The sequence below is a fragment of the Bufo bufo genome, chromosome 4, assembly GCF_905171765.1.
Source record: "Bufo bufo chromosome 4, aBufBuf1.1, whole genome shotgun sequence".
Classification (NCBI taxonomy): domain Eukaryota; kingdom Metazoa; phylum Chordata; class Amphibia; order Anura; family Bufonidae; genus Bufo; species Bufo bufo.
The window spans coordinates 28,518,270-28,760,002 of NC_053392.1; the positions used below are offsets into that span (position 1 = coordinate 28,518,270).

At 44.6% G+C, this 241,733-nt stretch overlaps 3 protein-coding genes across 13 annotated transcripts; 1 reads left to right on the plus strand and 2 right to left on the minus strand.

Moving 5' to 3' along the window:
• The first annotated feature begins 2,027 nt into the window (after positions 1-2,027).
• Positions 2,028-34,146, plus strand: LOC120997080 (zinc finger protein 34-like). Of its 3 annotated transcripts, XM_040427002.1 has the most exons (8): positions 2,030-2,333; positions 25,985-26,076; positions 26,629-26,755; positions 29,253-29,357; positions 29,424-29,540; positions 31,206-31,310; positions 32,071-32,187; positions 32,885-34,146. In XM_040427002.1, the coding sequence occupies exons 2-8, from the start codon at positions 26,005-26,007 to the stop codon at positions 33,724-33,726; spliced, it is 1,485 nt and encodes a 494-aa protein (XP_040282936.1). In that variant the 5' UTR covers positions 2,030-2,333; positions 25,985-26,004; the 3' UTR covers positions 33,727-34,146. The 3 variants fall into 3 exon arrangements, with proteins under 3 accessions (XP_040282937.1, XP_040282938.1, XP_040282936.1); XM_040427003.1 differs by lacking the exon at positions 31,206-31,310 and having other exon boundaries at positions 2,028-2,333; XM_040427004.1 differs by lacking the exons at positions 31,206-31,310; positions 32,071-32,187 and having other exon boundaries at positions 2,028-2,333.
• A 30,591-nt stretch (positions 34,147-64,737) lies between these two features.
• Positions 64,738-83,314, minus strand: TMEM214 (transmembrane protein 214). The gene is made up of 17 exons (XM_040427007.1): positions 83,146-83,314; positions 81,982-82,196; positions 81,376-81,526; positions 81,068-81,202; positions 79,856-79,938; positions 78,901-79,006; positions 78,728-78,809; positions 78,548-78,649; positions 78,193-78,334; positions 78,018-78,109; positions 73,727-73,775; positions 73,417-73,527; positions 70,997-71,114; positions 70,708-70,804; positions 70,457-70,625; positions 69,088-69,239; positions 64,738-65,798 (listed from the first exon to the last, which is right to left on the minus strand). Exons 1-17 carry the CDS (start codon positions 83,264-83,266, stop codon positions 65,672-65,674), a joined length of 2,052 nt encoding a protein of 683 aa, XP_040282941.1. The 5' UTR covers positions 83,267-83,314; the 3' UTR covers positions 64,738-65,671.
• Positions 83,315-98,038: 14,724 nt separating this feature from the next.
• Positions 98,039-195,584, minus strand: MAPRE3 (microtubule associated protein RP/EB family member 3). 9 transcript variants are annotated; one of them, XM_040427011.1, is made up of 9 exons: positions 195,459-195,584; positions 145,146-145,199; positions 135,699-135,827; positions 117,468-117,595; positions 117,111-117,256; positions 112,534-112,735; positions 111,398-111,546; positions 102,973-103,125; positions 98,039-102,554 (listed from the first exon to the last, which is right to left on the minus strand). In XM_040427011.1, exons 3-9 carry the CDS (start codon positions 135,776-135,778, stop codon positions 102,486-102,488), a joined length of 927 nt encoding a protein of 308 aa, XP_040282945.1. In that variant the 5' UTR covers positions 135,779-135,827; positions 145,146-145,199; positions 195,459-195,584; the 3' UTR covers positions 98,039-102,485. The 9 variants fall into 9 exon arrangements, 8 of the variants coding, with proteins under 8 accessions (XP_040282945.1, XP_040282944.1, XP_040282948.1 ...); XM_040427010.1 differs by lacking the exon at positions 195,459-195,584 and adding an exon at positions 145,397-145,599; XR_005778068.1 differs by lacking the exons at positions 135,699-135,827; positions 145,146-145,199; positions 195,459-195,584 and adding an exon at positions 121,590-121,610 and having other exon boundaries at positions 98,039-99,341; positions 101,695-102,554.
• Positions 195,585-241,733: the final 46,149 nt, after the last annotated feature.

Genomic DNA, 241,733 nt, shown 5'->3' on the forward strand with positions numbered 1-241,733 from the left:
GCAGTGACAGTCACTAATTATCACTGTCATTAGAGAGCAGTGACAGTCACTAATTATCACACTCATTAGAGAGCAGTGACAGTCACTAATTATCACACTCATTAGAGAGCAGTGACAGTCACTAATTATCACACTCATTAGAGAGCAGTGACAGTCACTAATTATCACACTCATTAGAGAGCACTGACAGTCACTAATTATCACACTCATTAGACAGCAGTGACAGTCACTAATTATCACAGTTAGTAGACAGCACTGACAGTCACTAATTATCACAGTCATTAGAGAGCACTGACAGTCACTAATTATCACACTCATTAGACAGCAGTGACAGTCACTAATTATCACAGTCACTAATTATCACAGTTATTAGACAGCAGTGATAGTCACTAATTATCACTGTCATTAGAGAGCAGTGACAGTCACTAATTATCACTGTCATTAGAGAGCAGTGACAGTCACTAATTATCACACTCATTAGAGAGCAGTGACAGTCACTAATTATCACACTCATTAGAGAGCACTGACAGTCACTAATTATCACTGTCATTAGAGAGCAGTGACAGTCACTAATTATCACACTCATTAGAGAGCAGTGACAGTCACTAATTATCACACTCATTAGAGAGCAGTGACAGTCACTAATTATCACACTCATTAGAGAGCAGTGACAGTCACTAATTATCACTGTCATTAGAGAGCAGTGACAGTCACTAATTATCACTGTCATTAGAGAGCAGTGACAGTCACTAATTATCACACTCATTAGAGAGCAGTGACAGTCACTAATTATCACACTCATTAGAGAGCACTGACAGTCACTAATTATCACTGTCATTAGAGAGCAGTGACAGTCACTAATTATCACACTCATTAGAGAGCAGTGACAGTCACTAATTATCACACTCATTAGAGAGCAGTGACAGTCACTAATTATCACACTCATTAGAGAGCAGTGACAGTCACTAATTATCACAGTCATTAGAGAGCAGTGACAGTCACTAATTATCACACTCATTAGAGAGCAGTGACAGTCACTAATTATCACACTCATTAGAGAGCAGTGACAGTCACTAATTATCACACTCATTAGAGAGCAGTGACAGTCACTAATTATCACACTCATTAGAGAGCAGTGACAGTCACTAATTATCACTGTCATTAGAGAGCAGTGACAGTCACTAATTATCACACTCATTAGAGAGCAGTGACAGTCACTAATTATCACACTCATTAGAGAGCAGTGACAGTCACTAATTATCACACTCATTAGAGAGCAGTGACAGTCACTAATTATCACACTCATTAGAGAGCACTGACAGTCACTAATTATCACACTCATTAGACAGCAGTGACAGTCACTAATTATCACAGTTAGTAGACAGCACTGACAGTCACTAATTATCACAGTCATTAGAGAGCACTGACAGTCACTAATTATCACACTCATTAGACAGCAGTGACAGTCACTAATTATCACAGTCACTAATTATCACAGTTATTAGACAGCAGTGATAGTCACTAATTATCACTGTCATTAGAGAGCAGTGACAGTCACTAATTATCACTGTCATTAGAGAGCAGTGACAGTCACTAATTATCACACTCATTAGAGAGCAGTGACAGTCACTAATTATCACACTCATTAGAGAGCACTGACAGTCACTAATTATCACTGTCATTAGAGAGCACTGACAGTCACTAATTATCACACTCATTAGAGAGCAGTGACAGTCACTAATTATCACACTCATTAGAGAGCAGTGACAGTCACTAATTATCACAGTCATTAGAGAGCAGTGACAGTCACTAATTATCACACTCATTAGAGAGCAGTGACAGTCACTAATTATCACACTCATTAGAGAGCAGTGACAGTCACTAATTATCACACTCATTAGAGAGCAGTGACAGTCACTAATTATCACTGTCATTAGAGAGCACTGACAGTCACTAATTATCACTGTCATTAGAGAGCAGTGACAGTCACTAATTATCACTGTCATTAGAGAGCACTGACAGTCACTAATTATCACTGTCATTAGAGAGCAGTGACAGTCACTAATTATCACTGTCATTAGAGAGCACTGACAGTCACTGATTGATTTTATTATTTTTTATACATTTTGTGATTTCTCCTGAGGACGGGGGAATGAGGTAACCCCCCCCCCCCCGAATCGAGTTGAGCCCACCTGTGATAATAATAAAGGACATTACCAGAAGTCCCGTCTGCGGAGCTGCCGTTCTTCCTAAGACTCTCCAGGCGATCCAGACGAGGGAGGTCGAGTTTGTGGGTGTCCTGAGCTTATCCCACAAACCACCTCCCTGGTGAAGTGAGTTGTCCGTTCACTATTCTTATTTTATATGTTACTACATGTATTTATTGTATTGCAGCGGATCATCTTCTTCCCCTCCAGGTGACACATCTCATTACTTTCTAAGTACAACCTCACGTTAGTTTAGATTTCCATTTTCAATTTCCACTTTGAGAATTGTTCTCAGGGACATACAAGGGTTTGGCGCCTTCTTTGTGGCGGGTTTTTTAACATTTTTCTTTCCTTTTGCTGTAGTCACTAATTATCATTAGAGCAGGGGTGCACAGCCTTTTTCGGTCTGAGGGCCGTATTGTCACATCGCTCTATTTATATCATGGAACCGCAAATAAAAAAAATGTTGATTGGCGCTCATTTGCATCGGCCTATCAGACCGACCATTGTAAAGTGATTGGGGAGGAATGATCGCTATCAGTCAGTTACATTGACCATCGGTAGCACCTCCCTGATTACACAGAGAGATGTGCGGCACGATTATACAGGGAGTGCAGAATTATTAGGCAAGTTGTATTTTTGAGGATTAATTTTATTATTGAACAACAACCATGTTCTCAATGAACCCAAAAAACTCATTAATATCAAAGCTGAATATTTTTGGAAGTAGTTTTTAGTTTGTTTTTAGTTTTAGCTATTTTAGGGGGATATCTGTGTGTGCAGGTGACTATTACTGTGCATAATTATTAGGCAACTTAACAAAAAACAAATATATACCCATTTCAATTATTTATTTTTACCAGTGAAACCAATATAACATCTCAACATTCACAAATATACATTTCTGACATTCAAAAACAAAACAAAAACAAATCAGTGACCAATATAGCCACCTTTCTTTGCAAGGACACTCAAAAGCCTGCCATCCATGGATTCTGTCAATGTTTTGATCTGTTCACCATCAACATTGCGTGCAGCAGCAACCACAGCCTCCCAGACACTGTTCAGAGAGGTGTACTGTTTTCCCTCCTTGTAAATCTCACATTTGATGATGGACCACAGGTTCTCAATGGTGTTCAGATCAGGTGAACAAGGAGGCCATGTCATTAGATTTTCTTCTTTTATACCCTTTCTTGCCAGCCACGCTGTGGAGTACTTGGACGCGTGTGATGGAGCATTGTCCTGCATGAAAATCATGTTTTTCTTGAAGGATGCAGACTTCTTCCTGTACCACTGCTTGAAGAAAGTGTCTTCCAGAAACTGGCAGTAGGACTGGGAGTTGAGCTTGACTCCATCCTCAACCCGAAAAGGCCCCACAAGCTCATCTTTGATGATACCAGCCCAAACCAGTACTCCACCTCCACCTTGCTGGCGTCTGAGTCGGATTGGAGCTCTCTGCCCTTTACCAATCCAGCCACGGGCCCATCCATCTGGCCCATCAAGACTCACTCTCATTTCATCAGTCCATAAAACCTTAGAAAAATCAGTCTTGAGATATTTCTTGGCCCAGTCTTGACGTTTCAGCTTGTGTGTCTTGTTCAGTGGTGGTCGTCTTTCAGCCTTTCTTACCTTGGCCATGTCTCTGAGTATTGCACACCTTGTGCTTTTGGGCACTCCAGTGATGTTGCAGCTCTGAAATATGGCCAAACTGGTGGCAAGTGGCATCTTGGCAGCTGCACGCTTGACTTTTCTCAGTTCATGGGCAGTTATTTTGCGCCTTGGTTTTTCCACACGCTTCTTGCGACCCTGTTGACTATTTTGAATGAAACGCTTGATTGTTCGATGATCACGCTTCAGAAGCTTTGCCATTTTAAGAGTGCTGCATCCCTCTGCAAGATATCTCACTATTTTTGACTTTTCTGAGCCTGTCAAGTCCTTCTTTTGACCCATTTTGCCAAAGGAAAGGAAGTTGCCTAATAATTATGCACACCTAATATAGGGTGTTGATGTCATTAGACCACACCCCTTCTCATTACAGAGATGCACATCACCTAATATGCTTAATTGGTAGTAGGCTTTCGAGCCTATACAGCTTGGAGTAAGACAACATGCATAAAGAGGATGATGTGGTCAAAATACTCATTTGCCTAATAATTCTGCACGCAGTGTACCGCCAGTTATCAGGAATGAGCGTCCCTATGGACTAGAGTTGTTGCGATACCAAAAATTTTATTAGATTTCAATACCATAAAAAAGTATTACCATACTCGATACCATTCAATACCACGCGAAAAAAAAAAAAAGCCACGTGCATTCCGCATTTTATGGAACGTCCGACCCATAATCAAACAGTCCGAATCTCGCGGTTTTTATAAAAAATAAATCTGATACAGCATTCACTGCATAGGAGATATTTTTTTATATTTTGATAGTTCGCACTTTTTTGGGCGTGGCGATATGTAATATGTTTATTTATTGTTTATATATTTTATATGCAAAATTGGGAAAGGGGGTGATTTAAACTTAATATTTTGGTGTTTTTTTTTTTAAAACTTTTTATTTAATAACTATTTCCCCCTTAGGGGTAGAACCTGGGATCTTTTCATCCCTTGTCCGATTCACCCTGATAGAGCTCTATGAGGGTGAATAGGACCTCACACTCTCCCTGCTGCCCTGTGCATAGTACACACAGCAGCAGGGAGGTTACCATGGCAGCCAGGGCTTCAATAGAGTACTGGCTGCCATGGTAACCAATCGGTTACACTGCTGGGGCTCCGATCAGAAGCTACCACTGCACCACCAATGAGGAGGAGGGGACCCTGTGGCCACTGCCACCAATTATTATAATACTGGGGGGCACATTGCGCCACCAATATTTTTAGTACTGGGGAGGGGGGGTGCAATGAAGATAAGTAACCATTTAATACAAATACAGGAGGCGGGTGCCGGCGGCAGAATCACATAGCCGGCACCCGACCTCTATGACAAGGAGCTGCGATCAGTGCCGCACTTGAGGGGTTAACTGTCGCGGATCGCAGAGCCCTGTCATAGAGGTCGGGTGCCAGCTATGTGATTCTGCCGCCGGCACCCGCTGCCTATATTTGTATTAATGGGTGAGTTATCATCATAGGTGGCGCAGTGGCCACAGCCCCTCCCCTCCTCCGCCCCTCTCTCTTCTTATTGGCAGTAGCGGCACAGGGGGGAGGGAGTGAGAGACTCCTTCTCCCCTTTGCTGCTGAGGAGAACATGGCGCTCGCTGAGAGAAGCATGCGCCATGTTCTCTGATACTAGGCTGTGCAGCAGCACAGCCTAGTATCGGTAAATGTCAAATCCCGGTATGGAATCGATACCCGTACAAAAGTATTGATTGGGTATCAATAATTCGATACCCGCTACAACCGTACTTGAGCATGGCCCCGGAAACCGAAGAGTTATATTTCCCTGCTCCCCGCGCTGTTTTCACCTGGCAGTGCATGGCCATGGTCACATGCACGTCTCCAGCCAGTCACTGGCTTCAGCGGTGATGTGGCCACAAGCATCGTGTTACCTCTGAAGCCAGTCACTGACTGGAGTGGGGCATGTGACCATGTCCATGCACTGCCAGGTGAAAATAGAGCAGGGACCAGAAGATGGAGGCAGCAGGGGCAGTGCGGAGGACCGGAGGGGCAGGGAGCAGGTAAGTATGACTCTTCTGGTTCAGGCGCCATGTAATAACCAGTAAGCACTTTACCTTACTAGTGGGGAAAGCGCTTATTGGTTAACACTTTAATAACCAGGCCTGAACAGACACTTTTTTGTGATTTGGCGCACGTGGTGGTTCAAACGGTTGTAACTATTTTATTTGTTGGACGACCAAAATTATTTTTGCAACAATTTTTTACTTGAAACATAGGGCAGAGGCGTACATAGAAATCACTGGGCCCCACAGCAATAATCTAAATTGGGCCCCCATTCCCTCTTTATAGCCCCTCCCACTACCCATTCCAGGCCTCTCACTTTGTTCCATGAACTATGCTTGCTGCTGTGTTTTATAGTTTATGCCATCAGGGCCGGACTGGGATTACAAAACAGGCCTGGCACACAAAAGAGGTATGATAGATGCAGTGTGTACAGATATATAGTATATACAGCAGTGTACTGACATGTAAGGTACGAGGTATAATAGATGTAGTGTGTACAGATATATAGTATATACAGCAGTGTACTGATATGTGCAGTACGGGGTATAATAGATGCAGTGTGTACAGATATATATAGTATATACAGCAGTGTACTGATATGTGAGGTACAAGGTATAATAGATCCAGTGTGTACAGATATATAGTATATACAGCAGTGTACTGATATGTGAGGTACAAGGTATAATAGATGCAGTGTGTACAGATATATAGTATATACAGCAGTGTACTGATATGTGAGGCACAAGGTATAATAGATGCAGTGTGTACAGATATATAGTATATAGAGCAGTGTACTGATATGTGAGGTATGGGGTATAATAGATGCAGTGTATACAGATATATAGTATATACAGCAGTGTACTGATATGTGAGGTATGGGGTATAATAGATGCAGTGTATACAGATATATAGTATATACAGCAGTGTACTGATATGTGAGGTATGGGGTATAATAGATGCAGTGTATACAGATATATAGTATATACAGCAGTGTACTGATATGTGAGGTACAAGGTATAATAGATGCAGTGTGTACAGATATATAGTATATACAGCAGTGTACTGATATGTGAGGCACAAGGTATAATAGATGCAGTGTACAGATATATAGTATATACAGCAGTGTACTGATATGTGAGGCACAAGGTATAATAGATGCAGTGTACAGATATATAGTATATACAGCAGTGTACTGATATGTGAGGTACGAGGTATAATAGATGCAGTGTGTACAGATATATAGTATATACAGCAGTGTACTGATATGTGAGGTATGAGGTATAATAGATGCAGTGTACAGATATATAGTATATACAGCAGTGTACTGATATGTGAGGTACGAGGTATAATAGATGCAGTGTGTACAGATATATAGTATATACAGCAGTGTACTGATATGTGAGGTACAAGGTATAATAGATGCAGTGTGTACAGATATATAGTATATACAGCAGTGTACTGATATGTGAGGCACAAGGTATAATAGATGCAGTGTGTACAGATATATAGTATATAGAGCAGTGTACTGATATGTGAGGTATGGGGTATAATAGATGCAGTGTATACAGATATATAGTATATACAGCAGTGTACTGATATGTGAGGTATGGGGTATAATAGATGCAGTGTATACAGATATATAGTATATACAGCAGTGTACTGATATGTGAGGTATGGGGTATAATAGATGCAGTGTATACAGATATATAGTATATACAGCAGTGTACTGATATGTGAGGTACAAGGTATAATAGATGCAGTGTGTACAGATATATAGTATATACAGCAGTGTACTGATATGTGAGGCACAAGGTATAATAGATGCAGTGTACAGATATATAGTATATACAGCAGTGTACTGATATGTGAGGCACAAGGTATAATAGATGCAGTGTACAGATATATAGTATATACAGCAGTGTACTGATATGTGAGGTACGAGGTATAATAGATGCAGTGTGTACAGATATATAGTATATACAGCAGTGTACTGATATGTGAGGTATGAGGTATAATAGATGCAGAGTACAGATATATAGTATATACAGCAGTGTACTGATATGTGAGGTACGAGGTATAATAGATGCAGTGTGTACAGATATATAGTATATACAGCAGTGTACTGATATGTGAGGTATGAGGTATAATAGATGCAGTGTACAGATATATAGTATATACAGAAGTGTACTGATATGTAAGGTACGAGGTATAACAGATGCAGTGTGTACAGATATAGAGTATATACAGCAGTGTACTGATATGTGAGGTATGAGGTATAATAGATGCAGTGTGTACAGATATATAGTATATACAGTAGTGTACTGATATGTAAGGTACGAGGTATAATAGATGCAGTGTGTACAGATATATAGTATATACAGCAGTGTACTGATATGTGAGGTATGAGGTATAATAGATGCAGTGTGTACAGATATATAGTATATACAGCAGTGTACTGATATGTGAGGTATGAGGTATAATAGATGCAGTGTACAGATATATAGTATATACAGTATTGTACTGATATGTAAGGTACGAGGCATAATAGATGCAGTGTGTACAGATATATAGTATATACAGCAGTGTACTGATATGTGAGGTACGAGGTATAACAGATGCAGTGTGTACAGATATATAGTATATACAGCAGTGTACTGATATGTGAGGTACGAGGTATAATAGATCCAGTGTGTACAGATATATAGTATATACAGCAGTGTACTGATATGTGAGGTACGAGGTATAACAGATGCAGTGTGTACAGATATATAGTATATACAGCAGTGTACTGATATGTGAGGTATGAGGTATAATAGATGCAGTGTACAGATATACAGTGTGGCGAAACCAACCTCGCCACTGGGTTTTGGAGAGGCCTGGCTGCTGGCCTCTTGCCCCAGGATTATGGGCCATATACTAACTTTTAAACCCCTGAACCTATTCAAGTGAATTTTGGATAGGTTTGTCCCCAAGTTATACTGTTTAAATTGATGTAAGTTATATGTATGGCCAATGTAAACTCACAAAGTTGTAACAATTTATAATAAGTGTAACTTGTCAGCTTGGGAGGAATATGCGGGTGTGTTTCTATTGTGCCATTGTCCCATTGTGTGTTTAAATGGGGATGTCTGTTCTGTTGTCCTCACATGTGTATTGGCGATCTCCCTTTTGTCCTGAGAGATAATTGGATTGCTCCTCAGGTTGTCTCCGGGACAGAGAGGAGGGAACCATGATGCATTGTGGGGATATGTTGTCCTATGTCACAGTCTTCATTCTGGTCCTCTGGGGGCTTGAACGATTGGTTGCTGTAGTTACATTGTATGTGTTGTAAATTACTGATTGGTTGTATTTCAAACCCCTGTGGGCAGTACTATGTTTGTGGTTTATGAATAAAAGAGGCTGTACTTGAAGTACAGTCAGACCACTGCTTGACCCTCAACACTTAGCCTTGTCTCGTTATTGGGGGGATCCGCTGTATGCCGTTAGAGACTGATTGCCAGAAGTGTAAGCTGATTCCTGTTCGTCTGCTAGCAGCTATTCGTGAGGTTCCAGTTTGGCGTGCTACTTTGTATCCAGTTCGGGAGGTTGGTGTATCCTGCAGTAGCTGTGCCTGTCTCTCAGAAAGGGGCATATCGCCTAAACTGATTTTAACCCCTTGTCTGCTGAAACGGTCCGTTACATACAGTATATACAGAAGTGTACTGATATGTAAGGTACGAGGTATAACAGATGCAGTGTGTACAGATATAGAGTATATACAGCAGTGTACTGATATGTGAGGTATGAGGTATAATAGATGCAGTGTACAGATATATAGTATATACAGCAGTGTACTGATATGTGAGGTACGAGGTATAACAGATGCAGTGTGTACAGATATATAGTATATACAACAGTGTACTGATATGTGAGGTATGAGGTATAACAGATGCAGTGTGTACAGATATATAGTATATACAGCAGTGTACTGATATGTGAGGTACGGGGTATAATAGATCCAGTGTGTACAGATATATAGTATATACAGCAGTGTACTGATATGTGAGGTACAAGGTATAATAGATGCAGTGTGTACAGATGTATAGTATATACAGCAGTGTACTGATATGTGAGGTACGAGGTATAATAGATGCAGTGTACAGATATATAGTATATACAGCAGTGTACTGATATGTGAGGTACGAGGTATAACAGATGCAGTGTGTACAGATATATAGTATATACAGCAGTGTACTGATATGTGAGGTATGAGGTATAACAGATGCAGTGTGTACAGATATATAGTAAATACAGCAGTGTACTGATATGTGAGGTACGGGGTATAATAGATGCAGTGTGTATAGGTATATAGTAAATACAGCAGTGTATTGACATGAGGTATGAGGTATAAATTACAGCTCGTACCTCACATATCTGTACATATTGCATCTATAATACTGTGTAATTTATGCAGTGTGTGAATATATATACACAGAGCAGTGTATTAATGTGAGACATACAAGATATAATACTGTAGATGCAGTGTTTACAGAAATATGTGGTCAGTTATACATTATTGTCACTGTGTGTGTGAGGTACATGAGGTAGTGGTTACTATAACTGTCTGAAGTATTATACATGAGTGAGTAATGAATAAAAACAGGGCATGGGGGGGGGATAAATGAGGAGAAGTGGAGGACCTCCTCTTACCACTCCATTCCAGTCTGTATGGATCAATGCAGAGCTTATTATGAACTTCTAATTGCTGTTAGGGGTTGAAGGACCTGTGATGAAGTCATCACAGGTCCCGGCAGATGTACCTTTCAAACCTGGGAACTACACCATTTTTGGTGCAGTTCCTTTGCTAGATCCTGCAGGACCTGTGATGTTGAAGATGATGTCATCACAGGTCCTGACAGATGCACTGTTCTAACCTGGGAACTACACTTTACACTGTGCAGTTCCCTTACAGGACCCGTGATGACATCATCAAAGGTCCTTTAGCGTTAGAAAGATAGACAGAAGCAATTAGGGGCGGGGCCTTTCCTCCACTGCAGGCCCCTTTTCCTCACGGGCCCCATAGCAGCTGCGTGGTCTGCCTATATGGTAGGTACGCCACAGATAGGGCCTTATAATTTATTTTTTTGTTTTATTTGGGGAAAACTGTGCAAAACATTTTTAAAAAGTATTTTTTTTAAACTATAGGTCCTTATTCTTTAAATATGCAAACTGCCACCAAAATAAATTATCATAATTAGTTCCCTATTTTTTATCGGTCATTTTGTTATAGAATATGTATAGTTTCACGTGAATGGGACAATAATGGCAACAGTTTTGGTTGGTGTGGGTGTTTTTTCTTTTATGTATTTTATTATTTTTTATCTTTTTTAACTTAATTTAAAAAGAATTCTGCTACAAATAATAAAGAGGTCATAATAAGACACTAACACTTTTTTTTTTTAATTTTCACTTTTTCCTTTTTATTTTTTTATTTTATTTCTATTTTATTAATATTTTTTTGTTTTATTTTTTATAATTGGTTTATTACTTATTATTTAAATATTTTTTTGCCACATAATATGTCCCCCAAGAGGTCATAAAAAGACTGTTGGGGGACAATGAACACACTACTATTTTGCACTTTTTTTTTCTCATTAGAGAGCAGTGAATTAGAGAATTATTACAGTCATTAGAGAACTGTGACAGCCACTAATTATCTCACTCATCAGAGAGCAGTGACAGTCACTATTATCAGAGTCATTAGCGAGCAGTGACAGTCACTAATTATCTGACTCTTTAGAGAGCAGTGACAGTCTATTATCACACTCATTAGAGAGCAGTGACAGTCACCAATTACAGTTCTCAGTCGTTAATTATAACCTGGGGTCATTTTCAGGATGGCAAACTTTCTATTTTGTGGTTGTTTTGGATGTTTTCTCTGCCCGTCATTCTCAGTGCTCCATCATCGGTCCTCAGGAGCTCTGTATTTGTTTGGTTCCTGGTCCTTGTGATTTAGAAGTTTCCTGATACGTGGACTGCTGGGTTTCTGTTCTCCGACCTTTCCACCTTGCCTTCAGTTTACGGTGCTTTGTCACTGCCCTATTGTTATTAACCAGGCTTATCATCTTATTACTGTTTTGTATCGTCGCTTCTTGATTGCTCTCCTGGCGTTCCTTACGACACAGACGTTTTTTCAGGATTCCTGTTGCCAGTCAGTGACTACTCTGGAGCTGTAGCCTTGGTATCCGACAGGGATAATGCATACCCCCTTACATAAGTGTGAAGAATGAGGAGACTCTATAGATCCCACACCTCAGTGTATTCAACGTCAGTGAAGTCTTCGCATTGGAGTGCGAAGTGTAACTGCAGGCCAACGTTGCCGCTTGTCTACTCGCTTCTATGAACTTACCACCAAAGATTACCTATGCGCTTCAGTGGATATGGACACAGCTCTCGTGGCCCAGCAGGGAGTCGCTGTACAGCTATTCTGCATCTTTTTGCACCTCCAATATTTTGCGGACACCATAAATAGAGGCTCTCAGGGGTTCAGCGGCTAGTGTACAGTATATTTTGTAATTCCACTGTAATTTCAAGTCGTTTACAATTCTTATTTTTTCATTTTGATTTTTCTTCCTTGTTTTCTGAAAGCCATAACTTTTTTATTTTTCCGCATGGCACTTTTTTTTTTGTGGGACAAGTTGTATTTTCTTATGGCACCTTTTAATATTTTATATTATATATATATATATACAGGCAGTGCAGAATTATTAGGCAAATTAGTATTTTGACCACATCATCCTCTTTATGCATGTTGTCTTACTCCAAGCTGTATAGGCTCGAAAGCCTACTACCAATTAAGCATATTAAGTATATTAGGTGATGTGCATCTCTGTATTGAGAAGGGGTGTGGTCTAATGACATCAACACCCTATATTAGGTGTGCATAATTATTAGGCAACTTCCTTTCCTTTGGCAAAATGGGTCAAAAGAAGGACTTGACAGGCTCAGAAAAGTCAAAAATAGTGAGATATCTTGCAGAGGGATGCAGCACTCTTAAAATTGCAAAGCTTCTGAAGCGTGATCATCGAACAATCAAGCGTTTCATTCAAAATAGTCAACAGGGTCGCAAGAAGCGTGTGGAAAAACCAAGGCGCAAAATAACTGCCCATGAGCTGAGAAAAGTCAAGCGTGCAGCTGCCAAGATGCCACTTGCCACCAGTTTGGCCATATTTCAGAGCTGCAACATCACTGGAGTGCCCAAAAGCACAAGGTGTGCAATACTCAGAGACATGGCCAAGGTAAGAAAGGCTGAAAGACGACCACCACTGAACAAGACACACAAGCTGAAACGTCAAGACTGGGCCAAGAAATATCTCAAGACTGATTTTTCTAAGGTTTTATGGACTGATGAAATGAGAGTGAGTCTTGATGGGCCAGATGGATGGGCCCGTGGCTGAATTGGTAAAGGGCAGAGAGCTCCAATCCGACTCAGACGCCAGCAAGGTGGAGGTGGAGTACTGGTTTGGGCTGGTATCATCAAAGATGAGCTAGTGGGGCCTTTTCGGGTTGAGGATGGAGTCAAGCTCAACTCCCAGTCCTACTGCCAGTTTCTGGAAGACACCTTCTTCAAGCAGTGGTACAGGAAGAAGTCTGCATCTTTCAAGAAAAACATGATTTTCATGCAGGACAATGCTCCATCACACGCGTCCAAGTACTCCACAGCGTGGCTGGCAAGAAAGGGTATAAAAGAAGAAAATCTAATGACATGGCCTCCTTGTTCACCTGATCTGAACCCCATTGAGAACCTGTGGTCCATCATCAAATGTGAGATTTACAAGGAGGGAAAACAGTACACCTCTCTGAACAGTGTCTGGGACTCTGTGGTTGCTGCTGCACGCAATGTTGATGGTGAACAGATCAAAACACTGACAGAATCCATGGATGGCAGGCTTTTGAGTGTCCTTGCAAAGAAAGGTGGCTATATTGGTCACTGATTTGTTTTTGTTTTGTTTTTGAATGTCAGAAATGTATATTTGTGAATGTTGAGATGTTATATTGGTTTCACTGGTAAAAATAAATAATTGAAATGGGTATATATTTGTTTTTTGTTAAGTTGCCTAATAATTATGCACAGTAATAGTCACCTGAACACACAGATATCCCCCTAAAATAGCTAAAACTAAAAACAAACTAAAAACTACCTCCAAAAATATTCAGCTTTGATATTAATGAGTTTTTTGGGTTCATTGAGAACATGGTTGTTGTTCAATAATAAAATGAATCCTCAAAAATACAACTTGCCTAATAATTCTGCACTCCGTGTATATATATATATATATATATATATATATATATATAATACTTTTAATATTTTATATATTGTATTGGAGATCTGGAAAAAATTCTAAATAAGAAGTTGGGGAAAAAAATTGTTCCACTGTTTCACTTTGCGATGAAAATGATGTTGTCTTTATCTGTGGTCTGTATGAATACAGTGATAAAGATATATAGTTTTTCTTATGTTTTAATAGTTCTAACAAAATGTAAAAACATTGACAGATATTTATTTGCATCCGACCCCCAGGACTTTTTTCCATTTCCATTTGTGGAGCTGTTTATCGGCTCTTTTTTGTGTGTCGATCTGTAGTTTTTACCATTTTGAGGGATGTATGACTTTTTGATCACATTTTATTAAAATTTTTTTTTTTATAAAGCGATGCGTCCCAAAAACAGGGATTCACCCATTTTTCTTTTACAGTGGTCACTGAATGATACAACTATTTTAATATTTTTTCAATGTGTTCATACAAATATTTTTATATGTAAAATTGGGAAAGGGGTTATTTGAATTTGTAATTCTTTTTGCTTTTTTAATATTTAATATTTTTTAACTTATTTTAACTTTTTTAACTTTATTTTTAGCCCCACTTAGGGACTTAAACATGCGATGATTAGATGGCTTCTATTGGTTTACATTTGCAGTCTATGAGAAATTGTTGTCTTCCCTTTGAGCCCTGCTAGAGACAGGACCCAATAGGGACTTTGCTGTGGCAGGCCTAGGAACCTTCACAAGGCTTCCAGATCCTTTAGCAACCAAACTGCTCCCATGATCTCATTACAGGTTGGCCGTTTGGTTATGAGGAGCTCCTGGAAAAAGACTTCAGATGTCGTGGTCAATTGTGTAATAAACATTTTAAAATGGCTTACACAATTTACATGATGACAGGAGAGGCTCTGGCATCTCGTTTATGGTCATGTCTGACTCCATCTCCTTTATAAATTGCTCATGTGGAATAATTAGGTAAAAAAATTTACTATAGTATGATCATGATAACATCAAGCTTATTGATGTTTTCATTACCACCATGTAATATTTTTGTGCAGAAATCAGAGTTGGAGTAGGTACATTTCTACTGACTCCACCCAAAGTTCACTTCAACTCCACCACTCCAACTCTACAACCCTCTTTAAAGCGGTGGTCCAATTGTTTCCTCTCTTTCCACCTTTTTGATTCAGAGAGTCTTCAAGGAACCACATCGTACTTCTTAAGCTGCTTCTGCTGTTCCTTGTCTCAAACAAGGAGTCTCCATAGTTAGTGTCTAAAACATGGAACAGCAAGGCCCTGGTCGTAACATTTTAGAAAGAATTAGTGGGTCATATCAAAGTTGAGTTGGCAGGGTGTGACCGACCTCCAGTAGGGAATGATTAAAAATTTTCTAACTACTACAGTGGAAATCTGTTTCCAGGAGAGATGTAAGCAGAAGGAATGCACCCATCGCTTCCTTCAATAATCTACCAGCCATAGCTCAAGGTGATTGGGTCATACACCTTTGTCAACCGAGGAGCGAAGATGCCAACTAACATCTTTGTATTTACTATAAAGAGGAAATATCTGAATGACTTGTGTGATCCATCAAACATTAGAAACCGCTAAAGGCCTGGGCAAACCAGGAGATCACCCTGAGACTCACTCATCCAATATCACAACTTCTACTATACAGTTCCTATCAAGCTGTCAAAAGAAATTGACTTCCAAGTCCATTGGTTGCAATAAATCTTTGTCGAACTCGTAGGATTTGCTGTAAGTAGGGTTCCAACCCCGTTTATAGTAATGAATTCAACTACAGCATCAGGATTTGAATCTTGATCTTTTATTTTACATACGGCAATATTCCTGTGTGTGACGCGTTTCGGCAACAAAGAATAAAGAAAGTAAAGTACTGACCAGAATACACATCAATATATGTGGTCAATATATATATATATATATATGGTCATAGAAGATAGGGAAAATGTAATTTTCATATAATATAGTGTTATTCATCAATTCCAGTGTAACATTAACATCTGCATTGGTAGCATACTATGCTAGAGCTAGCATTCCTGGTAAATGACTCTTTTTATCAATCTGTGTTACAAAGATGTTTTACAATATTGTAGTACAAAAAAATCAAGGAAAATATACATGTTGTCTTGTATACAATGAATACCATGTGGTTCCATTTCCCTCACAGATGTTCGATCGCAATATAGGTCTGTATATAATATAAGGAACAAGTACCCAGTATGGAAGGAATTGTGCAAAGCAATTTATAGTAAGCTCTGCCTTTTTGGATTTGGAGTACTTACCTATGCCGCAGTGATGAAGTAGAACAAGAAGAACGCAGTGCAAACGTAAATACAGTCTTGTGAAAAAATTAGGACACCCTTTGAAAGCATGTGGTTTTTTGTAACATTTTTAATAAATGGTTATTTCATCTCCGTTTCAACAATACAGAGAGATTAAAGTAATCCGACTAAACAAAGAAAACTGAAGAAAAGTCTTTTCAAGATCTTCTGTAAATGTCATTCTACAAAAATGCCTATTCTAACTGAGGAAAAAGATAGGACACCCTTGCCCCTAATAGCGAGTGTTACCTCCTTTGGCTGAAATAACTGCATTGAGACGGTTCTTATAGCCATCTACCAGTCTTCGACATCGGTCTGAGGAAATTTTACCCCACTCCTCAATGCAGAACTTTTTCAGCTGTGAGATGTTTGAGGGGTTTCTTGCACGTACAGCCCTTTTCAAGTCACCCCACAGCATCTCAATGGGATTCAAATCTGGACTTTGACTTGGCCATTCCAGGACTCTCCATTTCTTCTTTTTCAGCCAATCTTTGGTTGATTTACTAGTATGTTTTGGGTCATTGTCATGTTGCATGGTCCAGTTCCGCTTCAGCTTTAATTTTCTAACTGATGGTCTCACATGTTCTTCAAGCACCTTCTGATACACAGTAGAATTCATCGTGGATTCTATGATGGTGAGCTGACCAGGTCCTGCTGCAGCAAAGCAGCCCCAAACCATGACACTTCCACCTCCATGCTTCACAGTTGGTATGAGGTTCTTTTCTTGGAATGCTGTGTTTGGTTTACGCCAAACATGTCCTCTGCTGTTGTGTCCAAATAATTCAATTTTGGACTCATCTGTCCAAAGAACATTATTCCAGAAGTCCTGGTCTTTGTCAACTTTATCGCTGGCAAATGTCAGTCTGGCCTCGATGTTTCTCTTGGAAAGCAAAGGTTTCCTCCTTGCACACCTCCCATGCAAGTTAAACTTGTACAGTCTCTTTCTGAGGCATGTACTTCTACATCAACAGTAGCCAGAGCCTGCTGTAGTTCTCGAGATGACACTTTAGGGTTTTTGGATACCTCTTTTAGCATCTTGCGGTCTGCTCTTGGGGTGAACTTGCTGGGGCGACCAGTCCTGGACATGTTGGCAGTTGTTTTGAAAGCCCTCCACTTGTAGACTATCTTCCGGACAGTGGAATGGCTGATTTCAAAATCTTTTGAGATCTTTTTAAATCCCTTCCCAGACTCATAGGCTGCTACAATCTTTTTTCTTAAGTCCTCTGACAGCTCTTTTGCTCTCACCATGGTGCTCACTCTCACTTCAACAGTCAGGAGCACACCAAACTAAATGTCTGAGGTTTAAATAGGGCAAGCCTCATTCAACATGCAGAGTAACGATCTACTAATTATGTGCACCTGGTGTGATATACCTGTGTGAGATCTGAGCCAATTTAAGAGGGAATACATGTGAGGGTGTCCTATCTTTTTCCTCAGTTAGAATAGCCATTTTTGTAGAATGACATTTACAGAAGATCTTGAAAAGACTTTTCTTCAGTTTTCTTTGTTTAGTTGGATTACTTTAATCTCTCTGTATTGTTGAAACGGAGATGAAATAACCATTTATTAAAAATGTTACAAAAAACCACATGCTTTCAAAGGGTGTCCTAATTTTTTCACATGACTGTATGTGAAATCACATGTAGACAGGAGAAGCGTCTAACTGTGATAGACCGCTTGCCTGTTCAAGTAGGGAAGAGGGGGGAAGTACCTCCTCCGTTTGCAGTGCGTTTGTGTGCGTTCCACCAGGCCCGGAAGTTGGGGCGGTGTGGAACGCATAGGAGAGTAAAGCTGAAGTGAAAAAGGAGAAATATAGGAATTTTAGGGAGGGAGTGCGCTGTTGGAGCGCTTTGTTCACTTAATGTAGAGGCCGCGCTGAGCGGGCGGCTTGGAGTGATGCGCGGCCAGTACGGTGGTAATCGTCCGGTGCGCATGCGCAGTAGGGGCCGGCACTGTGGAACGCACAGAGAAGGTTGTACGTTCCACTGATAATATAGTGTACTGGCGAAGATGAAAAGTGAAAAGTGACAGAGGAATAATGAGAGGATATGGGGGAATGATGTAATAATGAATAAGTATAGAAAAAAGAGGATAGAAAAAAAGATGAAAAAAGAAGCAAGTGACAGAGGAATGAGAGAGAATATGGGAGAGTATGGTAGAGATGGAATAAGTATTGGAATGGAGACAAAGGGGTAGAAATAAAAGGAGAAAAGGGAAAAAGAGGAAATAAATAAAATTGAATGAATAAAAAATAAAGAAACAATGAAACCATGAAAAAAGAATGCAAATTGTAGAAATAAAATGATTAAAATAAAAGTGAAAATTAAGGGAGATTAAAAAAAGAGGGGAACGTGAAAGGTGAGAAAATGATGAAAGAAAAATAACAAAAGAAATAAAAGAAAATAACGAGAAACGAAATAGTAATAAATAGTAAAAATAAAATTGAAAAAATGAAGAGAGAAAAAAGAGAAAGCACAAGAGAAGTAAGAGAGGAAAAAAAGGGGGGGAAATAGGATAAAAATGTGGTAAACTAAGAAAGAGACTACAAGGTCAGGAATATTGAGTGATAAATAGGATATCATGCTCCGGCAAAAGGAGCGTCCAAATGGTTAATGGGTCTGAAAAATAGAAGAAAATGGGATTAAATTCTTCATACAGCTATAATGTCAGATGTACAGGAACCTAGTCATAAAACCAGCGGATTAGAGAGGGGCCCTGGATAAGAATAAATACCATGCAGAGATTAAGCGACTCTCAAATTTACCCAAAAGTATCCCTGAATCCCACACGACAGATCACCATTAAAATTCAACAGATTTTACAACACTATAAATCCAAAGGGAGAATTGATGATGCCACTGTCAGTTTTCTAACCAACTCAAATCCGATTACACCGTTTTCTTTTGTACTACCAAAAATACGGCACATAAAAACTTGGAAAATCCCCCTGGATGTCCCATAGTGGCCTCCACAAATTCAATTCTTTCACCATTCTAAAAAAAAATTTTGATTTTAAATCCACCGCTTATTAAAGAAACCAAATCATTCCTGCTAGATACATCCGCCTTTTTGACGATCATTAATAATCTACAACCTTTACCACCAGAAGCCATTCTGATGTCTTGGGACGTCACATGTCTCTACACCTCAATTCAACATCATAAGGGCATTCAAGCAGTAAATAGGTTACTACACTCCACTGACATGCATACGGAGGTAATCAACCTCTGCCTGGAACTACTTGAACTTGTATTATCCAATAACTTCTTCCTATTTCAGGATGATTTCTACATACAAAGACAGGGAACCGCTATGGGGTCCAACGTGACCCTCCTTATGCAAATTGTTACATGGACTACTTTGAAAATACATACCTATACAGGAATCAATCTGCAACCATGTCATCACATGGAAACGCTACATTGATGATATTTTCTGCATCTGGCAAGGAACACTCAAATCACTCATGAGCTTCCATAATTTCCTCAATTCAATTTACCCAGAATTGATACTATTGTTATGAGGAACGAAACCGGCAACCCTAGTACAGATCTTTACAGAAAACCCACAGACCGTAATAACTTACTACATTACACCAGTTTCCATCCACCCGGTACCAAGAAAGCCCTACCAGGCTCACAACTACACAGGATCCGAAGAATCGTACAACATGCCCCTACACAGTCACAAAACTAGAGAAAATAAAGGCCAGATTTCTTGATCGTGGCTACCCATCGCATATACGGAATCAGCCAGTTAAACCAAAACCCATACAATAAATAAAACGCATACCATTTGTACACACGTACCACCCATGTGCCCGTAAAATTCTGAACATCCTCCGAGGCCATTGGCACATCTTGTAAAGAGCATACCCACAGATACCAGAATTTAGTGAACCCATCTTATTTTGTAATCGACGGCCTAAGTATTTACGTGACTTACTCGTATGAGCAGATGAAGGATCCTCAATTATAACACCCAGGCAAACTTTCCTACATACACAAAGACGGGGTACTTTTCTATGCCTTCACTGCATACAATGTTCACATGTTCTTAAGGGCTCAGAGGTCCTCCATCCATACACGGGCAAAGCAATCCCAATACGAGAGTTTTTTACGTGCGATTCTGATTATGTAGTATATATTCTAAAATGCCTATGTGGTTTAATTTATGTTGGAGAAACTACCCAGAAGATCAGTGAACGGATCTGCCAACATAAATCCACAATTAGAAGAAAGAACCTCCTTCTACCTGTTGCGGACCACTTCGATCATGCTAGACACAATATTGCTCAGCTTAAATTCCAAGTGGTGGAACACGTTCCCCCCCTCAGAGCTAGGAGGTGACAGAGCTAAACAGCTAAAAATACAAGAAGCGTATTGGATTCACAGGCTACAAAGCTTAACACCTAAGGGTCTGAACAGAGAATACGAGATACAGAGTTTTCTCTAATTACTGTACATCTGACATTATAGCTGTATTAAGAATTTAATCCCCTTTTCTTCTATTTTTCAGACCCATTAACCATTTGGACGCTCCTATTGCCGCAGCATGATATCCTTTTTATCACTCAATATTCCTGACCTTGTAGTCTCTTTCTTAGTTTACCACATTTTCTCCTATTCCCCCCCCCCCCCACACTTTTTTCCTCTCTTACTTCTCTTGTGCTTTCTCTTTTTTCTCTCTTCATTTTTTAAATTTTATTTTTACTATTTATTACTATTTTGTTTCTCATTATTTTCTTTTATTTCTTTTGTTATTTTTCTTTCATAATTTTCTCACCTTTCACATTCCCCTCCGTTTTTTAATCTCCCTTAATTTTCACTTTTATTTTAATCATTTTATTTCTACAATGTGCATCTTTTTTTTCTTTCTTTTTTCATTGTTTCTTTATTTTTTATTCATTCTATTTTATTTATTTCTTCTTTCTCTCTTTTCTCCTTTTATTTCTACCCCTTTGTTGCCATTCCAATACTTATTCCATCTCTACCATACTCTCCCATATTCTCTCTCATTCCTCTGTCACTTGTTTCTTTTTTCATCTTTTTTTCTTTTTTCTATCCTCTTTTTTCTATACTTATTCACTATTACATCATTCCCCCGTATCCTTTCATTATTCCTCCACTTTTCACTTTTCATCTTCTCCAGTACACTGTATTATCAGTAAAACGTACAACCTTCTCTGTGCGTCCCACAGCGCCGTCTGGTGGAACGCACCCCTACTGCGCATGCGCACCGGAGGATTACCTCCGTAAAGGCTGCGCATCACTCCAAGCCACCCGCTCAGCGCGGCCTCTACATTAAGTGAACAAAGCGCTCCAACAGCGCACTTCCTCCCTAAAATTCCTATATTTCTCCTCTTTCACTTTAGCTTTACTCTTGTATGCGTTCCACACGCCCCCAACTTCCGGGCCTGGTGGAACGCACACACAAGCGCACTGCAAACGGGGGGAGGTACTTCCCCCCTCTTCCCTACTTGAACAGGCAAGCGGTCTACCACTGTCTACATGTGATTTCACATATTTACGTTTGCACTGCGTTCTTCTTGTTCTACTTCATCACTGCGGCATAGGTAAGTACTCCAAATCCAAAAAGGCAGAGCTTACTATAAATTGCTTTGCACAATTCCTTCCATACTGGGTACTTCTTCCTTATATTATATACAGACCTACAGTACAGACCAAAAGTTTGGACACACCTTCTCATTCAAAGAGTTTTTCTTTATTTTCATGACTATGAAAATTGTAGATTCACACTGAAGGCATCAAAACTATGAATTAACACATGTGGAATTATATACATAACAAACAAGTGTGAAACAACTGAAAATATGTCATATTCTAGGTTCTTCAAAGTAGCCACCTTTTGCTTTGATTACTGCTTTGCACACTCTTGGCATTCTCTTGATGAGCTTCAAGAGGTAGTCCCCTGAAAAGGTTTTCACTTCAGAGGTGTGCCCTGTCAGGTTTAGTAAGTGGGATTTCTTGCCTTATAAATGGGGTTGGGACCATCAGTTGCGTTAGGGAGAAGTCAGGTGGATACACAGCTGATAGTCCTACTGAATAGACTGTTAGAATTGGTATTATGGCAAGAAAAAAGCAGCTAAGTAAAGAAAAACGAGTGGCCATCATTACTTTAAGAAATAAAGGTCAGTCAGTCAGCCGAAAAATTGGGAAAACTTTGAAAGTAAGGGCTATTTGACCATGAAGGAGAGTGATGGGGTGCTGCGCCAGATGACCTGGCCTCCACAGTCACCGGACCTGAACCCAATCGAGATGGTTTGGGGTGAGCTGGACCGCAGAGTGAAGGCAAAAGGGCCAACAAGTGCTAAGCATCTCTGGGAACTCCTTCAAGACTGTTGGAAGACCTTTTCAGGGGACTACCTCTTGAAGCTCATCAAGAGAATGCCAAGAGTGTGCAAAGCAGTAGTCAAAGCAAAAGGTGGCTACTTTGAAGAACCTAGAATATGACATATTTTCAGTTGTTTCACACTTGTTTGTTATGTATATAATTCCACATGTGTTAATTCATAGTTTCGATGCCTTCATAGTCATGAAAATAAAGAAAACTCTTTGAATGAGAAGGTGTGTCCAAACTTTTGGTCTGTACTGTATATTGCGATTGAACATCTGTGAGGGAAATGGAACCACATGGTATTCATTTTATACAAGACAACATGTATATTTTCCTCGATTTTTTGTAATACAATTTTGTAAAACATCTTTGTAACACAGATTGATAAAAAAAGTCATTTACCAGGAATGCTAGCTCTAGCATAGTATGCTACCAATGCAGATGTTAATGTTACACTGGAATTGATGAATAACACTATATTATATGAAAAATATGTTTTCCTTATCTACTATGACCATATATATATATATATATTGACCACATATATTGATGTGTATTCTAGTCAGTACTTTACTTTCTTTATTCTTTGTTAAGGGCAGTGTCTGAGGAAGGCCTGCGTGCCGAAACGTCACACACTGGAATATTGCCGTATGTGAAATAAAAATCTCTACTATCAAGATTCAAATCCTGATGCTGTAGTTGTATTTATTACTTCCAAGTGCATTGCCATTCCAGCACTCGAGTACTACTTGGACTGCCTCGGCTTAAACAAGATACTCCAGTTATTAACTGGTCCAGTCATGTCACTTTCTTCAATGTCTGGAATTCCACAACAGAAAGCGTCCTTTCAGAGCGATGTCTTTATGATTGTGTTCCTGGCCATGAACCTCCCAGGGGTCAAATTTAGCAGTTATTCACCAGCCGTGAGAAACCATTTACCCAAGACTGAGGCAATGTCAGCATGTATTCAGGAGAATTTAGACAAATGTTTTATAAGAAAGCTGTCTTCCTTGCTGGCGCTTGGTTCTTTTTTGTTAAAAATATGCATGGTTTCCTGAGACCCTGCATTGATTACCATGGGTTGAACAAGTTTACTGAGAAGATCACATGCCCACTTCCTTTGATCTTGGACCTGTTTAACCACATTTGGGGAGCTTGTTACTTTTCTAAATTAGATCTCCGTGGGTCATACAATTTAATCCTCATCAAGAAGGGTTGGGAAGGGGGAAGGGGTTCTGATTCTGTTCCTATGGGTCTTGCACTCATTATTGACCCAAGCTGATTAAGGTTTCCAAGTACAATGCTCCTGGAGGATAAACTTTAGTGTCCTTGATTTTATACCGTAAAGTATAATGGACTTATTCTTTGGCCACCTTTGAATCAAAAGCGTTTGTGAGATGCTTTCTTACTTCTCTTGGTGGTTTGACCGGAAAAAAGACCACCATAGTTATCACTTCTTGCATTACCTGTGCTCGGTTTAAACCCTTCAGACAGTCACCCTCAATTCTTCTTCAGACACAGCCTATTCCTGCCAAGCCTTGGATCAAGGTCATGGATTTACGTCTGGCTCAAGGTTTCACAACTATCTGGGTCATAGTGGATTGGTTCTCTATAATATTCAATGCATGACCCTATCTACTCTAGATTGCCCAAAGCTCAATGATTGAATCAGATATTTTTCAAGGAGATCTTCTGTACTCACTGCCTACTTCTTCGAATTATTTCTGATTAGGGAGTGTAATGTTTTTGAGTTCTCGAGAGCATTGTGTTGAACCATGAAGATCCCTTGATGTTTCTCTTCCAGTTACCTTCCACAGAGTAATTGGCAGAATCAACCTCTAGAGAAATTTCTTTGTATTTGTGGTAATGGTCATGCATCAGTATGACTGGCCAGATTTTCTGACCTGGGCAAAATTTTCCCACTATAAACGTGTTTCTAACTAATATGCCAAATCACCTTTTTATATAATTTATGTCTGATGTCCTATTGTTCCTGTTCCCTTGTGGTCTAACCTCAGGTGCCAACTGTTCTGAATTTCTGCAGAAATTTCAGGACATTTGGACTGAGGTCCATAGAACCTTACATCTCTCTGCTAACAAAGTAAAAAGGTTAATTTAAAAACATTGACAGGGTAGACTCATAATGCGCCCAGATATAAAGTTTTGAACCCATATAAGTATATCAGGCTTATCGTTCACACCATTGAACTTGCTCCTCATGTCAGTGGACCATTCCAAGTGCTCAACCAGATCAATCAGGTTATCTACTGTCAAAAGTTGCCTATTTCTTTTCAAATCTACAACACTTCCCACATTTCCCTTTGTTTCTTGGTCATCAGCATATTTTCTGTTAAGGTCAAGACTTCTTGTCCCTCCGTTCTAGAATCTTCTGGTGGATGGTTTGAAGAGGACTCTGGACTTTCCACTCTGTCCGCAATTTAAAGTAATTTCTTTGTTTAGTTATTATGCTATTGTTATTGATCGTCTCTCATTTTGATCTTGACCTTGGCTTGATGCTTGGAGTCCTCTTTTTTCTTAGCCCTCATAATTGTTGTCTTGTACTTGTTGTCTCACTCCTGGTGTTGACCCTCAACTCGTTCTCTGGCTTGCCGCTTTCTGATCACTTTTGTGGTGTTGACTCTGGCTACATTCCTGACAGTGCTACTGCTTCTTCAGCTCCACTGCCACCAGTTAGTGACTATCCTGAGAACCAGGAAAGTCCAAACCTCCATGTGAGGATTAAAGGTGAAGAACAGGCAAATTTCTTAGACTCGGCACCCCAGTATGGTCCATGCCAAACCAATTGTGGTGTGGAACCATGTACAACAACCAGACACTGGTATCCAGTATTGTGTACAGTATTCAGTATTCACTGCCCTGTGGTATATACTGGTGTACAATACTAAAAACAATAGATGTTGTGTTCAACTCAAAGAAGATTGTCTATATTAATATGTTTTAGCAAACCCATAAGCTATGTAAGCAGGACCATGAAGCACAATGTCTATTCTAATGTTGTAGAGCGTTATACAATGATTCATCAGTATATGTAGACATGTGCCACTCTGTTCATCCGTTCTATTTGTTTTAAAGCCTTAGAACCCCTGGTTCACATGTCGGACTCGACTGATCCCGGTTTCTGTGCCATGGAAGCTGCAATCCTTCCTCATGAGGTCTCAGTGCGGGTAAGAAAATAACACATTCCCAAAATCTCCTTTCAGGAAGTTTAATTCTCTGTGGGTTAATTAATAGGAGACTTTATGGAGGATGAGAGTGAAATGGTGGCAGACTAATGTGGGGGCAGTCTCACATGGTGGCAGTTTCATGTGGTAGTTTCATGTAGTATCAATCTCACGTGGTATCAGTTTCATGTGGTGTCAGCTTCAAGTGGTGTCAGTCTAATGTGGTGTCAGTTTCACATGGTGTGAATCTCATGTGGTGTCAGTCTGACGTGATGTCAGCCTCATGTTGTGTGAGTCTCACGTGGTGTCATCCTCAAGTGGTGTCAGTCTCTCATGGAGTCAGCCTCAGGTGTTGTCAGTCTCGTGTGGTGTCAGCCTCATACTATATCAATCTCACGTGGTATCAACCTCAAGTGGTGTCAGTCTCACATGATGTCAGCCTCACATGAGGTCACTCTCACCTAATGTGTCAGCCTTATGTGGTATCGGTCTCATGCAATCTCATGTGGTATCAGTCTCTTGGATTGTGTCTCTTTTCCCTTCCTCATCTTGTAGGCCCTGTTGACCTTTCATGATGTGTCGGCTTGTTTTTCCGCTGAGGAGTGGGGGGTGTTGGAGGACTGGCAGAAGGAGCTGTACAAGAATGTGATGCGGGAGATCCACACTACTCTGCTGTCGATGGGTGAGAAGACTCCTTTACATACAGGAAGACCTCAAGTCCAGCTGCGTCCTCCCGTAGACTACTAAATTCTTTTCCATCACAAGTTACCACATGCTTTATACTGCTGTCACACTCCTAGCAATATTCACTATTCTGCTGCTTTTCTCCTAACTCTCAGGATGCACAACCTCAGGTCTTATTTCTCTAGATCTAATGCTGGTCATACACATGAGATAAAAGTAGGCCGGAATGGCCAATCGTTCGCAGTGGCCAATGGCAGGCTCTTGTCTGCCGAAAATGTAATAGGCCATGCTGGAAAATTTTGTTTGTTGTTGGCAGAAACTACATGTTTATGGCATGATGAGCCGATCATTTGCCACGGTCAACGACCAGGGAGTCGTTTTTTTAAATTTTTTTAAATGGACTCCCTGGTTGGCCAGTTTTCTCTGGCATATTGCAGGCGGGATCGCTAGTAGGGACGATCCCACAAACGACTGATCGGCTGCAGTGTGGCCGATCGTGGTCTCGAATGTGTGACCTGCTTTAGAAGAACATGCAATGTGAAGGATGCATATTCAGCTGTATGTTGAAGAAAACACTACATCTCCCAGAATGCAGTTCATCGTCTAAGCCGAAGTGCGTGCACTTGAGCGTAAATTTGCTGCCTGTATTTCCGTATTCTGTACTGTCTGTAGTACACAGTCGAGTCCCATTATTCTGACCACTTCCTACATCAGCAGCAGTAGTTCATGAAGGAAGTCCTTTGTGCTGAGCCGGCTCGGTGGGTATATAAGGTGTGCTGAGGCAGGCCTCGGTGGGTATATAAGGTGTGCTGAGCCGGCTCGGTGGGTATATAAGGTGTGCTGAGCCGGCTCGGTGGGTATATAAGGTGTGCTGAGTCGGCTTGGTGGGTATATAAGGCGTGTGATAGGCTGTCTGCACACAGATATCCCTCATTGCCGTCATGGGTAAAAGGGGCAATTTTGGGCTCCAGGTGCAGTATTTCTGATATTGCGCAGCGTGAACTGTTCTCTGCTGCTGTGGTAAATGTGTATGGTGTGCGGATAAATGGCAGCATTGTGAATAAGCAACATGGAAACTGTGGAGCACCACGTGTCATTGATGTCAGAGGTGAACGTCGGCTACGAAGGTGCAGGAGGACGAACGGACAGACACCATACAGTGGACCAGCTCACCACTAAAGTGAACCAGGGGGAACCAGATGTGTGTCTAACAAAACAGTTCAGAGAACCTACTGTGTGTGGGACTCCGGAGCAGATGGACGGTCACTGAACTTCTGCTAATGAAGCTACATCGGCAGTATCAGAATCGGACCTCTGCTGATCCGTTAAAGGGTAACTGTCATATATATTTTTTTATTTGCTAGTTTATTAGAACTAGGCATGTATACCTGAGTTAGTCTGTCAATGATTGTAAAAAGATCAGTAATTACCTTATAATAACAGCTTTCATTAATGTCCTCTGTCCCTTTCCACTGCTCCCTTAAAAGACAGTTGCTTTGGCTTGTCTGTTTCCGGCTAAGAAGACAGGAAGACGGAGGAGCGGTCCTTCACACTGCATGCCTGCATTAGGATTCAGAGTGAGGAGGCGTGTCTCTCAGTAATCCAATCTGATTGGCTTGCAGAGAGCTGAGGGAAAGCAGTTTTGGCCTCAGAGAACTGGCAGAGGAGCCATCTTGAGAAGGTCCTCATATTGTAAATGTTTAAACAGCCGCAACTAAGGGAAAAACCCAAGAAAAATAGTGATATGTAAAGAAACTAAAGATTGCTTTATGAATAATGCTGCTGCAGCAGAAACACAGTTAAAATTGATATTATTTTTATGATGAAAACATGACAGTTACCCTTTAAGGGTTATCTCCTCCGATGAGTCCTGTTTTCTACTTCATCGAACGGATGGACCTTGGCGTGTCAGGAGAGAAATATCAGAGAGGGAATACCCTGCAGCCAATGCTGGAAGAGCACGAGCTGGTGGTAGTGGCAGTGTTATGGTCTGGGGGAGGTTTTCCTGACATTCTCAGGGCCACTCATCGATTGTGGAAGACTCTCTCAACTGATTTGGTTATGAATCCATCCTTGCAGATCACGTACATCCTTACAAAATGATTGTCTCAACTGGGGTGGATGGGATCTTCCAGCAAGACAATGTCACACAGCTAGAAATGTATGACATTGGTAGGAAGAACATGACCAAGACTTCCAAGTACTACCTTGGCTCCCTAATTGAACGCAGATGAGCATAAGTGGGACCACCTTGATGGTCGTCTTCTCTCTGTGGATCCCCCGCCCCATGCCCCCTCCAGCAGCTGTGGGGTGCACTCAGCATGGCTCCAGATACCTGTGACAACCTACCAGGATCTTATTGAGTCACTCCCAGCCGGTCTATCGGCTGTCCGTGCTGCACATGGTGGTTACTCTGTTTATTAGCTGGTGGTCAAAATAATGTGATTCAACTGTGTATAAGGTACGCACATATATGTGACTATATTTTCTGATAGGCTACACCATCCTGAACCCTGAACAACTGCTGAGAGTAGATGAAATAAAGGGAGTATCGCCAGCTGGTGAGAAGTCAAAGGAGCAAAAAAATATACTGACAGCAGGTAAGTATATGGAAGGGTTCAGTAGACTGAGGAGCCAGCTTGGTACTGATGATGCTTTTCTCGCAGGTTCCCCTGTTTTTAACTCAGACATCTCGCTATGGATCCGGGAGGTGGTGGAAGATGACATTTCTGCTCCTCAGAAGCTGGAGCACCCTGTAGTGTGGGAGAGTCCTGCCGCCTCAGGTGAGGGTATTATAATGAAGAGACACGACTGGTGGCTGAAGTACAGGTGAAACTCGAAAACTTAGAATATTGTGCAAAGTTTATTTATTTCAGTAATGCAGCTTAGAAGGTGAAACTAATATATGAGATAGACTCATTACATGCAAAGCGAGATATTTCAAGCCTTTATTTGTTATAATTCGGATGATTATGGCTTATAGTTTATGAAAACCCCAAAGTCACAATCTCAGGTACCCTTTGCTCAGGGGGTATGGATTAATTAGCTGACTAGACTGTGACACTTTGAGCCTAGAATATTGAACCTTTTCACAATATTCTAATTTTAAGATGCATTACTGAAATAAATGAACTTTTGCATGATATTCAAATTTTTTGAGTTTCACTTGTAGCTTTAGCCGTAATTCTTCTCCCATAACCCTGAAATCGAAGGCTTAATATCCCAAGAGAGGACATTATAACAGACAACGTAGAGAGCGAGATTCACCAGGAAGTAGATGAAGTAACTTTCAGGGTGGGACACATCTTATAGTAGGCAGTCATCCAGGCTCACCAGAGACAAGACAATCACTGACACAGCTGAGTACTGGAGACTCTGAGGACATGCCGGTGTAGGAGACATTGTACTATGGAAACTCTTGTGTTCAGACTATAAAACCCTTCAAGATATTTGAATGAGGGAGACCCATGGAGGCCCTTGAGTGTAAGGAGTCTTTACGGCCATGGAGAAACGTGTATAGGAGAACTTATACTACCGCCGAGGCATGTTAGTGTTGGACTGCGGAGATGCTTGAGTGCAGAAAGCACTACTTATTGAGGAACAATATTTGAGTTCAGGACTCTTGGGTGTAGGAGACATTATACAGCTGTGGAAACAATTCGGTGGAGGCACAAGAATTAAAGTTACACTGTACACCATGAGGGTAGGAAACTGTACAATCTGGGGTAGAAATCAGTGTAATACTATGACACACATGAGAGCAGGAATCAATGTACCTGGACGCACATGACGGTAGGAAATAGTGTACGACCATGGACACGGAAGGAGACAATACCCAATGTCAAAAGGGTTTATCCATGATTTTAATATCAATGACCTATTTTCGACACCACGGACCCCCACCAATCAGCTGTTTGTCGGTAGCTCCAGTGGCTGAAGTCAAAGTGCAGTGGATGGAGCTTGTTACTGCAGCGCTGATCCCATTCACTTCAGTGGGAGTAGCATTACGGTCACCAGCTCCGTCCACTACACAATGGGTGGAACTGTGTAGTTCCAGCGCTGACTACACTGAAAAAAGCAGATTGGTCGGGGTACAGGATGTTGAACACATGGCAATCAGATATTGATGGCCTATCCTGAGGATAGGCTTTCAGTAAAAACATTTTGGATAACCCCTTTAAGACTCCTGAATGCAGAAAACCCTGGTAAACCAGGAAACACATACATCCATTAAGCTTTTTCAGTGCAGAAGTCCAGTTGGGCAGATGCGTAATTGTCGCTGAAGCTTTACACCTAAATTTGGGTAACGCTATACATATACCACCATGAAGACATATGAGGAAAGAAGATGCTATATACAGTGGTGGTGAGACTTGAGCCGTCAGGGTCGCTGTCTATTAGTAACCGTTACTTTTTTGGACAGTCTTTACTGTTCTGTGTTCATTCAGAGGTTCCCATTGTAAAGCCGGACATTTTCCTGCGGATTAAACCCGATGAGCTGGTGTTTGAAGCCTGTCCTGACCCCGAACCTCTGTCTGGAGACAAAATGTCAGGTAAGCTACTGGAAGTGGGTTCCTTGAGCTGAGACCTAGATCAAAGGTACAACACATATGTCTGAGCACCCTGACCCTATAGTCTGGTTTGGTCATGCTCCTCATCTGTGTTACCCTCTGACCTACCTCTGTCATATACGTGTAGATGGGTACTTGTGGGAACCTTCACCCTATTATTTATTCCATACTATGTAATCTCAACCCTAACTTGGATCAGATTGAGTCATTGAAAGCGTTGAAGAACTTCATCTAGAGCCATCTCATGGATCCACAGTGGCTGTTACTTCATTTTACCGGTGTGAGGGTAGTATGGAGGATGTCATAGACGGGACCGCCCTGTCACGTGACCTGGGTGCAAATGGCAAGGCTTAGTTTATTTCACGTACTCAATCTTGCATACCCCCTACTCTCAAGCTACAAAATTAGCCTAAATCACACCCCAACACAGCCTTCCATGCACCCCAAACACACTGCCACAATCTATCACATTGTAAGGGCTGATAAAAATCCCAACAGCGCCCTACTCGCAAGCAGGCACGCTTATAGCAGACATACGGTAACACAAACCGCACTTATACACTGGCTACAAAGCAAACCATGACATAAAAAATCACACCACCATTTGCATAAAATCATACAACAGACAGTAGAGGCCTCCATTTATCACAGAGGACTTTCAGCATGATCAGGGAATTTGCGGTTGGCTGCAAAGCCTCAAGGTAATGGACAATAAGTACTTTCTTTTGTCTCCACCTCCCAGGGGATGAAGTCATAGGAACAGGAATATCCGTCACTATAGACGGGAGCACAGAGCCCTTCTGGCTGAATGTGCACGAGACAGATCACAACGAGATCCTGAGCGGCGGGCAGCATGAAGGTCAGTCCACGCAGGAACCAACCTGCGCAATCTCTCATCTCTTCTCCTGGGAGGACCTAGACAATGTGTTGATGATGATAATAGTGACAATAATAAAATGTATTATTAAAGTCGTCATTACAGATTATTAGAAGTAAAATTTTACATGAAGAGCTTGGTTTCAACTGGTATGGCCTTCACGACAGATTGTCATAGAGGGATCAACTGACTTTGGATAGGTGTCAGCAAAAGCCCCTTTCAAAAGGCCAAGGATCTGGCCAATTATCTGGAAGAAACATTTGCACAAGACTCATCCCCAATAAATTGGCCTTGTAAATGTGCTGGTGAGTCCTGTGTAAACAGGGATGTGCTGCCGACAAACAATGAAACTATGGGGATGAACAATCGTAGTAACGATCATCTTCCTGCAGCAGCTATCGTTACTGCATGTAAATGGAGCTAACTAGTAGGCGTTGATTGGGGATGAATCTTTCTCTTGTCGTACCATGTAAAATGGCCCTAATCCAGCCATGTGATCGTCCTTTGCCTTTATCAAGAAGGACGTAATGTTTGTGTTGCACTCTTCCTTGTATAATAAGAACATTGAGTAACTGACACTAAAACATGCTTATTATCATACTGACTTACCTGGAAATAGGTCTTCAGTCTTGACAACTCCGAAAAAAAAGCAATATCAGTCTTGGTTTTGTCTCCACAGATGATGGTTTCATCAGGAGTCCAGCTGAGGAACGTCTGACGGATTTTCGACCTAATGAGTTTACACTGGAAAATGAGTCTCCTGAAGAATGGGACAGCCCATCACCAATCCGACTCCCTCGTCCCAGGAAGTGCCAGTCCATATTTCGGATAGGTCAGCCCATATCAGAATGTGCTTATGACTTCATAGACCAATCGAGCCCAACACAAGCTCGTCCATTCCAGTGCTCCGAGTGTCAACAGAGCTTCACCGAAAGTGAGACTCTTCTCTTACACCAGACGGTTCATAGGACATGGACATGTGGGCCACCAGAGGATGAAGCAGAAGAATACATCATCCCACCACATCCAAAACCTGTTATCAGAAGCTTGCCAGCACCATATATTTGCGGAGACTGTGGGAAGGGCTTTTCTAACTCTTACAAACTGAAAATCCACCAGAGAATCCACACAGGGGAGAGGCCATACAAGTGCCTTGTTTGCGAGAAACGCTTTCACAAGAGCGCACACCTGAAGGTCCATCAGAGGACGCACACAGGAGAGCGTCCCTACGGATGTCAGGTGTGTGGCAAGAGGTTTACTAAATCCTACCATCTAAAGGTCCATCTGAGGACACACACTGGAGAAAGACCCTATCAGTGTCCTGTGTGCCACAAAACCTTCAGTGTTAACTCTCATCTTACTGTCCACCAAAGAACTCATACTGGGGAGAAGCCCTTTGTTTGCTTTGAATGTGGAAAGAGCTTTCGTCAGAAGACCAGTCTACTCGGCCACCAAAAGTCCCATCAGAGGCTGGTAGAGCGTAGAAAGCTCACGTGGAAGACTTTATGGCCAGAAAAGTGAGGTGGTGTTTTCCCTTACACTTTATAAACTCAGTTACTAATAGTTTCATTGAAGAAGTCAAGTTCTGAGTCAGTTCTGCAAATTTCGAGTCGAAAGTTGCAGTTCTGTGGAGAGGTCATAATGGATCTAAGATGTTGACGCTCAGATGGGGTTTACTTGCGTCTTCCTCTCATTGTATTTTTTATACACTCTGGCCCATAATGGTTTGATACAGAATTCTGAAAAGCACTTTGCATGCTGGGGTTAAGTAACAAAAAAACTTAATTTTTGGAATGAAGTTCCAAATATTGGGTAACATATAACAGCGGTAATCTAATTGGAAGGTAAAAACTCCAGCCACCACATATTTTTACATTGGTGACCTCCTGTAGAAGACCAAAGATAATTAGACTTGAAAATTGTAGGATGGAATTGTAGATTCATAGACTGATCTGTACGTACCGTCGCTGTCATATACTGTCTGTAGACTAATCTGTACTGGTGCTCACCGTCCTGTAGACTGATTTATACTTACCCTTTATTTACTTGTGCAAACGTAGCCCTAGAGCTCATAAACATAGCCTTATAGACAGATCTTTACTCGTACGTTCTCTATAGAACCACTGATGGCCAACATGTTCTGACCTCACATGTGACTGGTTGTACGTCCATCCCTGGCGTGGACTGGTCGATATCCTTATAAACATATTTGCCGTATGTGTCTATGAATTGTGCCCTAGAATAGTCTACAAAACAGATATTATACAAACTTTATGGTTTGAATGTAAGAGCACATAGATTGGAGTCAGCAACCTCTAGGGGTCATAAGTAGTACTGCAGCTTCTTTCCGTAGGACTTGGGTAGTGCTGTCTGTGGATCTGTACATAGAGGACTGATCATTAACATGTTTACTCCATGTGACCCCAAATCAATATATCAAATTGGTAGCAATCTGCCACATCGATTGATGCCCAGGATGGGGCAGTGAGGTCTATATGAATTGTCAGAAAATATCTAAAGGTGGAATACCCCGTTTCAGAATCTGGTTTCCCACTACTCCCCCTACAGCCTAAGCCGGGCACTACAATGGCAGCCTGGGAAAGCTATTTTTTATTTGGCTACCCTAGAATAGATCTAGAGATGTTGATAAGCTATTGACTCTGCTCTGCCTCCTCTACTTCTGACATTGCATGTTTTTCATTAAAGGTGGCCATTCACCTTCGATAGCTGTTGGCCGACATCTATTCTTCCCAAATTCCCCGTACACATTCCTGTTCAGTTCGATGTGCATGTGTTATCAGTGGGGAGAGGGGAACATCCTGCTGCCTGCCCAGTATCTCTTGCAGTAGCTCCGCTCTTGTGTTGAAATCCAACATGCTCCATCCTTCTTTCCCCCCACATCTGCTGTCAAGGAACCTGTGTGCGCATGAGTTGGACAGATGATGCCACCAAATCGTTGACCTGGGACAACATGTGGGACCATTAAGCTGGCCATACGTATGAAATAATATTGTTGGCCAATCCCACAAAAACCTGTGAGTTCAGTCAACTTCTATGTGTATGGAGACCTCTTGACCGTTCCCCGACAAGTTTCTGGTGGAGTCAGGAGACATGGCTGTTCAGTGTCTTAGAATCCGAGACCCTCCAATTTGCTTGTTGTGGATCCGACCACAGATTTAGGGCTAATCCTCGTGCAGACACCTGCTGCCATTCCTCCCAGTAACTGCATCAAAAATGAACGTGCTCCTTCTTTCCACGTGTGGAAAAACCTTTTGCCGTAGTTTAAACAGAATCCTATTTAAATCCTGAGACAGATATGTTAGGAGAATTTTTTTGCAATGGATTTGGCAAATGAAGAGAAATGCTGTGTGAACATACCCTAAAGACTGACCACAGGGTCAAAAGCTACAGGGAGGAGTTTGTTTTCCCTTTTGTCCACAATTCACACATGTACGTACTCCATGTAAACAAGCACAGCAGTACCTGCATCTCCACGGTGAGAACCTCAGGACCAAACAGTCCTCATTTAGTTTTTAATTGGACTCTACCACTAATGAAAACCCTTCATCATATGCCCTATTAGGATATTGATGTTCCCCACTTCTATCCAGGCTCTCCTTTAAAAAAAAAAAAAAAAGTTTTTTTTTATTGTTGCCCCCATTTGAAAACAGTAGAATTAGAAGCTCCATTTGCCCTTACTAGACGATTCACAAAAAGTATCTGCTCTGCAGCTTATGTCTATGTGACACTGACATCGAAGCTCCTATAGGCTTGCATGGAAACAGACTTCCAGGGCAGTGCACACAACAGAGCTCCCTCTAGTGTCGGCTGCAGGCAGCTAGAATTTTGTCTTGTAGGAACTATGCAGAGGATTTGCACCTTTGTATAAGGAGAACTAGGCTTATGTCACTGTAAAGACATAGTAACTCCTCACCCATGTAAATGAATGCGCTAATGGCATGGTCCTTACTCCTGAAGCCCGCTAATTCACATTCTGCCCGCTTGTGCGTGGAGTGGAGAATGTTTAATAAAGACCAAATGAAAAAAAAATCTTTTTAGCCCCCAAAATGAGTAAAATGTGATCATAAAAAAATTGCCCCAAAGGTGCTCATAGCCTTTAAGCTTCACATTCCTTAAATGGGTAATCCCATGACTGATTTAAAAACAGGAATGAAAATCAGCCATCATATAGTCCATGCCAATCTCTTTCTAACAAACCAGAACCAGCCCTGTACCTCACATGGATCCAGAGATCTCCTCATTCATTGTTCCAACTGCTCTGCTAGGTTCTCTTCAGGCTGCCAGCTCATGGGATGTGTCCTTTCTGCTGCAGCTCTCTCTCAATCAATCACAGCTCAAAGGGGTGTGTCCTTTCTGCTGCAGCTCTCTCTCAATCACAGCTCAGAGGAGTGTGTCCTTTCTGCTGCAGCTCTCTCTCAATCACAGCTCAGAGGAGTGTGTCCTTTCTGCTGCAGCTCTCTCTCAACCACAGCTCCGAGAGGTTTGTCCTTTCTCAGTGGCTAGTGGCAGTTTGAAGTATAGAACTGAGCATGTACAAGCACCTCAGTAGATGGGAGTGCACATTACTATACAGATTAAACACTAGGAGGCACCATTATAATGAAGTAAGAACAATCTCCCACAACTGCAGCATTTTTGTAACACAAAATAAATAACAAACGTCACTAGTTTTTCATGCTGAATTATAGTAAAAAAAACATTTAATGGTGGCCTTCAATACAGAACTGCTAGGAAACCCGAGACATCAATAATGATGTCACAGAGACTCCATGTCCCAGTGAAAAACAATTTTCCCCCAATTTTTAGTGACCACTTTTAAATAAAACTACAAAATTAAAGAGGTTTTCCACCACGTACAATTTATGACTATTCCCGGCTTCCCGCCGATCAGCTGTTTAAACGAGCTGCTGCAGTCTGGAAGGGGCACCCTAACAGCACAGCATCATACATTGTGTGGTGGCCATAAATACTGCAATACTGCCCCCATTTAAGTGAATCACATTGCTAAGAGATCCACTTTAAAATGGACCTGAGTTTTCAAACAAAAAAGTTTGCATAATGGCTGTGCTTTTTTGGGCTTCCCTAATGTCTTTTTTAGCCGACTTCTTCTGCTTTTTAGGTGCACAGCTAGATGCATTTCTCTCAGAAGCAGGGTCATTTCCCTTCTGTGAAATCTGTTAGCACTGTACTGCTGTCATGTTCCTTGCCACTATATTTGTTTCCAGCTCCAGAGCTGACAGAACAGATAAGGAGGGGGGGGGTCACACTGTGATCTTCAGAAGCAGTGGTTTTATCAGTACAACAAAGACTATATAATAAGGATCATCCTTGCAACACGCGGGCAAACATTGTCTGTTATATAGGCTTAATATTGTCATGAGCACCTAATAAGGTTGTCCAAGGTTAGCCATGTTTTTCTAAACCTGGAAAACTACTGGTTGTATGGAAGGGATTTTTTTCAAGGGCACAATGACCAAAAAAAACAAAATCCACTGCTCCTGGGCTTTCCGCTATACCCTTTCTGGACCTCCTATCAAGAAGAACCAGGACGTAGAGATCGACAGGTGAACAGGAAAGTGTCAGAATGGGAATGGCGGGGATCAGTAAGGTATTATTGCTCTTTTTTACACTTTTTTAAGCTATTATAGAACTTCGAAAATATATCTAACAATTTCCAGATATATGGAGATCTTCCCCTGCTCACACTCCCCTCCTCTGCTGACAAATATCCATATAAAATATTCATCCTAATAGCACAACATAATGTGAAGATGCAGCCGTGGGAACTTGTGACGATGCTTGTATCTTCTAACCTTTTTAGAAATTACCCTCTCGTTATTCTCCTATTTATTTTACAGTTTATAAATCTTCCATGTAAGCATCGGGCTCCACGACTGGACGTTACACAGAACATTGAGAAAGTGACAGATATATGTTGGCCTAACAATCTGTATATTCACTTACTGTCTGACTTCTTGTAAATTGTGTGTAGAGTTTAAAACCCAGCGGCCTGTACAGAACTAATGTATAGATAGAGATATAAATAAACATTTCTGTATTAAATGATGCACCTTGTGTCGTCATTATTATAAATCAAATTATAAAATATAGTACTATATACCCCTATATACAAGATATAACAACTATACTACTGCCTTCTATGTACAAGAATATAACTATGATAATACTGCCTCCTATGTATAAGAATATATCTACTATAATACTGCTCCTATGTACAAGAATATAACTACTATAATACTGCTCCTATGTACAAGAATATAACTACTATAATACTGCCTCCTATGTACAAGAATATAACTACTATAATACTGCTCCTATGTACAAGAATATAACTACTATAATACTGCTCCTATGTACAAGAATATAACTACTATAAAACTGCCTCCTGTATACAAGAATATAACTACTATAAAACTGCCTCCTGTATACAAGAATATAACTACTATAATACTGCCTCCTATGTACAAGAATATAACTACTATAATACTGCTCCTATGTACAGGAATATAACTACTATAATACTGCTCCTATGGACAAGAATATAACTACTATAATACTGCTCCTATGTACGAGAATATAACTACTATAATACTGCTTCCTATGTACAAGAATATAACTACTATAATACTGCTCTATGTACAAGAATATAACTGCTATAATACTGCTCCTATGTACAATAATATAACTACTATAATACTGCTCCTATGTACAAGAATATAACTACTATAATACTGCTCCTATGTACAAGAATATAACTACTATAATACTGCTCCTATGTACAAGAATATAACTACTATAATACTGCTCCTATGTACAAGAATATAACTACTATAATACTGCCTCCTATGTACAAGAATATAACTACTATAATACTGCTCCTATGTACAAGAATATAACTACTATAATACTGCTCCTATGTACAAGAATATAACTACTATAATACTGCTCCTATGTACAAGAATATAACTACTATAATACTGCTCCTATGTACAAGAATATAACTACTATAATACTGCTCCTATGTACAAGAATATATCTACTATAATACTGCTCCTATGTACAAGAATATAACTACTATAATATTGCTCCTATGTACAAGAATATAACTACTATAATACTGCTCCTATGTACAAGAATATAACTACTATAATACTGCTCCTATGTACAAGAATATAACTACTATAATACTGCCTCCTATGTACAAGAATATAACTACTATAATACTGCTCCTATGTACAAGAATATAACTACTATAATACTGCTCCTATGTACAAGAATATAACTACTATATTACTGCTCCTATGTACCAGAATATAACTACTATAATACTGCTCCTATGTACAAGAATATATCTACTATAATACTGCCTCCTATGTACAAGAATATAACTACTATAATACTGCTCCTATGTACAAGAATATAACTACTATAATACTGCTCCTAGGTACAAGAATATAACTACTATAATACTGCTCCTATGTACAAGAATATAACTACTATAATACTGCCTTCTATGTACAAGAATATAACTACTATTATACTGCTCCTATGTACAAGAATATAACTACTATAATACTGCCTTCTATGTACAAGAATATAACTACTATAATACTGCCTCCTATGTACAAGAATATAACTACCATAAAACTGCTCCTATGTACAAGAATATAACTACTATAATGCTGGCTCCTATGTACAAGAATATAACTACTATAATACTGCTCCTATGTACAAGAATATAACTACTATAATACTGCTCCTATGTACAAGAATATAACTACTATAATACTGCTCCTATGTACAAGAATATAACTACTATAATACTGCTCCTATGTACAAGAATATATCTACTATAATACTGCTCCTATGTACAAGAATATAACTACTATAATATTGCTCCTATGTACAAGAATATAACTACTATAATACTGCTCCTATGTACAAGAATATAACTACTATAATACTGCCTTCTATGTACAAGAATATAACTACTATTATACTGCTCCTATGTACAAGAATATAACTACTATAATACTGCTCCTATGTACAAGAATATAACTACTATAATACTGCCTTCTATGTACAAGAATATAACTACTATAATACTGCCTCCTATGTACAAGAATATAACTACCATAAAACTGCTCCTATGTACAAGAATATAACTACTATAATGCTGGCTCCTATGTACAAGAATATAACTACTATAATACTGCTCCTATGTACAAGAATATAACTACTATAATACTGCTCCTATGTACAAGAATATAACTACTATAATACTGCCTCCTATGTACAAGAATATAACTACTATAATACTGCTCCTATGGACAAGAATATAACTACTATAATACTGCTCCTATGTACAAGAATATAACTACTATAATACTGCCTCCTATGTACAAGAATATAACTACTATAATACTGCTCCTATGTACAAGAATATAACTACTATAATACTGCTCCTATGTACAAGAATATAACTACTATAATACTGCTCCTATGTACAAGAATTTAACTACTATAATACTGCTCCTATGTACAGGAATATAACTACTATAATACTGCCTCCTATGTACAAGAATATAACTACTATAATACTGCTCCTATGGACAAGAATATAACTACTATAATACTGCTCCTATGTACAAGAATATAACTACTATAATACTGCCTCCTATGTACAAGAATATAACTACTATAATACTGCTCCTATGTACAAGAATATAACTACTATAATACTGCTCCTATGTACAAGAATATAACTACTATAATACTGCTCCTATGTACAAGAATTTAACTACTATAATACTGCTCCTATGTACAGGAATATAACTACTATAATACTGCCTCCTATGTACAAGAATATAACTACTATAATACTGCCTCCTATGTACAGGAATATAACTACTATAATACTGCTCCTATGTACAAGAAGATAACTACTATAATACTGCTCCTATGTACAAGAATATAACTACTATAATACTGCTCCTATGTACAAGAATATAACTACTATAATACTGCCTCCTATGTACAAGAATATAACTACTATAATACTGCTCCTATGGACAAGAATATAACTACTATAATACTGCTCCTATGTACAAGAATATAACTACTATAATACTGCCTCCTATGTACAAGAATATAACTACTATAATACTGCTCCTATGTACAAGAACTTAACTACTATAATACTGCTCCTATGTACAGGAATATAACTACTATAATACTGCTCCTATGTACAAGAATATTACTACTATAATACTGCCTCCTATGTACAAGAATATAACTACTATAATACTGCCTCCTATGTACAGGAATATAACTACTATAATACTGCTCCTATGTACAAGAATATAACTACAGTTATAGTAAGGCTTTTGACACTGTCCCACATAGAAGACTTATCAATAAACTGCAGTCATTGAGCATGGACTCCCATATTGTTGAGTGGATTAGGCAGTGGCTGAGTGACAGACAACAGAGGGTTGTAGTCAATGGAGAACATTCAAAACAAGGTCATGTTACCAGTGGGGTTCCACAGGGATCTGTACTGGGACCGATTTTGTTTAATATCTTCATAAGTGATATTGCAAAAGGCCTCGCTGGTAAGGTTTGTCTTTTTGCTGATGACACAAAGATATGTAACAGGGTTGATGTTTCTGGAGGAAAACGCCAAATGGAAAAGGATTTAGGAAAACTAGAAGAATGGTCAGAACTCTGGAAACTGAAATTTAATGTGGATAAGTGCAAGATAATGCACCTGGGGCGTAAAAACCCAAGGGCAGAATATAGAATATTTGACACAGTCCTGACCTCAGTATCTGAGGAAAGGGATTTAGGAGTAATTATTTCAGAAGACTTAAAGGTGGGAAGACAATGTAATAGAGCAGCACGAAATGCCAGCAGAATGCTTGGATGTATAGGGAAAGGTATAAGCAGTAGAAAGAGTGAAGTGCTTATGCCGCTGTACAGAACACTGGTGAGACCTCACTTGGAGTATTGTGCGCAGTACTGGAGGCCATATCTCCAGAAGGATATAGATACTCTAGAGAGAGTTCAGAGAAGAGCTACTAAACTAGTACATGGATTGCAGGATAAAACTTACCAGGAAAGGTTAAAGGACCTTAACATGTATAGCTTGGAAGAAAGAAGAGACAGAGGGGATATGATAGAAACTTTTAAATACATAAAGGGAATCAACTCGGTAAAGGAGGAGAGAATATTTAAAAGAAGAAAAACTACCACAAGAGGACACAGTTTTAAATTAGAGGGGCAAAGGTTTAAAAGTAATATAAGGAAGTATTACTTTACTGAGAGAGTAGTGGATGCACGGAATAGCCTTCCTGCAGAAGTGGTAGCTGCAAATACAGTGAAGGGGTTTAAGCATGCATGGGATAGGCATAAGGCCATCCTTCATATAAGATAGGGCCAGGGGCTATCCATAGTATTCAGTATATTGGGCAGACTAGATGGGCCGAATGGTTCTTATCTGCCGACACATTCTATGTTTCTATGTAATACTGCTCCTATGTACAAGAATGTAACTACTATAATACTGCCTCCTATGTACAAGAATATAACTACTATAATACTGCTCCTATGTACAAGAATATAACTACTATAATACTGCTCCTATGTACAAGACTATAACTACTATAATACTGCCTCCTATGTACAAGACTATAACTACTATAATACTGCTCCTATGTACAAGAATATAACTACTATAATACTGCTCCTATGTACAAGAATATAACTACTATAATACTGCCTCCTATGTACAAGACTATAACTACTATAATACTGCTCCTATGTATTAGAATATAACTACTATAATACTGCCTCCTATGTACAAGAATATAACTACTATAATACTGCCTCCTAAGTACAAGACTATAACTACTATAATACTGCTCCTATGTACAAGAATATAACTACTATAATACTGCTCCTATGTACAAGAATATAACTACTATAATACTGCTCCTATGTACAGGAATATAACTACTATAATACTGCCTCCTATGTACAAGAATATTACTACTATAATACTGCCTCCTATGTACAGGAATATAACTACTATAATACTGCTCTCTATGTACAAGAATATAACTACTATAATACTGCCTCCTATGTACAAGAATATAACTACTATAATACTGCTCTCTATGTACAAGAATATAACTACTATAATACTGCTTCCTATGTACAAGAATATAACTACTATAATACTGCTCCTATGTACAAGAATATAACTACTATAATACTGCTCCTATGTACAAGAATATAACTACTATAATACCGCCTCCTATGTACAAGAATATAACTACTATAATACTGCTCCTATGTACAAGAATATAACTACTATAATACTGCTCCTATGTACAAGAATATAACTACTATAATACTGCTCCTATGTACAAGAATATTACTACTATAATACTGCTCCTATGTACAAGAATATATCTACTATAATACTGCTCCTATGTACAAGAATATAACTACTATAATACTGCCTCCTATGTACAAGAATATAACTACTATAATACTGCTCCTATGTACAAGAATATAACTACTATAATACTGCCTCCTATGTACAAGAATATAACTACTATAATACTATTCCTATGTACAAGAATATAACTACTATAATACTGCCTCCTATGTACAAGAATATAACTACTATAATACTGCCTCCTATGTACAAGAATATAACTACTATAATACTGCCTCCTCTGTACAAGAATATAACTACTATAATACTGCCTCCTATGTATAAGAATATAACTACTATAATACTGCTCCTATGTACAAGAATATAACTACTATATACTGCTCCTATGTACAAGAATATAACTACTATAATACTGCTCCTATGTACAAGAATATAACTACTATAATACTGCTCCTATGTACAAGGATATAACTACTATAATACTGCTCCTATGTACAAGGATATAACTACTATAATACTGCTCCTATGTACAAGGATATAACTACTATAAAACTGCCTCCTATGTACAAGAATATAACTACTATAATACTATTCCTATGTACAAGAATATAACTACTATAATACTGCTCCTGTGTACAAGAATATAACTACTATAATACTGCCTCCTATGTACAAGAATATAACTACTATAATACTGCCTCCTCTGTACAAGAATATAACTACTATAATACTGCCTCCTATGTATAAGAATATAACTACTATAATACTGCTCCTATGTACAAGAATATAACTACTATAATACTGCTCCTATGTACAAGAATATAACTACTATAATACTGCTCCTGTGTACAAGAATATAACTACTATAATACTGCTCCTATGTACAAGAATATATCTACTATAATACTGCTCCTATGTACAAGAATATAACTACTATAATACTGCCTCCTATGTACAAGAATATAACTACTATAATACTGCTCCTATGTACAAGAATATAACTACTATAATACTGCTCCTATGTACAAGAATATAACTACTATAATACTGCTCCTATGTACAAGAATATAACTACTATAATACTGCCTCCTATGTACAAGAATATAACTACTATAATACTGCCTCCTATGTACAAGAATATAACTACTATAATACTGCCTCCTATGTACAAGAATATAACTACTATAATACTGCTCCTATGTACAAGAATATAACTACTATAATACTGCTCCTATGTACAAGAATATAACTACTATAATACTGCTCCTATGTACAAGAATATAACTACTATAATGCTGCCTCCTATGTACAAGAATATAACTACTATAATACTGCTCCTATGTACAAGAATATAACTATTATAATACTGCTCCTATGTACAAGAATATAACTATGATAATACTGCCTCCTATGTACAAGAATATAACTACTATAATACTGCTCCTATGTACAAGAATATAACTACTATAATACTGCCTCCTATGTACAAGAATATAACTACTATAATACTGCCTCCTATGTACAAGAATATAACTATTATAATACTGTCCCTATGTACAAGAATATAACTACTATAATACTGCCTCCTATGTACAAGAATATAACTACTATAATACTGCTCTTATGTACAAGAATATAACTACTATAATACTGCTCTTATGTACAAGAATATAACTACTATAATACTGCTCCTATGTACAAGAATATAACTATTATAATACTGCTCCTATGTACAAGAATATAACTACTATAATACTGCTCCTATGTACAAGAATATAACTACTATAATACTGCCTCCTATGTACAAGAATATAACTACTATAATACTGCTCCTATGTACAGGAATATAACTACTATAATACTGCCTCCTATGTACAAGAATATAACTACTATAATACTGCTCTTATGTTTAAGAATATAACTACTATAATACTGCTCCTATGTACAAGAATATAACTACTATAATACTGCTCCTATGTACAAGAATATAACTAATATAATACTGCTCCTATGTACAAGAATATAACTACTATAATACTGCTCCTATGTACAGAATATAACTACTATAATACTGCTCCTATGTACAAGAATATAACTACTATAATACTGCTCCTATGTACAAGAATATAACTACTATAATACTGCTCCTATGTACAGGAATATAACTACTATAATACTGCTCCTATGTACAAGAATATAACTACTATATACTGCCTCATATGTACAAGAATATAACTACTATAATACTGCTCCTATGTACAAGATTATAACTACTATATACTGCTCCTATGTACAAGAATATAACTACTATAATACTGCTCCTATGTACAGGAATATAACTACTATAATAACTGCCTCCTATGTACAAGAATATAACTACTATAATACTGCTCTTATGTTTAAGAATATAACTACTATAATACTGCTCCTATGTACAAGAATATAACTACTATAATACTGCTCCTATGTACAAGAATATAACTACTATAATACTGTTCCTATGTACAAGAATATAACTACTATAATACTGCTCCTATGTACAAGAATATAACTACTATAATACTGCCTCCTATGTTCAAGAATATAACTACTATAAACTGCCTCCTATGTACAAGAATATAACTACTATAATACTGCCTCCTATGTACAAGAATATAACTACTATAATACTGCTCCTATGTACAAGAATATAACTACTATAATACTGCTCCTATATACAAGAATATAACTACTATAATACTGCTCCTATATCCAAGAATATAACTACTATAATACTGCTCCTATGTACAAGAATATAACTACTATATTACTGCTCCTATGTACAAGAATATAACTGCTATAATACTGCTCCTATGTACAAGAATATAACTGCTATAATACTGCTCCTATGTACAAGAATATAACTACTATAATACTGCTCCTATGTACAAGAATATAACTACTATAATACTGCTCCTATGTACAAGAATATAACTACTATAATACTGCTCCTATGTACAAGAATATAACTGCTATAATACTGCTCCTATGTACAAGAATATAACTACTATAAGGCCTCTTTCACAAGGGCGAATTTTCAGCGCGGGTGCAGTGCGTGAGGCAGTGGCATGCCCAGGGTAGGGGGCGGTCTGCCCCGGGTGCTGGCTCTCAAGGGGGTGCCACTGCCAGGCCCAGAAGCAATGAGCGCTTCCATCAATACAGATAGAAGCGCTCATTTCTGAAGCGCTGACGCCCACATACTGCGGAGGGACAAAGGAGCGGAGCGCATAGTTCCCTGCCCCGCCGCTGATCACCGCCATAGGCTTGAGGCCTAGTTGGCCTGAGGCCTATGCGGTAGTGAAATCCCGGCGCAGGCGCGCACGATGACGTCATTGTGCGCGCCTGTGTCGGGACTCAGCAGCACAGTGTCGGGACTGCAAGCAAGCGCAGGTGAGTATTTAGCTTTTATTTATTTTTTTAGTTTCTTATTTTATTTTATGTGCCAACTTTGGGGGACATGAGGGGGGTGCACACAGGAGGACATGTGGGGGGAAATATGATAGGATACTGTGTGGGGGCAAATTATTTTTTTTTATTTTATGTGCCAACTTTTGGGGACGTGAGGGGGGTGCACACAGGAGGACATGTGTGGAGAAAATATGGTGGGGTTTTGTGTGGGGCAATAATTATGGGAGGGATTAATATGTGGGGGCAAATTACACTATGGGCAATATGGGGGAAACTACTGTGTGGGGGAAACTACTGTATGGGGGCAGTGTGGGGAAAACTACTGTATGGGGGCAGTGTGGGGAAAACTACTGTATGGGGCAGTGTGGGGGAAACTACTATATGGGGCAGTGTGGGGAAATTACTGTATTGGGGCAGTGTTGGGGAAATTACTGTGTGTGGGCAGTGTGGGAAATTACTGTATTGGGGCAGTGTTGGGGAAATTACTTTGTGGGGGCAGTCTGGGGGTAAAATTACTTGTGGGGGCAATGTGGGGGAAATTACTGTGGGGCAGTGTGGGGGAAATTACTTTGTGGGGGCAGTGTGGGGGAAATTACTTTGTGGGGGCAGTGTGGGGGAAATTACTTTGTGGGGGCAGTGTGGGGGAAATTACTGTTTGGGGGCAGTGTGGAGGGAATTACTTTGTGGGGGCAGTGTGGGGGAAACTACTGTGTGGGGGACACTACTTTATGGGGGCAGTGTGGGCGAAACTACTGTATGGGGCAAGGTGGGGGAAACTACTGTGTGGGGGAAACTACTGTGTGGGGGGAAAATACAGTATGGGGGCAGTGTGGGGGAAACTACTGTGTGGGGGACACTACTTTATGGGGGCAGTGTGGGCGAAACTACTGTATGGGGCTGTGTGGGGGAAACTACTGTGTGGGGGAAATTACTGTATGAGGCAGTGTGGGGGGAAACTACTGTATGGGGGCAGTGTGGGGAAAACTGTATGGGGGCAGTGTGGGGGAAACTACTATATGGGGCAGTGTGGGGAAATTACTGTATTGGGGAAGTGTTGGAGAAATTACTGTGTGTGGGCAGTGTGGGGAAATTACTGTATTGGGGCAGTGTTGGGGAAATTACTGTATTGGGGCAGTGTTGGGGAAATTACTTTGTGGGGGCAATGTGGGGGAAATTACTTTGTGGGGGCAGTGTGGGGGAAATTACTTTGTGGGGGCAGTGTGGGGGAAATTACTGTTTGGGGGCAGTGTGGGGGAATTACTTTGTGGGGGCAGTGTGGGGGAAACTACTGTGTGGGGGACACTACTTTATGGGGGCAGTGTGGGCGAAACTACTGTATGGGGCAAGGTGGGGGAAACTACTGTGTGGGGGAAACTACTGTGTGGGGGAAAATACAGTATGGGGGCAGTGTGGGGGAACTACTGTGTGGGGGAAACTACTGTGTGGGGGCAGTGTGGGGGAAACTACTGTGGTGGGGGAAACTACTGTATGGGGCAGTGTGGGGAAAATTACTTTATGGGGGCAGTGTGGGGCAAATTACTGTGTGGGAAATTACTATATTGGGGGCCTTGCTATTGGGGAGGCACTGTAGGGGCAATTCTATTATTTTTGGGGACACTATACAGGGATTATTGACTGGAGCACAATATAGGGTGTTATTATTACTGGGGCACTCTAGGGGACATTATAACTGCTGTGTGGGGGACATTACTGTATGGGGGCAATGTGGGGGAAACTACCATGTGGGGGCAGTGTGGGGGAAACTACTGTGTGGGGGCAGTGTGGGGGGAAACTACTGTATGGGGGCAGTGTGGGGGAAATTACTGTGTGGGGTAAACTACTTTGTGGGGGCAGTGTGGGGGAAATTTCTGTGTGGGGGAAATTACTATGTGGGGGACACTACTGGGGCATTGGGGGGCACACTGGGCACAGTATTGGGGGTGGCAGCAGGATGACACTGTGAGGACACCAGGATGGGGAGGTTGATGGAAAAATTGAGAAATCTAACGTGTCTGTGTTACAAACTGTAGAGACGAGATGCGGCTGAAAGAATTAGTCATGGCGGTCTAACGGAGGAGAAGAGGAAAGAGAAGGTCTACAGGACAGGAGATGTACCCAGATGTAACAGGTATGGTGTTGCGTTGTGGGGGGTCGGGTGCCAGAGAAAGAACCCGCCCCGGGTGCCAAACACCCTAGGCACGCCACTGGCATGAGGTGAACGCATTGCACCCGCACTGAATCCGGACCTATTCACTTCAATGGGGCTGTTCAAATGAGCGGTGATTTTCACGTATCACTTGTGTGCGTTGAAAATCGCAGCATGTTCTATATTCAGTGTTTTTCACGCAACGCAGACCCCATAGAAATGAATGGGTCTGCGTGAAAATTGCAAGCATCTGCGAGCAAGTGCGGATGCAATGCAATTTTCACGCATGGTTGCTAGGAGATGATGTTAGTAAATTGATAAAAGTCCATTTACTGTATTATTTTCCTTTATAACATGGTTATAAAGGAAAATTATAGCCTTCTTAATACAGAATGCAAAGTAAAATGTGGCTTGAGGGGTTAAAAAAAAATAAAAAATTTACTTACCTCATCCTCTTGTTCGCACAGACGGCATGTCTTCTTTCAGGACCTGCAAAAGGACCTTTGACCACATGGTGAGCGCGGTGACGTCAGCGCAGGTCCTGCTGAATGAAGATAGAAGGATCACCACGTGGTGTGCTCGGTGACGTCAGCGTAGGTCCTGCTGAATGAAGATAGAAGGATCACCACGTGGTGAGCCGGTGACGTCAGCGTAGGTCCGGCTGAATGAAGATAGAAGGATCACCACGTGGTGAGCTCGGTGACGTCAGCGTAGGTCCTGCTGAATGAAGATAGAAGGATCACCACGTGGGGAGCCCGGTGACGTCAGCGTACAGTAGGTCCTGCTGAATGAAGATAGAAGGATCACCACGTGGTGAGCCCGGTGACGTCAGTGTAGGTCCTGCTGAATGAAGATAGAAGGATCACCACGTGGTGAGCTCGGTGACGTCAGCGTAGGTCCTGCTGAATGAAGATAGAAGGATCACCACGTGGTGAGCTCGGTGACGTCAGCGTAGGTCCTGCTGAATGAAGATAGAAGGATCTTCTATCTTCATCAGCAGGACCTGCGCTGACGTCACCTGTGTTGTTCCCTGATAATTTGCACACCCTGCTGGGCAGAGGCGGATTAAGTGCATGATAGGCCCGGGGCTGTCTACCCAACTTGGGCCCCTCCTTCCATTTTAGTTTAGTTTTTTTTGTATGAAGAGGCTGCGGTGCTTTGTGAGCGCCACAGTCTCTTCCTAGGCCATATGACATCTTCAGACTAAAAAAAATAAAAATAATCACCCCAAATTGGGTCCTAAACTGAAAAATGTGGTCACCAAATTTTAAATACATATAATTATAATAGAAAAATACATGGAGGAGAATACAGCACCACATACCTCTTACATCCAGAGACATCTCCTGTCATGTAGACCTTCTCTTTCCTCTTCTCCTCCGTTAGACCGCCATGGCAAATTCTTTCAGCCACATCTCATCTCTACAGTTTGTAACACAGACACGTTAGATTTCTCAATTTTTAACCTCCCCATCCTGCTGTCCCGACAATGTCATCCTGCTGACACCCCCAATACTGTGCCCATTGTGCCCCCCAGTGCCTCCCCAATAGCAACCCCCAATATAGTAATTTAACCCACATAGTAATTTGCCCCACACTGCCCCATATAGTAGTTTGCCCCCACACAGTAATTTCCCCCACATAGTAATTTCCCCTACCCTGCCCCATATAGTAATTTTTCCCCCAAATATCATTTTTCCCCACACAGTGGTTTTCCCCCACACAGTAGTTTCCCCCCACACTGCCCCATATAGTAATTTCCCCCACACTGTCCCCACACAGTAGTTTTCCCCCACACTGCTGTTAAAGATGTGTGAATTTTATTCTATTTTTTGTATAACTAGGACTGTAATGAGTTAACTTTTTCTTCTCCAAGTGCCTCCCCCCCACCCCTCTCTTTGTTTCAAGGCTGGAGAGGAGAGAGAGGGGGGCAAAGTGCTGTGCTGTGAGAAGTGTCTGATTTCTCATCTTTCTACAGGTGTCCCATAGAGTGTGGTAGAGATGCGTAAGCCAATCATATGGCTTTATGATATATATATTATTCACTGCCTATAGAGAAGCACCTCTTTGAAGTGTCACATATGACGTATGCAGTATTATTGTTAGATTGTCCGCCATTACAAAATGGCGAACACTTAGATGTTTACATTAGTTCACATTCCAAAGTCGAATTCACTGCGCAGATGTTGAAGTGTTATCTCTGTTTCTCTTATCTCTTCTTTCTTTTTGACCAATGAAACAATGTTTTAGCCTCAGAGAGGACTGCCCTCTTCTGAAGATGTATATACGGCTTATCCCATGTAATAAAAGTTAGAGATTGCATTGACCATCTATGTGTCAGCGTCTAGTCTCTCAGCCACGCGTGGATATTAACCCCTGGGGGGGTACATTGATCTGGAACACCAGAGTGTATCTAAAATGCCCTAATTTAGGGCTGCTTTAACAAATGGCGTGGGGCCCCAAGGCGAAGGGAGCATCAACAGCCGAAACACAAGAGGCCCCAGGACTTGACGAACGGCAAAGGGGAGATGGCCGGCTTTCATAGAACGGTAAGAATACTCTTACCTGCCTTTCTGCAATTTAGTTCGTCACTTCATGTTGGCTTAGTCTGCTGTGAGGTGGTACCCATGTAAGTATAGTAGTCGGCTGCAATGCTGAAAGCCTGGGGTCCATAGAACCATAGTCTGAAATCATAGATCACTCTGGTGTGTATATGTTTTGTGTGTGTCTGTGATTTATGTGAGGAGTGAGTTGAGCACAGACGGTAAAACCACAGACAAAGGGAGGGGACAGTAACCTCCTGGTTTGGAAGGGTGCGCTGTAGCGCCAAGGTGTGGGACAAAGAAACTCCGGCTGACCTGACCTGACCAGGAAGACGCGTAGAGCCGTATGACCTTTTGATCTAATGGAAGACTGCGGAGACTACCTGACCTGACCCTAGGAAGACGGTAGAACCTCTCATGACCTTTTGATCTAGGGGAAGACTGCGGTGATATTCTCTACCTGACCTGACTCCAGGAAGACGCGACGGAGCCCGCCTGACCCCTGGTTTTGGGGAAGACGTGCGGGGAGTCCCGGCTGACTAGTCAGACGTGATAGTCAGATTTGAGAAAACCAGTGGGGAGGGTGAATCCTTTGTCTGCGGAGGAAAGGGTTAAAGGTGCTGATCACTCCTCTGTTTTGTGTGTGTGTCAGTTTGAAATACTGTTGTTTAAGATGGGCCAGTCCCACTCACATGGAGATGAAGGAGAAAATACAGTAGCTAGTAGCGAGGAAAGAGGGAGATTATAGGATGTGATATGGAGAATTGAAAGTTAAAATGTGACAAAGAATGTTAGAGAAAGTGTGGCCCCGGACAGAAGGTCGCCCGGCTGGCAACAGGGATGAAAATCTGTAAGAAACTGTGAAGTTAGAGCTTACAGATTTAAAATACGCTCCCTTTTCAACAGAAACCATCCATATTAGATTTGCCCCTAACCAAGATGCGCTTGCCCGTTTGCTGGTCAGTGGTAACGCCCCTTGTTGCCTCCTAGGTGCAGATTTGCTTGCAAAAGTACATGCTGGTATCTCATATCAGGAGGACGGCACTGTGAAGCTTACAGGTGCCCTCAACGACCAGGAACTTTGTTTGTTGGCCATTAGTGACAAAATTCCCTGGTCCATGTTTGTATCAGTACTCCCAGAAGCTGAAAAAAGCAAAACCACTCACCATTGGATGGTACATGACCTACATGCCGTTAATGAGGCCACAGTTTCTAACACCCACAGCGTGCCCAATACACACACCTTGTTGGCTCAGGTTCCCATTACCCCTACTCACTCCACTGTGATTGATTTGTCCATTAGTCCCTACCGCTTCACAGATGAGGTGGTAGATGCTTTTTATGCCTAGAGCTGGCAATTTTGTGTTCCCCCACACTGGGCCTATCAGATTATTACTTTTAGATTGTATTGTTATGAAGTGAGTGGCCTTGACTCAGCTGTCCTCACCCAACTGCATGGCCAGCAATAACGCCCCGTAGCATATTATTCAGTCAGACTTGATCCCGTGGCCAGAGGTGCCCCTTTCTGCATCAGAGCTGTAGTAGTTGTATTAGCTATGCTTGATGAAAGCTCTGAGATAGTTCTGAACCACAAAGTGATGGTGATATTACATCAATCCAAATGATTGTTTTGTTGCCCGTTATTTGAGAATGCAGTGTTCCATTTTGTTGCCTGACAATGTTGTTCTCCAAAGGTGTAATACTTTGGACCCAGCCACCCTGTTGCCTCTGGTCCAAGGGGGGAGGGAAGAGTTAGGGCACCGCACTTTAAACTTTTCTTCCAGATTCAAAGGAAGAGGCTCCTGACTGTTTGCAGATGATGTCACAAGAGGTAGTGGGATTTGGTAAATCAGCCATTAGGTAATCTAGATCATGTGCTCTTTGTGGATGGATCGAGGTATGGCCAGGATGGCAGGTACTACACAGGTTGGGCAGTGGTGATTAAACGTGAACTACCACACATGTCTGCTCAAGAAGTGGAGCTAAAAGACTCTGAAGATGGCTTGCAGATATGCAGATGGAAAAAACAGCCAACATTTACACTGATTCCAGGTGTGCTTTTGAGATAGCCCATGACTATGGGCCCATATGGAAAGCCAGAGACTCTTGATCGCTTCAGGTAAACCCATCGAAAATGGGGAAGCAGTGAGGTCTCTGATGGAAGCCCTCTTGTCACTAACATGAGAGGTGATGATAGCAACGAAAGGCCACTGTAAACAGATGCAGAGGAGGCAAAGGGGAAAGCCACGGCAGATCAGGCGGCAAAAATGGCTGCCAAATTACCTAAGCAGACCCCTGTCTTAAGTGGCCACAGTTCAGGTCCCTGAAATAACTCCTCCTGTCTCCCGAAAGTTCTTAAGACCTTATAGAACCAGATGGGGAAGGAGGAAAGGGACTGGTGGATGGAAAAGGGGGGACTACAAATAAGAAGGGAAACTTTACCTTCCCAGGTCCCTCTAATCCACGATGGCACAGGCAACCCATGGAGTGACGCACCAGACAAAAACTGCTATGTGTGATTTAGTACGTAGCATATGGTACGCCCCAGGGTTCAGCACTGTAACAGTCAGACATACTCAAGGATAAACGGTTGTGCCCACAACAACGTGGGCAAGGTGGTTAAGGTACCCAAGAAACACGTCTCGCTTTTTGTATCTGTTTCAACCTTTGTAGACTACCTTCAACTACACAAGGTGGGCATGTATAAGTATGTATTGATATGTGACTTGTTTTCAGGATGGCCAAAACCGTACCCAAAGAAGTAAAGAAGATTATGGCTGAAGTTGTGTGCAGGTATGGGGTACCTTAGATCATTGAAAGGGACCACAGGTGTTCACTTCACAGGTGAAGTGATGCAGGAGATGATGAAGGTTTTGGGTGTAGGACAGGCCTTACATGCTTCGTACCATCCACAAAGCAGCAGTAGAGTAGGGAAAAGGAACTGAACGGGACACTAAGTTAAAGATTCAAAAGCCTTAGAGTGCCTGCTGGTAGCCCTCTTTTAGTAAGGTATACACCTAACCGTGAGACAGGCCTTTGTCCCTATAAGGTCCTTTTTGGGTCAGCCCCTAGGATGGGATTTATTTCCCACAGCAGCTTCAGATGCAACATGGTTGTCTGACAGATTATGTGATCAGTTTTGTACAAGCATTTGACTAAAGTACATTTTCGAGTTTTTGCTTCACTTCCAGGTTTTGATAAAGTACCAGGAACCCACCCACTTGTGTCTGGAAATTGGGTGGTAATAAAAGACACGTTAGAAAAGTCCTAAAACCCTGGTTTGATGGTCCATTCCGAGTGTTGTTGACCACAAGCACAGTGAAGCTCAAAGAAAGCATAATTGGATTGATTTCAAGGAAGTGTTGAGACTGGTTTTCCCTTGTGTGACTGTTGATCTTGACTCAAAAGAATATGGAAAATTGTATGAAAACATCGATCCAGAAAATCAGAAGCACTGATGACCTCCAGTCCCCCCATATAATGTCAACGCCAGTTAGGGAAAGATCATCTGACTTCCCCGTGCTCAAATCCAGTGTCACGGGAGGCTGTTCGCTAGGTATGGCTTGTCGTGGAAGCTGGTGAAGAGGAGGCGGAGCATTTGGACAGATGTTTAGGTTTAGGGAGAGAATGAAATTCAAGGGGGGACTGTTAAAGATGTGTGAATTTTATTCTATTTTTTGTATAACTAGGACTGTAATGAGTTAACTTTTTCTTCTCCAAGTGCCTCCCCCCCACCCCTCTCTTTGTTTCAAGGCTGGAGAGGAGAGAGAGGGGGCAAAGTGCTGTGCTGTGAGAAGTGTCTGATTTCTCATCTTTCTACAGGTGTCCCATAGAGTGTGGTAGAGATGCGTAAGCCAATCATATGGCTTGATGATATATATATTATTCACTGCCTATAGAGAAGCACCTCTTTGAAGTGTCACATATGACGTATGCAGTATTATTGTTAGATTGTCCGCCATTACAAAATGGCGAACACTTAGATGTTTACATTAGTTCACATTCCAAAGTGGTATTCACTGCGCAGATGTTGAAGTGTTATCTCTGTTTCTCTTATCTCTTCTTCCTTTTTGACCAATGAAACAATGTTTTAGCCTCAGAGAGGACTGCCCTCTTCTGAAGATGTATATACGGCTTATCCCATGTAATAAAAGTTAGAGATCACATTGACTATCTATGTGTCAGCGTCTAGTCTCTCAGCCACGCGTGGATATTAACCCCTGGGGGGGGTACGTTGATCTGGAACACCAGAGTGTATCTAAAATGCCCTAATTTAGGGCTGCTTTAGCACTGCCCCATACAGTAGTTTCCCCCATACTGCCCCATATAGTAATTTGCCCCACACTTCCCCATATAGTAATTTTCCCCACACAGTAATTTCCCCCACACTGTCCCCACAGTAGTTTTCCCCCACACTGCCCCATATAGTAATTTGCCCCACACTGCCCCAACACAGTAGTTCCCCCACACCGCCCCAAATAGTAATTTACCCCAACATAGTAGTCCCTCCCATAATAATTTGCCCCCACATAGTAGTCCCTAACATAATAATTTGGCCCCACACAGTAATCCTCCCATAATAATTTCCCCCGATGTACTCGATGTCTCTTCACTAATATGTCCTCCTGTGTGTCCCCACCCCACATGTCCCCCAAAGTAGGCACAATAAAAAAATACAAAATGCAAAAAACTTAAAACATATGTCCAGGGCCAGGCGCTTACTTGCAGAGGAAGGCGGGATGATGCAGTCGCACACACGTCACAGTGCTGCGTCCCGGCTCACGTCCGCCTGCGCTGGGATTTCACCACCGCATAGGCCTCAGGCCTACTAGGCCTGAAGTCTATGGCGGTGATTGGCGGCGGGGCAGGGAACTATGCGCTCCTGTGCCCCGCTGCAGTATGTGGGCGTTCGGGTCGGCGTCAGATCCCTGGGCCCGGGGATGCAGACGCCACGCCCCTATTGTAATCCGTCACTGCTGCTGGGCATCAGGTATGTTTCAATCCAAACCATGAGGGATGTTACACTGCTACAGCCTCTACTGTGTGTGACTGAGATCTGATGCTTCTCCAGTACACTGCTACAGCCTCTACTGTGTATGACCGAGATCTCATGTTCTCCTGTTACACTGCTTCTGTAGCCACGACTGTGTATGGCTGATATCGCATATTCTCCTGTTACACGGCTACAGCCTCTACTATGTATAATCTGACATTCTCTTTTTACACTGCTGAAGCCTCTACTGTGTATGACCGAGATCTCATGTTCTCCAGTTACACTGCTGCCTCTACTGTGTATGACCGAGATCTCATGTTCTCCTGTTACACTGCTTCTGTAGCCACGGCTGTGTATGGCTTATATCGCATATTCTCCTGTTACACTGCTACAGCCTCTATTGTGTATGACCGAGATCTCATGTTCTCCTGTTACACTGCTTCTGTAGCCACAACTGTGTATGGCTGATATCGCATATTCTCCTGTTACACTGCTGCAGCCTCTACTGTGTATGACTGAGATCTCATGTTCTACTGTTACACTGCTTCTGTAGCCACGACTGTGTATGGCTGATATCGCATATTCTTCTGTTACACTGCTACAGCCTCTATTGTGTATGACCGAGATCTCATGTTCTCCTGTTACACTGCTTCTGTAGCCACGACTGTGTATGGCTGATATCGCATATTCTCCTGTTACACTGCTACAGCCTCTACTGTGTATGACTGAGATCTCATGTTCTCCTGTTACACTGCTTCTGTAGCCACGACTGTGTATGGCTGACATCTCATATTATCCTGTTACACTGCTGCAGCCTCTACTGTGTATGACCGAGATCTCATGTTCTCCTGTTACACTGCTTCTGTAGCCACGACTGTGTATGGCTGATATCGCATATTCTCCTGTTACACGGCTACAGCCTCTACTATGTATAATCTGACATTCTCTTTTTACACTGCTGCAGCCTCTACTGTGTATGACCGAGATCTCATGTTCTCCAGTTACACTGCTGCCTCTACTGTGTATGACCGAGATCTCATGTTCTCCTGTTACACTGCTGCAGCCTCTACTGTGTATGACCGAGATCTCATGCTCTCTTCTTTCATTGCTACAGCCTCTACTGTATATGACTGAGATCTGACGTTTTCCTTTAACACTGCTGCAGCCTCTACTGTGTATGACCGAGATCTCATGTTCTCCTGTTATAATGCTGCAGCCTCTACTGTGTATGACTGAGATCTCATGTTATTCTGTTATAATGCTACAGACTACTGTGTATGGCTGAGATCTGACGTTCTCTTTTAACACTGCTGCAGCCTCTACTGTGTATGACCGAGATCTCATGTTCTCCTGTTAGACTGCTTCTGTAGCCACGACTGTGTATGGCTGATATCGCATATTCTCCTGTTACACGGCTACAGCCTCTACTATGTATAATCTGACATTCTCTTTTTACACTGCTGCAGCCTCTACTGTGTATGACCGAGATCTCATGTTCTCCAGTTACACTGCAGCCTCTACTGTGTATGACCGAGATCTCATGTTCTCCTGTTATAATGCTGCAGCCTCTACTGTGTATGACCGAGATCTCATGTTCTCCAGTTACACTGCAGCCTCTACTGTGTATGACCGAGATCTCATGTTCTCCTGTTATAATGCTGCAGCCTCTACTGTGTATGACCGAGATCTCATGTTCTCCTGTTATAATGCTACAGCCTCTACTGTGTATGACCGAGATCTCATGTTCTCCTGTTATAATACTGCAGCCTCTACTGTGTATGACCGAGATCTCATGTTCTCCTGTTATAATACTGCAGCCTCTACTGTGTATGACTGAGATCTCATGTTCTCCTGTTATAATACTGCAACCTCTACTGTGTATGGCCGAGATCTGACGTTCTCTTTTAACACTGCTGCAGCCTCTACTGTGTATGACCGAGATCTCATGTTCTCCTGTTATAATGCTGCAGCCTCTACTGTGTATGACTGAGATCTCATGTTATTCTGTTATAATGCTACAGACTACTGTGTATGGCTGAGATCTGACGTTCTCTTTTAACACTGCTGCAGCCTCTACTGTGTATGACCGAGATCTCATGTTCTCCTGTTACACTGCTTCTGTAGCCACGACTGTGTATGGCTGATATCGCATATTCTCCTGTTACACGGCTACAGCCTCTACTATGTATAATCTGACATTCTCTTTTTACACTGCTGCAGCCTCTACTGTGTATGACCGAGATCTCATGTTCTCCAGTTACACTGCAGCCTCTACTGTGTATGACCGAGATCTCATGTTCTCCTGTTATAATGCTGCAGCCTCTACTGTGTATGACTGAGATCTCATGTTCTCCTGTTATACTGCTACAGCCTCTACTGTGTATGACCGAGATCTCATGTTCTCCTGTTATAATGCTGCAGCCTCTACTGTGTATGACCGAGATCTCATGTTCTCCTGTTATAATGCTGCAGACTCTACTGTGTATGACTGAGATCTCATGTTCTCCTGTTATAATACTGCAACCTCTACTGTGTATGGCCGAGATCTGACGTTCTCTTTTAACACTGCTGCAGCCTCTACTGTGTATGACCGAGATCTCACGTTCTCCTGTTACACTGCTGCAGCCTTTATTGTGTATGGACAAGATCTCCTGTTACACTGCTGCATTGGGGTTCCAATTGCTGTCCACTTCGAGGTATTTAAGCCACTATTCCCATGGGAGGCAGTGCAGTAGGTTCTAGTTAGCTACTTTCATGCAAAGGTGTGCTAAATTCTTGCACCGAACTGTTTCCAGATTTGATCCTTCGGTACCTGTCTTCTGCCTGCCCCTCCTGAAGTTCTTACCCTGTATTGCACACCCTGATCTTTAGGCTTAGTGGATTGCTCGTATTCTGCCTGCCTTGACCTTGGCTTGTCACTGACTACAGTGTTGCCTGATCGCTCACTGCTCTGCAGTGGTGTCTCTTGACCACTGTGGGTTAGATGTCACTAAACAGAGGCAACTCCGAGAGTTAAAGGCCTGGTGGTTCCCCTGCTGTGCAGTTCAGATCCTTGTACAGGGGCTAAAGGGTGAAGACCAGGAAGGGGGGGAAATTAGGAAACACCCTTAGGTCTCATGCACATGGCTGTTGCCGTATTGTGGCCCGCATACAGCGGGTCTGCAATACACGGGCATCAGCCGTGTGCACCCAGTATCACAGATGCGGACCCATACACTTGAATGGGTCCGCAATCTGGGAGATGCGGTGTGGAACGGAAGCACTACGCAGTGCTTCCGTGGTGTTTCTGTCCGTGCCTCCGCACAGCAAAAAAAAAAAAAAAAATAGAACATGTTCTTTTTTTTTTTTTTTTTTTTTTTCAGTGCGCACAGATCACAGACCCAGTCAAGTTGAATGGGTCTTGTTCCGTCCCGGCCGCCGCATGGATGTTGCCCGTGCATTGGGTACCGCAAATGGCCGAACAATGGCCGTGTGCATGAGTTTTGCGGTACAGTGGGATCCCTATTTGCATCCGTATCACCCTACACTGAACAGTTTCATAAATTAGCTATGCTCTCTAATACTACAAACTTAGGTCTCATGCACACGGCCGCTGGCCGTGTGCACCCCCATCACGGATGCGGACCCATTCACTTGAATGGGTCCGCAATTCCGAAACGGAAAACCGGAAGCACTACGGAGTGCTTCCATGGTGTTTCTTTCCGTGGTTCCGCACCGCAAAAAAATATATGACATGTCATATTTTTTCACGGTGCGGACATACCACGGACCCATTCAAGCTGAATGGGTCCAGCCCGCTGCACGGATGGTGCCCGTGCATTTGCATAGAACGGTCGCATGAGGCCCGTAGGCACATCCGTTGCTCCGTTCAGTGGTCCGCCCAAAAAATATAACCTCTCCTATTCTTGCGGACAAGAATAGGCAGTTATATTAATGGCTGTCCGTGCTGTTACGCAAATTGCGGAACGCACACGGACGCCATCCGTGTTTTGCGGACTGCAAAACACACAACAGTCGTGTGATGAGGCCTTATACTGTCAACCAAATAGCCCAGTTAGGCCTCTTTCACACGGGCATCGCGTGTGAGGGCCCGGACAAAATGCGAGTGCATTGCGGGAAAATGCACGATTTTTCTGCGCGAGTGCAAAGCGTTTTAATGCGCTTTGCACGCGCGTGAGAAAATTTGAATGTTTGGTACCCAGACCCGAACCTCTTCACAGAAGTTTGGATTTGGGATCGGTGTTGTGTAGATTTTATTATTTTGTTATAAGGGAAAATAATAGCATTCTTAATACAGAATGCATAGTACAATAGGGCTGGAGGGGTTAAAAAAAATAAACAAATTTAACTCACCCCATCTACTTGATCGCGTAGCGGATCTCCTCTTCTTTCTACTTTCTTCAGGACCTGGCTAAAGGACCTTTGATGACATCACATGGTCCATCACCATGGTATTGGACCATGTGATGAGCGCAGTGACATCACCACAGGTCCTTCTCATCAAAAAAGAAAGAAGACACGCAGGCTGAGCGTTCAAGTGGATTAAGGTGAGTTTATTAATTGTTTTTAATTTTTTAACCCCTCCATCACTATTTTACTAAGCATTCTGTATTATGAATGCTATTATTTTCCCTTATAACCATGTTATAAGGGAAAATAATAAAGATCGGGTCCCCATTCCGATAGTCTCCTAGCAACCATGCGTGAAAATCGCACCGCATCCGCACTTGCTTGAGGATGCTTGCGATTTTCACGCAGCCCCATTCACTTCTATGGGACCTGCGTTACGTGAAAAACAATATAGAGCTTGCTGCAATTTTCACGCAACGTACAAGTGATGCGGGAAAAATCACTGCTCATGTGCACAGCCCCATTGAAGTGAATGGGTCCCGCACGGAATTGTCGCCCATGTGAAAGGGGCCTTAATAGCTCACCTGCTCTAATTACAGCAAAAGTGCCTCCCTTTCCATCAGTAGTAACCCGGCTTCCTGGACTATGGCCTACTCTTTGATTTACAGTTGCAAGAAAAATGATCCCTTCCCGATTATCTGGATTTCTGGTTGATTACCAATAAAGTGTGGTCCGATTGTTAACAAGTCACAATTCTAGACAAATACAATGTAAATAAACTAATAGCACGTAAACAGTGGTACAGTTCACACCTGCAGGACCCTGCCATTTTCCACCAAGCTGACTCTAATTTTGCAAATCTCACGTCCCTTTATGTGATAACTTTGGAATGCTTATTCAAGCCCTTGAGATTGTTTTTGTGACACATTGTACTTTATGTTAGTGGTAAATTTGAGTCTATCTTTTATCTTTATTTATAAAATAAATCCAAAATTTGCAACAATTTTTTTTTTTGAAAAATAGTTAATAATCCCCATATTTTTTCTTTATGCAGGCATTATTTTGTAAATGTCATTTTATATATATTTTTTAGGACATTGGAAGTCTTGGAATTTGAGAGGCAATTTTTCAAGAAGATTTCCAAAACCAAATTTTTAAAGGACCAATTCAGTTCCGAAGTGACGTTGAGGGGCTTAACATAACAGAAACCACCCATAAATGATCCCATTTTAGAAAGTACACCCGTCAAATTATTTAAAACCTTACAAACTTTTTTTTTTTTAACCCTTTATATGGTTGCCCAGAATAAAAGCAAAACAGAGATGAAATTTCTAAATGTCACTTTTTTTTTTGCAGTTTTCCATTTTTCATCCATCTTTCCTGAAACATTGCAAGCGTAAACAGCAAAACCTTAATATGTATTACCCTGATTCTGCAGTTTACAGAAAGACCCCATATGCGGTTCTGACCTGCTGTATGGGCACAACACAGGGCTCAGAAGGGAAGAAGCGTCATAAGACTTTTGGGTGGCAGATTTAGCTGAAATGTTTTGAGGGTGCCATGTCATATTTGAAGAGACACAGAGGTAACCCTACAATGGAAACCCCAGAAAGTGAACCTATTTGGGAAATTACACCCTTCCAAGTGAAAATTTAAAATTTTTCACAGATATGCCATCTCAGTACCCAATATGTTGTGCCCAGCGTGTTCCAATGTGAAAAACAAGCCCTCTAATTATTGTGCCGTGCTTCCTGGTTTTATAAACACCCTACATGTTGCCCTAATCTTTTTGCCAGGGCTCAGGAGTAATTTGAGGCCCAATGTGGTGATTTACGTATCTTGTGCTGACAACTGTAGAGGCTCTAGGGTGAAATAATAAAGGGAACCCCGAGAAGTGATGCCGTTTTGGAAACTCTGCCCATCAAGATACTGAGGGGTGAAGATTTTGATCCCACAGGCCACAGCAGGTAGCTGTACAAAATGAAAATGGCATGTTTTCCACAGATACGGCATAGAAATGCCATAAATGTGGATGTACACCGCTGTTCTGGGTGCAGCTTTTGGTTAATGCAGCGCCAAATTTGATGGATTGGTTTACGGGCGCCATGTTGCTATTGAACGGCCTCTGGGTACATTTTCTGACAACACTATGTTTTTTCTCGACGGGACTGTGTGAGGGCTTATTTTTTGCGGGATGAATTGTCATCATTGGTTCTATTTTGGGGTACAACTTTTTGATCACTTATTTCTCTTTTTGGGAAGCAGGATAAAGAAATGGCAGCAGTTCTGTCTCTTTATTTTATTACATTTTACACATTTACACATTTTTTGTAGTATGAGGTGACGTTTTCATTGATACTATTGTGGGGTACATACAACTTTTTGATCTCTTGATATTATGCTTTTTGTGATTTTTACAGCGTTTTTTTTTTACAGCGTTTACTAATAATATATATATTTTTTGACTAGTCAATAGTGTGTGTGTGGCGGGAGTTGCGCTTTTTATCTTTGTCCGACTATGATACTTCTACTTTTGGGGGTCTATTCCCTGTTCCACTGCATTGGAACTGTCAGTTTCATAGATAGTTCTCCTGAGACACATCCTGGGTGCTGGGCCTCATAGGCTTCCGTAGCTGGTAGGCACCACAGCCTTTATTAGGCTAGGGCTACATTGTGACATGTCGTGCGACATTTATTGCACTGACAGTTATTGGTGTCGCATTTTGACTGGCGACATGCCACAAGTTACAGTGCGACACCATAGAAATCCTGACTTGGCGTCTCACAGTTAAGCCAGTACTCTCCGTTTCTGCACTGATGAGGGGCAATCAGCCTGAAACAGCTGTCTGCAGATGAGATGCTGGTTTATTTAATATCCGAGTCATGTCTCAAGGCCTGTTTAGAGGGTCGAACATTGACTTATAGGATAGCTGCCTTACATCTGGTGGCATCAGAGGAGGAGCTTGCTAAGAACGCATTTGCATCCTTTCTTTCTAGTAAACAAAGCCTGGTTACTAACCAATCTGTTCTTCTCAAGAAAGACTGGTTAACATCAGTCATGCCTTGATGCAAATTTTCAGAAGACATGTCCGAGAGATGAAAGAAGCTGCAAAAGCTTCCGAAACTCTGAACACAAATGGTGATCATCGAAGGACACCATGAGAGCAGGCTCTGCTGTCCATAATAAACACTATAGCCAATCATCTCAAGGTTGCCCAGAGACCACCTAGATGTTCCACAATGCTTCTGGGAATATGTTCTATGGCCATTGAGACAAAGGTGAAAGTTTTTAGCATAAATGAACACCAACACTAAAACCTCATCCCGACTGTGAAGCATGGTGGAGGGGGCATCAAGGTTTAGGAATGCTTTGCTGCCTTGGATCTATATGCCTTACATTGAGGGAATTATGAATTGTAAGGTTTATGAAAATCATTTCAGAAAAAAGGATCTAAGGGCAGCGTCCATGACCCCAAGCTGAATAGAAACTGCTTGATGCAATAAGACAATTAACCAAAGCACACAAGCAAATCAACTTAAGAACGGCAGAGAAAGAAGAGTATTTGTATTTTGGAATGACCGAGTCAGAATCCTGACCTGAACCCCATGGAGATATAGTGACATGATACCAAGACGACTATGCACACAAGGACTCTACACATATGGAGGGCGGAATGGTCCAAAAGTGCTCCTCATTGCTGTGCAGGATGCTTTTGGAGATGGTGACTACTGCAATTGGGATGAACAAGACATAAAATTCCAGAGTTCAGTTACTGAATGAATCCATAAAAGACATGAGCGGTACAGCTGTGTGTTATTAGTGTAGTTACATTGGGTTTGTCTAGGACTGGGACTTGGATAACAATCAGAGCACATTTTATACAATGCAGGAATCCAGGTCAGTCCAAAGAGAACATGCGAGGCACCAATATCTGCAAACCAGGTTCTTCAGCGTCTTCTGGCTCATTGCCAAGTTTATTAAAATGCACTGGATGATATAAGACGAGCTGTGAAGACATCGCAGCGCTGGAGGCGCACAAGACCTGACACATATTTAATGACAAAAATGAAAAAAAAAAGGCCAAAACCGAGGTTCAGTCGTATCCACAGTGGGACAAATGTGACTAATCTGAGCGAAGGGACAAGGTGGAAGTTCACAGGAAAAGGACAAAAACCTTCCCCAAATGTCAGTCACCACAAAATAAAGAAAAAGCTCCACAGTCGTCACCATCTCATAAGACTTCTAGAGGAAGACCTCTGCACGTTACATACATATTCCCACCAGTCACTCCAGCGGCCGGCTCCTGAACTGACCCTGAAACTCAATCACACAACTCAGGGATGGGGGGAGGCATGTGTCCGATCCTAAAATATCCGCACCAGTCATTATCCTGGTCCCCATAGCAGGTGAGATACCACCCACAGACTCAGACGGGGGGGAGGGGAGGGAAGCCGATGATAAAGTCTTTGTAGGTCCCGCTCTAGTGAGTGGAGATCATGGCGACCGCCCAGTCCTTAATGGCCAATGTCGTGTTCTGCAGGAACCTCCAGGAGGATTGGGTGACGTTGGTCAGGTGCGCCCTCGTGCAGTCCCACGTCACCTTCCCGCTGCACAGGGAAAAACAGAAACGTTATATATAAATTGCCATAAAGGACACGTTCAACCGCTGTGGGCTTACCCCTTTCACAGTCAGACACTCTGTGATTTTGCACACATGGTAGTTTAACAGTCCTACCAATAATTTTTACTGTTTTTTCTGCACAGAGCTTTTATTACATTTTATAGTTTTTTTTGTCTTATTTGAGGAAAACTGTGCAGAAAATATTTTTAAAAAGTCACTTTTTTTCCTTATTTATAGCTCCTTATTCTTTAATCTTTTGCTGACCACCGCTTCACTTTATGTGTCATGGGGGGGGTAAGCTCTTAACCAAAACACAACATAGAAAAGTATTGGGTTACATTGCAATGGACCAGTGCCCCGTAGCGCTGCATACTGGTGTGACCCGCTGTCATTACACCGCTGCAGTCACAGCAAGTCCGCCCAAGGCCAGCAGAAGCGCTCGGTACAGCAATCCACTGCATGCAAATGCCGGCAGGGGAGTGCTATTGTTGAAGTGAGCGCCCCCTGCTGGCTGTAAAATGTACCGAGAGCCCGCAGGCTGTGCCTTAAAGGGGTTGTCTCATCATGGACAATGGGGGCATATCGCTAGGATATGCCCCCATTGTCTTATAGGTGCGGATCCCAGCGTATAGAGAACAGAGTCCCGCAAGTGAAAGCGTGCGCACTGAGCATGGCCAGCCGCCCTCCATTTCATTCATTAATTTTCTATGGGGCCAGCTAAAAGAAACAAAAAAAAAATAAAAATGTAGAAATCTCTTGAAATCTTAGATAGAAAAAAAATTGATAAGGAAAAATTACATCAAATACATGTACTGTAGATGGCGCAGAAATGTATTAGTTGTTGGCAGATAGGCCCATCACTAAAACTGAAAAACTGGCCTGGTAAGGAAGGGGGTAATTAAGAGGTTAAAGGCAAAATCCTATTATTATTGCATTGTACTTAATTTGAGCTAAAAATAATTTTTTCAATTGGTATTTATTAAAAATATGGAGCCTTTTTTCTGTACAGAGCCAAGATGCTGTAGTAGCAGCCTCTGTATTTAAAGGGAGTCTGTCACCACAATTTGCCCTTATAGACCACTTACATAGCAGAAGGAAAGGAATGCCATACGGTTTTTGGAAGGCATATTTTGCTGGACTGTTTTTTTTTTTTTGACACCATGTCCCATTTGAAGCCCCCTGATGCACCCCTAGAGTAGAAACTCCAAAAAAGTGACCCCAGTTTAGAAACTACGGGATAGGGTGCCAGTATTGTTGGTACTAGTTTAGGGTACATATGATTTTTTGTTGCTCTATATTACACTTTTTGTGAGGCAAGGTAACAAGAAATAGCTGTTTTGGCACCGTTTTTATTTTTTGTCATTTACAACATTCACCTGACAGGTTAGATCATGTGGTAATTTTATAGAGCAGGTTGTCACTGACGCGGCGATACCTAATATGTATACTTTTTTTTATTTATGTAAGTTTTACACAATGATTTCATTTTTGAAGCAAAAAAATAATAATCATGTTTTAGTGTTTCAATAGTCTGAGAGACATAATTTTTTCAGTTTTGGTTAGGGTATGATTTTTGCGGGATGAGATGACTGTTTTATTGGCACTATGTTGGGGTGCATATGACTTTTTGATCGCTTGCTATTACACTTTTTGTGATGTAAGGTGACAAAAAATTGGGGAAAATTATGTTTTTGTTTATTTTTACTTGAAACTTAAACTTTTCTGGGGGAAAACTTTATTTTTTCAACTTTTTTTTTCACTTTATTTTTTGTCCCACTTTGGGACTTAAACTTTGGGGGTCTAATCCTTTACAATGCATTCCAATACTTCTGTATTGGAATGCATTGGCTGTATGAGTAATACTGTGTGTATTACTCATACAGATTCCGGGGGCTGGATCTCACAGGCTCTTCACCGGAAGGCAGCGCATATGCCTCAGGAAGGAATTGCGCTGCCTTCAATGCCATCGGGTCCCCCCCACAGCCGCATGGGGACCCGATGGCACCACCGCACCAGGTAAAAGCCGTGAACCACAGGTCTGAATTGACCTGCGGTTTGCGGCGATCACCGACATGGGGGGTGCCTACTCAATGATTTGAGAAATACACAGGGCGTACGGGTACGCCCTGTGTCCTTAAGTACCAGGACATAAGGGCGCCCTGTGTCCTGAAGAGGTTAAGTATGCAAATCTGACCCCAAAATTAATTCAAGTGAGTTTTCTATTTTGCAGTCATTTTGATTTATATTATGTATAGTTTTGCATAAATGGGGCGATAATGGCAATGGTTTCAGTTAACATGGGCGTTTTAATACCTTTTTATTTGTATTTTATTATACATTTTTTAGTTGTTTCTTTTTAAGCACATGTCCCCCAAGAGGTTATTAAAAGACCTTGAGGGGGCACAATTTTTTTCTTCATGTTTTGCACTTTTCCACTGTTTAAGGACATTCAGTTACAGTGGAAAACACTGTACACAGAGCTGATCAGGGTCTGCTAAGATCCGGCATCTCAGGTCTGCCCGAGACACCTAGCAATCACGTGATCGCCGGGTCCAACACAGGAGGTGACAGCTGCTTCCTCTGTTCACTGCACAGCAACCAGAAGGCGGCAGTAGCAGTAATAGACCACTTGCCTTATCCTCGGGTTCCCCGGCTGTGACCTGACTGATGCCAAGCGCCGTATATGTACAGATCCTGGTCATTATCAGGTTGAAGAGGTTTTCTTGGATTTAAATATTAATGACCTATCCTCTGGATCTGATTGGTGCGGCCTGATTCCCAGCACCCCCTCCGATCAGGTGCTTAAAGGGCACACAGCACGTATCAGTGGCAGTGGTTGGTGTTATGGTTTAATCCTATTCACTTCAATGGACATGATGTGAACAAAGGCCCACGGGACCCATGGCCATGACGCCACAGGCTACAGAGCTCGACCACAGAACTGCAGCCCCTTCCAACAGCAGACCACCAAGGGTGCCAGGAGTCAGACCTCCACAATCAGATACTGATGGAAAAGTCCTATTTTCAGGATAGCTCAACTACAGAAGAGCCCCCACAAGATAAGAATCCTGATGCAATGTTGTGTCATCCATAGTGAAATGACATCTGAGACGACCATTGGTCACCGCAGTCACATCAGGTGGATGACACATCGTCACGCCAGGATCTAAATAATAGAGTAACAGGAAGAGTTAGTTTGCCAACCCCCTCTAACCAGGAATTGATCTCTGAGAGGCAGAGGTGAATACAGGTAATGCGGGGGCAGGGTTACGTACCTGCAAGAGTCCACATACTGCTGCCACGTCCTCTGGAGGGTGGCCTCACAATACTGCACCGCGGGCAGGACGTAATTGTGGTAGAGAAGGACAAGAAGTTCTCTCAGGTACTCGAGCAGCTGGAAGACGGAGTCAGGGATCCGGGACTGGAGCTGTCAGGACAATGGCCAGGGGTTACACATACACACCATGAACAGCCCCCTTATCCCATTTTTTCATGGCTAGTAAGCAATAAGGCGGGCTAATTGTGTAGTGCGAGTCGTTACGGACGCAGGATACTAAATATGTGAAGGGGGTTTTTTCAGTGGAAAAGGGTGTATTTTTCAACTTTATTTAGCTATTATCTTAACCACTTATTAGTCGCACAAGAGGACTCTGACGTGATCCTTTGATGGCTTCTATAATACACTGTACTACTTATGTAGTACAGTGTATTATACTGTAAGTACTATACTAATAGAGACTACCACTGGCATACAATGAGGAAGAATTTGGACGGCACTCCAAGACAATGTATGCAGAAAGTAGGCGCACACAATGTGGTGCTGGGGACATACCAACTCCCAAATCAAATTCCATAGAAAAAAAGGAGGAGGCAGCACGCGGCCCTGATGATCAAACAGTGAGGGTCTTTTGTGGTAAATCCAGAGGATGCAACATTTCAGCTACAGACAAGCTTGAAAAAGGCTCATCGATAGCCGAACCACCGCATCTACTGGACTGATCGCTGGATTAAAAGTTCTTCACTTCACGCCTGCTGTGCTGCTGCCTTCTTCTCTTTTTATAGTCTAACACTGCAGGCACACCTGGGGGGGCCTTCATTAGGCCCCCAGCTGCCATGCAAAGACATTGGCAACCTGCGATCTCACTCACTGGGTGCCGATACCCGTCAGAGGGAGATCCCTGCCTCTAAACCACTTAGATACTGCCGTTGCTACTGACCGCAGCATCTAAGGTGTTAAACTGCCCGGACGGTTATTCATGAATATCTGCTCTCCCTGCCCACCTGCTGACTGACAGGCGCCTACCTAGTTTTCTCCCTTTCTCTCTAGGAGAGAACTGCCAATCATCAGCAGGTGGCCGGGGAGAGCAGGAGATTAGGAATAACCAGGACTCTTCTCAGGTAGATGTGACTCTTCTCCAGGCCTGGGCTGCAATGACTATGATGCTGGTTCTCGGCAACCACTTACTTTTAGCTGATGTGTGACACACCGCTGACATCTGCATTTCTGTCCCTACTTCATACTGCCCTCAGTGAGGTCAGCATAAAGTTGATGACGGGTTCCCTTTAAAGGGCTATTGATGATCTATGGCGCCGCCGCTTTCTCTGGAGTTGCCCTTTAACTTTGCTCATATCCACTCTCCTTACCCACTCAATAAACCACGGCAGATTGTCACTCAGGTACGTCAGCTGTGTGGAACATTTCTGTGAGACCAGTAGAAATCCATCCCGACTCTTCTCCCATAACAGCTCCAGAACTGGTCCCAGCACCTCCACTGCCCGAGAGTAATATACCGGCACATTGCGTTCTAACCAGCTGTGGAGTGATGTCACAGGGGTGGTCGTTAGGTCCAGGGGACACGTGGGGAGGTCATTGTGCAGGGTTGTAGGGAGCTCACCTGTGACAATGCTGAAGAGCGTAGGAGCCGGTGGTCCACGTCTGCTGGGCGAGGGTCATGAGCCCCGTGTGCTGCAGCACGCCGGCCGTGGAGGAGGCTGAAATCATTAAGACACCGGTTGTTCATTAAGGCACCATTATCTCCCCTCGGAAGTTGTACAGCTGCAGTGTCGTGCCATTATGACCAGCACAATTATGGCACAGATTCTACAGAACAGACCCAGGTCCGCAGCTTCTCTCTAATGAAACTGGACTCCACCACTACGTCTGCCCGGCAGAACATCACTGACCTTCAAAAGAGCCGTGTGTCCGAACGTCATGGATCACAAAGCCGGATGTGAACATGAGGGCGACCAGGAAAATCCGGAACCAGGGAAATCCTTGCCTCTTCATCTTCTTCAGGACAGCCTGGAGGAAATGACACCACGATCAATGCATAATTAAAACTGGACCGGTGAGCGCAGCTCTGGAGTATAATACAGGATGTAACTCAGGATCAGTACAGGATAAGTAATGTATGTACACAGTGACTGCACCAGCAGAATAGTGAGTGCAGCTCTGGAGTATAATACAGGATGTAACTCAGGATCAGTACAGGATAAGTAATGTAATGTATGTACACAGTGACTGCACCAGCAGAATAGTGAGTGCAGCTCTGGAGTATAATACAGGATGTAACTCAGGATCAGTACAGGATAAGTAATGTAATGTATGTACACAGTGACTGCACCAGCAGAATAGTGAGTGCAGCTCTGGAGTATAATACAGGATGTAACTCAGGATCAGTACAGGATAAGTAATGTATGTACACAGTGACTGCACCAGCAGAATAGTGAGTGCAGCTGAGTATTTTGACCACATCATCCTCTTTATGCATGTTGTCTTACTCCAAGCTGTATAGACTCGAAAGCCTACTACCAATTAAGCATATTAGGTGATGTGCATCTCTGTAATGAGAAGGGGTGTGGTCTAATGACATCAACACCCTATATTAGGTGTGCATAATTATTAGGCAACTTCCTTTCCTTTGGCAAAATGGGTCAAAAGAAGGACTTGACAGGCTCAGAAAAGTCTAAAATAGTGAGATATCTTGCAGAGGGATGCAGCACTCTTAAAATTGCAAAGCTTCTGAAGCGTGATCATCGAACAATCAAGCGTTTCATTCAAAATAGTCAACAGGGTCGCAAGAAGCGTGTGGAAAAACCAAGGCGCAAAATAACTGCCCATGAACTGAGAAAAGTCAAGCGTGCAGCTGCCAAGATGCCACTTGCCACCAGTTTGGCCATATTTCAGAGCTGCAACATCACTGGAGTGCCCAAAAGCACAAGGTGTGCAATACTCAGAGACATGGCCAAGGTAAGAAAGGCTGAAAGACGACCACCACTGAACAAGACACACAAGCTGAAACGTCAAGACTGGGCCAAGAAATATCTCAAGACTGATTTTTCTAAGGTTTTATGGACTGATGAAAAGAGAGTGAGTCTTGATGGGCCAGATGGATGGGCCCGTGGCTGGATTGGTAAAGGGCAGAGAGCTCCAGTCCGACTCAGACACCAGCAAGGTGGAGGTGGAGTACTGGTTTGGGCTGGTATCATCAAAGATGAGCTTGTGGGGCCTTTTCGGGTTGAGGATGGAGTCAAGCTCAACTCCCAGTCCTACTGCCAGTTTCTGGAAGACACCTTCTTCAAGCAGTGGTACAGGAAGAAGTCTGCATCCTTCAAGAAAAACATGATTTTCATGCAGGACAATGCTCCATCACACGCGTCCAAGTACTCCACAGCGTGGCTGGCAAGAAAGGGTATAAAAGAAGAAAATCTAATGACATGGCCTCCTTGTTCACCTGATCTGAACCCCATTGAGAACCTGTGGTCCATCATCAAATGTGAGATTTACAAGGAGGGAAAACAGTACACCTCTCTGAACAGTGTCTGGGAGGCTGTGGTTGCTGCTGCACGCAATGTTGATGGTGAACAGATCAAAACACTGACAGAATCCATGGATGGCAGGCTTTTGAGTGTCCTTGCAAAGAAAGGTGGCTATATTGGTCACTGATTTGTTTTTGTTTTGTTTTTGAATGTCAGAAATGTATATTTGTGAATGTTGAGATGTTATATTGGTTTCACTGGTAAAAATAAATAATTGAAATGGGTATATATTTGTTTTTTGTTAAGTTGCCTAATAATTATGCACAGTAATAGTCACCTGCACACACAGATTTCCCCCTAAAATAGCTAAAACTAAAAACAAACTAAAAACTACTTCCAAAAATATTCCGCTTTGATATTAATGAGTTTTTTGGGTTCATTGAGAACATGGTTGTTGTTCAATAATAAAATTAATCCTCAAAAATACAACTTGCCTAATAATTCTGCACTCCCTGTATACACACACATATATACATACACACACACACACACACACACACACATACACACTAAAAGTAGCATTGTTAGGGTGACATGGGCTTCTGAGATTCCACTTAGTTAGATGGTAATACCACCATTCCTTAGAAGCAGCACCCTCTCCCCAGCACCCTCTTGCTGGCAGGGCGGGTTCCTGACTTGGTACAGAAGGTATCTCTCAGCTACAATGCATTGTACACTCCTACTGAGGGTCTCTGACCGGTGGCAGAGGACTTGGGTGATGAATGTCACAGAGGGAAGCGGTGGGGATAGGAGCTGATAGGTCGTGTGGCACCCTGCGCCCTCACCTTACACGCAGACTCACACTGCGCAATCTCCCTTGAATTTGGTGATTTTTTAGAGAATTCTTCATTGGTCACACGGAATGACTGTGCCGTCTCCCTCACCGACTTCCTCATCTAAAAGACAGGAAAAAAACGCCAGATGATTAACCCTTCATGACCAGGTCAGTTTTATCTATTACGTTGGTGTATACTGTTTGTTCTTGTCGTGATCTCTGCTTGATCCTGGTGAATTAGGAACATTTTTGAATGACCCCGCCCCCCCCCCAGCCAGGTCCCCACTAAGTTTCTGAATACAAAGCAAGGGTTAACTCACCAGTTTAGAAGTTGTGCCCCAGGATTTGACCAGATCCTGCAGGAGCAAACTGAAAGACAAGATGGTGGGGCAGGAGGTCACAGACAATCTGATAATATGTTCAATCTCATGGGGTGCGGGGCTGGGGGTCTCGGTGCCCAAAAATCTTGTGTGGAGAAACTGATAAAGGTCGTCTTATAAAAGGTTCATCTGCTCACTGACACCAAGGGTCCAGGGAAAGCTGGGTGATCCCCATGGGAACTAGAACCACAGGTCTCCGTTGGGTGGAGCAGCGACCCCGACAGACAGGTCTCTATAGGGCGGAGCAGTGATCCGGGCTGTGCTGTATATCAGACACGGACAGGTCTCTATAGGGCGGAGCAGTGATCCGGGCTGTGCTGTATATCAGACACGGACAGGTCTCTATAGGGCGGAGCAGTGATCCGGGCTGTGCTGTATATCAGACACGGACAGGTCTCTATAGGGCGGAGCAGTGATCCGGGCTGTGCTGTATATCAGACACGGACAGGTCTCTATAGGGCGGAGCAGTGATCCGGGCTGTGCTTTATATCAGACACGGACAGGTCTCTATAGGGCGGAGCAGTGATCCGGGCTGTGCTTTATATCAGACACGGACAGGTCTCTATAGGGCGGAGCAGTGATCCAGGCTGTGCTGTATATCAGACACGGACAGGTCTCTATAGGGCGGAGCAGTGATCCGGGCTGTGCTGTATATCAGACATGGACAGGTCTCTATAGGGCGGAGCAGTGATCCGGGCTGTGCTGTATATCAGACACGGACAGGTCTCTATAGGGTGGAGCAGTGATCCAGGCTGTGCTGTATATCAGACACTGACAGGTCTCTATAGGGTGGAGCAGTGATCCGGGCTGTGCTGTATATCAGACACGGACAGGTCTCTATAGGGCGGAGCAGTGATCCGGGCTGTGCTGTATATCAGACACGGACAGGTCTCTATAGGGCGGAGCAGTGATCCGGGCTGTGCTGTATATCAGACACGGACAGGTCTCTATAGGGCGGAGCAGTGATCCGGGCTGTGCTGTATATCAGACACGGACAGGTCTCTATAGGGCGGAGCAGTGATCCGGGCTGTGCTGTATATCAGACACGGACAGGTCTCTATATGGTGGAGCAGTGATCCGGGCTGTGCTGTATATCAGACACGGACAGGTCTCTATAGGGTGGAGCAGTGATCCAGGCTGTGCTGTATATCAGACACTGACAGGTCTCTATAGGGTGGAGCAGTGATCCGGGCTGTGCTGTATATCAGACACTGACAGGTCTCTATAGGGCGGAGCAGTGATCCGAGCTGTGCTGTATATCAGACACTGACAGGTCTCTATAGGGCGGAGCAGTGATCCGAGCTGTGCTGTATATCAGACACGGACAGGTCTCTATAGGGTGGAGCAGTGATCCGGGCTGTGCTGTATATCAGACACGGACAGGTCTCTATAGGGTGGAGCAGTGATCCAGGCTGTGCTGTATATCAGACACGGACAGGTCTCTATAGGGTGGAGCAGTGATCCGGGCTGTGCTGTATATCAGACACGGACAGGTCTCTATAGGGCGGAGCAGTGATCCGGGCTGTGCTGTATATCAGACACGGACAGGTCTCTATAGGGCGGAGCAGTGATCCGGGCTGTGCTGTATATCAGACACGGACAGGTCTCTATAGGGTGGAGCAGTGATCCGGGCTGTGCTGTATATCAGACACGGACAGGTCTCTATAGGGTGGAGCAGTGATCCAGGCTGTGCTGTATATCAGACACTGACAGGTCTCTATAGGGTGGAGCAGTGATCCGGGCTGTGCTGTATATCAGACACGGACAGGTCTCTATAGGGCGGAGCAGTGATCCGGGCTGTGCTGTATATCAGACACGGACAGGTCTCTATAGGGCGGAGCAGTGATCCGGGCTGTGCTGTATATCAGACACGGACAGGTCTCTATAGGGCGGAGCAGTGATCCGGGCTGTGCTGTATATCAGACACGGACAGGTCTCTATAGGGCGGAGCAGTGATCCGGGCTGTGCTGTATATCAGACACGGACAGGTCTCTATAGGGCGGAGCAGTGATCCGGGCTGTGCTTTATATCAGACACGGACAGGTCTCTATAGGGCGGAGCAGTGATCCGGGCTGTGCTGTATATCAGACACGGACAGGTCTCTATAGGGCGGAGCAGTGATCCGGGCTGTGCTGTATATCAGACACGGACAGGTCTCTATAGGGCGGAGCAGTGATCCGGGCTGTGCTGTATATCAGACACGGACAGGTCTCTATAGGGCGGAGCAGTGATCCGGGCTGTGCTGTATATCAGACACGGACAGGTCTCTATAGGGCGGAGCAGTGATCCAGGCTGTGCTGTATATCAGACACGGACAGGTCTCTATAGGGCGGAGCAGTGATCCGGGCTGTGCTGTATATCAGACACGGACAGGTCTCTATAGGGTGGAGCAGTGATCCGGGCTGTGCTGTATATCAGACACGGACAGGTCTCTATAGGGCGGAGCAGTGATCCAGGCTGTGCTGTATATCAGACACGGACAGGTCTCTATAGGGCGGAGCAGTGATCCGGGCTGTGCTGTATATCAGACATGGACAGGTCTCTATAGGGCGGAGCAGTGATCCGGGCTGTGCTGTATATCAGACACGGACAGGTCTCTATAGGGTGGAGCAGTGATCCGGGCTGTGCTGTATATCAGACACGGACAGGTCTCTATAGGGCGGAGCAGTGATCCGGGCTGTGCTGTATATCAGACACGGACAGGTCTCTATAGGGCGGAGCAGTGATCCGGGCTGTGCTGTATATCAGACACGGACAGGTCTCTATAGGGCGGAGCAGTGATCCGGGCTGTGCTTTATATCAGACACGGACAGGTCTCTATAGGGCGGAGCAGTGATCCGGGCTGTGCTGTATATCAGACACGGACAGGTCTCTATAGGGCGGAGCAGTGATCCGGGCTGTGCTGTATATCAGACACGGACAGGTCTCTATAGGGCGGAGCAGTGATCCGGGCTGTGCTGTATATCAGACACGGACAGGTCTCTATAGGGCGGAGCAGTGATCCGGGCTGTGCTGTATATCAGACACGGACAGGTCTCTATAGGGCGGAGCAGTGATCCAGGCTGTGCTGTATATCAGACACGGACAGGTCTCTATAGGGCGGAGCAGTGATCCGGGCTGTGCTGTATATCAGACACGGACAGGTCTCTATAGGGTGGAGCAGTGATCCGGGCTGTGCTGTATATCAGACACGGACAGGTCTCTATAGGGCGGAGCAGTGATCCAGGCTGTGCTGTATATCAGACACGGACAGGTCTCTATAGGGCGGAGCAGTGATCCGGGCTGTGCTGTATATCAGACATGGACAGGTCTCTATAGGGCGGAGCAGTGATCCGGGCTGTGCTGTATATCAGACACGGACAGGTCTCTATAGGGTGGAGCAGTGATCCGGGCTGTGCTGTATATCAGACACGGACAGGTCTCTATAGGGTGGAGCAGTGACCGGGATGAGATTGCTATCAGACATGGACAGGTCTCCATTGGGTGGAGCAGTGATCCGGGCTGTGCTGTATATCAGACACGGACAGGTCTCTATAGGGTGGAGCAGTGATCCGGGCTGTGCTGTATATCAGACACGGACAGGTCTCTATAGGGTGGAGCAGTGATCCGGGCTGTGCTGTATATCAGACACGGACAGGTCTCTATAGGGTGGAGCAGTGATCCGGGCTGTGCTGTATATCAGACACGGACAGGTCTCTATAGGGTGGAGCAGTGATCCGGGCTGTGCTGTATATCAGACACGGACAGGTCTCTATATGGTGGAGCAGTGATCCGGGCTGTGCTGTATATCAGACACGGACAGGTCTCTATAGGGTGGAGCAGTGATCCGGGCTGTGCTGTATATCAGACACGGACAGGTCTCTATAGGGTGGAGCAGTGATCCGGGCTGTGCTGTATATCAGACACGGACAGGTCTCTATAGGGTGGAGCAGTGATCCGGGCTGTGCTGTATATCAGACACGGACAGGTCTCTATAGGGTGGAGCAGTGATCCGGGCTGTGCTGTATATCAGACACGGACAGGTCTCTATAGGGTGGAGCAGTGATCCGGGCTGTGCTGTATATCAGACACGGACAGGTCTCTATAGGGTGGAGCAGTGACCGGGATGAGATTGCTATCAGACATGGACAGGTCTCCACAGGGTGGAGCAGTGACCGGGATGAGGTTGATATGTGGTGTGGACAGGTCTCTACAGGGTGGAGCACTCCTATCAGCAGTGGCGGACACTTACCTGGACTGTGTCAGGTGCTTGGTGTAGAGCTGCCTCCAGACGCTGAAGCTGAGTGGGTCCAGGTTCAGACATTGGTAGAGACTGTGGAGAAGCTGTAGAATAAACACAGGAGCTGCGGTCAGTGCTGCGCTCACCCTGCGCACCGCTCTGCGGGGGTGGGGTTCCAGCTGCTCACCTCTTTCTTCATGACGGGGGGGCAGTTCGGGGTGGCTCTGGACAGGAAGGAAGGGAAGTAAGTGTGCAGGGTGCTCTCGGGGGTCGCTCCAAACGCCAGAACCTTCAGCCTGGGAAACAAGTCTCGAAGATGCTCCTGCTGGCTGGAACATAAGAACAAGCAGCACGTTAACTGCCACGTGACTCAACAGCGCCCCCGGTGGTGGGGGGACCCTAGCGTGCTGACTGCACACAGAAATCACTGCTCTGATTCTGAACGCCATGTCTTCCAATTAGAAGATATTCTACTGATAACTGTAGCACGATATAAAGAGAGGTGCAGGGTGACGCCCGCAGTCCCTACGTCGTCCTCGTACCTGGCAGACAGCGAGTTGTTCGGCATAAAGGCGAAGTCCAGGAGCGGGAAGAATTCCTTGGCTCCAATCATACCGAATCCTTTGGTCAGATTAGAGTGCATCCTAGAAGAGGAAACGACCAGATATCACAGCTATTAGCGCTAGCACCGAGCAGCCAGCAGGTGGCGGCAGAGGACTCACAGCAGGAGACGGTCTAGGTAGGATATGGCGAAGGGCGAGAGCGACTTGATCCCCAGGACCGGGAGCATGAGGCCGAGCCACACTGCAAGCATAAGAAAGAAGCCGGCGTGAATCCAGAGCGCGGGGCCGCCAGGGGGGTGCTGCACCCCAAAAAAAGAGTCCTGTGCACCCACCTTTCAGACCCTCTGTTAAGTCAGCGTACCCTGCCTGTCCCACAGCCCACATCATGGCGAGGCACCACGCCGGCTTGTTCTGCTGAGCCCGCAGCATGTCCAGGTACTGAGGAGAGAGAGGGTTAAAGGGGTCTTCAGTGAATACAGCTTAAAGGGAAACTCCGGCAGACACACAATCATCCCCACAGCCCTGGTGCCATGATGCCTCACTCAGGGATCACACCGACCAGAAGATACTGAGAACCCGAGCAGGAGGCTGGAGAGCAGATCTAAGGCCCAGGAGAGGCGGCAGCAGCAGCCACTGTATGGAGGAGTGCAGTCAGCGGCCCAGACCCATCCCACCTGATACAAGGCAGGGGGGCCTCACCCAATAATCACGTAGAAACTAGAGATGAGCGAACTTCTGTTTTAAGTTCGGCGTCTAAAGTTCGGCTTCCGGTTAGCGGAGGATCCTGATATGGATTCCGAATTCCGTTGTGGTCCGTGGTAGCGGAATCAATAATGGTCATTATTGATTCCGCTACCACGGACCACAACGGAATTCGGAATCCATTACGGGATCCTCCACTAACCGGAAGCCGAACTTTAGACGCCGAACTTAAAACAGAAGTTCGCTCATCTCTAGTAGAAACCTCTGCATTTCAGGATTTCTACTTGCTGTCAGTGAATGGAAACCTGTACAAACCTATATACAAATGAGGTTTGTTACAGCCCGCGCAACACTTGGTGAACAGAAGACAACAGCGGCACAAATGTCCTGAGGATTCGTTACAGTGTAGCAGACTGTTTAATGCACACAGGATTGACTAGACTGGAAACAACTGTAACAAACCCTCGGCTGTGACCGTCATTAGGTTTCTACAGGTTTTCAATCGCCCTACCAATGAATGAGAGCAGATAGCCCTCTGCCCCTCCAGTACCGCCCTGCCCCTCCCGTACCGCCCCGCACTGTTACCTTCTTTAGATTTGCGGTGACGATTTTGGGCTTGTCCAGCAGAACCGCCTGGATACAGATCCGGTAGCCGTGGACGGACACAGCTAAAAAGAGAAGTAAGGGGGGAGAGAGCACGCCACACGCGTGTCAGTCTACATTAACCGCTTCATCACCGGGCCATTTTCTGCCATTTATTTTTCCGCTCACATGGCCGTATGAGGGCTAGCTTTTTGCGAGACAAGTTGCACTTTCTAATGCGACCAGTTACTATTATATAGGAAGTAGTGGGGAGCGGGAAATAAAAATTCCAAATGGAGTTGAATTGGAAAAAAATGTAAATAAAATCAATTCCACAATAGTTTATGGATATTGTTTTTACGGCGTTCCCTATGCGGTAAAATCAACCTGTTCCCTTCATTCTCGATTACGACAATACCACAGTTATATAGTTTTTCTTGTGTTTCAATAATGAAATTTTTTTTGAAAAAAAGTTCTCTCGTCTTTACCATATTCTGACCCCATAACATTTTTTGATTTATGTCCACTGAGCTCTGTGTGGGGGCTCATTTTCTGTGGGATGAGCTGTAGTTTTTATTGCTAACATTGTGTTTTCTTCACACCCCCCTCCCCCCAAGGGGACCCCAACATGCACTCATTAGATTGCCATATATATTATTCAGTAATGGATTTTTATCCATTACGGAATATAAAACCCAGTGCTGCCACCTGCAGGCCGGCATTGGAATACACCAGTAATAGGCCTAGAAGGTTTGTACGGGCTGTGGCCTACTACTTACTAAGGAATGCCCTTCCCTGACCTCAGCCAAGCAAGGTGTTCCTGCTTCCTTTTACCTTTCCGATGCCGCGGTTAAATTTGACTACTGCATTGAAGGGGTTAAAAGTGTGCGATTAGCAGCATCACAGGGGGTAGGGAATTGGTTGGACTCCGCCCTCCCTACTACCACCCCCTTCGTGGTTAAACAATTTACACCCCGATACAAGATAAAAAAAAATGTTCAACCTGGCGCTCAGTGACTTCACTAGTAACACTGCTTTTATGGAGGCCTACTCCAGTCACATCCAGAGCTGCATTCACAATACACACCATGCTCTGTGGTGGACGATGCAGTGACGTCGAACAGTCTGACGAGATCATAACACGACATCTCGCACGGAGGTTTCCCGTTGACAGCTCTGGATGTGACTGGTGGAGCGAGGTGCTTGGGCCGTTACCTGTGGGTTTATCCAGCTCCTGCAGCATGGAGAACATGCAGTGGTCCACAAACATCTCCTGCAGCTCTGGCGCCTTCACCAGCACAGAGCGGATGATGCCGCGCAGCTCCTTGTTCGCCAGGCAGTAGGGGTAATCTGTGCGGAGAGAACGCAGGGTGACACACCGCACAACAAATGCTGCTCCACCTGTACAGCGCTGACGAGACACGAGGTCGGTGACCACCACGAGGGGCACACGTCTGGGTGACAACCTCTGGCAGCCATGTTTGTTATGTGACAACACCGCCTCCCCTAGTCACATGACTGACCGTGAGACTGGTGGCTCGGCACCGGCTCGTTCTTGGGGGTCTGCAGCTTGTCGTTCAGGTAGCCGGCCAGGTCCTTCACCCAGATCTGGGGGTTCCCCGGGAACATGGTCTGACTCGTCTCCATCGTCCTCTGAAACTCGGCCAGGTCCAGCTGGAAAGAGAGGAACGGCTTACAGGGGCCTGACTCGCCACGGCTTCTACTCCGCTCACATCCAGAGCTGCAGTCACAGTTACTTGGTCAATGGTCAGTCCGCTAAACACATCACCCCTAACATCAGCAGGGATCCCATGATGCACTGCACCCCCCTGCAACGCATCTCTACAGCAGCCTACAGAACGGAACCTGCAGCTCTGGGTGTGACTGGAGTATTATACATGATGTTACAGCAGGATTGTGACTGCAGCTCTGGAAGTAACCAGAGTAAAATACATGATGTAAAAGCAGGACTGTGAATGCAGCTTTAGATGTGACTGGAGTATATCACAATGTAACAGCGGGATTGTGAATGCAGCTCTAGATGTAACAGGAGTATAAGACATGATGCAATAGTATGAGTATGACTGTAGCTTTGGATGTGACTGGAGTATGACACATGATACACTCACCGCCCGCACAGCCTCCTCCAGTGTGGCATGCTTCCTGGGAGAAGACGGGGCGCCCCCCCCAGAAGACGTCTTCTTGGAGCTCTTGCTGGTACTCGGCTGCTGCGGCTTCTTCTGGTTCTGGGGCTCCGCGGCGCTGCGCGGAGGAACCTGCTCCTTGTTCTGCTTCTTCAGGATCTTCTCGAAGCCCTGCTCATAGACGGTGGGCTTTATGAGGACTGCAAGACACAAAAGACGTGAGGGGAGACGCCTGTGTAACCCCTCGTGCAAGGAGGGAAAGTGTGCGACAAGTCATCGAGACGTCTCCTCCACAGTGACCCCCCCCCCCCCACAGACGTCTCCTCCACAGTGACCCCTCCCACCACCACCACGCAGACGTCTCCTCCACAGTGACCCCCCCCCCACCACCACGCAGACGTCTCCTCCACAGTGACCCCCCCCCCCACCACCACGCAGACGTCTCCTCCACAGTGACCCCTCCCACCACCACGCAGACGTCTCCTCCACAGTGACCCCCCCCACCACCACGCAGACGTCTCCTCCACAGTGACCCCCCCCCACCACCACGCAGACGTCTCCTCCACAGTGCCCCCCCCCACCACCACGCAGACGTCTCCTCCACAGTGACCCCCCCCCCCCACCACGCAGACGTCTCCTCCACAGTGACCCCCCCCCACCACCACGCAGACGTCTCCTCCACAGTGACCCCCCCCACCACCACGCAGACGTCTCCTCCACAGTGACCCCCCCCACCACCACGCAGACGTCTCCTCCACAGTGACCCCCCCCCCCCACCACCACGCAGACATCTCCTCCACAGTGACCCCCCCACCACAGACGTCTCCTCCAGTGACCCCCCCACCAGACAGACGTCTCCTCCACAGTGACCCCCCCACCAGACAGACGTCTCCTCCACAGTGACCCCCCCACAGCAGAGTTGACCCACCACTCTCATCATATTGTGGTCTCCAACTACAACTCCCAGCCATTCATTTATGACAGAATGCTGAGCCTTGTAGTCCAAGTAGCAACAAAACTGGTGTGTGATATTCCAGAACTAGGAGTCCCACCAGCCTCCTGTCAGCACCTGATGAGGGTTGTAGTCCAGTAAACCTGCCTGGCCGGGTGTCGTGTCCCGGAGCATGCTGGGATCTGTAGTGCACTCACCCCCCGCCGTGCTGGCGGCCGGCAGCAGGTTGTTCTCCCCCAGCGCCCTTCTCCGGTCCCCGTTCTTCTTGTTCTTGCCCACCACTTTCCATTTGCCGTCACCGGCTCCTCCAGAAGCCATGTCTGCTCTCACCACTCACGGCCCGGCGTCACTTCCGGTAAACTGGAGGCTCCTAGCCCCGCCTCTTCCCTGTCCTGGTGACGTCTTTCGCTCTGATTGGCCGAGCCGCCGGCGGCGGAGTTTGACGTCACTCTTCGCCACGTCCTTGTTCTTTAGGGTAACGTCAGTCTAGAGACTGCTGAAGGGGGGAGGGGCGCGTCACGTGACACAGCGGTTGCCTGGAGCCCAGCTGCTCCTCCAGGAGGCGTCATGTGGCTGCTAGGACCAGTTCACACTGTCTCCAAAAAACGCCTTAAAGGGGCTTCCCATTCATGTCAATAGGTAGCAGCACTTAATTTTTATCCAAAAACCGCAACCTGAAAACGCAGTTTTATATTTGAAGGGGTATTCCCGTCCCAGACAGTGGGGGCATATCGCAGTAGTGAATGGGAGCGCACCGCGCTTGCGCAGACATTTCTGTGAAGCCGACGGAAAGAGGCTATTTGTGGCGGCCCCATAGAAGTGAATGGGGGGCGGCTGCGCATGATACTATATGTTATATCATTAGTTGTATTAGGGCACATGAATTATGTAGATTAGTGATATATTCAAAATTTTTATGTCTTTTCCCGATTTAAATCTTGACAACTCTGAATAACTACTTTATGGGGTCAGTTGAGGCCTTCCTATAGAGATTACTTTCGTGGCCGGCACCACACTTTCTATAATACGAGTATTATTATATTTCTCTGTATCTATCAGTGTGAGCGATCAGGCCGCGTCCACACTTCAGCCTCCTCAGAGATCAGGTATAATGGAACGATTTCCTCCTCTTCTGTGTTTCTGGCTCACATTAAGGGTCCATTCACACGTCCGTGGTGTATTCCGGATCCGCAATACCCCCGTAGAAATGCCTATTCTTGTCCGCAATTGCGGACAAGAATAGGACATGCTCTATTTTTTTCCGGAGCTGTGGACCGGAAGATCGGAGCCGTGCTCCGGAAATGCGGATGTGGAGAGCACATAGTGTGCTCTCCACATCCATTCAGTCCCCATAGAGAATGAATGGGTCCGCACCCATTATGCACAATTGCGGAATGGGTGCGCACAACACTTGTGGACGTGTGAATGGAGCCTTATTCCACAAGACATATCCGTATGGAGACCCGATCATTATTATTTCCCCTTATAACATGGTTATAAGGGAAAATAATAGCATTCTGAATACAGAATGCATAGTAAAATAGGGCTGGAGGGGTTAATTTTTTTAAAAATAAAAAGGTAACTCACCTTAATCGACTTGATCACGGAGCCGGCATCTCTTCTGTCTTCTTCTTTGCTGTGTACAGGAAAATGACCTGAGGTGACGTCACTCCGGTCATCACATGGTCCGTCACATGATCTTTTACCATGGTGATGGATCATGTGATGGACCATGTGATGAGCGGAGTGTCGTCACCACAGGTCCTTTTCCTGTACACAGCAAAGAAGACAGAAGAGATGCCGGCTGCGTGAGCAAGTAGATTAAGGTGAGTTAAATTATTTTTTCTTTTTTTTTAACCCCTCCAGCGCTTTTGTACTATGCATTCTGTATTCAGAATGCTATTATTTTCCCTTATAACCGTGTTATAAGGGAAAATAATACAATCTACACAACCCCGATCCCAAACCCGAACTTCTGTCAAGAAGTTCGGGTACCAAACATGCAGATTTTTCTCACGCGCATGCAAAACACATTACAATGTTTTGCACTCGCGCGGAAAAATCGTGCATGTTCCCGCAACACACCCGCACCTTTTCCCGCAACGTCCGTGTGAAACCAGCCTAAGGACCAGTTGAGGTCTGAAGTCACTTTGTGAGGCTTACATAATAGAGACCACCCATAAATTGCCCCATTTTAGAAACTACACCCCTCAAGGTATTCAATACTGATTTTATAAACTTTCTTAACCCTTTAGGTGATCCACAAGAATTAAAGGAAAATGGAGATGAAATTTCCGAATTTCACTTTTTTGGCAGAATTTCCATTTTTTCCACTAACAAAACAAGGGTTAACAGCCAAACAAAACTCAATATTTATGGCCCTGATTCTGTAGTTTACAGAAACACCCCATATGTGGTCGTAAACCGCTGTACGGGCACACGGCAGGGCACAGAAGGAAAGGAACGCCATATGGTTTTTGGAAGGCAGATTTCACTGGGATAATTTTGGTTGCTCTATATTACACTTTTTGTGAGGCAAGGTAACAAAAAAATAGCTGTTTTGGCACTGTTTTTATATTTTGTTATTTACTATGTTCATCTGACAGGTTAGATCATGTGGTACTTTTCTAGAGCAGGTTGTTACGGACGCGACAATACGAAATATGACTTTTTTTGTTTCAGTTTTACATAATAAAGCATATTTGAAAAAAATTATTTTTTAGTGTCTCCATATTCTGAGAGCCATATTTTTTTTATTTGATGAGCGATTGTCTTAGGTAGGATCTCATTTTTTGTGGGATGAGATGACGGTTTGATTGGCACTATTTTGGGGTGCATATGACTTTTTGATTGCTTGGTATTACACTTTTTGTGATGTAAGGTGACAAAAAAATAGCTTTTTTACACCGTTTTTATGATTTTTTTTTACAGTGTTTACCTGAGGGGTTAGCTTATGTGATATTTTTATAGAGCAGGTTCTTATGGACACGGCGATACCTAATATTTAATGTCTCCATATTCTGAGAGCCATTTTTTGGGTGATTGTCCTATATAGGGTATCACTTTTTGTTATGTAAGGTGACAAAAAAATGCTTTTTTGACACAGTTTTTTTTTTATGCTGTTCACCTGAGGGGTTAGGTCATGTGGTATTTTTATAAAGCAGGTCGTTACGGACGTGGCAATACCTAATATGTCTACTTTTTTATTTATGTAAGTTTTACACAATAATATCATTTTTGAAACAAAAAAAAAATCATGTTTCAGTGTCTCCATAGTCTGAGTGCCATCGTTTGTTTGTTTTTGGGCGATTGTCTTAGGTAGGGTATCATTTTTGTGGGATGAGGTGACGGTTAGATTGGTACTATTTTGGGGTGCGTATAACTTTTTGATCGCTTGCTATTACACTTTTTGTGAAGTTGACCAAAAAATAGCTTTTTCGACACAGTTTTTATTTTTTAAGTATAGTGTATAGTGTTCACCTGAGGGGTTAGGTCATGTGATATTTTTATAGAGCCGGTCAATACGGACGCGTCGATACCTGTTATACCTTTTTTTTTCCCCTATTTTTTACAATTTTTTTTTACTTTATTTTGGGAAAAGGAGGCTTTTTTTTTACTTGAAACTTTTAATTATTTTTTGGAAAACCTTTTTTTTTTTTTACTTTATTATCACTTTTTTTTTTGTCCCACTCTGGGACTTCAACTTTTGGGGGTCTGATCCCCTTTACAATACTTCAGAATTGTCATGCATTGGCTGTAAGTGTATTACCAGTGTAATACAGGGGGCTCTCCTGGAAGGTGGCCACGATGCCTAAGTAAGGCATCGGGCTGCCTTCCCTGCCATCGGGTCCCCTTCACAGCAGTGTGGGGACCCGATGGCCACCCCGCACCCGGCAGGATACTGCACGTGCCGCGGTCAGCGCTGACCGTGGCAGTGCAAGGGTTAACGCGCCGGCATCTGTGTTTTCACTGATGCCGGCGCATACAGCAGGGGTCCGGCTATCAGTGACTGCCGGACCCCTGCCGCTGTTAGGGCGGGTGCATGTACGGAGCTGGTCCTTAAGTCACGTCCACCAGGTCCTTAGGGGGTTAAGGGCAGCTGTTCCATTCCGCAAAATACAGAATGCATTTCCATGGAGGCTTCCACCTAGCAGTGAGTCTGGCTGTAAAAGGGTCAGGGCAGCGCTATAGCCCGCCCATCGGTGACGTCACCGGTAACACTGCTAGGCTGAAGCCTATGCCTAGCAGTGTAACAAATATAAACTAACAGCCCTTGCTCTGCCAGACTGTTGTGCATTTTCATGAGTATACAATGTATCTGATGATACTATATCCAATATGGATGATCAGCATGAACCTGAAAAAAATAAAACAAGATGGGTTCATGGCAAGTTCAATGTGTTAAAAGTGAATATATAGAGAACATTATACTTTTAATTATTGTTTAGAGACATGGATTTATCTATAGGGAGCGTACTGGTTTCTCTAAACATGTCTGTCTGAGGAACATGTTTCATGGCTGAGACGTGATATGATAGGAGATGTCCATAAAACACATCTGGTGTGGAATAGATATCTATTCATATATTCACACATTATATATATATATATATATATATATATATATATACAGTACAGACCAAAAGTTTGGACACACCTTCTCATTCAAAGAGTTTTCTTTATTTTCATGACTATGAAGGCATCAAAACTATGAATTAACACATGTGGAATTATATACATAACAAACAAGTGTGAAACAACTGAAAATATGTCCTATTCTAGGTTCTTCAAAGTAGCCACCTTTTGCTTTGATTACTGCTTTGCACACTCTTGGCATTCTCTTGATGAGCTTCAAGAGGTAGTCCCCTGAAATGGTCTTCCAACAGTCTTGAAGGAGTTCCCAGAGATGCTTAGCACTTGTTGGCCCTTTTGCCTTCACTCTGCGGTCCAGCTCACCCCAAACCATCTTGATTGGGTTCAGGTCCGGTGACTGTGGAGGCCAGGTCATCTGGCGCAGCACCCCATCACTCTCCTTCATCGTCAAGTAGCCCTTACTTTCAAAGTTTTCCCAATTTTTCAGCTAACTGACTGACCTTCATTTCTTAAAGTAATGATGGCCACTCGTTTTTCTTTACTTAGCTGCTTTTTTCTTGCCATAATACAAATTCTAGCAGTCTATTCAGTAGGACTATCAGCTGTGTATCCACCTGACTTCTCCTCAACGCAACTGATGGTCCCAACCCCATTTATAAGGCAAGAAATCCCACTTATTAAACCAGACAGGGCACACCTGTGAAGTGAAAACCATTTCAGGGGACTACCTCTTGAAGCTCATCAAGAGAATGCCAAGAGTGTGCAAAGCAGTCATCAAAGCAAAAGGTGGCTACTTTGAAGAACCTAGAATATGACATATTTTCAGTTGTTTCACACTTGTTTGTTATGTATATAATTCCACATGTGTTAATTCATAGTTTTGATGCCTTCAGTGTGAATCTACAATTTTCATAGTCATGAAAATAAAGAAAACTCTTTGAATGAGAAGGTGTGTCCAAACTTTTGGTCTGTACTGTATATATATATATATATATATATATATATTGATTGGTCATAAGGAGACAGTGGATCAGTTATTCTTCCTGTATTAATCCGTGTTTATCCTTTTTATCTTCAATTTCGTATGATATATATTTCATTGGTTTTCTAATAATTTTGTGCTGGTGAGAAAATAATACTGGGTTACACCACCATCTAGTGGTGGTTTGTTGGTAGCGCGTCAATTTGTCTATCCATTTATCTTATGTCCGTTTTATATTGGATTTTACTCATTTGTAAATAAATTACATATATTTTTACATAAATATCTGTTCCTTGTTTCACTGATTGCACAAAACAAATTAAGATTCCTTATCAAAGAGCTTAGAGGTGATATGTCAGCCTAGAGGATCCGATCATTTTATATTTTATTTTTCTAGGATCCTCTCTTTTATATGAAGATTCATTTTATATAGAAGATAATTTGACAAGATACAGCACAGGGCAAGGGAGAGCATCAGATGTCAGAGGTTCCGGAGGGGTGAAGAAGGGGATATGTCCAGGTTCAGCGCAACCCCTTTGACAGCGCAACGTTACTGCTGCAGTCAGGAAAATGGGGCGCAGTGGGCAAGATGGGGCAGCAGGCCAGGATCTGGCATGTAAGTACTTACCTGTTCTTTATTTCAGGCAGATCCTGGGGGTTCTCCGCTTTCCTCCTGAAACTGGACAATCTGTATAAAGCTGTATTCCCCTCTGGATATTGATAGGAGATGCCATAAATGTCTGTTAGGTGCAGGTTCCTGCTCTGGCACCTGCAGTGAAAGCTGAGGATGACGAGCATCCATTTCTTCATTCACTGCTATGGGACATGAAAAACAGCCAAGCTCAGCTGAGCTGCAGTAACCCAGCACGGGTTTTCAGTGCTATATATATTTTTTTCATAACTCTGATAACCCCTTTAATATAGGAAAAGTGGAGAACCCATTTAACCTCTTAAGGACACATGACATACCAGTACGTCATGTGTTGTTCCGATCACTGCCGCCCGGAACAAGGTGCCTGCTCAAATCATTGTTCCGATCACTGCCGCCCGGAACAAGGTGCCGGCTCAAATCATTGTTCCGATCACTGCCGCCCGGAACAAGGTGCCTGCTCAAATCATTGTTCCGATCACTGCCGCCCGGAACAAGGTGCCTGCTCAAATCATTGTTCCGATCACTGCCGCCCGGAACAAGGTGCCTGCTCAAATCATTGAGCAGGCACCTCGGCTAAATGCGCGGGGGGGTCCGGTGACACCCCCCCCCCATGTCGGCGATCGCAACAAACCGCAGGTCAATTCAGACCTGCGGTTTGCTGCGCTTTCTGCAGTTTCTGATCCGCGGGGATCAGAAACTTTAACATGCCCAAAATATAGATTACGGGCGGTGCGGCAGGCGGGATTGCTATCCCCCGCCCGCCTCCTCTTGAATATTCATTGGTGGCCAGTGGGTATACCAGAGTGTCAGCACATTGCTGACACTCTGGTATAAACGGCTGACATCTGTGCTGTGATGTCAGCCGTTTAACCCTTTCCATACCGCGGTCTGTACGGACCGCGGTATGGAAGAGCAGAGGTTAACAGTCGGGAGCTCCCTCCCTCTCCCATCGGGGGGGCTGCTGTGCCTTTGCAGATCCCAGACAGGATGGGGTCACAGAGGGAGGGAGCCCCTCTCCTTCCCCTTCCCCGTCTGCTCAGTTGTGGCCACACAGGCATCCTGCTGTCCATGGTGCTGAACAGATCTGTGCAAAAAGGCAGGGGCGTAACTAGAAGTGACTGGGCCCCAGAGCAAATATTTGTAAGGGCCCCTCCAGCGCGCTTCGCACCTCCCTCCTCCTGTGTAAACCCCACTCCTTTGGCACAGTGTAGAGGTATACTGTATATTGTGGGGCACAGTGTAGAGGTATACTGTATATTGTGTGGCACAGTGTAGAGGTATACTGTATATTGTGGGGCACAGTGTAGAGGTATACTGTATATTGTCGGGCACAGTGTAGAGGTATACTGTATATTGTGTGGCACAGTGTAGAGGTATACTGTATATTGTGTGGCACAGTGTAGAGGTATACTGTATATTGTGTGGCACAGTGTAGCGGTATACTGTATATTGTGTGGCACAGTGTAGAGGTATACTGTATATTGTGGGGCACAGTGTAGAGGTATACTGTATATTGTGTGGCACAGTGTAGCGGTATACTGTATATTGTGGGGCACAGTGTAGAGGTATACTGTATATTGTGTGGCACAGTGTAGAGGTATACTGTATATTGTGTGGCACAGTGTAGAGGTATACTGTATATTGTGGGGCACAGTGTAGAGGTATACTGTATATTGTGTGGCACAGTGTAGAGGTATACTATATATTGTGTGGCACAGTGTAGAGGTATACTGTATATTGTGTGGCACAGTGTAGAGGTATACTGTATATTGTGGGGCACAGTGTAGAGGTATACTGTATATTGTGTGGCACAGTGTAGCGGTATACTGTATATTGTGGGGCACAGTGTAGAGGTATACTGTATATTGTGTGGCACAGTGTAGAGGTATACTGTATATTGTGTGGCACAGTGTAGAGGTATACTGTATATTGTGTGGCACAGTGTAGAGGTATACTGTATATTGTGGGGCACAGTGTAGAGGTATACTGTATATTGTGGGGCACAGTGTAGAGGTATACTGTATATTGTGGGGCACAGTGTAGCGGTATACTGTATATTGTGGGGCACAGTGTAGAGGTATACTGTATATTGTGGGGCACAGTGTAGCGGTATACTGTATATTGTGGGGCACAGTGGATGCTATATGTGTATAACAAACATATTTCATATGAAAACTTACAGTTACTTGGCCCTTGGGGATCTCGGACACCACTTCAACACTTCCCCGGGGGCTCGGCGGAGCTGATGTGTTTTATCCTAATGAGAAAGATTTCATAATAAGTATTTGGAGAAGGGGCAGAGGGATAGCAGAGCAGGGAGAGGCTGGTGCTGCTACTAGGGGGTCATACCATGGGGGAGTAATAAAGCCCACTATAATGCCCCCCCCCCCCCAGTAGTAATAATTCTCCTTATAATGTGAAAGTGCAAAAATACCCCCTTGTAATGCCCCCAGTTGAGCTAATGTCCCCATAGTGCCCCCATAATGTCCCAGTATAAAATACCCCTATATAGTGCCTCCAGTAAATTCCCCCATAGTGCTCCTCTCCCCCCTTCCTGCTAGTGCCCCCCATAATGTACCAGTATAAAATGCCCCATATATAGTGCCCCAGTAGATGCCCCTCAGTGTCCGGCCTCTGATAGGCTGCCGGCCTAGTGTCCCCCATAATGCCCCCCAATAATGTGCCAGTAAGTCTCACCATAGATGCCCCCCCATCATGTGCCAGTATCAAGTGCCTCTCTCCCCCCCCATATGTCCCAGTATCATAGTGCCATCTCCCCCCCAATGTGCCAGTATCAAGTGCCTCTCTCCTTCCCACCCCCCATGTGCCAGTATCATAGTGCCAAACCCCCCCATGTGCCAGTATCAAGTGCCTCTCTCTTCCCCCCATGTCCCAGTATCATAGTGCCATCTCCCCCCCAAAAAAAGTGCCAGTATCAAGTGCCTCTCTCCCCCCCATGTGCCAGTATCCTAGTGCCAAACCCACCCATGTGCCAGTATCAGGTGCCTCTCTCCCCCCCCCCCCCCCCAGGTGCCAGTATCAGGTGCCAACCCCCCTCCCCCCCAGGTGCCAGTATCAGGTGCCTCTCTCCCCCCCATGTGCCAGTATCAGGTGCCAACCCCCCTCCCCCCCCCAGGTGTCAGTATCAAGTGCCTCTCTCCTCCCCCCCATGTCCCAGTATCAAAGTGCCATCTCCCCCCCCCCCCAAAAAAAAATGTGCCAGTATCAAGTGCCTCTCTCCCTCCCATGTGCCAGTATCAAGTGCCAACCCTCCCCCACATGCCAGTATCAAGTGCCAACCCCCCCCCCCACATGCCAGTATCAAGTGCATCTCTCCTCCCCCCCATGTCCCAGTATCATAGTGCCATCTCCCCCCCCCCCACAAAAAAAGTGCTAGTATCAAGTGCCTCTCTCTCTCCCCCCCCATGTGCCAGTATCAGGTGCCAACCCCGCTCCCCCCCCATGTACCAGTATCAGGTGCCTCTCTCCCCCCCCAGATGCCAGTATCAGGTGCCAACCCCCCTCCCCCCCAGGTGCCAGTATCAGGTGCCCCCCCCCCCCCCCCATGTGCCAGTATCAAGTGCCAACCCCCCTCCCCTCCCCAGGTGTCAGTATCAAGTGCCTCTCTCCTCCCCCCCATGTCCCAGTATCAAAGTGCCATCTCCCCCCCCCCACAAAAAAAGTGCCAGTATCAAGTGCCTCTCTCCCTCCCCCCCCATGTGCCAGTATCAGGTGCCTCTCTCATCCCCCCATTTGCCAGTATCAGGTGCCTCTCTCTCCCCCCCCCCCATGTGCCAGTATCAGGTGCCAACCCCCCCTCCACCCCCAGGTGCCAGTATCAGGTGCCAACCCCTCTCCCACCCCATGTGCCAGAATCAGGTGCCTCTCTCCCCCCCATGTGCCAGTATCAGGTGCCAACCCCCCCCCAGGGTGCCAGTATCAGGTGCCAACCCCCCTCCCCCATGTGCCAGTATCAAGTGCCCCCCGCTCCCCCCATGGCAGTAACAGTCGGGTATTAAAAAAAAAATAATAAACACTTCTACTTACCTCCATGTCAGCGATGTGATGCAGCCTCTTCCTGTGTCCCGCCCTGTATGTCCATATATGGAGTCAGTGCTTGTATTTCAGAAAAGTTTCTGCTGGGATTCGAACCCACGACCTTCTGTATCAGAGGCAAAGCACTTAACCACAGGACCATAAAAACAGCCTTACTGCTGACTGAAAAAATATGAGACTTCTACTGTTATAGCTGGCTAAGTCTACATCTATAAACATTTTTTCAATCAGTTGCAATTGCCCCCTTTATGGTTGTGTGGGTAAATGCTTTGCCTCTGATACACTGATACATTGGAGGTTGTGGGTTCGAATCCCAGACACATCAGGAGACTTTAGGAGACAGTAAGATTAGATCACATTAGCGAGGGGGCCTGGTCAGCCGCTGCTGCTGTGAAGGGCCTGGTCAGCCGCTGCTGCCCTGAACAGTAAGACAAGAATCGATATTTAACTAACTTGAAAATAAACTGTCACACACGCTGCCGGGGCGTCGGGCCCCCTTGGCAACCCGGGCCCCGAAGCAGCTGCTTCCCTGGTAGTTACGCCACTGCTAAAAGGCATAGACCTGTTCAGACAAAGTGTAAGTAAAATACAGTACAATACACTATATAGTGTACTGTACTGTATTATACAGACATCAGACCCACTGGATCTTCAAGAACCAAGTGGGTCTGGGTCAATACTTTTTTTTAAAAAGTGAAAAAAGTAAAGTTAAAAAAAAAAAAACATTTATCACTGAATAAAAATTAAAAAAATAAAATACACTACACATATTAGGTATCGCCGCGTCCATAACGACCTGATCTATATAACGGTCATGTTACTTTCTCCGCACGGTGAACGCCATAAAAATAAAAAAATAAAAACTATGTGGAAATTGAAATTTTGCCCACCTTACTTCCCAAAAAAGGTAATAAAAGTGATCAAAAAAGTCGCATGTACGCCAAAATAGTACCAATCAAACAGTCATCTCTTCCCGCAAAAATCATACGCTACCCAAAATAATCGCCCAAAAACTGAAAAAACTATGGCTCTTAGACTATGGAAACACTAAAACATGATTTCTTTTGTTTCAAAAATGAAATCATTGTGTAAAACTTACATAAATAAAAGAAAAGTATACATATTAGGTATCGCCGCGTCCGTATAGACCGGCTCTATAAAAATATCACATGAACTAACCCCTCAGGTGACCACCGTAAAAAAAAAAAAAAAAAACGGTGTAAAAAAAGCGCCATTTTTTGTCATGTTAAATCACAAAAAGTGTAATAGCAAGCGATCAAAAAGTTATATGCACCCCAAAATAGTGCCAATCAAACCGTCATCTCATCCCACAAAAAATTTGACCCTACCTAAGATAATCGCCCAAAAACTGAAAAAACTATGGCTCTCAAACTATGGAGACACTAAAACATCATTTTTTTTGTTTCAAAAATGAAATCATTGTGTAAAACTTACATAAATAAAAAAATTGTATACATATTAGGTATCGCCGCGTCCGTGACAACCTGCTCTATAAAAATACCACATGAGCTAACCTAGCAGATGAATGTTGTAAATAACAAAAAAAAAAACGGTGCCAAAAAAAGCTATTTCTTGTTACCTTGCCTCACAAAAAGTGTAATATAGAGCAACCAAAAATCATATGTACCCTAAAATAGTACCAAAAAAACTGCCACCCTATCCTGTAGTTTCTAAAATGGGGTCACTTTTTTGGAGTTTCTACTCTAGGGGTGCATCAGGGGGGCTTCAAATGGGACATGGTGTCAAAAAAACCAGTCCAGCAAAATCTGGCTTCCAAAAACCATACAGCGCACCTTTCCCTCTACGCCCTACTGTGCGCCCGTACAGTAGTTTACGGCCACATATGGGGTGTTTCTGCAAACTACAGAATCGGGGCAATAAATATAGCATTTTGTTTGGCTGTTAACCCTTGCTTTGGGACTGGAAAAAAATGGATTAAAATGGAAAATTTGCCCAAAAATCTAAATTCTGAAATTTTATCACCATTTGCCATTAACTCTTGTGGAACACCTAAAGGGTTAACGACGTTTGTAAAATCAGTTTTGAATACCTTGAGGGGTGTAGTTTCTAGAATGGGGTGGTTTCTATTATGTAAGCCTCACAAAGTGACTTCAGACCTGAACTGGTCCCTAAAAAGTGGGTTTTTGAAAATGTCTGAAAAATTTCAAGATTTGCTTCTAAACTTCTAAGCCTTGTAACATCCCCCAAAAATAAAATATCATTCCCAAATTGATCCAAACATGAACTAGACATATGGGGAATGTAAAGTAATAACTATTTTTGGAGGTATTACTATGTATTATAGAAGTAGAGAAATTGAAACTTGGAAATTTGCAATTTTTTAATTTTTTTGAGTAAATTTGGTATTTTAAAAATAATTTTTTTTTACTTCATTTTACCAGTGTCATGAAGTACAATATGTAACGGAAAAAAAAAAATCTCAGAATGGCCTAGATAATTCAAAGTGTTTAAAAGTTATCAGCACTTAAGGTGAAATAAGGCTGTGTCCTTAAGGGGTTAAAGGCTAAGTACACCTTTGGGGGTAGTTTTTTTTAATAACTGTATTGTACTCATTTTGAGCTAGAAATAATTTTTTCAATGGGTCTTTATTAAAAATATTGAGCTATTCTGTCACAAAGGGTTAACTGTCTAGCTGTGTGACTGGTACTTTCACTTTGTGGTGGTCATCTAAGTAACATTATCTCTAAATTAGTGAGAGGTCATAAACACTTATTGAAGCCACATTCTGATCAGTAAGATACGGACTGAGCTATGAGTGTTTAGGAGGTCAGAGAGCAGGAGCCCGTCATCTCCCCAACTGATGGAACACAGAGAAAATCCAGATGCTGCCACTAGGGCATCTCAGCTCTGCACAGAAAAAAGGGCTCCATATTTTTAATAGAGACCAATTTAAAAATTATTTTTTAGCCCAAAAATGAGTACAATGCAATTGTAAAAAAAAAAAAAGCCTCCAAAAGTGTCCATAGCCTTTAAGCATAAATGAAAACGTATGTTGTGGTCACCATAACCCAGATGACCCCGCTCTCCCCGTATCTCTGATGTTCTGGCTGGCCTGTTGGTTCGTATTCATTCTAGAAGCGCACATATTTTTCTCCGGTATTTTTGGGGGAGGGAGCTGTGCTTGGTGTGATTGGGTGATTCTTTCCAGATAATTTTTTCATGGGAGAGCAAGTGACTGTCAGGATGTATTCACAATTCATGGTCACATGACCTTTTTTCCTTAATTTTGCCCAAAAAAAAAAAAAGGATGAAATGAACCCAATTGGCCAAGAGCCCTCTCTCCTGAGGTTCACATCAGCCATGTGTGTATGTGTCGTCACTGAGGAGGACACTTCTGGTGGAGACTTATCTCCCGGGAGAGCACACATTCAGATTGCCCGCTCCTTCTCTCCTCCGACAGATGATGTCGGGAGCCTGCCATACACATGACTTCTCAGCAGGTTCAGACAAGACACTAAATGTGTATGAGGACCTTAAAGGTGTTTTACCATCTCAGACTATGGGGGCATATCACTAGGATATGCCCCCATAGTCTGATAGGAGCTGGGAAATGAACGGAGGGCGCACTGCGCATGCGCAGCTGCCCACCATTAATTTCTATGGGGCCGCCGAAAATAGCCGAGCGCTGGCTCGGCTATTTCCGTCTGTCCCAGAAAAATGAAATGGAGCAGGGGCCGCGCGTGCGCATTGCGCTCCTGTTCACTTCTATAGGAGCACCCAGGCCATGTGACCGATGGCTTAGCAAGAGGCTACAGATCTTCATGACCTCTTCAAAGAGCCGGCAGTCGACCCTCACCAGATATCGATGACTTATTCCTGAGGATCGGTCATCAATAGTTCCCGGAAAGCCCCTTTAACAGAACATATACAAGTAACACAAGCAGAATATTTCCACACCAGTTTATTTGAAATAAAACATAACACAGATGCAGGATTTGATGAATAGTGTCAGGTCCGCGGCGCTGAGTGACAGATGACACCAGGGCCCCGTGCATGGGGATTAGCTTTCCACAAAAGCCTTGAAAAGGAGACCACCCCGAAATTCCTGCATCGAATCTCTCAACTCATAGAAGGATAGTAAAAAAAAGCAACTCAAAACTCTGCAACCATCTTCTGCAGGTTCAGATATGATACGAGATAAGCAGCAGCAGCACCACAAATAATCTAATCAACCAATGTAAGTGGCAACCAGTGCTCCCGACCGCATCACATAAAAGGCCGTGAGGGTCCCCCGTCCCTTCCGTCATTTACACCGACTTAGGCCACTTTCAGATCCGCGTTATTCTTTTCCGGTAATAAGATTCTGCAGAAGATCTCAATACCGGAGAAAAATGCTTCAGTTTTGCCCTTATTCATTGTCAGTGGGGACAAAACTGAACTGAACGCAATGCATTCCGTTCCATTTGGTTGCGTTCCCACACCGGACAGAAAACCAATGCAAGCAGTGTTTTTCTGTCCGGCATGGGATGCGGAGCAAAATGTATCAGTCACAATGTAAGACAATGGGGACGGATCCGTTTTCTCTGACACAATAGAAAACTTTCAATGGAGTTCATGACGGATCCGTCATGGATATTTTACAGATAATACAACCGGATCCGTTCATAACGGAGGCAGCCTGTTGTATCATCAAAAACGGAAGCCCCTGCCGGATCAGTCTTAGAATGGATTAGGGCGCATTCACATCACTGCTTTGTTTTCCGTTCTTCTGATCTATCAAAAAATAATAACATAATAATTTTTTATATGGATGTTATTTCGGACATCCGTTATGCCCAGTTTGCACAAAAGATAACTGATCCGTCTCTTTTTGAGCCTCCCTTATGATCAGTCTGCATAATTTCCATCAGAGATCCGTTATTTTACACGTTTTAAATAACGGATCAGTAACGGAACTGACGAAAACAGATGCAAACGGATCATAACAGATGCTCAAAAAAGAAAAAAATAAATTCAATTTTTATAAAATGTTCTGTTCTTCTGACGGATCAGAAGAATGGAAAACAAAATGGTTATGTGAACGCGCACTTACGTGGATATTTCTGTCAATCGAAAGTGAACAGATGTTAAAACATGGACAGTGTAGGTGGGGAAAAACATAAAATTTCATAAATTGAAAAAATTCAGTGTTTTCAGTAACATAAAATCGCTGTCTCGTAGTTTGTAAGCAGCATGAGCGATTTTTGGACACTAATGCTTTCCCTGTTTCATGCCTAAGCGCTGTCAAGGATCTTCATGGCCGCCACGCGGACACATGCAAGGTGCAAGTCAGACAACTTTCCCTTCCATATGGAGCTTTTCAGTCGTAATGCGGTATTAAAGTTTGTACATACGACACACAGAGGGGTAAAATTAAAAAAGGAAGCCATCCTCGCCCTCATGCTTTGGTCCCAGCTTGACTAGGAGACCTCCGCTCAGCCAGTCGACGATTGTACTGGTGACCCACCTCCACCAGTGACCGGCTGAGCGGGATCTTTCCCAGCATTTTAAGCCAGGACCGGAAAGTGGAGATCAGTGGAGACTGGAACAGCGCTGGTACGGCAATAGCAGGGGGTCAGAGAATAATAGTATGTTTTTTTTTTTTTTAACCCACAGTGAGCCATATATAAAAATGTAATACCGCTGGACAACCCCTTTAATTTGTTGCATCCCCTGGACCTGAAACATCATTACAGGTCCACTGAACATCCGTGCGCCTCATCAGACTGACAGATTCACCTTCTGTGGCTTTCTACTAAAGCTACATCCCTTCTCCTATGATTCCACGTCCTTCGGGCAGAAATGAAGATCTCTTTGCTTTTTCTATGGGTCCTTTGGGACCAGCGATCAGTCGACACGGGAGCAAACACTTCATGTTCAACAGTCGTTGGCACCTCTCCCCATGTACAAGAGTATGGGGGTGGCCTACGATCCTTCTTCCCGATGCAGTTTCCATCAGCCTGTGCCGATCGAGTCGTTTTCTCTTCAATCGGTGCTCATTATGGCCCGGAATTGGGCCAAATAAAAGGACCTTATCTCCTACCAACAGTTCATTGGTCCAACCAGGTCACACGAGCACTGGTAACAACCTAATAGGCAAAAAAAAGTATGATCTGAGTAAATTGAATAAAAAATAAATAACTAATTTCCAATCTCATTTCATCAACAGAAGAAAAAAATCTAAGGAACAACAACCTTCAGAAAATATATGAAAAAAATTCAAAAATAAAATTTAGTCAATTAGATGTCATCATCAGTCCGCTGCCGTCAAATCATACACGATAATGGTCAGAGGACAGACAACATGACGCGATTACTGGATGTGAGCTCAGCACCAACGGCCTTTCCAAGAGCTTATCGCTACGCGCATCGTCCTGCGGCTCTTCAGCCATAATCCATGCTGTGTCACCAAGATATGTCTGCGAGATGGAAGCCGTGCTGGAGCTTTCACAAAAACCTCACTTATGCTGAGATTTCGAAAAAGACAATAAAAAGTGCATTCAAAATCTATTAAAAGAAAAATTATACACATCTAAGCAGTATACGCCGCCGAGCACCGACTGAATGTACAGCCATAAACCTGGAGTCAGAAATTAAACTAAGATGACACAAAAGGCTTCAAGTCCAGGAGAAGGACAAAGCAGAAGACAACGTGAAACTAAGAAAACAGAGGAGGACATATCTGTGGGGGGTTCCATGGTCTCTGCAAAAGACCATGGAAAGAGGAGCCTTAAGGCCCATGTAAAATGATCGGAACCGAATATCATCGGGATCGTTAGGATTTCTGTTCACATATAAGCAACGGAACAACAAGCTTTCATATAAAGATGGAAGGTCCTTCACTTGCTAAAGGCTGTGAAATATATCTGTGAATGAAGAAATACATCCCGTTTATAGGAGACAATTATTAGTCATTTGTACCTGAACCATAATTGGGCCTTTATCCAACCCTACAGTGATCCCATATAAGAGAAACGAACATAAGTATTTTGTACCCGATTGGTGGGAAGACCATTTATGTTAAACATCTTTTTGGACTATAACGTTTTAGTTAGTCCTCATGTTCATTAAGAATACCAGGGCTTTTAAAATTAATGTTTCTAAAAGAAAATTTCCCCCTTTCTTTCGAGTCCCACAGAACTGAGCCCCCGAAAACTAAACATTGCAGCATCAATCAGTTTGGACAATCTCTCACCATGGGGAATGCAGAGGACACCTGTACATGAGGACAAATGTACACCATGGCACCCACACATGAGGACATCTTTATGTAAAGGCTGCCTTACATGAGGACACCTGTGCACTGGGAAATCATCATGTACAAATGTCTTAGTGTTTGGGTGTTCTCAGGTTGGAGTGTCCTGTTGTATAGGTGTTCTCATGTACGAGTGTCCTGTTGTATAGGTGTTCTCATGTACGAGTGTCCTGTTGTATAGGTGTTCTCATGTACGAGTGTCCTGTTGTATAGGTGTTCTCATGTACGAGTGTCCTGTTGTATAGGTGTTCTCATGTACGAGTGTCCTGTTGTATAGGTGTTCTCATGTACGAGTGTCCTGTTGTATAGGTGTTCTCATGTACGAGTGTCCTGTTGTAGGTGTTCTCATGTATGAGGGTCCTGGTGTAGGTGTTCTCATGTATGAGGGTCCTGGTGTAGGTGTTCTCATGTACGAGAGTCCTGTTATACAGGTGTTCTCATGTATGAGGGTCCTGGTGTAGGCGTTCTCATGTATGAGGGTCCTGGTGTAGGTGTTCTCATGTATGAGAGTCCTGGTGTAGGTGTTCTCATGTATGAGGGTCCTGGTGTAGGTGTTCTCATGTATGAGGGTCCTGGTGTAGGTGTTCTCATGTATGAGGGTCCTGGTGTAGGTGTTCTCATGTATGAGGGTCCTGGTGTAGGTGTTCTCATGTATGAGGGTCCTGGTGTAGGTGTTCTCATGTATGAGGGTCCTGGTGTAGGTGTTCTCATGTATGAGGGTCCTGGTGTAGGTGTTCTCATGTATGAGGGTCCTGGTGTAGGTGTTCTCATGTATGAGGGTCCTGGTGTAGGTGTTCTCATGTATGAGGGTCCTGGTGTAGGTGTTCTCATGTATGAGGGTCCTGGTGTAGGTGTTCTTATGTATGAGGGTCCTGGTGTAGGTGTTCTCATGTATCAGGGTCCTAGTGTTGGTGTTCTCATGTATGAGGGTCCTAGTGTAGGTGTTCTCATGTATCAGGGTCCTGGTGTAGGTGTTCTCATGTACGAGGGTCTTGGTGTAGGTGTTCTCATGTATGAGGGTAGCAATGTACAGTTCTTCTTATGCACAGTTGTCTCAGTGCACAAATGTTGTCATGTACAGGTGTCCCAAACATTGCACAGGCGGTGAGGGGAGAAGGTGAAGTACGGATTCTCACATAGTGATTATGACTGATAACTACCCATCAAGAAGTCAATTGGAAACATACAACAGATGTCACTCATCAAGAGATCACGATGGAATCAAGCTGCAAACGTTCTCGTCCAGCTGACAACGTTACATTAAAACCCATGACCCGTCTGACTGAAGGGTTATAAAAGAAAAAAGGAGTTGTCGAAGGACAATCCCTTTAAGTCGTTTCCATAGTATGTTGCCTAATAACCACTTATGTGGATAGTTGTAGTCTGGACATTTGTAGAAGATGCAGGACATTGTTCCCAGTCGTCTTTGACTGTCGACATCTGGTCGAAGTTTTTCTCCGATATCTTCCATGACTTTCCCAAAAATTATAAAAAGAAAAAATAAATACCGGGCGGCCCTGTTTTCAAATACACCACTCCAGAAAGAAAAGCAAAGAGGGAGTTAAAATGTAAGAGGAAGACAAATCTAGAGGTAAAAAACACGACCATCAAATAGCGCGAGGGCGCCCAAGTGTCAGGCCAAAAAGGGTGGGACAGAGACATATGGGGTCAGCTACATGTTTGTCCACAGGGGGGCTGAAAACAATCTCCTGATAGATAAATCCATGCCGTAGAAGACATCCTCTCCCATGTCCCGGCTGCTCTGTTCACATTTCGGAGGGTGGTGGCCCGCGGGATAATTGCCCATTCTGGCTATTAATTGCAGGGATGGAAGATGGATCACGAGCGCGTGTGTTGAGACTCCAACCTAACAGGTTCATCTTGCAAAAAAATGGCCAATGGGGAAACGGGCAGCGAGGAGCGATATTATTTTACAAAGCAACTGAGCGAAGGGGATGAGGAAAAGCAAGGGACGTGGTTAATATTCATCCTGGTCCTCTGCCTGAAGTTCTTCATTCTCATCCTCGTCTGGAGGAGCAAATCCTTCCTGTAATGAAACCACAACAAAGGTTTACAGAAACAGGATCGGAGCGCGTTACAATGAAATTCCACCAAACCCATGGCTATCTTAAAAATGCAGCTCTACCTCTGAACATCATGTCACAGGTTGAAGGGATTGTACAACATTATAAAACATGGCTGATTTTTCTAAAACAGCGCCGCTCCTGATCACAGGTTGTCTGTGATATTGCAGGCAAACAGGATCCCGTGGCAGTTACTATGGCTATAGCTACACCCATGGAAGTAATAAGTGTGACTGCTACATACCCTGACGAGGGGTGGATCTCATATGCTGCAGGAACTCATAACCACACTAGCAGAATTGTGAGTGCAGCTCTGGATGTGGATGTAAACCATAAACATGTACTACGGTATCATTCACGTGTGTGGGTAGGCGAGCTTACCTCTGTGGCATACAGGATGTCGATGATTTTGGAAAGAACCCCCGGGCTCTCACTCTCGTGCTCCTGACATATCAGCTCGATGTCTCGCAGTTTACTGAAGTAAAAATCTCGTTCTTTCTCCAGTCCGTCCACAGTCAACTTCAGATCCATTAACTAAACACCCGGGAGAGAGACAGAGAGCTCCATTAACTAAACACCCGGGAGAGAGACAGACAACTCCATTAACTAAACACCCGGGAGAGAGACAGACAACTTCAGCTCCATTAGGCCCCTTTCACACAAGCAAGTTTTCCGCGCAGGTTTGATCCGTGAATTGAACGCATAGCACCCACACTGAATCCTGACCCATTCATTTCAATAGGTTTCAGTACATAGGCGTTTTTTTTTTTTTCACGCATCAGTTCTGCGTTGCGTGAGAATCGCAGCATGTTCTATATTCTGCGTTTTTCACACAGCCCTGGCCCCATAGAAGTGAATGGGGCTTCAGTGAAAAACGCATTGCATCCAGGTTAGGGCGGGTTCTCACCAGCGCTAGGAATTCCGTAATAGTGTTCCGTTATAACAGAATATAACTGAACTCTAGGACGGAATGCAAAAACGGAACCCCTTAAGAGCCATTTTGTTTTGCTCCATCCTAATACATGTCTATGGCCGCAAATCACGGTTCTGTATGGCGCTGGAGCGATAGGCAAATATGGCACCCACTCACACGTGCCACAGCCGTCATGGCCGGCAGGTCTCTGCTGTTTCAAACAGCAGAGACCTGTGGCTCATTACCAAGACTGGCAATAATGCAGATCGCGGTAATTAAACCCTTTAGATGCCGTGATCAAGTGAGATCACGGCATCTAAATGGTCAAAAACTTGCTTGCGCTTCCGGGCTTGTTACCGGCATCCTCTGTGGCCAGTGAGAATGCCCGTAATTGGTATGAAAGCACTCAGCCTCCCTGAAGAGGCAGAGGGTATTCAAAATGCAATTCTTATTTTGGCCACCAGGTGGCAGGCCAACATAAGAAATGAGCAATAGTTCTATTTTAAAAATCCATGATTGTTCAAAATTTTAATTTAAAAAATTTATTTTATAAGCTCAAATAGGAGCTTCAAAATCATTACAAAAAAGTAAAAAATGTATAAGTTTAAATCACGCCCCTTTCCGTATAATAAAAAACTAAATACCTAAATAACAAAAAATATAAACATCATGGGTATCACCATGATCGGATAATCACCCATACTATTAAAATATACAAATATTGTTTCAATACGGCGAATGGCGTAACGTAAAAAAGGGTCAAAATGCAAAATGGCCAATTTGCCATTTTCTCATTGCTTCTCTTACCCAAAATAATGTAATAAAATGTGATCAAAAAGTCACACACTCCAAAATAGTATCAATAAAAACTACCCCCCCCCCCAACAGCTCTGTATATATAACTATAAAAGGTTATGGGGGTCAGACGATGGTGAAGTAAAAAAAAAAACTTTTTTTTTTTTTTCAAAGTTTAAATTTATTTTCACACTAATTAGACATAAAAAACCTATACATATGGGGTATCGTACTGCCCCAGAGAATAAAGGGCATGGGTCAGTTTTGCCGCAAACGAAAACGACGTGGGAACAAAACCCATAAAACGGTGGCGGAATTTCGTTTTTTTTTTCCACTTCCACCCCATTTGGATTTTTTTTTTACCTCTTCCCACTACATTGTATGCCATAATTAATGGTGGAAATGGAACGTACAACTTGTTCCGCAAAAAATAAGCCCTTTATACAACTATGTGACCGGAACTATAAAAAAGTTAAGGCTAAAGGAAGATGGGGAAGAAAAATTAAAACACAAAAATGAAAAAACCTCCGGTATCCCAAGGGCTAAAGGCTTCCGTTTTGTATTCTGTCCTAGAATTCCGTTATATATTCTGCTATAAGTGAACACTATTACGGAATTCCTAGCGCTGGTGAGAACCCGCCCTCACCTGGATGCAATGGATTTTTCACTGATGGTTGCTAGGAGATGTTGTTAGTAAATCTTCAGTTTTCACTATTAAAAAGTGTGCAAACAGTGATGTCACAATACAGGGACAATGCAAACAGTGATGTCACATAGAAGGGATAATGAACACAGTGATGTCAGAGTAAGGAAATAATAAACACCGTTATGTCACAGTACAGGGATACTAAACACAGTGATGTCACTGTACAGAGATAATAAACACAGTGATGTCACAGTACAGGGATAATAAAACACAGTGATGTCACAGTACAGGAATAATAAACACAGTAATGTCACAGTACATGGATAATAAACACAGTGATGTCACAGCACAGGGATAATAAACAATGATGTCACAGTACAGGGATAATAAACAGTGATGTCACAGTACAGAGATAATAAATTCAGTGATGTCACAGCACAGGGATAATAAACAGTGATGTCACAGTACAGGGATAATACACAGTGATGTCACAGTACAGGGATAATAAACAGTGATGTCACAGTACAGAGATAATAAACACAGTGATGTCACAGTACAGGGATAATAAACACAGTGATGTCACAGTACAGGGATAATAAACACAGTGATGTCACAGTACAGGGATAATAAACACAGTGATGTCACAGTACAAGGATAATAAACACAGTGATGTCACAGTACAGGGATAATAAACACTAATGTCACAGTACAGAGATAATAAACACAGTGATGTCACAGTACAGGGATAATAAACACAGTGATGTCACAGTACAGGGATAATACACAGTGATGTCACAGTACAGGGATAATAAAACGTAGTGATGTCACAGTACAGGGATAATAAACGTAGTGATGTCACAGTACAAGGATAAGGCATGCAGTGATGTCACAGTACAGAGATAATAAACACAGTGATGTCACAGTACAGGGATAATAAACACAGTGATGTCACAGTACAGGGATAATAAACACAGTAATGTCACTGTACATAGATAATAAACACAGTAATGTCACAGTACAGGGATAATAAACAATGATGTCACAGTACAGGGATAATAAACACAGTGATGTCACAGCACAGGGATAATAAACACAGTGATGTCACAGTACAGAGATAATAAACACAGTGATGTCACTGTACATAGATAATAAACACAGTAATGTCACAGTACAGGGATAATAAACAATGATGTCACAGTACAGGGATAATAAACACAGTGATGTCACAGCACAGGGATAATAAACAATGATGTCACAGTACAGAGATAATAAATGCAGTGATGTCACAGCACAGGGATAATAAACACAGTGATGTCACAGTACAGGGGTAATAAACACAGTGATGTTACAGTACAGGGATAATAAACACAGCGATGTCACAGTACAGGGATAATAAACACAGTGATGTCACAGTACAGGGGTAATAAACACGGTGATGTCACAGTACAGGGATAATAAACACAGTGATGTCACAGTACAGAGATAATAAACACAGTGATGTCAGAGTACAGGGATAATAAACACAGTGATGTCACATTACAGGGATAATAAACACAGTGATGTCACAGTACAGAGATAATAAACACAGTGATGTCACAGTACAGGGATAATAAACACAGTGATGTCACAGTACAGAGATAATAAACACAGTGATGTCACATTACAGGGATAATAAACACAGTGATGTCACAGTACAGAGATAATAAACACAGTGATGTCACAGTACAGGGATAATAAACACAGTGATGTCACAGTACAGGGATAATAAACACAGTGATGTCACAGTACAGGGATAATAAACACAGTGATGTCACAGTACAGGGATAATAAACACAGTGATGTCACAGTACAAGGATAATAAACACAGTGATGTCACAGTACAGGGATAATAAACACAGTGATGTCACAGTACAGGGATAATAAACACAGTGATGTCACAGTACAAGGATAATAAACACAGTGATGTCACAGTACAGGGATAATAAACACTAATGTCACAGTACAGGAATAATAAACACAGTGATGTCACAGTACAGGGATAATAAACACAGTGATGTCACAGTACAAGGATAATAAACAATGATGTCACAGTACAGAGATAATAAATGCAGTGATGTCACAGCACAGGGATAATAAACACAGTGATGTCACAGTACAGGGATACTACACAGTGATGTCACAGTACAGGGATAATAAACACGGTGATGTCACAGTACAGGGATAATAAACACAGTGATGTTACAGTACAGGGATAATAAACACAGCGATGTCACAGTACAGGGATAATAAACACAGTGATGTCACAGTACAGGGGTAATAAACACGGTGATGTCACAGTACAGGGATAATAAACACAGTGATGTCACAGTACAGAGATAATAAACACAGTGATGTCAGAGTACAGGGATAATAAACACAGTGATGTCACATTACAGGGATAATAAACACAGTGATGTCACAGTACAGAGATAATAAACACAGTGATGTCACAGTACAGGGATAATAAACACAGTGATGTCACAGTACAGAGATAATAAACACAGTGATGTCAGAGTACAGGGATAATAAACACAGTGATGTCACATTACAGGGATAATAAACACAGTGATGTCACAGTACAGAGATAATAAACACAGTGATGTCACAGTACAGGGATAATAAACACAGTGATGTCACAGTACAGGGATAATAAACACAGTGATGTCACAGTACAGGGATAATAAACACAGTGATGTCACAGTACAGGGATAATAAACACAGTGATGTCACAGTACAAGGATAATAAACACAGTGATGTCACAGTACAGGGATAATAAACACAGTGATGTCACAGTACAGGGATAATAAACACAGTGATGTCACAGTACAAGGATAATAAACACAGTGATGTCACAGTACAGGGATAATAAACACTAATGTCACAGTACAGGAATAATAAACACAGTGATGTCACAGTACAGGGATAATAAACACAGTGATGTCACAGTACAAGGATAATAAACACAGTGATGTCACAGTACAGAGATAATAAACACAGTGATGTCACAGTACAGGGATAATAAACACAGTGATGTCACAGTACAGGGATAATAAACACAGTGATGTCACAGTACAAGGATAATAAACACAGTGATGTCACAGTACAGAGATAATAAACACAGTGATGTCACAGTACAGGGATAATAAACACAGTGATGTCACAGTACAGGGATAATACACAGTGATGTCACAGTACAGGGATAATAAAACGTAGTGATGTCACAGTACAGGGATAATAAACGTAGTGATGTCACAGTGCAGGGATAATAAAACGTAGTGATGTCACAGTACAGGGATAATAAACGTAGTGATGTCACAGTACAAGGATAAGGCATGCAGTGATGTCACAGTACAGAGATAATAAACACAGTGATGTCACAGTACAGGGATAATAAACACAGTAATGTCACAGTACAGGGGTAATAAACACAGTGATGTCACAGTACAGAGATAATAAACACAGTGATGTCACTGTACATAGATAATAAACACAGTAATGTCACAGTACAGGGATAATAAACAATGATGTCACAGTACAGGGATAATAAACAATGATGTCACAGTGCAGAGATAATAAACAATGATGTCACAGCACAGAGATAATAAATGCAGTGATGTCACAGTACAGAGATAATAAACACAGTGATGTCACAGTACAAGGATAATAAACACAGTGATGTCACAGTACAGGGATAATAAACACAGTGATGTCACAGTACAGAGATAATAAACACAGTGATGTCACAGTACAAGGATAATAAACACAGTGATGTCACAGTACAGGGATAATAAACACAGTGATGTCACAGTACAGGGATAATAAACACAGTGATGTCACAGTACAAGGATAATAAACACAGTGATGTCACAGTACAGGGATAATAAACACTAATGTCACAGTACAGAGATAATAAACACAGTGATGTCACAGTACAGGGATAATAAACACAGTGATGTCACAGTACAGGGATAATACACAGTGATGTCACAGTACAGGGATAATAAAACGTAGTGATGTCACAGTACAGGGATAATAAACGTAGTGATGTCACAGTACAGAGATAATAAACACAGTGATGTCACAGTACAGAGATAATAAACACAGTGATGTCACAGTACAGGGGTAATAAACACAGTGATGTCACAGTACAAGGATAATAAACACAGTGATGTCACAGTACAGAGATAATAAACACAGTGATGTCACAGTGCAGGGATAATAAAACGTAGTGATGTCACAGTACAGGGATAATAAACGTAGTGATGTCACAGTACAGGGATAATAAACAGTGATGTCACAGTACAGGGATAATAAACACAGTGATGTCACAGTACAGGGATAATAAACACAGTAATGTCACAGTACAGGGGTAATAAACACAGTGATGTCACAGTACAGAGATAATAAACACAGTGATGTCACTGTACATAGATAATAAACACAGTAATGTCACAGTACAGGGATAATAAACAATGATGTCACAGTACAGGGATAATAAACAATGATGTCACAGCACAGAGATAATAAATGCAGTGATGTCACAGCACAGGGATAATAAACACAGTGATGTCACAGTACAGAGATAATAAACACAGTGATGTCACAGTACAGGGGTAATAAACACAGTGATGTCACAGTGCAGGGATAATAAACACAGTGATGTCACAGTACAGGGGTAATAAACACAGTGATGTCACAGTACAGGGATACTACACAGTGATGTCACAGTACAGGGATAATAAATACAGTGATGTCACAGTGCAGGGATAATAAACACAGTGATGTCACAGTACAGGGGTAATCAACAGTGATGTCACAGTACAGGGATAATAAATACAGTGATGTCACAGTACAGGGATAATAAACACAGTGATGTCACAGTACAGGGATAATAAACACAGTGATGTCACAGTGCAGGGATAATAAACACAGTGATGTCACAGTACAGGGATAATAAACACAGTGATGTCACAGTACAGGGGTAATAAACACAGTGATGTCACAGTACAGGGATACTACACAGTGATGTCACAGTACAGGGATAATAAACACAGTGATGTCACAGTACAAGGATAATAAACACAGTGATGTCACAGCACAGGAATAATAAACACGGTGATGTCACAGTACAGGGATAATAAACACAGTGATGTCACAGTACAGGGATAATAAACACAGTGATGTCACAGTACAGGGGTAATAAACACAGTGATGTCACAGTACAGGGATACTACACAGTGATGTCACAGCACAGGAATAATAAACACGGTGATGTCACAGTACAGGGATAATAAACACAGTGATGTCACAGTACAGGGATAATAAAAACTGATGTCACAGTACAGAGATAATAAATACAGTGATGTCACAGTACAGAGATAATAAACACTGAATGTCACAGTACAGGGATAATAAATACAGTGATGTCACAGTGCAGGGATAATAAACACAGTGATGTCACAGTACAGGGATAATAAACACAGTGATGTCACAGTACAGAGATAATAAACACAGTGATGTCACAGTACAGAGATAATAAACACAGTGATGTCACAGTACAGGATAATAAACACAGTGCAGGGATAATACACACAGTGATGTCACAGTGCAGGGATAATTTACACAGTGATGTCACAGTACAGGGATAATATACGCAGTGATGTCACAGTACAGGGATAATATACGCAGTGATGTCACAGTACAGGGATAATATACGCAGTGATGTCACAGTACAGGGAAAACTCACATTGTGATGTCACAGTGCAGGGATAATGCAGACCATGATCTCACAGCACATAAATAACACAAAATACACAAATAATGTCACTGTACACAGATCATTCCAAAAGTAACGCTGCATAGCAAGGAGGAAATGATAATGCACGAAGCCGGGAAAACCATAGGGCCCCCACAGATTGGGTCCACATTCAGTATTCCATGGCCCCTTCCATAGATATCACTAACTGTATCTGTAGACGTCCTAGCTGAAATGGGTCCCCTTAGCTCTTTGGCCCCCTAGCACCTGCCATACCTGCCACCCTGGAGCTTACAGTCTAACCAGGTAGAAATTCCTGCAACCATTTCTGTACATGAAGCAATTCTTATTGGAATGAAGGTCACGAGAGAGGAAAATAAGTGGTGACTGGACTCTGAAGACCCTGCAGAATACAGACCAGAATACACAGGAGCATATTCTACGGCAGTGGATGCTCACATGTCATAGTAGAGGTCGAATATCAGCAGAGGAGACCATGTACCACAGAAACACATGTAGTCCCTAAGGTTGAAGGTTTCTTTTAGATGATCAAGGACACCCAACCACTGACTGTCCTACCATCAGATAATGGGTGGAGAGGTCATCAACCAACTGTATGACAACGGTCACGGTAGGTATCAGGTTTTTTCCTCTTACCTGCTGGTTCAGCTCCATTATTTGTGAGTCCAGCTCGCTGCCACCATTCCTGGTGATGGGTGGGTTTTTCCTGACCGGATGAGCCATGCTTGGTAATCGTGCTGGAGGCTGCATGGTCTTGGGACCTGTGGGAGATGTTCTTTGTGGGACTGTCAGTAATGGGGAGAAGAGATGAATATTAGGTATCAACCACAAGGTGCAAATATCAGGTCTGCTCTGCAAATCTCCTGCACTGCAGACCTCACTATCAGGCTGTATCTCCAGCACTGCAGACCTCACTATCAGGCTGTATCTCCAGCACTGCAGACCTCACTATCAGGCTGTATCTCCAGCACTGCAGACCTCACTATCAGGCTGTATCTCCAGCACTGCAGACCTCACTATCAGGCTGTATCTCCAGCACTGCAGACCTCACTATCAGGCTGTATCTCCAGCACTGCAGACCTCACTATCAGGCTCTATCTCCAGCACTGCAGACCTCACTATCAGGCTCTATCTCCAGCACTGCAGACCTCACTATCAGGCTCTATCTCCTGCACTGCAGACCTCACTATCAGGCTCTATCTCCTGCACTGCAGACCTCACTATCAGGCTCTATCTCCAGCACTGCAGACCTCACTATCAGGCTGTATCTCCAGCACTGCAGACCTCACTATCAGGCTGTATCTCCAGCACTGCAGACCTCACTATCAGGCTGTATCTCCAGCACTGCAGACCTCACTATCAGGCTGTATCTCCAGCACTGCAGACCTCACTATCAGGCTGTATCTCCAGCACTGCAGACCTCACTATCAGGCTGTATCTCCTGCACTGCAGACCTCACTATCAGGCTCTATCTCCAGCACTGCAGACCTCACTATCAGGCTCTATCTCCAGCACTGCAGACCTCACTATCAGGCTCTATCTCCAGCACTGCAGACCTCACTATCAGGCTCTATCTCCAGCACTGCAGACCTCACTATCAGGCTCTATCTCCAGCACTGCAGACCTCACTATCAGGCTCTATCTCCTGCACTGCAGACCTCACTATCAGGCTCTATCTCCTGCACTGCAGACCTCACTATCAGGCTGTATCTCCAGCACTGCAGACCTCACTATCAGCCTCTATCTCCAGTTTAGGTGAGGTTCCACTATACCTGATGTCACAATGGGCTTCTTGGGTTTGTTGAAGACCTGGTCTCCAGGGTTTGGTGCGGGTGCAATGTCCTGCCCTTGTCTTGCCAGAATAGGGTCATACTCCCTCCCATCGTAATTGGCATCAAACAATTTCTTGAACCACTGGATAAACTCAAAATTATCTTGGAATTTCCCTTTCACCAATCTTTCTACGGGAATTATCTGAAAGACAGAGACTCAACGCAGTCAAACAAGATAAGAAACTGGTGAGAACCAGAGAACTCCTATAGGAATATACATTCTACATTGAGGAGAAGTGTGCTATATATTGTCTGCAGGACCGAGTCACATATATAATAACAGATATACGCTCTAGGGGGAGGATACTGAGGGGAAGTGTCCTGTATAATAACACATATACAGTCGTGGCCAAAAGTTTTGAGAATGACACAAATATTAGTTTTCACAAAGTTTGCTGCTAAACTGCTTTTAGGTCTTTGTTTCAGTTGTTTATGTGATGTAGTGAAATATAATTACACGCACTTCATACGTTTCAAAGGCTTTTATCGACAATTACATGACATTTATGCAAAGAGTCAGTATTTGCAGTGTTGGCCCTTCTTTTTCAGGACCTCTGCAATTCGACTGGGCATGCTCTCAATCACCTTCTGGGCCAATTCCTGACTGATAGCAACCCATTCTTTCATAATCACTTCTTGGAGTTTGTCAGAATTAGGCCTCATGCACACGACCGTTTTTTTTTTAAGGTCTGCAAAAACGGGGTCCGTAGGTCCGTGTCCGTTTTTTCTTCCGTGGGTCTTCCTTGATCTTTGGAGGATCCACGGACATGAAGAAAAAGTCGTTTTGGTGTCCGCCTGGCCATGCGGAGCCAAACGGATCCATCCTGACTTACAATGCAAGTCAATGGGGACGGATCCGTTTGACGTTGACACAATATGGTGCAATTGCAAACGGATCCGTTCCCCATTGACTTTCAATGTAAAGTAAGGAGTTAATATACCATAGGATCAGAGTTTTCTCCAATCCGATGGTATATTTTAACTTGAAGCGTCCCCATCACCATGGGAACGCCTCTATGTTAGAATATACCATCGGATTTGAGTTAGATCGTCAAAACTCAGATCCGACAGTATATTCTAACACAGAGGCGTTCCCATAGTGATGGGGACGCTTCAAGTTAGAATATACTAAGAACTGTGTACATGACTGCTGCCTGGCAGCACCCGATCTCTTACAGGGGGCTGTGATCAGCACAATTAACCCCTCAGGTGCCGCACCTGAGGGGTTAATTGTGCGTATCATAGCCCCCTGTAAGAGATCAGGTGCTGCCAGGCAGGAGGGGGCAGACCCCCCTCCCCTGTATTTAACTCATTGGTGGCCAGTGCGGGCCCCCTCCCTCCCCTGTATTTAACTCATTGGTGGCCAGTGCGGCCCCCCTCCCTCCCAGTATTATATTCATTGGTGGCCAGTGCGGCCTCCCCTCTCCCCCCCCCCCTAATTAAAATCACCTTCCCCCATCATTGGTGGCCAGTGCGGCCTCCCCTCTTCCCCCCCCTAATTAAAATCACCCCCCCATCATTGGTGGCCAGTGCGGCCTCCCCTCTTCCCCCCCCTCCCTAATTAAAATCACCCCCCCATCATTGGTAGCCAGTGCGGCCTCCCCTCTCCCCCCCCCTAATTAAAATCACCTTCCCCCATCATTGGTGGCCAGTGCGGCCTCCCCTCTCCCCCCCTAATAAAAGTCACCTTCCTCCATCATTGGTGGCAGCGGAGAGTTCCGATCGGAGTCCCAGTTTAATCGCTGGGGCTCCGATCGGTAACCAGGACGCGTTGCCATGGTTACTTAGCATTTTTAGACGCATTATACTTACCTTCGCTGTCTGTGACCGGCCGGGCGCTCCTCCTACTGGTAAGTGAAAGGTCTGTGCGGCGCATTGCCTATAGCACAGTCCTGTCACTTACCAGTAGGAGGAGCGCCCGGCCGGTCACAGACATCGCAGGTAAGTATAATGCTTCTAAAAATTGCTAAGTAACCATGGCAACCAGGACTGCAGTAGCGTCCTGGTTGCCATGGTTACCGATCGGAGCCCCAGCGATTAAACTGGGACTCCGATCGGAACTCGCCGCTGCCACCAATGATGGGGGAAGGTGATTTTAATTAGGGGGGGGAAAAGGGGAGGCTGCACTGGCCACCAATGATGGGGGGGTGATTTTAATTAGGGAGCGGGGGGGAGAGGGGAGGCCGCACTGGCCACCAATGATGGGGGAAGGTGATTTTAATTAGGGGGGGGGGGAGAGGGGAGGCCGCACTGGCCACCAATGATGGGGGAAGGTGATTTTAATTAGCGGGGGGGGAGAGAGGAGGCCGCACTGGCCACCAATGAATATAATACTGGGGAGGGAGGGGGGCCGCACTGGCCACCAATGAGCTAAATACAGGGGAGGGGGGTCTGCCCTCTCCTGCCTGGCAGCACCTGATATCTTACAGGGGGTATATGATACGCACAATTAACCTCTCAGGTGCGGCACCTGAGGGGTTAATTGTGCGGATCACAGCCCCCTGTAAGAGATCGGGTGCTGCCAGGCAGCAGGGGGCAGTCATGTACACAGTTCTTAGTATATTCTAACTTGAAGCGTCCCCATCACCATGGGAACGCCTCTGTGTTAGTATATACTGTCGGATTTGAGTTTTCACAAAGTGAAAACTCAGCTCTGAAAAAGCTTTTATGCAGACGGATCTGTGATCCGTCTGTGTGAAAGTAGCCTACGGCCACGGATCATGGACGCAGATGCCAATCTTGTGTGCATCCGTGTTTTTTCACGGACCCATTGACATGAAAGGGTCCGTGAACAGTTGTCCGTCAAAAAAATAGGACAGGTCCTATTTTTTTGACGGACCGGAAACACGGATCACGGCCGCGGATGAACAACGGTGCATTTTCCGAGTTTTCAACGGACCCATTGAAAGTCAATGGGTCCGCAGAAAATCACGGAAAACGGAACAACGGCCATGGATGCACACAACGGTCGTGTGCATGAGGCCTTAGTGGGTTTTTGTTTGTCCACCCGCCTCTTGAGGATTGACCACAAGTTCTCAATGGGATTAAGATCTGGGGAGTTTCCAGGCCATGGACCCAAAATGTCAACGTTTTGGTCCCCGAGCCACTTAGTTATCACTTTTGCCTTATGGCACGGTGCTTCATCGTGCTGGAAAATGCATTGTTCTTCACCAAACTGTTGTTGGATTGTTGGAAGAAGTTGCTGTTGGAGGGTGTTTTGGTGCCATTCTTTATTCATGGCTGTGTTTTTGGGCAAAATTGTGAGTGGGCCCACTCCCTTGGATGAGAAGCAACCCCACACATGAATGGTCTCAGGATGCTTTACTGTTGGCATGACACAGGACTGATGGTAGCGCTCACCTTTTCTTCTCCGGACAAGCCTTTTTCCAGATGCCCCAAACAATCGGAAAGAGGCTTCATCGGAGAATATGACTTTGCCCCAGTCCTCAGCAGTCCATTCACCATACTTTCTGCAGAAGATCAATCTGTCCCTGATGTTTTTTTTGGAGAGAAGTGGCTTCTTTGCTGCCCTTCTTGACTCCAGGCCATCTTCCAAAAGTCTTCGCCTCACTGTGCGTGCAGATGTGCTCACACCTGCCTGCTGCCATTCCTGAGCAAGCTCTGCACTGGTGGCACTCCGATCCCACAGCTGAATCCTCTTTAGGAGACGATCCTGGCGCTTGCTGGACTTTCTTGGACGCCCTGAAGCCTTCTTAACAAGAATTGAACCTCTTTCCTTGAAGTTCTTGATGATCCTATATTGTTGATTGAGGAGCAATCTTAGTAGCCACAATATCCTTGCCTGTGAAGCCATTTTTATGCAACGCAATGATGGCTGCACGTGTTTCTTTGCAGGTCACCATGGTTAACAATGGAAGAACAATGATTTCAAGCATCACCCTCCTTTTAACATGTCAAGTCTGCCATTTTAACCCAATCAGCCTGACATAATGATCTCCAGCCTTGTGCTCGTCAACATTCTCACCTGAGTTAACAAGACGATTACTGAAATGATCTCAGCAGGTCCTTTAATGACAGCAATGAAATGCAGTGGAAAGGTCTTTTTGGGATTAAGTTAATTTTCATGGCAAAGAAGGACTATGCAATTCATCTGATCACTCTTCATAACATTCTGGAGTATATGCAAATTGCTATTATAAAAACTTAAGCAGCAACTTTTCCAATTTCCAATATTTATCTAATTCTCAAAACTTTTGGCCACGACTGTACACTCTGTAGGGAGGATACTGAGGAGAAGTGTCCTGTATACAGTCTGTAGGACCGAGGTCACATATATAATAACACATATACGCTCTATAGGGAGGATACTGAGGAGAAGTGTCCTGTGTAATAACACATATACGCTCTATAGGGAGGATACTGAGGAGAAGTGTCCTGTATAATAACACATATACGCTCTATAGGGTGGATACTGAGGAGAAGTGTCCTGTATACTGTCTGCAGGACCAGGGTCACATATATAATAACACATATACGCTCTGTAGGGGGACACGTACCTTGTCCACGCCCATCTTCTTAAAGGCGGCCTGCAAGACCTTGAAGTTGTGGATGAATTCGTGCTCCAGCTTCGCCTGGAATTTTACTCTTTTCAGTAAGATGCATCCGGGGAAAAGCATGTCCATGAACTGACAGTAGGCTGCTCCTGAGGAGACAGGAGGGAACGTCAGACGGGGGAACAGCGCACCTCTGGGGCCGGACAAACCTCCAATGTGAACCCGCCTCTGCGCAGCCTTACATGGCTGATAGCAGGGAACAATAGGACTGCACCAGTGGGAGGCGCTCTATACACAGCTGTGTGTGCAGTATGGACTGGTGTACAAGCCCCCATACCGGCCAGCCGCTCTCCTCCTCACCTGAGCACAGCTGTTCTATCTTGGTGTAGTGGAGCTGTATGCAGTCATTGACCCAGGAGAGCATATCATGGCGACTCAGGTTTTCACTGGTCACAGACGTGGAGTACACATTGACCGCCATCCCCCAGCTGCAAGACAAAAATCATCATGACGTATGGTCCGGTATAATGTACGAGTGTAAGATCTCAGCTTGCAGTCAGTGAATGGGAACATCCTGGCCTAGTCCTGCTCATACAGCCGGCGGGTTTGTTACAATGTATCAGTTTGGACAATCGTCTGTAAGCTCAGCAATATCCTAGATAGCTCTCTGGTTCTGGCCTCCACCCCTGTGGCCCCTACCTACTGATACACTGGTACAAACCCTCAGCTGTGAGAAGTATATTTAGCATCTCAATACAAACCAGAATGTATCCATTTACAGACTGCAAGCAGAGATCTCAAAGGAAATCTGCAGAACTATACATTGAGCTTTATAAGCTGGGAAGACCCCCTCCTATAGATCCCGTACTATATACCCCTTTCTATAGATCTATGGGATCTCCTTCTATAGAGCCTGATCTGTAGATCTCCTCCTATAGACCCCATAGTAAAGACCCCTTCTTATAGACTGTGGTGATAGAGGGATCCAGATATGAACATTTTGGTTAGGAGTAGGCACCCCCTCCCTTTACATTGCTGTAGGGGGTCATCACCTCGTCCTTGTCCTTCCATGGCCGGAGATTGTAGCAATAGAGACCAGTAAGATGGAAGAACCTCACAGAGACCAGAGACCCCCCATCATAAACCGTGAAGATGTCAGACACCAGCGTTATACAGACCAGACCCGTTAGAGGGGTCAGGAGAAGGCTAGTGTCCTCTCCAGCCGAGGTCACACAAGAAACCCCTATCCGGGAATATACATCAAAGAAATACGTGGTCTAATCCATATCTGAGCCACGTGCTTCCTCCTGAGAACTCAGGCCATGGGTATGCTTCCATGGTATCAAAATCAAATAGATCCCAGCTCAGTAACAGGGAGCAATTAGAGAACGCCATCCATCCTGCCATTACCTCCACCATGTTTGGTACGCACGTGTGCGGGACATTCGGACTGAGTGGATGGAGGTAATCTGAAATTGCTAGGGTGAATACCCAAAAAGATATTCCAATACAAAGAGTTTGAGGCAGACTTGGTTCCCAGCAAGTGGTCGCAAAAACTCTCCGAAAAGGTCATTACGTACTCGCCGGCCTCCTCTGACATCACAGGTGTGGGGGGGGGGGGGAAAATCACCCATTTCTTTGGGGATCACTAGCTGATGGACTGACCGGTATTTCTGCTTCCCCAGGCAACCGGACTTAACCGTCACATAACTTATTACGTTCTGTTTTATCCCTGTTATCTTGCGCTGTATGTATAGGTCTGAGTATTTTATGTTGTATTTTCTATCATAACCCTATTCTTTGTACGCTCTGTCCTTTTAAAATTTCACTCTAATAAGAGGCTTCTTGTGTTCTGACCATTCCATGACCTTAGAAGAAGCGTTACCTAGATTGTCTCCTATAGACCCCACCTATGGACCCCCTCCTGTAGATCATCTCCTACAGACCCCCTCTTATAGACATCACCTATAGACCCCCTCCTTTAGACCATCTCCTACAGACCCCACCTATGGACCCTGTCCTGTAGACCATCTCCTATGGACCCCCTCCTGTAGACCATCTCCTACAGACCCCACCTATGGACCCCCTCCTGTAGACCATCTCCTACAGACCCCACCTATGGACCCCCTCCTGTAGACCATCTCCTACAGACCATCCCCTACAGACCCCCTCCTATAGATCATCTCTTACAGACCCTTCCTACAGCTCCCCTCCTACAGACCCCACCTATGGACCCCCTCCTGTAGACCATCTCCTACAGACCCCACCTATGGACCCCCTCCTGTAGACCATCTCCTACAGACCCCACCTACGGACCCCCTCCTGTAGACCATCTCCTACAGACCCCCTCCTATAGACCATCTCTTACAGACCCCTTCCTACAGCTCCCCTTCTATAGACTACACCTATGGACCCCCTCCTATAGACCATCTCCTATAGACCCCTTCCTATAATCTTATTCCTATAGATCCCCTCATACAGTGGTCTCACTGATGATAGTCAGAGTGTGCAGCCCCTCCATCTGTGTCCTCTTACAATCCCCTGCACTAGCACTGTTCATCCTGATGCATGAAGAGAACCCTAGAACTGCAGTGAAGACTGACATTAAGACATAGCACTAAATAACACAGCACTCTATTATATTCTCATGCACAGTCCGTGGAAAGCTGGCTGACAACCAATACCGCCAACGTGATGACAAGCATGAGCGGTTGTCACCAGCAGAACCTCAAATTTGAAGGCACAATCCAAAACCAAGCTTGATGTCATGAATGGGACAGGCCTTCTGGGCAGCAATGGAGCCATCAGGGTTACAAATGTGGCAGCAGTGCCCGGGCCCTAATGCCTGGAGGGTCCTCGGTGCCCACATGCGGGTGGCAGCAGATGATACCGACACTAGATGGCACCACCTCACTGTTCTTCATTACTGCCTATGGCTCCTGTGCAGGTCAGGAGTGGCAGTCTCTACATACCCTCAGGGGTGGCAGTGCCATCATTATCCCGCGCCCGCAGAATGGGCATCGTGTGCTCTTATGTAACATGTGTGCAGCGCTGCGGTATTGGGGTCACCAGGAGCTCAGACTGAGCGCCAGCAGAGAAAATGAAATTGTGAGCGGGATTAGTGGAGGACAGATGTGTAGCCTGCGGGCACCGGCCATTAACCTGTACTGTGCCAGGAAGAACTGCTGCACCAGCCATTAACCTGCACTGTGCCAGGAAGAACTGCTGCACCAGCCATTAACCTGCACTGTGCCAGGAAGAACTGCTGCACCAGCCATTAACCTGCACTGTGCCAGGAAGAACTGCTGCACCGGCCATTAACCTGCACTGTGCCAGGAAGAACTGCTGCACCGGCCATTAACCTGCACTGTGCCAGGAAGAACTGCTGCACCAGCCATTAACCTGCACTGTGCCAGGAATAACTGCTGCACCAGCCATTAACCTGCACTGTGCCAGGAAGAACTGCTGCACCAGCCATTAACCTGTACTGTGCCAGGAAGAACTTGAAATTCCGGGTCCCCAATGCAAAAACATTCTGCCAGGGCCCCAGCTACCATGTCTTCTTACATGGGAGAGGGGCTTTTCGGACCCTTAGGCTCCGCCTTAGTCGGTTCGGCTTTCCTGAACCCCTCAGTGGCCCCAGACATGGATGCCGTCATAACATCTGCATTCAAGGGTCTCCATCCAATCATTAATAAACTCATGCCATAGCACTGTTCAGCCTGAGCCTCCTGGTTCCCGAACAGCATGGGAAAAGTGCAGTAAAGACTGGCAATCACACATACAGTGCAATAGGAGAGAGGAAGCAACAGGGATGTGACAGCACATTAGAGAGCGCTCGGGGTCCATGGAAAGCCGGGTGACAGACCCTTTTTTCTGTTGCCCCCTCACAGGCGGCATGACTACATCTACCTTCCCTGCACGGATCCACATGGGCTCCTGTATAATATGTGAACCCCCAGAACTCTCCATGAAGATGACGGAGCAGAGAGGAGTGCGTGCGGCACCAGGGCTCAGACAATAAGACCCACAGCCGGGGATCGTGTGCTGTGGGAATTAGGTTACCATCAATTAAATATGAACACACGCACACAGCTCAGCTCTGCGGGGTCACACGGCCGGCACTGCAATGAAGTTACATAACTCACACATACAGATACAGCAGAGCTGGATAATTTCAAGATGCAGCTGCACAAAGCGCGTCAAATGTAGCAGAGCTATTGTTGTCAGATGCAGCACAAGTCACTTCGGGCAGTGTAGCAGAGCTACTATCAATGGGTTTGTGAAATGTGATGGAGCTGAGTTTGTCACATGTAGCAGAGCTGGAATGGAGATGTAGTAGTGTTAGTTTTGCATAGGATGCAGGTAAACCATAAATCTCCGAACATATACCTGCAGTGTCTGGTGCAGAGGGAGTGAGGCTGTGGGCAGCGGTGATGGCACGAGGACCACACACACAATCTGTGACCCCCAGCGTCCTACCTGTACCATCGCTCCTCCCTGACAACGTGCTTCCTGAAGGGGATGAGACGATGCTCCTCGGGGCTGCAGCGGCCTCGAGAGGGAAGGAGCGGGGAGGGCATTGGGTGTGGAGGTGTCTCTGCTGCAGCGGAGAGAAGTCTGACTCCAGCACCACCGCAGAGACAGGGATGAGAGGCCAGGGGAGGAGCCCGAGATGCCACCCATACCCACTGTGCCAACCTTATATGTATACAACCACTAATACCAGGAGGGGACCACACTGTGCCAACCTTATATGTATGCAACCACTGATACCAGGAGAGGACCACACTGTGCCAACCTTATATGTATACAACCACTGATACCAGGAGAGGACCACACTGTGCCAACCTCACATATGTATACAACCATTGATACCAGGAGGTGACCACACTGTGCCAACCTTATATGTATACAACCACTGATACCAGGAGAGGACCACACTGTGCCAACCTTATATGTATACAACCACTGATACCAGGAGAGGACCACACTGTGCCAACCTTATATGTATACAACCACTGATACAAGGAGGGGACCACACTGTGCCAACCTCATATGTATACAGCCACTGATACCAGGGGAGGACCATACCGTGCCAACCTCACATGTATACAGCCACTGATACCAGGAGAGGACCACACTGTGCCAACCTTATATGATACAACCACTGATACCAGAAGAGGACCACACTGTGCCAACCTTATATGTATGCAACCACTGATACCAGGAGAGGACCACACTGTGCCAACCTTATATGTATATAACAACTGATACCAGGAGAGGACCACACTGTGCCAACCTCATATGTATATAACAACTGATACCAGGAGAGGACCACACTGTGCCAACCTCATATGTATACAACCACTGATACAAGGAGGGGACCACACTGTGCCAACCTTATATGTATATAACAACTGATACCAGGAGAGGACCACACTGTGCCAACCTCATATGTATACAGCCACTGATACAAGGAGAGGACCACACTGTGCCAACCTTAAATGTATACACAACTATTGATACCAGGAGAGGACCACACTGTGCCAACCTCATATGTATACAGCCACTAATACCAGGAGAGGACCACACTGTGCCAACCTTATATGTATAAAACCACTGATACAAGGAGGGGACCACACTGTGCCAACCTCATATGTATACAGCCACTGATACCAGGGGAGGACCATACCGTGCCAACCTCACATGTATACAGCCACTGATACCAGGAGAAGACCACACTGTGCCAACCTCACATATGTATAGAGCCACTGATACCAGGAGAGGACTGCACTGTGCCAACCTCATATGTATATAACAACTGATACCAGAAGAGGACCACACTGCCAACCTCACATGTATACAGCCACTGATACCAGGAGAGGACCACACTGTGCCAACCTCACATGTATACAGCCACTGATACCAGGGGAGGACCACACCGTGCCAACCTCCTATGTATACAGCCACTGATACCAGGATAGGACCACACTGTGCCAACCTCACATGTATACAACCACTGATACCAGGAGAGGACCACACTGTGCCAACCCTATATGTATACAACCACTGATACCAGGAGAGGACCACACTGTGCCAACCTTATATGTATACAACCACTGATACCAGGAGAGGACCACACTGTGCCAACCTTATATGTATGCAACCACTGATACCAGGAGAGGACCACACTGTGCCAGCCCTATATGTATACAACCACTGATACCAGGGGAGGACCACACTGTGCCAACCTTATATGTATACAACCACTGATACCAGGAGAGGACCACACTGTGCCAACCTTATATGTATGCAACCACTGATACCAGGAGAGGACCACACTGTGCCAACCTTATATGTATGCAACCACTGATACCAGGAGAGGACCACACTGTGCCAACCTTATATGTATGCAACCACTGATACCAGGAGAGGACCACACTGTGCCAACCTTATATGTATACACAACTATTGATACCAGGAGAGGACCACACTGTGCCAACCTTATATGTATACAACCACTGATACAAGGAGGGCACCACACTGTGCCAACTTCATATGTATAGAGCCACTGATACCAGGAGAGGACTGCACTGTGCCAACCTCACATGTATACAGCCACTGATACCAGGAGAGGACCACACTGTGCCAACCTCACATGTATACAACCACTGATACCAGGAGAGGACCACACTGTGCCAACCTCACATGTATACAGCCACTGATACCAGGAGAGGACCACACTGTGCCAACCTCACATGTATACAGCCACTGATACCAGGATAGGACCACACTGTGCCAACCTCAAATGTATATAACAACTGATACCAGGAGAGGACCACACTGTGCCAACCTCACATGTATATAACAACTGATACCAGGAGAGGACCACACTGTGCCAACCTTAAATGTATACACAACTATTGATACCAGGAGAGGACCACACTGTGCCAACCTCATATGTATACAACCACTGATACAAGGAGGGGACCACACTGTGCCAACCTCATATGTATACAGCCACTGATACCAGGGGAGGACCATACCGTGCCAACCTCACATGTATACAGCCACTGATACCAGGAGAGGACCACACTGTGCCAACCTCACATATGTATAGAGCCACTGATACCAGGAGAGGACTGCACTGTGCCAACCTCATATGTATATAACAACTGATACCAGAAGAGGACCACACTGTGCCAACCTCACATGTATACAGCCACTGATACCAGGAGAGGACCACACTGTGCCAACCTCACATGTATACAGCCACTGATACCAGGGGAGGACCACACTGTGCCAACCTCCCATGTATACAGCCACTAATACCAGGATAGGACCACACTGTGCCAACCTCACATGTATACAGCCACTGATACCAGGAGAGGACCACACTGTGCCAACCTTATATGTATAAAGCCACTGATACCAGGATAGGACCACACTGTGCCAACCTCACATGTATACAGCCACTGATACCAGGAGAGGACCACACTGTGCCAACCTCACATGTATACAACCACTGATACCAGGAGAGGACCACACTGTGCCAACCTCACATGTATACAGCCACTGATACCAGGATAGGACCACACTGTGCCAACCTCATATGTATATAACAACTGATACCAGGAGAGGACCACACTGTGCCAACCTCACATGTATATAACAACTGATACCAGGAGAGGACCACACTGTGCCAACCTCATATGTATACAGCCACTGATACCAGGAGAGGACCACACTGTGCCAACCTTAAATGTATACACAACTATTGATACCAGGAGAGGACCACACTGTGCCAACCTCATATGTATACAGCCACTAATACCAGGAGAGGACCACACTGTGCCAACCTTATATGTATACAACCACTGATACAAGGAGGGGACCACACTGTGCCAACCTTATATGTATGCAACCACTGATACCAGGAGAGGACCACACTGTGCCAACCTCACATGTATACAGCCACTGATACCAGGGGAGGACCATACCGTGCCAACCTCACATGTATACAGCCACTGATACCAGGAGAGGACCACACTGTGCCAACCTCACATATGTATAGAGCCACTGATACCAGGAGAGGACTGCACTGTGCCAACCTCATATGTATATAACAACTGATACCAGAAGAGGACCACACTGTGCCAACCTCACATGTATACAGCCACTGATACCAGGAGAGGACCACACTGTGCCAACCTCACATGTATACAGCCACTGATACCAGGGGAGGACCACACCGTGCCAACCTCCCATGTATACAGCCACTAATACCAGGATAGGACCACACTGTGCCAACCTCACATGTATACAGCCACTGATACCAGGAGAGGACCACACTGTGCCAACCTTATATGTATAAAGCCACTGATACCAGGATAGGACCACACTGTGCCAACCTCACATGTATACAGCCACTGATACCAGGAGAGGACCACACTGTGCCAACCTCATATGTATACAGCCACTGATACAAGGAGAGGACCACACTGTGCCAACCTTAAATGTATACACAACTATTGATACCAGGAGAGGACCACACTGTGCCAACCTCATATGTATACAGCCACTAATACTAGGAGAGGACCACACTGTGCCAACCTTATATGTATAAAACCACTGATACAAGGAGGGGACCACACTGTGCCAACCTCATATGTATACAGCCACTGATACCAGGGGAGGACCATACCGTGCCAACCTCACATGTATACAGCCACTGATACCAGGAGAAGACCACACTGTGCCAACCTCACATATGTATAGAGCCACTGATACCAGGAGAGGACTGCACTGTGCCAACCTCATATGTATATAACAACTGATACCAGAAGAGGACCACACTGCCAACCTCACATGTATACAGCCACTGATACCAGGAGAGGACCACACTGTGCCAACCTCACATGTATACAGCCACTGATACCAGGGGAGGACCACACCGTGCCAACCTCCTATGTATACAGCCACTGATACCAGGATAGGACCACACTGTGCCAACCTCACATGTATACAACCACTGATACCAGGAGAGGACCACACTGTGCCAACCCTATATGTATACAACCACTGATACCAGGAGAGGACCACACTGTGCCAACCTTATATGTATACAACCACTGATACCAGGAGAGGACCACACTGTGCCAACCTTATATGTATGCAACCACTGATACCAGGAGAGGACCACACTGTGCCAGCCCTATATGTATACAACCACTGATACCAGGAGAGGACCACACTGTGCCAACCTTATATGTATACAACCACTGATACCAGGAGAGGACCACACTGTGCCAACCTTATATGTATGCAACCACTGATACCAGGAGAGGACCACACTGTGCCAACCTTATATGTATGCAACCACTGATACCAGGAGAGGACCACACTGTGCCAACCTTATATGTATGCAACCACTGATACCAGGAGAGGACCACACTGTGCCAACCTTATATGTATACACAACTATTGATACCAGGAGAGGACCACACTGTGCCAACCTTATATGTATACAACCACTGATACAAGGAGGGCACCACACTGTGCCAACTTCATATGTATAGAGCCACTGATACCAGGAGAGGACTGCACTGTGCCAACCTCACATGTATACAGCCACTGATACCAGGAGAGGACCACACTGTGCCAACCTCACATGTATACAACCACTGATACCAGGAGAGGACCACACTGTGCCAACCTCACATGTATACAGCCACTGATACCAGGATAGGACCACACTGTGCCAACCTCAAATGTATATAACAACTGATACCAGGAGAGGACCACACTGTGCCAACCTCACATGTATATAACAACTGATACCAGGAGAGGACCACACTGTGCCAACCTTAAATGTATACACAACTATTGATACCAGGAGAGGACCACACTGTGCCAACCTCATATGTATACAACCACTGATACAAGGAGGGGACCACACTGTGCCAACCTCATATGTATACAGCCACTGATACCAGGAGAGGACCATACCGTGCCAACCTCATATGTATACAGCCACTGATACCAGGAGAGGACCACACTGTGCCAACCTCACATATGTATAGAGCCACTGATACCAGGAGAGGACTGCACTGTGCCAACCTCATATGTATATAACAACTGATACCAGGAGAGGACCACACTGTGCCAACCTCACATGTATACAGCCACTGATACCAGGAGAGGACCACACTGTGCCAACCTCACATGTATACAGCCACTGATACCAGGGGAGGACCACACCGTGCCAACCTCCCATGTATACAGCCACTAATACCAGGATAGGACCACACTGTGCCAACCTCACATGTATACAGCCACTGATACCAGGAGAGGACCACACTGTGCCAACCTTATATGTATAAAGCCACTGATACCAGGATAGGACCACACTGTGCCAACCTCACATGTATACAGCCACTGATACCAGGAGAGGACCACACTGTGCCAACCTCACATGTATACAACCACTGATACCAGGAGAGGACCACACTGTGCCAACCTCACATGTATACAGCCACTGATACCAGGATAGGACCACACTGTGCCAACCTCATATGTATACAGCCACTGATACCAGGAGAGGACCACACTGTGCCAACCTCACATGTATATAACAACTGATACCAGGAGAGGACCACACTGTGCCAACCTCATATGTATACAGCCACTGATACCAGGAGAGGACCACACTGTGCCAACCTTAAATGTATACACAACTATTGATACCAGGAGAGGACCACACTGTGCCAACCTCATATGTATACAGCCACTAATACCAGGAGAGGACCACACTGTGCCAACCTTATATGTATACAACCACTGATACAAGGAGGGGACCACACTGTGCCAACCTTATATGTATGCAACCACTGATACCAGGAGAGGACCACACTGTGCCAACCTCATATGTATACAGCCACTGATACCAGGGGAGGACCATACCGTGCCAACCTCACATGTATACAGCCACTGATACCAGGAGAGGACCACACTGTGCCAACCTCACATATGTATAGAGCCACTGATACCAGGAGAGGACTGCACTGTGCCAACCTCATATGTATATAACAACTGATACCAGAAGAGGACCACACTGTGCCAACCTCACATGTATACAGCCACTGATACCAGGAGAGGACCACACTGTGCCAACCTCACATGTATACAGCCACTGATACCAGGGGAGGACCACACCGTGCCAACCTCCCATGTATACAGCCACTAATACCAGGATAGGACCACACTGTGCCAACCTCACATGTATACAGCCACTGATACCAGGAGAGGACCACACTGTGCCAACCTTATATGTATAAAGCCACTGATACCAGGATAGGACCACACTGTGCCAACCTCACATGTATACAGCCACTGATACCAGGAGAGGACCACACTGTGCCAACCTTATATGTATACAGCCACTGATACAAGGAGAGGACCACACTGTGCCAACCTTAAATGTATACACAACTATTGATACCAGGAGAGGACCACACTGTGCCAACCTCATATGTATACAGCCACTAATACCAGGAGAGGACCACACTGTGCCAACCTTATATGTATAAAACCACTGATACAAGGAGGGGACCACACTGTGCCAACCTCATATGTATACAGCCACTGATACCAGGGGAGGACCATACCGTGCCAACCTCACATGTATACAGCCACTGATACCAGGAGAAGACCACACTGTGCCAACCTCACATATGTATAGAGCCACTGATACCAGGAGAGGACTGCACTGTGCCAACCTCATATGTATATAACAACTGATACCAGAAGAGGACCACACTGCCAACCTCACATGTATACAGCCACTGATACCAGGAGAGGACCACACTGTGCCAACCTCACATGTATACAGCCACTGATACCAGGGGAGGACCACACCGTGCCAACCTCCTATGTATACAGCCACTGATACCAGGATAGGACCACACTGTGCCAACCTCACATGTATACAACCACTGATACCAGGAGAGGACCACACTGTGCCAACCCTATATGTATACAACCACTGATACCAGGAGAGGACCACACTGTGCCAACCTTATATGTATACAACCACTGATACCAGGAGAGGACCACACTGTGCCAACCTTATATGTATGCAACCACTGATACCAGGAGAGGACCACACTGTGCCAGCCCTATATGTATACAACCACTGATACCAGGAGAGGACCACTTTGTGCCAACCTTATATGTATACAACCACTGATACCAGGAGAGGACCACACTGTGCCAACCTTATATGTATGCAACCACTGATACCAGGAGAGGACCACACTGTGCCAACCTTATATGTATGCAACCACTGATACCAGGAGAGGACCACACTGTGCCAACCTTATATGTATGCAACCACTGATACCAGGAGAGGACCACACTGTGCCAACCTTATATGTATACACAACTATTAACTATTGATACCAGGAGAGGACCACACTGTGCCAACCTTATATGTATACAACCACTGATACAAGGAGGGCACCACACTGTGCCAACTTCATATGTATAGAGCCACTGATACCAGGAGAGGACTGCACTGTGCCAACCTCACATGTATACAACCACTGATACCAGGAGAGGACCACACTGTGCCAACCTCACATGTATACAGCCACTGATACCAGGATAGGACCACACTGTGCCAACCTCAAATGTATATAACAACTGATACCAGGAGAGGACCACACTGTGCCAACCTCACATGTATATAACAACTGATACCAGGAGAGGACCACACTGTGCCAACCTTAAATGTATACACAACTATTGATACCAGGAGAGGACCACACTGTGCCAACCTCATATGTATACAACCACTGATACAAGGAGGGGACCACACTGTGCCAACCTCATATGTATACAGCCACTGATACCAGGGGAGGACCATACCGTGCCAACCTCACATGTATACAGCCACTGATACCAGGAGAGGACCACACTGTGCCAACCTCACATATGTATAGAGCCACTGATACCAGGAGAGGACTGCACTGTGCCAACCTCATATGTATATAACAACTGATACCAGGAGAGGACCACACTGTGCCAACCTCACATGTATACAGCCACTGATACCAGGAGAGGACCACACTGTGCCAACCTCACATGTATACAGCCACTGATACCAGGGGAGGACCACACCGTGCCAACCTCCCATGTATACAGCCACTAATACCAGGATAGGACCACACTGTGCCAACCTCACATGTATACAGCCACTGATACCAGGAGAGGACCACACTGTGCCAACCTTATATGTATAAAGCCACTGATACCAGGATAGGACCACACTGTGCCAACCTCACATGTATACAGCCACTGATACCAGGAGAGGACCACACTGTGCCAACCTCACATGTATACAACCACTGATACCAGGAGAGGACCACACTGTGCCAACCTCACATGTATACAGCCACTGATACCAGGATAGGACCACACTGTGCCAACCTCATATGTATATAACAACTGATACCAGGAGAGGACCACACTGTGCCAACCTCACATGTATATAACAACTGATACCAGGAGAGGACCACACTGTGCCAACCTCATATGTATACAGCCACTGATACCAGGAGAGGACCACACTGTGCCAACCTTAAATGTATACACAACTATTGATACCAGGAGAGGACCACACTGTGCCAACCTCATATGTATACAGCCACTAATACCAGGAGAGGACCACACTGTGCCAACCTTATATGTATACAACCACTGATACAAGGAGGGGACCACACTGTGCCAACCTCATATGTATACAACCACTGATACCAGGAGAGGACCACACTGTGCCAACCTCATATGTATACAGCCACTGATACCAGGGGAGGACCATACCGTGCCAACCTCACATGTATACAGCCACTGATACCAGGAGAGGACCACACTGTGCCAACCTCACATATGTATAGAGCCACTGATACCAGGAGAGGACTGCACTGTGCCAACCTCATATGTATATAACAACTGATACCAGAAGAGGACCACACTGTGCCAACCTCACATGTATACAGCCACTGATACCAGGAGAGGACCACACTGTGCCAACCTCACATGTATACAGCCACTGATACCAGGGGAGGACCACACCGTGCCAACCTCCCATGTATACAGCCACTAATACCAGGATAGGACCACACTGTGCCAACCTCACATGTATACAGCCACTGATACCAGGAGAGGACCACACTGTGCCAACCTTATATGTATAAAGCCACTGATACCAGGATAGGACCACACTGTGCCAACCTCACATGTATACAGCCACTGATACCAGGAGAGGACCACACTGTGCCAACCTTATATGTATACAACCACTGATACCAGGAGGGGACCACACTGTGCCAACCTCATATGTATACAGCCACTCTGCTGGTTCCTACATGAGGGTCTTATTGTGAGAAGGGCTTAGTGCACCTTGTGGACCCTTCTGGGTCAAGAACATGGGACAATGAAGGTCCAGGACAGCTGGACGTAATGTTTACTTGACGTAATGCAGGCCTCGTGGGCTGTGGGGAGCTGTGGATAGAGGAAAGTATCACCAGACCTCGAAATAAAATGGCATAAAATAATAAAACATAGGAGAGGAATAAAAAAAAGCTAATTAATAAAAACAAAATAGTTGTAATGTCGTTAGAAGATCCGAATGTCCACAAAGGTTTCCCAGAATCCATCGCAGGATGAAGTAAAATCACAATCTACAGCACAAGCAGGGAGTCGCACACACCCAGATATATTTTTATATTATGATTTTTCTTATTAAAATCCGCCCCCGCCATTTCACCCGCCACCAGCACACAATACTACACATTCTTCAACCCTACGCAGCCCCCTCGGGCAGCGACCACGTCCTGCTACCTCCACACTTCACACGAACGAATAACCATACCAATAATGGGGAAATGACAGCGAAGTGGAGGTGGGATCCAGGCTGTCGGCAGAACCAGTAAGGACAGGGATCCTGACCCAGTGTCCCCAGATTCAACTGTGTTCGTAGCATGACTGAATAACCAGGTGCCAGAGGGTCCTCACCTTCCTGACCCACCATTCAGAGCTTCCTCTATGATGTAGTCGTTGTGTAGTATCCAGGCCGGATGAGAAGGGCACAGACCTGCAGTGTTGGACCGGGGACAAGCGAGTGCTCTCAGGGGGCACAGTGGTCAGGGGTACTTATTTTAGGGGCATATTGTTTGGCAGCATTTGGAGCTAGTAAACAGGATGAGGATCTGCTCTAAAAATGAGGAGCCAAAGACATGTTGACAGCAAACTCTTTACAGAGAGGATGTAAACTGAAGAAGTTGTCATGGCAGTGTGGGCCTATAGGAGAATAAAAGGAAAGAAGATGCCACCTGTGAGTCACTGGATGTAAATTTTTACTCTGCATCTGATCAGGGCTGTAGTCACATCTGCAGCAAGATGACGTCTGCCAATTTTCCAGGTTGTGAAACAACTCTCATCATATCCTTACCATTGTTCATGAGAATTGTAGTTTCAGAGGGTGAAAACCTCTATAGCATGAGATAACTAAAGTAATATTCTACGGGGACAGTCAAGTCAAGTCTGGGGCTCCTCCAAAACACATTATTGTTCTGAGGTTAAAAATGGAGGAAAACAACACAAAACTGGAGTCGAAAAATGATGTGGATTTAGTGAAATACATATAAGAGGAGCTTGTCTGATTGTCGTCAGACACATATTAGAACATTTGTCCAGCTGGCTTGCTGAAGAAGGTTTCTTTAGACTATTGTGGTCATGCTGCTTAGAAGGTGCTGACCAGGCCAAGTCTTGGTTCCTTAAACTGATTTGAGCCTGTAATGCACAGCAAGGGGCGCCGGGTCCAAGCACACTTCGCCCCGGGGAATGCACAAGGCATTAGCAGCAGATCCTCTAAGTTGCTCAGTGAGGCTTCCATGGATTGGACTTATTTTACAGGTACATCCCACAAATGAAGATCAGATTGAGATCTGGGAATTTGAAGACAAGTCATCACCTTGACCTCTATGCCACGTCCCTCATTCCTGGACAATTTCTGCAAGTTGGCTCAGGCATTATCCTGTTGAAAGAAGGCACTGCCATTAGGGGGTACCACAGCCATGAAGGGTGGTAAGATAGGTGTTATAGGTCAAATCAACATGGTGCCAAGAGCGTAGGGTTCTAGCAGAACATTTTACAAGGCAATACACTGCCGCCACCAGCTTGTCTTTGTCCCATACTGCACCAGGTGCCATCTCTTTCCCAGGTAAGTCATATACACGCAGCTGGTCATCCACATGATGTAACATGATTCATCAGACCTGGCCGCCTTTTTCCATTGCTCCATGCTCCAGTTCTGATGCTCACCTGTCCATTGTAGGCACCTTCGGCAGTGGACAGGAGTCAGCATGGGCTCTCTGACCATTCTGTGGATACACAGCCCCCTAGCCAGCAAGCTGTGATGTCATGTGTGTCCTGACACGTTTCTATCATCACCAGCAGGAACATTGTCAGCATTTTGTGCTACAGTAGCTCTGCTGTGGGACTGGACCAGATGGGCCTTCACCCCCAAACACATCAATGAGCCTTGAACGACCATGATCCTGTCACCAGTTCACCAGTTGTCCTTCCTCTCACAACTTTACGAAGATACTGACCACTGCATACCAGAACACCTCATGAGACTTGCTCTTTGGAGATGTTCTGGTCCATTTGTCTAGCCATCATGGTTTGGTACTTGTCAGAGGCTCTCAGATCTTTACGCTTGCTCATTATTCCTGTTCATCTTCTTGACATTGACTGTTCTTTTGCTGCCCGATACACTTTCCCCTGACAGGCGCCTTGATCACCAGATATCACTCACGGGATGGTGAGCAGTGGACCACCACAGGTACAAAGAGCCATAAGTGTGGGCGATGCTGAAGCAGGACATTTAAAAGGAGAGTATGGATTTTCTTTATTCTATACAGCCTCCTGCTCTGACAATTTTTTTAATGACAGAAGACCCTTTAATGAAGGAATTGCTGCATGTGGAGGAAGCAGGACTCGCAGGCTCTCTCTGGGAGTGGGTGGAGGAAGCAGGACTCGCAGGCTCTCTCTCGGAGTGGGTGGAGGAAGCAGGACTCGCAGGCTCTCTCTGGGAGTGGGTGGAGGAAGCAGGACTCGCAGGCTCTCTGTGGGTGGAGGAAGCAGGACTCGCAGGCTCTCTCTGGAAGTGGGTGGAGGAAGCAGGACTCGCAGGCTCTCTCTGGGAGTGGGTGGAGGAAGCAGGACTCGCAGGCTCTCTCTGGGAGTGGGTGGAGGAAGCAGGACTCGCAGGCTCTCTCTGGGAGTGGGTGGAGGAAGCAGGACTCGCAGGCTCTCTCTGGGAGTGGGTGGAGGAAGCAGGACTCGCAGGCTCTCTCTGGGAGTGGGTGGAGGAAGCAGGACTCGCAGGCTCTCTCTGGGAGTGGGTGGAGGAAGCAGGACTCGCAGGCTCTCTCTGGGAGTGGGTGGAGGAAGCAGGACTCGCAGGCTCTCTCTGGGAGTGGGTGGAGGAAGCAGGACTCGCAGGCTCTCTCTGGGAGTGGGTGGAGGAGGCAGGACTCGCAGGCTCTCTCTGGGAGTGAGTGGAGGAAGCAGGACTCGCAGGCTCTCTCTGGGAGTGGGTGGAGGAAGCAGGACTCGCAGGCTCACTCGGAGTGGGTGGAGGAAGCAGGACTCGCAGGCTCACTCTGGGAGTGAGTGGAGGAAGCAGGGACTCACAGGCTCTCTCTGTGAGTGGGGGGGGGACTCATAGGCTCTCTATGAGTGGGGGGAGGGGTGCAGGACTCACAGGCGTCCTCTATAACCAGTTAGGCTACTTTCACACTAGCGTTGTTTTAATCCGGCGTTCAATTCCGACACCGGAACTGCCCGCCGGATCCGGAAAAACGTGTGAAAACGGATTACATTTAAATCCTGATCAGGATTTTGATCACAATGAAAAAATGCATTGGAAAAAACGGATCCGCCATTTATGGACTTTAACTTTTTTTTCACATTTTTCGGGTTTAACATGCAAAAGCCGGATCCGTTTTGACTGAACACACAGTGCCAGATCCGGCGTTAATGCAAGTCAATGGGAAAAAGGCCTGATCCGGCGTTCAGTCAAAGTGTTCAGGCTTTTTGGCCGGAGGTAAAAATACTGCATGCTACGTTTTTCTGAAAAGCCTGATCAGTCAAAAAGACTGAACTGAAGACATCCTGATGCATCCTGAAGGACTGACTCTCCATTCAGAATGCATAGGGATAAAACTGATCAGTTCTTTTCCGGATTTGAGCCCCTAGGACGGAACTCAGCGCCGGAAAAGAAAAACGCTAGTGTGAAAGTAGCCTTAAATAGCTTTTTTTCATGACAACATTGAATGAAATGACAGCCTCAGCCCCCACCTTTTCCGCTTGTGCTCGGACTACCCCTTTGGGTCACCAGTTAGAGATGTCAGGCAGGACAACACGCAAGCTGCTGAACCTGCAATAGCACACAAGCCGTTGCTGTAACACACAGACAACATGGGTGCCACATGTGGGTCACCTCTCCACAAGTAACGCCACCTGACCAGTGATCCAGAAGAACTCTTCCATTTGGGTCCTCCGGCTACAGCAGAGAGATGACCACCAGAGGGCGCAGTCATGGAGGTACCTGACTGGTGAATCCAGAATATTGTCGTCAGCCAGGAGGCTCTGGGAAAAGAGACAACAATCACCCATTGTGCTTCTGAGCGGATATGACACCTACGGCAGCCAGGGCACCCACCCGTCACTTATACAGACAGCACAGGTTACCAGGTGTGGGAGAGGGACAGGGGACGAGGAGAAATGCTGCCCTCTGGAGGCACACATCATAATGACATCAGAGCACAGGAGCACCTATGGAGGGTCTCTGCACTGGAGGCATGTGCCATAAGGCAGGGCCTGCGAGGTCTCTGCACTCATCCTGACAGAAAAGGCTGACAACAGGAGCAACAGATTGTGTTCACCTGTCTTGTTGTCATTCACTACAGGACCTAAAATGGCCGATAACAGCAATGAGGGAACAGGGAGGCACAGGGCAGCAATGAGGGAACAGGGAGGCACAGGGTAGCAATGAGGGAACAGGGGATGCACAGGGCAGCAATGAGGGAAAAAGGGAGGCACAGGATGGTAATGTGTCAGCAGGAAGGCACAGGGTAGCAATGAGGTAACAGTGAGGCACAGGGTAGCAATGAGGTAACAGTGAGGCACAGGGCAGCAATGAAGCAGCAGGGAGGCACAGGAAAGCAATGAGGGAACAGAAAGGCACAGGGCAGCAATGAGGGAACAGAGAGGTACAGGGCAGCAATGAGGCAGCAGCGAGGCACAGGGCAACACTGAGGGAACAGGGAGGCACAGGGCAACACTGAGGGAACAGGGAGGCACAGGGCAACAATGAGGGAACAGGGAGGCACAGGGCAGCAATGAGGGAACAGGGAGGCACAGGGCAGCAATGATGGAACAGGGAGGTACAGGGCAGCAATGAGGGAACAGGGAGGCACAGGGCAGCAATGAAGCAGCAGGGATGCACAAGTCATCCTCTAATGCAGGCATCCTCAAACTGCGGCCCTCCAGCTGTTGCAAAACTACAACTCATAGCATGCCTGAACAGCCTAGAGGTATCAGCCTACAGCAGGGCATTGTGGGAGTTGTAGTTTTACAACAGCTGGAGGGCCGTAGTTTGAGGATGCCTGTTCTAATGACTAAATTTCATAAATAGTCAAAAGACTGCAGGAGATAATAAAAAGTAGTGCCTTCTAGTGGATAAAGCAAGTAGTGCCCTCTTGTGGATAAAGCAAGTAGTGCCTTCTAGTGGATAAAGCGAGTAGTGCCCTCTAGTGGATAAAGCGAGTAGTGCCCTCTTGTGGATAAAGCGAGTAGTGCCATCTAGTGGATAAAGCCAGTAGTGCCATCTAGTGGATAAAGCCAGTAGTGCCATCTAGTGGATAAAGCCAGTAGTGCCATCTAGTGGATAAAGCCAGTAGTGCCATCTAGTGGATAAAGCCAGTAGTGCCATCTAGTGGATAAAGCCAGTAGTGCCATCTAGTGGATAAAGCCAGTAGTGCCATCTAGTGGATAAAGCCAGTAGTGCCATCTAGTGGATAAAGCCAGTAGTGCCATCTAGTGGATAAAGCCAGTAGTGCCATCTTGTGGATAAACAATTAGGTTCGAATACGGCTAGTGGACATCCCAAAATAAGTTTAAAATACACGCAGAACAGCGGCATCTGCAGAACAGAATCTTTAGTGTTTTCATCAGCACCCTAATTCACAAAAATAACATCAAAGTCCTGAGAGGATGTGACCAAATCAGACAATAACCACACTGTAATATCCCTTAGAGACATGGCAGTCTGTATAAAAGCATAGGGAGCAGTGTATGTCACAGAGGGATAATCAGTAAAGAATACCGCCATCTATCTACTGTATAATCAGTATAGAATAGCGCCATCTATCTAGTGTATAATCAGTATAGAATAGCGCCATCTATCTATCAGATAATCAGTATAGAATAGCGCCATCTTTCAGATAATCAGTATAGAATAGCACCATCTATCAGATAATCAGTATAGAATAGCGCCATCTATCTACCGGATAATCAGCATAGAATAGCGCCATCTATCAGATAATCAGTATAGAATAGCGCCATCTATCAGATAATCAGTATAGAATAGCGCCATCTATCTAGTGGATAATCAGTATAGAATAGCGCCATCTATCAGATAATCAGTATAGAATAGCGCCATCTATCAGATAATCAGTATGGAATAGCGCCATCTATCTAGTGGATAATCAGTATAGAATAGCGCCATCTATCTAGTGGACAATCAGTATAGAATAGCGCCATCTATCTACCGGATAATCAGTATAGAATAGCGCAATCTAGTGGATAATCAGTATAGAATAGCGCCATCTATCAGATAATCATTATAGAATAGCGCCATCTATCAGATAATCATTATAGAATAGCGCCATCTATCTATCAGATAATCAGTACAGAATAGCGCCATCTACAGTCAGGTCCATAAATATTGGGACATGGACACAATTCTAACATTTTTGGCTCCATACACCACCACAATAGCTTTGAAATGAAACGAACAAGATGTTCTTTACCTGCAGACTGTCAGCTTTAATTTGAGGGTATTTACATCCAAATCGGGTGAACGGTGCAGGAATTACAACAGTTTGCATATGTGCCTCCCACTTGTTAAGGGACCAATAGTAATGGGACAATCGGCTTCTCAGCTGTTCCATGGCCAGGTGTATGTTATTCCCTCATTATCCCAATTACAATGAGCAGATAAAAGGTCCAGAGGTCATTTCCAGTCTGCTATTTGCATTTGGAATCTGTTGCTGTCAACTCTCAAGATGAGATCCAAAGAGCTGTCACTATCAGTGAAGCAAGCCATCATTAGGCTGAAAAAACACAACAAACCCATCAGAGAGATAGAAAATACATTAGGCCTGGCCAAAACAACTGTTTGGAACATTCTTAAAAAGAAGGAAAGCACCGGTGAGCTCATGTCACGGTGGGGAGTGGGGAAAACCCCCCATCGTACAATGTGAAGTATAAAGGGGAAGCAGCTAGGCCAGGATGCCAGGATCAGGGAGCAGGTCACCTCCTATTGCGTCCCTAATCCTCGCCCTAACTCCTAACCATATGAGTGGACTTTGATGGTAGGACGGCTCATACCCTGGATTCCTTTGGCCCTGAGTCGCCCTGAGAATCCCTCATATAGGAGCAGAGGAGAGACGACCTGCTCCTCCCAGACACGGAGGAACAGGACTCTCAAATGGCCTAGCTTCAGGGAAAAGTGGAAGACTGAATACAGCAACAGAGACGGCTGGTAAGAACACCAGACAACACGCTTATCTGCCACAGCCACCACGTCTAGAACCCGTGCATACGTACAGAAGCCCACACACCAAACAGGACTCCGTACCAACAACACCACACACAGGTATCCAGCACACCTGATACTGCCTGGACCCCATGCCGCAAGGAGCACGGCAGCCCCAGGCAGCACTGCATGCAGGCTTATGGTTCACCCCTTCGGGAAACCAGCCCCCTTCCGGAGGTAGACAAGGGAATGTCTAGCATACATGCTGGACAACACAAACAACACACCAGACATGTATCAACAAACTAGACAACAACAAATCCCCAAATCAAACCCTCACCAAACAGACAACAGATAAGGTAGGGAAAGGACAAGGAGAAGATAGAGGGATAACATCGCAGATGACATCGATGTCCTACAAGGTGGCCCTCAAGGACTGGGAAGATAGAACACCCTGGACTGGAGCAGAGCTCCGGCACCAACGATGGCTGGAGTACAACTGACTCCAGCCAAGGAGCCACAAGGGATAAAACCCAAGTGACCACACCCAGCCAGGGAGTTAACCCTTACAGCATCAGACAGAGGAGGAACCAGGAGAAGAGGAGCAAAGAACACACATGCAGACAACCATGCGTTGCCCCTGGCAACCGGCATGTACAGCAAAGGTGTCACAGCGTACAACACCGAGGCCGAGACAGCTCAGCAACACCAAAAGACCCGGAACACCACGGAAAACAACTGTGGTGGATGACTGAAGAATTCTTTCCCTGGTGAAGAAAGCACCCTTCACAACAACAGATCAAGAACACTCTCCAGGAGGTAGGTGTAACATATTAACATAGTACATAAGGCCGAAAAAAGACATCTGTCCATCCAGTTCGGCCTGTTATCCTGCAAGTTGATCCAGAGTAAGGCAAAAAAAAAAAACTGTGAGGTAGAACCCAATTTTCCTTACTTAAGGGGAAAACAATTCCTTCCTGACTCCAATCAGACATCAGAATAACTCCCTGGATCAACGACCCCTCTCTAGTAGCTATATCCTGTAATATTATTACGCTCCAGAAATACATCCAGGCCCCTCCTGAATTCCTTTATTGTACTCACCATCACCACCTCCTCAGGCAGAGAGTTCCATAGTCTCACTGCTCTTACCGTAAAGTCCTCTTCTATGTTTGTGTACAAACCTTCTTTCCTCCAGACGCAGAGGATGTCCCCTCGTCACAGTCACAGTCCTGGGGATAAATAGCTGATGGGAGAGATCTCTGTACTGACCCCTGATATATTTATACATATTAATTAGATCTCCCCTCAGTCGTGTTTTTTCTAAAGTGAATATCCCTAATGCTGATAATCTTTCAGGGTACTGTAGTTGCCCCATTCCAGTTATTACTTTAGTTGCCCTCCTCTGAACCCTCTCCAGCTCTGCTATGTCTGCCTTGTTCACAGGAGCCCAGAACTGTACACAGTACTCCATGTGTGGTCTGACTAGTGATTTGTAAAGTGATAGGACTATGTTCATATCACGGGAATCTATGCCCCTTCTGATGCAACCCATTATCTTGTTGGCCTTGGCAGCAGCTGCCTGACACTGGTTTTTGCTGCTTAGTTTGCCGTTTATTAAAATTCCTAGGTCCTTTTTCCATGTCAGTGTTATCGAGTGTTTTATCATTTAGTATGTACGGGTGACTTGTATTATTCCTTCCCATGTGCATAACCTTACATTTGTCAGTGTTAAACCTCATCTGCCACTTATCTGCCCAAGCCTACAATCTATCCAGATCCCTCTGTAGTATATATACAGTATACTGTCCTCTTCAGTGTTAATTACTTTACACAGTTTAGTGTCATCTGCGAAAATTGATATTTTACAATGCAAGCCTTCTACAAGATCATTAATAAATATATTGAAGAGAATAGGGCCCAATACTGACCCCTGAGGTACTCCACTAGTGACAGTGACCCAATCTGAGTGTGTACCGTTAATAACCACCCTCTGTTTTCTATCACTCAGCCAGTTACTTACCCACATACAGATGTTTTCTCCCAGTCCGAGCATTCTCATTTTATATACTAACCTTTTATGCGGTACAGTGTCAAATGCTTTGGAGAAGTCCAGATACACGACATCCATTGTTTCACCGCTGTCAAGTCTAGAACTTACCTCCTCATAGAAACTGATTAAATTAGTTTGACATGACCGATCCCTCATGAAGCCATGCTGATATAATGTTTTTGCTTGTTTTCATTGAGATCCTCCAAGATAGCATCTCTTAGAAAACCTTCAAACAGTTTACCCACAACAGATGTTAAACTTACCGGACTATAGTTTCTGGGGTCTGTTTTTGCACCCTTACTGGCACCACATTTGCTATGCGCCAATCCTGTGGGACATTCCTGTCAGTATAGAGTCTGTAAATATCAGAAATAAGGGTCTGGCTATGACATTACTTAATTCTCTTAGGATACTGGGGTGTATGCCACCTGGCCCTGGCGATTTGTCTATTTTAATTTTTTTAAGTCGCTGTTGTACTTTGTTGAGGAACGGTTGAGACGTATGCATATATCCATGCATGCCTGCAAACACGTGCGGTCATGTATGGTATATATCTGCATACATTAACCACAGCATCATGGGACGATGTGCGCAGATGTGCCCAGCATCTGCGCACGTCTGCCCATTGTGATCCCCAGGGGCTCATGGTGGCCCTTGTGGGAAATATGTGGTCCCTGGAAGCTGTGCCCCCTTATAATCCCCCTTATATTAGTATATATATGTGCCCCCTTATATGTGTCCCCTTATAGTTAGTATATATTTCCTGTATGACCGTGTATATATTGGCCCTGTATGGCAAGTGGGGACATATGCATGTCCCCTGTATGTGATGCCCCAGATATATGCGAGGGTGTGTGTATATATAGATATGTGTGTATGTATTTGCACACATGTCTATGTATATACACTTATGTCAGCATGACAGTATGTATGTGGGCTTATTGCTGGCCATTCATAACCCCGGTTTTGTATGTGTTTATAGATGTGCCCCAAGCATCTGTGGATATATATATGCATATATGCAATTCCAACTGTTATCAACAGAGTTGTTTAGAGGAAAACTTGTGCTGATAGCCTGTAGGATAACAGCTGATTAGCATCTAGTCCTCTTTTGTTCAGGCCCCTTACAATCAGACTCTCTGGCACCGTTAGGGCCTTCTAACCAGAGACATCATAACCTGTTTTCCACACCTCTGCCCCATGGCCATGCCCATTACTCCCAGCATTTTTGGGACTAGGAGGGGGGACTAAGGCACACTATGATGTCACATGCCTGAGGAAGGAGGAGGGGGTTGCTTTTGGGCTATAAAACCCCAAACCGGACAGAGGTGCCCTCTTGCAACCAGACTAGATTCAGAGACGCATGGGAGAGAGGAGCTCCATGATGACCACCTGGATAAGGCCTAAGTATCACCCCTGGTCCTGTAACCCCTATATTTGTGTCCCTGATGTGCACCTTGGGCCCTGCCTTATAACCCTTGCCCCTGATGTGTACCCTGGGCCCTGATTTACCCTTGCCGTGTTACTGGACACCCTGATCCCCCAAACCCTTGCCTTATTGTATCCTTGTTTGTACCCCTGATCCTGTGCCACTGGTTCCCCTGATTGTATTTGTGGTTCAGTTACACCCCCCTGATGACCCCCACTGTATCTCCACCGTGTAACCCTTTCCCTACCCTGATTAACCCCTGGTGGTAACCCCTGCTCAAACCCTGCCACCCCCCCCCCCCCCTCACTGTACACTTGCAGGGTATTTACCCTTGCATTGCTGTACAGTTCTGATATTATCCACCGTGTAACCCTTTCCCTACCCTGATTAACCCCTGGTGGTAACCCCTGCTCAAACCCTGCCACACCCCCCCCCCTCACTGTACACTTGCAGGGTATTTACCCTTGCATTGCTGTACAGTTCTGATATTATCCCCATTGTTAACCCTTTGTGTTTGTGGTCGGCTTACACCCCTGTGAGGCCACCATTAACTCTTGTTGTACCCCGTAGGGACAGTGAATAGTCGGGTGGGTTACTGATATTTGTGTGTATGAATGTATTATTGCAATGTATAGATAGTGTGTGGGGTGGAATTTGGGATTGTGCTGTGTAGTGTAGTTAGGCTTGTATTGTGTTTATTGTAGTACTGTTTCTGTACTGCGGTGTGTACGTCTATATGTATATATATTCATATCCATTGATCCATGAATATGTATAGATATTAGCGTATTGCTAGACGTGTATAATTGTATTGTGTAATAAATATTCCTTATTGTTCATAATGCAGTGTATGGTGTTTTTAGTAGTCGCCGCCGTAGTATAGTGATAGTAAGGCGCATGCAGCTAGCATAGTGATTAGTGTAAAGCATAGCGAAGATATTGTATTGTTATTATATAAAGGTATAAATAGGCGGAGTTATCAATAGACGGCTCCTCCTATTTATGAATATTAATTATCGATATTTGCATAAATATTGGTGATTAATATTCCCCCTTTACATACTTCTTCCTGGGTCAGACATGGCACTTTTAATAGGGCATTTACCTTTACATTCTGGAATTTCATCTGACAGTTTAATTTCCTCAGTGAATACAGCGTATGTGTGTCAAATTCAACAATCAGGAGAAGACTTCACCAGAGTGAATACAGAGGGTTCACCACAAGATGTAAACCATTGGTGATCCTCAAAAACAGGAAGACCACATTAGAGTTTGCCAAACGACATCTAAAAAAGCCTTCACAGTTCTGGAACAACATCCTATGGACAGATGAGACCAAGATCAGCTTGTACCAGAGTGATGGGAAGAGAAGAGTATGGAGAAGGAAAGGAACTGCTCATGATCCTAAGCATACCACCTCATCAGTGAAGCATGGTGGTGGTAGTGTCATGGCGTGGGCATGTATGGCTGCCAATGGAACTGGTTCTCTTGTATTTATTGATGATGTGACTGCTGACAAAAGCAGCAGGATGAATTCTGAAGTGTTTTGGGCAATATTATCTGCTCATATTCAGCCAAATGCTTCAGAACTCATTGGACGGCGCTTCACAGTGCAGATGGACAATGACCCAAAGCATACTGCAAAAGCAACCAAAGAGTTTTTTAAGGGAAAGAAGTGGAATGTTATGCAATGGCCGAGTCAATCACCGGACCTGAATCCGATTGAGCATTTCACTTGCTGAAGACAAAACTGAAGGGAAAATGCCCCAAGAACAAGCAGGAACTGAAGACAGTTGCAGTAGAGGCCTGGCAGAGCATCACCAGGGATGAAACCCAGCGTCTGGTGATGTCTATGCGTTCCAGACTTCAGGCTGTAATTGACTGCAAAGGATTTGCAACCAAGTATTAAAAAGTGAAAGTTTGATTTATGATTATTATTCTGTCCCATTACTTTTGGTCCCATAACAAGTGGGAGGCACATATGCAAACTGTTGTAATTCCTGCACCGTTCTCCTGATTTGGATGTAAATACCCTCAAATTAAAGCTGACAGTCTGCAGTTAAAGCACATCTTGTTCGTTTAATTTCAAATCCATTGTGGTGGTGTATAGAACCAAAAATGTTAGAATTGTGTCAATGTCCCAATATTTATGGACCTGACTGTATCTAGTGGATAATCAGTATAGAATAGCGCCATCTATCTATCGGATAATCAGTATAGAATAGCGCCATCTATTATATAATCAGTATAGAATAGCGCCATCTATCTATCAGATAATCAGTATAGAATAGCGCCATCTATCTATCAGATAATCAGTATAGAATAGCGCCATCTATCTATCAGATAATCAGTATAGAATAGCGCCATCTATCTATCAGATAATCAGTATAGCATAGCGCCATCTATCTAGTGGATAATCAGTATAGAATAGCGCCATCTATCTATCAGATAATCAGTATAGAATAGCGCCATCTATCTAGTGGATAATCAGTATAGAATAGCGCCATCTATCGGATAATCAGTATAGAATAGCGCCATCTATCGGATAATCAGTATAGAATAGCGCCATCTATCTATAGCAGCGGGGCAGTGGATAGGAACGCGGGATGCAGGAGAGGAGCGGGGCGGCGGGGGTGGCGGGAGAGGCCGCAGGAAGTCTCTTACCTTTCTGCATATAGATATCTCTAGATACCGGACAGATCACCGCAGCAGAAATCCCTGCAGAGAGAACACAGCCATCATGAGAAGAACATCAGGTACCCCCGATCCATCCCCACCATGTGACCACACCCATCAATCCTTGGCTCCTCCTCTTGTCTGAAATGGGAGGGTCTTCCCTAAGACCATCGGATGTGAGTGCCAGTTGTGCAGGCCAGGATTATTATAGATCTGCTATACCGCCATATCCTTATCACCTGAGTCCTCCTCAGGACTGGAGAAGATGCCTCCTGAAGCTCCTTTAAGGAGCCAGACCCTTTAGAGCATGGAGCTCCTAGCTCCCAGGAGTGCGGAGGACGTCCCGGATCCTGCTGGAGGAGGCTCTGCGAGTTCAGACAAGAATCTCATATCAGGGGAGGAGAATTGTGAAATCCCATAAAAGCTCCGTCATGGCGTGCTGCTGGATACGATCTGTACTGTGCTGCTAAGGTTTACAGGTTTATCCATCTACCCCTCCCTTCATAAAGTGACGCACCACCTTCACTACCGTCCAGCACCTACAGTACTCGTTCTGCCTGTCTTTCAGAAGGTACAGCGTAGGGCTGAAATCTCCTGTTGAGACATGGAAACCATCAACAAGCTGGATGTGTTACTTCTGTTACGTTTCTCATTATATCACGGTGCACAGAGTCTGAAGCCACCACTAGAGGGAGCTCATTAGTTTACTGAGGACAAGCTGACTATTGAGTTCTATGTATAATCAGTATGCGGTGAGCTCCCCCTAGTGGTGGAGGCAGACAGATAAGATTTTATCATGTAACTATGCAGGAAAATAATGGAGATCAAGGCCGGAGATTAAAGAGGCAAATGACCATTCCCTAATAGACACCAATCCTCCTTCCAGGGGTTGTAGAGAGCTGGGTGAGGAGCACTATGGCGGTCATCAAGAAATGGTGGATAACATTTCCAGAAAATTGACAGCAGGCTTAGTGGGGGATATTTGTATTTTTGTGGGGTGTGATTATGAGGCAGAGATCAGGACCCGCTCCTCCCAGCTCTGGACGACTCACATCCCACAGAACAACACTGGGGCTTTCCAGACACAGAAGAACCGTGTGGGGAACTTCACACAGATTCATAAACACCGCGGTCCGACCAGGAGAGAATCCCACGAGGGACAAATAGATGGAAACTCCACAATCCAGAAGATCCACCGTGACGATGGGTTATGGAGATAGATAGATATGAGATAGATAGATAATAGATATGAGATAGATAGACAGATAGATAGATGGATAGATAGATAGATAGATAATAGATAGATAGATAGATATGAGATAGATAGATAGATAGATAGATAGATAGATAGATAGATAGATAGATAGATAGATAGATGATAGATAGATAGATATAAGATAGGTAACAGATAGATAGATAGATAGATAGATAGATAGATAGATAGATAGATAGATATGAGATAGATAGATATGAGATAGACAGATACTTTTGTCCTGTGTTTATGTCACCTGATACCATTCACACCCTGTATCACTATGTAAACACAGGGATCAGAGTCGTTGGCCTCCCATGTACCTGCAGTCCTCCTCGGTGGACGCTCTCACATTCCTGCTCAGCCGCGGTCACGTTGAGTGAATATTTAACCACCTGGAGCCGCACTCTCCTCCTCCATGTATGACTCTGCCGTCAGGTGCTCGATGGTCACAACACAACGCCACGACTGCGCATTAATGTCCGAGGGAGATTTCTAATGATTTCCATGACTTTTATGAACCGCTCAAATGATCTACCAAAGTACTTCAAATGAAGGTCATCAGGATGAAATCAAAGGGACTAACGAGTCCTGTGTATTACCGCACGGAGAGGTGGGGCTCAATAACACTGATGACTAAAACCAAGTTTTGTCTTCTTTTTTTTTTTAAGTTTTTGAATCTGAAATAGTGCCTCCCTTCTTCTCCTCTGGAAATGGAAAGACCACGTATGGACTGTATCTCTTCCAAAATGCTGCCCCCCACAGGCAAGGTTAAACATACCCAGGAGCCTCTACACTGATGTATTCACCAATGGGGACGAATGGGCACCTTGTTTTCACATTTGTTTTAAGGCTACATGCACACGACCATATGTGTTTTGCGGTCTGCAAAAAACCCCAAAAAAACAGATGATATCCATATGCCATCCATATTTTTTTTTTGCATATCCATTGTAACTGACTAAAACGGACAAGAATAGGACATGTTCTATTTTTTTGGCGGGGCTACGGAACGGACATACTGTTGCGGACAGCACACGGTGTGCTGTCCGCATTTTTTGCGGACCCATTGAAATTAATGGGTCCACATCCTATCCGCAAAAAAGATGGAACGGACACAGAAACAAAATACATGTAGCCTAAATCTCAGAACTGTACAAGAGGTGGCCATGTTTACAAGGCCTTGTCCTTGGTTACAGAGATGCTGCGTGTATTCTTTGGAGGGGGCAACCAGCGACTTCAAGGTGCTCTCTATATAGGGAGATATTTATAGGCAGGTAACAATGAAATGTGTGGTGTAATACACAGAGAGACACATCAGTACATACACAGCACTGAAGATCCCGGAGGAGCCCCCAGATTTTGTCGAAACATAAGAACTTGGAAGACCAGACAGGAAAAGCGTTGTGCGAACGGTTTAAAAGAGCGCTTCACCTACAATCTGTCTTCTTACCCCATGCTGTGCAGTCTAAGGTGACGCTTCAAAAAATCCTGCAGCAATGCCAGGAAATGTTATAGTTCACCGATACAAACAGATGAAAATGAAGCAAAACTACAGCGGTGACACAAACCGGTTGGGAGACACGAGAAGTCACAGATCTGCGGGAACGCTCCCTGCTCTGGACAGGAATGTGCGTACACATTGTCGGTATTGTCTCCGGGCGTCCTCAGCCCCCAGGTGACTACAAACAAGACTCTGATCAGTATTTACACAACCAGCCTCCTGACTGCTATCTCTGTGCACACCTCACCACGCAACCACCCCCAAGGGATACAGCACTGACAACACTGCCAGGCTCAGAACAGAACCATTGTTGTATGTTATCCTACTTTCAAGAAAGACGATCATGGAGCAAATTGTTCACATGGAGCATCCCCACATACGGTTTATAAATGAGCTGTGGACTGAAATACACCGACCCTCCCCAAATATTGCTGTCCCTATAAACAGTGCCAAAGGTGTCCCATAAACAGTGTCAGCAGGACAGCCATAGGTCTCCTATAGACTGCCACCTAAAGGTCACCAGTGAACACTACTATCCAGAGATTCCCTATAAAAGGTGACAGCCGTATCTCTCCTATGAAGAGTGCCACCTAAAGGTCCCCTATAAACAGTCAACCCAGAGGTCCCGTATCAGCAGTGTCAATAGGAGGACCACGGAGAACCCTTCTGAAGATTAACAGCCATAGGTCCTCCATAAACAGTGCCTGAAGAGGTCCTCAATAAAGGCTGACAGCCATATCTCTCCTATGAAGAGTGCCACCTAAAGGTCCCCTATAAACAGTCAACCCAGAGGTCCCGTATTAGCAGTGTCAATAGGAGGACCATGGAGAACCCTTCTGAAGATTAACAGCCATAGGTCCTCCATAAACAGTGCCTGAAGAGGTCCTCAATAAAGGCTGACAGCCGTATCTCTCCTATGAAGAGTGCCACCTGCAGGTCCCCTATAAACAGTCAACCCAGAGGTCCCGTATCAGCAGTGTCAATAGGAGGACCATGGAGAACCCTTCTGAAGATTAACAGCCATAGGTCCTCCATAAACAGTGCCTGAAGAGGTCCTCAATAAAGGCTGACAGCCGTATCTCTCCTATGAAGAGTGCCACCTGCAGGTCCCCTATAAAAAGTCAACCCAGAGGTCCCGTATCAGCAGTGTCAATAGGAGGACCTCTCTAAAGAGTAACAGCCATATATCTCCTATAAGCAGTTCCAGAAGAATGTCCTCTATAAAGGCTAACAGCTGTCTCCTTTGAAGAGTGCCACCTAAAGGTCCCCAATAAACCGTGCCAGAGAGGTCCGCAAAAACACTGCCAATCACAGGGTTTTTATTTATTGTAATCACTTTTATAGCACTGATATATTCGACAGCGCTGTACTGACATCATCATCATTCACTGTCTGCAGTGGAGCTCACAATCTAAGTTCTTTGGAGTGTGGAGGAAACCCACACAGAAGATACAGACTCCATGCAGATATTGTTCTTGGTCAGATTTGAACCTAGGACCCCAGCGCTTCAAGGCAACAGTGCTAACCACTGAGCCACCGTGCTGCCCTGTTTTTACACACCATTTTTGACACGGGAAAAACAACATTTAAAAAATGTGTCCCCTATAAACAGTGCCACCCAGTTACATTATAAACAGTGCAAACCAGAGCTCCCCTATATAACAGTGCAAGAAGGAGGTCCTCTATGAAGGCTGACAGCTGTAGGTCTCCTATGAAGACTTCCACCTAGAGGTCCCCAATAAACAGTGGCCCTGAGAGGTCCCCCTAATAACAATGCCAACCAGAGGTCCCTTATATCAAAAGACAATCAAACGTCCCCTATATGCAGTGTCAGAAAGAGTTCTCCTACAGAATGTAATAACACTGGCTCTCTAAAAGATAAAACCACAGGGATATAACTGCAGAGGATAAAGTGAAGGCAGAGACATCAAACTCTTCAGGGAGTTGCCAGAGCCAGATATCATTCAGGAGGGGGCTATCATTAAACAAGGAGAGGTGCAGCTATGTCTGAGCAAACTGACTATTGATAAAGCCCCTGACCCAGATGGAATTCATCCATGGGTACAGAGGGAACTAAGTTTGGTAAAGACCATTGTATCTCATCTTCTTATACTTTTTTGTAACAAGGTCAGTACCACAGTACTGGGGGGGGGGGGGGGGGGGCTGATGTGGTACCAATATTTAATAAGGGTAAAAAGGTGGAACTGCGTAACGACTGACCGGTAAGTCTGATGCCTGTGGTATGTAGAATATTTGAAGGTATTCTCAGAGATGAGCTGCAGGAGTATAAAGTGGAGAATAAACTAATAACTGATATCCCGCGTGGATTCATGCAAAACTGTTCGCGCCTAACCAACATGATTGGTTTCTATGAGGAGGTAAGTGCAAATTTGGATTTTGGTCATACGGTAGATGGTGCGGCAATGTATCTGGATTTTGCAAACACATTTAATACATTGCCACACAAGAGCCTTGTGCTGAAGCTACAAATGTAGGGACTAGGGGACAATATCTGCACATGGATAAAGAATTGGTTATGGGGCGGAGGACAATGAGTAGTTGTGAATGGTACATAGTCAAGATGGGTTAACGTTAGCAGCGGGGTGCAACAAGGATCTGTACTGGGAGCAGTGGGGACCACAAATATCTGTACTGGCAGCAGTGGAAACCACAAGGATATGTACTGGAAGCAGTGGAAATTACAAGGATCTGCACTAGGGGCAGTGTCTGTATTGGGAGCAGTAGGGACCAAAAGGATCTGTACTGGGAGTAGTGAAGACCACAATGATCTGTACCGGAAGCAGTGGAGACCACAATGATCTGTACCGGAAGCAGTGGAGACCACAATGATCTGTACCGGAAGCAGTGGAGACCACAATGATCTGTACCGGAAGCAGTGGAGACCACAATGATCTGTACCGGAAGCAGTGGAGACCACAATGATCTGTACCGGAAGCAGTGGAGACCACAATGATCTGTACCGGAAGCAGTGGAGACCACAATGATCTGTACCGGAAGCAGTGGAGACCACAATGATCTGTACCGGAAGCAGTGGAGACCACAATGATCTGTACCGGAAGCAGTGGAGACCACAATGATCTGTACCGGAAGCAGTGGAGACCACAATGATCTGTACCGGAAGCAGTGGAGACCACAATGATCTGTACCGGAAGCAGTGGAGACCACAATGATCTGTACCGGAAGCAGTGGAGACCACAATGATCTGTACCGGAAGCAGTGGAGACCACAATGATCTGTACCGGAAGCAGTGGAGACCACAATGATCTGTACCGGAAGCAGTGGAGACCACAATGATCTGTACCGGAAGCAGTGGAGACCACAATGATCTGTACCGGAAGCAGTGGAGACCACAATGATCTGTACCGGAAGCAGTGGAGACCACAAGGATCTGCACTAGGGGCAGTGACTGTATTGGGAGCAGTAGGGACCAAAAGGATCTGTACTGGGAGTAGTGAAGACCACAATGATCTGTACCGGAAGCAGTGGAGACCACAATGATCTGTACCGGAAGCAGTGGAGACCACAATGATCTGTACCGGAAGCAGTGGAGACCACAATGATCTGTACCGGAAGCAGTGGAGACCACAATGATCTGTACCGGAAGCAGTGGAGACCACAAGGATCTGCACTAGGGGCAGTGAAGACCACAAGGATCTGTACTGGGAGCAGTGGAGACCACAAGGATCTGCACCAGGAGCAGCGGGGACCACAAGGATCTTTAATAGGATCAGTGGGGACCATAAGTATCTGCACTAGGGGCAGTAGAGACCACAAGGATCTGTACTAGGGGCAGTGGAGACCACAAGGATCTGTACTAGGGGCAGTGGAGACCACAAGGATCTGTACTGGGAGCAGTGAAGACCACAATGATCTGTACTGGGAGCAGTGGAGACCACAAGGATCTGCACTAGGAGCAGTGGAGACCACAAGTGTCTGTACTGGGAGCAGTGGAGACCACAAGGATCTGTACTGGGAGCAGTGAAGACCACAAGGATCTGTATTGGGAGCAGTGAAGACCACAAGGATCTGTACTGGGAGCAGTGAAGACCACAAGGATCTGTACTGGGAGCAGTGAAGACCACAAGGATCTGCACTAGGGGCAGTGGAGACCACAAGGATCTGTACTAGGGGCAGTGGGGACCACAAGGATCTGTACTAGGGGCAGTGGAGACCACAAGGATCTGTACTAGGGGCAGTGGAGACCACAAGGACCTGTACTAGGGGCAGTGGAGACCACAAGGATCTGTACTAGGGGCAATGGAGACCACAAGGATCTGTACTGGGAGCAGTGAAGACCACAAGGATCTGTACTGGGAGCAGTGGAGACCACAAGGATCTGTATTGGGAGCAGTGAAGACCACAAGGATCTGTACTGGGAGCAGTGAAGACCACAAGGATCTGTACTGGGAGCAGTGAAGACCACAAGGATCTGCACTAGGGGCAGTGGGGACCACAAGGATCTGTACTAGGGGCAGTGGAGACCACAAGGATCTGTACTAGGGGCAGTGGAGACCACAAGGATCTGTACTAGGGGCAGTGGAGACCACAAGGATCTGTACTAGGGGCAATGGAGATCACAAGGATCTGTACTGGGAGCAGTGAAGACCACAATGATCTGTACTGGGAGCAGTGGAGACCACAAGGATCTGTATTGGGAGCAGTGAAGACCACAAGGATCTGTACTGGGAGCAGTGAAGACCACAAGGATCTGCACTAGGGGCAGTGGAGACCACAAGAATCAGTACCAGAAGCAATGGAGACCACAAGTATCTGTACCGGGAGCAGTAGGGACCACAAGTATTTGTGTTCGGCCCACTTCTCTTTAATCTTTTTATGAAGGATCTTGTAGAGGGGATAGAGAGTAAACAGTCAGATTTTGCTGATTATACAAAACTGGGTAGAAGACTGAGAACTAGATTGATTGTCAGATATTCCAGAAAGACTTCGATAACCTGCAGCAGGGGCAAGAAGGTGGTGGATGAATTATAAAGACAACTGGGGCCATTTATCAAACTGGTGTAAAGTAGAACTGGCTTAGTTGCCCATAGCAACCAATCAGATTCCAACTCTTGAATATGGGATCAGTTTTGGGCTCCATACACTATAAAGGATATAAAATAGCTAGAAAGGGTTCTGAAACACGCGACCAGATGAGTACATGGAATGGAAGCCTCATCAGTACCAGTGGTAATAAGGGGCTGTGGTTTGGGGCGTGGCTTAACAGAGAGTTATTTGACACCAGTGGTTTGAACGTAATTAGAATTTTGCAGCATTTTTTTCTGTTTCTTTTAAAGGGGTTGTGCAGCGAATTAACAATGGTGGGGGTCTGACTCCCAGCACCAATGAGCTGTTTGAAGGGGTAGCGACGCTCAGGCAACCACTATTTCCTCCTCAAAATTACCGTACCTGAACGTCCTGAAGATAAGGATGGGAATATGTTATACAAGGAAAGTCGACTATTGAGGATTTTAGTCAAAGAAAATCCTCCTATTAATAGCATTGGGCTCTGTGGCTCAATGCTTAGAGTAAGGCTCCTTTCACACGGGCGAGTATTCCACGCGGATGCGATGCGTGAGTTGAACGCATTGCACCCGCACTGAATACCGACCCATTCATTTCTATGGGGCTGTGCACATGAGCGGTGATTTTCACGCATCACTTGTGTGTTGCGTGAAAATCGCAGCATGCTCTATATTCTGCGTTTTTCACGCAACGCAGGCCCCATAGAAGAGAATGGGGTTGCGTGAAAATCGCAAGCATCCGCAAGCAAGTGCGGATGCGGTGTGATTTTCACGCACGGTTGCTAGGAGACGATCGGGATGGAGACCCGATCATTATTATTTTCCCTTATAACATGGTTATAAGGGAAAATAATAGCATTCTGAATACAGAATGCATAGTACAATAGCGCTGGAGGGGTTAAAAAATAAAATAAAAATTTAACTCACCTTAATCCACTTTATCGCACAGCCCGGCATCTCCTTCTGTCTCCTTTGCTGAACAGGACCTGTGGTGACGTCACTCCGGTCATCACATGATCTTTTACCATGGTGATGGACCATGTGATGACCGGAATGACGTCACCACAGGTCCTGTTCCTGTAATGAATGCTCACCACAGGTCCTGTTCAGCAAAGAAGACAGAAGAGAAGCCGGGCTTCGCGATCAAGTGGACTAAGGTGAGTTAAATTATTATTATTATTTTTTTAACCCCTCCAGCGCCATTTTACTATGCATTCTGTATTCAGAATGCTATTATTTTCCCTTATAACCATGTTATAAGGGAAAATAATACAATCTACAGAACACCGATCCCAAGCCCGAACTTCTGTGAAGAAGTTCGGGTTTAGGTACCAAACATGCGCAATTTTTTTCACGCGAGTGCAAAACGCATTACAATGTTTTGCACTCGCGCGGAAAAATCGCGGGTGTTCCCGTAACGCACCCGCACATTTTTCCCCGCAACGCCCGTGTGAAAGGGGCCTAACTGCCTGAAAAAGAGAAGGCCCTGGATTCAAGACCCAGAAGGGACAATTCAAAAGTTAAGATGGAATAAAAATATACAGGGGTAACACCAAGCATACTGACAACGCTTGGGCATACCCCCCCTCCCTTCACAGTCATAACACTGACTCCAAAGCAGAGCAGTGAAAATACTGGCACTTTATTAGACTGAAGCGTTAGTAAAAAAAAAAATACGAACACAACTATTGGCTAGGATAGGGTTACTGGCCAAGTGGTAACCGTAAGTGTGTCTCTGTACTAACCAGGAAGGGCCATAGGACAGAACGGCTCAGTACAGGCTTCAGATGCGGCCTAGCAGAGGACAGAACGGCTCAGTACGGGCTTCAGATGCGGCCTAGCAGAGGACAGAACGGCTCAGTACAGGCTTCAGATGCGGCCTAGCAGAGGACAGAACGGCTCAGTACAGGCTTCAGATGCGGCCTAGCAGAGGACAGAACGGCTCAGTACGGGCTTCAGATGCGGCCTAGCAGAGGACAGAACGGCTCAGTACAGGCTTCAGATGCGGCCTAGCAGAGGACAGAACGGCTCAGTAAAGGCTTCAGATGCGGCCTAGCAGAGGACAGAACGGCTCAGTACAGGCTTCAGATGAGGCCTAGCAGAGGACAGAACGGCTCAGTACAGGCTTCAGATGAGGCCTAGCAGAGGACAGAACGGCTCAGTACAGGCTTCAGATGAGGCCTAGCAGAGGACAGAACGGCTCAGTACAGGCTTCAGATGCGGCCTAGCAGAGGACAGAACGGCTCAGTACGGGCTTCAGATGCGGCCTAGCAGAGGACAGAACGGCTCAGTACAGGCTTCAGATGAGGCCTAGCAGAGGACAGAACGGCTCAGTACGGGCTTCAGATGCGGCCTAGCAGAGGACAGAACGGCTCAGTACAGGCTTCAGATGCGGCCTAGCAGAGGACAGAACGGCTCAGTACGGGCTTCAGATGCGGCCTAGCAGAGGACAGAACGGCTCAGTACGGGCTTCAGATGCGGCCTAGCAGAGGACAGAACGGCTCAGTACGGGCTTCAGATGCGGCCTAGCAGAGGACAGAACGGCTCAGTACGGGCTTCAGATGCGGCCTAGCAGAGGACAGCAGGGAATCTGTGTAACATCAACACTCAAGAAAGCTTCAAAACTGTGGCCCATAACCACTTCCAGACCGGGCCATTTACCCCCTTCCTGACCAGCCCTAATTTTGCAAATTATAAATGTGTCACTCTATGTGGTAATAACTTTGGAACGCTTTCACTTATCCAAGCCATTCTGAGACAGTTTTCTCGTGACACATTGCACTTCATGTTAATGGTAAATTTGAGTCAATATGTTTCACCTTTATCTATAAAAAAAATCCAAAAGTTAATGAAAATTTCCAAATTTGAATCTCTCTGCTTTTAAGATAGATAGTGATGCCTCACAAAATATTCATTAATTAACATTCCCTATATGTCTGCTTTGTGTAGGCATCATTTTAGTAATGTCATTTTTTTTTTTTTTAGGACGTTAAAAGGTTTACAATTTTATAAGCAATTTTCTAAAAAATTATAGAAAATTTCCAAAGTCAACTTTTTTCAGGACCAGTTCAGTTCTGAAGTCACTTTGTGGGGCTTACATAATAGAAACCACTCCATTTTAGAAACTACACCCCTCAAGCTATTCAATACTGGTTTTAGAAATGTTGTTAACCCTTTAGGTATTCCACAGGAATTAAAGCAAAATAGAGGTGAAATTTCAAAATTTCACTTTTTTTTGAGAATTTTCCATTTTAATAATTTTTTTCCTGGAACACATCAAGACAACAAAGCAAACCTCAATATTTATTACCCCGATTCTGCAGTTTACAGAAACACCCAATATGTGGTCGTATACCGATGTTTGGGCACATGGCAGGGCTCATAAGGCAAGGAGCGGCATATGGTTTTTGGAGGGCAGAATGGTCTTTGGGCACCATGTTGCATTTGAAGAGACCCTGAGGTACCCCACAGCGAAACCCCCCAAAAAGTGACCACATTTTGTAAACTACACCACCCAAGGAATTTTTAAGGGGTGTAGCGAGCACTTCACTCAACAGCTGTTTTATAGACTTTTTTATACTTGAATGTGAAAATGAAAAAAATTTTTTTTTTTTTTTACAAGAAAATGGTGCTTTAGGCTTTCACAGGAGAATATCACCCCACAATTTGCTACCCATTTTCTCCTGAATACAGTAAGACCCCAATTGTGGTGGTAAACTGTTCTTTGCAGATAAGCCAGAGCTCAGACGAGAAGGAGCGGCATCTGGATTTTCTAACATAGAATTTTCCGTCTTGGTTTTTAAGAGCGATCACTTTTTTTTTATGTTTTGTTGACTGAGCTGCGTGAGGGCTTATTTTGTGCGAGACAAGCTGTAGTTTTTATTGGCACCATTTTGGGGTACATTTGGCTTTCTGGTTTGTTCTTATCTAATTTTTTGGGAGATGAGTGTCATTTTTCTATTTTTTTTTTTTTTACACCGTTCACTTGATGGGGTAGATTATGTGATATATTTACAGATCTGGTCATTACGGACACAACGTCACCAAATTATGTCTAAATTTATTTTTTTAATTTTTTTTACATTTTACACAATAAGAGCATTTTTAGAAAAAAAATATTATGTTTTTCTGTTGCAATTTTCATAGAGCCATATTTTTTTTCTGGCTATGGTCTTGTGCGGGGGCTCAGTTTTTGCTCGATGAGGTGACGTTTTTATTGCTACAATTTTGGGGTAAATACGACTTTTTGATTGATTAACATTATATTTTTTTGGGAGGTGACCTCACAAAAAAAAAAATCTGTTTTGGCGCAATGTTTATTTATTTGTTTTTACGGTGTTCACCTGATGGGGTAGATCATATGATATTATTTTAGAGCCGGTCAATGCGGACGTGGTGATACCAAATATGTCTATTTTATTTTTTTCTTCTATTTTTAAAATTTGAAATAATGGATTTGTGTCCCCCATAAGGTCATACAAGACCTCTGGGGGACATTTAACAACATTTTATTTATTTTTTCCACTATTGTTTTCTCCTGTAACTGGTCACTGACATAGTAGCCCCAGTAACAGGGGAAATACACCCCCCAGAGAGGCTGTCCAGGGGGCTGATTGAGGTCTGTGGAAGACCCGACAGCTCCTGCACTCTCCCGACCCCGGCGGTCACATGACCACTCGGCCGGAACAGGAAGCGGCAGAGCGCTTCCTGATCTGTATACACAGCGCTCGGTGAGCACATTGTATACAGCGATCTAGAAGGCAGAGACACCGAGGAACGGTCCCTGCCTTCTCTCTGGGGTGCCCTGATGTCACTGACAGCGGGCCCCCCGTTCCAGAACGTCCATTTAGAGATAAACCAACTGCCCAAGACGTTTATAGTGAAAGGGCGGTCGGGAAGTGGTTAAAGACCTGATATGTATCCTCATATACATCTAATCCTCATATACCTCATATACATCTAATCCTCATATACATCTAATCCTCATATACCTCATATACATCTAATCCTCATATACATCTAATCCTCATATACATCTAATCCTCATATACCTCATATACATCTAATCCTCATATACATATAATCCTCATATACCTCATATACATCTAATCCTCATATACATCTAATCCTCATATACCTCATATACATCTAATCCTCATATACATCTAATCCTCATATACATCTAATCCTCATATACCTCATATACATCTAATCCTCATATACATATAATCCTCATATACATCTAATCCTCATATACATTTAATCCTCATATACATCTAATCCTCATATACCTCATATACATCTAATCCACATATACATCTAATCCTCATATACCCCATATACATATAATCCTTATATACATCTAATCCTCATATACCTCATATACATCTAATCCTCATATACATCTAATCCTCATATACATCTAATCCTCATATACATCTAATCCTCATATACATCTAATCCTCATATACATCTAATCCACATATACCTCATACACATCTAATCCACATATACCCCATATACATATAATCCTTATATACATCTAATCCACATATACATCTAATCCTCATATACCCCATATACATCTAATCCTCATATACCCCATATACATATAATCCTTATATACATCTAATCCACATATACATCTAATCCTCATATACCCCATATACATATAATCCTCATATACATCTAATCCACATATACATCTAATCCTCATATACCTCATATACATCTAATCCACATATACATCTAATCCTCATATACCCCATATACATCTAATCCACATATACCTCATACATCTAATTCTCATATACATCTAATCCTCATATACATCTAATCCTTATATACATCTAATCCTCATATACATCTAATCCTCATATACATCTAATCCTCATATACCTTATATACATCTAATCCTTATATACATCTAATCCTCATATACATCTAATCCACATATACCTCATACACATCTAATCCTTATATACATCTAATCCTCATATACCTCATATACATCTAATCCTCATATACATCTAATCCTCATATACATCTAATCCTCATATACATCTAATCCTGATATGCCTCATATATATCTAATCCTCATATACATCTAATCCTCATATACCCCATATACATCTAATCCTCATATACCCCATATACATCTAATCCTCATATACCCCATATACATCTAATCCTCATATACCCCATATACATCTAATCCTCATATACCCCATATACATATAATCCTCATATACATCTAATCCACATATACATCTAATCCTCATATACCTCATATACATCTAATCCACATATACATCTAATCCTCATATACATCTAATCCTCATATACCCCATATACATATAATCCTCATATATCTCATATAGATCTAATCCTCATATACATATAATCCTTATATACATCTAATCCACATATACCTCATATACATATAATCCTCATATATCTCATATACATCTAATCCTCATATACATATAATCCTTATATACATCTAATCCACATATACCTCATATACATCTAATCCTCATATACATCTAATCCTCATATGCCTCATATACATCTAATCCTCATATACATCTAATCCTCATATACCCCATATACATATAATCCTTATATACATCTAATCCACATATACATCTAATCCACATATACATCTAATCCTCATATACCCCATATACATATAATCCTCTCATACCCCATATACATATAATCCTTATATACATCTAATCCACATATACCTCATATACATATACATATAATCCTCATATACATATAATCCACATATACATCTAATCCTCATATACCCCATATACATCTAATCCTCATATACCCCATATACATATAATCCTTATATACATCTAATCCACATATACATATAATCCTCATATACATCTAATCCTCATATACCCCATATACATATAATCCTCATATACATCTAATCCACATATACATCTAATCCTCATATACCCCATATACATCTAATCCACATATACCTCATACATCTAATTCTCATATACATCTAATCCTCATATACCCCATATACATATAATCCTTATATACATCTAATCCTCATATACCTCATATACATCTAATCCTCATATACATCTAATCCTCATATACATCTAATCCTGATATGCCTCATATACATCTAATCCTCATATACCCCATAAACATCTAATCCTCATATACCCCATATACATCTAATCCTCATATACCCCATATACATCTAATCCTCATATACCCCATATACATCTAATCCTCATATACCCCATATACATATAATCCTCATATACATCTAATCCTCATATACATCTAATCCTCATATACCCCATATACATATAATCCTCATATATCTCATATAGATCTAATCCTCATATACATATAATCCTTATATACATCTATTCCACATATACCTCATATACATATAATCCTCATATATCTCATATACATCTAATCCTCATATACATATAATCCTTATATACATATAATCCACATATACCTCATATACATCTAATCCTCATATACATCTAATCCTCATATACCCCATATACATATAATCCTTATATACATCTAATCCACATATACATCTAATCCACATATACATCTAATCCTCATATACATCTAATCCTCATATACCTCATATACATCTAATCCTCATATACATCTAATCCTCATATACATTTAATCCTCATATACATCTAATCCTCATATACCTCATATACATCTAATCCACATATACCTCATACACATCTAATCCACAAATACATCTAATCCTCATATACCCCATATACATATAATCCTTATATACATCTAATCCTCATATACCTCATATACATCTAATCCTCATATACATCTAATCCTCATATACATCTAATCCTCATATACCTCATATACATCTAATCCACATATACCTCATACACATCTAATCCACATATACCCCATATACATATAATCCTTATATACATCTAATCCACATATACCTCATATACATCTAATCCTCATATACATCTAATCCTCATATACATCTAATCCACATATACATCTAATCCTCATATACCCCATATACATCTAATCCTCATATACCCCATATACATATAATCCTTATATACATCTAATCCACATATACATATAATCCTCATATACATATAATCCTCATATACATCTAATCCTCATATACCCCATATACATATAATCCTCATATACATCTAATCCACATATACATCTAATCCTCATATACCTCATACATCTAATCCACATATACATCTAATCCTCATATACATTTAATCCTCATATACCCCATATACATCTAATCCACATATACCTCATACATCTAATTCTCATATACATCTAATCCTCATATACATCTAATCCTTATATACATCTAATCCTCATATACATCTAATCCTCATATACATCTAATCCTCATATACCTTATATACATCTAATCCTTATATACATCTAATCCTCATATACATCTAATCCACATATACCTCATACACATCTAATCCTTATATACATCTAATCCTCATATACCTCATATACATCTAATCCTCATATATCTCATATAGATCTAATCCTCATATACATATAATCCTTATATACATCTAATCCACATATACCTCATATACATATAATCCTCATATATCTCATATACATCTAATCCTCATATACATATAATCCTTATATACATCTAATCCACATATACCTCATATACATCTAATCCTCATATACATCTAATCCTCATATGCCTCATATACATCTAATCCTCATATACATCTAATCCTCATATACCCCATATACATATAATCCTTATATACATCTAATCCACATATACATCTAATCCACATATACATCTAATCCTCATATACCCCATATACATATAATCCTCTCATACCCCATATACATATAATCCTTATATACATCTAATCCACATATACCTCATATACATATACATATAATCCTCATATACATATAATCCACATATACATCTAATCCTCATATACCCCATATACATCTAATCCTCATATACCCCATATACATATAATCCTTATATACATCTAATCCACATATACATATAATCCTCATATACATCTAATCCTCATATACCCCATATACATATAATCCTCATATACATCTAATCCACATATACATCTAATCCTCATATACCCCATATACATCTAATCCACATATACCTCATACATCTAATTCTCATATACATCTAATCCTCATATACCCCATATACATATAATCCTTATATACATCTAATCCTCATATACCTCATATACATCTAATCCTCATATACATCTAATCCTCATATACATCTAATCCTGATATGCCTCATATACATCTAATCCTCATATACATCTAATCCTCATATACCCCATAAACATCTAATCCTCATATACCCCATATACATCTAATCCTCATATACCCCATATACATCTAATCCTCATATACCCCATATACATCTAATCCTCATATACCCCATATACATATAATCCTCATATACATCTAATCCTCATATACATCTAATCCTCATATACCGCATATATATATAATCCTCATATATCTCATATAGATCTAATCCTCATATACATATAATCCTTATATACATCTATTCCACATATACCTCATATACATATAATCCTCATATATCTCATATACATCTAATCCTCATATACATATAATCCTTATATACATATAATCCACATATACCTCATATACATCTAATCCTCATATACATCTAATCCTCATATACCCCATATACATATAATCCTTATATACATCTAATCCACATATACATCTAATCCACATATACATCTAATCCTCATATACATCTAATCCTCATATACATCTAATCCTCATATACCTCATATACATCTAATCCTCATATACATCTAATCCTCATATACATCTAATCCTCATATACCTCATATACATCTAATCCACATATACCTCATACACATCTAATCCACAAATACATCTAATCCTCATATACCCCATATACATATAATCCTTATATACATCTAATCCTCATATACCTCATATACATCTAATCCTCATATACATCTAATCCTCATATACCTCATATACATCTAATCCACATATACCTCATACACATCTAATCCACATATACCCCATATACATATAATCCTTATATACATCTAATCCACATATACCTCATATACATCTAATCCTCATATACATCTAATCCTCATATACATCTAATCCACATATACATCTAATCCTCATATACCCCATATACATCTAATCCTCATATACCCCATATACATATAATCCTTATATACATCTAATCCACATATACATATAATCCTCATATACATCTAATCCTCATATACATCTAATCCTCATATACCCCATATACATATAATCCTCATATACATCTAATCCACATATACATCTAATCCTCATATACCTCATATACATCTAATCCACATATACATCTAATCCTCATATACATTTAATCCTCATATACCCCATATACATCTAATCCACATATACCTCATACATCTAATTCTCATATACATCTAATCCTCATATACATCTAATCCTTATATACATCTAATCCTCATATACATCTAATCCTCATATACATCTAATCCTCATATACCTTATATACATCTAATCCTTATATACATCTAATCCTCATATACATCTAATCCACATATACCTCATACACATCTAATCCTTATATACATCTAATCCTCATATACCTCATATACATCTAATCCTCATATACATCTAATCCTCATATACATCTAATCCTCATATACATCTAATCCTCATATACATCTAATCCTGATATGCCTCATATACATCTAATCCTCATATACATCTAATCCTCATATACCCCATATACATCTAATCCTCATATACCCCATATACATCTAATCCTCATATACCCCATATACATCTAATCCTCATATACCCCATATACATCTAATCCTCATATACCCCATATACATATAATCCTCATATACATCTAATCCTCATATACCTCATATACATCTAATCCACATATACATCTAATCCTCATATACATCTAATCCTCATATACCCCATATACATATAATCCTCATATATCTCATATACATCTAATCCTCATATACATATAATCCTTATATACATCTAATCCACATATACCTCATATACATCTAATCCTCATATACATCTAATCCTCATATGCCTCATATACATCTAATCCTCATATACATCTAATCCTCATATACATCTAATCCTCATATACATCTAATCCTCATATACCCCATATACATATAATCCTTATATACATCTAATCCACATATACATCTAATCCTCATATACCCCATATACATATAATCCTCTCATACCCCATATACATATAATCCTTATATACATCTAATCCACATATACCTCATATACATATACATATAATCCTCATATACATATAATCCACATATACATCTAATCCTCATATACCCCATATACATCTAATCCTCATATACCCCATATACATATAATCCTTATATACATCTAATCCACATATACATATAATCCTCATATACATCTAATCCTCATATACCCCATATACATATAATCCTCATATACATCTAATCCACATATACATCTAATCCTCATATACATCTAATCCTCATATACCCCATATACATCTAATCCACATATACCTCATACATCTAATTCTCATATACATCTAATCCTCATATACCCCATATACATATAATCCTTATATACATCTAATCCTCATATACCTCATATACATCTAATCCTCATATACATCTAATCCTCATATACATCTAATCCTGATATGCCTCATATACATCTAATCCTCATATACATCTAATCCTCATATACCCCATAAACATCTAATCCTCATATACCCCATATACATCTAATCCTCATATACCCCATATACATCTAATCCTCATATACCCCATATACATATAATCCTCATATACCCCATATACATATAATCCTCATATACATCTAATCCACATATACATCTAATCCTCATATACATCTAATCCTCATATACCCCATATACATATAATCCTTATATACATCTATTCCACATATACCTCATATACATATAATCCTCATATATCTCATATACATATAATCCTCATATACATATAATCCTTATATACATATAATCCACATATACCTCATATACATCTAATCCTCATATGCCTCATATACATCTAATCCTCATATACATCTAATCCTCATATACCCCATATACATATAATCCTTATATACATCTAATCCACATATACATCTAATCCTCATATACCCCATATACATCTAATCCTTATATACATCTAATCCACATATACCCCATATACATCTAATCCTCATATACCCCATATACATATAATCCTTATATACATCTAATCCACATATACACCTAATCCTCATATATCTCATATACATCTAATCCTCATATACATCTAATCCTCATATACCCCATATACATATAATCCTTATATACATCTAATCCACATATACATCTAATCCTCATATACCTCATATATATCTAATCCACATATACATATAATCCTCATATACATCTAATCCTCATATACATCTAATCCACATATACATCTAATCCTCATATACATCTAATCCTCATATACCCCATATACATCTAATCCTCATATACCCCATATACATATAATCCACATATACATCTAATCCGCATATACCTCATATACATCTAATCCTCATATACATCTAATCCTCATATACCTCATATACATCTAATCCTCATATACATATAATCCTCATATACATATAATCCTCATATACATCTAATCCTCATATACATCTAATCCTCATATACATCTAATCCTCATCTCCCTGTAATCTTCCTGTCAGTAGGGTCGGTAGGTGTACATTACAGTACATACCTGTGGGGTTCAGTCCTTCTTTCTGGTTGGCTCATCTACACTAGGATGCTATGAGGACGCCCTGTAATCCGCCGCGTTACCTTCTCCTGACTGACGAGGAATCAGTCTGAGGCTATTAACTCTTCATATGCAGGACTGGGAGTGACAGTGACAGGACATCCTGTCATTCATGGTCAGGAGATTCACCGTACATCAGTGTGCAGTGATAACTGCAAGGAGAGAACACCCCCGAACCCCAATTCTCAATACAGAGGCACGCTGACACTCGGGGTACAGGACGCTGACACCCGGGGTACGGGACGCTGACACCCGGATTACGGGACGCTGACACCCGGGGTACGGGGAACAGGACGCTGACACCTGGGGTACGGGGAACAGGACGCTGACACTCGGGGTACGGGATAATGACGCATGGAGTACAGGACGGTGATGCATGGAGTAAATAAATGATCTCCTGATGGGGGGCACATAGTCACAGGAGGACATGGGGGGCACATAGTCACAGGAGGACATGGGGGGGGCACATAGTCACAGGAGGACATGGGGGGGCACATAGTCACAGCAGGACATGGGGGGGCACAGTCACAGGAGGACATGGGGGGGGCACATAGTCACAGCAGGACATGAGGGGGTACATAGTTACAGCAGGACATGGGGGGGAACATAGTCACAGGAGGACATGGGGGGCACATAGTCACAGGAGGACATGGGGGGGCACATAGTCACAGCAGGACATGGGGGGGCACATAGTCACAGCAGGACATGGGGGGGCACATAGTCACAGCAGGACATGGGGGGGCACATAGTTACAGCAGGACATGGGGGGGAACATAGTCACAGGAGGACATGGGGGGCACATAGTCACAGGAGGACATGGGGGGGGGGCACATAGTTACAGCAGGACATGGGGGGGAACATAGTCACAGGAGGACATGGGGGGCACATAGTCACAGGAGGACATGGGGGGGAACATAGTCACAGGAGGACATGGGGGGGCACATAGTCACAGGAGGACATGGGGGGGCACATAGTCACAGCAGGACATGGGGGGGCACATAGTCACAGCAGGACATGGGGGGGCACATAGTCACAGGAGGACATGGGGGGGCACATAGTCACAGCAGGACATGGGGGGGGGCACATAGTCACAGGAGGACATGGGGGGCACAGTCACAGCAGGACATGGGGGGGCACATAGTCACAGGAGGACATGGGGGGGGCACATAGTCACAGGAGGACATGGGGGGGCACATAGTCACAGCAGGACATGGGGGGGCACATAGTCACAGCAGGACATGGGGGGGCACATAGTCACAGCAGGACATGGGGGGGCACATAGTCACAGCAGGACATGGGGGGGCACATAGTCACAGCAGGACATGGGGGGGCACATAGTCACAGCAGGACATGGGGGGGCACATAGTCACAGCAGGACATGGGGGGCACATAGTCACAGCAGGACATGGGGGGCACATAGTCACAGGAGGACATGGGGGGGGCACATAGTCACAGGAGGACATGGGGGGGGCACATAGTCACAGGAGGACATGGGGGGGGCACATAGTCACAGGAGGACATGGGGGGGGGGCACATAGTCACAGGAGGACATGGGGGGGGGCACATAGTCACAGGAGGACATGGGGGGAACATAGTCACAGGAGGACATGGGGGGGCTCATAGTCACAGGAGGACATGGGGGGGCACATAGTCACAGCAGGACATGGGGGGGGGCACATAGTCACAGGAGGACATGGGGGGCACAGTCACAGCAGGACATGGGGGGGGCACATAGTCACAGGAGGACATGGGGGGGGCACATAGTCACAGGAGGACATGGGGGGGCACATAGTCACAGCAGGACATGGGGGGGCACATAGTCACAGCAGGACATGGGGGGGCACATAGTCACAGCAGGACATGGGGGGGCACATAGTCACAGCAGGACATGGGGGGGCACATAGTCACAGCAGGACATGGGGGGCACATAGTCACAGCAGGACATGGGGGGCACATAGTCACAGGAGGACATGGGGGGGCACATAGTCACAGGAGGACATGGGGGGGCACATAGTCACAGGAGGACATGGGGGGGGCACATAGTCACAGGAGGACATGGGGGGGGGCACATAGTCACAGGAGGACATGGGGGGGGGCACAGTCACAGGAGGACATGGGGGGAACATAGTCACAGGAGGACATGGGGGGGCTCATAGTCACAGGAGGACATGGGGGGGCACATAGTCACATGAGGACATGGGGGGGCACATAGTCACAGGAGGACATGGGGGGGAACATAGTCACAGGAGGACATGGGGGGGCACATAGTCACAGGAGGACATGGGGGGGAACATAGTCACAGGAGGACATGGGGGGGAACATAGTCACAGGAGGACATGGGGGGGCACATAGTCACAGCAGGACATGGGGGGGGCACATAGTCACAGGAGGACATGGGGGGGCACATAGTCACAGGAGGACATGGGGGGGAACATAGTCACAGGAGGACATGGGGGGGCACATAGTCACAGCAGGACATGGGGGGGGCACATAGTCACAGGAGGACATGGGGGGGCACATAGTCACAGCAGGACATGGGGGGGCACATAGTCACAGCAGGACATGGGGGGGCACATAGTCACAGGAGGACATGGGGGGGCACATAGTCACAGCAGGACATGGGGGGGGGCACATAGTCACAGGAGGACATGGGGGGGCACATAGTCACAGCAGGACATGGGGGGGCACAGTCACAGCAGGACATGGGGGGGCACATAGTCACAGCAGGACATGGGGGGGCACATAGTCACAGCAGGACATGGGGGGGCACATAGTCACAGCAGGACATGGGGGGGCACATAGTCACAGCAGGACATGGGGGGGCACATAGTCACAGCAGGACATGGGGGGGGGGGCACATAGTCACAGGAGGACATGGGGGGGCACATAGTCACAGGAGGACATGGGGGGGGGCACATAGTCACAGGAGGACATGGGGGGGGGGCACATAGTCACAGGAGGACATGGGGGGGCACATAGTCACAGGAGGACATGGGGGGGGCACATAGTCACAGGAGGACATGGGGGGGGCACATAGTCACAGGAGGACATGGGGGGGGCACATAGTCACAGGAGGACATGGGGGGCACATAGTCACAGGAGGACATGGGGGGAACATAGTCACAGGAGGACATGGGGGGGGCACATAGTCACAGGAGGACATGGGGGGCACATAGTCACAGGAGGACATGGGGGGGCACATAGTCACAGGAGGACATGGGGGGGGCACATAGTTACAGCAGGACATGGGGGGCAGATAGTCACAGCAGGACATGGGGGGGCACATAGTCACAGGAGGACATGGGGGGGCACATAGTCACAGCAGGACATGGGGGGCACATAGTCACAGGAGGACATGGGGGGGCACATAGTCACAGCAGGACATGGGGGGGCACATAGTCACAGCAGGACATGGGGGGGCACATAGTCACAGCAGGACATGGGGGGGCACATAGTCACAGGAGGACATGGGGGGGCACATAGTCACAGCAGGACATGGGGGGGCACATAGTCACAGCAGGACATGGGGGGCACATAGTCACAGGAGGACATGGGGGGGCACATAGTCACAGGAGGACATGGGGGGGCACATAGTCACAGGAGGACATGGGGGGGCACATAGTCACAGGAGGACATGGGGGGAACATAGTCACAGGAGGACATGGGGGGGCACAGTCACAGGAGGACATGGGGGGCACATAGTTACAGCAGGACATGGGGGGGCACATAGTCACAGCAGGACATGGGGGGGCACATAGTCACAGCAGGACATGGGGGGGCACATAGTCACAGCAGGACATGGGGGGGCACATAGTCACAGCAGGACATGGGGGGGCACATAGTCACAGCAGGACATGGGGGGGGCACATAGTCACAGCAGGACATGGGGGGGCACATAGTCACAGCAGGACATGGGGGGGCACATAGTCACAGCAGGACATGGGGGCACATAGTCACAGCAGGACATGGGGGTCACATAGTCACAGCAGGACATGGGGGTCACAGTCACAGCAGGACATGGGGGGGCACATAGTCACAGCAGGACATGGGGGCACATAGTCACAGCAGGACATGGGGGGGCACATAGTCACAGCAGGACATGGGGGGCACAGTCACAGCAGGACATGGGGGGGCACATAGTCACAGCAGGACATGGGGGGGCACGGAGTCACAGCAGGACATGGGGGGGCACATAGTCACAGCAGGACATGGGGGGGCACATAGTCACAGACATAGTCACAGGAGGACATTGGGGGGGGTCACAGAGTCACAGGAGAACATGGAGGGTCACATTGTTACAGCAGGACACAGGGGGTCACAGTCACAGCAGGACATGGGGGTCACAGTCACAGCAGGACATGGGGGTCACATAGTCACAGCAGGACATGGGGGTCACATAGTCACAGCAGGACATGGGGGTCACATAGTCACAGCAGGACATGGGGGTCACAGTCAAATAAGGACATGGGGGTCACAGTCACAGCAGGACATGGGGGTCACAGTCACAGCAGGACAGGGGGGTCACATAGTCACAGCAGGACATAGGTGGCACATAGTCACAGGAGGACATGAGGGGCACATAGTTACAGCAGGACACGGATTGCCACACAGTTATATTTGCCACAGTCAAATGTGATATTTGGTTCTGCTGGGGCAGCATATTGTGCTGCACTGTGGTACTTGGTTCTGCTGGGGCAGCATATTGTGCTGCACTGTGGTACTTGGTTCTGCTGGGGCAGCATATTGTGCTGCACTGTGCTACTCGGTTCTGCTGGGGCAGTATATTGTGCTGCACTGTGGTAATTGGTTCTGCTGGGGCAGTATATTGTGCTACACTGTGGTACTTGGTTCTGCTGGGGCAGTATATTGTGCTGCACTGTGGTACTTGGTTCTGCTGGGGCAGTATATTGTGCTGCACTGTGGTACTTGGTTTTGCTGGGGCAGTATATTGTGCTGCACTATGGTACTTGGTTCTGCGGGGGCAGTATATTGTGCTGCACTGTGGTACTTGGTTCTGCGGGGGCAGTATATTGTGCTGCACTGTGGTACTTGGTTCTGCGGGGGCAGTATATTGTGCTGCACTATGGTACCTGGTTCTGCGGGGGCAGTATATTGTGCTGCACTATGGTACCTGGTTCTGCGGGGGCAGTATATTGTGCTGCACTATGGTACTTGGTTCTGCGGGGGCAGTATATTGTTCTGCACTGTGGTACTTGGTTCTGCGGGGGCGGTATATTGTGCTGCACTATGGTACCTGGTTCTGCGGGGGCAGTATATTGTGCTGCACTATGGTACCTGGTTCTGCGGGGGCAGTATATTGTGCTGCACTATGGTACCTGGTTCTGCGGGGGCAGTATATTGTGCTGCACTATGGTACTTGGTTCTGCGGGGGCAGTATATTGTTCTGCACTGTGGTACTTGGTTCTGCGGGGGCGGTATATTGTGCTGCACTATGGTACCTGGTTCTGCGGGGGCAGTATATTGTGCTGCACTATGGTACCTGGTTCTGCGGGGGTGCCCGGACAGCTGATACTCTGCCCACAACTCCCCTCATCCTGGCCCTGATAGGAAGGATTCAGACTCAGTGCCTAGGGCGGCACCAGCTATATACAGCCCTGTATGGGTGCCAATAATAATACCGCCATACTGAATATTGACCATGGGGGCAGTTATTTTTTATGTGACATCAGGTGAGGAGGAAGGCAGTGTCGCCCCGGAGCAGTATGCGGTATATGCCGGCTGTACCAGTCTCATAAATACATCACACCACTGTCCCCCATTGTCCTGCAGGGGGCCACGGGTGGTCTTCCCCTTTAAGGATAAAGTATACGCCGCAATATCCCCGCACAGTGGAGACAATAACCACTTCTAGCCATGAAGATCCCCCAGGGTCACTTACCTCCCTCTTATTTGCTACATGTTATTAGACAATTTACTGTGGACATACAAGGACGGCGGCCTCTCTGGGGGTCACCGAAACAAAACACGGCCAAATGTGCCGCCTCATCACATTCCTGGTGACAGGCCATTAATGAGACTGCTGACTGTCTCCCTGCATGTGACCTCGTTCTCATAGACCGCAGGACAGCCCCCCCAGTACAATACCTACAGGAGCCGGATTATCAGATATTCCAGATTATCAGGAATAGAAAGGTCTTACATGAGGACAGGAGATGCACAAACATGGCTTCCCCTAGAGGTGGTCATAAGACACGTACGACCAGCTGCCCGATACTGTGCACCTCCACCTCACTGATCTGTGGAGGCCCGGACTCCACCAGATCTCACGGGTGTCCTCAGGGGTCACATCTTGTACGTGGTCAGTGTGCGGCGTCCATGGGTCCCAGCGATGACGATCGGATGGAGAGCTGGGATTTTAGAGACAAGTCACCATCTTGATCTCTTTGTCATGTCCCTCCTTCCTGGACAGGTTTTGCATGTGGTCGGCGAAATATCCAGCTTAAAGAGGGCACTGCCATTAGGGGGCGCCGTTGCCATGTTTAGGTATGTGGTACGCATCACATCCACATGATGACAGGACCCAAGAGAAAAAAATTGCCCAGGGCATCAACTGCCTCCACCTCGTCCTCCCCAAGGTGCACCTGTTGCCTTCCATTCCCCAGGTAAGTGACTCATACAGCCAGCCGTCAACATGATGTAACGTGATTCATCAGACCATAGAGCACCTGGTGCCATCTCTTCCCTAGGTAAGTGACTCCCGTGCACCCTGCTGTCCACATGATGTAACGTGATTCATCAGACCATAGAGCACCTGGTGCCATCTCTTTCCCAGGTAAGTGACTCACACACCCAGCCGTCAACATGATGTAACGTGATTCATCAGACCATAGAGCACCTGGTGCCACCTCTTCTTCAGGTAAGTGACTCACTCGCACCCTGCTGTCCACATGATGTAACGTGATTCATCAGACCATAGAGCACCTGGTGCCACCTCTTCTTCAGGTAAGTGACTCACTCGCACCCTGCTGTCCACATGATGTAACGTGATTCATCAGACCAGGTCGCCTTCTTCCCACCGTGCACCTGGTGCCACCTCTTCTTCAGGTAAGTAACTCCCGTGCACCCTGCTGTCCACATGATGTAACGTGATTCATCAGACCATAGAGCACCTGGTGCCATCTCTTCCCTAGGTAAGTGACTCCCGTGCACCCTGCTGTCCACATGATGTAACGTGATTCATCAGACCATAGAGCACCTGGTGCCATCTCTTCTTCAGGTAAGTGACTCCCGTGCACCCTGCTGTCCACATGATGTAACGTGATTCATCAGACCAGGTCGCCTTCTTCCCACCGTGCACCTGGTGCCACCTCTTCTTCAGGTAAGTGACTCCCGTGCACCCTGCTGTCCACATGATGTAATGTGATTCATCAGACCAGGCCGCCTTCTTCCCATAGTGCACCTGGTGCTGTTCTGTAGGATGGGACCAGACGGGCTAGCCTTCACCCCCTCACACTCATCAATGAGCCATGGGTGGCCATGATCCTGTCCCTGGTCACTGGATGTCCTTCCTTGGACCACTTTTGGTAGGTACTGTACTAACCCCTACATCCCGATAACACTGCACAATCATGATCTAGTCACTGTCGCTCAAATCCTCCCGCTTGCTCATTATTCCTGCTTCCAATATATCAACTTCCAGAACTGACTGTTCACATGCTGCCTGAATTATCTCCCCCGACAGGTGCCACTGTCTCCAGATGATCAGTGTCATTCACGTCACCCAGTAGTGGTTTTATTGTTATGGCTGATGGCTTTACTCACTTGAAAGCATACTCCTCTCCTGAAATCATCTGTGCTGCTGGAGAAAGCAGCCCTTTAACACTGGTAAATATCTCACCTCCTGCTACATGTGATACATGAATGGGGAGTATATTAAGCATGGCACAACACTTGGCAGCGAGCGCCCGATGCCCCTGGGCACCAGTTATAGAACAATGTGGTACTGTCAGCGGGCACCCACTGATCACCTGACACAATGGTATCAGATGGAGAGGCAGATCTCGTCAGGAATACCCACAGCCCCACAGGAGAGCGTCACCAGAATACTGGCGCCATGTAGTGCAGCCTGCAGACACTGTGGTCACCTTGCTGATGCCAGATCCTGGACGAGCCTCCAGACCTTACAGTTATCCTGGAAATGCAGCTCTGGATGTGACTGGAGTATATGACGTAACAAGTGACATTCGTCTCCATCCACCAGGCGGTACACATTACACCGCACTCCACCATCTATCGCACTGAACAGTATTTGCAGGGTCATCACCACCATCAGATCCACTGATCCGCACACAATGCTGAGGATTATACTCAGTCCTGATTCTGCTGGAAGCTTCCCTGCTGTTCGCACTCAGATCAACAGCCACGCTGCAGCTTCTGAGCAGATTGTAAGCTCTTCTGCCCAGAATCCTGAAGGGTACGCTCCCAGGCTCCAGAAGGACCACATGTACCTTCTGTCCTCTTCCTGCCCCAGTGACCGCACCACCAATAACAGTGACCTCCACAGCGCCCCCATAACAGTGACCTCCACAGCGCCCCCATAACAGTGACCTCCACAGCGCCCCCATAACAGTGACCTCCACAGCGCCCCCATAACAGTGACCTCCACAGCACCCCCATAACAGTGACCTCCACAGCACCCCCAATAACAGTGACCTCCACAGTGCCCCCATAACAGTGACCTCCACAGCGCCCCCATAACAGTGACCGCCACAGCACCCCCATAACAGTGACCTCCACAGCATCCCCATAACAGTGACATCCACAGCGCCCCCATAACAGTGACCTCCACAGCATCCCCATAACAGTGACATCCACAGCGCCCCCATAACAGTGACATCCACAGCGCCCCCATAACAGTGACATCCACAGTGCCCCCCATAACAGTGACATCCACAGCGCCCCCATAACAGTGACCGCCACAGCACCCCCATAACAGTGACCTCCACAGCATCCCCATAACAGTGACATCCACAGCGCCCCCATAACAGTGACCTCCACAGCATCCCCATAACAGTGACATCCACAGCGCCCCCATAACAGTGACATCCACAGCGCTCCCATAACAGTGACATCCACAGTGCCCCCATAACAGTGACATCCACAGCGCCCCCATAACAGTGACATCCACAGCACCCCCATAACAGTGACATCCACAGCGCCCCCATAACAGTGACATCCACAGCGCCCCCATAACAGTGACATCCACAGCGCCCCCATAACAGTGACATCCACAGTGCCCCTATTACTTTCAAACACACCATGAAAAAACAGCATCTGTAGAACTACATCACCCAGAATTCCCTGACAGGCAGATCACCTGACTGTTCCCTGGTACAGGATTGTGGATCTTTTTAACTGTATAGCCGTCCTTAGGACACAGGAGCCCCCCGCCATACCGCCCGCTCTCACAGGACACAGCCCACTAGGCCAGAAGCCTATGAGAGAGTAGAAGAGTGCAGGAGGTCCCCAAGGAGCTGGCTGCACAGGCTCTCAGGCGGTGTGACCACATCATCACGCACCCCTAGGCCGAGCCACAGCCGGAACGTTGACTTCAATATGACCACCTGAGCCCAGAAGCCAGGGACAGGCCGCAACCGGGGACATGCCAGTGGCCTGCATCACAGAGGCCAGCCGGAAGCTGGTAGTAGGGGGGCACATTATGACTACAAGGAGCCTCTATAACAATAAAGGACACTATAAGTGCTAGGGAGCACTGCGGGGTGGGGGGGGGGGGGGGGGGGCAACTAAAAGTACTGGAGGGCACTACAGGGGAGGAACTATAGGTACTTAGGGGCACTACAGTGGGAGCAACTATAAGTACTGGGGTCACTATGGGGGGGGACTATAAGTACTAGAGGGCACTACAGGGGGGGGGGAACTATAAGTACTTAAAGAGGACCTTTCACCTTGAAAAACATTGTGAACTAAGTATGCTGACATGGAGAGCGGCGCCCGGGGATCTCACTGCACTTACTATTATTATCCCTGGGTGCCGCTCCGTTCTCCCGTTATGCCCTCCAGTATCTTCACTCACTAAGTTATAGTAGGCGGTGTCTGCCCTTGTCCTGTGGGCGTCTCCTTCTCCTAGGCTGTAGCGCTGGCCAATCGCAGCGCACAGCTCACAGCCTGGGAGAAAAAAACCTCATCATTGGTGGCAGTGGAGAGTTCTGATCGGAGTCCCAGTTTAATCGCTGGGGCTCCGATCGGTAACCATGGCAACCAGGACGCTACTGCAGTCCTGGCTGCCATGGTTACTTAGCAATTTTAGAAGCATTATACTTACCTTCGCTGTCTGTGGCCGGCCGGGCGCTCCTCCTACTGGTAAGTGAAAGGTCTGTGCGGCGCATTGCTTATAGCACAGACCTGTCACTTACCAGTAGGAGGAGCGCCCGGCCGGCCACAGACAGCGAAGGTAAGTATAATGCTTCTAAAATTGCTAAGTAACCATGGCAGCCAGGACTGCAGTAGAGTCCTGGTTGCCATGGTTACCGATCGGAGTCCCAGCGATTAAACTGGGACTCCGATCGGAACTCTCCGCTACCACCAATGATGGGGGGGATTTTAATTAGGAGGGGGGAGAGGGGAGGCCGCACTGGCCACCAATGAATGTAATACAGGGGAGGGAGGTAGGGGGGGCCGCACTGGCCACCAATGAATGTAATACTGGGGAGGGAGGGGGGGGCGCACTGGCCACCAATGAATGTAATACAGGGGAGGGAGGTAGGGGGGCCGCACTGGCCACCAATGAATGTAATACTGGGGAGGGAGGGGGGGGCGCACTGGCCACCAATGAATGTAATACAGGGGAGGGAGGTAGGGGGGCCGCACTGGCCACCAATGAATGTAATACTGGGGAGGGAGGGGGGTCTGCCCCCTGCTGCCTGGCAGCACCTGATCTCTTACAGGGGGCTATGATACGCACAATTAACCCCTCAGGTGCGGCACCTGAGGGGTTAATTGTGCGGATCACAGCCCCCTGTAAGAGATTGGGTGCTGCCAGGCAGCAGGGGGCAGTTATGTACACAGTTCTTAGTATATTCTAACTTGAAGCGTCCCCATCACTATGGGAACGCCTCTGTGTTAGTATATACTGTCGGATCTGAGTTTTCACGAAGTGAAAACTCAGATCTGAAAAAGCTTTTATGCAGACGGATCTGCGGATCCGTCTGTGTGAAAGTAGCCTACGGACACGGATCACGGACGCGGATGACAATCTTGTGTGCATCCGTGTTTTTTCACGGACCCGTTGACTTGAATGGGTCCGTGAACCGTTGTCCGTCCAAAAAATAGGACAGGTCCTATTTTTTTGACGGACAGGAAACACAGATCACGGATGCGGATGACAAAAGGTGCATTTTCCGAGTTTTCAACGGACCCATTGAAAGTCAATGGGTCCGCACAAAATCACGGAAAACGGAACAACGGACACGGATGCACACAACGGTCGTGTGCATGAGGACTAAGATTGTTCTTTTTGGGTCTAATGGCCGGAGACAGTTTGTCAGACGACCCCCAAACACTGAATTCAAGCCACAGTACACTGTGAAGACAGTGAAGCATGGTGGCGCAAGCATCATGATATGGGGATGTTTCTCATACTACGGTGTTGGGCCTATTTATCGCATACCAGGGATCATGGTTCAGTTTGAATACATCAGAATACATGAAGAGGTCATGCTGCCTTATGCTGAAGAGGAAGTGCCCTTGAAATGGGTGTTCCAACAAGACATCGACCCCAAACACACCAGTAAACGTGCAACATCTTGGTTCCAGACCAACAAGATTGACGTTATGGAGTGGTCAGCCCAATCCCCGGATCTTAAAGGGTTTCTATCACTTTGTTTCACCTATTTAGCTTTCAGACACTAGCGATCCGCTAGTGTCTGCTTTATCTAACCATCCTAATATAAGAGCTTATTGTCCTGCCGTTTAGCTAAAAAAATAACTTATATAGATATGCAAATGAGCCTCTAGGTGCTATGGGGGCGTCATTAGCACCTAGAGGCTCCGTCTACCTTAACAAACTGCCGCCGCCCAGCGCGTCCCTCCAGCCCGCCCATCTCCAGCTGAAGCGATCCTCTCCGTGCGCGTCTCTGTTCTGCGCATGCGCAGTGAATGTCTGATCGCTTCCCTGCTCAGACATCTCCACTGCGCCTGTTCCTCGGAGCACTATGACGTCATCGGCGCAGGCGCAGTGGAGATGTCTGAGCAGGGAAGCGATCAGACATTCACTGCGCATGCGCCGAATACGAGGAGCATCGCATTCCGGAGGAGATGGGCGGGCTGGAGGGACGCGCTGGGCGGCGGCAGTTTGTTAAGGTAGACGGAGCCTCTAGGTGCTAATCACGCCCCCATAGCACCTAGAGGCTCATTTGCATATCTATATAAGTTATTTTTTTAGCTAAACGGCAGGACAATAAGCTCTTATATTAGGATGGTTAGATAAAGCAGACACTAGCGGATCGCTAGTGTCTGAAAGCTAAATAGGTGAAACAAAGTGATAGAAACCCTTTAATACAATAGAAAACTTGTGGGGTGACATAAAAAAATGCAGTTTCTGAGGCAAAACCAAGAAAAAGAGAAGAACTGTGGAATGTAGTCCAATCATCCTGGGCTGGAATACCTGTTCACAGGGGCCAGAAGGTGGTTGACTCCGAGCAACACAGATGTACAGCAGTTCTCAGAAACAGCGGTTATACAACTAAATATTAGTGAAGTGATTCAAAGGAAAGCAAAATCTTCAGACATTTTTCAGTTCATATAGTGAATGTTTGAGTTTGCAAAGAAGAATACAAACACTGCTATTTTTTTGTCTAATATTCACTTTTCTTCAATTTTTTTTAGAGGAACAACACAAATTTTATATATTTTTCTTCATGTTTTGATTTGAAATAGAATGTGTAGTGTTCCCAATGCATATGTGTGTATGGAAATAAAAGCTATTAGAAGGATTTTGAGCTTTAGTCACTTTTTTAACCCTTTAAGGACCCATGACGTAGCTGTTCGTCATGGGTCCGATCCCTCAACATGGCGCCTTAGCCGCGGGGTTTCTGCTATTTTTAATAGCAGAGACCGGCGGCACATGTATGCGATCAGCCAAAAGGCTGATCGCATGCATCTTACCCTTCAGATGCCGTGGTCAAATGTGACCACGGCATCTGCGCATGACCGGAACCAGAAGTCGCGCGCTTCCGGTTCGGTAACAGCTTTCCACCGGCTGAGATCGGGGAACCTGTTACTTTGTGCTAATTGACCGAAGCATCAAGCAGGCTTCAGAGTCAATTAGATGTATATATCAATACAGGCCACTAGGTGGCAGCCTTGTATTGATATAGTGCAAATGAAGTCTTCAATGGTGGCTATATAGCCATCGCTGAATACTATGGGCAATCGAATGATTGCCAGTTATTGTCACCCAAGGCAACTTAAAAAAAGTAAAAAATTTTTTTTACTAATATATATATATAAAAAAAAAAAGTTCAAAATCACCCTCCTTTCCTTAAAATAAAAATACTTAACCAATAAAAAAAATAAACATCATGAATTTCCGCTTTTTGAAGCAGCTCTGACTTTCTGAGCACCTGTCATGTTTCCTGAGGTTCTACAATGCCCAGACAGTAAAAACACCCCACAAATGACCCCATTTCTGAAAGTAGACACCCTAAGGTATTCGCTGATGGGCATAGTGAGTTCATAGAACTTTTTATTTTTTGTCACAAGTTAGTGGAAAATGATGATTTTTTATTTTTTTTTTCTTACAAAGTCTCATATTCCACTAACTTGTGACAAAAAATAAAAACTTCTATGAACTCACTATGCCCATCAGCGAATACCTTGGGGTGTCTTCTTTCCAAAATGGGGTCACTTGTGGGGGTAGTTATACTGCCCTGGCATTCTAGGGGCCCAAATGTGTGGTAAGTAGTTTGAAATCAAATTCTGTAAAAAATGACCGGTGAAATCCGAAAGGTGCTCTTTGGAATGTGGGCCCCTTTGCCCACCTAGGCTGCAAAAAAGTGCCACACATGTGGTATCTCTGTATTCAGGAGAAGTTGAGGAATGTGTTTTGGGGTGTCTTTTTACATATACCCATGCTGGGTGAGATAAATATCTTGGTCAAATGCCAACTTTGTATAAAAAATGGGAAAAGTTGTCTTTTGCCAAGATATTTCTCTCACCCAGCATGGGTATATGTAAAATGACACCCCAAAACACATTCCCCAACTTCTCCCGAGTACGGAGATACCAGATGCGTGACACTTTTTTGCAGCCTAGGTGGGCAAAGGGGCCCATATTCCAAAGAGCACCTTTCGGATTTCACCGGTCATTTTTTACACATTTTGATTTCAAACTTCTTACCACACATTTGGGCCCCTAGAATGCCAGGGCAGTATAACTACCCCACAAGTGACCCCATTTTGGAAAGAAGACACCCCAAGGTATTTCGTGATGGGCATAGTGAGTTCATGGAAGTTTTTATTTTTTGTCACAAGTTAGTGGAATATGAGACTTTGTAAGGAAAAAAAATAAATAAAAAAATCATCATTTTCCACTAACTTGTGACAAAAAATATAAAATTCTAGGAACTCGCCATGCCCCTCACGGAATACCTTGGGGTGTCTTCTTTCCAAAATGGGGTCACTTGTGGGGTAGTTATACTGCCCTGGCATTCTAGGGGCCCTAATGTGTGGTAAGTAGGTAAATGACCAGTGAAATCCGAAAGGTGCTCTTTGGAATGTGGGCCCCTTTGCCCACCTAGGCTGCAAAAAAGTGTCACACATGTGGTATCGCCGTATTCAGGAGAAGTTGGGCAATGTGTTTTGGGGTGTCTTTTTACATATACTCATGCTGGGTGAGAGCAATATCTCGGCAAAAGACAACTTTTCCCATTTTTTTATACAAAGTTGGCATTTGACCAAGATATTTATCTCACCCAGCATGGGTATATGTAAAATGACACCCCAAAACACATTGCCCAACTTCTCCTGAGTACGGAGATACCAGATGTGTGACACTTTTTTGCAGCCTAGATGCGCAAAGGGGCCCACATTCCTTTTATGAGGGCATTTTTAGACATTTGGATCCCAGACTTCTTTTTACGCTTTAGGGCCCCTAGAATGCCAGGGCAGTATAAATACCCCACATGTGACCCCATTTTGGAAAGAAGACACCCCAAGGTATTCAATGAGGGGCATGGCGAGTTCATAGAATTTATTTTTTTTTGGCACAAGTTAGCGGAAATTGATTTTATTTATCTTTTTCTCACAAAGTCTCCCTTTCCGCTAACTTGGGAATTTTTTTTAAATCTTTCATGGACTCAATATGCCCCTCACGGAATACCTGGGGGTGTCTTCTTTCCGAAATGGGGTCACATGTGGGGTATTTATACTGCCCTGGCATTCTAGGGGCCCTAAAGCGTGAGAAGAAGTCTGGAATATAAATGTCTAAAAATTTTTACGCATTTGGATTCCGTGAGGGGTATGGTGAGTTCATGTGAGATTCTATTTTTTGACACAAGTTAGTGGAATATGAGACTTTGTAAGAAAAAAAATAATAATTTCCGCTAACTTGGGCCAAAAAAATGTCTGAATGGAGCCTTACAGGGGGGTGATCAATGACAGGGGGGTGATCAATGACAGGGGGGTGATCAGGGAGTCTATATGGGGTGATCACCCCCCTGTCATTGATCACCCCCCTGTAAGGCTTCATTCAGACGTCCGTATGTGTTTTGCGGATCCGATCCATGTATCAGTGGATCCGTAAAAATCATGCGGACGTCTGAATGGAGCTTTACAGGGGGGTGATCAAAGACAGGGGGGTAATCAATGACAGGGGGGTGATCAGGGAGTCTATATGGGGTGATCAGGGGTGATCAGGGGCGATCAGGGGCTAATAAGGGGTTAATAAGTGACAGGGGGGGGTGTTTTGTAGTGTGGTGCTTGGTGCTACTTATTACAGAGCTGCCTGTGTCCTCTGGTGGTCGATCCAAACAAAGGGGACCACCAGAGGACCAGGTAGCAGGTATATTAGACGCTGTTATCAAAACAGCGTCTAATATACCTGTTAGGGGTTAAAAAAATCGCATCTCCAGCCTGCCAGCGAACGATCGCCGCTGGCAGGCTGGAGATCAACTCTCTTACCTTCCGTTCCTGTGAACGCGCGGTATCTTCACTTTTACATGAAGATACCGGAGCCTATACCGGGCGAACGGAGCGGCGCCCGGGCATAACAGTAAGTGCAGGGGGATCCCTGGGCGCCGCTCTCCATGTCTGTATACTTAGTTTAGATGTTTTATTCTAGTGAAAGGTCCTCTTTAACTCACCTTAATAAACTTGTTTGCGCAGCCGGCTTCTCTTCTGTCTTCTTCTGTGAGGAATAGGACCTTTGATGACGTCACTGCGATCATCACATGGTCCATCACCATAGTAAAAGATCATGTGATGGACCATGTGATGAGCGCAGTGACGTCATCAAAGGTCCTTTTCCTCACAGAAGAAGACAGAAGAGAAGCCGGGCTGCGCGAACAAGTGGATTAAGGAGAGTTAAATTATTTTTTATTTTTTTAACCCCTCCAGCCCTATTGTACTATGCATTCTGTATTAAGAATGCTATTATTTTTCCTTATAACCATGTTATAAGGGGAAATAATACAATCTACACAACCTTGAACCCAAACCTGAACTTCTGTGAAGAAGTTCGGGTCTGGGTACCACAGTCAGTTTTTTATCGCGATAAAAACTGAACAACGGAACGCAATCGCAGTCAAAACTGACTGCAATTGGGTACCTACTCGCGCGGGTTTGCCGCAACGCATCCAGACTTTATCCGGACACACTCGAGTGAAAGAGACCAAAAGAATGGTGTGGTATTAAACAGGCAGGAAGTGCTCAAACCCACATGCAGTTGTGTGTGTGTATATACAGTGGGGGAAATAATTATTTGACCCCTCACTGATTTTGTAAGTTTGTCCAATGACAAAGAAATGAAAAGTCTCAGAACAGTATCATTTCAATGGTAGGTTTATTGTAACAGTGGCAGATAGCACATCAAAAGGAAAATCGAAAAAATAACTTTAAATAAAAGATAGCAACTGATTTGCATTTCATTGAGTGAAATAAGTATTTGAACCCCTACCAACCATTAAGAGTTCTGGCTCCCACAGAGTGGTTAGACACTTCTACTCAATTAGTCACCCTCATTAAGGACACCTGTATTAACTAGTCACCTGTATAAAAGACACCTGTCCACAGAATCAATCAATCAAGCAGACTCCAAACTCTCCAACATGGGAAAGACCAAAGAGCTGTCCAAGGATGTCAGAGACAAAATTGTAGACCTGCACAAGGCTGGAATGGGCTACAAAACCATTAGCAAGAAGCTGGGAGAGAAGGTGACAACTGTTGGTGCGATTGTTCGAAAATGGAAGGAGCACAAAATGACCATCAATCGACCTCGCTCTGGGGCTCCACGCAAGATCTCACCTCGTGGGGTGTCAATGGTTCTGAGAAAGGTGAAAAAGCATCCTAGAACTACACGGGAGGAGTTAGTTAAGGACCTCAAATTAGCAGGGACCACAGTCACCAAGAAAACCATTGGAAACACATTACACCGCAATGGATTAAAATCCTGCAGGGCTCGCAAGGTCCCCCTGCTCAGGAAGGCACATGTGCAGGCCCGTCTGAAGTTTGCCAATGAACACCTGAATGATTCAGAGAGTGACTGGGAGAAGGTGCTGTGGTCTGATGAGACCAAAATAGAGCTCTTTGGCATTAACTCAACTCGCTGTGTTTGGAGGAAGAAAAATTCTGCCTATGACCCCCAAAACACCGTCCCCACCGTCAAGCATGGGGGTGGAAACATTTTGCTTTGGGGGTGTTTTTCTGCTAAGGGCACAGGACAACTTATTCGCATAAACGGGAAAATGGACGGAGCCATGTATCGTGAAATCCTGAGCGACAACCTCCTTCCCTCTGCCAGGAAACTGAAAATGGGTCGTGGATGGGTGTTCCAGCACGACAATGACCCAAAACATACAGCAAAGGCAACAAAGGAGTGGCTCAAGAAGAAGCACATTAAGGTCATGGAGTGGCCTAGTCAGTCTCCGGACCTTAATCCAATCGAAAACCTATGGAGGGAGCTCAAGCTCAGAGTTGCACAGAGACAGCCTCGAAACCTTAGGGATTTAGAGATGATCTGCAAAGAGGAGTGGACCAACATTCCTCCTAAAATGTGCGCAAACTTGGTCATCAATTACAAGAAACGTTTGACCTCTGTGCTTGCAAACAAGGGTTTTTCCACCAAGTATTAAGTCTTTTTTTGTTAGAGGGTTCAAATACTTATTTCACTCAATGAAATGCAAATCAGTTGCTATCTTTTATTTAAAGTTATTTTTTCGATTTTCCTTTTGATGTGCTATCTGCCACTGTTACAATAAACCTACCATTGAAATGATACTGTTCTGAGACTTTTCATTTCTTTGTCATTGGACAAACTTACAAAATCAGTGAGGGGTCAAATAATTATTTCCCCCACTGTATATATATATATATATACATACAGTACAGACCAAAAGTTTGGACACACCTTCTCATTCAAAGAGTTTTCTTTATTTTCATGACTATGAAAATTGTAGATTCACACTGAAGGCATCAAAACTATGAATTAACACATGTGGAATTATATACATAACAAACAAGTGTGAAACAACTGAAAATATGTCATATTCTAGGTTCTTCAAAGTAGCCACCTTTTGCTTTGATTACTGCTTTGCACACTCTTGGCATTCTCTTGATGAGCTTCAAGAGGTAGTCCCCTGAAATGGTCTTCACTTCACAGGTGTGCCCTGTCAGGTTTAATAAGTGGGATTTCTTGCCTTATAAATGGGGTTGGGACCATCAGTTGCGTTGAGGAGAATTCAGGTGGATACACAGCTGATAGTCCTACTGAATAGACTGTTAGAATTTGTATTATGGCAAGAAAAAAGCAGCTAAGTAAAGAAAAACGAGTGGCCATCATTACTTTAAGAAATGAAGGTCAGTCAGTCAGCCGAAAAATTGGGAAAACTTTGAAAGTAAGGGCTATTTGACCATGAAGGAGAGTGATGGGGTGCTGCGCCAGATGACCTGGCCTCCACAGTCACCGGACCTGAACCCAATCGAGATGGTTTGGGGTGAGCTGGACCGCAGAGTGAAGGCAAAAGGGCCAACAAGTGCTAAGCATCTCTGGGAACTCCTTCAAGACTGTTGGAAGACCATTTCAGGGGACTACCTCTTGAAGCTCATCAAGAAAATGCCAAGAGTGTGCAAAGCAGTAATCAAAGCAAAAGGTGGCTACTTTGAAGAACCTAGAATATGACATATTTTCAGTTGTTTCACACTTGTTTGTTATGTATATAATTCCACATGTGTTAATTCATAGTTTTGATGCCTTCATAGTCATGAAAATAAAGAAAACTCTTTGAATGAGAAGGTGTGTCCAAACTTTTGGTCTGTACTGTATATATATATACATACACACACACATATATACACACAGGGGAGAAAATCCTGCACTTGTGGCCTGTTGCTAATGACGATCCCCTGCTTTCCATCCACAGGCTACATTTAGGTGCACCTGCGAGGCCTGGGCCATACTAGTCAGTCTTTAGTGGAACTCGCAGACTCCTCCGTCCTCCCATTGCTAGCATGGCCACATGCTGGAGGTAACTGGTGAGTTGTCTGTGAGTCGGACCTCATGCTCCTGTAATTTGCCCACTGGCCCCTGGCATTGCCCACAAGGGCTATGTAGGTGAGTGTTAGGTCCCGAGCTACTTGAGAAACCTTGGCGCGGTGCTCGGGCTCAGACAAGTCCTACACCGTAGGACATGTTAGCTAAATTCTCAATTTTATCATCAGTTTGAGGGTTTAGTAAGACCGCAGAGTGCACCTGTCTTTGCTATTGTTATACTGTTCAGTTTTGTCCCCATTGACAATAATTGGGGACAAAACTGAAGCGTTTTTTTCCGGTATTAAGCCCCTATGACGGAACTCAATACCGGAAAACTTAAACGCTGGTGTGAAAGTAGCCTAAGTTCCCCATGATGTCATAATAGTGCACAGGAATCCCCATATAACGCCACCTGTGAGAGCGGGAAATTATCATATGTGTCACTTACTTCTATATCTACTGTATATTACATGTGAGGGGTTATCAGATATTATCCGGTGATACCTGTGATATTATTACCTCTATATTACATGTGAGGGGTTATCAGACATTATCCGGTGATACCTGTGATATTATTACTTCTATATTACTGTATATTACATGTGAGGGGTTATCAGATATTATCCGGTGATATCAGTGATATTATTACCTCTATATTACTGTATATTACATGTGAGGGGTTATCAGATATTATCCGGTGATACCTGTGATATTATTACCTCTGTATTACTGTATATTACATGTGAGGGGTTATCAGACATTATCCGGTGATACCTGTGATATTATTACCTCTATATTACTGTATATTACATGTGAGGGGTTATCAGACATTATCCGGTGATATCTGTGATATTATTACCTCTATATTACTGTATATTACATGTGAGGGGTTATCAGACATTATCCGGTGATACCTGTGATATTATTACTTCTATATTACTGTATATTACATGTGAGGGGTTATCAGATATTATCCGGTGATATCTGTGATATTATTACCTCTATATTACTGTATATTACATGTGAGGGGTTATCAGACATTATCCGGTGATACCTGTGATATTATTACTTCTATATTACTGTATATTACATGTGAGGGGTTATCAGATATTATCCGGTGATATCTGTGATATTATTACCTCTATTTTTTTTTTTTTTTTTATTGAATAATTTTATTTTCTACAATTGTAATTACAAAAAGATACAATTAAAAAGTGCTGAGAATCCAGAAAATACACCAGAGACATAATTACCTCTATTTTACATGTGAGGGGTTATCAGACATTATCCGGTGATACCTGTGATATTATTACCTCTATATTACTGTATATTATAATTAGGGCTGCAACGATTAATCGAAGTTATCGATAATATTCGATAACGGGATTCATTATCAACGAATCCAGTTATCGAATAATCGGCCGATTCGTTGCTATGCGGGGCGGGAGCGGGCGGTCAGGGTCCTTAACCAGCAGTAACTTTTACTTCAACTTTAAATCAGCGCATCTTTACTAACTTACAATGAAGCTCCGGTAACAGGCTGAGCGGGCGGCGGCGTTACGTCACTTACTCACGTGACGCGCCTGCTTCATTCATAAAGTGGGCGGAGCAGGCGCGTCACGTGAGTAAGTGACGTTACGCCGCCGCCTGCTCTGCCTGTTACTGGAGCTTCATTGTATTTGTAAGGTAATAAAAATCATAGAGCTGATTTAAAGTTCAAGTAAAAGTTACTGCCAGTTAAGGAATAGTCTGAATACTGATGTGGCCGGTGTATTGGGAGATCTGTGGATGGCGCTGTTATGGAGGGGGATCTGTGGATGGCACTGTTATGGAGGGGGATCTGTGGATGGCAGTGTTATGGGGAGGGGGATCTGTGCACTGCTATGGGGAGGGGGATCAGTGGATGGCAGTGTTATAGGGAGGGGTGATCTGTGGATGGCACTGTTATAGGGAGGGGGGATCTGTGGATGGCACTGTTATAGGGAGGGGGGATCTGTGGATGGCACTGCTATGGAGGGATCTGTGAATGGCACTGTTATGGAGAGGATCTGTGGATGGCATTGTTATGGGGGGGGATCTGTGGATGGCACTGCTATGGGGGGGATCTGTGGATGGCAGTGTTATGGGGAGGGGGATCTGTGCACTGCTATGGGGAGGGGATCTGTGGATGGCAGTGTTATAGGGAGGGGGGATCTGTGGATGGCACTGTTATGGGGGGGGGATCTGTGGATGGCACTGCTATGGGGGGGGATCTGTGGATGACATTGTTATGGGGGGGATCTGTGGATGGCACTGCGATGGGGGGGGGGATCTGTGGATGGCATTGTTATGGGGGGGGATCTGTGGATGGCACTGCTATGGGGGGTATCTGTGGATGGCAGTGTTATGGGGAGGGGGATCTGTGCACTGCTATGGGGAGGGGATCTGTGGATGGCAGTGTTATAGGGAGGGGGGATCTGTGGATGGCGCTGTTATGGAGGGATCTGTGGATGGCACTGCTATGGAGAGGATCTGTGGATGGCATTGTTATGGGGGGTGGGATCTGTGGATGGCACTGCTATGGGGGGGGGGATCTGTGGATGGCAGTGTTATGGGGAGGGGGATCTGTGCACTGCTATGGGGAGGGGATCTGTGGATGGCACTGTTATGGAGGGATCTGTGGATGGCACTGCTATGGAGAGGATCTGTGGATGGCATTGTTATGGGGGGGGATCTGTGGATGGCACTGCTATGGGGGGGGATCTGTGGATGGCAGTGTTATGGGGAGGGGGATCTGTGCACTGCTATGGGGAGGGGATCTGTGGATGGCAGTGTTATAGGGAGGGGGGATCTGTGGATGGCACTGCTATGGGGGGGGATCTGTGGATGGCAGTGTTATGGGGAGGGGGATCTGTGCACTGCTATGGGGAGGGGATCTGTGGATGGCAGTGTTATAGGGAGGGGGGATCTGTGGATGGCACTGTTATGGGGAGGGGGATCTGTGGGTGGCATTGTTATGGGGGAGATCTGTGGATGACACATATAGCATACGATGCTATATAGTGTCATCCATAGATCACCCCCATAACAGTGCCATCCACAGATCCCCTCCATAACAGTGCCATCCACAGATCCTCCCCATAACAGTGCCATCCACAGATCCTCCCCATAACAGTGCCATCCACAGATCCTCCCCATAACAGTGCCATCCACAGATCCTCCCCATAACAGTGCCATCCACAGATCCTCCCCATAACAGTGCCATCCACAGATCCTCCCCATAACAGTGCCATCCACAGATCCTCCCCATAACAGTGCCATCCACAGATCCCCTCCATAACAGTGCCATCCACAGATCCCCTCCATAACAGTGCCATACACAGATCCTCCCCATAACAGTGCCATCCACAGATACCCTCCATAACAGCGCCATCCACAGATCGCCCATAACTTGTCTTTTTTACATTGTAATGCAAAATTTTTATAATTATGTAACTCCAAAATTTGTTTTAATATGGCCTTTGAACATAATTTTTCAAGTAAAATCATATAAACCCCTTTTTTTGTCATTTTGGTGTTTTTTCCAGATTAATCGATGAAATTATCGACAACTAATTATTATTATTCAAATAATCGTTAGCTACAGCCCTAATTATAATTGAGGATTTAGGGGGATATCAGATACAGTATTAGGGATCCTGCACACAGCAATTGTTGTTTTGCAGGGCACAAATTGCGGATCCGCAAAACACGGATACCGGCCGTGTGCGTTCTGAATTTTGCGAAAGGGAACGGCCGGCCCATAATAGAACAGTCCTATCCTTGTCCATAATGCAGACAATAAAAGGATGGTTTTTTTTTTTAAGGACTTACGGACATGGAACGTACACTTCTGTTTTTCTTTTTTGCGGCCCCATTGAAATGAATAGTTCCGCGTACATAAGCCCTTATCCAATATTACTATCATCTTGAAGTACATTATCCGCATATCACTATGTATATTACTAGTTGCATCTGGAGTATAAGGGTATTAGCCCCTCCTGTATAATCTACTATCATTCAGTAGGTTTTGGCGCAGCAGAGGACACGTGCCTCAAATTGAGGTTTTCTGTTTATACGTGGCGTCGTGTGTGGCATGTAGTGCAGCTCACTGCCATTGGTGGAAATCTTAAAAACTATGGACACCTTCGGAGCAATTTTTTAAATTCATGCATTTTACTCATTTTTGGCGAAAAATATTTTTTTATTGTCTTTATTAAAAAAAAAATCTAAACTGTCGCTCTTGAGTTCTGTCAGCTGTCGGCTCATGTGAGGCCTTATCTCTGATCTTCTGACCTCATACACACATTATAGCTCAATTCTTATCAAACTGATAAGAATATGGCTTAGCGAGTGTTTATGAGGTCCGGAGATCAGAATTAATACTTCATATGAGACGTCAGCTGACGGAACTCAGGAGGGACAGTCTGCAAAAAGACTGATTTTTAACCCCATGTATCACAAAAACTGCTGAACGTATTTAATAAAGACCATTGAAAAAAATGATTTTTTTTTAGCTCAAAATGAGTAAAATGCAATCAGAAAAAATTGCCCCCAAAAGTGTCCGCCTCCTTTAGAGGGTCTTGTCTTTGATTTCGCCCCTGCCAGGAGTTTTCCTTCCTATAGGGTGATGACTGAATGTCCCGCCATTGCTACCTCATTACCATAGTGTTTGCCTATAGATATACTGACCCCTAGTTGACAGGTCACAGCCAGTGTCTAATCCATTGGATCTAACTGTTTAGATCGTCAGAATGATCCCATTCGGTTGCAAATTATTCACACCCCTAGGTGTTTCCTGGTGTTGACATAGCATGATTGCCCCCACCAGTGGTTTCCGATAATCGACAATATTATAATGACTGCCTATGTTTGTCCTCGATTTAATGCTAAGTTACAGCGATCACAGCTGATGTGCAGACCTTTGTGTTTCCATGGTAACGGACTGTAAACGCTCCCCGCGTGGTCTCATCCTGACGTCACATTCTCTGCCGTCCGGTCCTTATTTCTTACTGTGAAATAATAGAGGAAAGGGCACGTGGCTGCCGGATCAGACTACACAGGAGTTGTTTGTAGTCTGTTACCATGGAGACACATAACGCTTAACAGGTGCTGTCGGTACAAAACTCAAGAGATTTCCTAACGCAGACTATTTTCATGGGCGTGCCCTTTTAGATACATTCAAGCAATAATACAATTTGGTTGCAGATACATGAAGATCCAGGAAAGGAGACGGACCTGAGGATAGTGCAGTTGGAGGAAACCATTCAATTAGCTCAACAATTATATAAAGTCGCAGGAAAATACATGACACTGGGCTGTGTGCACATTGTGCCGGCAGTGATATCGTACTTGTGCTGTGCTGATAGCATGTGATATTATATTATGGTGTGTCAAGTGCGGTGACGGTGTATCACGTTGTGCAGTGACTGTGTATCACGTTGTGCAGTGACTGTGTATCAGGTTGTGCAGTGACTGTGTATCAGGTTGTGCAGTGACTGTGTATCAGGTTTGTGCAGTGACTGTGTATCAGGTTGTGCAGTGACTGTGTATCAGGTTGTGCAGTGACTGTGTATCAGGTTGTGCAGTACTGTGTATCAGGTAGTGCAGTGACTGTGTAATCAGGTTGTGCAGTGACTGTTTAACAGGTTGTGCAGTGACTGTGTATCAGGTTGTGCAGTGACTGTATCAGGTTGTGCAGTGACTGTGTATCACGTTGTGCAGTGACTGTATCAGGTTGTGCAGTGACTGTGTATCACGTTGTGCAGTGGACTGTGTATCACGTTGTGCAGTGACTGTGTATCACGTTGTGCAGGACTGTGGAATCAGGTTGTGCAGTGACCTGAGTATCAGGTGTGCTTGACCTGTGTATCAGGTTGTGCAGTGACTGTGTATCAGGTTGTGCAGTGACTGTGTATCAGGTTGTGCAGTGACTGTGTATCACGTTGGCAGTGACTTTGTATCAGGTTGTGCAGTGACTGTGTATCACGTTGTGCAGTGACTGTGTATCAGGTTGTGCAGTGACTGTGATCAGGTTGTGCAGTGACTGTGTTATCAGGTTGTGCAGTGACTGTGTATCAGGTTGTGCAGTGACTGTGTATCAGGGTTGTGCAGTGACTGTGTATCACGTTGTGCAGTGACTGTGTATCAGGTTGTGCGTGACTGTGTATCAGGTTGTGCAGAGATGCTGTGTATCAGGTTGTGCAGTGACTGTGTATCAGGTTGTGCAGAGATGCTGTGTATAAGTTGTGCAGTGACTGTGTATCACGTTGTGCAGTGATGTGTATCAGGTTGTTGCAGTGACTGTGTATCACGTTGTGCAGTGACTGTGTATCAGGTTGTGCAGTTGACTGTGTATCAGGTTGTGCAGTGACTGTGTATCACGTTTGTGCAGATAGTGACTGTGTAGTCATCGTTGTGCAGTGACTGTGATCAGGTTGTGCAGTGACTGTATCAGGTTGTGCAGTGACTGTGTATCAGGTTGAGCAGTGACTGTGTATCAGGTTGTGCAGTGACTGTGTATCAGGTTGTGCAGTGACTGTGTATCAGGTTGTGCAGTTGACTGTGTATCAGGTTGTGCAGTGACTGTGTATCAGGTTGTGCAGTGACTGTGTATCAGGTTGTGCAGTGACTGTGTATAGGTTGTGCGTGACTGTGTATCAGGTTGTAGCAGTGGACTGTGTATCAGGTTGTGCAGTGACTGTGTATCAGGTTGTGCAGTGACTGTGTATCAGGTTGTGCAGTGACTGTGTATCAGGTTGTGCAGTGACTGTGTATCACGTTGTGCAGTGACTGTGTATCAGGTTGTGCAGTGACTGTGTATCAGGTTGTGCAGTGCTGTGTATCACGTTGTGCAGTGACGTGTATCACGTTGTGCAGTGACTGTGATATCACGTGTGCAGTGACTGTGTATAAGGTTGGTGCAGTGACTGTGTATCAGGTTGTGCAGTGACTGTGTATCACGTTGTAGCAGTGACTGTGTATCAGGTTTGTGCAGTGACTGTGTATCAGGTTGTGCAGTGAGCTGTGTATCAGTTGGCAGTGATGTGTATCACGTTGTGCAGTGACCTGTGTAACAGGTTGTGCAGTGACTGAGTATCACGTTGTGCAGTGACTGTGTATCAGGTGTGCAGTGACTGTGTATCACGTTGTGCAGTGACTGTGTATCAGGTTGTGCAGTGAGCTGGTGTATCACGTTGTGCAGTGACTGTGTATCAGGTTGTGCAGAGTGACTGTTATCAGGTTGAGCAGTGACTGTGTATCAGGTTGTGCGTGACTGTGTATCAGGTTGTGCAGTGACTGTGTATCAGGTTGTGCAGTGACTGTGTATCAGTTGTGCAGTGACTGTGTATCAGGTTGTGCAGTGACTGTGTATCAGAGTTGTGCAGTGACTGTGTATCAGGTTGTGCAGTGACTGTGTATCAGGTTGTGCAGTGACTGTGTATCAGGTTGTGCAGTGACTGTGTATCAGGTTGTGCAGTGACTGTGTATCAGGTGTGCAGTGACTGTGTATCAGGTTGTGCAGTGACTGTGTATCACGTTGTGCAGTGGACTTGTATCAGCTTGTGCAGTGCGTGTTATCAGGTGTTGTCTGCAGTGACTGTGTAATCAGGTTGTGCAGTGACTGTTGTTCAGGTTGTGCAGTGACTGTGTATCACGTTGTGCAGTGACTGTGTATCACGTTGTGCAGTGACTGTGTATCAGGTTGTGCAGTGACTGTGTATCAGGTTGTGCAGTGACTGTGTATCAGGGTTGTGCAGTGACTGTATCAGGTTGTGCAGAGATGCTGTGTATCACGTTGTGCAGTGATGTGTATCAGGTTGTGCAGTGACTGTATCAGAGTTGTGCAGTGGACTGTGTATCACGTTGTGCAGTGACTGTGTATCACGTTGTGCAGTGACTGTGTATCAGGTTGTGCAGTGACTGTGTATCAGGTTGTGCAGTGACTGTGTATCACGTTGTGCAGTGACTGTGTAATCAGGTTGTGCAGTGACTGTGTATCAGGTTGTGCAGTGACTGTGTATCAGGTTGTGCAGAGATGCTGTGTATCACGTTGTGCAGTGACTGTGTATCAGGTTGTGCAGTGACTGTATCAGGTTGTGCAGGTGACTGTGTATCAGGTTGTGCAGTGACTGTGTATCAGGTTGTGCAGTGACTGTGTATCACGTTGTGCAGTGACTGTGTATCAGGTTGTGCAGTGACTGTGTATCAGGTTGTGCAGTGACTGTATCAGGTTGTGCAGTGACTGTGTATCAGGTTGTGCAGTGACTGTGTATCAGGTTGTGCAGTGACTGTGTATCACGTTGTGCAGTGACTGTGTATCACGTTGTGCAGTGACTGGTGTATCAGGTTGTGCAGTGACTGTGTATCAGGTTGTGCAGTGACTGTGTATCAGTTGTGCAGTGACTGTATCAGGTTGTGCAGAGATGCTGTGTATCACGTTGTGCAGTGACTGTGTATCAGGTTGTGCAGTGACTGTGTATCAGGTTTGCGCAGTGACTGTGTATCAGGTTGTGCAGTGACTGTGTATCAGGTTGTGCAGTGACTGTGTATCAGGTTGTGCAGTGACTGTGTATCAGGTTGTGCAGTGACTGTGTATCAGGTTGTGCAGTGACTGTGTATCAGGTTGTGCAGTGACTGTGTATCACGTTGTGCAGTGACTGTGTATCACGTTGTGCAGTGACTGTGTATCAGGTTGTGCAGTGACTGTGTATCAGGTTGTGCAGTGACTGTGTATCAGGTTGTGCAGTGACTGTATCAGGTTGTGCAGAGATGCTGTGTATCACGTTGTGCAGTGACTGTGTATCAGGTTGTGCAGTGACTGTATCAGGTTGTGCAGTGACTGTGTATCACGTTGTGCAGTGACTGTGTATAACGTTGTGCAGTGACTGTGTATCAGGTTGTGCAGTGACTGTGTATCAGGTTGTGCAGTGACTGTGTATCACGTTGTGCAGTGACTGTGTATCAGGTTGTGCAGTGACTGTGTATCAGGTTGTGCAGTGACTGTGTATCAGGTTGTGCAGAGATGCTGTGTATCACGTTGTGCAGTGACTGTGTATCAGGTTGTGCAGTGACTGTATCAGGTTGTGCAGTGACTGTGTATCAGGTTGTGCAGTGACTGTGTATCAGGTTGTGCAGTGACTGTGTATCAGGTTGTGCAGTGACTGTGTATCACGTTGTGCAGTGACTGTGTATCAGGTTGTGCAGTGACTGTGTATCAGGTTGTGCAGTGACTGTATCAGGTTGTGCAGTGACTGTGTATCAGGTTGTGCAGTGACTGTGTATCAGGTTGTGCAGTGACTGTATCAGGTTGTGCAGAGATGCTGTGTATCACGTTGTGCAGTGACTGTGTATCAGGTTGTGCAGTGACTGTATCCGGTTGTGCAGTGACTGTGTATCACGTTGTGCAGTGACTGTGTATCAGGTTGTGCAGTGACTGTGTATCAGGTTGTGCAGTGACTGTGTATCAGGTTGTGCAGTGACTGTGTATCAGGTTGTGCAGTGACTGTGTATCAGGTTGTGCAGTGACTGTGTATCAGGTTGTGCAGTGACTGTGTATCACGTTGTGCGGTGACTGTGTATCACGTTGTGCGGTGACTGTGTATCACGTTGTGCAGTGACTGTGTATCACGTTGTGCAGTGACTGTGTATCACGTTGTGCAGTGACTGTGTATCACGTTGTGCAGTGACTGTGTATCAGGTTGTGCAGAGATGCTGTGTCATGTTGTCATGGTGTCAGGTTGTCATGTTGTCAGGTCGTGCACGCACCGTGCTATGTGGATCACGCTTCCTCCATACACCGGGGCTCCGGGGTCCCGGTTCGCTGGTCCCTGCTCCCCGCCTGTGGCACCGGATCCCGGTCAGGCCGCCGCAATGTGCGGCTTCAACTCACAGAATACTGCGCATGTGCGAGACCGGAGCCGAGACTGGACGGGAGGGGGTGCGCTGGACGGGAGGGGGACGGAGAACGGAGGAGGATACGGAGGGGGGGGACACTGCAGAACGGGGGCATCTGAGGGATGGGGGAATACGGGAGGGGATACGTGAGAGAAGAGAGGGATACCGGAGGGGGGACACCTGAGGGACCTGGAAATATGGAAGACACCTGGGGGGATGGAATATGGGAGGATAGGCATAGGAGGGGGAGACACCTGAGGTGAGAGGGGGACACAAGAGGAATTGAGGGTACAGGAAGGGGAGACATGAGAGAAGAGAGGGATATAGGAGGGGACACCAGGCGGGAGAGGGGGACACAAAAGAATGGGGGTACAGAAGGGGAGACATATGAGAGAAGAGGGGATACAGAAGGGGAAGACAAGACAAATTGAGGGTACAGGAAGGGGAGGACATGAGAGAAGAGAGGGATAGAGGAGGGGACACCAGGCGGGAGAGGGGGACACAAAAGAATGGGGGTACAGAAGGGGAGACATATGAGAGAAGAGGGGATACAGAAGGGGAAGACAAGACAAATGAGGGTACAGGAAGGAAGACGTTAGAGAAGAGGGGGATATCGGATGGGGAAACCGTAGAGGGGAGTGGGGAACATGGTAGAGAGACCACCAGAATAAAGAAGGGTACATAAAGAGGGTCGGGACATACCTGAAGTAGAGACATATGAGAGACTAGGAGAATATAGGATGGTGAGAGGATAGAAAGGGACGCAAGGAGGAAGGAAGATGGAGGGTAGAGGTGGGGGAGGCATATTAGAGGGAATATTGGAGAGGGGGACACGAAAAGGATTGGGGTACAGAAGGGTGAGACATGAGAGAACAAAGGAATATAGAATGGGGAGACACCAGAGGGGAGCATGGTAGAGGTGACACCAGAGAGCAAACGGGGATACAAGAAGGATGGAGGGGGATACACATGAAAGAAGCAGAGGATACAGGAGGGGAGACACCAGAAGGGAGAGGGGGACTCAAAGTATGGAGGGTACAGGAAGGGGAGACATGTAAGAGGAGATGGTGATACAGGGGGGGAGGACTAGAGCGGAGGGCAAAGGAATGGGAAAAATATGTGAAAAGATGGGATACAGGAAAGGGTGACACCTGAAGGAAGAGGGGGACACAAGATGAATTGAGGGTCCGGGAAGGGGAGGCATAGAAGAGGAAAAAGGGGACACAAGAGAGGAGACACCAAAGGGGAGAGGGGGACACAAGTGAGAGACATGTGAGTGAAGAAGATAATATAGGAAGAGGAAATACCAGAAGGTATAGAGGGGGATGCAAGAAAAAAATGGAAGGTACGAGAGGGGAAGACATAGGAGAGGAGACACCAGACCAGAACAGGGGACTAAAGGATGATGGGGGTACAGGAAAGGGAGAGACACTAGAGGGGGGACAGGGAGGAGAGACATGAGAGAAGAGGGGGATTCGGGAAGGGAGACACCTGAGGGAGGGGGGAAATATGGAGGACACCTGGGGGGAGGGAATATGGGAGGATAAGCATAGGAGGGGGATATAGGATGGGGAGACACCAGAGGAGAGAGGTGGACACAGGAAGGATGGGGGTACGAGAAAGGGGAGAGAAGAGGGGGATACTAGAGGGGGACATGGTAGAGGTGACACCAGAGAGGAAAGGGGAACACAAGAAGGATGGAGGGTACAGGAGGGGGATACACATGAAAGAAGAGGATGATACAGGAAGGGAGACACCAGGGAGAGGGGGACACAAGAAGTATGGAGGGTACAGGAGGGGGAGACATGTAAGAGGAGATGGTGATACAGGAGGGGAGGACTAGAGCGGAGGGCACAGGAATGGGAAACGTGAGAAGATGGCATACAGGAGAAGGAGACACAAGATTAAATTGACGGTCCAGGAAGGGGAGGCATAGAAGAGGAGAGAGGGGATACAAGAGAGGAGAACCCAAAGGGTAGAGGGGGAAACAAAGGGGTACAGAAGGGTGAGATATATGAGAGTAGAAGATAAGATAGGATGAGGACATACCAGAGGGTAGAGGGAAATGCAAGAAACATAGAAGGTACAAGAGGGGAGACTTAGGAGAGAGGAGACAGCAGACCAGAAATGGGGACTAAAGGATAGGGGTACAGGAAGGGAAGAAATATGAGAGAAGAGGGGGTAACAGGAGGGTAGACACCATAGAGGAGAGAGGGGACATGAGAAGAATGGGGGTACAGAAAGGGGATATAGGATGGGGAGACACCAGGGGGTAGAGGAGATACCAGAAGGGAGCAGGGACATAATGAGGATAGAAGATACCAGAAAGTGGAGTCATATCGGAGAAGAGGGGGATACAGGAGGGTTGACATAAGAGGGGGACACAAGAAGGATGGGGGTATACAGAAAGACAGACAGCGGGAGGAGAACTGGAGGATACAGGAGGGGAGACACCAAAAGGGACAGGATGGCTCAAAAAGTATGGAGGGTACAGGAGGGGGAGGGAGGATAGGAGAGGAAAAAAAATACAGGAGGGGAGATACCAGAGCTAAGACAAGAATGATGGGAATACAGGAGAGTCGAAACCAGAGGGGAGAAACTGACACTAGAAGGATTGGGGATACAGGAGGGGAGACATATGGAAGAAGAGGAGGTTACAGGAGGGGAGACACCAGAGGGAAGAGGGGGATACAAGAGAGGTGGAGGGTACAGGAGAGGGAGACATATGATAGGAAGGGGGATATAGGAGGGGGAGACATATGATAGGAAGGGGGATATAGGAGGGGGAGACATATGTGGAGTTTACAAGAGGGAAAGACCAGGGGTAAGAGGGGAAAACAAGAAGAATAAGATTACAGGAGGGGGAGACATAGGAGAATAAAATTATACAGGAGAGGGGATACCAGAGGGGGGGGACAAAAAGGCTGGGGGAGTACAACAGGGGAGACATATAAGGGGAGAGATGGGTACAACAGGGGAAGTAAGGAGTGGGAGACACAAGGGGGTAGAAGAGATACTAGAAGTGGGGGAGATATAGGGTGGAGACATATGAGGGGAGCAAATATAGGAGGGGAAGACATCAGAATGAGAGCGGATAAAGGAGGACACAAGAGTGAAGAAGCACCGGAGGGAGAGACGCAAAAGATTATTTACAGGAGGAAGACACAGGAAGAATGAAGGAATACATGAGGCACATGAAGGCACAGGGATATAGGCGGGGAGGAGTGAGCATACAAAATGTAGGGGGATACCACGAGGGACGTACACTATATGGAGAAAAGTATTGGGCCTCTGACCTTAATTATGGACTTTAGATGTTTCATTCAATCTCATTCCCACAGGTGTATAACATCCAGCCTCTATTCATACAGTCTGTCATTACCACATTGTATATTATCCAGCACCTAGCCGTACAGTCCGCTAGTACCACAGGTGTATAACATCCAGCCACCAGCCATGCAGTCTGCCATTACCACAGGTGTATAACAATCAGCTTCTAGCCATGCAGTCTGCCATTTCCACAGGTTTTTTAACATCCAGCCCCTATCCATGCAGTCCTCGATTACCACAGGTGTATAACATCCAGCCCCCAGCCATGCAGTCTGCTATTATCACAGGTGTATAAGATCCAGCCCCTAGCCATGCAGTCTGCCATTACCACAGGTGTATAACATACAGCCCCTAGCAGTGCAGTCTGCCATTACCACAGGTGTATTACATCCAGCCACCAGCCATGCAGTCTGCTATTATCACAGGTGTATAACATCCAACCCCTAGCCATGCAGTCTGCCATTACCACAGTGTATAACATCCAGCTTCTAGCCATGCAGTCTGCCATTTCCACATTTTTTTTTTTTTTTTTTTTTAACATCCAGCCCCTAGCTGTCACAGATGATGTTGCAGATAGCTGGAACTTATGAATAAACGTCCGACTGGCTTGATCCCAAACTAAGGAGCATATAGGTGAGCCCTATAAAACCCTAAGAGCTCTCCCTGATTGCTATGCCCATGCAAGGGTCTCAATGGTAGACGATTGCATGCCCACGTACCTAAGACTGTGTGACACCTGAAAACCCTATAATAGTGAGGGGACACGACCACCGGCTCCCTGCACTTAATACGGACGGAGTCAGGGTTACCTAGAATCAAGCCAGCAAGGAAACACAATACATGAAAAGACTTATCTGAGTAAACAGCAGCAGCAGCCTCCAGCAGTAAACACTTCACCCAGGAAGTAGTATAAACCTTAAAAGTTAGGCAGTATAGGAGGGAATATAAAGGGAGACGATTAGTCTAAATAGGTGACACCTGGGAGAAGGAAAGGAGATGACAAAGTGAAACCAAAACAAAGAACATCATGCAAGAGGTAGAGAAGGACGTCTGCCAGACCTTCTCACAGAACTGGCGGTGACTGTACCCCTCCCTCTACGGGTGGACTCCGGACACTCAGAGCCCACCTTCTCAGGATGAGACCTATGGAAAGCCCTGATGACACGAGTGGCCTTAATGTCCGCCACTGGGACCCACATTCTCTCCTCAGGACCATAACCCTTCCAAATGAACGAGGTACTGGAGAGAACCGCGGATAATGCGAGAATCCACAATCCTAGAGACCTGAAATTCAAGATTACCATCAACAAAAATCGGAGGAGGAGACAAAGAGGAGGGTACAGTGGGTTGGACATAAGGTTTTAATAGGGACCTGTGAAAAACATTATGGATCTTCCAAGTCTGAGGAAGATCAAGACGGAAGGCAACGGGATTGATGACGGACAAGATCTTGTAAGGCCCAATAAACTTAGGACCCAACTTCCAGGAGGGAACCTTCAGTTTGATATTCTTTGTAGACAACCACACCAGATCACCCACATTCAGGTCTGGACCAGGCACACGTCTCTTATCTGCCACACGCTTATATCTCTCACTCATCCTCTTCAGATTACCCTGAATCTTCTGCTAAATAAATGACAAAGACGAGGAAAATCTCTTCTCATCAGGTAAACCAGAAGACCCCTCTCCAGAGAATGTCCCAAACTGCGGATGAAACCCATATGCACCAAAAAATGGTGACTTATCAGAGGACTCCTGGCGACAGTTATTTAAAGCAAATTCAGCAAGGGACAAAAAAGAATACCAATCCCCCTGATTCTCCGCCACAAAACAGCGCAGATATGTCACCAGATTCTGATTGACGCGTTCGGTCTGACCATTCGACTGCGGGTGAAAAGCAGAAGAGAACGACAACCGAATCCCCAAGCGAGAACAGAAGGCCTTCCAGAATCTGGAAACAAATTGCGTGCCCCTATCAGAAACGATGTCTGAAGGAATGCCATGCAATTTAACAATGTGATCAACAAACAAGGTGATCAACAAACGCTTGCGCCAACGTCTTAGCATTGGGTAACCCAGTAAAGGGAATGAAATGCGCCATTTTGTTAAAACGGTCCACTACCACCAAAATCACAGTCTTCCCCGAAGAACGAGGCAGGTCCGTAATGAAGTCCATGAACAGATGCGTCCAAGGACGGGAAGGAATGTGTAACAGGAGGAGAGAACCCGATGGCCGTGAATGAGGGACCTTGGCACGAGCGCAGGTCTCGCAGGCTGCCACAAAACCCTCAACCGTCTTACGAAGAGCCGGCCACCAGAATCTCCGAGCAATGAAATCCACTGTGGCTCTACTCCCCGGGTACCCAGCAAGGACCGTTTCGTGGTGCTCCTTAAAAACCTTGTGCCGTAAAGCGAGAGGCACAAACATCCTCCCAGGAGGACAAAGATCAGGAGCCTCTGCCTGGGCTGCCTGAACCTCTGCCTCCAAATCAGGATAAAGAGCAGAGACGACCACCCCTTCAGCCAAAATGGGACCCGGGTCTTCAAAGTTCCCCCCTCCTAGAAAACAACGTGACAGGGCATCCGCCTTCACATTTTTAACCCCAGGGCGGGATGGGACGACAAAATTAAACCTAGAGAAGAATAAAGACCATCTGGCCTGTCTCGGGTTGAGACGCTTGGCCGATTCCAAGTAGTCTAGATTCTTATGGTCGGTAAACACGGCAATAGGGTGTCTGGCTCCCTCTAACCAATGGCGCCATTCCTCAAAAGCTAATTTGATGGCCAACAACTCCCTATCTCCCACATCGTAAGTTCTCTCTGCAGAGGAGAGTTTCCTTGAGAAAAAGGCACACGGTCGCCATTTGGCAGGAGAGGGACCCTGAGATAAGACTGCACCCACACCCACCTCAGAAGCGTCCACCTCAACAATAAAAGGTAGAGAGACATCAGGTTGTACCAAAATGGGAGCGGAAGCAAAACTCTCTTTGATACTAGAAAAGGTTTTAAATCGCATCTACCGACCACGAGGAAAAATCTACCCCCTTTTTAGTCATATCAGTGAGTGGCTTAACAACAGAGGAATAATTCAAAATGAACTTTCTGTAATAATTGGCAAAACCCAAAAACCGCATCAGCGCCTTCTGATTCTCAGGAAGCTCCCAATCAAGCACAGCGCGGACCTTCTCAGGGTCCATGCGAAAACCAGAAGCGGAAAGAAGAAAACCAAAGAAATTGAATCTCCGGAACCGCAAACACACATTTTTCGAGTTTAGCGTACAATTTATTCTCCCGCAGAATCAGCAGGACCTGACGTAGGTGGTCCCGATGAGTCTTGAAATCAGGAGAAAAAAATCTAAATGTCATCTAGATACACCAGAACAAATTTCCCCATTAAATGATAAAAAATGCTGTTCACAAAATGTTGGAAGACGGCCGGAGCATTCATCAAACCAAAGGGCAAAACCAAATTCTCGAAATAACCCTCAGGGGTACTGAAGGCCGTCTTCCATTCGTCCCCTTCCCTGACCCTGACTAGGTTGTATGCCCCTCTTAAATCCAACTTAGAAAAAACTTTAGCCCCAACAATCTGGTTAAACAGGTCCGGGATCAGAGGAAGCGGATATGGGTCACGAATCGTGATACGGTTCAGCTCCCTGAAATCCAGACAAGGTCTTAACCCCTTAAGGACATAGGGCGTACAGGTACGCCCTTGTGCCCTGGTACTTAAGGACACAGGGCGTACATGTACGCCCTGTGTATTTCTGATCACTGCCGCCTGGCCGGCTGTGATCGGAACAAGGTGCCTGCTCAAATCATTGAGCAGGCACCTCGGTCCCGTGACCCCCCCCATGTCAGCGATCGCAACAAACCGCAGGTCAATTCAGACCTGCGGTTTGCTGCGCTTTTTGCAGTTTCTGATCCCCACGGTCCCTGACCGCGGGGATCAGAAACTTTAGTATGCCTAAACTTATATATGTTTCACCCCCCCTGTACCCCTGAATGATTTGATTGGCGGCAGGAGGTGCAGGGGGGGTTGTGGGCGGTGCGGGAGGCGGGCGGTGCGGCAGGCGGGATCGCGATCCCCCGCCCGCCTCCCCTTGAATAATCGTTGGTGTACAGTGGGTATACCAGGGTGTCAGCACATTGCTGACACCCTGGTATAAACGTCTGACATCTGTGATACGATGTCAGCCGTTTAACCCTTTCCATACCGCGGTCCGTACGGACCGCTGTATGGAAAAGGTTAACAGCTCAGGGAGCTCCCTCCCTCTCCCATCGGGGGGCTGCTGTGCCTTTGCAGCCCCCCGACGGAGAGGGAGAGAGCCCCCCTCCTTACCCTTCCCCGTCTGCGCAGTTCTGGCCACTACTGAGCAGACAGGGAAGGTTCCCATGGCAACAGGGTGCCGTCTCAGGCATCCTGCTGTCCATGGTGCTGAACAGATCTGTGCTAAAGGCATAGATCTGTTCAGACAAAGTGTAAAATACAGTACAAAACACTATATAGTGTACTGTACTGTATTCTACAGACATCAGACCCACTGGATCTTCAAGAACCAAGTGGGTCTGGGTCAAAAATAAAGTAAAAATCAAAAAACACATTTATCACTGATTAAAAATGAAAAAAATAAAATTCCCTACACATGTTTGGTATCGCCGCGTCCGTAACAACCTGATCTATAAAACGGTCATGTTACTTTACCCGAACGATGAACGCCATAAAAATAAAAAACTATGATGAAATTGAAATTTTGCCCACCTTACTTCCCAAAGAAGGTAATAAAAGTGATCAAAAAAGTCGCATGTACGCCAAAATAGTGCTAATCAAACCGTCATCTCATCCCGCAAAAATCATACCCTACCCAAGATAATCGCCAAAAAACTGAAAAAAATATGGCTCTTAGACTATGGAAACACTAAAACATGTTTTTTTTTGTTTAAAAAATGAAATCATTGTGGAAAACTTACATAAATAAAAAAAAGTATACATATTAGGTATCTCCGCGTCCGTATCGACTAGCTCTATAAAAATATCACATTATCACTCAGATGACCACCGTAAAAAAATAAAAATAAAAACGGTGTAAAAAAAGCCATTTTTTGTTATCTTACATCACAAAAAGTGTAATAGCAAGCGATCAAAAAGTCATATGCACCCCAAAATAGTGCCAATCAAACCGTCATCTCATCCCGCAAAAAATGAGACCCTACTTAAGATAATCGCCCAAAAACCGAAAAAACTATGGCTCTTAGGGTCCATTCACACGTCCGTTTTTTCTTTCCTGATCTGTTCCGTTTTTTCAGGAACAGATCTGGACCAGATCTGGACCCATTCATTTTCAATGGGTCCTGGAAAAAAACGGACAGCTCAATGTCTGATTTTTTTCAGGACCCATTGAAAATGAATGGGTCCAGATCTGGTCCAGATCTGTTCCTGAAAAAACGGAACAGATCAGGAAAGAAAAAACGGACGTGTGAATGGACCCTTAGACTATGGAGACACTAAAACATTTTTTTTGTTTTAAAAATGGAATCATTGTGTAAAACTTACATAAATAAAAAAAATTGTATACATATTAGGTATCGCCGTGTCCGTGACAACCTGCTCTATAAAATTACCACATGATCTAACCTGTCAGATGAATGTTGTAAATACCAAAAAAAAAAAACTGTGCCAAAAAAGCTATTTCTTGTTGTCTTGCCTCACAAAAAGTGTAAAGTAGAGCAACCAAAAATCATATGTACCCTAAACTAGTACCAACAAAACTGCCACCCTATCCCGTAGTTTCTAAAATGGGGTCACTTTTTTTGAGTTTCTACTCTAGGGGTGCATCAGGGGGGCTTCAAATGGGACATGGTGTCAAAAAAAACAGTCCAGCAAAATCTGCCTTCCAAAAACCGTATGGCAGTTTACGACCACATATGGGGTGTTTCTGTAAACTACAGAATCAGGGCCATAAATAATGAGTTTTGTTTGGCTGTTAACCCTTGCTTTGTAACTGGAAAAAAAAATATTAAAATGGAAAATCTGCCAAAAAAGTGAAATTTTGAAATTGTATCTCTATTTTCCATTAGATCTTGTGCAACACCTAAAGGCTTAACAAAGTTTATAAAATCAGTTTTGAATACCTTGAGGGGTTTAGTTTCTTAGATGGGGTCACTTTTATGGAGTTTCTACTCTAGGGGTGCATCAGGGGGGCTTCAAATGGGACATGGTGTCAAAAAACCAGTCCAGCAAAATCAGCCCTCCAAAAACCAAACGGCGCACCTTTCACTCTACGCCCCACTGTGTGGCCGTACAGTAGTTTACTCACTCCAACCATTTATTTGCCTTGCTTGCCAATCAATGGTGGGGTTATGTTTAGTGAGCCAGGGTAGCCCCAACAGTAGAGGAGTAGGTAATCCGCTTAGGATGAAACATGACATATCCTCAACGTGAGCGTCACCCACAGTCAAACGGATATTGTGAACTTTGCCCTTTAACGATCTTTGAGAAAGTGGAGCGGAATCGATAGCAAAACCATGCGTTATTGCAAATTGATTATCAATGAGATTGACAGCTGCTCCACTATCTACAAAAATCTCACAAACAATGTTCTTGCTGTCTAGCGCTACCCTGGCAGGTAGGAGAAAACGGGAACTACAAGCAAACGGCAAACCTTCAATTTCCGCATCAACCTTGCCAATAGTAGCAAATGGAAAGTTTTTAGAGTTTTTTTTTTTTTTTTATTACCCTCAGAAAACTCCATGAATCTCCTGGAGGGGCAAACATTAGCCAAATGATTTATACCCCCACAACAGAAACAAACCCTCTTCTGAGAGCTGAATCCTCTACTATCAGAGGCAAGCAAACCCAGCTGCATGGCCTCCTGCTCAGAGGGGATTGAGAGAGACTGAGACCCCTGCGCACTGAATGAGACCGCCCCACTGTCCTTGGGCTGAATATTACAGGAAGGAGTAGTCTCCTCTCTATCTCTATCTCTAAGACACCTGTCAATACGAACAGCTAGAGACATGGCTGACTCCAACGAGGCAGGTCTCTCATGAAAAGCAAATGTATCTTTCAATATTTCCGAAAGACCATGGCAAAATTGACTTCGGAGTGCAGCATCGTTCCAACCAGTATCAGCTGCCCATCTCCGAAATTCTGAACAATATATCTCTGCGGACTGTTTACCCTGGCATAAAAGACGCAGTTTAGATTCAGCCAGAGCAATACCATCCAGGTCATCATATATCTGCCCCAGGGCTACAAAAAATTCATCCACCGATCGGAGGGGCCGTGCCCCCACCGGCAGCGAAAAGGCCCAAGACTGAGCATTATCCCTGAGCAGCGAGATGATGATCCCCACCCTCTGCTCCTCATCACCAGAGGAATGGGGAAGTAGGCGAAAATGGAGTTTGCAAGCCTCTCTAAAGCGAACAAAATTCTCACCACCCCCGAAGAACGTATCCGGAAGCAAGATCTTAGGCTCGGAACAAACTCCATGAACACCAGCAGTACCGGTCACATGAAACTGAGACACAGTTTTACGGAGATCTGCTACCTCCAGCGAAAGACCTTGCATGCAGTCAATCAAGGCTGAAACCGAATCCATGCTTAAGATGGTTACGGCGGTTTATAATGTCACGGATGATATTGCAGATAGCTGGAACTTATGAATAAACGTCCGACTGGCTTGATCCCAAACTAAGGAGCATATAGGTGAGCCCTATAAAACCCCAAGAGCTCTCCCTGACTGCTATGCCCATGCAAGGGTCTCAATGGTAGACGATTGCATGCCCACGTACCTAAGACTGTGTGACACCTGAAAACCCTATAATAGTGAGGGGACACGACCACCGGCTCCCTGCACTTAATACGGACGGAGTCAGGGTCACCTGGAATCAAGCCAGCAAGGAAACACAATACATGAAAAGACTTATCTGAGTAAACAGCAGCAGCAGCCTCCAGCAGTAAACACTTCATTCAGGAAGTAGTATAAACCGCAAAGTGAGGCAGTATGGGAGTGAATATAAAGTGAGACGATTAGTCTAAATAGGTGACACCTGGGAGAAGGAAAGGAGGTGACAAAGTGAAACCAAAACAAAGAACATCATGCAAGAGGTAGAGAAGGACGTCTGCCAGACCTTCTCACAGAACTGGCGGTGACACTAGCATTGCAGTCTGCCATTTCCACAGGTGTATAACATCCAGCCCCTATCCATGCAGTCTGCTATTTCCACAGGTGTATAACATCCAGCCCCTAGCAGTGCAGTCTGCTATTACCACAGGTGTATTACACATCCAGTCACCAGCCATGCAGTCTGCTATTATCACAGGTGTACAACATCCAGCCCCTAGCCATGCAGTTTGCGATTACCACAAGTGTATAACATCCAGCTTCTAGCCATGCAGTTTGCGATTACTACAGGTGTATAACATCCAGCTTCTAGCCATGCAGTCTGCGATTACCACAGGTGTATAACATCCAGCTTCTAGCCATGCAGTCTGCGATTACCACAGGTGAATAACATCCAGCTTCTAGCCATGCAGTCTGCCATTACCACAGGTGTATAAGATCCAGCTTCTAGCCATGCAGTCTGCCATTACCACAGGTGTATAAGATCCAGCTTCTAGCCATGCAGACTGCAATTACCATAGGTGTATAACATCCAGCCACGCAGTCTGCCATTACCACATGTGTATAACATCCAGCCACCAGCCATGCAGTCTGCCAGTACCACAGGTGTATAACATCAAGCTTCTAGCCATGCAGTCTGCCAGTACCACAATGTATTACATCCAGCCCCTAGCCATGTAGTCTGCAATTACCACATGTGTATAACATCCAACCATGCAGTCTGCGATTAGCAAAGGTGTATAACATCCACCTTCTAGCCATGCAGTCTGCCATTACCACAGGTGTATAACATCCAGCTTCTAGCCATGCAGTCTGCCATTACCACAGGTGTATAACATCCAGCCACCAGCCATGCAGTTGCCTTTACAGACATTTGTGAAAAATGGCTCATTGTAAAGAGCTCAATTAATTCCAGCTGTAGTGGTCCTGCAGTAGGAGTCACCGATGTCACAATTCACTTCCAGAAATGTCTTCCCTCCTAGATATTCTACTATCACCTATGAGTGGCATTATTGTAAAGTGGAAGGAACCACAGCAACTCAGCCACAAAGTGGAGACCACATAAAGTTATAGAGCGAGTGCTGAGGAGCATAAAAGTCACCACTGCTCTGCAGAGTCCATGACTGCAGAGTCCAGACCTCCTCTGTGCCCAGAGCTTCATGACAGGGGTCTCCATGGCCGAGCAGATGCATGCCAGCCTTCCATCACCAAGCATAATGCCAGGCATCAGATGGAGCGGTATAAAGCCGTCACCACTGAACTGTGGAGCAGTGGACACGTCTTCTGTGGAGTGATGGATCACACTTCTCTGGCGTCTGATGGACGAGTTTGGTGAAAGCCAGGAGAACGGAGGGGTAATGCTGTGGGAAGTTTTCAGGGGTCGGCCCCTTAATTCCAGGGAAGGTTAATCTTAATTTTTCATCAGAGAAGACATTTTGGACAATTGTATGGTGACAACTTTGTGGAGTTTGTGGAAGAGCCATTTCTTTTCCAGCTTGACTGCGCCCCTGTGCACAAAGCAAGCTCCATGCCGGCATGGATTGGGGGGGGGGGTCTGGTGACCGGCTGCAAAGAGCCCTGACCTCAACCCCATCCAACACCAGAATGGAGATTGGGAGCCAGGTCCTCTCCTCCAACATCAGGGTCTGACCTCACAAATGCTCTTCTAGATAAATAGGATGTAGAATGGGATGTGAGAAAACTGGACTGGGAGATAAAAGTGGCCCTGGAAAAAATAAATAAATAAATAAAAGTGGCCCCATGTGGTAGGAGGGTCCAAACTGACACATGGCGAGGCCAGAAATACCGCCCCAGCATGATTGAATACCACAGTCCAGCAGAAAATACCGCCGACCCCGCTGCAGTATTCAACTGTATCATCGTCCTGAGGCCGACAGGTCCATGAGTGCCTGATGCTCCTAGTATTAAGGCTGAGAGCATTGGATCATTATGTACTCGGTTGGTGGCCATGATGAGTGGGGACACAAGAAGGGGATATAGTATATAGCGGGTATAAGAGGGTAGATACAGGTGGGCGAGATTAGTTTTGTCAGCCAGGCTTTCCTTGGTCTGGTCTTCTCCTGGCCGTTCCCATCCTCCTCTCCTTCCTCCCCTGCTTTGGAGCAGTTGTCAGGTAGTTATGATTCTTTCTTTCCAAGTTTACATTTTACTCACAATATACCAAGTAATTTTACTTTATTTTGTGTTGCGGTGTCTGAAGCCATGTCCGAAAGACCGGAGGCCAGGTGAAGACGTGCAGCGCCACAAGCTCTGTACCCGCTTCTCTTTCACCTCTAATACACGACCTTGCGCTTTCTCACACAGCCTCCAGACTGGCCCGTGTACAGGAAGGAAATGTGGGAAGATACACTGCGCGTGCACTGCCGTTCAATACGGTGCCCACACAATACTGCTATTCATTGCCCAAAATATACTGCCTTACAATACCCAAATAATACATCCAGCCAATGCTGCCATTCAGTGCCCCAATAATACTGCTTTACAATGCCAGAACAATACCTCCACACACTAGACACATACTACAGTGTCCATCAAATACTACCACTCAGTGCCCAAATAACTCTGCCTCACAATGCCCAAAATAAGACCTCCACATAATATGTAGTGCCCACCCAATACAGCTGTTCAGTGTCCAAATAAAACTGCCCTATACCACCAAAATAATACCTCCATGCACTATCAACACAATACAGTGCCCACACAGTACTAGCCCAAATAATACTGCCCTACAATGCCAGATTAATACTGCCACACACTATCCACATAATACAGTATCTACCAAATACTGCCATTCAGAGCCCAAATAATACTGCCCTACAATACCAGAATACCTCCACACACTATCCACATAATACATAGATCCAGACCCATTCATTTCAAAGTGTCCACAAACGATGCGGACAGCTTACTGTGTGCTATCTGCATCCGCATATCCGTTCCACGGTCCCGCAAAGACATAGAACACATCCTATTCTTGTCTGTTTTGCAGAGAATGGCCATTTCTATCACAGGGAAGGATGTTCCGATCCACAAAATGCAGAACACACACGGCTGGTATCCATGTGTTGCAGTCCACAAAAATGGATACGGTCGTGCGAATGTACATAACATCTATGTGACATGATAAAACCGATGCAGATGAGTGCTATGAACTATAATCCCCCAAGATCTAGGGTAGCATGTACTATATATGCCTGACAAAGACAGCAACAAGCTGTCGAAACGTCGCTTGACTTTGTGTCTAATAAACCACTGTTTGCCTTTGATTTCCTGGAGTGCTGCTGGCTATTTTTTACTTCCAATTTATTGGACCTAGGTGCTGGTCCACATCAGCCGGACGTGCACCCCTTGTTTACACAGTGTGCTGCCTCCTCATTTTTCCAAATGTACTATATATGTTATATTATAAAAATGAGTTTCTGTCCGTCTGTCTGGATGTTCTTTATGCGCGACCAAACAACTGGACCGATCCTCACCAAATTTGGCACACAAATACATCAGGTGTCCGGGAAGGTTTTAGGTTTCAATGGGGTATTTATTGACGAGAGCATAAAAAAATCATATCAGTACAGAATAATGTACGTATTAAACATGAATATACATTGAATAAAACAACAATATTGGGTGACATTCCTATTGCAGTACATAGATTAGTGCAAGTAATGCAACATCAGCTGTTTATAAGGCTAAAACTGATTACCATCTCAAAGGCTAGAATCTAGTGACGAATAACTAGCTACGTCAAAGACAATCATAAAGTAATACAGTAACGACGATCTGTGGAGTGAGAGGAGGATAGCCATGGCTCCCAGAACTTTTTTGAAATTGGAGAAAGTATCCATACGGGTGGCCGTCAATCGTTCATATAAAAGAATTCTATTGACCCTGTCTAGTACTGCTTGGTAGCTAAGTCCAGGTGATCTCCATTTATAAGCAATATGTATTCTAGCCGCCAATAGTATAAATTGTGATAGCTTAAATTTGGAGTATTGAAGCCAGGTTGGTTTGTCTCCCAAAAGGCATAGCTGGAGAGATGTCGGGTAGACACAACCTAAAACTGATAAAAGGTTGCTAATCTGGCTCCAAAACCTCCTAACTATTGGACAAGCCCACCAAATGTGAAGCATTGTACCATTTTCCTCGCAGCCCCTAAAGCATCTAGGAGAAACTTCAGGGTAGATACAATGTAGTCTGAATGGAACCAGATAAGTTCTGTGTAGGATTTTTATAGACGTTTCCGCTAACGTAGTTTGCCATGACCCCTTAGTGAGGGTCTGGGAACGTTGATGCCATCTGGATGCAGGATAAATCTCGTGCAGATCCTCCTCCCACGCCCTCATGTAAGGTAGCTTAGCCCCCTCTGGAGGTGCATTAAGTACTCCATAGATCTGAGACAATAGGCCTTGTTTACAAAATGAATAGGTAACAAATCGTTCAAATGGAGTAAAATCAACAGACTGATTATCTGCCCAAAGGGAATGTAAAAAACAAAAAATCTGTCTAGTCGCAAACCGCTCCCGTTCAGGTATCAGATATGGAGAGCAATTTACCCCTAGCCAGAAACCTATAGAGGGAGCACAGTCTGTTAGAGATCCACCATTCAAGAGTGTTGAAGGCCTGGGAGGAAAGCGGGATTACCTATTAGGTATGTCAGCGGTGAGAGTTTGGATTGTAATGAAAACTTAAATCTAACTGATCTCCATAAAAGAAGGGGAAAATGTGACAATATGGAATTAGTGCGAATGACGTCTGGGAGTGGGAGGATAGACCATGTCAGAGCTCTCCAGGTGTATGGGGCAATCATAGACTGTTCTAATGGGATCCATAGTGGGTGTGTTTTAGGGTCTAGATGAGTTAAAAACAGTTGAGCCAATCTGGCTGCTTTGTAATATTTTATAAGATCTGGAACTGAAAGACCTCCTTGGGATTTGTGGCGGCCCTAGATATTCGGGAACGCTTGTTAGCCCAGATGAATTTCATGATGACAGCCTGGAGAGCCCTTAGATCTTTGCTGACGACTGGAACAGGTAGTGTCCTAAATAGGTAGAGAAGTCTGGGAAGAACTACCATTCTTATAATATTGATCCTACCCACCCAGGTCACAGGCAGTGTATTCCAGGATACAAGGTCATCTTTAATCTTGCGATACAATGGGATATAGTTGGTTTTATAAACCGAGTCAATTGAAGTGGACAATTGTATCCCTAGATATGGAATATGGTGGGGTTTGTGTTGAAACCGGAAGTTTTGTAATATGAGGGATTTTGTATGGGGCTTGACGTTGCATAATAGAAGCTCCGATTTAGTGTGGTTCATTTGGAGTCCGGAGGCTAATGAAAAGGAATCCAGCGCCTTCATTAGCGAGGGAAAGGATATAACTGGGTTGGTAATGGACAATAAAATATCGTCTGCAAAAAGGCTTAACTTATATTCTTTCCCTCCGACCGAAATGGCAGTAATATCCGGGTGAGCTCTTATGTGGGTAGCTAACGGTTCCATTGCAAGCGCAAATAGAGTCGGGGATAAGGGACAACCCTGTCTTGTACCCCTGTGGATTTGAATAGGTGAACTAAATGTGGCTGGAAGTTTAAGGCTAGCTTCAGGTGTAGAGTACAGGGACTGTATTGCTGCCATGAAAGGGCCTCCAAAACCCATTAAGGAAAGCTCCCTGAACAGGTAGCGCCATGTCACAGTGTCAAAGGCCTTTTCTATATCCAGTGCCAGCACCGCCAAGGGAGTCTTGGATTTGTTGGCCCTCTGTATTAGATTCAGAACTTTTCTAATATTATCCGGGGCTTCCCTCCCGGGAATAAACCCTGTTTGGTACTTATGTATGATTTCGGGGAGCAGCCCGTTAAGTCGGCGCGCTAGAATAGAGGTGAATATTTTGTTGTCTAGATTGAGGAGGGAGATGGGTCTATAATTGGAGGGTGACAGGGGATCTTTATTTGGTTTGGGCAAAACCGTGATTTTGGCAGATAGAAACTCTGACGGAGGCCTAGAACCTTTCAATAGTCCATTACAATATTGGGTAATGTGTGGGATTAGTGAAGAGGCAAACTTCTTGTAATAGAGAGCAGAGAACCCATCAGGACCTGGGGCTTTACCCAGTTTTAGGTTTTTAATTGTAAATTCTACCTCCTCTCCTGTGACATCTACCCCCAGACCCGCTGATGCTTCCGGGGTGAGTTTTGGCAATGGGATAGAAGATAAAAAATCTTCCCCTGTAAGTCCAGGAGGTTCCCTAGGGTTGGAGTAGAGTTTTCTGTAAAAGGAGTGAAACGTATCATATATAAGGTCCGGGTTTGAAGTGGTCTGTCCTGAGCTAGTACGAATTTGGAATACCTGATTGATTTTCCGTCTGGCTTTAAGTTGGCGAGCTAGCATCTTATCTGGTTTGTTGGCATACTCGTAATAGTAGAAAGCGGAGGGCCTTCTCCGTGTTGTTGGAGAGTAGCATATTTAGCTGTATTTTAACGTCTCTAATTGCTTTTAGAAGGTAAAGTGAGGGAGTTTGTTGGTGAACTCGGACCAACCTTGTCAATTTAGCCTCTAAAGCAAGTAGAGTTGAGTTCCTCTCTTTTTTCAACCTAGAAGCTACCCCAATTAGTCTCCCTCGCATGTAAGCTTTGTGGGCTAGCCACAACATCATAGGGTCAATGCTAGGCAAAGTATTTTCCATAAAGAAGTTTTTCAAATCTTCTTGGAGCTGGCCAGATAAGGCCGGTCGTGTTAGTAAGGATTCATTTAGCCTCCAAGAATAAGGAATGCTAAATTTGTTTGAGGATACAATCTCCGCTAAGACCATGACATGATCAGACCAAGGGGAAACAATGTGCCTGGAGTAGGAAATATGTGGAAGGCAATTAGTAGAAACCAGTATCATGTCAATGCGGGTATACACTTTATGAGCAGGAGAGTAGTAAGTGTAGCTTCTCTGCGTGACATTATGCTCGCTCTCCAAGAGTCAGCCATGGATAAAGATTCCAGGACCTGACGTATTTTGGTTGTGCGGGTGCATGAGCGAGGTTGGTTCAGAGGGGATGAGCAGTCTAGTATAGGGTTAAGAACAAAAGTCTCCGCACCACAAAAGTTTATGATAGGAGAGAGATTCAATTATGTGCCCCACGTCTTGGAAAAAAGCAATGGGTTCGGCTGTTGGAGCGTATACATTGGCAATGCATGGGGTTTCCTTTTGTATGTGCCAACTAATATTACATATCTCCCATTTGGATCAATGATGGACTGAGTCGTCACAAATGGGAAGGAGTTTTTGAACAAGGTAATCAGCCCCCTGCTTTTGGTACGGTACGTGGATGAGAAATATCTTGTGTAGTGTCGGTGAAAATATTTCGGATGTGATGAGGAGGTAAAATGTGACTCCTGTAGACATATAACATCTGGCAGATGTTTAGATATGTGGTGAAAGCTCACTTGCGTTTTCTGGGGGAATTAAATCCCCGTACATTATGGGTTAATATTTTACACATAATATAAATCATATATGGTCTATCAATTTTGCACTGACACTGCTGGGAACTATAAAGGCAATAGCAAAGATCCCCCTGAATAACCGTTGAATCCAATAACCTTAACAAACGGTATGGTGTTAGTAGAAGGAAGACGGTGCCCAAAAAGGGCAGACGGCTCCATTCCAATCAACCCAAAAGGAGTAGGCAACATGAAAGTCCGTTACGCCAAATCCCTGTAGAGAAATATAGGAAAAATAAACAAAAACTGGGACTGAAGGGTCCTCTAGATATTACAAGTAAAGAGGTGGTACTTGCGTCCGGGACATTAGGGGGGAAAAAAAAAAAAAGGGAAACTTCTTTTCTCTCTTCTTTCTTCCTCCCTTCGGTTCAGAAGTGAAGTAGGTGTCGATCACCAGCAGCTTGGTCTCAATTGACCGCTGATCTAGTCGCGCAGGGTGAAGAGGATGGCACCTTGCTCCAGACTCTTGCTGGCCTTTGTGGTCTCGGTGGAGCGGCTGGAACTTCAGAGCGCTCAATCGGGACTCCCGCCCGCTGCAGAACATCTAGGCCTTCCTCTGGGGTATGAGTTTAGCTGGAATGTCAGGTTAAATGGAAAACCCCATCTATAGCGAATCTGTGCATTTTGCAAGGCAGACGTCACCGGCCGCATCTCTCTGCGCATGCGAAGTGTGGAAGGTGCTAAATCCGCATATAGGTGCACTGAGGAGGGTAGTCCTGGTAATTCAGGCCGGTTGCGTGCAGCCGCCAAAACTTGATCTCTCACCTCCGGGTAGTGAAACTTGAGAACAATGTCCCGCCGGAGATCCGCCGATCAAGGTTTACCCAGGGCCTTATGAACTTTATCCATCCGCAGCTGTGCTGGCTCGACCTGAGGTAGAAGTGCCCCAAATAGGGTGGTCATGGTGGCCTGTAGGTCCTGGAATGATTCAGGGAGGCCTCTGACCTGCAGATTCCCTCTTCTGGATCTGTTCTCCAGGTCCTCTATCTTGAGTTCCAGGGCGGCTAACTGAGCAGCGTGGGAGTTGATGTCCTCCCTGTCGGCGCTGATGGTGTCCGATATGTCGTCAGTCCGTGACTCTAACTCAGAGACTCGGTTCCCCAAGTCCTGCATTTGTTGGGAAAATTCCTCCACCGCTTGGGAAAGCTCCGCTTTAAACAGAGATACTATGTTTCTATATAGTGTAGCCTGACCTGGATCGGTTATGTTGGCGGTCGGTGGTTGTCCTCCCATGACAGTCTCTCTGGATTGCCGGAACATCTCCGGTAATGTCTGCGACGGGGCAGGTGTACTTAGGATTTTTGTTTCTCCCTTTGTTGCGGGTCATCTTTGGTGTCCCCTGCATCTGTTCTTAAAGGCTGATGGAGCCGTGAGGACGGCGCTAATGCGGGATTTTTCCAGCAAACGGAGCGGAGCTTACCAAGGCATGTCCTCTCAGTAAGCCGCGCGCATGCGCCCCTTCGTCGTCTGGGAAGGTTTTAGACCGGGTCTCAGCTCTCTAGGACGTACCGTTCCTGAGATATTCCCAAAAAATGCCAATACAAGCCCCCAACTGCCATGCACACGGTCACATGTCCCTTATCAGCCAATAGAAGCTCGAAGGCTCTTAGTCTCCACATACACACAGTTTTATTCCAGGTTTCCATAACAACCCAGCCATTTTTCTTCACTGCTATAGGTCAGCTTTAGGCTAGGGCTACACTGCGACGTGCACAGCTCAGCAGACAGTATCACACAATAGACTTAGATACACAGCAGACAGTATCACACATGATAGGATTAGATACACAGCTCAGCAGGCAGTATCACACAGGATAGGATTAGATACACAGCTCAGCAGACAGTATCACACAATAGACTTAGATACACAGCAGACAGTATCACACATGATAGGATTAGATACACAGCTCAGCAGACAGTATCACACAGGATAGGATTAGATACACAGCTCAGCAGGCAGTATCACACAGGATAGGATTAGATACACAGCTCAGCAGACAGTATCACACAGAATAGGATTAGATACACAGTGCAGCAGACAGTATCACACAGGGTAGGATATTAGATACACAGCTCAGCAGGAAGTATCACACAGGATAGGATTAGATACACAGCTCAGCAGACAGTATCACACAGGATAGTATTAGATACACAGCTCTGCAGGCAGTATCACACAGAATAGGATTAGATACACAGCCCAGCAGACGTATCACACATGACAGGATTAGATGCACAGCTCAGCAGACAGTATCACACAGGATGGGATTAGATACACAGCTCAGCAGACAGTATCACACAGGATAGGATTATATACACAGCTCAGCAGACAGTATCACACAGGATAGGATTAGATACACAGCTCAGCAGACAGTATCACACAGGATAGGATTAGATACAGAGCTCAGCAGGCAGTATCGCACAGGATAGGATTAGATACACAGCTCAGCAGACAGTATCACACAATAGACTTAGATACACAGCAGACAGTATCACACATGATAGGATTAGATACACAGCTCAGCAGGCAGTATCACACAGGATAGGATTAGATACACAGCTCAGCAGACAGTATCACACAATAGACTTAGATACACAGCAGACAGTATCACACATGATAGGATTAGATACACAGCTCAGCAGACAGTATCACACAGGATAGGATTAGATACACAGCTCAGCAGACAGTATCACACATGATAGGATTAGATACACAGCTCAGCAGACAGTATCACACAGGATAGGATTAGATACACAGCTCAGCAGACAGTATCACACAGGATAGGATTAGATACACAGCTGAGCAGACAGTATCACACAGGATAGGATTAGATACACAGCTCAGCAGACAGTATCACACAGGATAGGATTAGATACACCGCTCAGCAGGCTGTATCACACAGGATAGGATTAGATACACAGCTCAGCAGACAGTATCATACAGGATAGGATTAGATACACAGCTCAGCAGACAGTATCACACAGGATAGGATTAGATACACAGCTCAGCAGACAGTATCACACAGGATAGGATTAGATACACAGCTCAGCAGACAGTATCACACAGGGTAGGATTAGGATTAGATACACAGCTCAGCAGACAGTATCACACAGGATAGGATTAGATACACAGCTCAGCAGACAGTATCACACAGGACAGGATTAGATAAACAGCTCAGCAGACAGTATCACACAGGACAGGATTAGATACAGAGCTCAGCAGGCAGTATCGCACAGGATAGGATTAGATACACAGCTCAGCAGACAGTATCACACATTATAGGATTAGATACACAGCTCAGCAGACAGTATCACACATGATAGGATTAGATACACAGCTCAGCAGACAGTATCACACAGGATAGGATTAGATACACAGCTCAGCAGACAGTATCACACAGGATAGGATTAGATACACAGCTCAGCAGAGAGTATCACACAGGATAGGATTAGATACACAGCTCAGCAGACAGTATCACACAGGATAGGATTAGATACACAGCTCAGCAGACAGTATCACACAGGATAGGATTAGATACACAGCTCAGCAGACAGTATCACACAGGATAGGATTAGATACAGAGCTCAGCAGACAGTATCACACAGGATAGGATTAGATACACAGCTCTGCAGACAGTATCACACAGGATAGGATTAGATACACAGCTCAGCAGACAGTATCACACAGGATAGGATTAGATACACGGCTCAGCAGACAGTATCACACAGGGTAGGATTAGATACACAGCTCAGCAGACAGTATCACACAGGATAGGATTAGATACACAGCTCAGCAGACAGTATCACACAGGATAGGATTAGATACACGGCTCAGCAGACAGTATCACACAGGATAGGATTAGATACACGGCTCAGCAGACAGTATCACACAGGATAGGATTAGATACACGGCTCAGCAGACAGTATCACACAGGGTAGGATTAGATACACAGCTCAGCAGACAGTATCACACAGGATAGGATTAGATACACAGCTCAGCAGACAGTATCACACAGGACAGGATTAGATACACAGCTCAGCAGACAGTATCACACAGGACAGGATTAGATACACAGCTCAGCAGACAGTATCACACAGGACAGGATTAGATACACAGCTCAGCAGACAGTGGGGGGCTGTAGAGGTCACTGTAATGGGGGATAATGTCGATATCTTTTAACGACTCAAACATTAAATGAAATAGATGAAATATACCCGAGCGAAGCCGGGTCCTTCTGCTAGTATGTTATATACCAGCTGGGTATACAATCATTACTTCTATATAATCCGGAAATCCGTTTCAAACACCAAACCAAAGTGTTGCTCAAGGGTGTAGGCAAATCCAAATATCAAACATGCATAGAGGCAAGACCAAGTAGCCTACTAACCCAGGACCTGGGAGGAACAAGAGTACCCGACGTACGCGCCTTGCCTTTTGTGACATGCCCCTTTGAAAAAGCAAGGCGTATACCCTAACCACTGATTGCAACCAGGTTTAGATTGTTACTTGGTCATCATATGTTTTATATAGTATTTGGCAACATTATAAAATTTAGGTTACACCTCTTTTGATCTCTGTGAGAGAACTAACATGAAGCTGATCGGTATATAATACAGTATATATAGTATAAATGTCCAGCTAAATCAATAGGAATTTTAATGAAGAAGGATCATAGAATCAAAAAGTGTCCAGCAGTATTGATCCCTTTAAAACATAACTTTTACTTATTCATATTATATAAAATAATACCACCGTGGTGGTTCACCAGTGAAAAATAGTGAGACAAACAACAATAATGAAAGATAAAAGATGCTCCTGGAAGCCTACCGATGATACAGTAGTTAGGTGGTGAGTAAACACAGGGCAGCTAAGGGGAGCAGTGAGTATATCTAACCTGTCCCTACGCTCACCCTGACTAGTTCCTCAGTCCAGGGACGTCCCCTAGAGGTGGAGACTCCCTGTCCTCGTGCCTGGGCTGACTGCCCTGCGTTTACCCTCCTCTCAAGAAATAATAAATGATTAACACAGCTCCCCAAGAACTGACGGGTGATACTCTGCGTCGCAGGTAACAGATTACCCACATGGACACCAATGGATAAGATCAGACCAGATAATGTTTATAAATAGGTGAACGAAGGTACGTATCGCCTATAAGACCTGAAAAAACCAGTAGCACAAGGGCATCATAACGGTACGTTCCCAGGCTGGTTCACATAAACCCCTACGCGTTTCCCCTATTACTAGGTTCATCAGGGGGCATTCACGGTCAAGGGTACAACCGTCATATATGACAAGATAAATCAAATATACTTATGATATAGTGGAGGACACAGGACCAGAGACGCAGACGATAATAGGCATAGGACCAAGGGACTAATTGATATGTCCCACCTGTGAAAAATAGAGATACTATAAGTTTGGGTGCTAAATATAAGATATATAATAAATCCTCCTGCATCTCAGCACTTACTTAGTGTCCTAGGCAGTCAGGAGGCTAAAGGGCCCAATAGGATAAGGGCCAGCACTTCACCCAAGAAGCTGTAAGCAAAGAGTTTTACACATAATGTAAGGCATATTACATGCCAAGATGTTCATTTACCAGCTCCCAGTAGATGGTCCTTACTTACGTTTAGGCTACGTTTAGGCTTACTTACGTTTAGGCTGGACACGCTATATAGATGACATCTTCGTGATTTGGAAGGGTGGGTCAGAGGACCTCTGAGAGTTTGTCGGGTCCCTTAATAGCAACGATATTGGTTTGCGGTTTACCTTCGAGTCTCATCTGTATACAATTCCCTTCCTTGATGTACGGATAACCAGGGAGGGAGGGAGAAAAACTTACTGCAAATATGTATAGGAAGGAAACCGCAACCAACTCGCTGCTACATTGGGAGAGCCATCACCCGACACCCCTCAAACGTGGCATACCGAGGGGCCAATATCTGAGGACCCGGAGAAACTGTTCTGAGGGTGAAGCGTTCTACAGTGAGGCCAAGAAGCTACAGACGAGATTTAGGGAGAGGGGCTACCCTCAAACGGTTCTTGGGGGGCACGTTCCAGAATGCCTTAGGTAGGGAACGCACTGAGCTCCTCGTACCTAAACCCAAGGCACAGAGCGGACAACAACCAATACGCCTGATATCTATGTTTGACTCAGCAAACACGGAGGTAAGGTCAGTCTTGAAAAGGTACTGGCCCATCCTGCACATGGACCCTGACCTTAGGGGTGTGCTCACTAAACAGCCGAGTGTCACATATAGGCAGGGGAGGAGTCTAAGGCGGTCTGCCTTGTCCACAGCCACTACACTACACCAAGCGGAGTGGGGACCTGGCTGGACCGCAAGCCTTGCGGTATGTTCAAGTGTGGCTCCTGTAAAGCCTGTGCCTTTATCTCCACTGCAAAATCAATCATTTGCTCAGTCACCGGTCAAGCTTACCAAATCAGGGATTTTTATAACTGTAGGAGCAAGGGTGCGATATATATATGCCAGTGCCCTTGTCCTATGGATTATATAGGCAAGACCATTAGAGAGGTCAGGCGGCGGATCTGTGAACATGTGAACGACGTGGTCAAGAAGAAGATCACACCAGTCGCGTCACATGTAATTGACATCTATGGTGGTGATCCCAGTTGCCTGAGATTTTCGGTCCTTGAGGCCATCCCATTGTCACCTAGGGGTGGAGACTGGGACCGGAAAATTCTCCAGAAAGAGTGCGTCTGGATTCATCGCTTCAGATCCCAGGCACCACTCGGGATTAATGAAAGACTCACTTTTTCTTGTTTTCTATGATCTGCGGGGGTGGCTATGTGTGTGTTTTTTTCCCTTTATCCCTCTGATCAAGAATAGCGCTATTCCGTAATTTTATTATAGCCAAGATGAAACAAATAGGATACGCTCTGTATCCAGATAATGCACATTAAATATCTAATGTGCACCAGGTGTCACCTATATCGTAGGTAGTACACCTAAGTGAAAATTATGGAAATGGACGTTTGCTCATCATTCTCACACCTAATCCCCCTGCCCCTTACCAGCTGATCTTTGTAATATCATATTTATACACTAGATTACCGCTGCAGGTCTATGCTGCTCATATACCAATTCATGATGTAGCCAGGCCCATGGGGCCGCCTCCTATGACAGAGCATCCGATGCATTCTGAATGGGACGGCTCACAGACCGGATGTGACGCGATAATGCGTTCCACACGACGTAGGCGGCGCACTGAGGCTCTTCCTGAGGTTCCTCGGACGGAAGTGATGTATTCCTTCACTGCAGGGACCGGAGGTAATCTGTGTGTGCGGCTGACGGACCGGTAATGACGCTGACTGTGGCGTCTGACTCCCGGAAGTGACCCGCCTGACGTGTAAATCAGCGCCAAGTTTGAACAGCTGGTAAGAGGGTATTTAGGGAAACTAGAGAGAGTGTGAATAGTAGGAGGAACAGGACGTTACTGGGACGCAGCCTAAATGTAAGTAAGGACCATCTACTGGGAGCTGGTAAATGAACATCTTGGCATGTAATATGCCTTACATTATGTGTAAAACTCTTTGCTTACAGCTTCTTGGGTGAAGTGCTGGCCCTTATCCTATTGGGCCCTTTAGCCGACAAACTCTCGGAGTTCCTCCGACCCACCCTTCCAAATCACGAAGATGTCGTCTATATAGCGTGTCCAGCCTAAACGTAAGTAAGCCTAAACGTAAGCTTAAACGTAGCCTAAACGTAAGTAAGGACCATCTACTGGTAAATGAACATCTTGGCATGTAATATGCCTTACATTATGTGTAAAACTCTTTGCTTACAGCTTCTTGGGTGAAGTGCTGGCCCTTATCCTATTGGGCCCTTTAGCCTCCTGACTGCCTAGGACACTAAGTAAGTGCTGAGATGCAGGAGGATTTATTATATATTTTATATTTAGCACCCAAACTTATAGTATCTCTATTTTTCACAGGTGGGACATATCAATTAGTCCCTTGGTCCTATGCCTATTATCGTCTGCGTCTCTGGTCCTGTGTCCTCCACTATATCATAAGTATATTTGATTTATCTTGTCATATATGACGGTTGTACCCTTGACCGTGAATGCCCCCTGATGAACCTAGTAATAGGGGAAACGCATAGGGGTTTATGTGAACCAGCCTGGGAACGCACCGTTATGATGCCCTTGTGCTACTGGTTTTTTCAGGTCTTATAGGCGATACGTACCTTCGTTCACCTATTTATAAACATTATCTGGTCTGATCTTATCCATTGGTGTCCATGTGGGTAATCTGTTACCTGGGACGCAGAGTATCACCCGTCAGTTCTTGGGGAGCTGTGTTAATCATTTATTATTTCTTGAGAGGAGGGTAAACGCAGGGCAGTCAGCCCAGGCACGAGGACAGGGAGTCTCCACCACCAGGGGACGTCCCTGGACTGAGGAATTAGTCAGGGTGAGCGTAGGGACAGGTTAGATATACTCACTGCTCCCCTTAGCTGCCCTGTGTTTACTCACCACCTAACTACTGTATCATCGGTAGGCTTCCAGAAGCATCTTTTATCTTTCATTATTGTTGTTTGTCTCACTATTTTTCACTGGTGAACCACCACGGTGGTATTATTTTATATAATATGAATAAGTAAAAGTTATGTTTTAAAGGGATCAATACTGCTGGACACTAATATATATAGTACATGCTACACTAGATCTTGGGGGATTATAGTTTATAGTGCAGTGTCCCACTTATGTGTGTACAAGTGGTCCCCTTAAATTTATGTATAATTATTTGTATTTAATGTATTGTATTTCCTAATATCAGGCTGGCATTGTCATTACATTTATTCACCCCTAGGTGGTGCTGGCATCACACACACACATATATATACATATATATATATATATATATATATATATATATATATATATATATATTTTTTTATTTATTTATATATATATATATATATATATATATATTTATATATTTATTAGTGTATCTCTTGGTGTTTGCTGACTTAAGGGTACTTTCACACTAGCGTTTTTCTTTTCCGGCACCAAGTTCCGTCCTAGGGGCTCAATACCGGAAAAGAACTGATCAGTTTTATCCCCATCTATTCTGAATGGAGAGCAATCCGTTCAGGATGCATCAGGATGTCTTCAGTTCAGTATTTTTGCCATTTCAGGACGGAGAAAATACCGCACCATGCTACGGTTTTATCTGCGCAGACCGCTAGAAAATGTGAAAAAAAAAAAAACTGAAACGTTTGAAAAATGGACAGACGGATCCGTTTTTGCAATGCATTTGTCAGACGGATCCGCCTACAAATGCTGTCGGTTTGAATGCAGATTCCAGCGATGGAACTGCTTGCCGGATCATTCTGCCGCAAGTGTGAAAGTAGCCTTAAGAGAGAGTAGGAGGAAGTGGAAGGAAGTAGTTGAGAGAGGAGAAGGAAGTGTATGGAGGAGCAGAGCAGGCTCAGTCCAAGATGTAGCTGCCCTTCTTTCCTCTAGGGCCTGATCGAGCCTGGAGAGGACAGCCCAGCACAAGACAGTAAGTCTAAGAATGAATATAGAGCAAGTCTAGTAAAGATTAGAGCTGAGTCTAGCCAAGGGACTTCACCAGCACAGGTGACCGGGAGGAACTTAACCCTTAGGATACCAGTGCCGTACATGTATGGCGCAGAAATGCGGGAAAGAAATCCCAGCATAGTACACGTACGGCGTGCTGATCGGGCGGGTGCAGGAGCTGCGCCCACCCGATCAGAGGCAGGGGTTCGGCTGTCACTGATAGCTGGACCTCTGCTGTATGCGCCAGCATCGGAGAAAACACAGATGCCGGCGCATTAACCCTTTGACAGCCGCGGTCAGCGATGACTGCAGCACGTGCGGTATCCTCACGGGTGCTAGTGTTCATGGGGTCCCCTTAGGCATCGTGGCCGCCTTCCGGGAGAGCCTGTGAGATCCAGCGCCCTGTATTACACTCGTAATACACTTACAGCCAGTGCATTACAATACAGAAGTATTGTCCTGCATTGTAAAGGAGATCAGACCCCCAAAAGTTGAAGTCCCAGAGTGGGACAAAAAATAAAGTGAAAAAAAACCTCCTTTTCCCAAAATAAAGTAAAAAAAAAAATTATTGGGAAAAAATAGGGAAAAAAATTAAAGTAGACCTACTAGGTATCGCCACGTCCATATCGACCAGCTCTATAAAAAGATCACATGACTTAACCCCTCAGGTTAACACCTTAAAAAAATAAAAACTGCTAAAAAAAACATAATTTTGTCACCTTATAATCACTAAAAGTGCAACACCAAGCGATCAAAAAGGCGTATGCTCCCCAAAATACTACCAATCTAACAGTCACCTCATCCCGCAAAAAAAAGAGCCCCTACCTAAGACAATCACCCAAAAAATAAAAATAAACTATGTCTCTCAGACTATGGAGACACTAAAACAGGATTGTTTTTGTTTCAAAAATTATATCATTGTGTAAAACTTACATAAATAAAATAAAAGTATACACATTCGGTATTGCCATGTCCGTAACGACCTGCTCTATAAAAAATATCACATGACCTAACCCCTCAGGTGAACACCATAAAAATAAATAAAATAAAAACGGTGTCAAAAAAGCCATTTTTTTGTCACCTTACATCACAAAAAGTGCAATAGCAAGCGATCAAAAAGTCAAAATGAGCCCCTACATAAGACAGTCACCCCCCCCCCCCAAATTTTTTTTTAAAAAAATAGGACTTTCCGAATATGGAGACACTAAAAAATTTTTTTTTATAAAAAAAGGTCATATTTGCTATTGTCGCAACCATAACAACCTGCTTTATAAAAATACCACATGATTTAACCTGTCAGATGAATGTTGTAAATAACAAAAAATGATGATTACACTTACCGGTAATCGGATTTTCCGCTCCCCCACGACAGCACCTTAGAGAGATGGCTCCGCCCCCAGGACAGGAAACCTGCAGCATAAAAAGGTGGAGCCACTCTCCCACCTCCGTGAGTTTCTAGAGCATGAGAGGGACTCCCCCTTACGTTAGTTTAAATTTGATACATATATACACTTTTTTTTGCGACACCCGTGAACACACAGCCCCACACCAAAGGGAGGGAATAAAGAGGTGCTGTCGTGGGGTCAGGAAAATCCGATTACCGGTAAGTGTAATCATAATTTTTCCCCTCTCCCACGACAGCACCTTAGAAAAAGATTTCAGAGATCATCCTCAGGGTGGGTGACAGTGCCCAAGACCTTTGTGCCAAAGAGTAGGTCAGAAATAGAATCGAGCTGAAGCCTATAGTGCTTATAGAAAGTGGACGGAGAAGACCAGGTAGCTGCCCGACAAATCTGTTCTATGGATACACTGGCCCTTTCCGCCCAGGAAGTAGACACCGCCCTTGTGGAGTGTGCTCTCACAGAAACAGGAGGAGAAAAACCAGATACTGAATATGCCAAGGATATGGCTTCTCTAATCCAGCGGGCAATAGATGCCTTAGAGGCCGTATTACCTTTTCTCACCCTACCGAATAGTACAAATAAGGCAGAAGATTTTCTCCAATCTTTATTTACTTCCAGATACTGAAAAATACACCTCTTGACATCAAGGGAATGCAGCTCCTTTTCTCTGTCATTCTTCGGTTCTGAAAAGAAAGCTGGAAAGACTACCTCCTGAGCCCTATGGACTTTCGTCAGAAAACCGGTATCTGGTCTCAGCACTACCCTATCCTCTCGGACAGTCATAAAAGAGGGGTTAATGCAGAGGGCTTGAATCTCACCAACCCTCCTGGCTGACGTTAAAGCTACTAACAAAACCAGCCTAAGGGTAAGCAATTTAGCTGAGCAAGAATCTAGTGGCTCAAAGGGATGCTTGGTTAAGGCATTCAATACTAGGTTAAGATCCCAGGGAGGAAATCTGGTGCCCTTCACCGGCATCACCCTGTCAACTGCCTTAAAAAACCTAACCACCCATGGGTCCATGGCTAAACTCCTTCTCCCTAAGACTGACAATGCTGACACCTGCACCTTCAGCGTACTCTTTGCTAACCCAAGGGACAACCCTCTCTGGAGGAATTCTAACACCTTTACACCTTGGAATTCTAACGGCCATGAAACTCTATCTACATCTATAAAAGGATAAGAACCTTCTCCAGACTCGCGCATAGATAACGTTAGTCACCTCTTTCCTACTTTTCATCAGAGTGGAAACAACTTCTTTCGAAAATCCCTGACTGGCTAAAAATGACCTTTCAAATTCCACGCCGAAAGGTGTAGAGACTCTACCTCCGGGTGGAATACTGGACCCTGCGACAACAGGTTTGGGATCTCTAGCAGAATCCATGGGTCCGAAACAGACATGGCTCTCAAAAGGAAAAACCATGCCCTCTTCCGCCAGAAGGGCGCTATTAGAATCACTCTCGCTTCCTCGTACCTGATCTTCCTTATCACTAGTGGAATTAACTGCAGAGGGGGAAAGGCATATCCCAGAGGGAAGTTCCATCTCTGGAGGAAGGCATCCACTCCAGATGGGTACTCCCTTGGACTGAGGGAAAATAACTTTTCGACTTTCCTGTTTTCCCTTGTGGCGAACAGGTCTACTGATGGAAGACCCCATAAATCCACTATCTGGGAAAATACTTCTGGATTCAGAGACCATTCCCCCTGACGTAACCTGTGACGACTCAAGAAATCTGCCTGAGTATTCTTGACTCCTCTTATGTGTATGGCTGAAAGATGTAGAACTCTCCCTTCTATTTCTTTGAAAATCCACTCCGTCTCTCTCAGTAAGGAATCTGACCTGGTCCCCGCTTTATGAATGAGGTACGAGACGACCGACCGATTGTCGGACATCACTCTCACATGCCTGTTCTGGATTATTGGTAGAGCTGCTCTCAAAGCTAGTAAGACCGCCCGTAGCTCTTTTCAATTTGAAGAAAAATATCTCTGACCCTGGGACCATTCTCCCTGAAAAATCTGATCCTCCACGTGAGCCCCCCATCCCCCGGGGCTGGCGTCCGTAGTTACTACTAATGGTTCTGGAAAGGACCAGGGAACTCCCTGAGTCAAATTCTCTGCTTCCTTCCACCAGTTCAGAGATGAAACAGTTGGATCTGATAGCTTTATAATCGACTCCAGGGAAGTCCCTGCCCGTCTCGTGGCCGCCAGGATCTCTACTTGTAGTTGCCGAGAGTGCCTCTGAGCCCACTGGATCGCTGGTATACAGGACGTCAGAACTCCCAACAGGGACATAGCTTTCCTTATGGACAAGGCCTCTCCTGACTGAACCCTCTGAACTGCCTCTTGAACCCCAGCAACTTTCTCCACTGTAAGGAAAGTTTTCTCCTGTCTGGAATCAAGTATCAGACCCAAGAAAACCTGACTTGTCGATGGCTGCATCCTGGACTTCTGGAAGTTTAATAACCATCCTAGGGACAGCAGGACATCCATCACCCGATTCAGCACCCTGACATGTCTCCCGAGACTGGGCCACCACCAGAAAATCATCTAGGTAAGGCATGAACGTGATATTCTCCTTTCTGATGAAAGAAGCTATCTCCGCCACCACCTTGGTAAAGATCCGAGGCGCCATAGAGAGGCAGAAGGGTAGTGCCTGGAACTGAAGAACACCGAAATCGGATCTTACAGCCACCCTGAGGAATCTCTGCTGGTCTGGATGTATCAGGATATGATGCTAGGCATCCTTTAGATCCAGAACCGCCATATGGCACCCTGGAGATAAAAGATAGATCGCTGACCTGATAGTCTCCATCTTGAATTTCCTGGCCTTCAGAAATTTGTTCAGGTGCTTTAAATTTATAATCGTCCGGTATAACCCATCTGTTTTTTTCACTAGGAACAGTAGAATAGAATCCTCTCCCTTCCTCTAACTCTGGGACAGGAATCAACACATTTTTGTTTGTTAATTTTATTATTTCTTGCATTAGTGCGAGAGAAGATCTCGAGATCACAAATCTTTCTGTGGGATATTTCATGAATTCCAACTTTAGCCCTTCCTGCAGAAGTCCCACCAGCCATTTTCCTGCAATCTTTTCCCAAGCAGGTAGGAAGAATTTTAATCTTCCCCCTACTGGGATCATGGCGTCATTGTTTTCCCTGTTTCTCCGCACGAGCGGTGGCTGATCTGAACAAAAAACCCTTATTCCCAGATCTAGGCCTTGCTCCCTGCTCTCTGTCTCCCGTCTGCTTTTTATTCCGGAATCTGGACGGGTTCCGAAAGGGCTGTTTATACTGCTTAAACTGGGTAAAGGACTCCTGAGGAAATTTTTTCTGTCTGCAGCCTTTTCAAGCAGAGTCTAGTTCTGACCCGAAAAGAAATTGGCCGTCACAGGGAATGCCACATAGCCTCAGTTTCGAAGGCATATCTCCTCCTTTCCAATTTTTAAGCCACAAGGCCCGGCGTGCAGAATTAGAAAGGGATGCGGCTCTGGCCTCCAGTCTCACCGCATCCACTGAGGCATCCGCAATAAAATCTGCAGCCTTTTGGAAAGTAGTTATGGATGCTAACTGCTGCTCCCTAGGACATCTGTCCCTGATCTGCCCCTCCAGTCTATCTAGCCACAGAGACATTGATCTGGCGGCTACTGTGGCGGCTATACTAGGCCTGAACGCAGCCGCAGAAGACTCCCAAGTACTTTTAAGTGAAGAATCTATTCTTTTGTCTAAAGGGTCTCTTAAGAAACCCATATCCTCAAAAGGCAAGGAGGATCTCTTGGAAATTTTTGAAATAGCTACATCTAGTGTTGGGGCTTTATCCCAGGAGGTAGATGCTTCCTCCTCAAAGGGGTATTTCCGTTTAAAGGTCTTGGAAATAAATGGCTTCTTATCCGGCTTTTTCCATTCCTTCTCTACTACCGCTAAAATGGACTTGTGAACTGGGAAACATCTACGCTTCCTTTCCCTCAATTACGGAATCCTCCACTGATCTATCCTCCCTGGTGTCCCAACTCCAGGGTAGATCGAATAACTTTTACTAATTTGTCCGTATCTTTAGCCGGGAATAGGTATTTTCTTTCTCTCGCTTCATCCTCTGAAGAGGAGGAATCATCTAAGGGTCCCCATGCACAGAATGAGACTCGCTGTCTTCGGACTCCACATCCGACTCCTGCCTCACTGCTCTTCTCCTGTTTCTCCCAGCTTTCAGGGACACTTTAACCTCGGACATAAGAGACTTCAAATCCCTCAGAATACCCGAAGTCTCTTCCGCCATAGTTTTTTCAATGCACTGCTGACAGAGCTTCTTAGCATACGAAGAGATCAGCAAACACTTGCAGATAGGGCGTTATTCTTTTTCTTGGCCACCACTTTTTTAGGCACAGTCTATGGAAAGGAAACATACCCATATCTAAGGAAACAGCCTTAACCCTTTAAGGACCAAACATTAGAACTCACAATACCGGTGGCAGGATCTCAATGTCTGCGCCTTCAGACCTCCTTTCCTCTTCCATTATAGTAGGCAACCCTGCATACAATCGACATTGCAAACAATTACCATGTGCCACCAGAGCGCCCCTCTCACCTGAGAGATCCACTGTATCCTGCAGACCCACCATGCCACGGACACCACCGACAGAACTTCTGCTGTCTATCACTCCGACCCCTCCGGATCGCTGCCATACCTTGCTTTGCTTTTGAAGACGCCGAACTTCCGGTCACCTGACTGGAAGCGCACGGCCGTGGAATGCATCAACTTCCTGGATGACGTCATCATTGTGCGCCCGCGTCCGGAGGCGTCCTGGCTGGTCTGCGCTCTGCTGGGGCCCTCTGGTCACACTCGCTACAGTGGTGCGGTCCTCCTCACCTGAGGGACCGACACCTTCTGCCTGCTGCGGACTCCTGACCGCCGCCGCTCTCTTCTATTCCTTCAGCCCCAAACCTATGGGAGAGGAATCTTATGGCAGGTAAGAATACTGTTGTCACTGACCCTCCAGTAACTACTGGGGCTTCCAGGTCAGGACAAACCCGAACTGCATAGAAGTAAAATGGAGGCACACAATTTTCAGTGTTTGCAATTTCAGGGGATTTATTTATTTGCATGTAGTGGCATCATCCATTTGCCCAATCTCTTTCAAAATTTGAACATTTTCATAAACCGGACGTTTCGGTCGCGCAGGACCTTCATCTGCGGTTTTATCTACAATGTAATAATCAACATGAGCAGGATTATAGCACCTGTAACAATCAGGTTAAGTGCATACAGGGATATACAGCCAGGTCCATAAATATTGGGACATCGACACAATTCTAACATTTTTGGCTCTCTACACCACCACAATGGATTTGAAATGAAACGAACAAGATGTGCTTTACCTGCAGACTGTCAGCTTTAAGTTGAGGGTATTTACATCCAAATCAGGGTGAACGGTGCTGGAATTACAACAGTTTGCATATGTGCCTCCCACTTGTTAAGGAACCAAAAGTAATGGGACAGAATAATAATCATAAATCAACTTTCACTTTTTAATACTTGGTTGCAAATCCTTTGCAGTCAATTGCAGCCTGAAGTCTGGAACGCATAGACATCACCAGACGCTGGTTTCATCCCTGGTGATGCTCTGCCAGGCCTCTACCGCAACTGTCTTCAGTTCCTGCTTGTTCTTGGGGCATTTTCCCTTCAGTTTTGTCTTCAGCAAGTGAAATGCATGCTCAATCGGATTCAGGTCCGGTGATTGACTTGGCCCTTACATAACATTCTACTTCTTTCCCTTAAAAAACTCTTTGGTTGCTTTTGCAGTATGCTTTGGGTCATTGTCCATCTGCACTGTGAAGCGCCGTCCAATGAGTTCTGAAGCATTTGGCTGAATAGGAGCAGATAATATTGCCCGAAACACTTCACAATTCATCCTGCTGCTTTTGTCAGCAGTCACATCATCAATAAATACAAGAGAACCAGTTCCATTGGCAGCCATACATGCCCACGCCATGACACTACCACCACCATGCTTCACTGATGAGGTGGTATGCTTAGGATCATGAGCAGTTCCTTTCCTTCTCCATACTCTTCTCTTCCCATCACTCTGGTACAAGTTGATCTTGGTCTCATCTGTCCATAGGATGTTGTTCCAGAACTGTGAAGGCTTTTTTAGATGTCGTTTGGCAAACTCTAATCTGACCTTCCTGTTTTTGAGGCTCACCAATGGTTTACATCTTGTGGTGAACCCTCTGTATTCACTCTGGTGAAGTCTTCTCTTGATTGTTGACTTTGACACACATACACCTACCTCCTGGAGAGTGTCCTTGATCTGGCCAACTGTTGTGAAGGGTGTTTTCTTCACCAGGGAAAGAATTCTTCGGTCATTCACCACAGTTGTTTTCCGTTGTCTTCCGTGTTTTTAGTGTTGCTGAGCTCACCGGTGCGTTCCTTCTTTTTAAGAATGTTCCAAACAGTTGTTTTTGCTATCTCTCTGATGGGTTTGTTTAGTTTTTTCAGCCTAATGATGGCTTGCTTCACTGACAGCTCTTTGGATCTCATCTTGAGAGTTGACAGCAACAGATTCCAAATGCAAATAGCAGACTGGAAATGACCTCTGGACCTTTTATCTGCTCATTGTATTCGGGATAATGAGGGAATAACACACACCTGGTCATGGAACAGCTGAGAAGCAAATTGTCCCATTACTTTTGGTCCCTTAACAAGTGGGAGGCACATATGCAAACTGTTGTAATTCCAGCACCGTTCACCCGATTTGGATGTAAATACCGTCAAATTAAAGCTGACAGTCTGCAGGTAAAGCACATCTTGTTCGTTTCATTTCAAATCCCTTGTGGAGGTGTATAGAGCCAGAAAATGTTAGAATTGTGTCCATGTCCCAATATTTATGGACCTGACTGTATGTAATATATATATATATATATATATATATATATATATATATATATATATATATATATATATATACACATATATATACACATACACTAAAATAAGTCCTAAGGATATCACAAAAAATCATATAGAAAATTATATGAAAAAGACATACATTGAATTTGGGGTATACGGAGTACATATGTAGGACTACTTGATATGTAAGTGACGTATAATGGGCAAATAGCACACGTCTGTGGAATAATCGATATCAAATCAAGGTAATGCTTCATATATCTATATATTCTCCCCCAGCTTCGTATTAAATGCATGTTGGGAATTAAGTGAACCACCACCTGAAAAAATGAGTATCCGCCCTTCGTTTCAGCCACATCCCCATCACAGTAAACATTCTCAGTGCTGGTTGCGTGCCGCAAAGGTGTCATTATAAATAATAGTAACATGGAGCATATATTGCAATATACATTCAGGTATATACATTGGCTTGCCGCCCACTCTGGAGTCTTGCAAAGTAGGCCGGTATAAAATATCAAGAGACCTAAAAAGAAAAAGTCTTATTAGAGTTACTAGGTTATAAGCGATACCTGTTCAGACGGGTGTGTGAGCTTGTGGGGCGCTGGATGCGTGGCGTCTGGATCGTATGGCCGCTATTTAAGAGTGTATGGGGTTCTTGGAGGTTCCGGTCATGTGATCGGAAGTCACGTGACATCTTGGGGAAGCGCGTGCGTTCCAACTGTGACGTCACGTATGCGCTGCGTTCCACTGTAATATTCTATGGGCATAGCGCTGATTCAGGTCTATGGGGAGGAGGCCAATGTTTATTATGTTTATACATGAGCGCTGCACTTATGTTTTATGTCTAAGAACCATCTGGGATCTAGTCTAAAGGAAGGGAGGGAAATAGTGGCAGAATTAATGCGGTTTAATCGGAATCTGAATGGATACATAACGGGAATACCTAAATAGGGGTATACAATAGGTTATATAATATAATGAAGGTTAATACTCTATAGTAGGTGGGATAAAAGGGAAGTTATAACCAGGGACAGGTAGTGGAATAGAGGAGGGGGGGAGGGAAGGGGGGAGTATCTCACCCACACCCGTTGCAGACAAAAATTATTCTCAGCGAGTCTGTGGAAGAAAAGAATAATATTTAGATCATTATCCTAACATTTATCACAATTTAGACAAATCGTAAGCATAATTTAGGTATTGATAAGGAAATTTGAGTATTGGTAAAAAGATTCAGGTGTTGATAAAAAAATCACATTCACGGTTCAGACCGTTGGGTGAAAGTGTCCCTAATTTGTGAATCCAAAAAGCCTCCCTTTGTTTCTGGAAGAGTGTCCGATCGCCGCCCCTCCTGGGTCGATCCACTTGTTCCATAATTTGGAACCGGAGTTGTGAAATTCGGTGTTTCCTGTCCGAGAAATGCTGTGGTATTGGCAAAAAATGATGTTCAAGTCTGATGGTTGATTTCTGCTTGCTTATTCTGTCTCGCACATGTTGAATGGTCTCCCCAACATATGCGAGACCGCACGGGCATTTTATCAAATACACCACATAACTCGACTCACAGGTATAAAATCCTTCGATTGCAAAGGCCTGTCCGGTACGTGGGTGTGTAACGTACTCTCCTTTTGTTACATTCGAGCACTGTGCACAGTGTAAACAGGGATATGTACCATGTCGTTTACTCCGTAGATGAGTCTGTATTAACGGTTTAGTAAGGCTCCCTATATCTGCCCTGACCAATTTATCCCTGATGTTGGGGGGTCTCTTATAACAAGTTAATAGGGGTTGTTTAAATTCCTCTATCTCAGGGTAGGATTTAGTCAATAGGGGCCAATGTTGTTTAAATGCCTGTTGTATCTTTGACATAAGGGGATGATATGTAGTTATGCATGCTACCCTCTTTTGGTTAGTAATCCGGTCAACTCGTGTATATTGGGAACGTGGTAGGGAGTCCTTCGTCGCCCGTGGATGGCAACTCTCATAGTGCAAAAGGCTATTGCGGTCACATTGGACCCCATAGTGGTGCCCCTTCTCTGACCATAATAGGTGTCACCGAAAAGGAAAGTTTTTCTTGAGTATTATCTCAAGTAAGGCAAAATTCCTGCTGTGTGGTAGTTAAACTGGAGTTGTTTTGTAGAAGTCTTGCTGTCGCTTCTATACCCTTATCATGTGCTATTGATGTATATAGGCTATTTACATCTAAAGTGAGTAGGGTACTATCTGGTGTAAGTGTTTCTTTCAGTTTCTTGATGAAGTCGGATGTATCCAATATAAAAGATCTAGATGTTTTAATAAGTGGTGTAAGGATTTTTTCCATATAAATGGCTAGAGGGGAGAGTACGGAGTTGGTTGATGCAACGATTGGGCGTCCTGGAGGATTAATGAGGCTTTTGTGGATCTTAGGTAACGTATAGAATACTGGTATAATGGGATTGTGTTCAACCAGAAAACTGGCTGTTTTGCCATCTATAGTCCCTGTCTTGGAGTATGACTCTATTGTATTAGTGATCAATACCTGTATCTGCAGGGTGGGATCTCTCGGCAGAATTTCATAGGTCTCGGTATCTGCAAGTTGTCTCATGATCTCTGTCATGTAGTCTCTCTTATCCATGACGACCAGGGCTCCCCCTTTGTCTGCAGGTTTTACAATGATATTTTTGCTGCGTTGGAGTGCTTCAACTGCTGACCTCTCACTATAGGGTATAGAAGCGACAGCAAGACTTCTACAAAACAACTCCAGTTTAACTACCACACAGCAGGAATTTTGCCTTACGCTACTTGAGATAATACTCAAGAAAAACTTTCCTTTTCGGTGACACCTATTATGGTCAGAGAAGGGGCACCGCTATGGGGTCCAATGTGGCCCCGCCTTATGCTAATGCCTTCATGATAGCATTTGAGGAGGACTTCGTCTATACAAATCCCCTTTTCTGCCAATACGCAGATGTATGGTACCGCTTTATAGACGATATCTTTTGTATCTGGAGAGGACCGAAATCCACTATACACAACTTTGTAGAGAATCTCAATCAGATATACAGCGAGCTAGGCTTTACCTCACACACCAATAAAAAGGAGATCAGTTTTCTAGATACACTTGTGAAAATTGACCAAACAGGAGCACTAACCATAGACCTTTACAGCAAACCTACTGACCGCAATAGCCTTTTGCACTATGAGAGTTGCCATCCACGGGCGACGAAGGACTCCCTACCACGTTCCCAATATACACGAGTTGACCGGATTATCACCGACGACACAACCAAAGTCAAGCGCCTTGACACAATGACCCAAAAATTTTCCAATAGGGGTTATCCGGAGACCACTCTAAAAAGAGCCTTAAATAGTCTCAATGAGACTCGTAGGCCACGTCCCACTAACCAAAAGAGGGTAGCATGCATAACTACATATCACCCCCTTATGCCAAAGATACAACAGGCATTTAAACAACATTGGCCCCTATTGACTAAATCCTACCCTGAGATAGAGGAATTTAAACAACCCCTATTAACTTGTTATAAGAGACCCCCCAACATCAGGGATAAATTGGTCAGGGCAGATATAGGGAGCCTTACCAAACAGTTAATACAGACTCATCTACGGAGTAAACGAAATGGTACATATCCCTGTTTACACTGTGCACAGTGCTCGAATGTAACAAAAGGAGAGTACGTTACACACCCACGTACCGGACAGGCCTTTGCAATCGAAGGATTTTATACCTGTGAGTCGAGTTATGTGGTGTATTTGATAAAATGCCCGTGCGGTCTCGCATATGTTGGGGAGACCATTCAACATGTGCGAGACAGAATAAGCAAGCAGAAATCAACCATCAGACTTGAACATCATTTTTTGCCAATACCACAGCATTTCTCGGACAGGAAACACCGAATTTCACAACTCCGGTTCCAAATTATGGAACAAGTGGATCGACCCAGGAGGGGCGGCGATCGGACACTCTTCCAGAAACAAAGGGAGGCTTTTTGGATTCACAAATTAGGGACACTTTCACCCAACGGTCTGAACCGTGAATGTGATTTTTTTATCAACACCTGAATCTTTTTACCAATACTCAAATTTCCTTATCAATACCTAAATTATGCTTACTATTTGTCTAAATTGTGATAAATGTTAGGATAATGATCTAAATATTATTCTTTTCTTCCACAGACTCGCAGACAAAAATTATTCTCAGCAACGGGTGTGGGTGAGATACTCCCCCCTTTCCTTTTCCATCCCCCTCCTCTATTCCACTACCTGTCCCTGGTTATAACTTCCCTTTTATCCCACCTACTATAGAGTATTAACCTTCATTATATTATATAACCTATTGTATACCCCTATTTAGGTATTCCCGTTATGTATCCATTCAGATTCCGATTAAACCGCATTAATTCTGCCACTATTTCCCTCTCTTCCTTTAGACTAGATCCCAGATGGTTCTTAGACATAAAACATAAGTGCAGCGCTCATGTATAAACATAATAAACATTGGCCTCCTCCCCATAGACCTGAATCAGCGCTATGCCCATAGAATATTACAGTGGAACGCAGCGCATACGTGACGTCACAGTTGGAACGCACGCGCTTCCCCAAGATGTCACGTGACTTCCGATCACATGACCGGAACCTCCAAGAACCCCATACACTCTTAAATAGCGGCCATACGATCCAGACGCCACGCATCCAGCACCCCACAAGCTCACACACCCGTCTGAACAGGTATCGCTTATAACCTAGTAACTCTAATAAGACTTTTTCTTTTCAGGTCTCTTGATATTTTATACCGGCCTACTTTGCAAGACTCCAGAGTGGGCGGCAAGCCAATGTATATACCTGAATGTATATTGCAATATATGCTCCATGTTACTATTATTTATAATGACACCTTTGCGGCACGCAACCAGCACTGAGAATGTTTACTGTGATGGGGATGTGGCTGAAACTAAGGGCGGATACTCATTTTTTCAGGTGGTGGTTCACTTAATTCCCAACATGCATTTAATACGAAGCTGGGGGAGAATATATAGATATATGAAGCATTACCTTGATTTGATATCGATTATTCCACAGACGTGTGCTATTTGGCCATTATACGTCACTTACATATCAAGTAGTCCTACATATGTACTCCGTATACCCCAAATTCAATGTATGTCTTTTTCATATAATTTTCTATGATTTTTTGTGATATCCTTAGGACTTATATTAGTGTATATATGTATATATATATATATATATATATATATATCCCTGTATGCACTTAACCTGATTGTTACAGGTGCTATAATCCTGCTCATGTTGATTATTACGTTGTAGATAAAACCGCAGATGAAGGTCCTGCGCGACCGAAACGTCCGGTTTATGAAAATGTTCAAATTTTGAAAGAGATTGGGCAAATGGATGATACCACTACATGCAAATAAATAAATCCCCTGAAATTGCAAACACTGAAAATTGTGTGCCTCCATTTTATTTCTATGTATATTGGCTGCTTGCAGCCCTTGACCGGCACCTGAATATTTAATAGTAGAGTGCGGTTCTCAATCTTCTTCAAAAACCCGAACTGCAGGCTTCCCGCACCAGGACAGGAAACCTCACTGAGGTGGGAGAGTGGCTCCACCTTTTTATGCTGAAGGTTTCCTGTCCTGGGGGCGGAGCCATCTCTCTAAGGTGCGGTCGTGGGAGGGGAAAAATAAAAACGGGGCCAAAACAGCTATTTTGTTACCTTGCCTCACAAAAAGTGTAATGTAGAGCAACCAAAAATCATATTTACCCTAAAATAGTACCAACAAAACTGACACCTTATGCCGTAGTTTCCAAAATGGGGTAATTTTTTGGGAGTTTCTACTATAGGGGTGCATCAGGGGGTCTTCAAATGTGACATGGCAGCTTAAAATTATCCCAGTGAAATCTGCTTTCCAAAAACCATATGGCATTCCTTTCCTTCTGTGCCCTGCCGTGTGCCCGTACAGAAGTTTATGACCACATGTGGGGCGTTTCTGTAAACTACAGAATCAGGGTAATAAATATTGTTTTGTTTGGCTGTCAACCCTTGCTTTGTTAGTGGGGGGGAAAAAATTAAAATGGAAAATCTGCCAAAAAAGTGGAATTCTGAAATTTCATCTCCATTTTTTTATTAATTCTTGTGGAACACCTAAAGGGTTAACAAAGTTTATAAAATCAGTTTTGAATACCTTGAGGGGTGTAGTTTCTAAAATGGGGTAATTTTCAGGTGGTTTCTATTATGTAAGCCTCAAAAAGTGACTTCAGACCTGAACCGGTGGGTTTTGGAAATTTTCTGAAAAATTTAAAAATTTGCTTCTAAACTTCTAACGTTCCCAAAAAATAAAATGGCGTTCACAGACTGATCCAAACATGAAATAGACGTAAGGGGAACTTAAAGTAGTAACTATTTTTTGAGTTATTACTATCTATCATAAAAGTGGAGAAATTGAAATTTGCAAATTTTTCTAAATTTTTGGTCAATTTGGTATTTTAAAAAAAAAGAAAAATGAAATTTATTGACTCAAATGTTATCATTACAAACTAGGAAGACAGGTTGGCATTAGCAGGAGGTGCTTCAAACCCACATGCAGTTGTGCATATATATAGGGGAGCAAATCCTGCACTTGTGGCCCATTGCTAATGGCAATCCCCAGCAAAATGCATACAATGGAGGATGCCCGCGGCGAACCACAAGTACCACAATAGACATCCTACACAAGGTAACAAGTGCGGATGTAATAATTAATATAACAATATAACAAAACAATAACAAACACAGGTGCACTCTGCAGTATCACTAGACCCTCAAACTGATTTTAAAATTGAGAGATTAGTCAACATGTCCTACGGTGAAGAACATGTCTAAGCCCGGACACCACGACAAGGTTTCTCAAGTAGCCCGGGACCTAACACTCTCCTACCTGAGCCGTATGGGCGATACCAGGAGCCAGTGGGCAAATTACAGGAGCATAAGGCCGACTCACAAACAACTCACCAGTTACCTCCAGCATGTGGCCATGCTTGCAATGGGAGGAGGGAGGAGTCTGTGAGTCCCACTCAAGACTTGCTGATATGTCCCAGGCCTCACAGGTGCACCTAAATGTGGCCTGTAGATGGAAAATAGGCACATTTAAATAGGAGTTTATACACCTCCAGAAATCTATACATACAAACTAAGAAGACAGGTTGGCATTAGCAGGAGATGCTCAAACCCACATGCAGTTGTGCATATATATAGGGGAGCAAATCCTGCACTTGTGGCCCGTTGCTAATGGCAACCCCCAGCAAAATGCATACAATGGAGGATGCCCGCGGCGAACCACAAGTACCACAATAGACATCCTACACAAGGTAACAAGTGCGGATGTAATAATTAATATAACAATATAACAAAACAATAACAAACACAGGTGCACTCTGCAGTATCACTAAATCCTACTTGAGAAACCTTGTCGTGGTGTCCGGGCTTAGACATGTTCTACACCGTAGGACATGTTGACTAATCTCTCAATTTTAAAAACAGTTTGAGGATTTAGTGATACTGCAGAGTGCACCTGTGTTTGTTATTGTTTTGTTATATTGTTATATTAATTATTACATCCGTACTTGTTACCTTGTGTAGGATGTCTATTGTGGTACTTGTGGTTCGCCGCGGGCATCCTCCATTGTATGCATTTTGCTGGGGATTGCCATTAGCAACGGGCCACAAGTGCAGGATTTGCTCCCCTATATATATGCACAACTGCATGTGGGTTTGAAGCACCTCCTGCTAATGCCAACCTGTCTTCTTAGTTTGTATATATAGATTCCTGGAGGTGTATAAACTCCTATTTAAATGTGCCTGTTTTCCATCTACAGGCCACATTTAGGTGCACCTGTGAGGCCTGGGACATATCAGCAAGTCTTGAGTGGGACTCACAGACTCCTCCCTCCTCCCATTGCAAGCATGGCCACATGCTGGAGGTAACTGGTGAGTTGTTTGTGAGTCGGCCTCATGCTCCTGTAATTTGCCCACTGGCTCCTGGTATCGCCCATACGGCTCAGGTAGGAGAGTGTAGGGTCCCGGGCTACTTGAGAAACCTTGTCGTGGTGTCCGGGCTTAGACATGTTCTACACCGTAGGACATGTTGACTAATCTCTCAATTTTAAAAACAGTTTGAGGATTTAGTGATACTGCAGAGTGCACCTGTGTTTGTTATTGTTTTGTTATATTCTCAAATTTTATCACTATCATGAAGTACAATATGTGATGAGAAAATCTCAGAATGGCCTGGAAAAGGCATAGTGAACCTGAATACTTCAGGAGAGCATCCTGCATCAAATAATGTAGCAGAGAGTTTGCCTGCCACGAGGGAGAACGCCCATATTGGATTGCTCAAGATCAATAGGAAAACATATTCAGTAGTAGAAAGCAGACTTAGTGCAAAAATACTTAAGCAAGAATAGTCATTCTGCCTGTTAAAATCAAAGACTTGAGAGAACTCAACTGACAATTGCCATATAAACCATCTGGATTATTGCTTTTGCTGTATTGATGAACTGTAACAACTGCCCTGAGACGATTGATTCGGTAAATGTTCAACTGTTTTCTACTACAACTGACTCCTCATTCTTTCTACTACTTTCAACATTTGCACCTTATGTTGCTGGCGTCACGAACACAGGGTCCCAGCCACCAAATCACCTTAAACATCTATACCATCAAGGGCACCTCAACTTCCATCTGGCTGGTGTTCCCTGCAATAGAGAGTGCGCCGGAGAATTTAGTGCTGTCCTTCCCTCCACTGCACTGCCAGCCCAGGGAGGCTCTCTGCTAACCGTGAGTAAATTAACTACTACCCCCATCGGACCACCGTAACTCACGTGTTGCCCCTGCGGTCTGGTACGCTGCAATAGCACTCATCTGCATCCTTTTTATCATGTCACATAGATGTTATGTACATTATTTGGATTGATTATAATAAAGAAGATTTCTCATATTACATATGTGGTTCATATATCTTCGGTTGGTTAGATATCCTATCATAGTCAGATTGGTGTGGGCTCTGCAGATCCGTCCATCATCCTATTGGGGGGCTCTAAAAATACAGATAAAAAAAACACTGAAAGAACAGACGGCAAGCTTGAAGTTGTAATATTTTAATGAAAACTTAGACCAGAATCCACGATTTTCTCGCCCTGCTTTTTGCAAGCCTCGGGGCGGCACATTAACGCAATGGCACTGCGGCTCACGAACTGGCGAAGGATGGCAAAGTACAGGCCATAGACAGACGGATGCAACGGGTGGGGGAGGGGCTGTGAAATGAAATTAGTGCAACCTTTTAGTTT

What these genes read in the sequence shown, in the direction of transcription:
- LOC120997080 (XM_040427002.1), top strand. Translation starts at nt 26,005, where the DNA reads ATGTCGGACTCGACTGATCCCGGTTTCTGTGCCATGGAAGCTGCAATC. An exon ending in AAAAAATATACTGACAGCAG is followed by an intron (nt 29,358 to 29,423) that starts GTAAGTATATGG and finishes CTTTTCTCGCAG; the next exon opens with GTTCCCCTGTTTTTAACTCA. An exon ending in GGAGAGTCCTGCCGCCTCAG is followed by an intron (nt 29,541 to 31,205) that starts GTGAGGGTATTA and finishes GTGTTCATTCAG; the next exon opens with AGGTTCCCATTGTAAAGCCG.
- MAPRE3 (XM_040427011.1), bottom strand. Translation starts at nt 135,778, where the DNA reads ATGACTGCGCCCTCTGGTGGTCATCTCTCTGCTGTAGCCGGAGGACCC. An exon ending in AGAAGATGGGCGTGGACAAG is followed by an intron (nt 112,736 to 117,110) that starts GTACGTGTCCCC and finishes TCTGTCTTTCAG; the next exon opens with ATAATTCCCGTAGAAAGATT. An exon ending in ACATCCTGTATGCCACAGAG is followed by an intron (nt 102,555 to 102,972) that starts GTAAGCTCGCCT and finishes GTTTCATTACAG; the next exon opens with GAAGGATTTGCTCCTCCAGA.
- TMEM214 (XM_040427007.1), bottom strand. Translation starts at nt 83,266, where the DNA reads ATGGCTTCTGGAGGAGCCGGTGACGGCAAATGGAAAGTGGTGGGCAAG. An exon ending in TGGAGGAGGCTGTGCGGGCG is followed by an intron (nt 81,527 to 81,981) that starts GTGAGTGTATCA and finishes CTCTCTTTCCAG; the next exon opens with CTGGACCTGGCCGAGTTTCA. An exon ending in AGTGTGAGTCTGCGTGTAAG is followed by an intron (nt 71,115 to 73,416) that starts GTGAGGGCGCAG and finishes CATTTCCTCCAG; the next exon opens with GCTGTCCTGAAGAAGATGAA.